The 288,358-nt window shown below is 37.3% G+C and overlaps 12 protein-coding genes, 1 long non-coding RNA gene and 2 pseudogenes across 22 annotated transcripts; 7 read left to right on the top strand and 8 right to left on the bottom strand.

Annotated features, from left to right (window-relative positions):
• The first annotated feature begins 2,202 nt into the window (after positions 1-2,202).
• On the top strand, positions 2,203-71,450 carry LOC113108110 (interleukin-1 receptor accessory protein-like 1-A). 2 transcript variants are annotated; one of them, XM_026270933.1, is made up of 12 exons: positions 2,203-2,591; positions 16,805-16,902; positions 35,028-35,313; positions 38,694-38,880; positions 39,507-39,660; positions 50,454-50,528; positions 62,559-62,691; positions 65,390-65,535; positions 67,683-67,829; positions 68,015-68,185; positions 68,790-68,834; positions 69,052-71,450. In XM_026270933.1, exons 2-12 carry the CDS (start codon positions 16,818-16,820, stop codon positions 69,771-69,773), a joined length of 2,151 nt encoding a protein of 716 aa, XP_026126718.1. In that variant the 5' UTR covers positions 2,203-2,591; positions 16,805-16,817; the 3' UTR covers positions 69,774-71,450. The 2 variants fall into 2 exon arrangements, with proteins under 2 accessions (XP_026126718.1, XP_026126719.1); XM_026270934.1 differs by lacking the exon at positions 68,790-68,834 and having other exon boundaries at positions 69,052-71,448.
• A 5,107-nt stretch (positions 71,451-76,557) lies between these two features.
• LOC113109288 (zinc-binding protein A33-like) lies at positions 76,558-77,266 on the top strand. The gene is made up of 2 exons (XM_026272912.1): positions 76,558-76,668; positions 76,749-77,266. Exons 1-2 carry the CDS (start codon positions 76,638-76,640, stop codon positions 76,955-76,957), a joined length of 240 nt encoding a protein of 79 aa, XP_026128697.1. The 5' UTR covers positions 76,558-76,637; the 3' UTR covers positions 76,958-77,266.
• On the bottom strand, positions 76,870-79,010 carry LOC113109289 (uncharacterized). The gene is made up of 3 exons (XR_003292923.1): positions 78,907-79,010; positions 78,213-78,567; positions 76,870-76,966 (listed from the first exon to the last, which is right to left on the bottom strand). It is a non-coding gene; the product is annotated as an uncharacterized LOC113109289 (long non-coding RNA).
• Positions 79,011-81,603: 2,593 nt separating this feature from the next.
• LOC113109287 (uncharacterized protein C13orf42-like) lies at positions 81,604-84,114 on the top strand. The gene is made up of 3 exons (XM_026272911.1): positions 81,604-82,436; positions 82,797-82,941; positions 83,148-84,114. The coding sequence occupies exons 1-3, from the start codon at positions 82,023-82,025 to the stop codon at positions 83,396-83,398; spliced, it is 810 nt and encodes a 269-aa protein (XP_026128696.1). The 5' UTR covers positions 81,604-82,022; the 3' UTR covers positions 83,399-84,114.
• A 10,537-nt stretch (positions 84,115-94,651) lies between these two features.
• On the bottom strand, positions 94,652-107,098 carry LOC113108108 (ribonuclease H2 subunit B-like). The gene is made up of 11 exons (XM_026270928.1): positions 106,925-107,098; positions 99,665-99,736; positions 99,431-99,538; positions 99,227-99,303; positions 99,029-99,143; positions 98,863-98,927; positions 98,678-98,780; positions 98,517-98,598; positions 95,422-95,467; positions 95,052-95,129; positions 94,652-94,817 (listed from the first exon to the last, which is right to left on the bottom strand). The coding sequence occupies exons 1-11, from the start codon at positions 106,986-106,988 to the stop codon at positions 94,707-94,709; spliced, it is 921 nt and encodes a 306-aa protein (XP_026126713.1). The 5' UTR covers positions 106,989-107,098; the 3' UTR covers positions 94,652-94,706.
• A 10,801-nt stretch (positions 107,099-117,899) lies between these two features.
• On the top strand, positions 117,900-146,407 carry LOC113108109 (SPRY domain-containing protein 7). 4 transcript variants are annotated; one of them, XM_026270932.1, is made up of 7 exons: positions 117,900-118,109; positions 126,600-126,643; positions 128,867-129,376; positions 138,252-138,368; positions 139,108-139,274; positions 139,385-139,487; positions 142,184-142,376. In XM_026270932.1, the coding sequence occupies exons 3-7, from the start codon at positions 129,367-129,369 to the stop codon at positions 142,279-142,281; spliced, it is 495 nt and encodes a 164-aa protein (XP_026126717.1). In that variant the 5' UTR covers positions 117,900-118,109; positions 126,600-126,643; positions 128,867-129,366; the 3' UTR covers positions 142,282-142,376. The 4 variants fall into 4 exon arrangements, with proteins under 4 accessions (XP_026126717.1, XP_026126716.1, XP_026126715.1 ...); XM_026270931.1 differs by lacking the exon at positions 117,900-118,109 and adding an exon at positions 120,514-121,635; XM_026270930.1 differs by lacking the exons at positions 117,900-118,109; positions 126,600-126,643; positions 128,867-129,376; positions 142,184-142,376 and adding exons at positions 137,620-137,838; positions 146,272-146,407.
• On the bottom strand, positions 129,007-138,305 carry LOC113108107 (tripartite motif-containing 13-like). Of its 3 annotated transcripts, XM_026270926.1 has the most exons (3): positions 138,194-138,305; positions 133,510-134,751; positions 129,007-129,092 (listed from the first exon to the last, which is right to left on the bottom strand). In XM_026270926.1, exon 2 carries the CDS (start codon positions 134,743-134,745, stop codon positions 133,531-133,533), a length of 1,215 nt encoding a protein of 404 aa, XP_026126711.1. In that variant the 5' UTR covers positions 134,746-134,751; positions 138,194-138,305; the 3' UTR covers positions 129,007-129,092; positions 133,510-133,530. The 3 variants fall into 3 exon arrangements, with proteins under 3 accessions (XP_026126711.1, XP_026126709.1, XP_026126712.1); XM_026270924.1 differs by lacking the exon at positions 129,007-129,092 and having other exon boundaries at positions 131,987-134,751; XM_026270927.1 differs by lacking the exons at positions 129,007-129,092; positions 138,194-138,305 and adding an exon at positions 135,117-135,921 and having other exon boundaries at positions 132,182-134,751.
• On the bottom strand, positions 142,331-154,146 carry LOC113108106 (actin cytoskeleton-regulatory complex protein pan1-like). 2 transcript variants are annotated; one of them, XM_026270923.1, is made up of 21 exons: positions 153,825-154,146; positions 153,543-153,647; positions 151,055-151,176; positions 150,940-150,980; positions 150,744-150,787; positions 150,536-150,558; positions 150,369-150,421; positions 150,074-150,147; positions 149,893-149,921; positions 149,717-149,748; positions 149,489-149,559; positions 149,020-149,060; positions 148,867-148,919; positions 148,702-148,787; positions 148,280-148,305; positions 148,117-148,148; positions 147,990-148,018; positions 146,766-146,856; positions 146,232-146,672; positions 144,812-144,883; positions 142,331-144,598 (listed from the first exon to the last, which is right to left on the bottom strand). In XM_026270923.1, the coding sequence occupies exons 5-21, from the start codon at positions 150,759-150,761 to the stop codon at positions 144,522-144,524; spliced, it is 1,248 nt and encodes a 415-aa protein (XP_026126708.1). In that variant the 5' UTR covers positions 150,762-150,787; positions 150,940-150,980; positions 151,055-151,176; positions 153,543-153,647; positions 153,825-154,146; the 3' UTR covers positions 142,331-144,521. The 2 variants fall into 2 exon arrangements, with proteins under 2 accessions (XP_026126708.1, XP_026126707.1); XM_026270922.1 differs by having other exon boundaries at positions 148,280-148,308; positions 153,825-154,137.
• A 2,115-nt stretch (positions 154,147-156,261) lies between these two features.
• LOC113108104 (guanine nucleotide exchange factor DBS-like) lies at positions 156,262-172,799 on the bottom strand. Of its 2 annotated transcripts, XM_026270920.1 has the most exons (31): positions 172,733-172,799; positions 172,237-172,563; positions 167,536-167,619; positions 165,858-165,972; positions 165,694-165,784; positions 165,094-165,207; positions 164,887-165,003; positions 164,530-164,679; positions 164,298-164,422; positions 163,737-163,851; positions 163,508-163,627; positions 163,156-163,347; positions 162,724-162,915; positions 162,333-162,477; positions 162,145-162,209; positions 161,906-161,985; positions 161,726-161,792; positions 161,382-161,497; positions 161,185-161,254; positions 160,970-161,062; positions 160,451-160,543; positions 159,931-160,056; positions 159,601-159,822; positions 159,035-159,127; positions 158,849-158,927; positions 158,656-158,713; positions 158,464-158,585; positions 158,313-158,378; positions 157,966-158,061; positions 157,297-157,406; positions 156,262-157,212 (listed from the first exon to the last, which is right to left on the bottom strand). In XM_026270920.1, the coding sequence occupies exons 2-31, from the start codon at positions 172,316-172,318 to the stop codon at positions 157,135-157,137; spliced, it is 3,276 nt and encodes a 1,091-aa protein (XP_026126705.1). In that variant the 5' UTR covers positions 172,319-172,563; positions 172,733-172,799; the 3' UTR covers positions 156,262-157,134. The 2 variants fall into 2 exon arrangements, with proteins under 2 accessions (XP_026126705.1, XP_026126706.1); XM_026270921.1 differs by lacking the exons at positions 172,237-172,563; positions 172,733-172,799 and adding an exon at positions 169,112-169,828 and having other exon boundaries at positions 157,987-158,061.
• A 298-nt stretch (positions 172,800-173,097) lies between these two features.
• LOC113108103 (centromere protein J-like) lies at positions 173,098-180,453 on the top strand (annotated as a pseudogene).
• Positions 180,454-180,601: 148 nt separating this feature from the next.
• LOC113108102 (RING finger protein 17-like) lies at positions 180,602-225,139 on the bottom strand. The gene is given in 38 exon segments (XM_026270919.1): positions 180,602-183,013; positions 183,092-183,198; positions 183,491-183,677; positions 184,079-184,217; positions 184,401-184,518; positions 185,707-185,814; positions 185,942-185,998; positions 186,079-186,201; positions 186,316-186,396; positions 197,594-197,713; positions 197,830-197,993; positions 199,722-199,969; positions 200,428-200,540; positions 201,428-201,518; positions 201,813-201,925; positions 201,995-202,139; positions 203,214-203,450; positions 203,538-203,655; positions 205,340-205,454; positions 205,797-205,912; positions 206,028-206,181; positions 206,271-206,403; positions 207,938-208,104; positions 208,360-208,486; positions 208,666-208,837; positions 213,512-213,602; positions 213,604-213,671; positions 213,767-213,871; positions 213,989-214,179; positions 214,258-214,332; positions 214,468-214,544; positions 219,297-219,465; positions 219,577-219,680; positions 219,899-219,979; positions 222,927-223,014; positions 223,141-223,235; positions 224,724-224,839; positions 225,049-225,139. Coding segments are annotated over 37 exon segments (4,593 nt in total). The 3' UTR covers positions 180,602-183,013; positions 183,092-183,102.
• Positions 225,140-228,270: 3,131 nt separating this feature from the next.
• On the top strand, positions 228,271-239,491 carry LOC113108100 (rho GTPase-activating protein 20-like). 2 transcript variants are annotated; one of them, XM_026270917.1, is made up of 15 exons: positions 228,271-228,540; positions 229,765-229,841; positions 230,385-230,552; positions 231,144-231,293; positions 231,517-231,558; positions 231,642-231,726; positions 231,817-231,894; positions 232,015-232,081; positions 232,221-232,373; positions 232,797-232,978; positions 234,239-234,403; positions 234,836-234,966; positions 235,178-235,358; positions 235,533-235,644; positions 236,334-239,491. In XM_026270917.1, exons 1-15 carry the CDS (start codon positions 228,469-228,471, stop codon positions 237,059-237,061), a joined length of 2,391 nt encoding a protein of 796 aa, XP_026126702.1. In that variant the 5' UTR covers positions 228,271-228,468; the 3' UTR covers positions 237,062-239,491. The 2 variants fall into 2 exon arrangements, with proteins under 2 accessions (XP_026126702.1, XP_026126701.1); XM_026270916.1 differs by having other exon boundaries at positions 229,762-229,841.
• Positions 239,492-239,508: 17 nt separating this feature from the next.
• LOC113108101 (adrenodoxin-like) lies at positions 239,509-244,574 on the bottom strand. The gene is given in 5 exon segments (XM_026270918.1): positions 239,509-239,935; positions 241,544-241,673; positions 242,131-242,255; positions 244,327-244,398; positions 244,400-244,574. Coding segments are annotated over 5 exon segments (522 nt in total). The 5' UTR covers positions 244,468-244,574; the 3' UTR covers positions 239,509-239,808.
• A 9,373-nt stretch (positions 244,575-253,947) lies between these two features.
• On the top strand, positions 253,948-259,929 carry LOC113108099 (dnaJ homolog subfamily C member 3-like). The gene is made up of 12 exons (XM_026270915.1): positions 253,948-254,143; positions 254,708-254,818; positions 255,070-255,194; positions 255,295-255,369; positions 255,859-256,011; positions 257,203-257,384; positions 257,705-257,824; positions 258,480-258,585; positions 258,671-258,791; positions 258,962-259,094; positions 259,201-259,349; positions 259,445-259,929. The coding sequence occupies exons 1-12, from the start codon at positions 254,062-254,064 to the stop codon at positions 259,594-259,596; spliced, it is 1,509 nt and encodes a 502-aa protein (XP_026126700.1). The 5' UTR covers positions 253,948-254,061; the 3' UTR covers positions 259,597-259,929.
• Positions 259,930-260,069: 140 nt separating this feature from the next.
• On the bottom strand, positions 260,070-288,313 carry LOC113108098 (UDP-glucose:glycoprotein glucosyltransferase 1-like; annotated as a pseudogene).
• Between the last annotated feature and the right edge of the window lie 45 nt (positions 288,314-288,358).

Below are 288,358 nucleotides of genomic sequence, written 5' to 3'. Positions count from 1 at the left end.
CAATATCTCAGACCATTCAAAGTAGATTTACTTTGCGGTATTGCAGCATTCATGAAATGGGCTCATTTGCAGGGGTTTTACAAAGATTTTATCCAGTTTGATTAATGCTTTTATTATGATGTAAAAATTAACACTTTCAGCAAATCAATTATTTATTAGATGAATATTTTTTTAATATTGAGTGTGGGGGGGTGTATTGAAACCTTATGCATTTGTTTTTCATGGTCGATCAGCATCAAAGTGAAATGGTGTAAGTTTCTAGTATCTGGATCAAGGTTTTCGAGTGCAGTGTGTGGAGAGAGATTACTGTAGATGTGCAGTTCAGAATCAGCCTTACAAGAGATTGAGCTGTATGACATCAGCGGAGTGGGCAACAGATACTGGAAGTTATAAAAGCACGTGGACAGTAACTACAGGAGAGAACACTTTCCCTTGGGCAGAAGGAATATACAGAGAGAAATGTGTGTGGTTTTATGGATGAGAGAGAGGGAGAGAGGTAAAGAAACAGGCAACACCAGAGAAAGAGTGTGTGTTTGTGTGTGTTTGTGTTCTGAGTGGGCTTTTCTTCTGCTGTGAACCTCCTCATTGTTATGCAACTCACAGAGCGAGAGACTCACCCTGGACAGGACAGCAAAGTGTTTTGGAAAAGACTCTCTCCCTCTCTCTCTCCCACTCACACTCACACATGCACATACATACATACACACCAGTGCACACACCTGGGCCTCAAGGCTGTCTCTTTTCAGAACTTGTGTATAAAATGCACACACATACAAACACTCTCTATAAGTTTAAAGAAATAGTTCACCTAAAATGATTTTGTCATCATTCACTCACCTTCCTGTTGTTCCAAACCTGACCCAAGCTTCCAAACATTATTGTTCCGTAATGAACTGGTTGTTATTTAACATGCAATGAATCTATATAAAAATAAACTTTTTATTGTTGTCCCCAAAAGAGTGGCTTCTCAAAGCTGTCACTGAAATTCACAGGGCTTCAGGCAACATTTTTATTAGTGGACCCCTTTTCCTAAGGCCAGATGAGTAGGCTATACCATAAAGGACCCAAGTGGGGCCCCCTAATCTCAGCCCAGGACAGCATTCCCAGTTGCTGGCGGCCATGTGGCTTTTTCTATTCTGCTTTGATTTCAAACCTGTTCATGAGTGTAACATGGCAACACTAGTATATGGTGGAATAAATGCAATTAAAGCATAAACATGCTTGTGTACTGCACATTTTACTGTGATTATGGTTACTCTAATTATATGCATAATCACATTAGCATAATTACAGTATTCTGTTTCCATGAGGTCCAGCTTAACCACAGTATTGCTTTAAAGGCATACTAAATGAAAATGAGATTCCAAATAGCTAATCCACTTTAAAGCACAAGTCCAGTCCATCAATTAATATCTTGAGAAGCTGTGTGTTTGTAATAAAACTGCCATTAACTTGAAATGCCAAAATGTGAGTTAATAATTCATGATAACATTTTCTCCAGTGAAAAAGTCCATCCCCCTGTTTTCCTTTCACATCAGAATCCACTGACATATTTGTTTTGGACTGTTTTTGTAAGCTGTGCTTGATCTGTATATAGTTCACTCCTCAAGGCGATTGGAGAAAGCAATATTAGGGAGAGACAACTATATTAGCCGGAAGCAATGTTTTGAGTTATTGTCTCAATGATAGATTTATTACAGAAACTCAGTTTTTCTCTCCACAAGATGTTAATCCATGATGATTACGTGAATGGACTGAGGGTCAGTAGATAAAAAAAAAAATAATAATAATTTTGCATTAAATATTCATTTAATGACATTTAAAAGGTGAAAGAGTTTCAGTGCAATACAGCATAAATCTCCTTTGCACGCAACTGGAATTTCTCTACAGTTGCTTTTTTTGGCGCCTTAAATGCATGTCACATATAGTCACATGCTTTAATTGTGAGGAATAGAGAAAAAACATGAACTATTCTGCCTTTTGCAGAAGAAAGAAAGCAAATTTCTGGAGCGACGTGAGGATGAGTAAAGGATGACAGAATGTTTATTGTTGTGGTGTGAGCTATTCCTTTAACTGAAGATGTTCCTAAATACATTCAGCCCACCACAGTCGTTACGCACGCGCGCGCGCACGCAGGCTTGGATTTGGGGCGGACTTTAGGACCATGGAGAGTTCTCCAACAGCAGCGAGCGCACACAGCCCGTCTTGAAGAGGAAACCCCCACAGGAGCTTGAGCTGCCGGATACCTGAGACATCTCAGATCATCCCTCTGACCGACGAGCGCACGGCGCGCCACGGAATGCGCAGGAGCGACTGTCCGCTGGACGAGGGCGCACGGTCAAGCCATGGGTCCTTCTTCAGCACCTTTGAGTTCTTAATGCATTATGGTGTCCTAAAGTCATAGAGACCCTTGGAAACCCTTTGAATTCTCCTTAAGGCAGAGTCTGTATTGGAATAAACTATCAGCTGGTGAATTTTTCTGCTCGGATGGATGATTTGGCCAGATTCCTCATTCATCGTGATGCGCGTTCATTCCGTTTCCAAGTGTCTTATTGACTGACCGCGGATCAATTTTTGGACGTGGGCTGACGGTAAGCTCGCGCTCTGTTTTAGTTACCCAAGCGAAGTTTGAAGTGTGTGTTTTTGGAGAGGTTTCATGGTGATGCGGGGGCGGCGAATAGATTTGCTTCGGATCGTGAGGAAGCCTATGTATTCTAACCTTTACAAAATATCGAAACCGGGTAAATGTGGAGTTTGATGCTTAAATAATAAAACTCTTTTCATCAAGGCAGAATTACAGCGTGAGACCTGTCAACAACATGTCTGGATCATATTTCACCTAAATTTAATAAAATAGGCAATTATGTTTTGTGGAAGAAGACAATAAGTCTTATTTTGTATCAGTAGGATCTGGCTGTATTGTGACATATTTTCACGAGTATTTCACGACACCCCCCATAAAAATAAAAAGCATATATATAGCTGTAATTATATCAAAGTAAAGTGTGGTATTATTTGCTGTCTTAATTTTATTGCTACTAGCTTTTCATTATCAAGGTGTCTGGGCAAGATGTTTCTTAATGCTACTGTGTTACAGAAATGCGACTCCAATAAGAATCTTCGTTGATATTTATGATAATTTTAAACAAACAAGTAAAACATCCGATATGAGGGCGAACATATGCTTCACTGACATAAAAATAATGGCACGATATAGAAACGTCTTAATGGTTCTACAAGTACGCAAATATCTTTATAGTTTTTTTTCCTTGAATTTATTGTACATTAACGGACACTTGTTCATCGGATTTACCCACTCCTGAAACAACATTTCAGGTGGGAATCAGTTAAGATCTCAGTGAGAGCCGCGGACTTTGCATACGCGCAAAACAAGACAAGGTCTTAATCGTGGTGTTTTTATACTGATAAAATAAAGGATTTATTATTTTATTACAGTTTTGCGGTCTATTGGCAAACCACTGTTTTATATAATTTCGTGTTGGTTTTGTTTGACTCGAAATAAATGTAGAAAACGCGACGTGATGTGCGGCAGCGTTTGAGATGGCTTGTTTAAAGGCGGTGTTTGCGGGAGTATTGCACCCTCCTGCGATGGTACCGACAGAACACACACACACACACACACACACACACACACACACTGCAGTGGCGTCTGATCACAGTCTGCGAGAGAGAGTGCGCAGGAGAATCTGTGCCGTGTGCCGACACCGGCTGGTACACAGACCTTTGGTGGGCTTTTCACACTTGAAATTGTAAACCCATGGTCATTTTTATTCCTGGGTTAACTGAATCCCTGCTGGGTTATCTTGTACACTGTTTCCCACTGCTCATTCACTGCCCTAGGTTAGTCATAGTCAGTTTACGAAATTTCTCTCTTCCGATATTGTGAACAGCGGGTTATCATTCTTATCTGCATATTTATGAGGTTAGTAACATTGATTGGACAAATACTGCACGTGTCCTGTCTTGTAATGACTTATCTGACCAATGTAAAAAAAAAAAAAAAAACACTTCCTCACATTTTCAGCATTTTCCCCCTCAGAGGCTAAAGTTAAGTGCGTGCAAGTTTATGTGGCATTAATATTTAATGCGACAGGCAATTGCTTAGTTTATGATTGGTTGACTTATGCTTGTGCGTTCTAATACCGCATTATTGGGCTTCCCATGCTTGAAATTGTTAACCCAAAGTCATTCCTAATATTGGCTAAACGTTAAACTGGGTTATTTCACTGTATGTTTTTAAATGATGAGTCGACGTACTTATTTGCATATTTATTGGGTCAGTAACATTGATTGGACAACTACAACACGTCTAGTATAAATGTTGCCATGTAGATCCTCTCTGGTTGTTTTAAGCCTTATAAAGCATACAACAAAACAATACTTTAATATTTTATTATTATCACCGTTTCATGCATTTGTGTCACTGTTCTATATTTCCCCCTCACTGTAGACACTAAACATAACATGAAAGTTTATGCAACATACAAAGCTCGTGAGTACTTAACGAGGTAAGCACTGTGCATTTATATTTGGTTTTCTGTTGCTAAATAACTCAATTTAATATTTCAGCACAACATCATTTTTGACTGTATGCCAGTTTATTAAATGTTAGTGCTGCAAAGCCTAAAGCATGGCTTCGTATCCCAGGGTTAAAAGCCTTAACTAAACCTATTTCGAAATAAGTGTGAAAGTTGCTTAACCCAGGGTTAAAATTGGCCTTAACCCTGTTAAGCATAGCATGAAAAGCCTTTTGGCTGGCCTAGTGTTGCTGTCACAATCCAAGGCTCATGTGAGAACACACCCAAGGCATGAGGATCATGCTCGTCATGGATGCAGATTCAGAAATTCACATTGCCCTCTTTTACCTCGTGCCACCTGCAAAAATTCTCACCCAAATGCATAGACTTCCTTCATTTCATGCAATATCAGTATAAACGAGCCAATCTCCTAATGCTATGATTACTTTAGCTTATTCCCTCAAATGTGTGCCTAGAATACACAGATGAAACGTTGGCGAAAATTGTCTTTGACAGCGCCATTGACTCCTCTTAAAGGAACTGTCACTCAGGTTTGAATGTGGTATGGGGCACAGCCTGGGTTTATTGTGTCGTTGTGTGTGCGGTTATAAAGAATGCATCCAGTCCCATGGTGGGGCTCCTATTGCCTAGGGTGAGTTTGAAGATGGACCCACACACACTTGCCTACTTAAGTTTCCAAAGAGATCTGGCTATAGCGCATGCCATTACCGGCAGCGTTTGGATGGCCTATTAAAAAACAAGGCATGTTCTGTCATGGGCTTTACTGAATGGCCAGGGGCATCGGTTAGCCACTTGTCGATAAAATCTGTGAAATAGAATCTGCAAAAGAACCAGTACATGTTAAAATGCACTTTGATGTGATGTGGATATTTGACTGTGAGTGGTGCTGAAAGAACAGCTCCCTTTTTCAAGGAACTACAACACATCTTTTATGACCCCCTCTGCCTTGACATATCATCAGGTCAACCCAAGTATCACTTCAATGACAAAACCACTATGACTGATGCCCCTGATCTGTGGGAAGCTAAAAGTCATGTCTGTGGCATTCTGATAAAAGCATGTATGTGTAATTTAAAGCCTGAATCACAGAATCCAGACTCAAATTGGACTACATATTGCAGTTGAGTTCTGAGTCTATTGCGCTTTTGAATTTGAGTGGAATTGGGGCATTTTGCAGAGTCAGTCGTTGCTGTTAAATGGCTCAAAATCTTTGATGGGGTTAACTGTGGAAGTTCATAGGCTTCCCGAGGGTTTACATGTATGAAATATAGTTGTATTGTTTTCCCGGCGAATAAAACGCACTCATGAGACTCACCTCCCGCTTTCTTAGGGACCACTTTAATGGGCACAATATCAATAAGAAGCTTGTCGCTATCTGTGTGTATGTGTGTGTTTGTGTGCATAATGAGGGGAGTATGCTGTGGGAAAGCCCTCATTATAAAACAGTTTGTGCTCTCAGGCCATTAAAGTCAAGTACAGCGAGTCAGGAAACAAGTAGAGGATGCTCAGGTGGATTGCTAGATGATTGAAACAATAAGCTCATTCTCTGATGTCTTTTCGGTAATGGCTACTATTAGAATCCAGTGGGTTGAGGGCTCTTGGCAGATCTTGTCCTGGTGATGATTGTGACCTGCTGTCCAAGCTGATTGATTGGGTCTCAAAAGAAAAGTGATCGATTGGTAATGAGAGAAGAGAATTTATTGATTTGGGTTGGTGAGAAGTATTTGGTCTTTTGAATCTTCACCATGGATTCCTGACCTTGATTGTGCATTTTATGCTTGGCGCACACCTGTGGGAAGGTATAACGTCATGCAACAGAGATCTAGCATCCCATATTTTCATTACACATAAGGCATTTCAATTTGAAGGACGTCCAAACAACACATGCACGCAAATAAATAAATACAATGAGTTCATTTATTCATATATTTGTGTGCATAGAATATGCAATTCGAGTCCCAATGGCGCATGCACGCAAACTCATTTACTGCTGGTTTTCCTGTTGCTGATGAAGTATGACATGTAATCTTTCCTTGTTTTTGTTTTTTCTCTAGCTCTCTCCCTCTCTATTACTGTCACTTTCTCTCTCCCTTGAGACTGTCAAACTGTCAGAATCCTCACTGATTCTCACCGAACAGTACTAAAACCTGCAGTGTGTGTTTGTGTAGACCCAATTTAGTCTCATATGTAACAGGGTGTTTGCAGTACAACTAGAGTTTTCAGTCTTACAGCACTTCCTTCACTGATTTTACTCATAAAACAGCTCTGAATGTTTCTGAAACACCATTGTTCGGTAATTAATTTATTATTGATTTCAGACCGATGGCAAAATTCAACACTGTATCTCTGTTTATGGCCTCAAAGTTTCTTGATTGTATTTGTTTGGCTTATAGCGGCTGCAGTTTTAGAGAAGCCTCATTTTGATTCTCTTTCACCATTTAACCTTGGAGTATAACCTCATGACAAATCCAATTTATTCTTGGGCGGACAACTTTTGATGGAATTGGGAATCTACCTCAATTTTCAGTTCTCTCCTTGTAAATGAGATGCTGCAGTCATTAACATTAGTGAAACTACCTCAGGAACCTAGACATCAGTTAGAAAAGTAGTTCCATAGTGACAATCACAGTCATTTCGAAAGCATTGGTCAGGATGAAGATTTGGAGTGAGCTAGAATACTAATTTCCCAGAGGAAAACACAGGGAAAAAAGACAGATTTAAACACACTGTACAGTGGGTTTCTCAGTCAGACCAGTACTTTTCACTTCAAATTATAGTAGAAAAGCATTTTGAGGGGGACATTTAATTGGAAAAATTAATGATATGCAGAATGTCTCAGTATTTGGTTTGTTCTCCTTTAATGACAGCAAGACTTGAGTTGACATGAAATCCACAAGAAAAAGCTGATAATGAGAATGATTCTAGAATATTCAAAAGGAAATCTAGTGCTTAAATGCACGAACACTTTTATATTTTTACAAAGGAATTCACATGGTCAATTTGACAAATTTTCTCAGTATTGGCCTAGACCTCTTAAATATTTATAATTTATTTGTTGTTTCAAAAAAGATTTCAGATGTGGTCTTCAGACCCCACAGTATATAATCTTTTTTAATGAATCAATTGCAGTCTTTAAATAGTGATAGGCTGTAATTGCAGTGATTTTTGAACTTTTAAATGAAGCAATTGTTTCACATGACAAACTAAACGCATTAAGCTCAACCACAGTGTTCATTCAAATTAGCCAAAGTGTATTATGAACATGTCAGACCTTTTGGCTATGAGATTCAAGTATGGCCTTCTGGAGCTGAAATTATTATTGAAATTATGATTTGGAGTTGTGCCGTAATGCTAGGATTTAACTGGAGGTTGGGTGTTTTAAAAACATTTTTGGGGGAATTATAGGTTGGTAATGGCATTGGTGATGCTGTGTAATGCTAGACATTATTGGACTTCTTGTCTTTGTGAGGTTTTTCTCTTAAATTTCATCTTAGATGTTTCTTAAAAGTTCTTAGGGAAAATAAGAACCAGACTAGTAAGACAATTATTCACATATAAAGTAACAATACAGAGCTAAAGTATTAATATGAATGACATGGCTCAGATAATTTGCCAAGAATTAGAGGAGAAAGTCTGAGATCATATTAAAATCTCTGACGTTACATTTTTGGTAAGCAAGCAAATTGTGCTGCTTGAGAAGCTCCTGAGAGCCTCTTCTGAAACTCAAGAGGGAATACTTGAGAGATTACTGGGGTCTTTTCAGCGGACAAGTCTGAGAAACAGGAGACTGAAACAGCTCAGCCAACAATAGTATTCTCAATTGTATATTAGCTCAAACAGTAAACTAGAATGTATTGATTGAAACTGATAATAAACATACAAATTGCTATGGCCCCATGGCTCTCTTCTTAAGCAACTGTGCTTGACAGATAATGTCAGTTACAAAAAACTCATGTCATGTTTTTGTGACACACCCAAATAAATTAGAATGTTGTGGAAAAGTTCGTTTATTTCAGTAATTAAATTCAAATTTTGTATTAAATAAATACAATGCACACAAACTTAAGTAGTTTAAGTATTTGGTTCTTGTGATGATTTTGGCTCTCATTTAACAAAAACCCACCAATTCACTTTCTCAAAAAATTTCTTTAAGACCAATTAAAAATATATATATTGTGAATTATTGGCCTTCTTTGGCGTGGCATGAAGGTGATCAGTTTGTGGCTCTGCTGAGGTGGTCTGGAAGCCCAGGTTTATTTGACAGATGCCTTCAGTTCATCTGCATTTTTTGGTCTCTTGTTTCTCATTTTCCTCTTGACAATACCCCATATATTCTCTATGGGGTTCAGGTCTGGTGAGTTTGCTGGCCAGTCAAGCACACCAACACCATGGTCATTTAACCAGCTTTTGGTGCTTTTGGCAGTGTGGGCAGGTGCCAAATCGTGCTGGAAAATGAAATCAACATCTTCAAAAAGCTGATCAGCAGAAGGAATCATGAAGTGCTCCAAAATTTCTTGGTAAACACGTGCAGTGACTTTGGTTTTCAAAAAATACTGGCAGATGACATTGCACCCCAAATCATCACAGACTGTGGAAACTTAACACTGGACTTCAACCAACTTGGGCTATGAGCTTCTCCACCCTTCCTCCACTCTAGGACCTTGGTTTCCAAATGAAACACAAAATTTGCTCTCATCTGTAAAAGAGGATTTTGGGCCACTGGGCTACAGTCCAGTTCTTCTTCTCCTTAGCCCAGGTAAGATGCCTCTGACATTTTCTGTGGTTCAAAAAATTCCTTGACACGTCTGTGTGTGGTGGCTCTTGATGCCTTGCCCCAGCCTCAGTCCATTCCTTGTAAAGTTCACTCAAATTCTTGAATCGATTTTGCTTGACAATCCTCATAAGGATGCAGATCTCTCGGTCGGTTGTGCATCTTTTTCTTTCTCACTTTTTCCTTCCATTCAACTTTCTGTTAACATGCTTGGATACAGCACTCTGTGAACAGCCAGCTTCTTTGGTAATGAATGTTTGTGGCTTACCCTCCTTGTGAAGTGTGTCAATGAGTGTCTTCTGGACAACTGTCAGATCAGCAGTCTTCCCCATGATTGTGTAGCCTAGTGAACCAAACTGAGAGACCATTTCGAAGGCTCAGGATACCTTTGCAGGTGTTTTACGTTGATTAGCTGATTGGCACCATATTGTAATTTAATGGTGGGTTTTTGTTAAATGTGAGCCAAAATCTTCCCAATTAAAAGAACCAATGCATTGAATTTATTTAATACATAATTTTCACAATTTGAGTTGAATTACTGAAATAAATTAACTTTTCCACAACATTCTATTTTATTGAGATGCACCTGTATGTGCACCAGTGATTAGAAACAATCCAAGGAATTAAAATATAAAAAAATCTATGAAACATCAGTAATAGTTATTGCAAATGTATCAAAAGTAGACCTATACAGAACTGAATATGCAAATATTTATTTTAGGTCACAACAGCATCTGTTTCTGAATGAATTCAGAATTCATTTATTTGCCATGATTGTTGTTTGATTTCAAATCTTATTAGCCTAGCCTACTCTACTAGAATGGTAACATTATTTTATATCATTCCAATCAAGACACTGGATCACTGGAGTCATATAAATACTATCCAGGAATTAAAAACACAATGCTGATTTGTACACATTGTATATTTGTTTTATCATCATCCATGCAGTTAACTAGTATAAATTCATACATATTTGTAATGTTTCATGCATCGGAGGATAGTTTGGTTTTGCATAAACAGCTCATTTGACTAATTTATCCATTCATGATGTGCCAGTGGCAGGTTTCTCACTCATGAAAAACCAGAGAATTATAAAATGGTGATTTCCAGGCTCGTAAAAGTCACGGAAGTCAATTAAATCTCAAAAGTCATTGAAGGTTCTATAGTGAGCGTAACAATCATTCTATAAATATCATTATCTTCTTCTGTAGCCAATGTGAGAGTAGCAGCCTTCAAATCTCACAGAGTGGAATACGTCGAATCAGCAATGTTTTTCAAGCTTCAAAAACAACTGCAGTAGTCAGTAGGAGTGGGAGCCCTGCAGATATATACACCTTTCATCATGTAAAGTCATGTCAGATGTAATTTAAATTGAAAACCTTACGTTTCCTGCATAGCTCTTTTATTCTCTCTCATTGCTATCCATTATCTTTGCTAGCCCTTTGACCACCTATTATCTTGTCTTTTTTTTTTTTTTGACTCCTGACTGAGACTGAGTGTGTCTGGTGAGGGGATTAGTGGTGCTGTGTCTGGAGGTGGTGTAGGAGAGCAGTAATACTCAATAATTAATCACCATCAGCAGCGCAGAGCATGGAAGAGTACTCAGGGGTCCCTTGTTAGCTGGGGCCGATCAGTGAAGTGTGAACAGTCTGCAAGCCTCTTAAACCACATACACACCTGATCAATATTCTGAATTTCAATTCATGCTAAGGGCACGGAAAGACCATTACATGAGTGTTCACTGACTTTTCCATGGCTTTGATGTGAGGGTACAGCACCTGTCGTCAAGGTTACATGTGCATTAACAAGTCAGTGTCATAAAAAAAATCTTTCAGGAGTCCATATTTGAGTCTATATTTATTGTTTCTCATTTCCTGCTTTCGCACTCAGTCACACACACACAAACACACACACACACTTTATGCCCCCGAGCATGTTCGACTTCTACTCTGATATTTGGCTGGCACGAGAAAGCTGGAACTGCCACGATAAATAATGGAGTCCACAAAGACCGGCGTGGTCTTTATCTTTCCCCCCTCATTCTCTTACAAATACAAGCCCACACCTACAATAACACAAACACACACATGCACATACGTCTATTTGGCTCTCTTGTGAACCATCATATGTGTACTGTCTGACTATAGATGTGGCTCAGGTTGTCCTTGAGTCATTCGTTCTGCTGTCTCGTAAGTGTGTGTGTGTGGGTGGGTTTTTAACGATGTGTGTATCTCTGTTCATAACGCAGCTCTCTTCCTCCAGGGGCACTGTTATATTTACCGCATGGTAAATGTGTTGACTGTCAGGCCTGGAGATGTGGAGAGTTTAAATTGGATTAAATCATAAAATCACCACATCAATCATTCACAGCTGGGCCCGCCGCCACACGCCTGTCCGTGTGCATGTGTGTGAGCGACCGTACATGTGTATGTGGATATTAGCTGCAATGAGAAATGAGGAAGACCTTTTGTGTACGCCTCTAACTGGACGGTGATTGAATTGCCTATTGTGAGTGGGGGGAAAAAAGCAGCACTCATTTGGACTGATTTGATCCTAAAAGTGTTCCATCTGGCAGATGATTAGGTGACTGTGTGATTTAACAGGTGACTGAATGATTGGGGATGATTAGTGTTATTTGCTAAGTCAAGCGTTAAAAAAGCGTTAACCCTAAGGCTGGAAATATGGCACATAACTCATTCCACATTGTTTGTTTGTGCTACCTTGGATCATGTGGCTTGTTGAGGACAGACATGTTACTTGCTTTTCTAAGCATGCAAAATATATAAAGAGAGAATATATGTGCAAAACAGCAAATTACATAAAACTAATCAAATGAAATATATATGTGTGTGTGTGTGTGTGTGTGTGTGTGTGTCTGTTTTAAATTTTGCCGAACTGTTTGCAATTTCATATGAATTCATACAATTTGCTTACACCCCAGTTACAGTTACTTTGAATGCCCCCCCCCCCCCCCCATAATTAATAACGGGTGGGAGAAAATATGAATTCTCCTATGCCATTTTCTGATTCTGCTTAAATAATTTAATAAAAATGCACAAAATAAATTTGATATAAAATTCACATGAAAATGTAGCCATGTGAGTAATATTAAAAATTGAGGATGCAACACATCATGATGCATCGTGATATCGAATTGAATTGGATTGTTGAGATAATAATTGTAATCAAGTCGAAGTGTGAAACCAGTGAAGATTCACACACCTACTAAAAATGTACATTTTCAGATGATTCACATTGTACAATTTGATCTGAAATCAACATATTAACATTTTTCTGTGAAATCTGGTTGACCATAATTTTTATGACTATACCAAGCCTGTATGGCATTCTTTGTTTTTGAACTGGTTGCTGTTTTCAATACAATTATAATAAATGTGGACTGGAACTTTTAAGCTTCGAAATGGATTATAAAGTATCAGAAATGTCCCATATAATGTGCCGTATAAAAAAAAGGGGTGAAAAAAAAATATGTGAGGAACACATATTTGTTGTGATTCATTGACAGAGCAAAACTGACCATATCAGTCAGATTTATGAAATCATTTAAATTTTGTGAACTGGATTAACCAATTCATTGAAGAGATCTGATTTGAAAATCCATAATTTCACAATTTAGACATTGCTGCTTCCTGGATGCAAACATCAGAGGGCGGATATCAAGATTTTCAGTTACCGTATTTTTCTGACTATAAGTCGCACCTGAGTATAAGTCGCATCAGGTCCAAAAATACGTCATGATGAGGAAAAAACATATATAAATCGCACTGGACTATAAGTCGCATTTATTTAGAACCAAGAGAAAACATTACTGTCTAAAGCCGCGAGAGGGCGCACTATGCTGCTCAGTGTAGACTACAGGAGAACTGAGCAGTATAGAGCGCCCTCTCGTGGCTGTAGACGGCAATGTTTTCTCTTGGTTCATGTCTCTTAGTTCATTTCTCTTGGTTCATATCAAATTAATTTTGATAAATAAGTCGCACCTGACTATAAGTCGCAGGACCAGCCAAACTATGAAAAAAAGTGTGACTTATAGTCCGGAAAATACGGTAATAATTGCCTAAATGGGTCTGTTCCAGAACAGTCCTATAAAATGTACCTTTTATGTTTCACTGAGGAAAGAAAGTCATTTTGGTTTAGAACAGCATAAGAATGAGTAAATGTTGACAGGATTTTCATTTTTGGGTGAACTATCCCTTTAATTAAAGCCGTAATAAGTGATCTCATACGCATTAACTGGTGGCTGTTAATGTGAAAATGTGAAATCTTTATATTCTACCTTTTCTCATTTTTTTTCTCTCAGTCTCTCCTCTCTCAGAACCCTGAGATTATGTGTGGGAGAGGGATGATAAGCCCTTTAAAGAGATCACAAGAGCACTCTCTCTCTTTCGCCCCTTTGCCTTTTTAACACACACACACACACACACACACACACACACACACACACGGACACACAAACACTCCCACACACACACACAAAATAAAGTCTATTAACCTATCAAATGCTACTGTTCCTGATGGGATTTAGGCCTTCCAGTGTCTGAATTTGGCATGCAATTCATCATCAGTAGAATGTTATTGTAAGATAATTATGGATGAAGAGGAAGGGTTTGCATACACTTATTAAGTTTACATTAATTATAAAAAAAAAGACAGGAAGCAGGGAATATAGGTGTTATTTGATTAGATATAACAAGTCTTGGAGGGAATTCCAAGAATACCGTATAGCTGCGGGGAGTAATTTAGAGGTCTGCGTTAAAGTGACAGAAGCAGTGCATCATGGGGGAGTCATGTGACAAGACTGTAAATTGAATTATGGACCTTTATGGTGCTTTATCAGCTGGAGACTTCAAATAAAACTGTAAACAGAGGTGATTATGGATGGTTGACATGTATATATGAAGTACTTGTGTTTTGAGAAAATGTATTTTTCAGCTGTATTTATTTATATTAACAGCAAAAGGCTAATCTTCTGTTAAAAAACCAGTTACAGCAATTAAAATATCCCCTTTTCCTTATCCTTTAATGTTTTATTTACCTAAAATCTTGAAAAATGTTCATGTTCCTTGTTAACCATCAATATATGTTTGCCTTTGAGTCCAGTAACCAAAATATGTGCCTCTTTATTAATGAATATTTCAGTCAAATTTGGGTTCAATAGACTTCAGAGGCTTGCGCTTAGCATTCAGATATCTAGTTGGCCTGATCTGATCGCTCTCTTCATTTGTTCTTACACTTTAAAGGGAGATGATACACTAAATCATTACTGCAAATCTTTTTTTCTGACCTTTGTTAACGAGTTTGTTAATTAATTCTCTTAAAATGTTACACACCCAGAGTTCTTTTTAATAATCATGGGTGTCCTACATTACTCAAACATTTAAGAAACACTCATTCAAGGAGAGAGAACAAAGCAATCAGTGTGTGCTTATTCTGCAATGGAAATGGTTTGGATTCCCTCTGAAAACAGGCTTCTGTAACCTCTTAGATGGGAGAATTGTGCAAACAGAGATTAAAATAGATTTCAAATATGAACACAGAATGCAGGTGATTGAGTGGCTTCGTTGGAAAGCAGAGAAATCAGATAAAATGTGAAGAAGTCATACTTTAATATGATTTGACCAAGAAAGAAATGCTTAAAGATTGTATCTCTCTTCCTATCACACATATACATATAAGCAAAAGCAAAAATGTCTGAATTCCAGGGAAATTAAATTCTGCATCATTTACACATTATTGCTGGAACTTTGTACATAAAGCGAGTATAAGGAGAGTCAAAATTTATTATAAATACATATTTGGGGGCCATTTGCCATATTATGAAAAGTTGTATATTGCTCTGAATAATATATTTAGATATGATTGCATTATATATATATATATATATATATATATATATATATATATATATATATATATATATATATATATATATATATATTCATGAAATATTCATTTTTTTATTTTACGGTGCAGTTGTATTTTAATAATGCAGATTATAATGATGATGATGATGATGATTATTGTTGTTATTATTATTATTATTATTATTATTACTTTAGAATCCCCATCAGAGCTCCTCACACATGATGTGAAGAATCTGAGGCCAGAATCTGAGAACAGAGTTCTCGTCAAGAAAATGATCAAAATTAAATTAACTTGGATACTGTTCAAATTATATTGCATTAATGTGGTGATTTCCCTGTAACAAAGTTAGACATTTTAGACAAAAGTAGAATTTTTATCATTTTATAACAAATGTCAGAGCTAGGCAAAAGAGTATATAACTAGTAGTGTCATTTGTCAATATAAACAGCTTTTGCATGTTTACTTAATACATATTTACATGGGGTTTTGAGCAGTTGTTAAGGTATTCTGGGTAATAGTATTGTTTTGAAATCATATTATCAATTCAATCATACTGTTAAATGTTGCTTTGTTGTAGCTAAGGTATTCTGAGCAGCATTTACTCTGAGTGTTGCTATGTGGCCATTATAACCAACTAGATTTGTACATTTCTGAATAAATTGTGAGTGGGTGGCTGCTATTCTTGAGTGTTTTTTTTTTTAGTATGTTGCTATGTGGTTGCTAAGGTATGCTGTTTTAAAGCAACAAGCCTCGAGAGGCCAAGGTTTACAGTGATTTTTAGAACAGCTAAGGGACGTTGTTATACCTGGCAAGATCTCATAAAAGCCATAAAAAAATTATTAATTTACTGGTAACAGATAACAATTTTTTCAAGTTTTTCAGCAAAGTCTACCAACAACACACAGACACAGCAACGAAGTAATACTGATGTAATGAGCTCACAGGTGTTTGTTTATAGAATATTTTACAATGTCTTTCTAATGCAGCTCAGCCAATCAGAATCAAGAATCAGAATGATCCATTTTACATACTATATTAAAAACTATCATATTAAAGATTGCCAATCGGATGGTAATGTATACTGAGTGTCCTTTGCATGTTATTTTTCTGGGTGGTTGCGTACTAGCCCAGATCAAAATAGCCCAGTGAATCTCTTTACAGTATTGCTTAAGTCTATGGGGGTTTTCCTGCAGTATTAGCCCTTTAAAAACTGCCCAGTCATTTAAAAAAATATACTGTAAACCAGTAGGGGACTGCAATAATAATGATGTTTTCAAATAGACAGACTTCTTTAACACACTCTTCTATTGTTCCAGTAAAGTAGTCCTGCCCCAAATTCACGCCATTGGTGGAGTCAGAAGTTAAAATGTCGGGCCGTTTAAACAAACAGAGCAGTGTTTGACAGCGTCACCTTGTTTACCCACTCCACGAAGTCAGCCTACTGGGTTTTAACATCGACAAAATTACACACTTCAGCTTTAAATCTTGTGTTTGGCGGAAAAGCAAATGCAGGTCTGGACGTGGGTAGCTCATGCTTGTATGTTGCCTGTATGACATGTGAGGTTTCTTTCTGTGTCTCCGTCAGGCTGGAGAGGAAGATGACAGCTCTCAACCCAGTGCTGTTCCTACTCTGCGGTGTCTCTGTGTCTCTGACTCTGAAGGTGGTGTCAAAGAGAGGCTCAGGTATGTCCAATCTCTCTCTCTCTCTCTTATTACTCACAGAGGGCTTGCTCTTCGCATTAAAGTGTGACATCAAATATTATTTCACGGCGTAATGAAAACTGCTATTCTAAACCGCTCCCACCAGCCATGTGACTGTACATATTAAAGCTTAATTTAATGCAGCATTGATTGTGAAGGTCATTCTTGTGTGCTGAGACAGTGAGTGTGTATGTGTACTTTCCTTTACGCACAAGCAGGCAAGTACATAATCACCAAACTGCACACACACACACACACACACAAATGTGAACACGTGTAAATACACACATACATTTTGCAACAGAGAACAGGTTGGGAAGAGAGCAGTGCCAGCCCATCTGTCAGAGGTGATACTCTAATGTGTGTGAGGGAGGGTGTATGTGTGTGTGTGTGTGGGTTGTGGGGGGGGGGTGTTTAAGGGAGCGAGAAAATTTGTGTGTGTGTGTGTGTGTGTGTGTATGGCTGATTGGGAAAAAGAGCATAAAATGTGAGCCAAGACCACCATGTACTCCAGATAATTAGGTGCAGGGAGGTGTTATGAGTTAAGCTGCAGTTTGATGTTCCTCAGGACCATAATTTGTATTTCCTGATACCTCAGTTTTCTCCTGTAGCATAATGAGAACACAAAAAAAGAGTTACTCAATTACTGAAACTCAAGGCGTTCACTGAAAATGATCTAAAAATATAAACCCTATTTCAGCATTGGCTGAAGAAACAGTTATTATGTACAGTCTGATGGAAACTGGCGGGAGACTTTTGAAGGACAATTTCAGTGTCTTGCCTTAAAGTCAGCATGAAATGGCATTCGCAACCCATTATACTTCCATAAGAAGTCATATTTCCCATTGAAACAGGATTCAAGCAGAAAAAAATTTAGAATGGGAGGTGATTTTATCTGTAAGCACTTGATTGGATTGTGAAAAGTGGTTGTTATGTACCAGAATAGAGCCAGATCTGCATGAGTGTGCGCTAAAACAGTTCTTAAATGCTATTTGGTTTGTGGTTATCCAATTCATTCCAAAATCAAGGAACAAGGAAAGTCAATTCAGAGATGAATTGATGATGAAAGATTATGTTTCCGAAAGACATTCTTTTATTTTATTTTTGACCCATCAGAATGTTATAACCCTGGTGTGGACTTTTAAAATCGACTGCAAGCTGACATCCAGATCTGCTATTTTAAGAATCTAGCACTAGTTTATGTGGCACTGGTTGCCTTAGATTATAACTGGCTCATAGTGGCATAGATAAGTTTTAGTTATTGATTCCATTGTTGAAGTGTGCTATTCACAGTCAGCCACCATTGATTCATTGCATAAACAAAGGTTATCTGATAACAAAAGGGTTACCAAGATAATGATAATGATAATCAACTTATAGTGGCCACCGTATGTAGAATAAAACAGCCTTAATAAGACAAATTATATCTCATGTTAATGTCCATGATTTTAAACTGCTCACTAAAGAAGTAATATAATTTTCTGCTTGGATAAAACTTTTAATGTTAAGAAATGTTAAGAATGTGCAATGTTAAGAAAGTAAATAGAGTCCATTTTGATTTCATGGTGACTTTAAAAAGCATATTTCAAAGCACTGTCATCTTATGGGAACGCACCTCAGTGCAGCCTTGAAAAGACACTTGAAATCCACACGTTTGAGATCACTTAAAGCACAGCCTTACAGAGACTTTTGACCATGGGGGTGTTGAAGGCACAGTACTTTAAAGGTTTTTTGAAGTCACTCTAAAATTAAAGTGGTGCAGGACTGCCACCGACCGCTGTGTGATGAAAGCATGTCGGATGTAATGTCAAGTACAAAGATGTACTCAAATTTGTACATGCTGGCTTTCCTCTTAGGACAGCGTCTGTTGCTCACTGTTGATTACCAAAAATTATATTTTTGATGCACTCTGTAAAAAAAAAAAAAACTAATGGAAATTTAGTAATACCCTGACTATACCAACCATTGCAGTGTTTTTAAAACAGAGTATTTCCTTAAAAGTGCAGTGTATCAAAGACATGTTTTAAAATGTGGTTTAAAAGCACCCTTGTTCCCTACCATCACGAACATGTAACCAATCTTGTTAACTTGCAGGGTGGGGCTTTTCATATCATTTGCTGTCTGGGATGTCAAAAGGGAACACGATTTGTGTAACTTCAGCAATATAAAATTAGCTGTTTGATAATGTAGTCAAGCAAAGGCTAATGATATCAATTTCCTTTAAATGTTGTAGAGAGCGATACATAAAATGCATTACCGTTCGGGCTGTCAGTTTAACGCTTTAACTTAATTAATTAATTATGAAAAAATAATGTGAATAAAACATTTTAACGCAGTTAACGCACTGTCCCTGCCCCCAGACCTCTACATCATCTTACATTTCATACTGTTGACAAAAATATGATGCAGAGAAACAACTCCATAAATGCTGTTATGCCCTAAAATTCAAGATATTGGGGCAAAAATGCCCATGTATGGGTTTTTGTCTCATATATGACATACGATTTCATACAGTGCTGATTTTGTCCTGAATATCATGAGTTTAAATGTGATGAAAATTTTGCAGAGAACATATTACCTTAGCAGAATTGTTTCACATCTCCGAGCAACACAGCTGTGTTTAGTTTCAGGATGAATCCGCATTTTGAAAGAATTGTGTGAACCAATGATTCAAAATCTCATTCATAAAGAGAGTGGTTTACTACATTCCTGAATGAATTGGTCATTAGAACGAATGGAATGAAGACATTTACCACCACCTCCTGACAGATTAACAGTGTGTTCCAAACAGGATATAGTGCCCTCCAAAGGGCACTTTGGAATGAAAACAATCATGGCCGACATACTGAAGGGTTGTTCCAAACCGAAGTGCTCAAAAACTGGCCACTAGAGAGGGCCCTTTGGAATGAAGGATTTCGAAGGGTACAACTGATGGACACTTCGGGCTCCCATGATACTTTGCGCAGATTCTTTGCATGATGACGGTGCCTCCGTGTGGGCACATGATGATGATGTAGAAAGGAAATTCAGAAACAGTTGTTTGGTCCCCTACACCCTTCGACACTTTGAAGCTCTCACTCCGGAGAGTAAACCCTTTGAAGGGATTAGGGCACAGAGAAGAGCCCTTCTGAATGGAACGCAGTGTTAATTTCATAATTAGAGTATCATTCCATAAAACAAAAATAACAATAATAATAAAAATAAAAAATATTAAAGGGACAGTACATCAAAACTCGATTCTGTCATCATTTACTCACCCTCATGTCACTTCAGACATTTATTTTGTGGGACATAAAGAAGGTACTTAGAAGACTGTTGGTAACACAGCTGTTTTCGTTACCAATGACTTTTATTGTGTGAAGAAAAAAAATACTGAGATGTTTCTCAGATAATTTTCTTTTATGTTCCATAGTTTATGTTAGGCCATTGTAGCCTAAATGATGTGTGTAATACATTTTATATTGAATCAAATTAAATATTTCATTCTAAATCTACAATTTGTCATGTCTACTTTTTACATTTTTTTTATTTAGCATAAAACTAGCTTTAAATAATCTTTTGTTGGTATTTTCACAGTCAAATTTAATTAGATTCATTAAATGAAACATCAGGTAATTAATTAATTATACATTTTAATTGGCTGACAGCGCCTAATCTTATACATCGACTTGCAGATGACCCTGTATGATTTGCGCTTCATTTTCTTTGGAATCAGTTTTTGGTTCTAACACACATGATGAATGAAGATAATTTTGCCACTTGTCATTGGTTACAATTCGCTACTTCAGTTAACCAAGTGAAATAAAATAAATTATTTTTACATTTAAACATCTAAATATGTCATTTTGATGATCAAATATGAGTTTTAAGGGATCAAATTACTGACATTTTTACTTTGCATGTTTACTTTTGCTTGGTATTCTTCTCAACTTGACCTTCCATGTATAAAGAGATGCAATATTGCCTCTTTTTTAATGCACTGGCTAGATTCACACATTTTTTTACTCATTGGTTTGTTAAAAGTGTTAATTAATCCACTCGTTAAAGTTGACATGCAACTTAATGATGTCATGAGACACTGGTGCATACAGCATTCTGTTGCACGTACTTAAAAAGATTAGTATGCAGTATACAGTACATATTATGTAGTATGCAATACACTAGTTTTCCATTCCAAGCAACTGTTAGGAGCTGCACTCGCAGAAGTTTCATCACTTATGCATGACCAGAAGTTTGTCCACCTGGAAAAGTAGTCCCACCTCAACAGGCCGATTCAGACAATTTCACAACTCAGGTAATACAGAGAATTCTTATGACAGCTTTAGAAAAGACACAATCTTCATAATTTCAAAACTCTTATATGTGGCAACTGACGCATTGTTCTTCAAGATGGAAAGTAGCCTGTAATATTTCTTTAATGAAATGGAGAAGTGTGTTGAAACCAGCAAGAGAGTTTTATTGGATGGTTCATATCCACTGCACTGTTCAACTCAGTGACGCTTCTGACTGTATTGCGGCAGAATCAAAGCTTCAAAGACACTATTAAATGTCAGACACATCCACATCACTCTCTATGCTGAAAATGAAATAATAACTCTTTCCCTTTCCATCTGATCATCTCAGCAGAGGCCCAAGGCATGGCCCAGACATCAGTATGTGTGTGTCAATGTGTGTGTTCGTGACTTTGAGCGACACAAACACACATCTCATCAGCACAGCATGCATTCCTCTTGATGTGTTTTAAAGGACTTTACAGCTGTAATTGAACAAGGACATGTTCTGATTGGTTATGAAATATCAAGCTCTAATTGTCTTTTACATTATGGATTATGTATATGCTGAAATTTGAATGCAGATTCGTGAAAAGAGATTTGAAAAATGAGAGGAAAAATGTCATCCTCAGAGATGAAGAGGGACCGTTCTTTTCTAAAGAAATTATTTCAAATGATTTGAGGCTGATTCATTGGTGCATTGGTGCAAGATTTTTGCTGATTATATTAGTATTAGGCTTGTAAAAAGAACATTTGGTGATTTCAAGGAAGGGCAAGACCTCATAAAACAAGAATGGCTTGCAAATGGACTAGTCAATGTACACACCATGTTTAATTTGACATGAATGAAACCAAGGCTGTGAGAAGTGCAGTTAATTTAATGGGTTATATGTTCATAGGTGAAGTCAAATTTTCCACAATCCAGCTGAATCTTTTTTTTTTTTTTTTTTTTTTTTTTACACTAGAATTTTTGAAAAGCCATATTTCATTGACTAACAGCAATTGTACAGACTGTAAATGCATCACTTACAGCCTCTTTTTGATTTAAGTCATATAAAAATAGCATCTGGCTAGACTAGGCCCCTTCTCACCAATGTCTTATTATTTGTTGTCCTTGAAATTCAAGTAAATTAAATGATTTGTTGAAGTCCTCTTAGGAAGTTTTTATTATTTTTATTTATGTGTTGGGATATCATAATTACAATATTAGGTGCCTTCAAATCAGTTTGGCTGGAGCAAAATGCCGATGTACTTTAGCACATAGTGTTCTAGTACATAGTGTTTTAGTGTTCCTGTAGCTCAACTGGTAGAGCATTTGCTTTATCAAATGCAAGGTTGGGGGTTCGATTCCCCGGGAACACATGATAATTAAAAATTGATAGCCTGAATGTACTGTAAGTCGCTTTGGATAAAAGTGTCTGCTAAATGCATAAATTTATTTAATTTATGTACTTTTATTAAAAAAGAATTTATGTTTTTGTGATGTTGATGTAAGCAGAATCATTATGCCTTACATTTCATTGTAAATATTATTGTATTTTTTTATACAATTAAGCTAATTTTAAAATATTTATATATATATTGTTTATATATTTTATGTCAATGAAAAAATTAGTGATGTCAAACATTTCCACAAATTTACTGTCAACAACAGCTGTATCCACTGCATTCACCATGTTTTCACAAATTCAGAATCTCAAGGCTCAAAGAAAATCCACAATTTCCCACTTGCAATTACAACATTGTGGTGACAATACATATGCATTCAACTTGTTAATACAATCTTTACAACATGACTTGAATGCAACCAAAAGATAATTTTCATGATTTTGATGCATCTTCTATGTTGCACTTTTTATATTGACACCTAGTGGTGCGGATGCAGCATAACGCAAAAAGCCAATGTTGTCAGGTATTAATGCGAGTGGGTAAATGCATTCAAAATCAGCCTTCATGTATTTTTTCAGCAATGAAAAATGTCCAGTATTATGGAGATTACCTAGATGAATATTGTAGAATTCAGCAGTCATGTGATCTCATTATGACAGCCCCCATGAGGCGACCCGTTTCAAGTAGAATAAAACTGCTACTGATATGACTTGATATGCAAGTAGTATATGTCAAAAGCACTTTTTCTTTGCATACGAAACATTTTAATGAGGGAAACTTTAATAGTTAAGGGGTGATACAGCATGTGTGAGCTAGAGATGTTTGTATCTGAATATCCAATGATGGAAATATGTGTGCTTATGCAGTGAACGTGAAAGTTTGACTTTATAAATGACAGAAACTCCAATTAAAACAAACCAACACAACTTCGACATGCACAAGAAAACACAAACGCACACCCGCTTAAAGTGTCAGTTCATCCTGTCTCATTAAGCACACTATAGTTCCCTCGCTCTCTCTCAATCTATGTCTGTTTTTTAAATGCTAATGATGGATTAGCCCATGCTCTGGCCTCAGGATTTTCTCTCTTTATTCCCATGTTTGTTTCAGTTCTCTCTCTCAGGTCTTTGTCTTTTCTCTCGCTGTCATGTTACTGTGACCCACTGACCCTCTCTCTTTATGCAACCAAGAAAAGCCTTCAATGACAGAAAAGACTTCAATCCCTCTTTTCTCCATCTTAGTCAACTAAAGGAATTTTACCATTATTCCCCTCAACGCTGTGAGAAAATCGCTCTCTCCCATTGGTTAACAGGCCACCTGCTCGCCTGGCGAACCTGCTCGACCTCCGTCACCATGGCAAGCCAGAAGCGGAGGTGAGCGGATGAGAGGTATGGGAAAAGATCAGGGATGAACAGTCGCACTATTGTCCAACAGAGGCATGCTTGAGGTTGGCGGAAACTCAGAAAGGTCAGCGCACGGTCGAGGAAAGGTCAAAACGAGGGGCGGGGAGGAAGACGCTCGCTCGGCATGGGATGTCGTCATGGAAATGTCCTCAGTTTGCTCGATGCGTTGTGACTAAGACAAATTAGTGGTGGACAAAGTGATTTTTGCAATCGCTGATCCGAGAGACTCCATGGGAACAGTAAATAAGAGCCGCAGTGCATTGTGGGAGATTAAAATCACTTGTTTGGCCCAAAACACATCATCTTAGAAATATGGGGTGCATAATGAGTTTATATGAATATACCTACTCAAAACAGCTATAACCATAAAGCACGGAGAAGTAAAGGAGCCCCGTTCCACCTCTTCCTCTCGCTCTCTCTCTTTCTATCTCTACAGAGAGCAGTAGGAAATGGAAATGCACACTTTATGGGTCTGGGTGATTGGATTTGCATGGCGTCAAGCCAGCGCAAACACACACACACAAAGACACACACACTAAGACACAAAGTGTCTGAGAGAGCAGTGGTAACTCAAAGTCAACATGACAGTTTTACTGGGGTGCAGTTGCTCTCAGTGTCTAAAGCAAACAGCCATTTACTGTTGCACTAAATACCGACTAGCATTTGCCCTCAATATCAGAGAGAGAAATTACCAGCTCAAATTCAAGCGGGGAATGGAAAATTAGAAACCAGCATTTGAGTTTCCTCTTAAAAGAATGGCCGTTAATGCGTGGGTGCGTCGAAAGAGCCAATCGAGATTGTCAAAATGAATTTTCGATTCCTCCGAGCATGATTGCATACCGTATCTCTCAATTACAAATAACTGTTTCATCTTTGAAACTCTCGTTCTCTCGTTTAATGGGAAACAGGACTTGGTTTTTCCATCCAGACTATTGTATTTATTTCTGAATGCAGTGAATTGATCATAATTATGGCTGAAAAGCCAGTTTTAGTCTCTAGTGTTCAGAAGTGCTTGCTTTATGTTTTAACTGCAACACTTCAAATTTGGTTTTAGATGCATTTCAGGTTTCTGTTCATTGTGCATAAGAGCTTCCAGAATGTGGCTTGAGTCTGTCGCTAGCCCACCTGTGGCAAGATGATTCTTTACTGCGTTTGATCAGAGGCCTTCGCCAAGTCTTATTAAGATGTTCCAGTTTAAGTAAGCTCGAGATATACTCTATATCCTTAAATGGCTCTTTGTTAAAGCAGAACATTTGAATTAAATGAGATACAATGGTTAATGTAATATTACTGTAATTGACTCCAGTGGTCGGGCATTCCACGGTAATATCACATCACATCATAATATCAGCACTGCCTTCTGGTTGAAAGAGAGCGAGAGGGACGGGAGGAGTGAGTAAGAGTGACAAAGACAGAGAGTGAATGTTAGGAGACCTCGAGGGATGAGGTGACCTACAATTAGTGACAGTAACATGATAACTCAAGGCCAACAGCAGTCCATTAGCATATTTCATAATTGATTACAGAATATCTTCGGAGGACGAATATTTATTCAGACCTAGTTAGGGCCAATTTAAGGGTGAATTAATGAGGAAAACAGAGCTTAAAACCAGACCTGTGCTTTCTCTTTCTTCCTTTTCTGTTAGATGTTGAATTATGCAATTATGTAGATTCAAGGTTGATGGCTGCAGAGGAAAACAAATTTCATAACAAATATTCATCCCATGTGACAGTGATGGAGATCTGTTCAGTGCAGTCCCATGATTGTTCTTGTTCTTAACTATTATGAAATAAAAAAACTTGTCATATGTCTTGTATGTCCATCTCTCTACATTTTTGTTAGCCTGTGATTCTGACATTTCAAATAGATTTGTGCAAATTCTGTTCTGTTAAGAAATAGTTCTCAGAAGAAATAAAATTAATTGTTAATGTCATTCCTAACCTGTATTTTTAGTTGTTGTTGTTTTGTGGGACACAAGGAACTCTGCAGAATGTCCAATATGCTCTTGGTTTTTTTGTAAAACATGGGATACATATTATTTATTAGATTAAAATGTAATTAATTCATAATAATATGAATTATTTAAATAAAATTAACCTAAATTGTATGTTACACAAACAAAAATATTCTAGGGAAAGAAACACCAATCTGATGTTAATCCTGACCTCGCTGCTTGGAAATGTGTCTGTAGTTATGGAAACTCTGTAGTGAAGCATTTTAACAAGGTTCTTATCTAAGCAACAGAAACCTACTTAAACTAATTCTCCACCTCCATCCATCCACCCAACCAGACACTCACACACACACACACACACACAAAGAGCTCCCCTGAAGATGAGTGATTCCCTCAAATTTAAGAAACAAGTACACAAAGAGAAGATTGCACGATTATCAAGTATGATTATCTCTCCTTATCTACTGCTTTATTTTATTTTTAAAGCATTTCATTTAAAATTGTAAATTAATAAAAGCAATAATAGTAACTAAACTCTTCATTTATTTTGTGAGCATTTGACAGGTCATCACTATTTAGTCACTAAGGTCTCTAAAGTATTCTGGTTTATAGTATTTTTTTTTCTTTTTTTTTGCATGTTTATTTATTATGATCAAGTTTAGTTGCTTAGAAAATATATTAGGTAATAACACACCTCTACTCAATAATCAGCTAAATTTATGACCACAGCGCAAATGGTTCAGAATGAGTTACGTGCCAAGATTTAATACTTTGTCTAGTAGTAACAAAGTTAAATGGTTTAGAACAGAGCCCTAAGTTATATTAATAGTGATTTGGCTTTAGACATTGAAAGCAATTGAGCATGATCAGTAACGGTAACATCAACATGTTTTTTTCTTCACATTTGTTGTCCTCTTCCCTCTTTAATCCTTCCTCACAGGTAAAGCCAGTCATGTACTGTTGTGGCCTGGGAATACCACTGTCATTTGGTTCTATATGCACTTTCATTTGTGTGTGTGCATTATATTTCCCATGAGGACTGTAGAGGGGAGAGAAGGAGAGGGAGTTGTTTGATCTTTAACAGGATTATTCATCCTCTTTCCCTTTTATTTATTTAATATCCTTCCTTTATGCTGAGAGCATCTGGGCTGCATTTAAAACATTAAACTACACACATCTCACTAGAGGCCCGTATGCTTGTTTGTATGTTGTGTGTTTGTGGTGTGTGTGGAGGCGGAATTCCTTGACCTGACAGTCCTGTAGCATGATCGATACTGCATTGAATTACACACAAGTCTGCAAGCCACACATTTACAAATCCTCCCCTTCCTTTAAAATCTCTCACTCTCCTTCGGACACATGAACGTATGCACAGGTCAGCCCTATAACTGCAGTTTGAATTGACATCAGTACAAGATGTTTGGACTGTACATACTGTATGCCATCAGGATTTAATTAATTTAAATGTCAGCAGTTCATTTTCTTTGATAAAAGGCAAAGGGAATCTTACAGATTCAATAGAAGTTAAACGCTATTGACAGAATCTGTAAGATGCAGTTGGATACCACAGAAATTAATTTAGACTCGTCTCTCTTTGTTCTCAAAACCAAAAAAAAAAAAAAACTGCAGTAATGCAGTTACAATGCAGTTCTATGAAGAAATTGATTTGAAAAGGTTTTACAATCAGATTGTAAATGTTTAAGTGGTTTTATTATTTTTTCCATAGTATAATGTTCGTTATTATTGTATTTTCAGACCAAAATATTACTATAATTTTAATATGAAGCAATATTATTCTGAATATAGGTGTGTCTTTAGATGTGTGTTTATATTTCTTAGTGTGTGTTCATAATTCTTAAAATATTAGATATATTTTAACATGAATCATTAAATTTTTAGTTGAATCATATAATAAATTAATATTACTTTAATTTATAATTATATCTGTGTGTACATGTATGTAAATCTAAGAATATGCAAACTGATTCACATGAAAGTGACTCAGATCAGATGTGTTTTTGTTTTGTTTTTGTATTTCTGTACCATAATGTTTGTTATTTTTGCATTAAAATAGATCCTGTATTGACAAACCTCTGAGAGTTTAGCATGGTAATATATATGGAAATGTTAATGTGTTTGGACTTGGCAGAATAGATCTGCTACGCTTCTGCTGCGGCAGAGCAAGTGCTGAGACTTGCTACTTCCAATATATTCACACACATGCTGCTGTGAACATGGAGGAAATACTGCTGCTGCACGTATAACATACATAAACTCACTCTATAGCCGATCTATACAGGCGGAGCTGGGGAAGTGGAGGGTTTCTGAACCGCATTGCAACTGTTACAGCAAGCACAAGCTGAGTATTTGAATGTTGAACAGCAAGCTCATTGGCTGCTGATGCAAAAGAGACCAATCAGCTGAGCCATGTGAATAATGATGTCATTATGTCAGATAACTATCGGCACGCACCATCTAGAGTTTGTTTGGGATTTTGTCTTTTCGCTATGTTTTAGAGTATGAATTTGTGGTTATATGCTGCTTATGATTTTTCTATATATATTAAAACAGCCTCTTTATTGTATCATTGGATGTATGTTAACTTGTGTAATGTTTAATTACTGTGCTGTTCTTTACTGCTTTTCTAAGGTTTTCTTCCTGTGAAGTGCCTTGCACTGTAGACTTCCATGTTGTATGGTTGCACATGTTGTAATGCCCTATGTGTGAAAACCTCTATATTTGCCAGTGTGTAAGCGTTCAAGGATCGTGTGCAGAGCGAGGTGATTGTTGTTGGTGTGTATGCATGGAGAGGTTATTGTTGGTGTGTGTGTCGAGGCGTTGGATCATGGTGGATTAGCAGTAATCTTGGCCAGTGACACTCCCCGGTGGTCGGATCACTAAGCACGCAGCCTCTCAGTCTTTCTGCTCAACACATCTCTCACAGAAAGAAGCCAAACAACCTTTTTGCTGCAGCTACAAGCTTTAAACTCATTGAAGTTTGGGTGATTGACTCATATTTGCGTGCACACAGACATGGGATTGCTCAAGACAGTTGGCGTCTTAAACTGTCAAGCGATCATTAGTACCTTACTTAGGGGACACACACGAACAAATAAAAACCTCTTAGAGTAAGCACACAGTGAGGGAACACTAATCTATTTGTATTCAGTTTCACTTTAATAAACCAAGCATTTTAATGTGAAAATTCTTCATCACAAATGGCTTATTTTTACTAATGACCCTTCAGAGGAACAAAGCCTCAACTGGACTAAAAATCGAATATCTGTCTCAAGACCAGAGCATGATTCAAGCTCTCTAAAATGTTTTCACGGTTTCAAAGCAGCGCTTTACTTTTACTGCCATTAGAGACTGCATGAAATGGTTTAAGAAACATAATTTTCTTTCTTGTTTTGACATATTTCCTGTTGAAATGGCTAGCTGGGGCAGAACAAATCGAAAGGCTTATGCTTTTTCAAATAGCCAACTGCTTTTTAGTAGTACATCACAGCCTTGCAAAACCATGGTTTACTATTGCTATAGCTAGTTGGTGACAGGTGGTATTAGAGAAAGGAGACATCAATCTAGAGGGCATTTTATTGTGCAAACAATTGGAAATGCTCCTGCAAGCAATATCCTTTAGTCATTAAAATTAAAGACTAAATTGTATTGTTAAAATAATAGTAATAATAATAATATATGTGCACTACCAGTCAAAAGTTTGTAATACGTAGACCTTAAGTCTCTTATGCTCACCAAGGCTGCATTTATTTGATCAAAAATATGCAGCTATATATATACATGTACTGTATATACACACACACATATATTCTCTACCATTAAAAAGTTTGTGAACAGATTTCTATTTTGAAACTGCTGTTCTTTTTTTTTTCTTTTTTTTACTGAATCCTGAAAAAAGTATCTTAGGTTCAAAAAAAATTAAAATAACATTGAGCAGCATCTGTTTTCAACATTAAAAATAAATTGGCATATTAGAATGATGTCCGAAGTATCATATGACACTGCAGACTTGAGAAATGGCTGATGAAAATGTAACTGTGCATCACAGGAATAAATATTTTAAAATACACTAAAATAGAAAACCATTGTGTGTGTGTGTGTGTGTGTGTGAATGTGAATGTGAATGTATTACAGATTATTCTCCTATATGATAGTAGCCCAGATCAGGATTAAAAATGTAATCTTCAGATTTTTGTTTACACTCTCTTCGAAAAAACGAAACACAGATCTGTGTCACATGCGAGAGGAGAAATCATTTTTGGGCCACATTCAGCTGCAATGTGAAAGCAGCCCTGTCACACGGAGCTTGAGAGAGATGAAAGTGCACCACTACAGAGACCTGAGATAGGATTGTGTGTGTGTGCGTGGAGGGATTCAGATGTAATTTGCATGAAATGCATCCAAAATCTTAATGATTTGCAAGCTGGTTGTTTTATCTTACACAATGGGAAGGAAGGGGAGTGCAGAGAGAGAAAGAGAGGGAGTGTTCAATCAACTTCTCGTTCATTTTCTCGAGCTCCTGTTTTTCTCTGACTATTTTAGTGCAGTAGGTTGCACAGGATTGAGAACATGTGAATGTTTTATGGGCTTACATAAGGGACCTCACCCCAGAGACAACCGACCTCGTTATCGTTCATTTAGCAGTGAAAAACAAGATAGATAGATGGGGTGGGGGTAGATGAGAGGATGAAAAGAGAATGGGAAATGCAGAGGGAGAGGGGAGAGAAAAGCATGTACATGCAGAGGAACCGAGCATGATGGGATACATTTGTGAAGTGAATGTAGGAGAAAGAGGCTTTGGGGGAAAGAAGCAGGCTTTAGGTACGCGAGTGATCCGAGCGTTCCAAGAGAGAGAAAGGGTGGAAGGGAGAAAACAATGCAGTTGATTCCAGTTTGATTCCATTTCGTTTCTTTTATCTGTTACCCAGAGTGCCTCAGGGAAGCTTGGCTTGTTAGCATCGCTCGGGCAAAGAAATACAGCGTTCTTAGCTGGAGATACAGATGAAACATCTCTTAACTTCCTTCTCTTGCTTTCCCCCGTTTGCTTAAATAAAAAGGTCAGAGTTTCCTATAGCAGTGGGGAGCCGTTTAAAGCACACCTGATATTAGAGTGGAAGCTTGTCTCTACATATCTAAGCCCTCGTACATCTGAAAATCATTGCATAATGTGCAGCCAACCAAAGCTAACTGTATGTTTGCATGTGTACATTTGAGAGCCATGGGCCTGTAGTATATAGGCACATACCTCCTAGTTTATTGGGTCAGTGCATTCAGGTTTAATATGACCATGTAATTGCCTCATTCATTTTGACTGTGTTATTAGTGTGATGCGACTCAAAGACCCTTTTAGATTTAAACCTCTTGTTCTGTTTGGAGTCTAAGGGACCTCACAGCCATGAAAAATATACTATAATAATATTTTAATGGCTTGGGGGAAAAAACACTTTAATTCAACATGAAATAAAGATGGAGCCTGTTTACTTTTTAAATGCAAGTTCCTAGTCTTATTGTGAACAATTCATCAGTGCACGGTACTTCAAAGAAGTGTTTCTTGTCATTTTTCCAAAATTTTCTTCTCACATCACATATGCTGCATGTATTATTGTTAACCAAAAGTCAAATACTTATTTAAGCAAGTTTGTATTTAGTCTGGTTGCATTGCCCACTTTTTATGGCCCACTAGCTAGCTTGCTTGGTTATTTATTTGTTTTGTTAGTTTATTAAAATAACTGTTACAAGTAGAAAAAAGCCATTACTCCAGTCTTTTGTGTCACATGATCTTTCATAAATCATTATAATATGCTGATTTCATGCTTTTATTTTATTTTAGAATTGTATTATTCTGAATGTTGAAAACTGCTTATTATTGTTATGGAAATTTTGATACATTTTTTTCTAGGTTCATTTGAGGAATAGAAAGTTCAAAAGAACAGTGTTTATTTTACACAGAAATGTTTTTGCAACATTATAAATATCACACTGGATCAATTCAAGGATTCCTAGTTTCATGATGCTGGAATATGCATGATTAGATTCTATGATTGGTGTAGACACTGTACCTATGCTGTGTATCGTTTAGTGTACAAAACAGTATATATGTTAGTGTGGAACTACATATAATAGGAATATATATAATAAGAAAACAAAATTAAGAATTATATAAAAGAAATACATGCATTTTTGCCATGATTAGATTACAAACAAACCAATTGCAGTAGTTTTTGTGGGGAAGTACTGACCATAAACCGAAACAATGTTACGAAAGTGTATAGGCCCTTTTCTAAATTGCATTGTGATAGAACAGAGAGATAAAGCTTCAGTAATATGTTTCTGTTGGGATTTGATTAAGATCTGATGAACTAATTTAACTAATTTCGAGTAAAAATATGATGTTAATATCAAAAATTATTTTTAGATTTTATGCAAACATTCAAATCTCTGTGACCACAAATATAAAAAAGTAAAGTTGATCTCAGTAGAACATGAAAATAAAATGAAACAGCTGGACTTCAGCACCAAGGACAGCGGCAGAACAGGGCCTAATGGAGAGCAGGGTATGATGACACCTGAAGAGGTTAACAGGGTTTAGTAGAGTAATTTCACACCGTGCAGTTACAGCATACTGATGCAAGACAGATGTAAGACAAAACAGAAAGAAAACAGTGAGAGATGGAGAAAGAAGGAGAGTGGAATGGGAGAGAAGAGTGATGTAATTGTCATATTAAATGTAATTGATTTGGCAGAATGCGCATGTCATCGAATAATTTTTATTCGCTGTAGTATTCATTTAAAAGATTCAGCAAACTGCCATCTATTGCCTCAGCATTTTCATAAGTGACGAGCGCCTGGGTTTGGCATGAACGAAAACGTCTTGAGGGGCGCAGATTGTATATGAGCAGTATGTCACTAAGCATTTCCGCACAGTTTATGCTGTTTATTTCCATACCTTTTAGCATCGACGAGAAATGAAATAATGAGTGGATGTTCTGTCCCCCGCATCAGAGAGAAAATGTTCTGTAATGGGTTTCACTTAATTTGAACACAATTGGGAAGTTATTACAGAGACGGATTTAGCCATTTGTGAATTTGGTCAAGGGCAATGCAGTCAACCAGAAACACAGAGGACTGTGCTCAATGACAAGAGCTTTGCTTTTCTGGAATAGAAGCGTAATTTATGGGATGTAAGGCTGTATAATATGCCATTGTGTTTTTAATGCTCTCACAACAAGTAAAAAGAGTGTGTTTTGAAGAGCCTGTGATGCACGTCAACACAGAAAAGCTTTGTTACATGGTTGTCATGAAAACTGAAAATATCCTGTTCGTATTAAAAAGAAAGGGCATAAAATTAAGCCTATTTTACAGACTATTAATATTTTTTGCATTGTAAGCGCATTATATTTTTCATATTTTCATAGTACTGAATTTATTAGGCTAATAAATATCTATATATTTAATTTAAAAAAATGTATCAAGTACATAACCAGCCAGAGTTCAAAACTATTTCCTTGCCTTAGCCTGATTCACAGCAGTAAGATTTTAATATAAATTTAAAAAGTTGTCCCGGCCAGTAGGCTATATCTGATGTGAGGATCCTGCAGGAGGCGGATTGTTTATAGCCTTTTCTCACAGCAGCTGGAATAATAAAATTTATTATTTTGATAGTGGATTGTAATTCAGAAAGAGTATGTGTTTGTGAAACTGTAAGTGACATAATTGGATTATATTCCAGGTTTAAATGTGCATCTGATTACAGATAGCCTACGTGGGATTACACATTTTTTTATTTTAAAAGAGAACCAGTTTTAAGGAAGAATGTGGTTCCAGTTCCTCAAGGTCAACATGACTATCCTTAAAGAAAAGCATAGCAAATGTGTATTTACTTACTTGGAACGTTTCAAATTTACAGTGGCTAAAATATAATGCATTTAAATAACACAACATGAGACATAATGAGTTGCACTAATAAAAGCTATATTTAAGGATCTGGTCTGGTGAGGCAACTGCACTTTTAAGGCAAGGTATACGCTTCTGTTTTACAGTTTGGCGATTCCCCTGCATGTTTTTTACCGTATAATTTTTAATTAATCTGAAAAACAATATACTGTTTGAAATATTTAATACTCATGCACTCAATATATAAATAAATACAATATATAAAATTGTATTGCTTCTGAATTGCTATAGCATTAGTATTTGTCACAATTTGGGCTTTTCATTTTTGGCTTTGTACACAGAGTCCCATCAGTCATCACTGTTCGAGGCCACCAGTACCTCAGTATATCAAATGATGTAATAAACATAAATATAATGCTGGTTTTGTTGGGGGCACTTTGCAAAATCGCATTATGTAAAATATGGCCTATTTAGGTTTTCGTTTTTTATATCTTGGTTATGAAGGGCGACAGTAGATTATTTGACTGTCCTATCAGATTTTAATAGCTCTATATTCTTCATCTCCAGAGTTTCAAAAAGCAATTAACTGCTTTTATTACAAGCTCATGACATCTCCTGAGTACACACACACATGCGCACAGCGATCCCCCAACACACACACGTACTTGCATATGCAAACATTATAAAACACAGCAGTTAATTACAACAATGAAACATAATTAGTTAGCGTACTGTATAATTAGTTGCACGGGTTAACTTCTCTATAGCAACCAAGCTTTAAAATGAACTCTGACTCATGTTGACTTAACATCTCAATAATTATGAGATTTTCTGACAGGAAAAAATCTGCCTTTTAATAGCTCAAAATGTGTCTTTTGTCACAGTGGCATATGTGCCTGTTTGTATCTAAAGCTTTATCTGGCAAAAATAATGAGTTTTTTTTTTTTTTTTTTTTTTTTTTAATCTACAGGGCTGATGTGTGTTTATGGATTTAATAATTGAAAAATAATGTAACTTAAAGATATATTGCGCCTGAAAAAGACAATTCTGTCTTTATCTTTTTTATTTTAAGTTTATTTAATGTTTTATAGGATGGCCAAATGGTCGATTAATAAGGAACCTTTGCAAATTTCTAAAGATGTAGAGACTAATATCTCTGTCCTCCTGTCTCTTTGCAGTGGACGGCTGCACTGATTGGTCCGTGGACTATCTGAAATACCGGGTGTTACACGGAGAGCCGGTGAGGATAAAGTGTGCCCTGTTTTATGGTTATATCAGAGCCAACTACACCCAGACACAGAGCATTGGACTTAGTCTGATGTGGTACCGAAGTTCTGGGTTGGGACATGGCGACTTCGAGGAACCCATCTCCTTTGATGGGGTACGCATGAGCAAAGAGGAAGACGCCATCTGGTTTCGGCCTGCCGAGCTGCAGGACGCCGGTCTGTACTCCTGCGTTCTGAGGTGAGAGAGAGGGACACGTGCACATGTGTATGTGTGAACACTCATACGCTTAGATATGCAAATCCACAGGGAGATACACACTTTGCCTTTCGGACATTAGCCGGATCGGAGAACATTCTTAACTTCTTCCTTTGATGTTTTTTGATTGTCTTTCAAAGCCTTTAAGAAAAGCGCCATGCTGAGAAAATTAGCATGTATGTATTAGTGTCTGTATGTGTGTGTGTGTGTGTGTGTGTGTGTGTGTGAGGGTTGTGTGTCTGTATCCAAAGCTTCTCAGGGACAGTAAAACTGGAAGTGAAATAAGTGAGCGACGGCAGAGGACAGTGAGACGTTCTGTCATCCATCAATCAAACACTGACACTCCAGCACTCTCCCATAATGCCGCAGGCCACTGTCACACATATTAAACAGTCAGGCAATTCTCCAGGGTCCTCATTTGCTCAGGTTCCGACCGACTTGAGGTCAAAACATAATCTACTCATCATATTCACTTTTGCATCACAGAATGTCACAGTTATTGTATATGCGTGCATGTTGTAATGTGTGTGTGTACTGAAAACAGACGGACAAAAACCAGAAAAGAGTGAATTTTAAATGCCTTCAAACTGCCTTAATTTCAAGCATTCTTGTAGGACATATAAAATATTTCGGTAGTTATTAATAAAATATTCAGTAAAAGGTACAGTAATTATTTTTTCACAAAAAAACACAGAGACCTGCTAGAAATCACTTTAAGGAATCCTATGCTTCCAATGTGAAGGTGGTTTTAAAAGACACCTTATTTCTAAGGCAGCATCACATGTATCCTTTGCAAAGAAAGCAATCCCAACAGAATGCATCAGAGAAAATGATCATCCAAGTTGGCAGACGAGTCGCAAGACACTTTAAAGAGATAGTTCTCCTAAACTAGTGTGATTTTATTTCTTCCACGGAACACAAAATAAGTAATTGTGAAAAATATTGGACTCAAACAACTCTGGAGTCCAATTTATGAAAATATGTGACCCTGTCTGTGTAATTCAGGCTAAAGTGAAAAAATCTAATTATGAGATAACAAGCATCAAAGTTTGATTTCAACCGTTAATTTCACTATGATTTCAATCTTTGACATGGCCTTACTCAGTCAATATTAAAGTTGACTTAGTTTGATAAGGTTATTTTCATATAATATTCTCTCTCTCTCTCTCTCTCTCTCTCTCTCTCTATATATATATATATATATATATATATATATATATATATAGTGATGATTAAAAAAAATCTAAATACAGAGAAAATCACCTTTAAATTTGTCCAGATGAATTCTTAGCAATGCATATTACTAATCAAAAATTACGTTTTGATATATTTACTGTAGGGAATTTACAAAATATCTTCATGCAACATGATCTTTTCTCAATATCCTAATGATTTTTGGCATAAAAGAAAACTTGGTGAATTTTGACCCATATAATGTTTTTTTTTTTTTTTTTTTTTGGCTATTGCTAAAAATATACCCCAGCGACTTAAGACAGGTTTTGTGCTCCAGGGTCCCATATTGTCTTTCATGTTCCACCGAAGAATGTTTTAAATAAAATAAGGCTTTAAATAAATAAATTGCTGATATTTTAATCATTCATTAGCAAAAAAATAAAAATGAAAAAAGTGAAAGTGGGTCCAACCAATATTTTTATTTTGTGTTATTATTGTTATAGTGGTGGTGTGGACTTTCCCATTTTCACAGAATTATGATTTGGGACAATTAGAACATTAGAACAACGATCAAAACTTTAGATTTATCATTATAGTTGTGAACAGCCTTTAAGAATATTGCACTTTTAGCTTATGCTAATAATGTTGACTTGATTTAGCTCACAATTTAACTGTTTCACGTCAGTGTGATATGATGAAGTTCTGATGATTTATATGTTATTTGCAAAAGCAATTAGATTTAGTCAGTACTGTATTCAATTCATTTTGAATGGCCGGCAGTGGAGTAAACAACCATTTTCGTCAGCATATTGTTGAAATTGCTGCATTTATCAGCAGTGGATAAAGGCCTAAATTAACTACCCAAACACTGATCCCCTGGAACCAATTAATGACTGGTAGTTGTAAAATCAGTCACTTATGAGATTCCAGTTCAGTTAGGATGCTGCCTAAGAAGGAACCCTTCTATGTAGGTAGCTCACTAGGTTTAAAACAGAGCTAGAGAGTTTGATTATTAAGAACACGGTTAGGAACAGGAAATAGGATTTGTTTTTGTTGTTCTATTTCCTCCGAGACTGGCTTTGAGCTGATTAAACCATAAACAATAGTTTTCAGCAACAGAGCAGATATTTTAGTATTCTTTTTAGGTTTATAGGGTGATAAAACGAGACTGTGCTGACATATGCGGGTGTCTGAAAACAGAGTGTAAAAATAGTCTTTGTATAAAGTTAATAGGGCAGAGCGAAAGAGAGCTTATAGTTATTTGTTTTGTTTTTTACTAAATTTGTTTATGCATTTTACAAGAGACAAGGGCATTGCAGGTTGCCGCCCCAAGCACTCTGTAACCACGGTAACCCGGTAGGAGGTGTGAGGTCATTACACCGAAAAGGTCAAATTTCAACAAATCTTATCAGCAGCTATTAAACTCAAAGCCCTTGGACAAAACAAACACTAATGCACTTTTAATGTAGACACTCATCAATGCAGAGAAATGTGTGTTGACATGCAATGCTTCTGAGTTACAGAGCGTGTGAATATGCATTTTGCGGTTGTATTATTTTCTTTGACTGACATTATTGCAAACCAAAAACAGGATCATATAATTAGAAATCTCGTTTTTTAACTAAATAAATAATTAAATGCTCATAATTTGAAAATATACTGTTTTCAGAATAACTGCAAAAACATTTCATTCTCTACTTTCACATCTTTCACAGACGTCTTAAAGGCACAGCAGCAAGAAAAAAGAAAAAAATAAAACATCCAATTTAATTAAGGGTCATAGAGAGTGTAGGATACTAAATTTGACAAGTTTTCTGCTGAAAAATATTCACTTACGTTATAAGTGGACCTCGGGGGGAAATGGAAAGTGATAAAAAATGTATGAAATGACCCTTTAAAACCTTTGAGAGAAGATTCCATTCTATTCATTGCTCCTCATATTCCATCAGCAAAACACTAATTATTTGTAGACCTACATTAAAAAAATAGTTCTGCTCCATCGTGGTTAAATTACATCTATCATGGTTGAATTACAAATAAAATCATGTTTTATTCTCGTATAATTTGTTTAGTGTATAGGCTCTGTGAGATGATAACCAATTTAGGATCAGTGATGTCTCTAGGTGCGTATATGTTAATCTGATTACAGATAGCACAGTTTATATACTCTGTGTGTGTGTGTGTTACAGGAATTCCACGTTTTGTATGAAGGTGTCTATGACTCTGTTGGTTGCTGATAATGACACAGCAGGATGCTATAACTCAAAACTGCGCTACACTGAGAAAGGAGAACTGGGCAAGAGTAAAGACATCTCCTGTCCTGATATCCACGATTACGTTCAGCCTGGAGAAAAAATGCAGATAACTTGGTACAAGGTACAGTGGAAGATACTAAACAGTTGCGCCGTTCAGTGCACAAACCAGCATCTTATTCACAAAACACCTGCGATCCAGCGTCATGGCAGCTGCCCCCTGAGAATTTAAATGAAGTCATTGTCGGTCTTTTCAGTGCAAACACACCTCCTTTTTATGTAAATTAGGGATATTATACTTTATGCCAGTAAGTCAGTGCTCTTTGCAGAGGGCAATTAACATTATGCTTTTACAGTGCATGCATCATGTAAACAAAATATATTTTTAAATAGACTGTTTATGTACATTTTCAATCAATCATGGCAGCTGTAATTTATCAAATGATGATTATAAAGCATTATAAAATACATCTGAGAGCACTTTCTGCATTTTAAAGGACCGATTCAGTTGTCTGGATTGCAGCAGTGACCCACAAGATCAGGAACTCCAGTCTGCAAATTGTTTAGCACTGATTTTTCTGGGCCAGGTTTATGCCGTTGCTTGATTTGTATTCTGGCAGCAAACGCAGTTTATTCTTATTGAATTCCCCTCTGAGTTTTTTTCATTATGATGGTATATACAAATGCATATGATGTAGTTTTGTCTCTTTGTTTCTATATTTTTTTTTCTCTTTGCCTGCGGGTGTGCAGGAGTGTAACGTGCAGCAGTGGAGGAGCACCGTGCTGCAGACCGCAGACATGCTCTCCATACAGGAAGTGAAGGAGGATGACATCGGCAACTACACCTGTGAGCTGGTTTTTGGAGGCTTCCTGGTGCGGAGGACGACCTATCTGAGCGTGACAGGTAGTACAGTGTGAAGTCTCTTCAGTGTGTGTCTGTGTGTGACAGCACTTGCTGTGATATCCGGTTGTTTTTTGAAGCGTGAGGCATTAGTCTTCCTTTTGCTTCTTGTTTGGTTTCAGTTGCATTCACTGTGCTGTGCTTTTGTTAACAGTGACTTTCCTGACTGTAACATTAATGCACAAGTTTTTAGTGGATAACAACTTTTAAGTATATTCCTCATAAAAAGCTTTCACTGCTTTCAGAAGATTGCAAATATAGTGCTTGAGTCATATGGACTACTTTGTGTGGTTTTCGGTGCTTAAAAATCAATTCATTAATATTTTAGATTTTTTGTAAATATTTTTTTAATCTATAATCAAAAAGTTATGTATGTATGTATTTTTGCAACACAGAATGTATATAGAAATTATTTGAATAATGTACGATAGTGGCAAAAAGTTTTAAATATATTTTATTACTTTTAATTAGGGTAACTATTTCTTCTTCTACGAAAAAAGTGAATACAATGAAACAATAAGTAAACCCTGTCCTGCATTGTGAGTTAAGGCCTGTTCACACCAAGGACGATATCTATAGAGAAAATGATAAAGGTATCATTCTAAAAATCGTTCTAAATATTAAATAATAGCAGAGTCCACATTACAGTTATAACGATAAAGGTACAGAGAAACACCTCCAAGATAATTTTTTCCAGCTGAGGAACGATACACTGACATCCAATCAGAATCCATCCTGCTATAATGAGCTTGTTATAGCAGGATGGATTATGATTGGGTGTCAATGTTTGTGTTATTCATCAGCTACAAAAAAATCATTCTGAAAATCATTATCATTTATCATTATCTTTATAGTTATTTTCCTTGGTGTGAACGGGCATTTAAGCCCCATTCACACCAAGAACGTTAGCTATAAAGATAACTATAAAGATTAAGACATTAGCGTCCACACCAGCAGATGATATCATCTGTTTATTCTAAATGCACACTCAGTTGCCTGTATATTTTATGACTTAAATGTCTTTTTTTCTGTATTTCATCATAAATTGTATGGTAAATCATAGCTTTTACATGCAAAAAACATTCATTTGACTAAACTGTTACAGTAGCTTTTTTACAGTGTATGGATAAAATTGACACCAGACTGACACCATGCACATTTTCTTCAGAAAAGCATCATTTAGTGCCACAGAAATTACACACTGCAGCTTTAAATACAGTCATTGTAATGATAGATGTGGTGATGAAGTGGTTAATGCTAACACAGCTGTTTTTTATTATTACTATTATTCATAAGCTTTTGGCCTTTAGGGTAGTCAAGAGAGACAATGAGGGGGAATGAGATCGAATTATGACACAAGGCCAGACCTGTGTTCCTGTGAGCAAAACTGCTCATATGTGTCATGAGCATGTGCACTACCCACTACACACATCTGACCTCTATTACTGCTCGACTCACACAATAACAGAGATAGAGAGAGAGAGATCGAGAATGACATTTATACACACACAACACTAAGACGGCAGCCGAAAGGTCACTTTAGTCTATATTTTTATGTTTAAACATCTCTGTCTACGATTAAACAGATTCTTATTGGTCCCTTGCGAATTCGGTCCTTTCTGCCACTATAGCAGGTCAATAAAATGGCACATACAGGTGAAAAGAGGTCAGACGTTATTCTCTCTCCCTTTCTAAGCCCTCATTCAGTTGAAACCTATTAAAAAACTCTGCGCCGCTCCTCCCGCACTCATTTAAAGCCTATTTTAAGACAGCATTAGACTCTCAGGGACGATTTCCTGGATGGAACTTATAGTCCAGGACGGCAAATGATTCTCAACGGAAAAGCTGCCATTAACAGTAAAATTGAGTCCGTAGCTCGATTTAACCCTCGTCACGGAGGCAGAGTTTTGATGTTAGGAGTTGTAGAGCAGTTACGGCAGAATCATAGCACTATAGCTCAATTTGTTTTGAGCTGGTTACAGCAGTACGTCTCTATAATTGCTACAGAAACTTGCCTCGATGGTACATCTCTGCAGCGGGTTATCTGGTGGAGCTGCCTGTGCGCCTGAGGGAGGAAGTTAGCGAAAGAACACAGAATCATTTTCTTGTTTTTGAGTGCTTACAGACAGTCTATTACTGCGGACATGCTTTTCGACAACAAAGATTGGAGCGCGCGTGCATGTCTGAAAATTTGAAGCGTGAAACTGACCTACAAAAATGTACGGCCCATGATGTGAATCAGTGCTATTGTACATCCTCTCTCAAGGCACAGGGCCAAAAATGTGTGTTTAAGCAGTTAATCATGCGCATTGCACACACCCGCACACACAAACAGTGAAGAGATGACTTCCTGGGTGAGCGTGATTGTGTGTAGTTGGGTGTAAACTCTAGATGTCAGTCAAAAAGAGTGTTCAGTTTTCACAGCTGAAGTATGTGCTTTTCTATTAGCCTTCAAAATATTGACATTTTATTGACTCTAAATCATGTCTTCAAGTAATGGACTCTTTAAAAACTGATCATCCTTTGATTATAGATTGTATTTCAACCACCGTGGATCATCTATAGAATCAATTCTATAGTTTTATTTTTTGCTGGGTCCCAGCCCATGTTGGGCTTTCAGGAAATGAGCGAGCTGCAGGGGAGGCTTTTAATCAGGAAGTAAACACACGTCAAATTCCTCCCTCAGAGATCAGACCTATTATTAATAGTTCTATATTAAGTAAGTGGCAAGAAGAGTGAGCTACATGTACAAATAATAACTTATGTGCAATACATCCGGAAATTTCAAACAGGTATTTGATTTCTTTTCACACTAGATTTGATCAAGTGGTATTTACCAGATGTCACTTAGGAGTCATGCTGAAGACCCTACTCAATGCATGTTTTGATTCTTTGTTTGTTTGTTTGCTGGTTTTTATTATTATTTATTATTGCATTTGTTAAATGCTGATATGGCATTAAATAAATATATACTACTACTAAATATAAGTCACAGAAGCTGATTATTATAGTAATGGGGCAAAGAAATAGCTCAAGCTGGTTTTTAACCGTGAGTAAGTGGCCTTTCAGTATTGTACAGGAGAGTCATGCTCTTGTAGAGTCTGATGTCCTGCATGTTGACCTGGCCGGTCTGCTGCCCTCTCTCTCACCCAGTGATTCATCATGCTTTGCCTCTAGTCCAAGAAAAAAACATATCGTTTTACAAAGACACTGAATAGCTGAATGTAGCAGTTTCTTTTTTTTCTTTTTTTTAAATAGATAAATGGCAAGAGAGAATATAAAATCATTAGAAATGGTTGAGGTGCTCAGTAATGAATACAAGCATCAGATTTTTTTTTCTTAACACTTAATGGGACAAGTCATGTCTATTGATATCACTTCATTATATTCATTATATAAGACTATCAAATAATGTGTCTGAAACCAGTGGTTTGAGGGAAATTTCATTTATGTAGGTATTTCGCTCATAGACCACTAGTTATATGTATAATAGAATAGAATAGAATAGAATAGAATAGAATAGAATAGAATAGAATAGAATAGAATAGAATAGAATATAACAAGTACCTTACTAGCTATTAAGCAGCAAATTAAGTATTAATTGATTGTTAATAGCAAGAACTGGACCTTGAAATAAAGTGTGACATAATATAATATAATATAATATAATATAATATAATATAATATAATATAATATAATATAATATAATATAATATAATATAATGCTACTTTATTATATAACCCCTTTTTCAACTAAAGAAGTGTAACATTAGAGTGTCAGAGACTTCCTAACACTTTTTTATTTTCTAGCATCCTTCAATTTATTAAAACTACCAAGTAATTGAATTATTCATCATTCTGGTTATTCATTATTATTTTATGTTACTTCAGGCCTTTGCTTTGAGCATGCCTTGGTAACCACAGGCTATATAAATTCTATTTTTACATATGAACGTTTGTTTCATGTCTCAATAAAATTCAAATTTTCAGATGAATGAGAATGTCATTGAAACTACAATGGTTTCACCTATTTAAAAAAAAATCACAAATTGTCCCATTCACCAATGCAATTAAAATGGAGAACAAATAGAGACGTTTAATTAAGCTAACCTGCTTCTGAGAAAAAAAAAGACCCCAATAATCTCCCATTTGTCACTTTTTTTTATTTCTGCTTAGGAATTTTAGAAAACTTTTAGAAGAGGTGTCCAGCTTCCGGATGCAGAGCTGTGTGTGCGATCTGGATGAAGTCGCACTTGCAGATAAACAGTTTCCAAAAGTAGCTTGCATTTCCTATTGCTATTTTAGTACAGACAATGTGGTTTCCATGGACACTTGCGTGGTGTCCATGCCAACGGCAGGTTTGGAGCAGTGTAAGCGTGTAAGCGTGTGTGCCCAGGAGGGACTTGCGGTGGAGCAATCCAGGGACAATGCCAACCTTTCTTTACCTCGTCCACCTGTACCAACCCGTGCCCTTCCCACTGACTCTCCATGGAACCGCTCAGGCGAGGGCAGTCGCCCAGATTCGATCCGGTCACCCATAGACACAAGGGTTATGGCTACTGTAGATGTCTAAGGAAACGCTGTTGAGTTGCATTGTAGGTATTAAGTGGTTACAAGATAATACACGGGTAAGAGTGTGTTTTGTTTGTTTATCCATTGATCTCCATGTTTATTGGAGCCCCTGTTTGTCTCAAAATCCCCTATAGTGCGCTGGGGCTGCCGTAGCACGTTCTTTACACATGCTCCCAACACCTTGCATCTGTCAAGTCTAATCAGGACAAGATAAGTGTGTGTGTTTTGTGTGTGTGAGTGTCGGTGTGTGTTTGTGCACATGTGCCCGTAATCAGTAGAGAGTTATGTAATCATATTTAATTAAGGATTAATTACAGATGCCGCTAAGTGAGAGTGCGACAACTTAACTCTCTCTTAGTCACCCAATAACACACACGTTTATTTTATGTTATGTTGAGGGCATTCTCTTGACTGCTATTGTTTTTTTTATCATTATTATTATTATTGTATTTATATTCAGGACCATAGCTAGCAGGCGACCCGAATCCTGTTTTTCCGATCCTAATATAGACATACTTACATATATTTTTTAATTTATGTAGAATGACCATAGATTGAAATGCACAATTTGTGTATATATTTAGGGAGCCATGTTATGCTTTCATTATTTTTAAATGTTATGTTTTTTATTTAGATAGTTTTTCATTGTTTTTCATTATTGTGAAATATATGGATGTAAAATACAAATAAATTATCCCGAATTTTTTGTATTATATTAATAGTATAAAAATAAAAAACAATTTTTTTCATTTAGGTGAAATTATTTTATTACATATTTTGATGTAAAATACATTATATTTTGGATTTTAATGGATTTTACATTCATTTTTATTGTATTATTAAAATATACTACAAAATGTAATATATCTCATTTAGGTTTAGGCAAACTTGAACTTTTTTTTTTTTTCATATTTTAATGTAAAATAAATTAAAATAATTATACCAGATGCTACATCAATCCTGTCTCAATAGTTATGGGCCCCTCTGGACTTTTAGTTCCCAAGAATCATTCCCACCTTTCACCCCATTAGCTCCGGCCCTGCACACACACGGCAGTAAAACACATTCCACCTTTTTTACATTCCACTCCAGTAGTTCTTCCCCTCAGAGCTTCCTTTTATCTCACAGTTTATTTCTCAAGGACATCTGAACAGGAATAATGCACAGCATGAAAATCTCTGTCATCACTGAAAATAGAGTCAGATATTCTGAATGCTCTACAGAAGTGAATCGTATCCAGCGCCGTGTGCTGCAGTGATCGCAGTGAATACATTCTCGTGTCCTCCCAAGCATCAAATCTGCCCTAGTTTCGCCAGCGAACCGTGCGCTCTGGCTAATGCAAGAACACTTTTGCAGGCTAAAGATCACACAGGGTTTATCTTGTAGTTTAAGCTGTTGCTAAGTAAGGCCGCAAGGTGTGCACTACATCTGTGTACAAGGTTCTCGGGCGTTTAAGGTGCATGATTTTGCTTAGCCGTTCCCTTGTTTTGGGTTTATCTGTAATGGAAAAACAGTGTTACAGTAGTCAGAGTGCCATGTAAATATTTTAACCTGCACTGCACACTGCATACTGGCTAAGAATAGTTATGCAATATGAATTATAATAGAGAGAGCTCTACATCTGAGGACATACCACGAAATAATTATTTTTAAATATTGGGTGAATCAATTGTGTTCCATAAATCCACATGAATGTGTCAAATTAGAGGAAATGGTCAGATTAATTGCAAAATGAATAACTCATCACTTTCTGTCAGGTTCGAATCAAAATAAACTTGCTGACATATTTGACTGCAGTTCACTGTTGTTCTACTGAAGCTCCCTTGTCACCTGTACCTTTTCTGGGCAGTTCAGTATCAATAATATTATATAAAAATATATTATAAATGTATTTATTATTAATAGCATTATTAATATTGCTATTCCAATAATCTGCCATTTAAATGTGTGTGTGTATACAGTGGCTTCCAAAATATAGTTGGACACTTAAGCCACACTAAACAATTTATGAATGTAATTGCATTAGCAATTTCTAACATATTTCACTATAACTTTTAACCAGCTGCTTCCATGGTCATTTTAGTGGGAGCAGAGTCAGTTCCCCTCAGTTTCACACAGGTGCCTCGAGTGATTCTGTCTGTCCCATACAACTCAGAAAATCAGAATGTGCAACTTCCTGCCTGGAAAAGTACAACAGAGCACCACTCAAATTCAGACTTCCAACTCGGAAATGTGTATAGTTATCTAATGCATAGAACTGTATACAATTTTGAGCATGCCCAGTTACTTTTTTGGGCCATATACATTTTTGAAATGTGTGTTTGTAGCTATGTGTATATCTATCTGTGTAGGTGTGTGTGTGTGTGTGTTAGAGAAGAAGAGTTGTGAACCTCAGAGGGAGCCTGTGCTGTCACACCTCTCCTACTCGCAGTCTGTCAATATATCAGTCTCAAACTCCGCGAACTCATCTCACACTCACACAGAAACTACGTGTGTGAGTGTGTGTCAGAGAGAATGATAACACACACTGAGCATGGAGGAATTTAAAAGCGGACTGATTCCTGTAGTTTTTTTCTGGGTTGTAGCTTTCCTCCTGCTGAGTGTAACCAGTCTCCCCACCGCGCTGGCCCAAGTGTTTTTATTTCTCTCCTCTTCTGCATCACGCCATCCTTCCGTCACACTCATCCCTTGCTTCAGAGCCAACCCACATTTCCACTCTATCTCTCGCTTTTCATCTCCCTCTGTATTCCTCTCTCTCAGGGACAAATTCACTAAATAGTCGTGCCATTTTTACATCCGGTATTTCAAGGCAAAAACCAGCTTCTAACGAATCGCAATCCAGTCTAACCATTTTGATTCTCTTCTGCGCATACACCTCCTATCTATCTAAATTCAGAACCGATTTGGTGAACGCTAGTGCATTGGGCGCTAAAACAACGCAGACAGTGTTTGCAAATAAATGGTGCTGTCAGTGGACGCAGTTCAATCTTAGTGAATTCTCCTCTCTGTCTCGCTCTTTCTCTTTTTACTTTTAGACATAGAGACGATAGCATCTTCATTTTGAGGGTGTTTGTCATGGTTGTGGGTTCGAGTCGTGGTGACACTACATTGCTCATTGCTTAGATTAGCTGTGTAATTGTTCTACCAGACAGCAAGCAATTTGTATGGTGACTCATCCTCTCTCTTTCACTTTCTCTCTTTTCTCTCGTCCTCTCAATCTCCACGCGTCCTCAAGCTGCGTTTAAAGCATGTTATGATAGTTATGATAGTCTTGACAGGCTCATTAAAGACCCTCGTATTCTCAAAAAAGAAATATTTTAAAGGAATAGTTCACCCTAAAATTGCAAATTATTTTTCATCATTTGCTTGCCCTCATGTTGTTTCAAACCCGTCTTCTGTGGTACACAAAAGGATTATTCTTGAAGGCTATGCTGGCTGCAGTTTCCCTGCAATTACAATGAAGGAGGACTGAAGGTCACAAGAAAAAAAGTAAAGTAAAGGTGTGCTGTATTACAACTATCCGAAATCATTGATGGCTCTGTGAAGAAGAACCAGGTCAAAATGTATGTTATTATTCACTTCTTGTTTATCCCATGGACCTAGAAGACTTTTTCAATAGGTTTTTTTGGGTTGACCACTGCCATGTACTGTATGGGAATTGTTGTCCCTCACAGTAATGTGCATGTATTTTAAAATTAGATTTTATTTATTTTATTTCCTCTTTTATTTCCTTCTTTTGATTTCCAAAGTTTTATTTCTGAGGAGCCTTGCAAATGTATTTTTACAGTCATCCCAGTAAGAAACAATTACAGTTTGAATAGGGTTGTAGTTTCAAGAATCATGTCAGTTCAGTTTGTAAATGAATCAGTTTTGTGAACTGGATCTGCTGATTCATTGAAGACCAAGATCCAACTCAACTGAAATTACTGTCTTAAACAAAACAATTTCTTAAAACTATCAGATTACTTTAGAAATATAGCACAAGTTTGTGCCTGGTGTCCTTTTTGAAGCTTCAGTCTGAATTTTTTCTTTATATATATATATATATATATATATATATATATATATATATATATATATATATATATATATATATATATAATTATTTTTATTATTTATTATTTATTAATTTTTTTCCACTGAACAAAAAAATTTGAGTGGGTAAATAATGACCCTGGACCACAAAAGCAGTCTTATATGTGTAGCAATAGCCAACAATACAACGTATAGGTCAAAATTATAGAGGTTTCTTTTTTGCCAAAAATCATTAGAATATTAAATAAAGATAACGTCCACTAACATAATCACACAGTAGCTCTTTAGTATGTTCACATGTGCTATAATGATGTTGTAGCTCTTCTTTTTATATACGTACATATGAAGAGTTCATTGGCAAAAACAGATAACTCAGTTTTTAACAATTCTAAAAAGTCATGTTTTTTCATTGTGCATTCCAATCAATCTCAGTCAAACTGCAGTTGGGTTATTTTAACTAGGTTAAAAATAACTTTAAAAAAAGCTATCTAACACAATAAAAATATGATATCATAATAAAAACATCATTTTAGACATTTTTATAGTAATCTGTTTTTTTCAAATAAACTCTTCATATGGTATAATATAGTCTTATAGAATGAAAGTCTGGTCTTACAAGGTTCAAACAATGAAAATTATGTATTGTTCATTTAGCAGACTCTTATTTAAAACACTTAGAAATGAGAATAAATGCACATAAAAAGCATTTAAAATGAGGAAATTGATGATGAAAGCATATTAAAGGCGACTTTACCAATATTAAAAAAAAATTTGCACCCTGTTCAAATAGTTGTATCTCTGCCGAATATTGTCCTATCAACTTTCGGTTGGGGTATACAATTTGACCCTTATGACTGTTTTTTCCATTTGTGAGAGGATAAAGTATGCAGATAAGTTGCATCAGTGTATAAGTCCCATTTTATTGTTACATTCAATAATGTAAAAGTTGCAAACATTATAAACACTATAAACATTGTAATTCTCCTCACTCCACAACAAATCGTTTAAATTAATTGGTTCTCAGAACAGAACAGGAAACAATGAAAAATATAAGTATAAAAAAACACATTTATTATAAACGTCAAGCCCAAAGCAAATGTATTTAAAATAAATATGAAACTAGCGGGCTGATATATGGTTCTGTAAATGCACCATTATAAAAGCTTAGATTCATCTGTGTGCATTTTACGCAAGTTTAGAATATAAATCGCAATGCTTTTCAGATGATAAAAACGCAATTTATATTCCATAAAATAGGGTATTCCTTTAAAACAAGTTGTTAATATCCAAAAACAAGCACTACGACATGACCAATGTTATTTAATGTTAGCTATATTGTGATATATACCGTTACCGTGATATTGGTTTTCTTACACAGTGATTTACGATTTTAGTCATACCGTCCATTTGCAGTGAACTAATGTGTCCATTTCCCTTACAACTTTAACAGGGAAATGTGCAGCATGGGTCAGCAGCGAGATGTGTATATTCCGGAAGCGTAATTCATTAATTTGCTGTTTGCTATCCGTCAGTCACCCGGAATAATCCGTCGGGAGGGGCCAGTGCGCTTTCCTCCGCCGAGTGAAAATTGGATTTTGGATGAGCGATCGCGCGGCTTAAACTTCCACCAGCTCACTATTAAGTGCACCCCCCACGTCACGCACACACACACACGCGCAACCCAGAACCAATCTTGAGCCGCGACAAACACACACAAATATACATCCTCGAGTTTTAAGAGTTACAAGCTGAATGCAAACGCACACGTATGCAGCCCCAGTGACACGATGCATGTAGTATTACCTACAGCAATCCTGTGCTTGAGAAAAGCCGACTGAACAAACACAGTCAGCATAATCACCAGAGAGAAAGACACGTACACACCTCTGACTCGAAGGAAATGAGCTGGAATTTGGAGCAGCGTGCCCACATGGGGAGAGGAAGATCTGGAGAGAGAGGGATGTGGGGAGGATTGATGGAGAGGGAAAAAAAAGTAAAGAATAACAGAAATGAGAGCACTGGGGAGACCAAGACAATTCTCGCTGAGATGTTGATGGCGAGATGCTGGAGTTTACTCATCCAATCACGAACGTGTGGGCAAAGAGAGGGAGAGAGTGTGTGCTTCATCAGAGGTGCTTGATGTCACTTAGTAGAAATAACGCTGTGTGTGTGTGTGTGTGTGTTTCAGCTCCTCTGACTGAAGAGCCCCCCAGGATTCTCTTTCCCTCTGAAAACAAGCTCCTCACCATGGACTTGCAGCTCGGTAAGAACAGCTTCTGCTTGTGTGCATGTGCGTCTGTTTTGGGAGGAAGGGAGGGGGGTTTGCAATGCCATGTACTATTTTTGAAAGAATGTAGTATGTAATATGCTGTGCGCAGTGTGCAGATTTTCTGAATGCGTGGATCACCCGGATGACTTGCTACATTTGTTGAAATGCGCAGTGTAGAACCAGAGCACATTGCGTGGAATAGTGTATCCCATGATGCACTGCACTCGACTTGACCTTCTGTTTCCAGGGTGACAAAAGAACTGGAGGCGATATTAATTATGGTTTTTCATGATTTGTCTGGTTGATCCATGTTTTGAAGGGTCTACCAATATGTTACAACAAACCTGAAAATGGAAATAAAAAGAATGCTTACTAAGTTAAAGATTCAAACAGAGGCACCATTACAGTCAAAGTGTTTCTGAATGAAATCCACTTTCTTTTTTGGGGTCAGCGATTGGTTGGTTGGTTGTTTTTTACATTTTGGAAAATTCTGAAAGTGTCTTATGCTACCCAAAGCAGATAATTGATCGCAATATGTGCAATATGTTTTCTGATTTAATATATTTTAAAAGCAATTTTCAGCAGTATTTAAAAATACTGATATTAATAATAATAATATATTAATATTATTGATATTGTCTGTTATTGTCAATGTTGAAAACAGCTTTGCTGCTTGATATTTTTGTAGAAACTGATCGTTTTTTTAATTATTTTGATGAAAGGAAAGTTTTAAAGAGCAGTATTTATTTAAAATTGAAATCTTCTGTAACAATGTAAGTCTTTGCTGTCATTTTTTATCAATTTAATGCATCGTTGATATATGTTTCTTTCTGAAACAAATAATATAAATAAATAAATCTTACCCTTAATGATCGAAAGGTATTGTGTGGTGCATAGTTTGATGTACCAGTTCTACAAAAGTCAGTGCTATTTGATGCCATTAAAGTTTGCATCAAATAGCACTGACAATAATGTTTTGTTTGGCTTAATGCATTTGGAAAGCTGGCAGTAAATTGAATACTATTTTAAAGAGATGTTTGTGAACATTTTTTATTGATCATGGCAGTAATTAATTCATCAAATAATGATGAAATTATTTAGAAGAGCGTTATAACCGGGCATATATCCAGGTGTTTGGTGCAGCAGAATGCACTTTTGGCATTTTAAAGAGCTAATTGCTCTACAGTCCCAGCTAAAAAAAATAAAAATCCTCACTCGTGGTATAGCTACAGCAGAAAGAGCATGCAAATAATGGACACATTTCACTTTTAATCCAAGAACTTTCCTCTTATTACAGTGAAACACTGTGTGCTCTATAATTTAAATACTGTAATAGGCAGTATGCAGTATACTGCAGAGTAAGCAGTACTGTAGTATTCTATTCCAATCTCAGCCAGTGTGGTTCATGCATTTGTATAGTGTTTGTGCAAAAATTATCTAAGTAAAAAGAGAGTCACTGTAATGGATTTGCTCACAAAAACACAAGCAAAAGCGGTTTCAAAAATGTGTGAACAGTTTTTGTTATTGAAAGACGTCAAACTGTTACTAAAGGACTCATCGTGAATGTTTAAACTCATGCCATGCAGTTATGAGCTAACTCGGCAGCAGCAGCATTTGTGTATGTGTGTGTGTGTGTTAACGCCTGAGAAAGGAGTTCCCCTGCTAGACAGATAGCTGCTATAGTCAGCATTATAATGCTATGTTGTTTATGCTCTGAATGGAAGTCGTTCTCATAAATGCAAATCCTCTATGCTAATTATCTGCTGTTGTCTCCCAACAATAGCCGCTCCATATGGTGCCGAAACATTCAGTGGCCCTTCTTTTGGATTTCGCTGTGCGTGTGTGTTTTGATCCGAGCTTCTTGTGCATGTTAACACAGGCATAACATCCGCTTTAATATATGTAACGAACTGAGATGTGCTTGTTCGCGCATGTGCACTAGTCTGTTAGCGTGTGCATTGAACTGAAACGCGTGTGTGTGTGTGTGTGTGTGTGTGTGTGTGTGTGTATGTGGTGGATGGAGCTGCGTCTGTTTGTTTGGCGGAGACTCTGGATCCAGGCATGTTGGAAGCAGGAGCAGATTGGAGCATATTGTGGTGGCTCTGACCATGTTCTGCCTTCAGAATGAGCAGAGAGAGAGCAGTACACCACTCATCGACTGGAGACACACTGACCACATGATGAGTAATTTTTAAGATTAGACGGCATGAGCGTTGTGGGCTGCTCAGCTGAATAATAGAATCCAATAGAGTTGAACTTTGTCCTTTTGTGTTCAGTTTCATCTCTCTTTCTCAATTCAGTTGAAAAACTAAATTTTTGTATTTCTAAATACTTTGCAGACTCATGAGAACCTAAATAGAATTGTAATTTAAATGATGTTACTAGTGTAGTGAAGAAGTGAAATCAAATCTTTTCTCAGTAAATTATGCTGTCTTAGACTTAAAATGACTGAGATTTTCAGTCAATTGTTCTTATTCAAATTATTCTGTGATATGGTATGGTATAGTTGCATGGTGGCCAAGAGGGCTCAACGTGCTGCAACTTCAGAAAACACAGTAAATCCTTGGTTCATTTGTTCATGTTTACCATGGTTTAACTATAGGAAACATTTTTTTTTTGTATTTATTTATGTTTTTATATAATGTTTTACATATTTTTAATAGTAAACCCATAGGCTATGGATATTTTTTGTAAGGAAAGTTGTTAAAGTAAGTTACATTCTTACAAGCTTACATTCACAGATTAGTTAGTCTAATAATATCTATATATATAAAGGCTGGGTAACAGTATATTAGGATATTAAAATAAAGACCTTTCAAAGCAAAGATTGATAACTATGTGCCATATTCTTCACTTTGTGGTTCCCTCGAACATTTCAAGGTGGTGCCTGTTTGCAGCACATTTCTGTTTTTCAGCTTGTTTATTTATTTGTTTATGTTGTAAGCATTTGCAGTGAAGGTGTTGTCAAATTTATGTTTTTTTTTTTTTTTTTGCAGGTGTTTTTTTCAGTTGCAGCATGTTGATCTCTTTGGCACTGTATAATTGGGCTCAAAGAATAATTTTCCTACTGATCATGTGATTCAACATGACCTGTGCCTTAAAACGACCCACTCCTAGAAAAAAAAATTATTGACTGGCAACGACTCTCCAATGTGTTAATTGAAATTATTTTGTTTTAATTGAGTTTTATTTATATTTATTTATAAAACATATTTATATATATATATATATATATATATATATATATATATATATATATATATATATATATATATATATATATATACATAGTAAATGAAGTGTATCAAGAAATTTGACCAAAAATGTAATCAAATTAAGCAAACAAATCAATATAACAATTAGTATACCACTAACTTTTATTTTAGTGGTTTTGACAAATCAAGTACAGACATACTGGATTCTCTAAATCTCAAATGCTTGGCATACAGGTGTGGTTTTCAGGTGACATCAAATGAAAGAACTTGAGTGGAAATGAGAGAGAAATTCTGAAGCAGAGAAGAGCATTAAGGAACATGCAAGGAGGTTCTGAGAGATGAAAACAGAATTCAGAGCTGGTGGAAGAATATTTAATGCTTTTAGAATGTTTAAGAAGGGAATTGCTTCTCACTGAGCATTTCCTGCAGAAATCTTATTGGACACGCAGATACAAATACACACACACACATGCAAACTTAAAAACATACAGTTTTATAAGTATAGCAGGTAAGAGGATATTGCTGGACTAATACTAGTTATTTCCAGCATTTGTTGATGCAACTGTGTAATACTATGTGATATGTATGATGTATATGGCCATTACTTTGCTATAAACATGCTTATTATGAGAGCTGAGATATCGAAATCATTTTTCATGCTCCCTGCCATAGACACGGAACAGATGATGATGTGAGAGGATGGGATGATGAGTGAAGGATAGAGAGAGACAGATAGAGTGTGCTGTGTGTGAACCCATCACATCCAAACATTATTAATGACAACAGGGGCACTCACACACACACACACAAGCACAACTTAAATATCGCAGACAAACAAAGAAAAGGAAAACAACGAAGCAGAAAGAAACTGGGCTGACTCACATTCAACATGGAAAAGGGGAAAAAAGGTGACCTTTCTTCCTGTGTCTCTATGCAGTCGCCAGCCCAGATGAACAGATAGGAAGGAACAGCGGAGGGAAGACTTGACTATCTATCTGTATTATATTAATTGAATTGGACTGATGAGAGTTCATCTTAACCTTCATGTTCTGTAGGGGCTCAAAGAGCCCTCAAGGGCTCGAAAATATACCAGTAAACATTGAAATATCTGGTTGAAACTCCATTGCTTGTTATAATCTTTTGAGATCTGATTATAAACAAAATTTCAGCTTGATAACATGCATCAACTGTCCTTTATGAAAAATTGCTTCATTACTTTTGTTTGGAGTCAGAACTCAGACACAAAGCATTAATAAATCCAATGAATTTTCACATGCTAAATTTATATGTGTACACCCCTGTCAGTTGTTAATTTGAATTTCTTTTATTGAATTTTTCAAAAATGTTTTTTGGAGGGGTCCAGTCGACACAGAACAAAAGTGAAGTTAATGAAATGGATGCTTGATAGATTTCTGAAAAGTGTGGAAAAAGAGAAGGGAAAAAGTTTCAGTGTACCTACCTATGGGATTGTGATTGGCTCAGATGAACTTATTAAATTGATATTTTCATAACTGCTATTATTATTTGTAATTTATGTGAGTCATTGGGGCTTCTGAGTCATAAAAACAACAAAAAAGTCAAAGCAATCTCAAATGAACATGCGGGTTAACTAAACATAATCTAACTTAATTGAAATGTATTCACTGTGTGTCTTTGCTTTGCCTCCTCACAGATGGCACAAAACGCACACGCAGAAACACACACGTATGTTAACGCAGAAGCGGGGAGGATTTGTGCAGAGGTATTCAGAGAACACTTCTTAATATTAATCACCCTTGCCCAAAATAATATAGTTGTTGCTAAGCAACCATCGGGAGATGAGGGCATTTCTCTAAATAAACATCTCAATTTATTATTGGGTAAGATCGGACAATGATATCTTTAAAGGAACAGTACAAAGGCAGTGGATATGTGCAAAAGCTGTGTTTCTGCTCTTAGGATATAAGCTTAATAGCCTGGAACCAGATATTTGGGGGTTTACAAGCCCATTTTCAGCTATCTGGCCACAGCTGTGGATTATATGATGAATTAAATGATTATTTGTTATGCCATTTCTTGTTAATTCAAATCTAATCTTTGTTTAATAAACATATGTGTGTAATGCGCAGTAGGCAAATGAATGATCGTAACAGCCAATAAGCAACAACTTAGCTATCTGCTTCACATTTTTGAGCTCATACATTTTCAGCTTAATTTGAAAAAGAGAGAGAGCGCAAAAGAGCAACGACTAGACGGAGAGGTTGCTTTATCTCTATTCTGAAGTGTTCACTCCAATCCAGAATCCTTTGTCCCACATTTTGGGTCCACAAGGCCACGGTTTCTAATCATGCATATGACCCTGTTAGAGCTGCCACGACCTTTCATGTGCTGGCACTTTTTGGCATGACCTTTAAAAGGAAAGTTCACCCTAAATTCGGTGATCATTTACTCAGCTTCATGCCATTCCAGACTCCTTTGACTTTGATTCAGAGAGTTTTAGCAGAACGTCTGAGCTGCATTTTTCCATACAATTAAAGTGTATTGCCAAAGTTTGTAAAGCTAGAAGCCCTGGATTTAATAAAATATCCACATTTATTCAGACAAACAAAATAAATGCTGGTTATTCGAATATGTCATCCAGACAATATTTCTCTGTCAAAGTTGGCTGCCAAAATAACAGAAAAACGGACACAGATTTTATGCATAGTCGAAAGTCTTTCATGTAGATGTGGAGATAAATGGCATATGTAACCAATTACCTGTTCTTGCATAGAGACACAACAAAAAAAAGTGTCATTTCACTCTCTACTTGATTCTGTCTCTGTAACGCTCTTTGATGCTTAACCCTTGACTCTCAATCCCCTACATCTCTCTAAATTGTTTGATCTCTGTCCTTTCTGTCCTTCACTTTAGTAAGAAGAAATCCTTTCATCTGACATTCCACAACACCCTTCCTTCCTTCTGCTGAGGTTTAGTTTCAGGCATGGCTTAAACCATATATAAACCAGCTGTCAGTCTGTTAACAGACTCACTCACCTGCATTCAGAAAAGAGGAGTATTAAACACACACACACACACACACACACACTCACTCACTCAATCGAGTCAAAAGCAGAGCGTTTCAGAGTCAGTCATCCACAAACTGTTGGGAGCTAATAATATTTAAAATATATGTAAAAAAAAAAAAAAAGATAAGGAATTTTTATAGTAGGATGTTAAAATAAAGACCTTTCAAAGCAAACATTGATAACTATGTCCCAGCCATGTTCTTCACTTTGTGGTTCCCTCAAACATTTCAAGGTGGTGCCTGTTTACAGCACATTTCTGTTTTGCAGCGCATTTATTTATTTGTAGAATTTGCAGCACGCACGTTGTCAAATTGATTAAGATGTTTTTTTATTTTTATTATTTGCAGCATGTAGAGCTCTCTTGGCCTCTGTATAATTGGGCTAAAACAAGCATTTTCCAACATGATCTGTGCCTTAAAACAACCCACTCCTAGAATAAAATTGTTCTCGGCTGCTCACGAATATCAAATGTGTTTAATGAATTGAAATGGCAAAGATTTAATTATATATTTATGAAACTACAAATTTTTTGTAGGAAAAAAAGATTTCACCTTTTCCAAAATTAGTAAAATATTTACAAATTAAATATAAACATTAAATAAATACATAGTAAATGAAGTTTATCAATAAATTTAACCAAATGTGTAATCCAGTAAAGCAAACATATTAAATGAAAAAAAAATCATATGATAAATACACGCAGTCCTCATTGCTGGATTCTTAGAAGCTGAAGGAAACTGAAGAGAGTGTGACTTTTAATTGAGTCCTATTAAATTGAAATATAAAAAGGATCTTTAAAGGAATAGTAAACTATTGACCCTCAACCTTGTGTCCTTCCAAATCCTCTATCTTTTTAGTACATGGTAATACATATATACACTTCCAATCAAAAAGGTGTTTTTTATAAAGAAATTAATACTTTAATCAGCAAGTATTCATCAAATTTAACAAAAGTGACACAGTAAAGACATTTATAATGTTACAAAAGATTTACATTTATTTTTTAAATTCTCAGATTTTCTAACTATTCCATCAAAGAATCCTGAAATGTAAAAACTTTTTAGCAACACCGCTGTATTAACAATGGTGACAAAAATAAATGTTTATTGAGAACCAAATTAGCATTTCAATTATTTCTGAAGAATCGTGTGATACTGAAGACTAGAGTATGAATGCTAAAAATTCACCTTCGTCATTACAGAAAAAATTACATTATAAAATATATATTAAAATAGAAGACAATAAATTTTAATAATATTTCGCTATATTTCTGTTTTACTGTATTTTTGATCAACTAAATGAATGAGCGTAAGACACTTATTTCTAAAACATAAAAAATATGATCAACCCTACACATTTTTCTGTCAGAATACACAGTTATGTTTCCTAATCAAGTCACACCAGGAAAATTGCATTTCTTCTCACATTTGAATGAACTGAATTGACTATCCTATTGACTCCTCAGTCCGTCCTAATGTAATTTAATCTCCAAAACTGCCCCACCGCAGTTAATCAGCCTTGTATAGTCACGTACCAACAGGAAGTCATGTGATGCGTGCGATTTCCACACATGATCTCCCAGGGGTCTGACGGAGTTTGATCCCGCTGTCAGCGGAAGAAAGCTGTACTGCGAGCGAGAGAATGCTGAGAGAGAAGAATAGAAGCAGTGGGTTGAATACGTAAAGACCTGCTGACGCGCTGATATATCTGGATTTGGATTTATTTTGGAGATTGAAACAGATCCTCTGGAGAAATGCCGCCTGTGTGAGGGGGAGGGTACACATATGTGTCAGTATGTGTATGTGTCTGCTTTTGTAATTGAGAGAACGCTTTAAAACCTCTAGAATAGTTCCCTCTGAAATCGAATGTGTGTGTCTTTGAGTCTGTGTTTTATAATAGAAAACTTTCTCTTTGTTCACGAATCTCCCTGTACAATTCAAATGTGCTCAGAGCTCTAAAAAACGGATTAAACTGTACTAATTGTCTTTTCTCTCTCATTTGCACACTCTTTCATTGTCAGACACACACGCTGTAACATCAGTGAGAGAGGTGCTGAGGCAGGGTCTCTATTATGACATCGGAAAGAAAGGATGAGAGGAGGACAGGGAGTATGAAAGGATCTGCGGAGGAGTACCTGTTCACAAAGCCCTATTCTAGATAATTAAAGTCTTACACGTCCCCGTTGGGTTGCACTGCTGAGGAACAAATCAGGTGAAGAATTGGAAGAGGGGAGAAAAAAAGATGGATACAAAGAAATGTTTGCATACAGTCTGCTAAAGCAACGGTACTGGGAGATTTCTTTCTTTAAGTGAACTGAATTTTGAGTGAAGGTCAAAATGTTAAGATAGGTCTCTATTTATTAATTCAGTCATTCATTCATGGCTGTGTGTTGTCTTCAGACCTGTATGTTTTTACAGGAATGCTTGGTCAGTGTTTCGACTCTGTTGTTAAATGGAGCGAAACACCGCAAGCAAACAACTCAGTACACTTACCTTTCGTTCAAACGCATTGAAAAACACACTCCAAACAGAAGAATGGCCCTGGATAGAGCTTAGAGCTCTCTCTGGTGGCAGACCTTATTAAACATCTGTTTTGTCTTTTTTTTTTCTAGTCGCTTCCTAAATGATGTATTGAAATTGCAAAATTATTCCATATCTATAGTGCATTGTCCTCTGATTCGGAGGCAAACGAGATTGTGATGATAACAGAGGAGACAACAACTAGATTTGCATTTTCTAAAGGAAATGTCAGTGCTTTCAAGGCAGCAAATGAAAAGATGGAGTTTTAAGCTTGGATATGTGTCAAGAAATACTGCATCAGAGCCGTCTGATGTCATCATGGCAATCAGCACACATCTGATTTTAAGCCAGCTATGCATAGAAATAAATAAGCAATGCAACACTGTTGTGATTTTATAGGCACGGCAGGAAAGACTAATCTGAATCCCGTATGCAAATAGATGTTAGAGAGAAAAATCTTCAGAATGTTATGTTGTCAGTGTCACAGTTACATTTTAAATTCTTAGATTTCTTTAAACGTAGACAGCATAGATAACAGACCTAAGGCTGAAATCAAATACAAAAAAAATGACAGTATTTCAAATAAATGTTGTATTTTTAACCTTATATTCATCAATAAATCCCGAAAAAAGTGCATCAGTTTCCACAAAAATATTAGACAGCGCAAATCATGATAATAAAAAGTATTTCTTAAGCAAAAATTTTATTAAAATGAAAACAGTAATGCTTAAATTATAAAAATATATAATAATAATGTTTTTGCTGTATTTTTGATCAAATAAGTGCAGCCTCAGTGAGCATTGTGAACATAACTATGTACATAACAGTTTGGGCTGAAATGATTGCAAGATTTTATAAACAAAAAGAAGAACAACAGCAACAAATACAATATTTGAGGTATAAGGAATCTTTGTACTGTCTTGCAAGCACTGTAATATCTAGATAAGGAAATTCTGACAAGACAAAAGTTGAAAGATGTCTTGACAAAGCTTTGCCTGAAAGTAAAAAAAAAATAACTTATAAAAGTCTTGAAATTTGAAGCTTATACAATATTAAGCACTTATACTGCTTTAAAAGTTTGGGATTCAGAAAGTTTCAGTGGAAGTCTAGGACATTTTTCAATGTCTTCTATGAAAAAAATCATAACTCTGATCAGTTAGAACAGATCAGACAGATACTGATTTGAATGATAGAATGACTGATATGAGTCATTAAAAAAAAAACTCAGGTTTGCAGAATAACAGTATGTTGGTTCCGCTTGGTTATGCAGTTGATAAAATGTTCTGAATGGTTGCTGTTTTGTTTCTATGTGTTTGTTAGCTTGTTGTTAGTGGTTGCTAGGGATTTCTAATGTGTACATACAGATCTGCTCAAGACTGCACTACTGCAATGCTGTATTGGCCTGCCTTCAAACTAGCTCAATTAAACCTGGCACACGAATGCCAGTGTATTTGGTCTCTAAACGACCGGCGACGGCCCACGTTTCACCCCTCTCAGTCTTGCTCCACTGACATCCTAATCAAATTCAAATTCAAATCTCTTTTTTCTACTTCTGCAGTCGCACTTCTGCTCTAGCTTTTGTTTACTCTTGAAATTCAGTATCGCAACGCTGCTAATGTCGCTGGCTCCTGTATGATAAATAGCTTGTGTTTTTTCATATTTGAAAGTCGCTTTGGATAAAAGCGTCTGCTAAATGATTAAATGTGAATGTAATTGGTTTAAAGGTCTCAAACTGTGAATATCTGAACATTAACATTCGATAAATGTAATTTGTGTTTATTATTATGTAAACAACACATCAAACCCAGTATCAGTTAAATTTCTGTAACTTGATGTCATTTACAGTATGCGTATATGGTGCTGTTTTACAGACTTGTGGTCTCAGTATCTCTTTGATCAGATGCTCCACATGTACTTCACATCCTGGTGAGAGACAGACGCTATTTCTGGTTTGTTTGGGGGCCCGGAGCAAGATCTTCCCTGGTGCTGGGCCTTATTCGTTGCTAGTCTAAAGACATGCCTAATTAACGTCAAACAACCGACAAACATCACAACATTAAGGCAGAAATACCACCTCAACCGCAACTAAAGAAAGAAAAGAAGCAGTACTTCAAACCACTGAGGATAATCATGTTCATGCACTGAAATAAACACACTGTTGTTAGGGATTGTAGTTCTCAGTTTTGCATCTGTATTTTTAATGCAATTTTTATTGATTTTATTTTATTTATTTTCACAGAAAATAGCATGAGATCAAACGTTAATTGACTGATCCCTTAGGGTCTGCAGACCCCCCGCTGAAGACCCTTGCTTCAGAAGTATAGATCTCACTGATCTTGATGCTTTGAGAGTGGTTTAAAGTAATCTTTAAGACATTTAATTCAGAGTTAACGGGAATAACCATTTTTATGTGCTATATAGAGGAAATGGTGTACACTATACAAATACTTTAAAACAAGGCACTTCAACTTTCTTCAAACTAAGGACCTCAGATTAAGATTCACAAGAATCTCAGACATTTTTTTTTTTCTGACTCATAAAACTGAGTTTATATCTCAGTTCTGACTTTCTTTCTCTTTCCAAGTTTGCTTGCAATTCTGACTTTTTTTCTCAGAACTGTAATTACCTTTTTTACTTTTTATTCCAAGTCGAGAACAGGCTTTCATATTTAGTGTATAGAGAGAGCAGGATCCTACTGTTACATTTTGTATTTAAGTGAGTCTCACATTTTAATACTGGCTCATAATAATATATTTTAATGCATTTTTTTCTTCACTTTTTTCACAAAATCTGTAAGCAATCAAACAATAATTGGCATGCTCCGAGGGCTCACATACCCCCTGTTGAAGACCCTTGCCTTTAGAAGAATAGATCTAACTGATTTTAATGCTTTATTAAGGGTGTTTCAAAGAAATCTTAAAGAAATATAATGAAAAACTGAGAACAAATTGCATTTTACATATTATTCTATTGTTAAGAAATAGCTCCCTGATTGTGATTGTGATTTTCGAGCACACTGGTGAGTCTCATTAACCTACGAAAAACTATTGTGAGCTTGTCAGCTGCCATTGATTACAGTGGGACCCCCTAGTGGCCAGTGCAAGGAAAATATCTTCATAAACACAGTGTGGGCCCAACCTATTCTTACAGAGGGCAACAAGCCCTGGGCAGAGAAACTATTGGATCAAAACAGAAGGACGTTTGGTATCAATGTGTAATCATAAACCTCCTTTACCCCTGCAGGAAGTATGCTGAACCTGACATGCCGAGCCTTCTTTGGGTACAGTGGGGACATCAGTCCGCTTGTTTACTGGATGAAAGGAGAGAAGTTCATTGAGGACATGGACCAGAGTCGTATTCGAGAGAGTGAAATCAAGTAAGAAGGAACAAAGTGGAGGCGAGAGTAAACATTTTGAGACATAAGCTCAAAACAACCCCCTCGTCAAACAATCTTTCAAAGATAGCCTATGCTATGTTCTTAATTAAGGATGAGACCTAAGAATTAAGGATCAGACAAACACATGTAAACATTAGAGACGCATGCAAATTACACAGCAGATGTATAATAACAATTTAGACCATCATGGATGGATGGACAGATGGATTTATTTACTGTATTTCAGTAAATGTATATATGTATATATATTAGGACTGTCAGTTGATTAAAAATGTTAATCTAATTAATTACAGGGCGCTATGATTAATCAATCTAATTAATCGCAAACTAAATGTGGCTGTGAAAATACCCCCAAAAGATAATTTAAAGCTATAATTGTGTTAAATGTTTAGGCTACAACGGCCTAATAAAGTATGGAACATAAAAGAAGATATTTTGAGAAACATCTCAGTATTTTTTGTTCATCCAATCAAAGTCACTGGTAACCGTAAAACCTTCATTTATGTTGTGCAAAAGAAAGTAAGTCATTCAAGTTTGAGACAACATGAGGGTGAGTAAATGATGGCCGAATTTATTTATTTATTTATTTATTTATTTCTGTGAACTTGAATGTTTTTTATTTGCTTTTTTTTTTTTTAACTACCAGCAGGTGACGGTAAATGTCTTTATGAGTCGATTCGCTGAAATGGCTGGTTCATTCATGAATGAAGAAAATGGCTCTCTGAATCATTGATTCAAAGGATTCATTAAAAACCGGGTGTGCCTCACACGTCTTGGAAAGTCAAGATGTGGGCTCTTTGATCACCCACTGGTGGCTGGCTGCAGCACAGGTCATAAACCCCACCTTCTCCATGTAAACAAATGGGACTCGAGTCAAAATACGAAAAAATTTATTACACTTCCAATTCAATTTTGGATGGTTTTGGTCATTTAAGGTAGTTATCATGCTGATATGTGTTAAATTGTTAATTTTTTAAATTGTTAGTCTTAAGTTTGAGTTTAGCTAGTAATTTGATGCTATAAAAATTGGGCATGTCATTATGGTTGATTGGGTCTAAGGGCATTTGTCTGATTATGTGGCTCCACCTCTCGACACTACTGGGCAGACTCTGGCTCTAAACGAATCTCTACTGCACAGACTCTAGCTCCAAATGATGTAATTTACTCAAGATGGCAGCGGCCATACCATAGACTGTAAAAAAAATGATGCACCTTCATTCTCTTCCATTGAAGAAAAGTGAAGCCACCATTGTTCCAATAGGGCGCGGCCATATCGCACTGATTTGGGATCAGAGTCTGCGCATTAGCAAACGAAGTGGAGCCACGTCTCCTCCCGCAGAGTCAATTTCAAACACATGCCCCTGAACTTCCTGACTGGTCCAATTTTTGTCTGCTGAATTTTCGTATAAGACACTTGTGTTAAAATAAGGTTAATACAACTCCAATCTCTTCCTGAAGATCCCGCTGGCGCCTGTCAGTCTCAGCTATCAATCATGACTTCACACTCATAACTAGCATCACATAACTAACTAAAACCAAACTTATTTAAAAAAAATGAACACCCTAACTTACATCAGTGTGATAAACTCTACATCATAAACCATGTTTGAAAACAACATTTTTAAAGTGAAATTTTATTATTTAGTTTGTCTCGCGTCCCATTAGATTACATGGAGAGGGCGGAGTTTATGACCTTTACTGGGACCAGCCACCTGGAAGCAATCGAAACGCGATGGCTTCACTTTTGAGGACAAGTGTGGCACACTTGGGCCATACTGAGATGATTTGGCTTCACTTTTCTATAGTGTAAGGAAGTGGAGATGCCTCGTCCATCTTTTTTTTACAGTCTATGCTCAAAACGCGGATTTATTCAGAAACTATCCTTCATCATATTTATAATAACTCAATATGAAATTCAAGATGATGTACAGATCTGGGAGCAGGGCCAGCATTTTGGCCACACTTTGGAGTTCAGTGTAAATACCTTATTAAATGAATAACTGTAAGGTTATCTTTCAGTACCATGATCATATATCAAAGTTCAGTGGTATTACTATCACTGTACCACCATAGTGTTGTAATTGTATACAAGAAACAGTTGCTTTTAAAACTAGCTTCCACTATGAAATCGCTTATTCAATACGATAGATAGTGCACGGTAAAGCACACTTTAAATGTTCACTGAGATGTCGACAGTACATTTTCAATTACTGATATCACTAGCTTGTACATGAGCCTATTTATATCTAGCAGGGGTGGTCGCTGTGATGACACACTATTATTAATTCCCCTGTCTGAAAGAGAGCTGGATCTGAGCAAGCGCTGAATACATCCTAATAACACAGTGAAATGTATCTCGCACCATGCGCCGAATGCATTTGCATTTACATGCAGTTAAGGAGCAGCAATGTCAGCATCTTTTAAATGAAATTTCAGTTTCAAATGATTCAGCCAGGACAAACAAGAGAGTGAAAATGTGTTGTTTTAATTAAATGAAAGCCCCATTTGTTGAATGCCGACCAAACCTGAAACCCTTCCTCCCAAAATTTTTAATCTCTACAAGCTGCTCAGTCTAAAATTTATCCCCCAAATCCTCTATCAAAAGGGGCTAATTAAAAAACTTTTATTCCACAGCCCTTGGTGAACAATGACTCATTGTTTCTATTTTCTCTGCCAGGACGGTCAGAGAACACCTGGGTGAACAGGAAGTGTCCATTACTCTGACCATAGATTCACTGGAGGAGGTAGATCTGGGTAATTATTCCTGTTATGCAGAAAACGGCAACGGGAGAAGACAAGCCAATGTACAGATTGGGAAACGAGGTAACACATTCAGCCATAACACACATGAACTCAGCCGACTGAGTCATACCAGCTGCTTCTCATTTAAAGGAACAGTTCACACACAAAATGACAAATCTGTCATTTGTTTATTTGTATGACTTTCCTTTATGAAAAAAAAAAAGATGTTTTGAAGAATTTTAAGGCTGTTCTTTATTTTAGACAATGAAAACGCAGATGGTGATCAGGTGCGGTCAAATAAGTGCAATCAAATGAATTCATATAATGACATTTATAAAACATAAAGTGCCTTTATATGATGAACAGATGGCAATATAACATATAATAAAATATCTTTTTTTCCCTATACATTACCCAGCTCAGAATTTTTCAATATTTTTGAAAGTCTTTTATGCTTAGCAAGGCATTTGTTTGATTAAAGATACTGTAACATTTTAAAACATTATTACGATCTGAAATAACTGTTTTATATTTAAATATATTTTAAAATGTCATTTATTTCTGACAAAGCTGAATGTTCAGCAGCCATTACCCCAGTCTTCTGTGTCTCATTATCCTTCAGAAGTCTATCTAATATTACAATTTGCTGCTCAAAAAAATATTATTGTCATTGTTAAAAATCTTTTGTGATGCTTAATATTTTGAATGCCCCTAGTCACCGGCTGTTTACTTTTGCTGTATGAAAAAAAGCAGCTCAGACATTCTTCAAAGCTGCTCCTTTTTTGTCCCACAAAATAAAGTAAGTCATTCAGGTTTGGGTGAGTAGATGATGACAGGATTTTCATTTTTGGGGGTAAACTATCCCTTTAATGTGCTATGGGGTTTCTTTACATAAACAGCACAGCATGTTCCTGTGTCTTCCTCCTCTTCTCTGTCTCTTTCTTTCTCTCCTTTCGGGAAATGCATCAGCATCTAAAATTCACTCTCTTTTAGAGAGAGCTGCTTTGAAGGCATCCTATCTTCTCTTTTAATGGCAGTTCAGAAGAGGAGACGGCTTCAGCAGTTCAGACACATTCTCTCCCTCTCAGCCCAACTCAAAACTCATTCAAACGTTCTCACACACACACACAGATGAATAAACACACACTCTCTTTCTCTCTTTCAACTCGTCTCAACCATGCACACATATTTCAGCAGATAATCTCAAAGCCACATACTCACAAACACACACACAAACTAAATCTCTCATATGCAACCCCTCTCTCTCCTTCTGCTCATTGCTGAGCTCACAAACACACATGCTTCCACAATCTTTCACCTTCTCTGAAGCATCTGAGTGTATCTTGCGTGTTTCCCTCCATTAGCTGTAACGCAGAGGAGCTTTGAACAATATGAACATCATTAGCGCTTAATCATTCTGAAGTCATTTTGCATTTCTCACCCCTTGTGTATGTCCTTAGCGCAGCATGAATTTCCATGCTGGTCCAGGCTGGTTTGGTGCTGATCTGGCTGGTAGATTTGCTGGTGAAGCTAACTGACAAAGGAAGTCTTGCCAGTTTAGCTAGATGCCAGCACACCTAGCATCCTACGATAGGGATCAGTGACCATGTAATTTCTTGAGTCACAAATTAAAATCTGTCAAGAATTCAGTCTTCCAACTAAAATCGCCATGGTTACAAACGAATTAAATAGTATTCCAGGCTTAGAATGTTTCTGTAATAGAATCTATCTGTCGGGTGATGGAAGTTTAAATCCTAGTTGTTTCCTCCAAGAGGGAATTGATTTTGAATAATAACTTATAAACCCTCAAACACAGATCTGCTGTGAGCTTCAAGGTTGTTGCTTAATAATTTAATTCAACTCATGTTAAACTGTAATTCCTAGCGAAAAAAATACATTACCCATGATTCAGAAGAGAAAGAGAATCTCCACTAGCAAAAAGAGCTCCCGTTCCTGTAAAACACTGTAAATAACAAAGTCAAAGGTGGTATTTAAGTAACTGTATGCGTAATATGCATATTTAGCAATAAATGTAAAATATATTGCTCTATAAAGCTAGTATAAAATGTTTTATTTCTCTTTTGTTTTTAATTTGATTGTCATTAGCAATGCTGCATAGGATTCTTCCATCACAAATGTTGTACAAAAGTATGCTATGCTATGCTATGTTATTCCAGGAGTATTATATTTGTAATACGTTCTTTCTCTTTCCATTTTGTCTCTCTCAGTGGAGCTGATGTACACCATGGAGTTGGCTGGTGGACTGGGTGCGATTCTTCTGCTGTTGGCTTTGTTATTGTCGGTGTATAAGTGCTACAGGATCGAGCTGCTGCTCTGCTACAGGCATCACTTCGGTGGGGAGGATACAGACGGAGGTAAACGCCACACACACTCCCCCTACAGGAACTAATGAGCACGACACTGCAGCAGTTACATATTTAGATTCTAATTTCTACATTCTTTTGGAATTATTAGTTACAACTATTTTTTTTTCTCTGCGTCAGAAGTATTGTAATATTTCTAAAATGTATTGTTAAGTGTTTCTTTCTTTTCCCCTCAGAAAATAAAGAGTATGATGCGTACCTGTCCTACAGTAAGGTTGAGCTGGACCAATGGGGTCAGGAATTACAGGAAGAGGAGCGCTTTGCTCTGGAGATTCTCCCTGACGTCCTGGAGAAACATTACGGATACAAACTCTTCATCCCTGACCGAGATCTCATTCCTACCAGCAGTACGTGCCGAATGTGTGTTTTGTGTGAATGTACAGTATGTCATTGTTAGTGTGTTTGTAAATGTTGTCTTAAATGTTTCAGACATTTTCATTAGCTCATGACGTTCAAACAAATGTCATGAATAGTCAGAAAAAAATGAATTCCTGTGAAGTTTTAGGAGTGTATTCAGAAACAACAATCACAAAGAAACTTGTGTAAAGATTTGACAAACAGCACTAATTGTACAGAACTAATAAAACACCTTGATCATTCATAATGGATTGTGACATTTTTAGCTCATTAATGTGATAGCAGCGCTGGATTTATCTTGCTTCCTAATACTGCGAAGTAATTTAATCATTTGTAATTAAACTCCCTCATCAGCATTAATATGACCAGAAAGCCTTATGTTGACTAGAAAATAGCTTGGTTAAATAAGAAAATAAGTATTTATTCCAAAAATTAAGTATATTCCAAAATGTGGGCAATAATAATAGTACCATTTGTTTCCATTGCAAGCCATCAGAGCCAGTTTATGTGACGCGGTGTGTTTGTTTGCATCATATGCCAGGTGTTTTTGCCCTGTGTGTGTGCTGTGTCTGAAAGCCGAATGTTTATGTCCAGGTATGAGCAGTCAACATTACCAGGATGACACACATCTTCTTAGAGGTACAGCTTTGTTTGAATGCAAAAACACACGTGCACAGATTTACGGTGTGCACAACATGCATCCATTGTGCATGCAGATAGTTCTTCATGAATGATTGTGGTTGTTCTGTCCTAAATGTGCGTTCGTCTTCAGCTGTGCATTATTTTCAGTCCTGGTGCCACCTGTTATTTTGCTATTACAGTTTCTTGCTTTGTCTGTGGTGTTTATCTCCTGTAGCGTACATAGAGGACGTGTCCCGCTGCGTAGACATGAGTAAACGCCTGATCATCGTGCTGACCCCGAGCTACGTGCTGCGTCGCGGGTGGAGTATATTTGAGCTGGAGTCCCGTCTGCGCAACTCTCTGGTTTCAGGGGACATCAAAGTGATCTTAATCGAGTGTGCCGATCTGCGAGGAGTCATTAACTACCAGGACGTGGAGGAGTTAAAACAATCCATTAAATGCCTGAGTGTGGTGCACTGGAACGGCCCACAGAGCAACAAGCCCGGCTCGCGCTTCTGGAAGCAGCTCCGCTACACCATGCCGTACCGCCGCCCCCAGCAAACCCTCACCAATCACGCGCTGGATGCCAGTGAACCCGGCCCCTTCGCCGACCTGCAGACCGTCTCGGCCATTTCTATGGCTACGGCTACGTCCGCCGCCTTGGCGCCGGCTCACCCCGAGCTGCGCCCGTCCCTGCGGAGCTCATACCGCTCGCACTCGCTGGCACGGCAGAAACACTCGCACTACCGCAGCTACGACTATGAGCTACCCTTCACGGCCGGAGGAACACTGCCGCCCCAGCACACCTATTGCAACCTGCCCCTCACCCTCCTGAATGGCCAGCGGCCCGTCAACAACAAGACCCTGCGCCAGCATAGCCTGGATGAGCACCACGGCAACAACGCCATGCTCCCGCTGCTGCCCAGAGAGACGAGCATCTCCAGTGTCATCTGGTAAACACAGAGAATCCGAAACCCGCACGGTTTGGGCCGCCTGGCAGTTGGGGGACTAAATAAGCTGACATACAGCACAGGACACGGTGAGGTTAGTGGCTTCCTGTGAGCGGGATGATCGTTCTGTCCACGCTAAGTGGGTCTGAGGATGTGCGTCTTCTTTTGGGCATTGATCCGGCAGCGAGGGACATCGTGGTGCCGCGTCTGTAGGCGTGAACTGAGCATATAAAATCACACCACATGGAGGTATACAGGGTCTCGTGTAGATGTTAGCGTTATATTTGTAGCACCGCTGTCTTCCTGTCTCCATGTTGGGTTTGATCACGCCATCTATTTTTACTCGTTAACGCTTGATGCTTTTTGTTTTGTCCCTTCCTCTTTTTTAGGTTTGACAACATGGACATTTGATTGAGATGTTTTGCTTTTTTCTACCTTCTTTTGAAATGGACTGAAATATTCCTCGTTTGATTTTAGCTACTGCAGTTTTTGCTCGGAAGCTACTGCGTTTTGTTGCGTCCCTCTTTCTGTTGTCCGATGTTAGGTATGTATTTATGGTTTTAATTGCAAAACTTTCAAGAAGGAAATATATTACAAATTATGCAAAATATATGAAAGCCTAAAGGGGTCGACAGAGGTGAGCTGAGATGGGTGCTGTCTTCTTTTACAAGAGGAATAGCACCATTTCTCAAATATTAAGGGGGTTTTAAATGATGAGAAATCTATTTTTATATCAGAAGAGTGATGATTCTCTCTAATACCACAGGGTCAATGGGACAATGGGACTGGAGACTCTCTTATTTGTGCATTTGGGTATTTTATACAGTTTGTTATGTTGTTCTCATCTTTGGAGAGAAGGAAATGTTCTATGTTAACTTCTGAAAGAATAATCATTTTTATTTATGTTCGTAGTCTAGGACTTTTGATCCACAGGCAGACCTTTTCACCTTCTTTCACATTTCTAATGTGTTAACTCTCAGTCTGACGTCTTAACACACTGGTTACATGCTTGTCTTTTTCTCCTCTAGCTGCTGTGTGACTCAGATACATGCTGGCATGTTTCACAGAGGAACACAGGCCTGTATACTCGCATTCTAGTATAGATTGTCAGATAACTCCGCTTGACAACATACCATATGATTTAATAAATGCCCAAAATCAACATGTATTTGTTGTATCTTGTCTAGAGGTTTTCCTGATCTAGGGGTTTTCACTTATGGCAGCATGTACTGAAAAACACAAAGCTAGAATCAGAACCAAGAGGTTTGACAGTAAAAAGAGGTCTAACTGTATAAAAAAAGATAAAAGGATCAGAAACGATTCCTGTAATTTCTTTTCTATTTTTCTTTGTTCTTTTTTTTTTCTTTTTTTCACTCACAAAAAAAATTGTTTATAAAAGATAATTAGAATTATGTATGAATGTTTACCTCTTGAGTATGCATAGAGACTAGTTGTGTATCCTGATTTGAATATTTACTGTATTATGAACAATAGCTATCACAGAGAGATGTGTGATCTCTCTAGAGACACAATCATTTTTCTTTTTATATTGTTTCTCACTGTGTACAGTAAAGTCAGAAACCACTATAAGCTGGTCAGTGACATTTTTTGCACGTGTGTGTGTGTGTGTGTGTGTGTGTGTGTGTGTGGAGTGCACTGGTTTGGGTGGTTTACGAGGACACAAATTTGTATAATGACATGGGTATGACAGAGGTATTACAATGTGAAGGTGGTTTATGAGGACACTGCATATGTCCCCACAATTCAAAAGGTTTAAAAAACATGAATGGTGTTTGTTTGTTTTTTTGAAAATCTAAAATTGCACAAAATTTCCTGTAAGAGGTAGGATTAGTTTGTACAGTATAAATTCCATTACACCTATATCCCCATAAACCACAAATACCAACATGAGTGTGTGTGAAGAGGTTCTCTCATAGTGGGTTGTCTGTATAAGACACTTATTTGAGAAACACAAAGTTTTAGGTTCTAGGTGAGTTGCTAAAACTGAACATTTCAATTATGCTTATGAACAAAATGCTACGTACTGGATACTACAGGTAAGCAAAAAATAATTTCATATCATATGCATATGAATGCACCTCTTTAAATAAAAGAGAAAAACAACATCTAATATATGCACTTTTTTCTGTATTACTACAGACTGTGACATCTAAAAAGATTCTAGTTTATGCTTTATAATCCTTTGGGTTTGTTGTACAATGGAAATGTGTCTTTGAAAATAGCATGTAGCCCGATATCATTAATAAATATTTTACATAAAAAGACTTTACGTAATTATTGAATATAAACAGACATATAGACATAATTAAAAACAATACTCAAGTGACATCTCAATAACTTGAAGATAAATGCCAATGCAACACATTAAAGTAAAGTTTAATTCATAGTTAATGTATTGGGTATCATGAACTAACAATGAACAATACTTCTACATTAATTATTATCTAGGTTATAATAGTTGGCCCAAAAATTTACTAAATATTTTGTCACCCTCAGGCCATCCAAGATGTAGATGGGTTTGTTTATTCATCAGGATAGATTTGGAGAAATTTAACATTGCATCACTTGCTCATCAACGGATCCTCTGCAGTGAATGGGTGCCATCAGAATGAGAGTCCAAACATTATGGACGTTTTCTAAAAGCTTTAGAAAAAATAAGATGACTAGTCAATCAATGAAGGTCTTGTGAAAAGCTGTATTTGTAAGAAACAGCACAAAAAAATTAAAAAAATAAAAATAAATAAATAAAAAAATTTTAAAAATCACAATTTCACTTTTGAACAGTGCTTGAGCTGTACCTATTTCTCTCCTGATTCAGTCAAGACAAGCTTTTCACTGGAGACAGCAATATTACAGACTTTTAAATAAAAACATCTTGATGGATTTTTACAAACATGCAGCTTTTCACTTGTTTAGATATTAATTGATGGACTGCAAGTCATTTGAATTACTTCTGGATTTTTTTATCAGCTGTTTAGACTCTCATTCTGACGGCACCCATTCACTGCAAAGCACCCATTCATTAGCAAGTGACATAATGCTAAATTTATCTGTTCCAGTGAAGAAACAAACTTTTTTTATCAAAACTTTCTTTATTCCTTTAATTATAATTTATAAATATGATATTGTTAACTGTTAATTTGTTTATTCTTCATGATATATTAAATTATGTTAATTTATACCTATGTATTTATATATTAACTTGAAATAGTACAAATGTATTAATAAATATTTAGAGAAATTAACATTAGCTGTTAGTTTCTGATATATAAAGATTAACTAATGATAACAATTTTATCCTTTTATAGCAAAGTTTTGCCAGGATTTATATAATTTTGCTGTCCAGTGAAATTTTCCAACATTAACTTTTTTCTTCTTTCTTCTTTTTTTGCCTTGACTTCTTTTGGATGTAGTCAGTGTTGCTGTGAAAGTTACTGTCTATTATGTGCAGAGATATTTAAAGCTGGTGACCTTCTTCACATCCTGGGCTGCCAGCTCAAGCGTAACTTTCTAATCATGGCTCCTTCGTCTTGGTGATATTAATGTGTAGGGAGCTGTTATCAAACCTGAAGACACGGCTGTCAACATACTGGAAATAGACTATTTACATCCTTCTAGCAAGCGACCAAAGCTGTATCATCAGCAAACTTGAAAGGAGCAGGTCACTGTTGTTACTCTGCACTTGACTGCTATATATTAACATGATATAACAGGAGATGCAGCAGCACACATCCCCGAGGAGCGGCAGTTGGATCGGATGAGGGGCTGTTCATGCAGACTTGCTGAAGCAGCGCTTTGATGCAAAGGACAAGCCTGCTGTTCACATTTACATCATGTAGGAGGTACTTTGGGGTTGGACTGTATTAAAGGCAGAAGAGTTAGTTTTATTCAGATGCTGTTGGACATTATCCAGCAAGGTAGCTTGATAAGCAAAATGTGTGGTATCGGTAAATTCAAATTCTTCTGATTAAAATACTTTACATATACTGTAGAGGCCTCATGCATTTAAGGAGAACTGAGGGTCAAATAACATTCAAAGATTTTGCACATGGAGTTCTGGGTACAGGGATGTAAGAGATGTCCTTCCAGGCCAGAGTTATAATGTTTCTAAAACATTAGAGTAAACACAGGTCCCTGCTGTGCAGCGCTCCTTTAAAACCTTCCCCTTCAACACATTTTGATCAAACCTCAGCTTTTAAAACTAATTTAAACCTCAGGCAAGGTCTGTCAAACCAATATTCAAAGTTTGTCTTGGTGCATTTGACTTTTTCCAGTTTCAGAAATGTCAGGAAAAATAAATGTTTCCTTATTTAATATTTATTTATTTATTAATTTTATTACAACTTGAATGCACATCAGTAATGTCAAAGGAAAAATAAATGTTTCCTATATATATATATATATATATATATATATATATATATATATATATATATATATATATATATATATATATATATATATATATATATATATAATTTATTTTTATTCAGTGCCACAAAAACCAGGGGAACACACACTTCTATTTAATAACTAAATCCTTATAAAGGCAGTGATAAATGCACATTGGTTTCTTTTTATTTCCTATTTGGATAAAAATTGTGTGAGGCACGTTTTAATATGGATGGATGCACTTTATTGCACTTTTTTCGGACTGTTTAAAAACACCTGCCCACTGCCATGATAAAGCTTAGAAGACCCAGGACAATTTTATATAATTCCGACTGGTCTGAAAGAAAGTCATATACACCTAGGGTGAGTAAAGCATATTTTTTTGACAAATTAACCCTTGAAGATTTGAGATTTGAATGCGTCTTAAAGCGCCCCCTTGAGGACGACATTTAAGATTCATAAGGTGTACAGTAGTTGGAGAGACACTTCTCTAACTGTGAAACGACAAAGAACAGAGTAGGCAAACCCGTTCAATCATGGCACAACAGTCAAGATGTACAGACGACAACACCCATTAAAACAGAAGCAATTGTGTGTGGACTCTGTGATCGGTTTGAATCCATCCAGATGTAATAAATACAGACTGTTTCATGGAAATAAGCTTGTGAACAAAGCGGATGTTGGAGGAATTTGTTAACAAACTTCAGGATACGACTCTAGCCATCCGCGGCTCTTGTGAAACGATGTTAATGAGGTACGATCTCGTGTCCAAAGACGCAGGACGAATTTAAATGCACATGCAGGATATGCGGAAGAAGACCAGGGAGAAACGGTGTGCTCCTTCAGTTCTCACACTAGAGGGGAAGAGAAGACGAGAAGTGATGGACAAAGCAGCTAATGATGCTGATAAAAACACTAGATCCAGCTCACTACAGTTCACTGACAGCGCTGCAGCGAAGGTATCAGCAGAAAATACTGGACCAAAATCACTGGCAGCATACAGTAACCTTACTTGTATGTGGTCTGTGGGATAATACACGGTAAACTGTTGACTGACTGACTTGAAGCCAAATTTATGCAGGCAAACGTGAATAAATTGTGACATATCTGTTTTCCACTGTTCAGAATAAAGTAGCCTACTTAATAAATATCACGTGTCAGTTATGTTTTAATAAATAGTAAATAAACAGCAGGCATTACTCCTGGATGTTTCAGACAGTAGTCGCATTTGGTAGCCTACTCTGACATGATTTTTATATTGTATAAAAATATATAATTATATTTTTATAATGTATAAAAATATATAATTATATTTTTATAATGAATTTTATATATTCTCCATCAAAACATTACAGGGTAAACTCAAAACTGCATCAAAACATTTACAGGAGAAACTAAGAGCATCTGAGGAGTTTCAACAGACTTTGCATAATACAGCAAAACATATGAAGGTCAGAATTCAACTGTTACTCCAGTAAAGTGAAAATGTTTATATATCTATTCAACTTATTTTTTTAACCTTTAGTTAAAAAGCCATTTCCTGTGAATTTTGTAACATTGTATATTTTTTTAATGGGGAAATTATTCTGACTGTGCTCAGTAATTTGCAAAAACATAGACTTACAAACCAACAAAAAAATGACATGGCATTTTGACATTACACACCTTGACAAAAAAGTGATAAAATTGTGGATCGAGACCCTACATGAAAAAAAATCGATATGATATTTTAGCCATATTGCCAACTCCAAAGTTTTATTTGCCCCTCTAACTAATGTGTTTATGATTATGATAATAAATTAATATCATATAAAATAGTTCGAATGATAAACTACTTTTGAACAGCTAAAAAAGCTGGAAGTGCTCATTAAAGTTAAAAATGGTTGCATACACACTTGCATTAAAAATAATGTGGATAGACTGTAGTGTTACCATTGTCTAAAATGCTTTTTTTTTTTTTATCAGTTTCAGGCCCAGCACATAGAGGGTCAGATCAAGGAAGAGTTTGAGAAACTTCACCAGTTTCTATGTGTTGAAGAGTCAGAGTAAGGATAACTAAAAGAAGGAAGGAAGAGCAGCAGAAGAGTCCGTGAATGAGAATATTGAGAAAATGAACACAGAGATTTCCTCTCTTTCAGACACTACCAGAGCTGTAGAGAAGGAGATGAAAGCTGAAGATGCTTTATTCCCACAAGTATGAGGCATGTCTGTTTACGTACAGCAGATTCAATATACTGGAGACAAATGCTACGTTGTTCTATAATCAATATTTTTTCACAGAAGTATGATGCCACTTTGAAAAGGTTTGTATGGTTTCTCCTCTTATGAACTCTAACCCTAATCACTGACTACTGAGTGTTTTTCCAGAGTGTCTCAGTGTAAAGCGCCAGATCCAGAGGACATTTCTGGAGTTCTGATCAATGTGCCAAAACACCTGAGCAACCTGAAGTTTACTGTGATGCAGAAGATGCTGAAAACTGTTGATTACAGTGAGTAAAGCACACAATGAATTAATCTCCATCGTAAGAGTCATTTGTTTAATTTCATGTTTATGTGTCTCTCTCTTCAGCTCCTGTGACCTTTGACCCTAACACTGCTCACTGTAATATCATCCTGTCTGAGGATCTGACCAGTGGGAGATACAGTGATGAGGAACAGACTCCTGAGAATCCAGAGCGATTCGACATGTCCGCATGTGTTGTGTGCTCACAGGGCTTTGACTCTGGCTCTCACTGCTGGGATGTTGAAGTTGAAACACAGGCTGGTTCCTCAGAGTGATGACCGAATCTGCTCAGAGGAGGAATAAAATATTCTCAAGGAGAGGAATCTGGCTGGTGGGTCATTTCTGTGGAGAATATAAAGCACATGAACCACCACAATCACTAGCTCTCCTCCCAGTGAAAGAGAAACTGCAGAGGGTCAGAGTTCAGCTGGACTGGGACAGTGGAAAGCTGTCGTTCTCTGACCCTCTTACTGACACTCGTATGCACTCTTTTACACACATGTTCACTGTAAGTTTATTTCCATCCTTCAGTGTTGGCTGTGACATTTCTCCTCTTCATATCTTACCTGTAAATTCCACAGTAAAAAAAAAAAAAAAAAAAAAAAAAAAAAAAAAGATTTGCTGTAAATCGTTATTAATCTTGACCTAAAATATGTCTTCATTTAATAATCTTTGACTGCTGATGTTTAGACATATAATAAATAAAGAAATAAAACATGCTTATTGATGACACAATGTTGAGACTATATTAAAAGGCATGTACATATTTAAAGGAATAAATACCCAATAATGAAAATTGTCATAATTTTTTTTCAACCAAAAATTATTACAAACCCGTTTACGTAAAAGAAAATATTTTGAAGTATGTGGGTAACCAGACAGCTGCTAGTCTCCAGTGACTTTCATTATCCACTGAGATTATATATCTTAAGTCTTTTTTGAAGCAAATCATACATTGTGTATAAGCTATATGTCCCTTTCAGTTTAGGCGATTCAACTTTTATGTCTAATTAGATTAGACAACAATAGTTTTTTGGAACCTTTTGATCAGTGATTGAATTCTGTTTACAGATTTTTATTCAATTGCTCTCACAGCAGTATTGTTATTGCCAACTAAACCTATTAAAAACCTTAATTACCACTTTTGGAAATTAAGCTGAAGTACAATAAACATTTAAATGTAAAGTATAAAAAAGGGAGAAAATTTGAAATGTTGCCTTGGCAGATAATTAAAATATGTTCTTAAATTAAAATATGTACTTAAATTTTTACAACAGAAATAATAAATATATTAAGGCTATTTAGAAATGTTAAAAAACGAATCATTTTAACAAGTTCATGAAATAAAAATGAAAACTGAACATGCAAAAGCTTATTTAAAAGGTAAATAAATAATATAATTATACATAAATAATAATAAAATAATATTGTTTTGCATACTCTTTGCATATTGTTTTACTGTTTTTTTAGCCAGCACATGTGTGTAGCCTACTACGTCTAATGCTGGTTACACTTTCTTCCCTCCAGCACCTTGAATTCCTGTTCCCGTGGACCAGAGGAGGCAGGAGGGAGGGGAAGGGAACATCCCCAGACAGGAGGAAGGGCCCATGCTCAGGGTCCTGAATGAGATTGCCCTGTACCTCCAATGTGCTGGGCCTGAGTGGCAGCACCTGGCCACCGGCAATGTGTAAATCACTGTAATGCTGGCAGATGCTGTGGCAGCTTGAGGGCACCAAAACTGCCTCTGCGTCCGCATGCCTGGGGATATCCACACCTATGGCAAGTTGCCGTCCTGCTGCAGGGTCTGTGGGGGAAGGATGGGTTCCCCCTTGGGGTTGTCTGGTCTGGGTTGTATCCTCTAGGGATGAGTGGTCAGGGCTTTGTGCTGAGAGGTACACATATATATAGAGGTACACTATATATACACTTCATATACACTTCATATACACACACATACATATATAAACTTTATTTAAAGATAAACTACACATAATGGTCCATATGGAATCTCAAGGCTGGCCCATATAAAAATGTAATATCATAGCTCAGTCCATCTCATATTACCCCTATATAAAGGATTCTTGGACATATTCGCATGACCATCTTCCAAAATTTACTGTGATTGTCATTACTCAAAACGTCAGACCAACTAAGAATCCAGCTAGAATATGGGTGACAAAATGAGAATTATCATAGATAGATATATAAAGGTTCCTAAGCTTACCTTTTTTCTACTTAAGAATTTTTGATTGTTGAGCTGCAGTGGTTCTGTGCAGTTCTGTCTCTTTCTTTGAGTCTCTGACTCAGTTTCTATGCACTGCTGTAATGGGTTTTATTTCACTGTAAGTGAAAGTTATGCTATAGTTGTTCAGTTTTATGCTCCACTGAAGGAGGAAGTGAAAGTATGTTGAGATTCTGTCTTCCATGAAAGTTTGGAGTCACATTTATATGCATGTATGCATGCCTGTTCTCTTTATGCCAGCTTGTTATATTAATTACAATAGACTTCAATGAGCTGTGCAATTTGTGTAATATGCTATAGCCATCAACAGGTTAAGAGTGTTTCCATACACCTCAGATAAGCACATTCCACTCCCTTTGCTGTGTTTCCCCTAGACTTCCAGTCTTTGTAAGATGGGGTCGTTGGTAATTTCCATAACTGAGAGTAAATTCACTTTAAGTACACAAAGCATAAAGGCTACTGTTGTGAATTAAAGGACTGTCTGTGCTAATAGGTGATGGACCATGGTCCTACTCTGTGTATTTATTGGCTCACTGTAATATGTCATTCTTTTTCTCTTAAACTGTCTCACGCTACTTCATGCAGCAGTTATATTTTGCAGTTTCATTAGAATGAAAAATGTCTCTACAGACCACATATTTCCCTTAAAACCAATGTCTGCACCTGCAGCTTTTTGGATTCTTATGTAAGTCTTCCTATCCCCATTTCCCCATTTTACCAATGTAACTCAAACCATACTAGACACGTAGATTGAACCCTGTTCCACGTAGCGGTGGTTAATCGGCTAAAGGGACGGTGACAAAATGCTGCATCACCTATATTCATTATTCATGTGATGGTCTGTCTATATAAAAAAAGAAAGATTGCCTGATGAACCAACAAACAAGTGAACAAGCACATTTCTCGCAATGTTCTCCCAGTATGCACTTAGATATGCACAAGCAAAACATTGTTTTCAGAATGTTAAAATAATTAGTGCTTATTTAGACTCAGACTAGAATTCAGATCACAAAGTCAAAATGTTTTAAGGCTTACAACACCTTGCGGAGAGTCTCAGGCCATTTTTATTATTGTTGCTTTATTTATTATATTTTTTTCTCCGTTTCAGTGCTCAGACTTTATCTGACCAGCAAAGCTGCTACACAGCAACATCCCACAAAACCTTGCATTTGTGATATTCCATCTCATCACTTATTCTTGAACACACATTTCATGAAACTCCACAATCATAAGATTAAACAACTATAGGAAACACTATAAGCAAAGAAAATAGAAATATAAAATAAAACATAATAAAAGTTATTAAATAAATAATTATATGATAAATGAGATAAATGACTAAATAATGTGAATAGTCAAATGAAAAAATTCTTAAATGTCTGAATTAAAAAATTACTTAAATGTCTGAATCTTATAAATGATTGCATGATTATGTATGAGTAAATGATTGCTATCCTGAAGCAACACACACAATTTGCCTTTGAGGATCCATAGATCCTTCAATACACACAAGGAATAAACTCCCTTAATGGTGACCACACGGCTCCCAGAGTCCACCCAACACCCCATAAGAAACTTTAGCTGTCCTCTAGTGGTTCTAGCTCAAGTGTCTGAATCATTTGTTTAATATGAATGGATCTGTAATCATCTTTGCTTTTATCTTTTGATAATATATATGAAACACATCTGTCTCAGATGTATCCACTGATAATTTATCAAAGAAATAACATTTTATTTATTTATTTATTTACAGTAGCAGGAAAGTAACAGGAAAAACAAAGTTATTTTGAAATATGTTTCCGACATGCCATCAAGTCAAATATAAAAGCATCACAGAACATCAGTTAATTTTAATATATTTAAATATTATAATTTATGACAGTTTTAAATTGGTCAGCTTATGTTCACATTTAGCTTGCTATTTTTACATTTAAAAAATCAGTTTGAATTGTTAATGTACGTGGGTTAAACAACAATGCAATTTTCCTTTTCCATCTTTTATTTATATATTTAGTTGCATAGTAAATGTTAAATAACATTCTGAATTATAAACTTATTTCTTTTCTTGAAAGAAATCTGAAGAAAGAGTTTATTCAGAATATTTAAATGCAGTTCAAAAACATGAAAGAAGCAGTCAATTCTTCATAGGGATATATATATATATATATATATATATATATATATATATATATATATATATATATATATATATATATATATATATGTATATATATATATATATATATATGTATATATATATATGTGTGTATATATATATATATATATATATATATATATATATATATATATATATATATATATATATATATATATAGTTTTGTTAGTTTTTTTACATATAGGTCTATATAAATATTACAGTTTTTCTAAATTATTATCTATATTTGGAAAGAAAAGTAAATAGGTTATATATAATAGTTATTATATAGGAAATATTTTATCCAGGGTTATTTATGGTTTACCTGAAGCATCCTGAAATTGTGGATACACATCTACATTCTGATTAAATAATGTTTATGCATACGACAAGGCATGTTATTTAACAAGTGCATCATGACTAACTGTGATAGCCAGCACAGGTGTGTAGCTTACTACGTCTAACGCTGGTTAATTATTCATGTTATTAGTGTTACGTTACAAGCGCACCGTCTCCATGGCTGGGTTAGAAAACTACCATGACTTCTTTCATAATTCATACGGTAAGAAATGGTCATCGTTTGCAATGTGTCCTTAACGCGTTTGGATCAAAAACAGCACTTCGTCACCATGGACAAAATCGACCAACAAATCTCCGTCTTGGCTCTGAATTCCTTCAGGATATAAAGTTATAGAGAGAGGGATATCACAGGGATATGGAGAAGCAGAGCACGCTGACTATCACCAGTAAAAGTAATTTTATAGATTTAAAGGTTACTAAACAAGCAAGACGTCTTTTAATATTTTCAAGTGATTTACGATATAAAATGTTTTGATAAAGAGCACAATGGCGATAGAACCCTCGTGGGGTTTGAACCAACGTCCTTTCTCATATCAGCCCTGATATTTAACCAATAAACTGCAGCACCCAGACACCGACTGTGATGTTTAAGAAAATCAACGCAGTTTTCCGTCCGAACCACCTTGGACCTCGCTCACGGGACCGGTTCAGGCCCGATGAGGACTACCACAGCGCGTGCACCGTCAAACTGGTCCGGAGCACGTCGATGCTTGTGGTGGGGGAGAGCAGTCACGCGCCGCAGGACTCCACGCTGAAACGGAGCGTGAGCGCCGTGAGTGTTCAGACCAGCACGGCCCTGTACTACTACCAGAGCCGAGAAGACCAAGTTTGGCTCTACTCCCAGAACCAGAACTGCTTAGAGTACTTACAGGAACTGGTCGCGCTCAGGCGGCAGTACACCAAGAGCATCAGCGACCTCAAGAACAGCGAGCGCAAAGAGACCGCGTCCCGCAAGAAGAAGCCCGCACCCCGGCCCCCGCAAAACAGAGCTGCACAGGTGAGATGAAACAGGACAAGGCTTACATGTTTAAACATAGAAAGAAGTGTTGAACATTGTTAGGGAAAAGTAAAGTAAGTTATACCAGTTTGTCTGCTATCAACCAAGTCGTGAGGTGTTTATTAAGAATTTTAAGGGGTAAAACAGTTTTAGTTTTGTTTAGTTTAGTCAAAGTGTTATTTCATTACAAGATTCCCGAGTTCAAATCCAGGCTCGAGAACCCGCTCCATCTCTCTCACACTTCGTTTCCTGTCAACTCTAAACTATAAAATGTATCATCATAAAGACAAAAACGCAAAAACAAAAAAAAAAAATGCAAAAAATGGTATATAAAAATGTATTTATCATCTTATTTCAAAGACTTCAAGGCCTGGACCTTCTGCTCCACCTATCCCAAATGAGGAAGACACACTCCAGTTCTTTGATGCAGTCATTGCAAGCTGTGACCCAGAGCCAAGTCGAAAACCACATGTGGACAATGGACATGCAGATGTAGACTTCATAGGTAAGTCTGGAGCTTATTAGGCTACTTAATCTCTAGTGTACAAGGCAGCATGGAAAATACAATTGAGGGATGTTGCACACGTGTAACAGAAAAATTGGTCAACTAGAAGTATTTAGTTTTTTCCCCTTCATGTTTCAATCCTCCATCTTTTTATTGTTCGTTATGTCTGTTTTTTTTTCCATACTACCATTTTGATGTTTCTACAGTGGCAACCAGTACCAGTGAGCATGACCTTCACTCTAACTGGGTGCTTCGGGATCCTCATCGAATCTCCATGACGGAGTCGCAGCCCAAGAATTCAGAAATCAGTCACAGGCAGGTAGCCCAGCAGAAGGGGGTCATGGGAAGCACAGGCAGCAGGAGATGTCTGCAACGAAACCCAATCCACCTGCCAAAAGTGGTGGAGAGTGCCTTTCAGACTCTACGTTTCAAACCCAAGCTCAAGAAGAAAGACTAGCTGCTTAAGCGGTTCCGCTTGTTGTGCCCAGAGGACAACTAAAACTTCACAGCTGTGCAATCAAGAAGTTGGATCTGGAAGAAAGAATAAGGAATAATCTGACACACCACAGAAGATCTGACCTCTGTGACGCATGTCAGTGTTTACTCACTGCCAGAGCTTCATAAATTATACACAGCAGATCAGAATCTCTTTTTCGGTAGCTTGCAACAGCAAATGCTTAAGGCCATTAATAGAGCGTAACCACTGAACAATCACCCTGTGCACTGATTCCAGACAGAGCAACTGGAATTTCCTTACAACAGTAACACAGATCTGAGGATCACTTATCTGATGAACTAGTCAGATAATTAGACAGGGATCAGACATATGAGAGATGCTAAACACATAAAGGCCAAGGAGATAGCTATTTATTGCCTAATTGTTATAGGCTAACCTTAAAGGGATAGTTCACCCAAATAAAGGCCAAGGAGATAGCTATTTACTGCCTAATTGTTATAGGCTCACCTTAAAGGGATAGTTAACCCAAAAATTTAAATTTGATATTTATCTGCTTACCCCCAGGGCATCCAAAATGTAGGTGGCTTTGTTTCTTCAGTAGAACTCAAAAAAGATTTTTAACTCAAACTGTTACAATCCGCCAGTCATATATTGTAAGTGGATGGGAATCACAGCTTTGATAGTAAAAAATAAATAAAACCAAATTAAACCCTGTGGCTCGTGACGATACATTGATTTGTAAAGACACAAAATGATTGGTCTGTGGAAGAAAATTAACAGTATTTATAGTTTTTTTTTTACCTATGATTTTCACTGCAATGACTGAACTTTCCTGAGCCCGTTTACACAAACTATCTTCTACTTCTTCAGCATCCACATGGGGCGTCTTCTCCTTCCTGCTTTATGGTAGATTGCAGACTTATAAGTGCATTACCGCCACCTAGCTCTCAAGTGGACCATTAGCCACGTTTCCACTGTCGAGCTTAAACCGGGCGTGTCACTGTCACTTCTGGTGCTTGATTGTGCCTCGTTCGGACTTCCTCGGGGCCAATGGCCAGGGTTTTTTGGCCCGACAAAACCCTTGGGCCAAAGAGGGCCAGCTGGGGAAAGGTGAGTGGTTATGAACAAAGGCGGAGTTTCTGCGCGTCTGGAGATCGTCAGCACCGCGGATCATTTCAGAAAGATAGCAGCTGTAACACCAGCATTAAAGACTTGAGCTCAAAACTTTCAGTCATCAGCGAATGTTTGAAATAACTTGATCCGATGTGGATTATAATCACTAAATGTAATTATCAATGAAGATTCGGGAGGAGCGCGTCAGATACTTAGCCTAATCATCACAGGTGGACCACAATCAAGTAATGAATCCCACAGTATAAATATCGCTGACTTACCTCTATCCATTGACGGTTTATCAGCATGCTGGTTCGCTTCGTCAGTCACCTTATCACAGACCCAATTTCGTACCAACGAAGAGCGCTAAACAGGGGATTTATAAGACCTGCTGCTTTTGCCGGACCCGAGATCATTTCTACCCAGCCAAACACGGCCGTTGAGCAGCATTAAGCGTCATCGCGACAGCTGCCATCCTCGCCAAGCCACACATCGTGGCCATTAGACCGTGCAACTCCGAGCTCGTCTTGCTCGATACACGATCGTGCCGCCCGAGACCGAGCTCTCGTAGAGCGCTGGATTGCAGCAGAAAGAATCCAACCACGGCTCAGTCTTTCACCACGGCGTTCCGGCCGAGTGGCAGTGTGAGGCCGCTTCCTCTAGCGGCGCAGACTAATACATTTCCAGGCGAAGACGCTAAAAAACAGGTTCTTCTTTTTCTTCATTGGATTTTTACGGCAGTTCGCATTCAAAGTGTTGCATCTAAAAGCAGTTTTGCGGCTAAAGTTTTGTTAAACTACGTCTTGACGTAGTTCTGTCTTCTTCTAGTAGCGTTTTATGGCGGTTTTGGCAAACCAACGTAAAGGTGCATTACCGCCACCCGCTGATCCGGGGTGTGGATCCCGCATAGATTTGGACTACAGATCCACCGTTCCGTCGGATGATGATGCCACTTTTAACCACGAAGCCAAAGGCATTAGGTTAGATTATCGTAATGCCTCGTTCTCAGGCCTTCCAGCTAAATCGTTGAGCAAGCTTCAGTATTCTGCCGCACGCTTGTACTTCTCCTCGCGAACACATTACACCGGTTCTTCCACAATTACACGGGCTTCCCGTAAACGTGAGAATTGATTTTAAAATTTCTATCTTAGCATACTAGGCACTTCATGGGACTGCACCTGAGCATCTTTGTGAACTCATCAGTCCTTATATTCCATCACGCTCTCTTCACTCTACTAACTCTCTTTCACTTCACCAGCCATAATGTGAACTAAAGACCATGGGGCAAAGAGCCTTTTCATATGAAGCCCCTAAGCTATGGAATGTACTTCTTCTGCACGTCAGATCTGCACCTATGTTGGGCGATTTTAAAAAAGTTGATTAAGTCACATTTATTCAAGACTGTCTGTCTTTGATGAATTGTTGTATTGCTTTTGGCGTTTGTTTCTACAAATAAAATGCATTCTTATTATTATTTATTATTATTATTATTGTTACATTCGCCTTACAGCGCACGTTTAAACCTCGCCGAAATGATACAGACATAAGTTCAAAAAAAAAAAAAAAACTTAAGTCTCTGGATAAAAGCGCCTGCTAAATGCTTAATTTAATTTTAAAATTTTAATTTCCATGCAAGTCTCCTGGTAGGACCAAATCATTTAGGGACCTATTTTACCATTCACTGGCGTGATCACTCAAAATTAATCTAAAACGCATCTGCCCTCGTGTTTAGATGCAGGATAGCAAGTGTGAGTAAAATTACCATCGCCTTTTAAGGACCGTAATACGAAAAAACCGGAAAGTAAATCTCTTTAGAAACCACTTGGAAGCGAATAGCACATAACTGCTGTTAACCCATTTGCTGCAAGCATCGCCAACGCCCCCAGTCTACGTTTCATTTCTACAGCACGTTAAACATCACTCTCTTACTTGATCTGGATAAACCGCGCATCAATTGAAGTCCAAAGACTTTGGCTTTTATATTTGACCAATATTTCGATAAAACATAATTCCAGTGATTAATTTTCCATCATGTCAGGAAAACTATTCCTATTCCTGAACGGTAAACGTCAAAGTGTTAGCTCATGGACAAATGTTGATCATGGATCTAGTCAGAAAGAATCATGAACAGAAACATCTTTATTTTGGGTATATAATTTCTGCCTCCATGCCAAAAATGGGGGGTGTCTGGTAAGGGGTTAACGTTACTGCTATAATCATGTCTTTCGGTACAACGCCTTAAAAAGACTAAACATGCTCAATCGTTTCCAAAAGCCTCTGTTTCCACAGTCCATAATACAACGTGAAAACAGCGTTCCAAACATATCCGCTCGGGAGTCCGTCTAAAGAGCCCGGAGGCCAAATGAGAGGAAAGATGCTTTCCAACAGGAACATAATAAGGTGGACAAGGCCTGAGGAATTGTCAAATCAGGCAACAAATTGCTAAGCTGGTAACACAGTAGGCTACCCATCCATTTTTAGCTTGCCCCATCAAATATTACTAACACTTTTTACTCTTCCCACAGCCAACATCTACAGCAGCCGAAGCAAGTAGCCTTTTATGTACCTCCTCACTGCCGCAGCAGTGTCTGCTCCCGCAGAAGCCTTTCCTGTACCTCCCCACCGCCACTGCAGTGTCTGCTCCCGCAGGAGCCTTTCCTGTATCTCCCCACCGCCGCTGCAGTATCTGCTCCCGCAGGAGCCTTTCCTGTACCTCCCCACCGCCGCTGCAGTGTCCGCTCCCGCAGGAGCCTTTCCTGTATCTCCCCACTGCCGCTGCAGTGTCTGCTCCCGCAGGAGCCTTTCCTGTATCTCCCCACTGCCGCTGCAGTGTCTGCTCCCGCAGGAGCCTTTCCTGTATCTCCCCACTTCCGCTGCAGTGTCCGCTCCCGCAGGAGCCTTTCCTGTATCTCCCCACCGCCGCTGCAGTGTCTGCTCCCGCAGGAGCCTTTCCTGTATCTCCCCACCGCCGCTGCAGTGTCTGCTCCCGCAGGAGCCTTTCCTGTATCTCCCCACTGCCGCTGCAGTGTCTGCTCCCGCAGGAGCCTTTCCCGTATCTCCCCACTGCCGCAACAGTATCTGCTCCCGCAGGAGCCTTTCCCGTTCTCCCCACTGCTGTAGCAGCGTCTGCTCCCGCAGGAGCCTTTCCTACACCTAAATATATATAAAAAAAAAAAATAAAAAAAAAAAAAATAATAATAATAATAATAAATAAATACCACACATCACCTCTGCCTAAAGGCATGCAATGCATCCGAGCTTGCGGTGATAGCATCATGTATCGACAATAGCCAAGACGATATTAGGCCCATTTTCCAACCAACGTTTTTTATAATAATCATTAGGCGGCCTACCTTAAATCGGCTATCAAACTGCTCCGTTTTCCCATCTCAGCACTGCATTTCCCGCTCGCCCGCGCTCTCAAAGGATGATGTGAGCCCGTAGGTTAAAAAAAAAAAAAAAAAAAAAAAAAAGTCACTGGACAAGCGAGATGACCGTAGTGCCTACTACATGAACTAGCAGTATTTAAATATAGTACTTATACTTAATACCAGTGTATCAGTACGTCCGAAAGTATTTTTTTTTTTTTGATTATTGGTGATTCCATAGGCTTCTTTCGTGCACCTGCATGGTCAAAATGGTAAATAGTAAGCTCAGAAAGTATAAAGAATCTTTCTCTTACTCCACCCATGCACGATTACATCGTCGATATGTACCATCGATCTCACGTGCTGACAATGACCACATTGCCGATACATGGCACCTATTTGGGGTACACTGGCACAGGAAATCCAATTTATTTTTGCACTCTTAATTTCGGATACTATGACTGCACCAAGATTTTTTCGGACTCATTATCGGAAGCAGCTCATTGGATTTGCTAAACAATTATTCAAGTAAGCCTCACAGCGTCTACCCTCGTAGACAAATAAATCATCTTTAGTATCGAACTCCCTGCCAGGCCCTGCAAGAGGGCTCCCGGTTGAACCAACCTTTGCCTTCTCCATTCAACTATCAGCAAAGCTTACTCGTTTGACATCGCAAGTATTACAATCCTGCCAGATGCTTTCCCACTTAATCAATCTTGCACTTTCCATCCGACCACCAGCGAAGCTTACCCGATTAAAATAGGCCGATTAACAAAAAAAAAAAAAAAAACACATTTACCTATCGAACACCAATGAGTACATTGCAGCCCAAACAAATTTTCCCTCCGATGGCAAGATGTACCCATCCAATACCGCAAGTTACGCTTTCGCCGAACACTAACGAGCTCTTCGCAGATAAAACAATCTCAATTTTCCCTCCCATGGCTGGAGAGACTACCCATCTGGTGTCGCAATTTTAATAAATTATAATAAATAAAAATAAAAATAAATATAGAAAATAAATAAATAAATGATAAATAAAAAGACACCGGATGCTGGCCATAGCCTCCCGACCAGATAACCTTACCTTTTTCAATCCTATGGCCGGCAAGGCTTCTCTCTTCGATGCCAAGAGCTTGAGCTCCCATCGGATGCTGACGAGAGCCTCCCGGCCAGACAACCTCACCTTTTCCATTCTGCGGCCAGCAAGGCTTACCCGTTCGTTGCCAGGAGCTCACACTCCCTTCGGACGTAGGTGAAAGCCCCCGGCTACCTGCTTTGCCATTCTGTCTCACGTACGGAGAGGTTTACCCATCCAATGCACGGAGTCAGGGCTCCCATTGAATGTAGGCGAGAGCTTCCCGGCTAGACAACCTTACCTTTTCCGTCCTTTGGCCAGCGAGGCTTAACCGTTCTATCCGGGAGCTAAGCTCCTGTCGGACGAAGGTAAGAGCCTCCCGGCCGGACAACCTTTTCCGTCCTTCAGCCAGAGAGGTTTACCCGTTCGATTCCTGGAGCTAAGCTCCTATCGGACGTCGGTCCGAGCCTCCCGGCTAGACAACCTGACCTTTTCCACCCTCGGCCAGTGAGGCTTACCCGTCCGATGCGAGTGCTCCCATCGGACGCTGGCGACAGCCTCCTGGCCAGCCAACCACGACCTTACCCCGTGGTTTAGGTTACAAACCTACAAGCAAGCTGTTCAAATGCTGCAAGCACCAAACACACAATAAACTCTCCTTCCTTCCTATGGTCGCCAAGGCTAACCCGTCTCTTGCCGGGAGTAGCAAACTCCCTTAAAACGCTGACGACAGCCTAATGACCACACAAACTTACCTTTTCCATCCTACGGCCTGCGAGGCTCACCCAGTTTTGTCCCCGCCGGACGCTGGCAAGAGCCTCCTGGCCACCTATCGTTACCTTTTCTGTCCGCCATCCGGAGAGGCTTACCCGTTCGATGCGTGTGCTCCCTTCGGACGCTGGCGAGAGCCTCCCGGTTAGACAACCTTACCTTTTCCTTTTCTATGGTCAGCGAGGCTTACCCGTTCGATGTGTGTGCTCCCTTCGGACGCTGGCGAGAGCCTCCTGGACAGACTTGCTTTACGTTTCCACCCTACGGTCGGCGAGGCTTACCCGTTCGATGTGTGTGCTCCCTTCGGACGTCGGTAACAGTCTCTCGGCCACGCAACTTACCTTTCCATTTGACGGTAGGCGAGGCTTAACCGTCCGACGCTACGAGTCTCGTCCTCTCGCCAAATCCTGCAAAAAAAAAAAAAAAAAAAAAAAAAAAGCTACCCTCAGCTACTCTCACATCTTTTAACCCCGTCTGGCGAGGCTTACCCGTTCGATGTTCTGAGTTAGAGGCCCCATCGGATGCTGCGAGAGTCCTCCCAGTCGGGTTTTCCTTTCCAACCCTCCCCGTCCGCCGAGGCTTACCCGTCTGTCGCGTGTGCTCCCTTCAGACGTCTGGCGAGAGTCTCCCGGACGGGCCTATGCTTGCCAGCCGAAAGCGAGTCTCATCCATCCGATGCCGTGAGTCGGGATCTCCCTTCGGATGTTGCCAGAGTCCTCCTTGTCGGCTAGCCCAAAAGCTTTTTATCTGCCAAACCGAGAGGACCCAGACGTCCGTCATCCTGAGTCTCAATCTCCTGTCGGAGGCTTCATGGGCCCTCTCGGTCAGCGTTAGGCCCTTCACCCACTGAATAGCAGGGGCTATCAGCCAGTAGGGCCCGTACGCCGACACCGTGACCTATTCCGGTCGAGGCAACTCGGGTCCTCCCGGTCGGGCACCACAAACACGCTGCTCCTCCTCATCGGCCGGTAGGGCTCACCGTTCCAACGCCAAAAAGCTCCAGTTGAGCATCGGCCCGAGCCCTACCGACCGGGCGCCAACAACCACGTAGTTCACTAGCTGCAGCCGGTAGGGCCTACTCTCCCAACTCCCATGTCGCTCCCTCCGGAGTACGTAGGCCCTTCCAGCCTGCCAACGAGATGACTTCTCAGAAACCAAATCAGCCCCCGCCAGTACTCTGCTTTTTTGGGGGGCATTCTTTAAACTGGCGGCTGTCCTCTTGTACATTTGCCTTTTTGGGGGGTACTCTAGGTTCGGGCAATTCCCGAGCTCGGAGCCCTTCCCCGGACAGCACGCCAAATACGCATACCATACCTCAGCTAATTATATGTAAGCGTGAACTAGTGAAATGTAATTATCAATGAAGATTCGGGAGGAGCGCGTCAGATACTTAGCCTAATCATCACAGGTGGACCACAATCAAGTAATGAATCCCACAGTATAAATATCGCTGACTTACCTCTATCCATTGACGGTTTATCAGCATCCCTCCTCCACCCCATCTCCTCACTTCAAGTTCACTTTACAATATACGGGGAAGGGGGGGTACTCTAGGTTCGGGCAATTCCCGAGCTCGGAGCCCTTCCCCGGACAGCACGCCAAATACGCATACCATACCTCAGCTAATTATATGTAAGCGTGAACTAGTGAAACAAGGCAGAAATATTGATAAATGATGCAAAAGACACGCTAAACATTAACGTTACCAAAATAAACATGATAAATGCAACCACTTGGAGAAATCAGACGTCAGCTTCTTATTCTCTATCACAATCGTGCATTTATTTAGTAACATATTTTATCTGTCATAAGTCTTGTCTCGGGAGTTTAGCTCCACGTAGCCTATCATAAAAATATAATAATTTTTGTTTGGGAGCTTTTAAAAAATAGAGATCATTCATTCTAAATATCATTCATTCTAAATGTGACTTATAGGCTACAAATAAACATAAAGACTCGACTGAATAAGCAGGCTATTTTCATCATGCTTAAAGCTGCGGGAGGTAACTTTTTATGCTCTAGCGGTTAATAGCCGGAACTACTTCTCTCTGTTTATGTCTATGAAGAATCACAAAGGTACTGGGTTACTCCGCCGCAGTACCCCTGAAGCAATCTAAAATAGTCAGAATATAAACACTTATTATAGGTGCACCCTAGTGATTCAGTACAAGCTAAAAACTCGGTTTGGAAAATGGATTCATGGTGTACTCGCTTATTATATAAATTTTTCTACATTTTGAACACAAACAAAGTAACGGACCGCAGCTCTGATTGGTTGTTTTTTACCGGGAGCGGATTAATTTCTGCAAATGGCAATAGGACGACTGGGAGGACCTTGATTTTTTCACGGATTATCTGTCTCATATTCTACTGTCAGGACATAATGACAGGTTTAACAAATATGTAAAAAATATATTTTTACAAAAGTTACCTACAGCAGCTTTAAAGGGACAATAAGTAACTTTTTAGGTATTTTATTATCTAAAATCAATATTTTTATTCATAAATATGCCCTCAATGGTGTACGAATACCTATGCCAATGTTTAAACTAATCCTCGTAAATGAAGAATTTATTATCTTTATATACATGGGACGGGTAGGTCGACGGAGGCTTCCATGTAGTTCCGCCATCTTGTAAAACTATAATAGCAGAGAGGGACAAAAAGTACTAAGCCAACGCGTTTCCACAGCGCGTTTTCGGTCAGAGCCAGAAACGCAGGTGCAGAGCAGTGAGAGGCGCTTGAAACTGCACCGGCAAGTTTAAAAGTCTGGATTGCATTCTTATTATGGACCATACATATGCCGCGCCACAGGAGAAGAAAACATAGTCGCCAAAACAGTCAAAAATAGAACGTAAAAGGAAACATGACCGTAGATTACAGAAAACAAGAGTTAATGTCGGGGAAGCTTTTTCTAGGTGGAAAGAGCTAATGCTGGATAAAGATTTCAAAAGATACGCTGAAGTGGCCAGTTTTCTTCTCGACAGGTAAGTCAGTGTTTGATGATGATATCTAACAATGCACATAATTCAGAAAATATAACGAATAAAGAAGACATAACTACTAATTACAATATTTAATGTTTTCCACAGTTAGTAATTCATACTGTAACATTCGTTTGTTAGTTGTCATGTTGCAGTTTGTTTGAAATAACACACCTGTTCACCTGAAGGAAAACTCGACATTGTGCTATTAGAAGACATCCTGTCAAAGCTTTTTGGTACTTATCGCCTACCGTAGATGCAATGCGCATTTGAAAAAGCGAGGCGCTGGAGAGCAAAATTAGTTTGAATGCAAAATACAATTTCACCACTAGATGGGAGTAATTCCTACTTACAGTCCCTTTAAGCGTTAAAAATAAATAAATAAAATAGAAATAAATTAATTTCTGTGTGACTAATTGTAAGTCCTGATAAATTAATTCATTATGATCAATGTATCATTTATTCTATAGTAAAACATAGATGCTTTTGAATTTAAATATTTAACAAAACATGCAAACAAATGGCCGCTTTTATCATATTTGTTTTGTGATCGCGCTAGTTCTAGTGATTCATTTCTTAGTTTTCTGATAACTTCTCTTTGTTGCTGAAATGATGGGGTTTCTTGACGTTGTTCCTGAGAGGCATGTAAAGGTCGTGTTTTATTTAAGTGCAGCGGTGCTTCAGGACCGACAGTGGAAACCCTGTGCTATTCTGGCCTCGGTGCTACTGGCCCGAGGCTATTAGCCCCGCCCATTATAAGCCCTGGCTTGCACTGGCCTGACAGTGGAAACACGGTCTATTGACACTCCTAATTGAGATTATAGATAGTGTGTCAATGACCCATTTGAGAGCTAGGTGGCAGTAAGGCACTTAGAAGTCTGCGATCTGCCATAAAGCAAGAAGAACAACGTGCTCAGGAAAGTTTGGATATTGAGGTGAATCAAAGATTTAAAAAAACAACATTAATACTGTTCAGTTTCATGCACAGACTGATCATTTTGTCTTTATACATCAATGTTTCATCACAAGTCACAGGGTTTAATTTGGTTTTATGTAGGGTTTTTTTACTCTCAAAAGCTGTGATTCCCATTCACTTCCATTATAAGACTGCAACAGTTGGAGTTAAAAATCTTTGTTTGTGTTCTGCTGAAGAAACAAAGTCACCTACATCTTGCAGAGCAGATAAAAATAACATTTTTATTTTAACCCTTTAACCAAATGCAAAACTAACACCTCCACTTTGCATTTAAGTCAAGTCTAATCTTATACAGTAAATCTTTAGGGATCCTTATTATAGCATTTATTTATTTTAATCCCTCAAACTGGTACTAGGTGCCTAAGTGTGTAGGTTTGTACAATCTTTTTTTAAGTTTATAATGTCTATGATGATTTGCAATAAATTAAGCAAAGCAGCAAAAGAGTGCTCAATTGTGTGTTAACTATTTCATTTGCTTTTCAAGTGATGTATTTCAACTGAGATTGTTTTTTTAAAGCATTAAAGCCTATAAAGAGGAACTAGATGCACGTTTTTGAATCCAGAGTATAAAAATGTCAGGTTTGGTTTGAAAAAAAAAAAGGAAGCAGGAATAGGGTATAACCTTTTCGTACTATAAAAACTAAGATCACAATAACAACAGATGCAATGAGTCTCTATCAGCAAATAATAGTGAATAAAGATGAGGGAAATGAACTACTACTACACACTGAAACCATCTCAAATAATGTACCAGCGAAGACTATGTGTATTATACATGTATATTAGTGTTTAGATTTATGGGTCAATTACTTTTTTTTTTGTTTTGTTTTTTGTTAAGAAATTAATACTTTTATTCCACAAGGAGGCATTGAATTCACCAAAATTAAAAAATCATTTTAGTACAGCTTTGCATTAAGCACAGCACATAATGAGTGGCAAACAAATCAAACAACAGAACAGAAATTATTTTCTAATAACTTTATTATCAAAATGTTTTGACACTCACACAGACAATCACTCAGTTCTTCTCTTGTTTGACTTTGGGGCTGAAGAATGCTGACAAGCTCTTCATGCCAGTTTTGTCTACTTTGGCAAGACTCTTCTGAGCTGCAGTCATCTTCTTTGAGGGCTGAGATAACATAGCACATATTTTAAATATTACGTTTATCAAAACTGTAGCACAGTATCTCAAATTAAGCAGGAAAATGCATTTATGATCAACAGTATTTGAAGCATGAACTGCTGAAAGACTTTTTAAGGCATAGACGGAGAAAAAGACAGTTCAGCTGTAGCATGTAATGCCATTTCTTTCAATGCTTGTATCATCAATCCCATCACCACTGTGTTTGCAATTCTAACTCACTTTTCGTGCAAAATCAGCACTGTTGAACTTGGTGTAGTCTTCCCCAGCCTCTACTGGTTTATCTGACAGTTTCCGTTTCTATCGAATGCAAGACAGCAGTCAGAAACACCAAAACCATCAAAAGATCGAACTGAATTGCTACACCATTCCTCTGACTACATTCAGAAACAAAGCATGTATGATGCTGCATGAAACAATGACAAGCTGATTGAGTTTAAGAAGAAACAGGAGTCAGAAAGCAAATGATTAACAAGACATTAATTCAAGTCAAGCAAGACCAGACATAACTCAACTATTAACATTCAAGCATGGCAGTAACATGCGAGTAGTGAAACAAAACACTGGTATTTCAACTGGTAGAAAACTGTACCTTAGAAGGCGGCTCTGTCTCTTTAGGGCTGGATATCTCTGGCAACCTTGTAACATAAGAAACAAAAAAACATAACTATATGACCTGCATGTTTCAAAGTAGTGGTCAAATGATTGTGGATCTTTTTTTTTGTTTATGGCAAATGCAACAGTGAGCAGAGTGGCCAAGGCTGATGTAAAGCCACTGAATATTATACCACAGACACCGTTTAATTGAAAGATACATTCATAACAATAGTTGAAATTAAAATTTATATTTATTTTACATTACATTTACAAAATATTCAGTGGAGGCAAAAATTATTAGAACACTAGTATTTTCACTGACTAAAAAGGGGTTTTAAGTCCATTTCTTTATTTCTATCTTTTGCTGTAGTGCGTCTGTAGGAAATATCAGTTTACATTTCCAAAACATTCATTTTGCCATTAATTATAATAATCCAGTGAGAATTTTGTTTGCACAAGGAGTCTGACAACAGCCAGTGCTCCACACAGAGATCTGATCTGATCATCATCCAGTCTGTCTGGAATAACTTGAAGAAACTGAGACAGACTCAGTCCAGAAGAACTGTTGAAACATCTCCAAGATGCTTTTAGAAACCTACCTGAAAAGCTACAGTACTGTTAAAAGTAGTGTGTAAAAATGCTGTAAAATGAGGATACTGTCATAATGTCATAAACAGATTTCCTTTATCAATTAACTTCTATTAGCTAAATTAAATCAACATAAATCACTTGCACATTTTTTTTCAGGTAGCTTTGCAGGTAGGTTTCTTGAAGCACCTTGGAGACGTTGTCACAGTTCTGGATTTAGTCTGTCTCAGTTTGTTCTGTTTCTACATGTCATTCCTTGTTCAAACAAAATTCTCACTGGATTATTACAATTAATGGCAAAATGAATGTTTGAAAATGTAAACATATATTTCCTACTGACACTACAGAAAAACATAGAAATAACTGACTTAAAACCATTGTTTAGCCGGTGAAAATACTAGTGTTCTGATAATTTTGGCCTTGACTGTATAATTTAACCTGTTAACTCGGACACCTACGTTGACTACACTATATTACAATCAAATCTAATCTAATCTTGACAAACTATATATCGTTGGAAAGGTCTAAGACTCCCAAATATATATTTTACCAATATTTTTTGGAAAAAATTATGTAGGAAAAGTAATAGATTAATTTATGACAAGAGTGCACCCTCAGAAATCTACATTACAAAAGGAGTTTTGACCTTTGTTTAAAAAAAGACTTCCTCGTTGCCATCACATTTTAGAAATCGTCAGAAGTTATATATCACTTGAAAACATAAAATCTAAAAATTCAACCTTTAAAACCCATTTTAAAATCAGACATTGCATTACCATGTAAATGGCACATCAAAATAATGTTACAAAATGTTTTCAGTCATGAAATATAAAAATTTAGGTTTGTATCATGCACATCTTCAAAAACGTGAGTGACAGTAAACAGGCTAAAATTAAATAAATAATTTGCATGGGCCGACAATTAATGTGTGTTTATGCAGTCAACAAATACACATTTTTAGGGGATCTCTAAATTTTACAAAGTTTGTAATTTTAGTGAAATTAAATATATAAAAATATATAAATATAAAATATAGATATAAAAAGACTCAATTAAATAAAATTAGAATTTGCTGAATGCTGATGTAGATGAGAAAATATATCTATTTAGCTTTTTCTATTACTAATAATAATGCAATGCTGTAATAATTTGTGTACCTTAAGTTCTGCTTTATAATTTCTTAGTGGTGGGCAATGATTAACATTTTTAACTGAGCTTAATTGCATTGTTATGGGCAAAATTCAACAATGCATTTAAAAAGTACTGCTATATGAACAAAAGTGCAAATACTTTAAACAAATAAGGTGCTTTTTTACAGCAGTTTTCAGTTTACATGGTAGAAGTTCAAATATTTCCTGTAAATCTCAACTTATAACATTAATGTAATCAAATTAAATATAAAACCAGCTATTTGACGCTGCCAGGGCATTAATGTTTATATAAAAAATTAGGGCTGTCAAATGATTAAAATTTCAATCAAATTAATCAGAATTTTCAGTGGATTAATCAGGATTAATCACTATTAGAAATTACACCTGAATCCTAACCATTGTTTTCTGAAATGCATACCAAAAGATAAATAACAGGACACAGATACATAATTTTCATGTATTGATTCATCAATATGTGGTTCTTTTTTTCTGAATTTCAAAAGTTTAACATTTACTTAGATCAAATTTACCTGAGCACTATATCAAACCATGCCATTTAACTACAGATAGTGTAAGAGTTTTAGGTGAACCAGTGGTTAAATATAGCCACATATCTATGAAATTATGCATATGCAAATTATGAGAAACTCGAAAGAATGAACTCAGAAACACAAACATGCGCCACCATCACAAAAGCAGCACTCTGGGCACTCTTGTTTTTAGGAGGTGTTCATTTGCTCTGCCACAATACGGATCGATATTTCCACGTTATGAAGGCTTCAAGTGCTAGTAAAACCAAGTAAAAATGCAAATGCTTTTCCAAACAGCTGTAATTTTCGCTGCATTGCATGCAGGCGTTCTGCACATGCGCAGTGTGAAACACAGGACGCTATAACAGGAAGAAGCTCCAGCGTATCAACTACCAAAGTCGTCTCTGTTTATCGAGCTTGGCATGAATGTATTTGAGAGTAACTGGGGTAAAACCTTAAGCTTCTTCTGTGTTTTCGTCGCGGTGCTCGCCACTGTTTTTTTACTATCTTGATAATTCAGAGATCGACGAGACTTTCCTGACCTAAATAATTGTCACACTGCGCATGCGTGAAAAGCGTTAAAAAATTTGACGTAATTAATGACAAACAACTAATTAACGTCGTTAACGCGCTATTTTTGACAGCCCTATAAAAAATATTTTATAGTTTGTTACAGAAAAAACAAACTATAAAAAAAAAACTCCATAAATAAGCTGATATATTGGCCTTGGCACTATATATCGGTCAACCACTCTTTGTGAGGTGATGTGAACGATCATCTGTGCATCAGTGTAGTGTTTGATCAGTGTAGGTGCACATACTGCAGATGCTTGAGGAGAGCTTTGCTCAGGTCTTCACTGATGTACTCTGATATGAGACCATGTGCATAACGTAAGTAGTCCTCTAAAAGAATAACAAACACACTAACGTTAATGAGTAATCCATACAAACATAATCCAACCATATTTATTTATCCATTTACCTTCAGTAGCATCTTCATGTTTCACTCTGACGAACATGCTGGATTTCACTCCTCCACCCACAGATAGGTTGCTCTGTTTGAGTGTTTTTACTGTGCGCTGGACCTGAAAGACATTTTAAAAATATTTATAAATGCAACTTAAAAACTCCTAGTTAATTCTTGTACAAGTTAAACATTTTATAAACCTTTTTCTTGAGCCACTCCAAGGTCTTCTCCTGGTTATATCTGTGAAACTTTAAACCACCTGCCTCTGAAAAAGAGGATTAAATTTACATTCAACACAAAATTTGTACACCACACTGTATCTGTATCTAATTTGGTATATATGTGCCTACGGATTCAAACACACACCTTTCTCATCAGCCACATGATGAAGGGAATCCAGTCCTTGTTTGCAATGCAGAAGTCTTGTGCATCCAGGGTAATCCTCATCCATAATCATCTGCTTCGCCGGCTGGAACTTTCCCTACCGGAAGAGTGCTGTCATTACAGATAAAGCTCATCTCAATGGCTTTTACCATAATATTTGTATTTTAATTCATTGTTAACCTCGGTGGCAGTACTGCTAATGTACGGCAACAGCAGAAATAAAGGATCAATGGGAGTCACATACAGCAATCTACCATCTGAGGACACAGATGCAACAAGTGAACAATTTAGATGTCATTAGCAGATTACTAAACACCGAGCATTTAAATCAATGATCCATAATCACATTGAATGGATAGTTCATGTTCTGTGAGAAAAGCTTACCTCTTTGCACTATCTGTCCAATGAACCAAGACCGAAAGTCTTCAGAAAAGGCTTTTACTTCATAAACACTGACATCACCACAGCCAAACAGGTACAGTGAAGAACTGCCTGCATTCACAAACAAAGGCAGAACTGTCAGTCAGCTGCAGTTTATTTAGATAAACCTCTGATAGACATAATCACTACATAATATTAAACTGCAAGTTGCTGTTAATTGAGTTGATATAGTAATACCAGTAGCAGGATTCTTTAGCTTGATGAAGGACGGATCACCCTCTTCAGACCTGCCTGTGTCCAGTGCTGAATCTGAAAGTGAAGGGTTAAAATAATATTTCACGAGTTCACATCTACGTATATTAATACCGTAAGTTTATGCGTATTTGGCGTGCTGTCCGGGTGGAGGGCTCCGAGCTCGGGAAGTGGCCCGAACCCAGAGTACTCCCCCCGGTTGTGGTAAGAGTAGATGGATCTATAAGTGAGGAGAAATGGGGTGGAGGAGGGATGCTGAAAACGGTCAATGAACAGAGATAGGTTCTGCTGTCATTTATACCTTGTCATGAGTTGATTACTGATTGGTCTCCACTTGTGTTAATCAGGTTAATGAACTGCGACTGTTCCTCCCGAACTTTGTTATAAAACAGCATTTCACGAGTTCACATCTACGTATATTAATACCGTAAGTTTATGCGTATTTGGCGTGCTGTCCGGGTGGAGGGCTCCGAGCTCGGGAAGTGGCCCGAACCCAGAGTACTCCCCCCAAAACAAGAGAGCAAAAGGACAGCCGCCGGACTACGAACCCCCCAAAACGCAGAGATTTGGCGGGCTGACGTTTTTAGAAGTATGGTCGTTGACCAGGAGATCTCGCAATGCCTCTGGCAGAAGTAGAGGAGCAGGCAGGTCCTGTTGGTTAATAGTTGAGGAAGAAGCGGTTACGATGTCGGGAAGACAAGCTCCACCGTCTGCCTGCGAGGTGTAATGATATATTGACTAGATGCGTAATGTGTCCTCTGGGAGGCTGAGGCTCGCTGGACAGATAGAGGAAACAAATTATATTCCTGCGTCCACTGGGAGACTGAGGCTCGCTGGACGGGTAGAGGAAATGAATAGGTATTTACTGCGTCCGCTGAGAGACTAGCGCTCGCTGGACAGACATGGGACACCAATAGATATTTCTGTGTCCGCTGGGAGACTAGTGCTCGCTGGACAGGCAGGGGAAACTAAAAGATATTACTGCATCCGCTGGGAGACTGAGGCTCGCTGGACAGATATGGGAGACGAATTATGTCCCTGCGTCCGCTGGAAGACTGGGCTTGCTGGACGAAGAACAGGAAGAGATGGATGCATACTGCGTCCGCTGAGAGACTAGTGCTCGCTGGACAGGCAGAGGAAAAATAGGTATTTACGGTGTCCGCTGGGAGACTGATAGCCTGACTACGACAGACTTCCTACTTCCGCTCAATTTTATTTCTCTTCTGTACTCAGTCTGATACAGCGTCAGAGCTTTCGGTTTGCCACCGGTCTGGAAACAGCCGGGCCAATCAACGAGCAGAGGGCGGGCTGAGAGCCGTGACGTAGATGCTAAGCACAGAGTTTTAAATTGTAGGTTAGAGAAATCGAAAACTGAAACGACCGCGGAAATGGGAAACGAGACACGGGATGCAATTCGCTTTGTTATGGAGAACATTCAACTCTTTTTCAAACTGAAGCCAGAACAAGAAGAGTGTTTAACAACAGATTTACAGTGGAAGTTCAATCATAGATTTGAGTTCGATGCATGATGTCTGTGCTTCGATGCGGCTGTACAGGCGCATAACATACGTCATAACTAAACGTATCTGATTGGCTTACGGGTAACCAATGATTTTAAACTTCAGACAAGTGCCCCCTAGCGAGAGAGAAGACACTTCTCTATTATGCCATTGCAGACTCTGCTACTTCACTTTGCTTCGTAGACAGAGTCTGGTATTACCAGGCTAGGAGACTGAGGCCCACTGGACAAACAGAGGAAAAATAGATGTTATTGAGTCCGCTGTGAGACTAGTGCTCGCGGACTGATAGAGACATAGGTATTTTCTGCGTCCGCTGGGAGACTGAGGCTAGCTGGACAGACAGAGGAAAGAAAAATAATAATGAAAATAGATATTTACTGCGTCCGCTGAGAGATTTGTGCTCGCTGGACGGACAGTGGAAACGGATCAATATTTACTGCATCCGCTGAGAGACTGGTGCTCGCTGTACGGACAGTGGAAACAAATAAATATTTACTGCGTCCGCTGAGAGACTGGTGCTCGCTGGACGGACAGTGGAAACGGATCAATATTTACTGCATCCGCTGAGAGACTGGTGCTCGCTGGACGGACAGTGGAAACAAATAAATATTTACTGCGTCCGCTGAGAGACTGGTGCTCGCTGGACGGACAGTGGAAACAAATGAATATTTACTGCGTCCGCTGAGAGACTGGTGCTCGCTGGACGGACAGTGGAAACAAATAAATACTTACTGCGTCCGCTGAGAGACTGGTGCTCGCTGGACGGACAGTGGAAACGAATAAATATTTGCTGCGTCCGCTGAGAGACTGAGGCTCGCTGGACGGGCAGTGGAAAAGGATAAATATTTACTGCGTCCGCTGAGAGACTGGTGCTCGCTGGACGGACAGTGGAAACGAATAAATATTTGCTGCGTCCGCTGAGAGACTGGTGCTCGCTGGACGGGCAGTCGAAACGGATAATATTTACTGCGTCCGCTGAGAGACTGGTGCTCGCTGGACGGACAGTGGAAACGAATAAATATTTACTGCGTCCGCTGAGAGACTGGTGCTCGCTGGACGGACGGTGGAAACGGATAAATATTGACTGCGTCCGCTGAGAGACTGGTGCTCGCTGGACGGGCAGTGGAAACAAATAAATATTTACTGCGTCCGCTGAGAGACTGGTGCTCGCTGGACGGACAGTGGAAACGAATAAATATTTACTGCGTCCGCTGAGAGACTGGTGCTCGCTGGACGGACAGTGGAAACGGATAAATATTGACTGCGTCCGCTGAGAGACTGGTGCTCGCTGGACGGGCAGTGGAAACGAATAAATATTTACTGCGTCCGCTGAGAGACTGGTGCTCGCTGGACGGGCAGTGGAAACGAATAAATATTTACTGCGTCCGCTGAGAGACTGGTGCTCGCTGGACGGGCAGTGGAAACGAATAAATATTTACTGCGTCCGCTGAGAGACTGGTGCTCGCTGGACGGGCAGTGGAAACGAATAAATATTTACTGCGTCCGCTGAGAGACTGGTGCTCGCTGGACGGGCAGTGGAAACGAATAAATATTTACTGCGTCCGCTGAGAGACTGGTGCTCGCTGGACGGGCAGTGGAAACGAATAAATATTTGCTGCGTCCGCTGAGAGACTGGTGCTCGCTGGACGGGCAGTGGAAACGAATAAATATTTGCTGCGTCCGCTGAGAGACTGGTGCTCGCTGGACGGGCAGTGGAAACGAATAAATATTTGCTGCGTCCGCTGAGAGACTGGTGCTCGTTGGACGGGCAGTGGAAACGAATAAATATTTGCTGCGTCCGCTGAGAGACTGGTGCTCGCTGGACGGGCAGTGGAAACGAATAAATATTTGCTGCGTCCGCTGAGAGACTGGTGCTCGCTGGACGGGCAGTGGAAACGAATAAATATTTACTGCGTCCGCTGAGAGACTGGTGCTCGCTGGACGGACAGTGGAAACGAATGAATATTTACTGCGTCCGCTGAGAGACTGGTGCTCGCTGGACGGACAGTGGAAACGGATAAATATTGACTGTGTCCGCTGAGAGACTGGTGCTCGCTGGACGGGCAGTGGAAACGAATAAATATTTACTGCGTCTGCTGACAAACTTGTGCTCGCTGGACATGCGGGGGAAAACAGAGCAGATAATATATGTATAATATATATATTTATTTATTTATTTTTTTTTTTTTTTTTTTCAGCGCGTCCGCACCGCATCGAGTTGAAAATATCTCAACTTTTCAGAATGCCGCAGCGCAAGAATATCAGACCTGAACCAGGAAGTTGGTCACCAGATCACAGGGTAACCAGTTAAACTGCATGGAGACACCGGAGAGCGCCTAGATGTTTTCTCTGAGGTGCTCGCTCATCGCAGTTGTGCTGCCGTGGTACACCATATCGGTTTTGCAAAGGGAACAAAGAGCCATTTTATTTGTCCTCTGTTTAAAGTATTCTCATACTTTTAATAACAGTGGTCTCGGTTTGTGAAGAAAGTTGCATTCTATTATTCGCAGTATGCCATTATGCGAGATGTAAACAGTGTGACGCGTTCACGCATTTCACACGCGTCAATGTATTTTGTAGTCGACGTAAACGATGATGTCGACGCGTCGTTGCAGCACTAATTAGTGGTGGAAATTATGATTCTTTCTAGAGATTCGTTCATTTTCAGTTCATTCACCAAAATGATTCATTCAGATTCGTCCAGTGATGATTTCTTCGTTTTACGCAAAATGTGCCACCAGGCGGAAAAAAAAAAAAGAGTGTATTATGTCTTAAGTCAACGAACGCGTTCACTTGTTACAAAAGCTGATCTGGCTTTATTAAAATGTGTGTGTAATCGCATTCAATATATAAAGTCTAATTGAGTTGTTCAGATGAACAAAGCACAAGGTTTCTTGCCTAATTAGCATTTTAATTGTTTGGTCAAACAGTTTGTATATTATAAATTCACATCCATAAATCGGGGATTAAACCTTTCTTTTACGGTCTATGGATTAGACGTGGAGTTGCTAAATATCAAAACGAGCGTATGTGCACAGTACTGTACCTATAACTGCGCTTTGCATTTTCGAGATTGACATGCTAAGTAGCAGACTAACCCGGTTTACTCTAATTTCGTTCACGAACAAGATAAGCTATGTGCCAGTTCATTTTCATTCACGAACGACATATCCGTTCATTCAGTTCGTTCACGAATGACATGTGTGCCAGTTCAGTAATTTCACTCACGAACGATAAGATCTCTAGATCTAGTTCAGACTCATATGAAACTCGTTCATTGAAGGGCGTATTCGTTACTACATTCAACGAATCACATACTCTGTCACCTCATACTCGAAGGCTATCGGCTCGAGGTTGAGTAATTCTTTGACAGGATGAAATGGTTGTTACCCGGTTCACTGAGCTGCGCATGCGCTGCTTATAGCGCCGCGCTGCTATGGAGGGAGAAACTTCATTGAACGAGAAATATGAGTCAGTGGATAACATGAGCGATTCGTTCACCTAAAAGATTCGTTCAGCTAAAAGATTTGTTCAAAAGAACGATTCGTTCATGGACGACACGTCACTAGTCCTAATGGATACATTTGGAACACTGGTTTCACGTTGTAGTATAGACTGTGGAAACAGAGGCTTCTGAAAACTATGAATGTCATTATACAATGAATATCATTATGTCTGTAAAACATACCAAGACATGATTATGGCAATAACATTAATTGCAGTTATGTGCTATTCACTTCCAAGCAATTCTAAAGATATTTACTTGCATGCTTTTCATATTACAGTCCTAGAAGACAACAGAATTTTACTCACACTGCTGTCCTGCGGCAAAACGAGGGTAGTGATCACGCCAGTAGATGGTGAAATATGCCCCTAAATAAATTGGTCCTGCCAGAATAATTGAATGAAACTTATGTCTGTAAAACCTCAGTGAGGTTTAAACGTGCACGGTAAGGCAGGTAATATCTTTGGACATTTCCGTGTGGATGATGACTACGTCATAGCCTCATTTAACAACTTTAAGCCTCCTTTCCACAGCACACGGCATTTGGAAACGATTGTCGCATACTGGTCGTGCAGCAACTGTTACCTTGACGTGTTCAACATGGTAAAATTAATAATCAGTGTTGGGCAGTAGCGTCGCTACAAGCAGCGAAGCTAGTTTGACTACATTTCTCAGTAGCTTGGTCGTAGCTTCGCTACTTTCTGAATCGAATAGCTTTTCAGTAGCGAAGCTACTTTTACCAAGTAGTGCGGTAGCTTCCACACAAGCTACATTTCGCAAGCATTTCTGAAGCTCAAACTCAAATCGGGAAATACAACTGCTAATATCGCTGATCCTGGATCAGTAGTGACGCTCTTGTTCGCGTTTAAGGTGGATAGCAACCAATCATCTTTATGATGCATTACCGCCACCTTCTGCTCCGGATGGTACCACTCCTTGGCCAGTCACGCAAAAAATTATTTGATGAAATGATGGCATAGGATGAGGTCGGAGAACATTTAATCCCGAGGAGTGAGTCGCCGTGGCCGTACCTCGACAAGTACATGACACTGACCGAGATAACAGAGAGAAAATATGTTTTCAGATGCTGCTTGTAAAAATTAACAGGGTCCCCCTTACGATTATTGTGATATATTGTAATATATTATTTTCCTTTTTATTTCTAATATTTATAATTTAAATACATTTAATAATAGTTAACAAGATATAGGTAATTCTGACCTCGCACCGATAGATCTGATTAGAATACATCACATCCGGTCGGGCGTTCGCCCACGGTCTAATCGTGGAAGTGTAAATATTTGTACGCATCCGAGACTCAATTTGGATCTGAAATTCCACATGCGTATGTGATCGAATCTCCACGCGGCTCCCGCACTACTTTCTAGCCGAAAACCTGTATTTAGCGTCTTCACCTGAAAATGTATTAATTTATGATGCACGGTCTGTGCCGCTAGAGGAGGCGGCCTCAAACTGCGCCTCGGCCGGAAAAGCCGCGGTGAAGGGCTGAGCCGCGGCGGGAAGTGAGAGAGGCCTGCTGCTGCTGCAGTAGGAACTGAGGAGCGGGCTGGTTGGGTGCCTGCTGGAGCTGCGATTCCAGCGCTCAAAGAGAGCCCGGTCTTGATCGGATCGAGCGTGGTGTCGAGCGAGGTAAGCTCGGCTTGCACGGTCTATTGGCCACGACGTGTGGCTTGGCGAGAAGAGCAACTGTCGCGATGACGTTTGATGGTGCTCAACTGCCGTGTTTAATGATCATGGGTGTCAGAAAAAGTAGCATTTCTGAAAAAATCCCCGGTATGGATCTCCTTGCTGGAAGGAAAATCGGGTCTGTGATGAGAAGACAGACAGCGCGAACCGGGATGCTGAAAACGGTCAATGAACAGAGATAGGTTCTGCTGTCATTTATACCTTGTCATGAGTTGATTACTGATTGGTCTCCACTTGTGTTAATCAGGTTAATGAACTGCGACTGTTCCTCCCGAACTTTGTTATAAAACAGCATTTAAATTCGATTTATTCAAAGAAAACAGAATTGCATAGAGATTTAGGTGGACTTTAAACTATACTGACACTAAAGTTTGCATACTTACTAATGCAACATGTGTCATTATTACAAAGCCTCAATAAAATAAGTTGAGCCATGAAGACTGTGGAACAATGTGTCTGCAAAAACGTGTGTCACACGCAACACAATCAACTTCAGAGGTAAGGTAACTTTACCTGGAGCAATGACAACCCAGCTGTCGCTATCGCTGTGCGCAGAGCGTTTCTTTTTAGTAGTCATTTCAAGGACTGTCTTAAAAAGTTTAACTGTGTCAACCGGTTGTCTGATGATGATGATGATGATAATGTAAGGACGCAAGAACTGTTTAGCAGAGGTTCTGCCTCCAGAGAAATGGCGGCAAATATTTGTGCGCAGTACAGATAGGGGCAGAAACTCGAAGTGACGTTTTATTCTGATACTACTTCAAGTCTGGTTAGGCTTATATAACTACTTCTTTATAGAATGTCTACATTAAAAAAAATCGTATCCAAAATAAATCATAAATGTGAAAAGAGAACAGCGCCTAATTTGAAAACGCGTCACCAACCACCCCTTTCTCAAAATGGTACAATCTCCCAGCATTTCTTAAAGAAATAGTAGCACATTTATTTTTGCCACCATTAAAAGTACCGCTGGGAAGATATTTAGCAATATTCTTCGTATTGTTTCGTAATTACTTTGCGTGACATGATATTTATTTAAAAGTCATAAACAAATATGGCTGTCGCATATTTACCTATTTACTATCTTTGCAATATGTTGGTCGCTTGCTTAAATTACAGTAATATATAAGCATACGTTTGCCGTTATCACTGGGACAAAGCAAAAAGCAATAATATTTTGTGAATTAAAAAAAAAGAAAAGAAAACTGGATTGATCTGTTTACTTTTGAAAATGAGAGGCAGAACCACTGATCTAGATCTAAAAATCAGCTTTGTCTTAAAAGAATGGTTATTTTGTGTAAAATGTTATAATTTATACATCATAATAATTATTGAGAAAACTGAAATAATGGATGAAAGGTGAGTGATAATATAATGTCATAATTTTGAGAAAATCAAATCAAATGGTAGGCACAATTTCAATGTGGAAATTAAGAGAAAATATTTTTATATAAACGCAGGGTATTTTTATATAAACGCAGTGACCTCACGGTGGCGCCAGAGTCTTGAAAATGCATAAAGTAATGTCCTTCGCCTGAATTGACTGCGGATTAATTGTTAGTACATTACCAGCACGAAAGTTCTAAACATGCTGTAAGCCGTCATTATGATCTTATATCATATCTTAGCTATATCAATCAGAAAGAATCTTTTTTTTGTCACAACAGATTAGCCTACAATAATCAAAGCATTTAAACATTATATCCTACAAGCATATGACACTAGAAATAGCCTAAATTGGCAAAAAAGAATAATATGATAATATTAAAGTACAATAAAATGTACAATAAAAATAACTAGATAGTAAAGTTTGTTTTCAAACTTTAAGTTGGCTTGAAAAAGCCTGGCCAGAAAGTTAGAAAAATGTAGAAAGTTTGAAAAGCTTAAAAAGTTTTAAAAATGTAAAAGTTTGAAAAGTTAAGAAGTTTATAAAAGAAAGTGATTAACATATTACTAGCATTATAAGCAAGTGACTACCATGTCGTTAGCATGATTAGCAAAGTTGTTAACATGTTTCTAGCATGTTGAGAGCATGATTTTAGCATGATTAGCATTTTGCTAGCATGTTTCTAGCATGTGACTAGCATGTTTCTAGCATGATTAGCATGTTGCTAGCATGTCACTAACATTTTGCTAGCATGATTAGCATGTTGCTAGCATGTTTGTAGCATGATTAGAATGTTGCTAACATGTCTCTAGCATGATTAGCATGTTGCTAGTATGTCGCTAACATTTTGCTAGCATTATTAGCATGTTGCTAGCATGTTTGTAGCATGATTAGCATGTTGTTAACATTTTAGTAGCATGATTAGCATGTGGCTAGCATGTCTCTAGCATGATTTTCATGTTGCTAGCATTTTATTAACATGATTAGCAAGTGACTAGCATGTCGTTAGCATGTTTGTAGCATGATTAGCATTTTGCTAGCATTTTGCTAGCATGATTAGCATGTTGCTAGCATTCCACTAGCATGTTTGTAGAATGATTAGCATGTTGTTAACATTTCGCTAGCATTTTGTTAGCATTATTAGCATGTTGCTAATATGTTTGTAGCATGATTAGCATGTTGCTAGCATGTCGCTAGCATGTTTGTAGCATTATTAGCATTTTGCTAACATGTTTCTAGTATGATTAGCATGTTGCTAGCATGTTGCTAGCATTTTTGTAGCATGATTAGCATGTTGTTAGCATGTAACTAACATTTTGCTAGCATGATTAGCATGTTGCTAGCATGTTTCTAGCATGATTAGCATGTTGCTAGCATGTTTCTAGCATGATTAGCATGTGGTTAGCATGTTGTTAGCATGTTTCTAGCATGATTAGCATGTTGCTAGCATGTTTCTAGCATGATTAGCATGTTGCTAGCATGTTTCTAGCATGATTAGCATGTGGTTAGCATGTTTCTAGCATGATTAGCATGTTGCTAGCATGTCGCTAGCATGTTTGTAGCATTATTAGCATTTTGCGAACATGTTCTAGTATGATTAGCATGTTGCTAGCATGTTACTAGCATTTTTGTAGCATGATTAGCATGTTGTTAGCATGTAACTAACATTTTGCTAGCATGATTAGCATGTTGCTAGCATGTTTCTAGCATGATTAGCATGTTGCTAGCATGTTTCTAGCATGATTAGCATGTGGTTAGCATGTTGTTAGCATGTTTCTAGCATGATTAGAATGTTGCTAGCATGTCGCTAACATTTTGCTAGCATGATTAGCATGTTGCTAGCATGTTTGTAGCATGATTAGCATGTTGCTAACATGTTTCTAGCATGATTAGCATGTGGCTAGCATGTCTCTAGCATGTTGTTAGCATGTTTCTAGCATGATTAGCATGTTGCTAGCATGTCGCTAACATTTTGCTAGCATGATTAGCATGTTGCTAGCATGTTTGTAGCATGATTAGCATGTTGTTAACATTTTAGTAGCATGATTAGCATGTGGCTAGCATGTCTCTAGCATGTTGTTAGCATGTTTCTAGCATGATTAGCATGTTGCTAGCATGTCGCTAACATTTTGCTAGCATGATTAGCATGTTGCTAGCATGTTTGTAGCATGATTAGCATGTTGCTAACATGTTTCTAGCATGATTAGCATGTGGCTAGCATGTCTCTAGCATGTTGTTAGCATGTTTCTAGCTTGATTAGCATGTTGCTAGCATGTCGCTAACATTTTGCTAGCATGATTAGCATGTTGCTAGCATGTTTGTAGCATGATTAGCATGTTGTTAACATTTTAGTAGCATGATTAGCATGTGGCTAGCATGTCTCTAGCATGATTTTCATGTTGCTAGCAGTTTATTAACATGATTAGCAAGTGACTAGCATGTCGTTAGCATGTTTGTAGCATGATTAGCATGTTGCTAGTATGTCTCTAGCATGTTTTTAGAATGATTAGTATACAACTAGCATGTTGCTAGCATGATTAAAATGTGACTAGCATGTGGCTAGCATGGCTAGCAAGTGACTAACATGTTTCTATGATAATCGAGCTAAAACCAGTTGATTCAGTTAGAAACCAGCTAAGACCAGCTTGACAGTGGCCAAAACCACTTTAAACCATGTTAGAAGTATGTTTCTAGTCTGATTAGCAAGTTACTAGCATGTTATTAACATGTTTCTATGATAATCTAGTTAAAACCAGTTGATTCAGTAAAGAAAACCACCTAAAACCAGCTAAGACCAGCTAAAGCCAGCTTGACAGTGGCCAAAACCACTTTAAACCATGTTAGAAGTATGTTTCTAGTCTGATTATCAAGTTACTAACATGTTGTTAACATGTTTCTATGATAATCTAGCTAAAACCAGTTGATTCAGTAAAGAAAACCACCTTAAACCAGCTAAGACCAGCTAAAGCCAGCTTGACAGTGGCCAAAACCACTTTAAACCATGTTAGAAGTATGTTTCTAGACTGATTAGCAAATTACTAACATGTTGTTAGCATGTTTCTATGCGAATCTGGCAAAAACCAGCTAAAAACAGTGGATTCAGTAAAAACCAGCTAAAACCCAGCTAAGACCAGCGTGAGAGTGGTCAAAACCACTTAAAAACCAGTTTGGGAGACTAGCCAAAACAACTGATCAGCTTAGGCTGGTTTTAGCTGTATTCTCAGTAGAGAGTTTTTAAGGTTTGCCCTGGTAGTAGACAGCTTAAATATATTATAAGCCTTATTTTTCAAAAGTTTGTACCCCCGCAATGAAAGTCTATGGGATTTAAGGTGGTTTTGGTAGTCTGGTTTACGAAAACCATAAGCCGAATCAGTTAGAAAAGATATAGCAACCCGAGTCAGACCAGTCTGAAGGTCTGACCCGAGTTTGGTGGTTCTAGCTTGAAAGCTCTAGGAGGAGATAGTGTTTAAAATTTGGCTCAGAAGAATAATAATAATAACTAGAATTAAAAGTTAGTGAACTAACTTTGATGTTGGCTTGGCCATCTTGGCCATGGGGCAAAAGAGCCACAGTACTTGTGTGCCCAACATTCTTGAGTTGCCCCGCTGCAAAAAAATAAATAAAATAATAATACCATAAAAAATACACCTGCAACAGTCTTTTTCCATGGTCCCTTGCTGTTTTCTTTTGTAATAAAAAGCCTAGGCTATGATAACAGCTACGACAGGGTTGTCTAGCTGAATGCGAAATAAGTCATGCAAAAACCATAATCTCCTAAATACCATTCAATTTAATGTTATTTTAATAGTACTGACAACATATTTTAAGTTATCACACTACTGAAAAATTAAAGAAGGGACAGTATATATAGTATACTTCGGTGAGTCAAGAGCTAAACAAAAAGTCCTGTTTCATTACAAAATACTGTAACTTTTATAAACGTTATGCTATCACCACAAAATTTTAATTAATATTTATTAAAAATAAATATTTCATAAAACTGAAACTTAAATATATTATTTCTATAGGCTATACAAAACAGAAAAGAAAAAAGACTAAATAATAAGGCTGAATAAGCTGATCTATAGCATGTTAAATGGTGGTTGCCTGTCTATGAATGGTACACCCCTCTAAGCACACAGAAGTGGTTTGACCCAAGTCCTCAGCAGCCAATGACACTGACCTGTTCAAACTGATTTTTAAGGCATACTTCACGTGTATTTCACGTGTATTTAACGTGTATTTAAAACGTGAAATATAGCTGATTTTTCATGAGTAAACAACGCGTATTTAACGTGTATTTGACCCTCTTGGCCTTCCATACACATTAGAAGGGAGACGTGAAAAAAGGACATCGCGTACTTTATCACAGAATATTTGTTCGGCAGCACTTGTTTAGTTTAAAAGTAGACATGTCAAACTTTCTATAGATATATCTCTCATGTCTCTTCGTTGAGTATTCATGGAGTTACAGTTCATTTTAATGACGTGTTTGTAAATGAAGATCAGCGCAGACAAGGTTGAAGACAGCACACCTTGTTTGTTATCTTTATTTTATAAGTGCACAAAGTTTTGTTGTTATTGTGTTTGTATCCAAAAAAAAGTAGACCCTTTACAGATTCGATTGATGTATTGCTCTTATCTGTACGTTTAAAACTGAAAATGTAATTTAAGTAATTGTCAGGGTTATCAGCAGAAAATGACTCAAAACGCGTATATGCGTTAATCGACTCCAGAGTTAAAAGGCTGTCGTGACTTTTTTCCTTCCAGTATTCATAAGCTGTATCGCGCTGTCAAATTATATGTCATTTTGCACACATAAACATCTCAAAAACACCTGAATTCTGCTCTTGTTGTGTTCTAATGGGTGGAATAGTGCTGTGATATTATTTTTGGAATCTCTTAAAAAATGCTGATGAAGTGCTCATTTCTCTCTCGTCTTTCTCTCTGTTCTTTGGTCAGAGACATAATTTATTAATGAGATATCTGACCCGGTAATAATAACATATGTTGATTTGGCTTGTCAGAGTGAATGAAATGTGTAGCCTATTTATTTGTCTGATCTCTCCCCAAACGCGGCTGTCATGTGACTTTTTTTTCCCTTCGCGATGTCAAATATTGCATTTTGCACACATACACGGCTCAAAAACCCCTGGATTTTTCTCTTAGTGTGTTCTAATTGGTGGATTGTGTGCATTCGCAGGAATATTTATTTTAAGAAGCTCTTAAAAAATATATATAAATGACTTTACCATGTTGTGACGATGGATAACAATTGATGTGAGGTTCAGCCTGACAGATAAAATCTCACAATCACATATAAACACTCATTTTCATGTGTATAATATATTGTTCTAATTGTTTTCTGCCGTTTCGCTGCAGTGTTTTAATGTGACAGGCTGTAAATTCTCTTCAAGTGTTCAGAGAAATACATGGCGAGCTCGCGGGCAGTCGCGCTGCTGCGAATATATCATGTTATTACTTTAAACAGTTCAGAAACATCTGAATTTAGCTCTTGGTGTGTTCTAACGTGTGGATTGCGTGCAATCGCCGATATAATTTAATTATAAAAGGTCTTAAATAATAATAAATTCGCTCGTTGTGAGCTCCGTGGAGACAGCATGAGCTGAGCAGCCGTGATTATTCTCTAGTCTTTCTGACTGCTCTCTGCCCAGACATCAAGTATTCATAAGCTGTATCACGTTGTCAAATTATATTTCATTTTGCACACATAAACAGTTCAAAAACACCTGAATTCTGCTCTTGTTGTGTTCTAATGGGTGGATTAGTGCAATTCGCTGTGATATTATTTTTGGAAGCGCTTAAAAATGCGGATGAAGCGCTCATTTCTCTCTCGTCTTTCTCGCTGTTCTTTGGCCAGAGACATAATTTATAAATGAGACCTGACCCGGTAATAATAACATATGTTGGTTTAGCTTGTCAGTTTATATTGCTAGCCTATTTATTTGTCCGATCTCGCCCCGAAACGCGGCTGTCATGTGGACTTCAAGTGTTCAGAGAAATACATCGCGGGCTCGCGGACATTTGGCTGCCGCGAATATATCATGTTATTACTTTAAACAGTTCAGAAACATCTGAATTTAGCTCTTGGTGTGTTCTAACGTGTGGATTGCGTGCAGTCGCCGTTTTAAAAGGTCTTAAATAAGAATGAATTCGCTCGTTGTGAGCTCCGTGGAGACAGCAGCATTGATTCTTCTCTCGTCTTTCTAACTGCTCTCTGCCCAGAAATAAATTATTAATGAGCCCTGACCCCTGTAATAATCAGATATGTTGGTTTAGCTTGTCAGTTTGAGGGAAATTGTATTATTTACTTGGTATTTTTAACCGGTTTAAAAGTGAAACGAAACCTGACTCCTCCCTTTAATCTCGGTTATTGCAACTAGGGGCGCAATTTTTCTCAGATAATGTAAGTCTATGGGTAATGTAATTTGACATTTAAAAATTAATAAAAAAAAAACTTTAAGTCTGATCAGTCTGAAAAGATATAGCAACCAGCACCGCTCTATCCCACAGGTTTCTGCCAAGTTTGGGGCTTGTGGCTTTAAAGCCCTAGGAGGAGTAGCGTTCAGAATTTCTGTCAGAAAAATAATAATAAGAAAAAAAAGAAGAAGTTTAAATAGCATAACAGTATGTTGGCTTTCAGTATGTTGGCTTGTTGCCAAGCCAACATAATAATAATAAGATTAAATAGTAGATCAGTAAGTTGGCTTTTTCAAGCCAACTTAACAAATGCTGTAAAGAAATGGGATAAAGAGAGATGAGACTTATAAAGCAAAGCAGTAATCTGAGCTATGTTGACTGTGATGTAGAATGATGCATAACAGTTGCTCTCTTTCCTTCTCTCTCTTGGTTTTCAGGATCTGTAGATTACTTCGTCAGACTGTGTCTCAGCTTGACATGTCTGACAATTCCCTCTGTCTATCACTGACTTTATCTCTCATATTGTGTGGGAGGGAAAATGTGTCTTTTTGCACTTGTGTCACTCATTAAAACAGCTAACCAAGACATGTCCTGACACGGTCTATGCGTGTGCAATCATGTGTTGCTGATTAAGAATCAGGGACCCCCTGTTCTGCTTTAAGTCTGAGGTATTCAGGTCAACCAAGGTCTGCTGAGCAAGGACATGTGGAGGGGAGGAGGGGCTCCAGGACATCCCAGCTGTACAAGAGAAGTTCTATACATATTGCACATATTCAGTTGTCAGATGCACTAATTTTCTAAACAAAAAAATCCTTCACAGTTTAGATTTTAATTTATTTAACTATTAGTTACGAGGTTCATTGCACCCTGTCTGTTCTTTTTCTCTCTTCCACACAGATATAAACACAGACACCAGTATTGAGTAAATCCATTCGTGTCGTAAGAGACAGACTGAATGAAATCTGGTTGGAAAAAAGAGCGTTTCAAGGCACACAGTGACATTTTCAGCTCAGGCTTGTTATACACATCTGACTTGTTGCTCTGTTTTATAAACTGGTTGATAGAACAGATCAGAATACCGATTCTTATTTTGCATCTGAGCTTTACCTCCTCCCACACACATGGAAAATTAGGCAAACACAGCTTCACATTAACATGCTCCATAACCTTGCTGTTCAGAAAATAGTGACATCGTTCATGGGGTGGTTTTATTTTTTATTTTTTTACTTTTGCACACTCACTAACAAACTCACAGGAGCGAAGTATAGCCCACACAATGCTCTCCAACTCTTGAACATCGGGCCACAAACAGGGTCTTAATCTTACAATCGCTCCTCGAAGTCACGCGCTAATATATTATAATGTGTGCATTATTTATTCAGTCAGATGTCCATCTACAGGTCTGTCACTAGAGGTCTGGTGAGTCAAACTGAGCGTTTGCACTATCATTTGACTCGTATCCACAGGACAAAAAATTTTAACTTCTTAAAAACGAAAAATGTCATTTAAAAATGTCGCAGTTATAATACGAGCTAGGCTCTTACTTTCAACAGGATAAGAAGCTCAAACGTGAAGGTAGGCGACTAGTAGCTAATAGCGCAAGCTTGATGAAATTTATTTTGCGTTGTCTTTCCAAAATAAAAATAAAAACGTATTGTGTGATAGATAGCAAAATGATTGTTTCAAAACTGTTGTAGATAAACTTGTGCCATTTTACAAAATGTAGCCTACTGTTTTTTAAAATAAGCAGCTTTACTATATGAATGTGATGATGAATTTATGTATTTTCATACACGGAAACTGTTTGTGAAAATTTATAATTTTCATATTTGGATAAAACAACTGGGAATGAAAGGATACAAACTTTTTCGTTAGTCATTCGAGCAGGTAACGTATTTAATGAATGCATTAGTTGAAAGAGTGAATTCGTTACTCTACATTTTCATTTGTTCTGCAGCACCTTGAAAACCGTTGGTCATGCATTTTTTATGTAGCAGATCGACTATATTGTTGCTTTAAACTTTTATTTAGAAAATGCTCCAATTTACTAACGTAACAAATCGTTGTAAAATACCAGCAAACTGATTGATGGTGTATGGAATTAGTCAAGATGATTTGATTTATCACTAAGAGAATGATAATAATAACGAAAACAGGCAAATAGCTGACTGTTTCACCAGTAAAACGGCGTAAATATTAACTGTAGGCTATTACACTAAATTGCTTACATCATTTTAATTTAATTAAATTCTACGCTATTTTTCTGGATTCCTATTTATATATTTACTTAATCCTAAAATCACTTAAAGTGACGTAGTGCTAATCGTTTATTTGCTCGTTTGAGAGAGTGTATAGAGGAAGGTTGGAAAATGCTGAAAACCTCACCTCAGCTGTGTCAACAGGCCGAGTGTTTTTGCCTGTTATAAATAGCCTAACTTTCAAATTAACTTCCTAAACGCCACGTGCCATCCAAAATAAAACTATTCAAATAAAATATTTTTATTGTAGGCAACATTTAGCATTAATCAGTTGTACGAATCCCTTGTTAATTAACTAGCAGCTGGATTACCCCGAACTTTCGAAGTCTTTCGAAGACTGTTTTGCATACCCATAGATGTTTTTTTGATAAGTGCTTTTTGACACACACACACACACACACACACACACACACACACACACACACACACACACACACACACATATATATATATATATATATATATATATATATATATATATATATATATATATATATATATATATATATATATATACTCAAAGGTGAAAAGTGCTTATTTGCCTTAAGGAACTGAGGTCAAAACACACACACACACACACACACACACACACAATTCCCTGTACCCATTATTATGATCCATGTTAACCTTTTATACCATTATAGGTTTAAAGACGAAATTGTTGAAACAGAAAACACATGTGCTTAAGCAGCTATGCTGACTGTTGATTGTTCGTGCCACGCATCCTAACCAAAGTGAGGTTTAGCATAAAGATGATATTTGACAGGCTTTAGTTGCTCTAGTGCAGTTGAACACACCAGACACCAGCCAATAGCATGAAGTCAGCTGTTTCAAATCACAGGGAGTTCTTTCAGCATACTTTTCCCCCCATAAAACACAAATATAGGCTACTTTAAAAAATGCTTATGCAGGTGTATGGCAAATAAAAAAGACATGCAGATCAACTTCAAAATTTGTTTTTATTATTATTATTATTATTATTATTATTATCGCGTATCAGTTTGAAGATCTCAAATCTGATCACGATGAAAGTTTTTTTTTTTTTTACCTCTATCATAACTTCAACAAAATATCTCATATTGGAAGGAGACTTAACAATAGGCCTACACGAGATGAGTCATCTGTGAACGTGCACTTGAGCGGATCATAGTAAAGCACTTGGGATCTCTCTCGCAGTTAAGGTAAAGTCTGGTTCTCGCGCCATGCTGTGGAAACACCGGTCTTACGTCGTCGAGATCAGAGTTGTGTGCAGTTATGACACCCGACTCGGTAGTCTCAGTAGCACATGACCTAATTTGATCCAGTGTGGGTCGTAGGGTTTGAGTCTTGAGTATCTAAGGTCGAGCGCTGGCGCTTGATTTTTTTTCTTCCTCTCGCGCAGCGCTACCGCTCCGCCTCCTCAACGCGCAACTTTGACGCTGTGCATAAATACTGGAACAAAAGAAGAACTTCCTCGATACCTTGTGAAACGGCAGTAAATAAGCTGAAACTGTTATGCGAACTGAAATTAACCTGTAAACGTGCTAGAGGAGGTAGGCTACTTATTAGAACACCCCCCTTGAGTCAAATGATGTCTTCATACACATCCTCAATTTTCCCCTCAGCGCTTTGGGTAAGTGCCATTCATATTGACTTTGAGGTAGCTGCTGATCAGACTCTTCGAACTGTGAATGAGCACAACTGTTGTCACGTTTGAGCATTTTGTGAGGTATTAAAGTGGCAGAGCAAGAGTAAATGAGGGAATTGAAATGTGTTTTGTTGAAACAATGAAACAACGCGTGACAACAGTCGAGAGCGTCGAACTATTGTCGAAAGGTTTTTGACTCTTAACCGAGTCGCTGTCTTTACATCATGATGTTAATGTTCTAAAAAGTTGTTACATACTAGCGTGCCGTGAATCAAGGAAGTTACTGTAAACTGAATACTGCTGTAGGCTATAAAAAAACGAGCTGCTTGTCAAATTTTCAGCAACAATTGCTATGCATTAGTTACCGGCTGTCTTCGAGATACGTCATGTTAACTTAAAGTATCTAACAGGTTTGATTTAGAAACCGAATTAAACTACTCGGTTTTTATTTGCATTGTCCATTAACGATTACAGGATGCCCATAACGTGTACAAAGAGTTTTCGTGAGTAGTCTTTTGTCGTGTTGATCTTCTCATGCAGTGAACAAAGAAGCGCTTAGCAAAGGCTCGGGACCCGAGAGCCCGTGGAAAGTAAGCACCCTGTTTACAATAATAACACTAGCTTCACGACGAGGCAAGACTGACAGAGCGCTGCGCCAATGGCGTGCCGGGGTTGCTTCGGCAACACGCTATATTTGGAAAGAGTTACATCATCGGAGGACTGCCTTTGAGGGGCGGGACATCCGCGAGGATTGACGCGCTTGTCTGGACTTGCCTGCAGTGCGCTTTGTTATTACTTTCCCTGCTGATAAAATATAAAATACTGTCACGGATCCAAACACGAAGCATGTTCTTTCAGCATTTTTAAAGCATAGAGAAACTAACAGACTATTTTTTATGATGAAAGGATAATGAATTGTCTGTCGTGGCAATTCAATATAAAGTTGGTCACTTAAACCATTAAGGGGAGGGAGAAAATACAATACCAAGGCGACGTGATTTTAAATACAATACCAAGTGATTGAATTAATAAGTTTAGAGGTGGATGAATGACAAGAAAGGAGAAAATCGAGTCTTAACTTGACTGATGTGAATTTGAATGTTGTGGGTGGTGACACTGTTGAGTTGTGATGATGGGAGGAAAATAATAGAAATTATAGTAGCTTATGATATGCTATAACTTATACACTGAGGTTTTGTTGCTATATGCCTTGATTGGAAGTAATATGGAAGGCCTAAATTTGCGTACGCATACATTTTCAAAAGACTGGACTAAAACAAGCGATTTGTTAAACTATATAACACATATACCCTCACAAAATAAATTTGAATAGATAAGAACAATAATTATAGCCAGTCAAGTTTAGTATATCCAGCATCAAAGTCCAGATCCAGAAATATTCAGTTAAAGTTAAACTTAGTGACATCCAAAGAGTAGGCACAAAATTTTTCTATAAAGGATTTTACTTTGAAAGAAGTTCATTGTACACATATTCAGTGCAGATTCGTAGCATTCTGCCTAGTCATCCATGGTGGATAAGAAGAGAACAGTTTACGTTCTTTTCTTTTACTATAGACATGCTTCCTGTTCTGTTTATCTCCAAATAAAATGAGTCAGTTCCTTTTCCCATTGTGCACATCCACTTATGGCACCATACACGTAAACACAAAGACTTGTTTTGTAGTGTTGACCGTGTAGGGACACTCACTCTCAGATATTTCATGTTTATTTGTGTCAGCAGTGTCATGCGAGTTTATGTGTGTCTAAAAATAAGAAATATGCATGATGCAATGATGCCACCCAGTTATTATTTTAGCTAAAAGGTGGGTAGTTTATGACTGTAGAATAAACCCATAGTGTTTTCTTTAGCAGAAGCAATAGATAGCCTTTGTCTTGGTTTGCACTGTTGCAGTTATTGCTTGCAAATTAGGGCTGACGTTTCGAAACTATTTAGTCACATAGCCACCAAATTCTCCTAAATGCATCATCAGGGGTTGCTGGTCAAATGGTCACAAAGCGGTGCCAAATTTTGAAAGTCATTATCCGAATGATGCAGTCGGCAGTAATCAGAAAGGGGCGGGTTTGACAGATGGAGCGCAGTTTCTTTCTTCTCCCAATCAGCCTTCACGCTGCTGGTGGTGTGAGTGACGCAGCTCGCGGTCGCTCTCGCTGTCTGCTGCTGTAGTAAAGCGCAGCCTCTGTTGCCAAGCTACTCGCTCCGTCTTCACGGAAAACATCGACTGACGCTCCGTTCATTTCATGCATTCATCCTTCTCGAGCGACTGCACGCGCACTGTCAAAATCTGACGTAGAGAAAGAAAGCATGACCGCTAATACCCTGTTTTATTTCCCTCTTAAATTCACGAATAATGAAAAATAAAGCTCGCTTGTTTTGTGATACATGCACCAAGAAAAGCAGACGATACATGTTAATTTTAGCGTTAAATCAACGGCAGTTTTAGCCTAGAAAGGTATCTGTTTTTTAAGCAACTGACACCTTAAACTAAATTTAGTATGTAAGCACACACGGACTATCAATAGTGTGAAGGCGATTGCAATGGTAACCATCGTTGTTTCAAACAGCGACTGGCAGAGCTAGAGTTAAACCGTGCTCTGGTGGCCGTGTAAGGAGGATATTGTGCGTGGGCTCTGGGTTGCTAGCCGGTTTGAGGGTGCATTTTGTCTCGACCAATCCTGCGCGGTGCTCTAGGTCCCGGCATGCCCAATGCGGGCAGGGGGAGGCTCCGGCCAATTTGAATGAAGACTGAAGCTTTCGGCGCCATTTTCGACTGAGCAGCTCCAGCAACAACAGCTGCACAGAGAGCTCCGCACTGGAGTCCAGTCATTTGAGTGAGGGGACACTTTTTTTCTTTTTGTTTCCAGAAAACAAAGAGAGATTTTTCTTTCTGAATTCGACCTCAAATTTGAGACGACTGTTTCCCGGTGGATGAATGCAGCGGACACAAAAGACGATGTGTAGTGACAACAAATAGTGAAGTGGAGACTGAAGTGAGCTAGGAGGCTAATCCGGCTAGCATCTCCAGCCGAGAAGGGGCGTCCGATCGGATCCGCGCTGTGGAAACGATATATTTTTGTATTATTTTTCGAAAAAATCTAGCAAATACGCGGATGACTTGAAAATTCTATAAAAAATTCTGAAAATTCTCGCAGGCGACGACGAATAGATCGGTGTTGGTTGTTTGGTGGAGCGAGGTGGTTTTGTGCATTTTTTAAACGTTAAGTTTGAGCGGGATTGGTGATGTGCGCGAGACGGCCGGCGAGCCGACAGCCTATCAGCGAGCGATACACCGGGATGCCACACCGACCAACACTGCTGTTCTTTACTACAGCTTTTCTTCCTCTTTCAGCGAGAAAACGACGATGACCAGAGTGCCTTTTTTTTTGCGAATTTTTTTTTTATTGCAAGAACTGTATTGAGTGCGCCGTCAGAATTTTTAACTGCAAACTTTTTTTTGTGTGTGGATTTACAAATATGTCCAAAATATGTTAGGTAAGTGTAATATTTTACATAAAATGTGTTTTTGGTTCGTAAATGTGAAAATAAATATTTATGTTTGTGTGCGGCAATGGTAACGTTAAATGTATTGAAATAAAAATTTCCATCTAAAGGGTAAAAAGGCACGAACTGTTAGACAAAAAAAGTAAATAGGAGTTGGATACGTGAACGAAGAAGATGCGATGAAAGAGAGTTTGATTCGTTTCTAGAACAAGATCATCTCTCGATCGAACGAACACGTCATACTGTGTTGATCTAACGCTACTGTACCACAGCATTGCAACTTCACTCACATTCTCTCTTGCAATTTGAACCCCTGGTAAGTCACACTAAGTGTTATGGACACGTATTCATACTTTTATACGAGCGGGCCTGTAAATTGAAATTACATAACCAGGTTGCATTGTCGGATAATTTAAGGCCTAGTTGTATAATTGTGAAGTGCGATTACTCGTCATACTGATTGTTTTAGGTGTTAGTGGAAAATTTACTTTTATGTATTGCAATGAGAGCGCGAGCTCATCATCTTTCACAGTGATCTTAGGTCGGCAGTCGATGATTTTGCCTGCCTTTTTTTTTGTCAGCGTGTGCACCTCAGCTCTTAGACCAGCGCCGTATTTTTTTCAGCCTGTTCTTTATTTTATTTTTTTGTTGTTGTATTGAACCTGTTTTTACAGTCTATGTATTGAACTCGACTTCATAACAAATCCTCTATGCATTAAGGAAAGTAGCAGTTCGGGTACTTTTGTTCTCCTTAATGTACGTTAGAGGTCACATGCAGAAAGGTCATGAAGTCATTACCATGATGCTTTGACCTCCTAATTGTGCTGATTGATGTAAAGGCCCTGTCCATGTCATGTGATGTCATGGAGGTTAACCCAGTGACTCCCCGGGTCACCATGAGCCCAAACAGGGCAAGGCAGTTCAGAGAATCCAGTTTTTTAATCTCTAATAGACGTTATCGACCTAACCTTAGATTTATGCACTGTTTGTGTAATTTTTTGTTTTATTTTTGCAGTATTTCACAATATTTATAGATTTTAGCTTGTTCAAGTGATACTTTGTACCCTTGTATATAAATGTGGCCTAATGTAGAATGTTACAAATATGGTTAATATTTTAGTTCCCATGCCCTACAAATCTAAAAGCTCTCTAGTTTTGCCTAAATAACATAGTTTGAGTTATTTAGGTGTTAGTTGTTTAATGGAGATCCACAAAAAAAAGTGACACAAGTTACACCATATACCAGCATAAGCCCTATGACAGAAACCTTACATTATGACAAAAGACCCATTGGAGCACTGAATGACTAGGCACAAAAAAATCAGTCTAACTGTTACAGTTGCAGATAATTTACATTTGAGGTGTAATCATAATTTATTATATTGCACATTAGAGTTACACATTCACTTGGCCAAAAAAAGTGGCACAGTGGTCAAAGTCAAAATGATTCTCAGCCTGCCTCTTCCTGAAATATGCACGCAGTTCACATTTTAGTCAGAATCTTTTACTCTATTTTTTTAAACCACTAATGTTTTTGTATTAATGTAGTTGGCTTAGTACAGGCCAATACCAAATATTATTTGTCTGAGTGTCTTCTACATTAGGTCCAAAGTGGTGGTGTAGTTGTTGTGTGTTTTTTTTTTTTTTAATTTCCTGGCAGTTTTTCTTCCCATGAGTTGATCCTGCCTGGGACCGTAGGGAAACCCCCACAACTAAACCACAACGATCTCTTTATCATGTTCGCAACATTGCAGTTTAATCAAGAGACACGTCACACTGACTCAAATGTCCCAGTTTTAGTGGCAGTGCTGATACTACAATATATACAAAATATTTTATTTATTTTCTGCCCAGTGCAAAGACATTTTAGTCATAACTAGGCTATTTTAATCATATTTCAGGAATATCACCTACAGTAGGCATTTATACTAATCAGTAGTATAACAGTATTACTTTGTATTATCTATTTTATTTTTTTAAAATTTTTTTACAACTTAATTGCACACAAAGTTCAAATTAATGCACTCCATAAGACTGACAGAGTACCTATGATGATGATCCATTGCCATCAAAATATGTAATCAGTTAACTTGCAGGTTATTAAGTCAGATAACTCTTTACACTTGAAGTTGATATACATCTATTGTCTATAATAGTATTATTTAGTGGTTTGTATCTTGTACACCTATTTTAACTCTTTTAGGGGAAAAAATTGCAATTTTCCACCCACAGGCTCTTTTTTATTTGCTTATGTCCCTATTCAGTTGTAATCTTTGTTTGCCTGCTTAGACGAAATATACAATTGTTTTCTAAAATGTTTAATGCATTTCCTTTTTTTTTTTTTTTTTTGAGTCGATAATATAATGATACAAATGACACGGTTTGAGTGTGGGCAGTTGAACTTAAAATATGTTGCATGTTAAGACATTGTGACATTGTGCTGGTGTGTCCAGGGCTGAATTTTGAGAGAAGCTGAGTTTTTATGCTGCCAGCTCGACTGAGTTTTAAAAATTAAAATTCACCAGACTAGAGAAGTTAAATTGTGGTGTGTACAGAATTAAACAACTACTTAGAAAAAAAACAAGAATACATTAAGTCAGTCATGCTTTGTGTGCCTACGAGTGTGAGAGAGTGTAAACGTGAATCTGCAGGAAATGAAGTCTTACACTTCAGATCTCCTGACCAGAGGCTGTAATATACACACTCTGTGTTAATATAGAGCTTATTTATCAGATAATTGTGCGGGTAATTTTATGAGATACACCATGTTAATTTTGTCATACACCAGTCCAGCATTTTCTGAGTTTGCCATTAACTGTGCAACAGTGGTGACGTGACAAGGTTTTTTTTTTTTTTACACCAATAGAAACTCCAGTGTTCTTGTTTTGGCCTATTGTGATGTTTAGGAGCAAATTTGCGGTCACAGGCACACAGAATGTCTCTGTGACATCACCACACTCTTTTAATGATTACAGGGAAAGTTGTGTGTGTGTGTGAGGGTTGCACTTTTTTTTTTTTATGTATAAAGCATGCCAGTCCTAACTATGAGACTTACAGCTGAGATATTGACTGTTTAGAGCATCTCTCTAATTAATGACAGAGTTTAAGTTTGGGTTGGATGGGAGCTGTTGTGGATCCAGGCTGTTTGCAGTGTTGCAGAGCTTTCTTTGATCAGTGCATGTGTGTAACAATGAGAGGTTGCAGTCAGGGCACAGGTGTGTGTTGCTGTGTGTAGTTTCAGTCGTACTCAGGTGCAGCAGTGCTGTACAGGTGTGGAGGCTTGCCTGCTGTCATTCTTTCTTTAACTAAATATTTACAGGGGTTTTTTTTTATTGCAGAAAATTTGTTTGAGAGACACACACACACACACACACACACACACAGAGCTTTCATAACTACAAATGAAGAAGTGTAGTTATATTACAGGGTTTGAATATGAATGCTGCTTGTATATTATTTGCAGATGACAGAAGTAATTAAGTTTTCATGTTTTAATTTATTTTTAACATTTTATGTTTCTTTTTTTTTTATGCTTCCTTTTTCAGTGATCTTAAGTTAAATGTGTGAAATAAAAGTGTCATTTAGAAAATTTTTCTTTTGACCATTTAAATGACAAAATAATTGCATGGGCGAGTTTCCTGCATGAGCCCGAGTCTCGGAGTGTGCGAGCGTGTCACATGCTGATGTTGATGGAGGAGTGCAAGGTGATACCCTTTGACCCTGAGGTCATGTGAGCTCAGTAAAATACAAGCAGAGAGAGGTTAAATGTTATACATTCATTCACACCCCCTTTCACTCACAGAGACTCGTTTAGGGGCTCTGACGGTCCTCCTCGCGCACACACACACATATACACATGACCACTGTCTAGCTTATCAAAGAGTTGTGTGCTCATGTACTGCTTTGTATATATTCAAATTACATAAATACAGCACGACTTAAAATTATAGCGTAATATGGTGCACATAATGTTCACTTATCTTGTGGGATTATGATGTTGCTAGTGCACAAGATTAAACCCCAAAATGGAGGCTTGGCCAACTACACACATTATAGAGCTGAAAGAACTTTTAATATCTCTTTGATGGTAACACTTTATAAAAAAATATTTTTAAGCATAAAAATAACCCCAGATATTTTTGAAATGGTTTGATTCATGGAGTTTGGGTTGTATTTAGTTTGACCTGCTCTGTTACTCAAAGTCGTTCTAGATGTTTGTTTTTCCTAAGTCTCCTTTTCAGCTCTGATAGTTGTCTGATAACTTTGGTGTGACTGAGTCGTCTTTTTTTTTTCCTCCATGATAAAAATTCATGTGGTCAGATGCTTCCTGTGAAGATTCTCATTTATAATATCTTAGCATAAGGCTTGCTGTGTGTGTGTGTGTGTGTGTGTGTGTGTGTGTGTGTGTAAGGGAAGAGAGACATGTGGGGAGTTGGTGAAAGGAGGGTGAAAAACTTTTCTCGTAAGTCTCTGTTTTTGTATTACACGTGTATCTCTGGTTCACATCTCAAAGAAATGCATAATTAGTTTTTTATTTTTCTAAAAAATAAGCTTTTTGAGGCAAACTTACATGAGGTATTAGATGTAAATTTCAGAAGTGGTTTCTTGTGTAGGCCAGTAATAGTTTAGCTCATTCTTCTTATTTCTATCTTTTGAAGGGAATGTATCTTTAAAGCTGCATTTACGATTGATGTCTATTTTATAATCTAAATGTTATTTTACACCTCACACACTGCAGTGTTATCAGCGAACACACATCCACTCATAGTTCACAGCAACTTTTTCTCACACACACACACACACTACTTTTCAAATTATAGGTGTATTTAATTATTTTATTAAACTATATATGTATCTGTTTTTAAATTGTTCTGCTGTCTGTTACACCAACTTCTTAAAAATGCAGCTGTAAATCTAATATCTGTATTTTGATGACCTCTTCTTTTTTTTTCCAGAATTTGCCTGGTTGTGATTATCAGGAACTACAAAACAATTCAAGGTAATAACATCTCCATGCAATTTTTTTTTTATGTTGTGTTAATTGTTTTAAGAGAGGAGCTTAAACACATTTTTACAGCATCTAGGCAGTTCAGGTGCTATATAACCAGTAAATGACACTTTCAGCATTTGGCATCTGGCAAGCCATCATGGTGTTCAGGCTTAAAAATCCCCTTCAAGCAATGAGATGTGTGCTTTAGGTCGACACAGTGCTTGTTTGCACAAGGGAAGTGTAAAACAAATAATTTATTTTTTATTTACATTGAAATGTACTTCCTTTTGCCTATCATGATTTTGAATGCCTTTTTTTTTCAGGCAGTGGTGCTGGCTTGGCCCTAGCTTCTGTGAAAGTGCAAATTCACTGTAATGTCTGTAGTGGTTTTATTTGTATTTTGTGCCTTTTGGGGTGTGTTAGCTGAAGTAAATGCTGGAAGAAAAAATATTTCAGATGCCAGCTCTTGTTTAGAAGCAATTAAGAGTTCATTGTCATTATCAAGTGCAGGCCACTGCCTCATAAAACTACTGTAGCATTGACTATATTGTGTGTGAGAGGTTCTAGTTGTCTTTCTGTCGGTCTCATAGATCACAGCTAAGCATTAGGTTTTGTTGGGTTGACAGAAATAAATTGCTGATTTTGGATAAATCATCTACTATTGTTTGCTGTCAAACTCCTATTCTCGTTTGTTTGTTTTTTTTTTTTTTTTTTTTTTTTTACCGTCAGTGATTATATCAGGAGCTGAAGAGTATATAAATATTGTAGCATTGTCACAATGGCCAGTTTCTTGACCGTGAATACATGTTGCATCACTGACCCAAATGAATAGTTATGTTAGTCAGGTCATAACCTTGGAGTCAATGTTACACCCTGGTGATCATAATAAACATTTGCTTGAAACTTTTCATTAATTAATCTTTTATTATAATTCAAATGTATTTTAGTATACTAATAAAGATACAAACGGTTACATTTCGAAAAAATGATTGAATCTGTTCATCACAAGTGGTGTTATTGGCAGTAAAATGCTGTGTTATTTAGTACACTCACTGCAGATCTCACCTTTCTGCTGTTTCACAATATTCAACGTAAAAGCAGGCATGGAAGTGTACTTGAAATGTTTAATGCTACAATTCTACAAAATCAAATATTATTCAACACAATTAAATTATATTTTAAGATATAACTACATTTTAAATCTTTAGGAAGCTGAGGTGTCAAAGAAAATACTTTGTTATTGAGATTCTGTGTTTGCCAATCTATTATCAGTACTTAGTTTTTTTTTTATGTCTTTATTATGTTAATGATGTCTCACTTCAAGTTTGACTTGGTAAACATTAACATGAGCTTTTTTTTTCCCGTAACTGTACATTTTGTATGGTAACAAGCACAGAGCACAGGGATTGATTCAGAAAGAATAGAGATCTGGTTTAGCAGTGTGTGGCTATAAGAGATGTCTTCAGCTGTGGGGCAGCACTTTGGGAAGCTGGTGGCCGGTCTGTTCCTGGTGGTGAAGAGGACTACGAGGCTAGATGTTGTTGTTGTTGTTGTTGTCAGTGGCTCAGTGCTGAATCACCATCTTGGAGGTTAAATCCAGTCTGGTCTAGAAGACAGTAGTGCTGGTTTCTTTAATATCATTATTTCTAATGGAGTTGCCAGAGGACAGCTTTCAGTATAATGCTTGAAAGTTGCTTAGAAATGTGTCTGCAGCCTGTGGAAAATAAGAACGGAGGGTAATGTACCACTGGGGATGATGATGATGATGATGTAAAAATAAAACTCTTTGTTAAAACAGTGCAGGACCCACTAAGAAATGATGGACCTTTTAAATTGTGGCATAACATTAGTTTTGACTTGTAGGTGCCTTTTTACTAAAGTGTAAAATATTATGTGATTCAGTGTGCAATAAGTAGTAATAAATATACATTTTATGTATGCTTTTATTGTAAAGTGTTTGTTATCAGACATCACTAAAATATATTTAAAATGTACATTATAAGCATGCAAAAAGTAGAGATATAAAATATTAACTCAACATGTATATCCTGAACACTAATGTAAGTTATCAGGTCCTGAACACAAATGTGTATATGTATTTTCTTATTGAATGCAAACGGTTTGCAGAGCAGTAGACTAGACACTGAAGTATTTACTGCAAACTGACAGCATCACGTCCAGCTGCTGTGTGTATGTTCTCACTCAAGCGTCGTCCTCTCTTCTGTGTTTCAGATGGAGTCCTGGAATGCCTCAAACCCTGCTGAGAGAAAGAGAGAGAGGGAGGAGAGGAGAGGAGTCACTCGCTCTGTGATTCTGGCAGTGCTTGGTCATGTTGCCGAGTGTGTGATTGAGAGAGAGAGAGAGGGACCCTCTCTAGGTGATGGTGTAGCAGCACAGAATGGTTTGTGGTGATGCAGAGATGCAGGCCGTGATGTGCTGCAGCATCAATTCCTGGGACCTACGCAGTCGAGAGAGAGAGAGAGAAGAGAAAGATTGTGTGTGGGAATGTGTGTGTTGTCTTGCTTTAGCAGCATGTAAATATTGGAGTTACTCCTTGGCCAATGCCTCCAATATTGCTCGTGCTGCTGAAGCACGAAGTCACCAAACAGCACATGCACGTCATCTTTTTATCTCGGCGACCAGGGCCTAGCTGACTCACTGGTACTGAAACACCTTCATGGACTGAATCATCAAACCAACAGGAGGACCTCAGTCTCACCGGGATGAACTGAATGGTCAAAGGTAAAGATAGGTGCAGTGTTTCATTTGTTTGAGAAGTTAAGTAGCTTTTGTTCAATTTATGTGTTTTTCTGTTTTATATGAGAAGTATTATGTAAAAATATAATTATACCCTTGTATCCTTTAATCTTTTTTTATTAAATATTCCAAATATTCAAAATGAAATCACTGTTGCATTTTTGTGTTACTGTAAGTAAATAATAAAACTGAAAAAAGAGGAAGATCTCGTCTGACCTGTGGCATGCTCCTTTGAGCCTCGTTATTGTTGCTGTATCTGTTCCAATCTTTCCACAAGGAACGCAACTTTTATTTTGGGGAGATCTCATCTTTCTGTTCGCTTTTCGTCTCTACTGTATTTGAATACTGTTGTAGAAATGTGCTATTTTTCTGTTGATGAAACCGTATAACGTGAAGTGTTTTTTTTTTCCCCAAGTTTTCCTTATTTCCGGTGAGTACACGGAGAGCACAAAACTGACTCCAAATAGACTTTTTACTATAACAACTTCAGCAAAGTTTTTAGATATTTGTACCAAGATCATTCCGCTTGTTAAAATGGACGGCATATTAATATTAGAGGCCAATGTCTCCATGTTGTTGCTGGAGAGGTTCCCGAGCGGCGCATGCGTACCATAGGCCTATATTTCTTATATAACATCAGCATTAAAACGCTTAGCACCCAGCGACTCTGCACGTTATTCTCCGGTTTTCCCGGTAGATGTAAATTACGTGTCATTTCGTGTTAACAGTACAAGCCACTTTTTATATAACTTTTGTGACAGTGCTTGTATTAAATAACAGCCTACACATTTTTTGTGAAATTTCACACAAAGGTCTATCGGCCTGAAAAAAAAACAAAAAACAAATACAGTGCAGGGCTCAAATAGTTTACCATTTTAAAAAAAAATCCGCCATTTTATGAAAAGCAACCAGAAAGACAGATTTATGAGCATCTAAGCACATGCAACCACGATTTGGACTCGTTCTTGTCGTGTCTTTGAGAAATTATAGTTATTTTATTTATTTGGTTTTGTATGATTTACAGGGGTCAAATACTTTTTATTTTTTTTAAAAGGGACCCGTTTTATAAGGGACCCGTTTACACGCAGAATTGTGTGTGTGTGTGTTGTAATGTCCGAATGCTGCGTTTGCATGATTTTATCACGTTTTGTAGGTTTGACAATAAAGGAAAGACGTTACAATTGTTTTGTTTGATTGTTTAATTGACCAGCACTTAAATCCGCTGTCGCCTTCAGCTCGAAACACGATCACTTCTGAACAGGTCGATTTAATCATGTGATGCTTTTAGACATGATCTAAAGATGGTCAACAGCTGATCATACAGAGATGATTTTGATTATTATCATTTGGCAACGGCAAAACATACACATTTTAATAATTTAATAGAAAAAAAATCAAGATGTAGCCTAATGGTTCATTGTCTCACTCATTGTATCTTCACTTTTTTTTTTTTTTTTTTCAAATAGATAACTTCATATGAGGACGGATTTTTAAGCGCCTCTTTTAATTATTAAATATTCTACGTTTGATCAGAACCTAAATGCATGTTTTCGGCGCTTTCACTTATTTTGCTGTGTGATGCATCGAGAAGTCCTCTTGTAAGATGACATTTAACATGGCTGTGAAAAATATCTAGGCTATGAAATGTAGATGCTTACTCGCAGACATTTAAATAAAATACATGTTTTTCGCTTAATTTAATTTTAAATAGACTGATTTTTACAGCTAATTGCAGTTTCTGGTCATCGTCTGTAGACACAAAATCCGAGGGGAAAAAAAGGTCCGTCTATTTTTTTTTAAGTGTGTGAGAGTGTTTATGTCGGGGAAACTTGGGTAAATCCAAACAAATTCACCTTCACATATTACAGCTCTCGAATTTTTATTTGCACACAGCTGCTGATTTCCACTCTCTTTTCATTCAGTAGACAAAATGAATGAGACAGAGTCTCAAATCATTACGGCTCTTTGCTGAGTTCCTTAAATTTTAGATGCAGGACATTGCATAGGCTATGTAAAAGTTAAAGTAATTTTTAAAAACACTATGTGTAGGCTATTTTATTAATTTAATATGCTATCACTACAACCATAACACTTTGTTCGGGAGTTTTGAGACATTTGCAATTATAGGATAATTGCTGATGTTCCTTATTGCTGCATCATTTATCAGATGTTTCATCCCAACAAGGTTCTGATGCTATTTCACGATGCGCCGCCTCATGCACTTTAATTTATGCGACTTGTAATTGAAATTAAACGGCGATCATATTATTTCGTGTATCTGGTGTAGGCTATCCGGTTATATAATGGGCAAATTCTTGTTTGCTTTAGTGTCTGCAAAAAATGTAAAAAAAAAAAAAAAAAACTAATGCATTTCACATTTTGCAAATGCAGGACAGGCGCCAAAGTTTTTTTTTTTTTTTTTTTTCTCCTCGGCTTCGTAGGTCAATGTCGACGTATGCATGTAGGCTATTTCATTTGACAACTATAGAATCAAGCATAATGCTATAACTTTAATATATACATTATTATATATATATATATATATATATATATATATATATATATATATATATATTATATGAAGGGAATTTTATTTGGAGTAGCCTATCATGCCTATAGCACATTTCAACTGTACAGATAAAAAAAACACGATAAAATGACAACATGCAAAGTGCAACTTTTCAGTGTGGCAACTTGACTTCATTAAACATCTTCATTAAAACAATTAAATAGTCTTTAGAAACATTAAACACAAACAAAACATTTAAAGCAAAAAGAAATAGCCTATACGTGTGTTGACATGATTGCTGTTTTTTCTTATAATAATAGTGAGTTCTAAGCTACTGGTGTAAGATAGATCTGTGGTAGAGTGAAGATACGTGTCGTTATTTTAAAGACACAATGTTACATTTGTTTAAAAAGGGAGAAAATCGAAGAATTGGAATTACATAACACATGGCGCCATTTCAAAGTGAGCTTCCTATTAGTCGCAATGTGTTCTGTAGGCTTCAGAAAAAATTATATTTATTAATAAATTCGTTGTTATTCAATTTACTCCAAGTTATGTAAGGTTTTATTCTCTAAAGTAGGTTAAAGTAGGCAATTTCCCTTTTCATCCCCCAATTCGCCTGGCAACAGTCGGCTAAATATATGTTCAGTGACGTGCGCAGGGCTCCGGTGGTGACGTCACGCCAATCTCAGGACTCCTGTTTTAAACAGTGCCAAAATCGGGGATACCTTTTCCTTTTCTTTTTCCTCTAAAAAGTCATTACTTTGTGTTTAATGGTGCACATCTCATGTCTCTCCTGGGTGAAACTGTAAACATTACCAAGACATTGATGAGGTTAGAATTTTTTTTTTGTATAGGCTAAACAATTTAACAATTTCTCCTCAAAACACAAATCTATTACATTAGCCAATGATGATGTTCAGATAAAGTTTTGTTGTGGCACTAATATTTAAAACACTTTCTCTTAATGGCAAATGGTATTCCAACATTTGATGTATATTATCGCAATATGTATTAAAACAACAACAATACAAACATATAGCAGTATACAAGTTCATTTGGAGTAAATAATAATAATAAAAATACTGAAGAACTCAACTTACTGTCCTGGTACAAGACTGACATTCAGTTACGTAACGTTTAACCTTGAGTCTCCTGATAACTTGCACAGAGTAGATAAACGATATCAATCCACAATCGGAATGTGTTCCTCTTCTTTAGCGTTTTTTTGTCCAGTTCATTTCCTATACTGCCGTTTCCAAAACGGGAATAACGCATGATATTAAAAAGTGAAAACTTGTTTTCGAGAAGAACGTTTGAAGATGAAGTATAAAGCTCTATGTAACTTAAGTGAACAAGGCATTTTATTAAATGTAAGATTTGGGAATGTCATCCCATTAGTAAACCACGATCGATCCACACTCGATTTTCCATTTAAACCCAACAGACAAAATCAGTGCAATTTACTAGCAATCATGCTGACTGTGTGTGTGTGTGTGTGTGTGTATGAATCGGACATTCTTGTTACACATTCATATAGCAAATTTTCCCAATGCTACAAATGCACGGGATTTTCTAGGTTGGCACATTGTAGGACATAAAAAAGTACCTAATGAATGGAGTTATAAAATCAGCTGAGGAAATCTGATGTTGTGTTTATCAGGTCCAAGATACAGTTCCGACACAGCTCGGTTATTAGCGTGCAGATCGCTTCCGCTTCTTTCCAGCAGAAGCCAAGCCAGCGCACAATCTCTCCAGGACAGGGCAGAGAAAGGCCACTGAGTGCGACCACCTTATCCTGGATGCTCAGAGCGAGACAGTCCGACGGGAGAAAGTTCAACGCTGTGAAACACGCACATACAACCAGAACAACTCTCCACAGCACCCGGGAGTAGCGCGGAGCTGCGGCAGGGGGCAGCGAAGCCAGGTAGGTGCTGCTCTCGTAAGGGGCACACAGCTTGTCCACCTCTCCAAGACGCATCCGGTCCCATTCCTTCACATCGAAGCTCTGCAGGCCACGCAACCCCACGGCCACGTCCGTCCGAGACGGCAGCGGCGTTCCCTGAATGACGCGCAGCTTTTCTCTGAAGTCCTGCATCTGCTGGAGGAAAGTCAGCGGGTCGGAGAGCGACCGGAAGGATTCGGCGATGCTGAGCGCACGCTGCTGCTCCTCGAGCGCCGAGCGGAGCTGGTTGATCTCAGGGTCAAAGGTCTGCATGACCGCGAGCTTCAGGGTCTCAAAGTCCGAGAGGATCTCGCTCCGTTTGTGCTCCAGCGTGCATAAAACTTTTTCAAAGTACTCTGAGACTCGATCCGCGTCCCGCGAGACCCTCTCCAGTGCTTTCCTCTTCGCTCCTTCTAACGATTCCAGGCACGAATGCACCTCCTCGCCCCTCCAGCCCTCCACGACACGAAACAACTCCTCAAACGCGAGCTTCTCGCGTTCATACGCCTCCTCCAGGGCGCAAAACGTGTGTCCTTTATGATCACCTGTCGTGGCGCAGAAGCCACAGATGAGCTTCAGATCCGTGGCGCAGAAGATGTTGAGCGGCTGTCCGCTGTGAACTCGGCAGAGAGACATCGTCGGCATCACTCGAATCCTGTTGTACTTCTCCACGATGCCACGCAGGGAGTAATTGACTTGCAAGCTCGCGATGCCGTTGTGCACGGTCTCCTTTCGACAGGTCGGACATTTGAACGGTGGTCTCCAAGCAGGGCTCCGGTTACCGTCCAGGATGCCCTCCAGACACTTCTTGCAGAAGCTGTGAGAGCACGGCAGGACACGCGGATCCTCGAAAAGACAGCAGCATATTGGGCATGTGAGGTCCTCCTCCAAGAGCTCCATCGTATCCTAAGGTGGAAAAAGACATCAATATATAAGCTTGTCGGGGGCATGACACATCAATGCAACTTGCATCATCTTGGCAAGCGTCTATCTCGTGCATCCCACACCGATTCTGAAGTCTAGAGCCAGCACTGCAGTGTCATTTTGGACTATCTACATTACGCGCAATAAACCAAATATTTATTTACTTTTGCGAGAATGCGTTCAGTGAATACATAATAGAACCAAATTTGCTTAAAATTTGAAAACTGCATTTTTTTTTTTTAAGAATCAACATCATCTGCATCGATCAGAAGTTGTTTTTCAATGCACAGCACGCGATTCTGTGGAAGAGGCATGACAGGTTAATCAAATATGGGAGGTCAGATTGCCTGATGATGAAGACTCCTGAGCGCACCAGTACTTCATTTTTAATTGCCGCGTGAGAACTTTGGTGAAAGAATATCCGAGGACCTGTCCAATAAAAAACAACAAGGCATTGATTTAGAAAAAAGATTCCCCGCCGTCGAGTTGTCAGAAATGTTTCTCGGTTCGCCCGGGTCCGGTTGTCAAGGTATTACTACGGCTGTGGCAGATTTTGCAGGCGGGAAGCATCAGCAATTGGACCAGAGGCGCAGTAGATGCTCAGGCAGTGCGCAACGCAATCATGGCTCTTGTTGCTGTGCAGACTTCGCTCTTTCCAATTGGGAAATTTTAACTAGTTCAGGTCAAGTCAGTATGGCCAGGCAGTTAAAAAGAATGCGAAAAAACAGCTAATGAATAGTGCATCTAGAGACAAACATTTCAACGCCACATTCAGCGTGATATCCGCGTAGCTAAGTGTATTTGCAGACTCTCGCGCTTGACTACACGTTTTGTGCGGTGAAAAAGAAATGCAGAGGATTCCTTCATTCTTGTTTGGGGTTGTTGCGGGGGAGCGCTCACTCTCTCCTAGATCAGCGTTTCTCTGCAGATTACGTCAACACTGGCGTTACCCATCATCTACCCACACAAACGCCTAATTCATCTATTCACTGAGCTACAGTAGCGAAGTGATTTTCGTGTACATCTAGTCATGGGTTACAGACACAGACAATCGAAAAGCACGTCGGGTTTCCTGCCATGAAGATGATCCTTTATCACGCCACTTCGGTCGCATATGCCCGTGCCATGTGTCAGGGTCTTGCCGCATCGATAACCAATCGCTACCGAGTCACGTGTCAAAATATTTTGACCTCGATTTTTCTTCCCCTGTTTCCATGCCATCAGGAAGAGAAGGGCTTCCGAGGGCCTGCGCTCATTGGTTGAGTCAGGGATGAATGCGCGTGCAGTGACGTAATTGGCCACGAGAGGGCTCAGCGAACCGGTTTGTCACAGAAACAGGATAAGCGCTTTTTATGATTTGTTTGTTTTTATTTAGTGTTAATTCGACAATACAAACCAAAATTCACAAGAGGGACGCATACAATCAAAAATATACAACTTTATCCCAGTCCAATTCAACAGTATGGTATATGATATGTTTTATTGGTTATTTTCAGGTTAAGTAACAAAAGCTGTTTGGTTGAAGTTTAAACACCTTGCTATATGCGTTTCATATGATTATCTGTCATAAAATAATGTACAAGTATATGTTACCCTCTCTGTGTGAAATCCAGGCTAAAGTCTCTATATCGAATGAGAGAACAAACATCAAAGTTTGATTTCAACCATTAATTTCACTATGACTTTAATATGACATGGCCTCTCAGTCAATACTAAAGATATAAAGGTTACATTTTCACAGAATGTTCTTTATCTTAAGAAGGATGATTTTATGTATTAAAAATTAAATCACAAATAAGAAAATTACTTAAGGTGGGTTTTCACAGCCAGGGTCACTTATTCTCTAACTCTTGGTGAGGTTGAAAGCGGTCAATAAAAATAAAATCCTCCAGTTTAAACTGTTCAAATGAATCATTACGGTTTATTTTTAATTTAATTGGCTATTAAAGTTTCTCAGAGTGATTATAAGGATGTACATTTTCATCCAGACTGCAGATAGGGCATCACACACACGTCTTTTGTCACCAGCTATCTGTAACTTTTCTCTGTCCTGGTCAGGATAGACCATTTGCAGTTGTTTGTGATTGCTGGATTTGAAAAAACTAATTTTTTAATGGAGATTTTGTAATTTTCTAACATTTCCTGTCAACCCTAAATGTTAAGAGGTGCACTTTAAAATGATGAATCACATTTACCCTGCAAAATAATTTTTAAGAGTAAGTTTTAGTACTGGGGACTCAAATATATGCCAGTTATGCACATTTGGAGATAGAAACACTTGTTTTTTCAGTGTAACTTGGTACAAACATTCTGGCATGATTAATTCAGCTGGATACAACAAAGAATACCTTTAATCCTCTCATGGGAAATTAAATCTGGTTTCTTATTTAAGGATAAAATATATCTTATGCAATGAGCAATTTGTTGCTGAAATGTTACATTCATATATGTAAATATTAATTTAAAAAAAAACTCCCCCATGATTAGTGCTTTTTAAAAAGGAATTTGGAATTAAAAATTTTTGGAATTTGTAATATATTTGGAGACGTTAAGAGGGATGAAAAGTGTAAAAGTAAGGCACTTGTATACTTTATTTATTGGTTTCATAATGTGAGAGCCTCCTACTCCCCTAATTTTTCTTTGTCCTATATATTTAAAAAAATTATCCGCAATATTTGTATTTTATCTTACATTTATTCGGTGACATGGTGTACAGAATGTGAAAAAAAAAATAGTTTACTGTCAGTTATGAATGCCTTTCTGTGTTGTTCAAAGCATTGAATAAAAAATAAATAAAAAACTTTCTGAGCCGGTAGCGCCGCCTTGAGGTGGACCTCTGTGTGTGTCAAAACAGCACCGCTAGTCAACAATCATTTTTCCGTGGAATCCGTTCTATCTTGGAAGCATTGTGCGCTCTTGTGTCTGCCGCGTGTAACTGCACTTCCGGTGATCTCGGCGCGAGAATGGCTGCAGTGTTTACGTGTTGTTTGGCCTGCTGCGGGGATGGCGGAGCGGGCCATGCCCCCCTCAAAGAGATGCCCACCGTACATCTAGACACGCACCACATGGGTAAGAGTCATTTCCACTGCTCTGCAGGGTCACTAGAAGACACCCATTTACATTTAAAGTGAAGAGATGTGTCAAGCTAGCAGATTGTCGTATACACTAAAAACAGCGGCTTGAACACAAATGAACAAAAAAATCGGTTTACAATCACTGTTTTAAAGTAAGTAATGCGCACTCGTTCCTAACAGTGTCTAATGAATCAGTTCTTACTCCTTTGGGTCACATGCTAACTGCTAGTACACAGCAGATCCAGGGTCTGTTTTATCTCTCGGGATTAAGTGAATCATGTAATGCTAGTGGGTGTCACCTCAGCCTCGTTCTTCTGCAGTTATCTCTGAAAACATTATGAAACGCATACCTGTATTTGAGTGCTGTGACAGGGTGGTTCTGAGAGTTTGCTTGGCCTTTTTTCCCAGGGACGGATGTGGTCATCGTGAAAAGCGGGAGGCGGATCTGTGGAACTGGAGCCTGTCTCGCCAACGCCCCTCTACACCAGAACAAGAGCTATTTTGAGTTCAAGATCCAGTCCACGGGTGAGTGACTCCGTCATAGTTGTTACTATACAGTCAGCAGGGTCAGACTTTCATCTTGTCCTATTGTAACCAGGTTTTTAGTTTTCGCTTTGGTTGTTTTTAATGTTTTTCTAATGCCTGCACAAACACTGTAGCTCTGTAGAGCTGTCAGAGAGATGTATTTGTGGTCTCAAAGAGGAATGTGGTTTAGTGTGAAGCTGATGTGGAATAGATTGTGACATAAATGAATCAATAAATAAAATAAGAGTTGAGAGTTAAGTAAGTGAATCAATTGCAATAATCAAAATAAAGCTTTAGACAGAGATACCATGCTGAGTGTTTTCATATGGTTAAGGAATACTGCCCCTTAATATAAAAGATCATTTATGATAGTAAGTCAAGTTTGACAATGAAGTCAAAGCAAAACTAGATTAAAGTTGTAATATTTTGAGAACAAAGTCATTTTAGTAATTTAATCACGTCATTGATATAACTTTATTCTCTTAATTTTGAGTTTACTCCCAGAATATTCTAACTTCAATCACATAATCACAGACTTTATTTAAATATATTAAATTTTATGTACCACTAAAATGCTATAATAATATATATTAATTAAAAGTAAAGTAACTTACTATTAGGACCCTTTTTTGCATTGTGATTTTTTTCTACAATTACATTTTACTTCTCTGTAATGTTCTTCAGATGGATAAGTACAGCTGTCTCATGAAGGTGTGCTGCTGTTTTGTGTGTGGTGCAGGTGTTTGGGGGATCGGTGTGGCCACTCAGAAGGTGAATCTGAACCAGGTGCCACTGGGTCGAGACAGTCACAGTTTGGTGCTTAGACACGATGGCTCCATATACCACAACAACGAGGAGAAGAACCGATTACCCGCCAACAGCCTACCCCAGGAGGGGGATATAGTGGTACCTTTTAACTCTTGGATTTTGGACAGTGAGCTATCAAATTGAGTAATACAGCAAGTACATACTGTATGAGACATTGCTTCTGATCGTAAATGTGTCTCTGTTTTAAGGGGGTGACCTATGATCACGTGGAAATGAACCTGTACTTAAATGGAAAAAACATGCACTGTCCAGCCTCAGGTATTCGAGGGACTGTGTTTCCCATAGTTTATGGTGAGTTATATTTCAGTAATATTATATATCACCGTAATGTTTTATTTTCATATATTGTAGATAGACTAGTGTTCTATAAGTGCCACCTGCTGTCAGAGATTGAATTAGCATTTTCATCGGAATCAGAAAGCACTTTATTGCCAAGTGTTTACACACAGAAGAAATTTCGTCAGGAGCTTCCAGTACAGAAAGTACAAACATAGTGCTGACACACACACATATAATTAAGGAAATAAAACTAATAATAATAAAAAGTAATAATAAAATATTAATTCAGCCCATCTGATGTTTTTGTTTTGTGCACTTGCTTCATGTTGCATATAGTATTTGTTTGTTTGCTCAAGGTTAGTTTGGCCAGTAACAGAGCAAAATAAACATTTAATAAATGTAAAAACAAAAAAAAAAGAGAAAAAGAATAAGAACTAAATAAATTGGCAATGAGAATGGGAATCGGCTCATTTGATTGTAAAATAAATAAAATCCTGATCAGTGCATCCTTAACTGGAATAGTTAGGCCTGAAAAAGAATGGTTTATTTTATCTTTGAACTATTGTACCTATTTGTGCAAAATGGTTATTATTTATTACAATACAATGTTACAGTCAACAATTAAAAAAATAAGTCTTATTGATTGATTGATTGATTGTGGCAAGTCCTTTGAAAATTTTTCCAGGGCAAGTAAAAAAAATAATAAACCACTGGCCGAACCGGACCAGTAGAAAACTTATTTAGCATTAAGCCCTGTTAATACAATCAAAATCAGTGTCTTAACACTTGTACACAGATCTGTAAAATACATAGGTTGCATAATGATATGCTCAAGTTAAAAACTTAAAATATGTACTTGAAAAGAAAAAAGGATGACTTTGAATAGCATAACTGTAAAATTGTGAGGAAGAGCTGATCAGGTCTTGCACATGTTTTTCCTGGTATGAGAATGACTTCCTGCTTAAACAGGAAGTAATGGATACCAAAAAAGATAGAAGTAAATGTATGTGTAAGGAGAATGTATGTGTGTGAGAAAGAGTAGAAATGTATGTATGTGAAAGGAAAATGTATGTGTGTGAGAGTAGAAATAGATGTATGTGTGTGAGAGTAGAAATAGATGTATGTGAAAGGAGAATGTATGTGGGTGAGAGAGAGTAGAAATGTATGTATGTGTAAGGAGAATGTAAGTGTGTGAAAGCAAGAATATATGTATGTGAATGGAGAATGTATGTGCGTGAAAGCAAGAATATATGTATGTGAATGGAGAATGTAAGTGTGTGAAAGCAAGAATATATGTATGTGAATGGAGAATGTATGTGTGTGAAAGCAAGAATATATGTATGTGAATGGAGAATGTAGGTGTGTGAAAGCAAGAATATATGTATGTGAATGGAGAATGTATGTGTGTGAAAGCAAGAATATATGTATGTGAATGGAGAATGTAGGTGTGTGAAAGCAAGAATATATGTATGTGAATGGAGAATGTATGTGTGTGAGAGTGCCAGAATGAATTATGGCTTGTACGGCCCCTCATAGAATGGAGCAGAAGCGCGTCTTCATTCATTAAACACTGAAGCGCGCTTGAAGCTCGCGGTGAATTCAGCATCTGCTGTCTCGCTAAATAAGACATGAACACATGTACAACATCTCCAGAGCTGATCTGACAGTCACTTCATGAGCATTTGACCGTTTGAGTTGAGTAAAACTAGCGTCACATCACACTGTAAAGGCACGCCAACCCGTCAAAATAAAAGTCCGGTTAAAGACTGTTGTTCAGCAGAATGTACATAGCCTACTACTAAAAAAAAAAAATCTTACATTTTACAAGTTTTAATCACACAACATTTCTTCCATGTTTTATTTTTTATAGTAAATCCCCTTTGTTTACCAAAAAGTTAAGTAAGTTTTAAATAATTAAAAGATAAATTAATGTTTTATGTGTTTAATGTGCATCTCAGAAAATGCTTTATTTAAAACCCCAACTGAATGGCACTTAAATGTACTTAATACATCTGTCAACTTTATTGTCACTGTTCACAGTACAAGTAAAGACAGAGAAAAAATGGGTAATAATTAAATGCTTATTTTTGATGTATGCATTGCATTCTATGCATTTAAAAAATAAATAAAATAAAAAATCTAAAAAAGGAAATTTAGTTTTTCATTTTAAGAGACCCAGGAGTCTTATTTTCTCTTGCATAATTAATTAATATTGCACTTTAATTAAGCAAAAACAAATTTTATCCGATTACTCGATTAATCGATGGAATTTTTGGTAGAATACTCGATTACTAAAATATTCGATAGCTACAGCCCTAGTTCCCAACGTTTTCAACATATCTGCAGAAGAAATAAAGTCATACAGGTTTGTTGCAGCATGAGGGCAAGCAAATGAAGATCGAGATTTCATTTTTGGGTGGACTATCCCTTTAAGTTTAAATAAAGGTTTAAATAACATTTAAAGATGTGCAAGTTGCAATAAATAAATATATATATATATATATATATATATATATATATATATATATATATAATATAATATATTTAATGAATCTTTAACAAAAAGTTACAATACAAGTTTTAAAAAACAGATTTGCTAATGCATTTTACCAATATACTGGAGACAAGAAATGTCATGAAATGACAAGTTTTATTCATATGAGGAACTAATATATTGATGTTTGTAATCTTCCCTCTCATTCTCTCAGTGGACGACAGTGCCATCATAGATGCCCAGTTCAGTGATTTCTACCATACTCCACCTGAAGGCTTTGAAAAGATTCTGTTCGAACAGCAGATCTTTTGAATTGCTGTCTGTGTGCAGACACACACATATTGTCAAGTTGAACTGTGTGTGTGTGTGTGTGTGTGTGTGTGTGTGTGTGTGGCAGCATCACGTGGTTACAATATCTCTCAGTGTTGCTTCTGCCTTTGCTGTTACTGCTGCTACTTTTAGAAGACAGACCAGACTTTATCGTGTGTGTGTGGACACAAAGAAATAAGAGAGAGAATCTACAACCCAGAAAACACTTTACATAAGCACTGAAGAAACTTATTGATTTCTGTTTTCTGTAGTGGGCGATATTGATAAACTGAGCTTAGCCTTTTTTTTAATGACAGTCTATAACAATCAGCTTTGTGTTTTAAATTATGGAGAAATCACTGATAATGTACCGTTGACTTTATATATCTACACAAATATCAGCTTTCTTGAATGAACCAATTGTATTTGCACTAGTTACATGTGAAAAACCTCTCTTATTCTATTGATATTTAATGAGTCTGCCTTTTATCTAAACTAGGCATATTTATAAATAGATAACAAAAGCAGTTTACTGTATTTTCCAGTGTATTTGAACATTTTACCTCTATGATCTCTATTGCACATAATATTACACAAGTGACTTTGGCTGAACTAAGTTTCAGTGTCAAATAGACACCGACAAGCATGAATCTGTTTTACATGATCATTTTTGCTGACCTAGCTTATATCTTACCAAACTCCTTCAAATGTTAGAAGGTAAACACTTCTTTTTGCATCAGATGTGTTTTGCTCCACTGACCCTAACCCTAACATTAATTCTGAACTATGAACCTAATTTTACTGTTTACTGCAGAAATGTTATGTACCCTTAACACTAAAACCACTAATGCATTTATTTTATTCACACAGTTGAATACACAACCACATCTAAGTTTTGTTGTTAACTGCATGGCCATGTGCTTTTCAGAAAAGGTGCTCTGAAAAAGTTTGTCTTGTAAGACTTGTCAAGTCTGGTTTTCAGTCCTCAAAAAAAACTTTAATTCTCGCTGTACACTGTCTTATGGTACATTCCCCAAGTGCTGTGTTTAATAAACCTAAGTATTCTGTCTCTGTCAAAGACCTGTGTTATAGTGTGAAATGAAAATGACTTTGTTCTAACCAAATAAAAAAGGCAACAAACACATCTACAAAATTAACTGTTAAATTTAATTAAAATTCTAAATGTGTCCCTAGATCTTTTATTCTTAATTGTACGAATAATGTGGGTTAGCATTACTAATCCCATATATAAACAATTTTAATCATACCTATAATATATATATATAGAGAGAGAGAGAGACTGATATATATATTTATTAGTAATAAATGTTTAATTTTGTCCCGTTCTATTCATATGCCACAGAACCATTAAGCATCAGCCAGTAATACGCAAAACATATACTCTTTGTAAACCCTCCCAGTGCAAGACTCTCTTTATGTTCCTGTCTTGATTTTCTATGACGGATAGTAGGGGGTTCAGCGAATATTTTGAAAAAGCCTTTTAAAACGGCTCTTAGATCTTACATCCTACTGTTTTTAAATCTTCACTGCTTTGGAGGCTAAACTCTGTTTAGACGAAGTTTGGACTTCAGTGCCAGAGCACAGTTGAAAGGACAGTGACGCCACAGGTCTGAAAGGTGACGGAAATGTTTTTAGGGAAGCTCTTAAAGCTGTTAATATGTGTCTGCTGCCACCTAGTGTCCATATTGCGAATATACTTTTCTCTCCCTCTCCCTCTCTTATGAAGAAACTAATATGAGCATGGACTAGCCCTTCATGCACGTTTGTGGTTGACCTGAAGCCTCATTAGAGGCTGTTTGTTGCTGTGTGCTGATTGGCTGTTCAGTCTCCTGCTCTGAACGGTTTACAGTTGAGCAAACGGAGGTGATGTCAGTCTCACCTCCCCCAGTCAACAGAAAAAATACAGACTCATACTGCACACTTCCCTTTAAAAGTGTCAAAACTATGCTATGTTATAAAGTACAACCCCGGATACTAAAAACGACATTCTGTAAAGAATGATTCTTACAGTTATAACGGTTTTATTTAGAAAATAACAACAGAAGAATGATCATATCAAAATGGCATTTGCAGACATATTTCATTTCTGTCACTGACATACTGTAAATCAACCCCCGTAAAAAAATATAATAAAAAAACATAACATATGCAAACTGAGACTTGAAAATAAGCATTTTGTAAAAATTCATTGATAAAAATAAAATTCTGTAAGATTGTTTATATTAAACATTTAGTACAGCTTTGGCATCCCTCAGTGCTGCTTTTCTCCTCTGCAAATACCGTTCCTCTTTCTCCAGGTCTGGAAACACGAAAAACAAAGTCATTCTCATGAAACACTGCCCTTTGATTCCTCATAACAATTTTACTTTCTAATATGTGATTCATTACCAGGCACCAAGAAATGCACATATTTATATACTTCTCATTTGAATGGATACATCCAAAACTTACTGTTAAAAGGTTGAAATAACATAACACTTTAGATTTAGGTGGTTACAATTAAATACTGTACCTTGTTCCAGATGAGTAATAATGCAAGGCAGCTGTCCAGATGCCTCCAATACTTTGAAAGCAACATCATATTCTGTGAAATATTTCATAGCCGTTCAGTTGTATAAACAACATGCATATAAAGAACATACAGGGATATTTCAGGTTCAATACAAGTTAAGCTCAGCTGATAGTGTTTGTGAAAATATAACATTATAATGACTATAGATCAGTGATCAACATGTACACAAAAAAATTACCCGTTCCTTTTTTTACTTAAAAAAGCAAATATCACGGTTTAAGTGAAAAACAGTATTTTAAAGTTTGTGGATTGGTCTCTGTCATTTCCATCTTAAGTTACTCACTGTAACTCAGATTGTTTTTTAAAGGAGGGACAAGTCCAAACGAATGTTTTTGATTGCAAGATTTTGCCCCAAATGCTCTTGACTGAGCTTAAAGGTTCAGATGTTGAACTTGCTGAAATTTCTAACCTCCAGTTTCTGCCACTTTACTGTTAAGTCCCAGATAAAATAAGTTCACTCATTACAACTCTCTGAGAGCTTAGCATGATAATGTACATGACTATGTATTTGCTACATCTAATACATCCACAAACATAGCAGATCAATACAGGTGGAGCTGGGGAAGGTGACCTTCAGACTGAGGAATCCAAGGCAGCTTTCATTGGCTAAGGCCCACCCATGAGGTCGTTTGACCGACATGTCAAGCAACCAATCACAGTTCGTTTCGTTCAGCATCATGTTTCTGGGTGTGGAAATGTTGCCACAATAACAGACTGGTATGTTAACCTTGGACGTATTTTAAAGATTCTATACCTCAAACTTACATTGTTTTACATACTTCTGAAAATCCAGCGTTTAGTTGATCCTGATAAGTGCTTGTCATCACCGTTGTAAACACGATGGCTTTTCGTCTTTTCGTGAGGGGGTTTGGCACCACAGCATCTTTGTTTCCAGGTGGAACGTTAAAGAATGCGACACACGTCTCCCGGAAATCCGGTATAATTCAACAAATCAAATGACGACTTCGAAACTCCTTGAGTGTTCTCACTTTTGTTTGCCATATGCATCAGACATTTAGCCAAAGGTCCGTGGTCGTCACATATGAGGCTGAAACTTGGAAAGGTGGAGGGTCTCTGAAATACACTGCAACTGCTACAGCAAACATTAGCCTAGCATTTAAATGTTGAGCAGTGAGCTCATTGGCTCCTGATGGGAAAAAAAGGACCAATCAGCTGCACCATGTAATAATGATGTCTTTGGATTTATCATAAGAATATGAATAATCGTAAGGTTTGAAGTTGTATGAAAACATGCCTTATTTTTATATGACACTAGTAGCGCAGAAGCCGTTTCGCTTTTAACTTGTATTGAACCCAGAATATTTAAAAAAAAACTGGTCTGAATCAAGGCTGTTCTCACCTTTGCGGCTGGCTTTCTGTGACTGCACTTTTTCTTCTAGGCTGCTGAGCCGAGACACAAGCTCTGAGAAGATTTCTTTAGTCCACCCGGCCTCATTACATCTGGTCCAAAATTTGGTGGCAATAGACTCAGAGTTCACCGTGGAACCCACATCAGAAGCATCTGCTGCAGCGAGACGCCTTGGTGATGGAGAAACCCCTGTCGGAGGGACTGCTGGAACATCTACAGTGGGCCTCGGATGCTGAGGTGAGCCGGGCTGCCCTGAGGGATCACAGGGGAAATAGTCCAGGGTAGGCATAGAGTAAACGGCAGCTGGTGGGACAGGGTCAGTGGTTGGAGCTCTGTGCGGTGGAGTTCTGTTTGTGGGTGGTGTTTCAGTGACAGACCCAGGTGAGGTAGACACAGCTGCGCCGGCAGGTGAAGAAGATTCTAAACTGTGCTCTGAAACACAGAGATAACGTTTAAAAAATAAAAATAAACAGGTTTACGCCTCGTTGAAATGACAGTAGCAGGACAATCGAGAGATCAACACACCTGATTCTTCAAAGGGTCCAGAGTCCAAAATAACGCTACAGGGAACAGTGATATGGTATGTTTTTGATGGTAACAAACTCTGAGACTCTTCCTGAGACACAGTGAGAGTGTAACAATGTAAGCAAGTACACTGCTAGCTTGAGGCAAGTTAAAAGAACGACTGAGCAGAATACACCATTCACAAGTTTGGGTCAGAAAGGTTTTTTTTAAAAGATATTTATTATTTTATTCAGCAAGGATGAGACTTTGCCCTCAGAAGAATAAAATACATTTTAAGATATATTACAATAGCAAACAGTTATCTTAAATTGTTATGATGTTTCACAATTTTACTGCATTTTTGATTACATACATGTAGCCTTGGTGAGCAAAAATTATTTTGAACAGAAGTATAACTTTACTGGATGGTGATGAGCTTTTACTAAATAGTTGATTAAAAAGTGTTTTATAAAAAACAAACAAACAAAAAAAAAACATTATGGTGCAAGATATTTGAAAACCCTTTTGGTGTAAATTATGACCAAGAGGCCTGGTTAATTTGTTCCTCTGTACTTCATGTTGCTGGCTTTGTCACAGTTCCTGGCTATGGAAAAGTTTCCAAAAAGATATGGGGGAGCTTTGTTTCATTCATAGATCATCCCCAAGCCTTGGATCTTTCATGCCATGTATCAGACTGATATGTGAGTATGGACCACAAAACCAGTCTTAAGTGTCAATTTCGAAATTGAGATTAATACATCACATGAAATCTGAATAAATAAGCTTTCCATTGATGTGTGGTTTATTAGGATCAGACAATATTTGGCCGAGATACAAAGATTTGAAAATCTGGAATCTGAGGGTGCAAAAAAATCGAAATACTGAGAAAATCACCTTTGAAGCGGTCCAAATGAATTCTTAGCAATGCATATTACTAATCAAAAATTAAGTTTGGATACATTTATGGCAAGAAATTTACAAAATATCTTTATGAAACATGATCTTTACTTAATATCCTAATAATTTTTGGCATAAAAGAAAATCTATAATTTTGCAATGTTTTTCTTGGCTATTGCTAAAAATATACCCCTGTGACTTAAGACTTTTTTTTAAGGTTTTGAGCTCCAGGGTCACACATGTATGTAGCCACTGGACCTTGTGTTTTTGACATGAAAATATCAGTAAATAGATCTGCTTGTTTACAGAGTAACATGAGTGTGCTGTGTTGTGTACAGAGAGACTCACTGAATCAATGTCGGTGTCATCGTCAGCTTCTGAAAATAATGAGATTGTTTCTTTACAGTAAGGAATGATAGATGATACTTCTCGTTTTTTTTTTTTTTTTTTTTTAGAAATACAAACACATTTGTACCTGTGGTTGTTGGATTGAGTTTTTCACACAGCCTGCAGACAAAGGAAAACACTCAGGGAAGTTTCTTTACATAAGACTGTAAGTTTATGCAAAAATACCATGGTACATTATTATATTTTTGTATTTGTATTGCTTTCAAAATGGTTCTAAATCCTAAACATACCTTGTTTTTTTAGGCACAGGAGTGGACTGCTGTTAAAAGTGAACAGAGAATCAATTCATTGGTACAATTTTATTACCAAATGTTAAAAAATCTTAAATGGTTAATTCACCCAAAAATGCATATTTTTTTTTTGCATTCTCTCACACTCATGTCTTTCTAAACCTGAATGGATGACTTTCTTCAGTGGAACTAAATAAAACAATTTTAAAAAAATGTCTTCGATATTTTGTCTATATTAGAAGTCAATGGGGTCAAGTCTTGCTTTGAAAGAGTGGAACAACATGAGGGTTGAATGACAGAATTTTCATTTTTGGGTGAACTGTCTCTTCTAATTTGGACTGAGCAGTTTCAGTGAAGTTTAATATGACACTCTGACATATGAACACATATCACACAGTCCAGTTTTATGATAAGAGCCTCACCTTGGGCTGTTTTTGAAGCATAGGGTCCTCCGAATCTGACAGCCCTGGAGCTGCTGCACGGTCAGCGCTGGCCGGGCTCTCATCATCTAAAACAAAGAGACACAAATTACTCGAATTGTTTTGATTTTAATGATTTTTATGCAGACCAAGAGATATCAAAAATACCTGAGTCTACATTGTGTTTATTTTTTCTCCTTCTGGGCGTTACTTTTAGCAATCTAGAAAAAATTAAATTAAATTAACACAGATTCATTACAAGAACACTGTGATTACTAACAAGACAATGTTCCAGAATTAAGTTTTCTACAGACGACTCACCGAGACATACTTGCTCTGTACATATATGGAAAACCTTTACTCTATTAAATAAGATAAAAAGACAAAATTACAATAACCAGTACTATTTTTCAAGTAGGTTTGTCTATTTGTCTTCTAAACAAATTCTCACAAGATCATATCTTGTTTGTTCATACAGTAAAATTTGTTTCTTAGCATAATACAACAAGTACTGTAAAATGACCATCTTACTGTGTAGTTTTGTAATCACTCATCTCTGAGATAAGGTCCAATAAATTACATATCCATTTGTATTTTTTTTTTTATTAAGTTACACTAATTAGCTATTAAAAGGTTAAACCAAGTTAACATTTGTTATGAAGTGTTATTTAGTGATAATAGTACAGAACAGTTTTAGTCTTTTTTTTAATCTATATGATGTCTGTACTGAGGAGAACATTAAGTGTCTTTATGCAGAGGACATCTGAAGTGTGTGTGTGTGTGTTCTGACCCTGCCATGCAATTCTACTGAATTGTCTGCAGATCCACAAGGCTTCTGAGCAGACCTTAAGTTTAATGAACCTAAACCAACACATGCATTACTATTAGAAACCCCTCTGTACAGATGGACTCAGTAAGCTTTTAGTATCATCAAATTAGCTTTTGAAAATCATGTGACTGTTTCTTTACAGTAAGAAATTAAAAATGACCCTTTTTGATATACTGTGTTTATTTGTACCTGTGGTTGATGGACTGGGCTTTGCACAGGGCCTGTAAATAGACAGAGAAACTCGTTTAAGGAACTCGGACAAGAATATTTGTCAGTACAAAGGACGACAACAGTCTTAATCACATCTCGTCCTAGAGCATGTTTCAGGCTGGATGCTTTCAGTGGATTAATCAAGTTCAGCATACCTTTTATTTTCAGGATCAGGAGTTGACAGCTATTTAAATAAAAAAGGGAAAAATCACAACAATATATCACGTCTTTGCTAAAAGTCCTGAATTTGCCGTTTGAATTGAATGTTTACAAGATGATTTGTAATTGGAGACATTCACATGATGCATCAAGACAGATTATATCATGAAAACTCACATTGTTCTGTTCTGGAGCTGTTAAGTCCTCTATATCTGACTGTACTGGAGCATACATAGATTCGTCCTCATCATCTATAATTAAATTATAATAGTCCAGAGTTATGAACGTTTTACATTTACATTACAATATCTGTCATCAACATGCCAAAACAAGCTATTATTCTCATGTTGACAAATAAAAACAAAGATCTTTGAATAAATAAACACTCTACTTTTTGTTACTGAAGTGGGTTATTGCGTATTACTGTAGTACTGTCTAATTTAAAGCTATTAGAAACTTTATTAACAATTACCAGAATCTAACAAAATTATAGTCTTCTTCTTTTTGGAGGAACTCACTGACGACCTAAAAAAGTGCAAACACAAGATCATCTGAAATAATCACACTGTAATTAATAATGTGACACCTTTCTGTGATTAATCCAGTTGTGATGAGGATGCACACACACTGCACACTTACCCTGTAGATGAATCAGAATCTCTCTATTCATAAATGAAGAAAAAGGAAAGACGGAAAATTACATCCAAAATATCACATCGTAATCTTTATTTCAGAATTTTGCATTGATGTTTTAAGATGAACAGTAATGTGGTTAGGTAAAAGCTGTACATGTGTGTGTGTGTGTGTGTGTGTGTGTGTGTGTGTGTGTGTGTGTCTGCATGCTGACCCTGCCAGGCCTTTTCATGTTAGGCCTTCGACCGTCTGGCGAACCTTGTAAACAAAAACACCAACTCAGAAAATTTGACAATAATTGTCACATTGACATTTACCATTTTCACATAAGCTGATTACAAATTTGTATCACTAAAACAAATACAATTAAAAAAAAAATCAGTTTATGAATTTAAAATTGAAACACTTACTTTTCTTTTTGGATTCTGGATCATGTAATTCACAGAATAGTCTAAAATGAAACATTAATTAGTTCGAGTTTACTACATCTAAAACATAAATGGATAGAAAAAAATGTAATCTTACTCAAAACGTTTTTCATCGATGCTGGCATGATCCTCTATGGCACAGGGCAAGTGGTATGAGCGCTTACAATGTTTGACTCCACATCCCGCTGTAGCACCTTTTTTTTTACAGTAGTGGCAAATCTAGAAATAAACAAACAGCAGTTATGCATTCACAGAGAAACAACACTAGAATATGATGACCGTTTGCTCACAGTTTACATTTAATGTACAGAAATATCCATGTTAAAGTATAATGTTGTACTATGCTGAACAATACAAATTACCATTGCAATCAAAATAATTCAACACTCTGGAGACTGTAATAATTTACAAAAGTGATAATGTCAATATATAATGCTTTTGTAATATAGCTAATAATCATAATTATTCAAACCCTATGTAACAGTGTTGTTTTTATCTCATATTTGTATGGTATGGTACAAAATTGTTAATTAAATAACTATTTATTAATTAATCATCATTATTATTATTATAAATATTATAATTATAATTAATAACATTAATAAACAATAATTAAACTTTGCAAACTTTATAACAAACTGAATTAGCATACATAAATACATGTACATAAATTTACTCCATGCATGTGTTAAAGTTAAGATGGCCAAGTCAATAGAGCTCTCACAAAAGCTACAGAGAAGAAATTATTCTATTACACTAGAAAGTCTATGGCTACAAAAAGAAGAAGGAAAAAAAAGAGAGAGAGACAAGTTCTCAAGAGACAGAGGACATCACATATTATTTGAAGTACAGGTCATTTTGGCAAAGACTGTGATGAGACTGATGTTTGATGACCAATGGACAATCATCCCAAATTAAACACCCAAATCTATTAGTTCGGGGATCGGTCCTAGAATGTTCATGTGGACTGTTCAGTGTTCAGATTTCAATCTCTTTGAACATAGTTGGTGTAATTTGACAAAAGCAGTGTATGACAGAATAAAAACCAATGATCATTATGATCTGGAAGCTTTTTCAAGCAAAGAATGGTCCAAGATTCCAGCAGAGACGTGACAGAAGCTTCTAAGCACTTACAGGCAGCATTTATTGGAGGTTATTATAAAGAATTAAAGATACTACACATAATTTGGGGATTGAATAATTTTGAATATTAATTTTTAGAGCCAGTTAGAGAGAGAGAGAGAGAGAGAGAGAGAGAGAGAGAGAGAGAGAGAGATTCATTCATTTTCCATCAACCTTGCTCACAATCATTCTTAAACATCCTATAATGGCTCACCAATGCCTTTGTTGAATTGGTTTCATCTTGGCAGCAAAATGCCTTGATGGTCAAGAAATTGCATAATTTTGATTACAACTTTACAGAATTTACAATACATTTAAATAATTACAAATGAATAATGCATCAAAACAGCTATTAAAAATTGAAATACTATAAATTAATAAATGTGGGAAAAGACATTTACAAGTGTCTGAGTGCTTTAACAGTATCCATAGGTTAACAGACAATCATAGTTGGGTTTTTCTTTTTTTCTCAGTATTATTACCGTTTGACTATATTGAGTTCATAGACAGTGGCTGGCAGCTTTAATAGCCTGTATGCACACTAATCTACAGATCTATTTCGACATATCAGATGTTTGCCCTGTGCTGAAAACATAACTGACAGATTACACATCTATTTGGTATCATAAAAGCATTCGGAGCTGCAAGTGCATTTAACCGCAACCGCGAGCTTCAGGACAAACACAAAGCGCACACGAAAGTCTGTCATCACGTGAGTTTCGTGCATGTAATATGCCTACGTACTGCATTCCAAACTGCATAAATGAAAGCATAATTAAAGTAAAACAATAACGGCGGATGGAAGCACTTTCAAGCAATGCGTCCGTTTCGCGCATATCCTGTGCAAACCTGCCGCTAGACCACACAAATGCTAAAATGGAAAGCCAAAATCACAATCGATTCTGAGCATGGTCTTTTGTAAGGTATTTTTTTTTGTTCTTTTTTTTAAAAGCATGCTCTGTTATTCCAATAGCAGCCATCTAACAAAGGCAAAACAGAGACCATCAGGTTTACAGGCTATGTTTTTTTTTTCTTAAAAAAATTGCTGTATGAAAATACTCTTTTTATGACCTCATTTACATATTTAAATATGCAACTTAAACATGCACACATTTGAATTATTGACTCCACAGAAAATGTTTCTGAAGTGCATTTAACCAACAGATGTTTTTTTTTTTTTTTTTTTTTTTTTTTATGTGTCGATCTCAGATTTAAAAATACTGGGTGCATTTTTATTGCTCTCGTGACAAACGCGTCTGTGAATGAGGATTTGAGATTTAAGATGCAACTATTAATTGCAACACCCCTACTATTGTAGTTTATCATTACAGTATTTTGTATGGACACTGTGTTATGTATTTCACAATATATTTTGAGAAAAATACTAACCAGTTAAAATTCATTATAACGTTTTAGAGGCATTTAATGTGTGTTTGTGCATATGCTTTTGCAGTGATATTTACTAGTCTTTTTCCTCTCCTCAGCTCTTTCTTTACATCTTCTACATCAAATCCAAACAGGTCGTCATAGGTGGGTGAGCTCTTGCAGTAGATCGCTGATGCATACAGCTGGGGACACAATCAAATAAGATAAGCATTAAAAGTTATATATAGAAATTATTAATGCACTTGCCTAGATTAAGGGAAAACATTAACCCAACCCAAACAAAACTATGAGTGACAGAGAACAGAACTAACAACTAACTTACAGTAAATTTTTGTAACGGATGCCATATGAAAACTTACCAAACAGTTTTTGATGTGCGGAGATGTTGCCTTTGGAGGACAGGGTCCCTGTGGTTTTATTTTCGTCTGATTGATCGCAAAGTACACAAATAATTTTATTCTGACATTGAAACTGATTCGATTCCATGTTGAGCTCTGCTTGGTGACATTCAACGACGATTCAAGCTTTCATTGCAATGTTTCTTTAAGTTTCGTTTTCCTGTTATTGCGTAGAAGGCGGGTCTTTGTGATCTCTGTCATCTTACATAGGTAAAAACACTCTAGTTAATTTTCTCGAGCTCCAGACAGCTAATCTCGATTATCTAGGGCAGTGCATTCAACCAAACAAAGAAACATCAAACAAACAAACATCCAAAAAAAAATCAAACAAAGCAAATCTTCAAACTTAACCAAACATCAAAACTAAATCAAATATAAAAGCCAAAGCTTTTTTATTTTCATTTCCTGTAATCACAAATGACTGTGATTGGCCCATCATGACCGGTGTTTAGAAAAGTAACAGGTACCACGAAAACTGTATTAGTCTGACTAATCGTAATTCAATAGTAACTTTAAAAACATTACACAGACCGAGCGAATTTAGACCACGCCCACGCTGGGGGGGGGGGACCCAACCCAACCCAACCCAACCCTTTCCATTGAATTTCTATGGCGGGAAACTGCCTTTCTGTCCTTTCTGATTTAACCTGGATTTAACAGAACAATGCATAAAAGCTGCTGTGTGACAAAATACTATAATAATTTATAGTAAATACTAGTATTTTTGAACAATACTATAGTAAAGTACTTTAATTGCTGTGGTAAAATAACAACTATAGTAATAAAAACTAATTAATTTACCCAATACTGTACTAAGTTTTCTACAACTATAGGGTATACTATACTAAAATAGATACTGTTGACTGTATCAAAAACTAAAGTATATTAGAGTATTTATTATAGTCTATCAGTTCACTTAGTTAATAGTTAAAAGTTATTAATACAGTATGCTGTAGCATTCAATAACAAAGTGTTGTAAATACTATAATATATAAAACACTTTACTATAGTATGGTTCAAAAACACTATAGTATTTTTTTCATATGGGGTGGTCAAAAAACAAGCTAAAACCCCCAGGACTATGTTTTTATAAGCCTTCAAAAAAATGATTAGATGTAGATGTCAAGTTCAAGGTATTTCATGTTGGGCCATTTACTTGGATCATACACTGAGACAGACACAGGCAAATAAAATGTAGTTTCTCAATATATCTCCTCCTCTCAGGTTTACATAGGGTGGTGAAACGGGGCAGTCGTGGCCTAATGGATAGAGACTTGTCGGTGCACTTGGATGGGTTAAATGCAGTTAAATGCAGAGCACAAATTCCAAGTATGAGACACCATATTTGGCCACACGTCCTTTCCTTTCCCTGAAATAATCTTTTGACATGGTTTAAAATAATGATCATACTTAAATCATTATATGATATTTATTCAAGTATGTCATTGTGTATATTTGATCTGTAAAATTTTTATATATTAAAATAGGCAAAGTCATAAGTCAACTATGGTTTTATTTTTATATGCATATATAAAACAATATAGATTTGTAAACATATTTTACATACAAATGGCACAGGGTGATCACAGTCACTTGGAGAAACAACATCTGCATATATGATATGCTTGTTTTACACATAGGTTCTAGTTTCCTGCATTGTACAGTACACAATGATATGTCACATGCTTTCACATTGGAGATCACGCGAATTGACAATAGACATGCCATATCCCAATATGGACATTATTACTGGGACAGAAACAACTACTAAGTTTTAAGAGATTTGAAACATGTATCACGGCATATGAGACAGTGTGTAAAGAGCTGGCTCAGGTGTCTCTGCAAAACACATTATATTGTTGCATTCTAAGATTATGCTCTTTAAAATAAAGCTTTTCGCAAAGAACTCTTAACAACAGTCATTTTCCATGGTATACATCTCTTTGGAGAGTCAAAAAGTTCAGTTAGTGTCAGTTGGTCAAGACGGTTTCTTACAGATTTAAAGGGGTCATATGATGCGATTTTAAGTTTTCCTTTTTTACGCTCTCCTAAAATGCATTGTTTAAACACGCCTCCACATGTCTACATCACAGTGTGGGAAGATTTGCATTATTCAGCCCAAATGTTCACGTAAAGAAAGAAGGAGTAACTTTGATTCTTGTTGTAGTATTGTTGTTGCTGCCATAATGTTGTGAAGATGCTGTGTGTTTTTTTGCAAAAAGGAAAATACTTTGTTTGGCCTTCAAAAAAAGGGCACAACTAGAAATCAGTGGTTAAGTTGTATTTACAACACTGTTCCAGAACAGTTCAAACCAAATATTCAGATGTGTGCAGTGCATTTTATCATGAGGACTGTTTCCTGATCCTGGGAGAGAAGAATACAATGTTGGCTGTTCTGACTCACAGTCTGTAAATACGTTTTCATATTTAACGGATTTGCCACTGATGATTCAAACGTGAGTTTTGAGCAGTGTAGAGTAATGCTTGATGTTTGTTGTTTCTTCCATCACAAACGCAGACATGGTTTTAAGTTTATGCAGCGTGATACGCTATGCAACGCAATGCATAAAAGAAAGTATTAGTCATTATAATCCAGAATTATATTCCCACTGGATGCAGCAAATGCCTCGTTTATAATGGGTTTTAATGATTTTGTCTCAGTGCTCCGGGACACACGGCATCACAGTATGTTAAGGGGCGTAACATTTCCTTCACCAACTTGAGGCATTCGGCCAATCACAACACACTGGATAGCTGGCCAATCAGAGCACAACTCACTTTCAGAACGATGAGCTTTGCAAAAATCAATGCGTGTGGAAAATATGTCTTTTGGACCTTAAACCACATAAACACATTGCCTTACACCAAATAATGTTCTTTTTAGCAACATCATATGACCCCTTTAAAGAATAAAAAGGTCCTGTAAAACTAATTTTTATTTTGTGGCTGTTTAGTCTGACTCCTGCTGGTAGTTGTTTGGTTCTAAGACGCATTTTTCTCCATTGACAGTCATTTAAAATTAGCTGCATATTCTGACAAAAAAAGCTTTTTGTCACACTGCTATTGTGATTGCTAATGGACAGCTTTCTCCCATGTAGGCTATTCATTAAAACTATTTGGTTCTACCAGAAACCTTTATTTTTAAGAGTATGCAGATCTTAAAAGTTGATGGTTTGTATATGTCTCACTTCCCTATTTTCAAGAGTTATGCACAAAACCTAACATGTTTGCTGTACACTGATGGCAATAAACACAGATTCACACTCAACTCTCATTTCTCAGGATCCTCAGTCTCTTCAGAACACTGGATCTCTTCCTCTATCCTCACAGACTGCAGCTCACCTGCAGACTGAAATAAAGATAAAGAAATGGTTAAAACATGACACCCTTTTGCTTTTAAGTCTGACAGTGAAAAACAGACTCGACCCCACACCATTTTATCTTCCTTCTCCTCTTCTGGGTCAGAGGTCACCTGCTCCTCTGCACTAAAGTATCCATCATGCTCCACAGAGGCATCCAACGAAAGAGATCCTTTAGTCCATCCTGAGACAGAGAAGAAAATAGTTTAAAGACAAAAGGACGGCAAACAGGGATTGTATTATATGTAAACACGTAAATGAAGTCAGAGATGACAGAGAAAGTACCACTGAAACCTCTGTGATAGACAGAAGACAGACAAGTTACCATTTCCCAGAGCACAGAAAGAGCATGCGTGGATGTGTGTCAGTGAAACGTTCCAGGCTCAATACAAGCTTATGTCTATCAACCGCATGAATCAAAGGACAATTTGTCCACAAATACAACATTTTTGGACAGAACAAATAATCAAAGCGCTTTTCTGCTGCACAGTTCTGTTTTGAAATCCTCTGTAATGTCCTGCTTCATTAACTTCCATTGTAAAGACATTTCTCTCTCAAACTGAGGGACTAGTCAAACTTCTTTTTTGTGTAACAGATGCTGTCGATAGAGCTTAACCCGAAACAATTTTGCAAAGACAAAGACGTAGCACCTCTCAGAAAGCATCAAATGAGACACACATATAACCTACAAACACATGCTATCCTATAACATCTCAGTGGATTATTCATAAGTGTGCACATACGTGTGTACTCAGTATGTGTACCTCTCCTACGATTTTGAAACAGGCTTGATGTACTGAACCACCTGACTCCGCCCATGTTAGGGTGTGGCCCTGTTTCTGGGAGGAAAGTAACCAATCAGACTGCTTCTCTGCATCCTCTTAGTTATTTCTTAGAATGGCACACCTGATAGAGTTTTTGTGTGAGCTATTCCTTTAAGGATCAGCTCATGTCTTTACCCTTTAGAGAGCTTGGTGATAATGAATTAGTTATTTTTAACATCACCTATTTTCTATTTTTATTTAATCTCCTGAAAATGAGAGAGCAATTAAACTTTATATTTGATTTTCAGTTTGCTGAAATAGGTCACCTAGAGGCGTGGGGTCACTCCGGATATCCTGTCGTTTTGGTTTAGTCTCAAAACTAAAGGAAGACCCTGTGAGCATCAAAGAAACAAACAGAAGTTAAAAGGGAGGCTCAGTCAAAATGAAAATTCTCTAATGGCACAAGTTTTCACGTACCTTTTGCTCTCCCTGTCATTCTGGGCTCTAGAATGCTCTCAAGTTCTTTGCCTCTTTCCTCGTCTGTCTTTGGTTTCTCCACTCCTCCACTGCTGAGGTTGCTATGTTCATGTCTCACCAGTCTGAAGATGAGTTTCACTTATGAAATGAGCTCACATATTTATGTGTAAATGTGATGGCATGTAATCGTACCTGTTGGTTGAGCTGGTATCTGAGGAGAACTGCTCAGGTGCCTTCTGTAGACTTGCCTCTACAAACACAAACATTCATTCGATGCATCTCAGTGGTAATTCTGCATTTTGCAAGTTATCTGAATGAATGAATCACATATTGTAAACCCTCCGCAACTACTTATTTACAAACCAACCTAAAACCAAGTCCATACCTTTGCAGGCCTCCAGCTGTCCTGTTAGAAGTTTCCGGATTTCTGTTACCCAGATGGTCTTAACCTCCTCAGACGCGGCCTACAGAATAACATATATCACAAAGCTACATATAAACCCAAGTTATCTGATCTATGCGGAGTGAACAGGTGTAACAGTCTTCTCAAGACACACTCCTTTGTGCTCACCTGTACTGTGTAGACCTCATCTCTTGAACGGGACCAGATCTCAAACTTCTTGCTGTCCCCTTTAGCATGCTCTGTTATTCCAATAGCAGCCATCTAACGAAGACAGAACAGAGACCATCAGGTGTACAGGATATTTTTTTCCTTAAAAAAAAAAAAAATTATAATTGCAGTACGAAAATACTATTTTTGTGACCTTAATCAATAAATATTTTTAAGTAGGCAACTTAAACATGCACAAATTTCAAATTATAAATTAATTTAAAAATGATTCTGAAGGGCATTTAACCAACAGTTTTTTTTATTAAGTTTGTGCATCTTGTAAAATATGCTTCTTGGTTTTAGGATTAAGCATGAAATGTCACATTTGCTATTTTAGAAAAATGTCAGATGATGAAAATAATCTTGTAAAGACACTAACAAGAGCAAATTTCATTAAATTTGACTTAGTTTAGGAGAAATGCCATGCTTAACAGAACATAACATGAAAGAGGTGATTAATAAATATGAGCTCAACATCATTTTGTGAAATCTTTAGCTAAGTATTATTACACTCAAGACACCCTTACGCTGAGCTCCTGTTTGAAGCTATATGAGGGCGCTTTCTCGTATCCCTCTCCGCTCTCCTCTCGTCTCTTGCAGAAGAGCAGAGCTTTCTGATGCAGGAACAGGTGTCTCTGCATGGGCTTAAACCTGGCAAGCTCCATCACCTTCACGTGACCTCTCTTATGCTCCGCCCACACGCTGAACGACCCCTGCATCAGCAGGCGACCCAGGTCTCCAAGGTTACCCTGGATGGAATCAATGATCATTGCTTGGAATATCGTGGAATAAAGAAGAGGAGTGACAAAAACATTAATGAACTGTGAATGAGAGTTGTGTTTGCATATGTGCTTTACCTCATATCCCGTGATGGCGATGAGGTGCATTGAGTCATTTACAGCTTTCAGGATACCCAGTATGGAGGAAAGAGCTGCCTGCAGCTCCACTGAGCCCTCACAGCCTTTACTGTACTTAATCATCTCCTAAACACACACACACAAACACATACATTGAAAAATATCGTTATCGATTGTACGATCCCTTTAAAGTCATGATGAGATGGAGGTAATGACAGATCTTTTCTTCTCTATTATGACCAGCATTCCAGTGAAACAGATTATTAAAATAGAAGAACTTAAAGAACGGATCCACTGATTTTTAATTGGATGAAGACAGGTATGAACGTCAGTTTGCATTCGATTGTACAAGATTTGAAACTAATTATTAAAAATGAAATTTAAACATGGATGAATCATTCAAGATAAGCTGAATTTCATGCTGAATTTAAGATGCATTTCAACATTTATCCCATATTCAGATGTGTAAAACAAACACTTCACTTATGACATCTCCGTACACAAACACATAATGCAGTACCTTCAGCAGGAGTTGGTATTTAGTGATCCTCTGCACAGGCTTCAGTAAGTATGAGTCCAGTCCTAGTTTGTGCTCTAGTTTCTTCTGACACTCCTGATGGCACAAACACAAGTTGGTAAAGTTGTTTAAACTGCATTCTGTCACAGAGAGGGCCTGATGTCATCAACAGATTGCGGTTAATGTATATGTGTTCTGTGTGTGAGTATGCATGGTTTTGACTGAAAAACAAGAGTACTGCATTCTGCACAGTATTTATTGCTTGTTACCTATTATTTAAAACAAAGGCATTTTTTTATTCTTAATACAATCTTGTAAGAAACTCTTATGGTAGAGCAATCATATAATAAGTGAAGAAAATGATGTTAGAAATAATATTACTTCTGGAAATTAGTTTGTAGTATACAGCATTTCACACAGTAAACTTTCAGGCAAATTCAGATGGTCATTAAACAATTTCATGCATACAGAATGTTGTTAATGTGCACTGTAGTGCTAAGCGAGTATTATGTATGTGTGTACCTGGAAGAAGGCGCAGTCTGAGCACTGTCTCCAGAGGCTCTCAGAACGAGGCTTGTTGTGACAGTATTTCTCATAAATCTGCAGCTCCCCCATCTAAACAACCACAATTACCAAAGATCTGAGAATCACTGAAATAAAATAAAAACTCCCCAGAAAGTTCTTCATAATGGTTTACTTCCGGTTTTGTTTTCTTGCTAGTTGCTAGTAAAACTCACCCAGTCCAGAAAGCAGCGGCCCACAAGCTCAGGGCAGTCAGTATAAGTTTCTAGCTCTTTGAGGAATATTCTGAGACAGAACAAGACAGACACGGGTTCAAATGAATCTTGAATTGTTTATTTGATATGATTTATATATTTTATTACCCCCAGATCTTCCTTTACTCCTAACCTCTTCACCACTAGATGGCGCTTACCTTTTGTGGAAATGATAAATTTCCTGCATGTTCCCAAATAACACATCCTTCTTGTTCTGCAGGGCTGCGGGGATGAGAGGGGCCATGGAGGGGTTGTCCATCTCTGCAGCATATCCCTATAACACATGTAATAGAAACAGGATTTTCATGGCTCTTTAACAATCAAGAATTTGATGTAGATTTGCTCTAACATTCACAACACACATCCATCTCCAAAATCCAAGTGGTCTTTATAGGCCAAAACCTGCTACAAAAGTGTAGGACATAGCCTACATATTTCAGAATATGTCCACCTGATGGAAGTTGATTTTCATTTATAAAAGAACTGACTGTTCCTAACTCACCTGCAAAACACACATAAGCTCTTCCGCATATGCTCTTTCTGTTTCTAGTAACTCGTTCATTACATGCCTGTGAACAAACACACACACACAATGAAGCTCATTTAATGACTATGCAGCAGGGGGTCCAGTGAGGCACATGTGTTCCCCTCGATTCTCTTTGACCTTTGACCCTGGACTGACCTGCGCAGCACACCCAGGGTTTCCTCCTCCTCAGATACAGAAGGATTGCGACTGCTCCTGTCAACTTGATCAGAGTTTACCTACACAAAGAGATTCATTACTGAGTAGCAGTCAAGTCACTTGCAGTGTTCACTATAATGAAGAGACGTATATATCATTTGTTTATAGAGAGAAAGTGACTTAAAATCACTAAAAAGAAAGGACATACACTAAAGGCAGTGTAGATAAATAAGACATACTTGTTTACAGGACACCCTGCTGTCTGAGTCCTCACTAATACAGATGTTCTCATGCTCCCTGTGAGCTAAAAGAGAGAAATAAACCAGTCACCTCCATTTTACTCTTAAAAAGATAGATTGATAGATAGATAGATAGATAGATAGATAGATAGATAGATAGATAGATAGATAGATAGATAGATAGATACCAGGAGATGAGAGTGACTCTGGTCGTGGGGCCACAGGCTGGACAGGTCGTGTTTGTTTGGCTGCTAGTTTCATCAGACTGACCCTCCTCCTCTCAAACATCTCCTGTAGTGAGGCTTTCTTCTCAAATGCACGCTTTACCTGCTCCTGTACCATTACACATTACAGTATACAATATAACACAATATAATACATTATACATCATTACACTTTTTTTAAAACCACACATACAGAATCTGAATCTCATACTCTGTTTTTTATTATTTGTTAAATATGTAAAAAAAAATGTCTTCATTAATTAATAAAAATCTTTTCCCCATTTCATTTTGGGCTGAAATCAAATCTGAATCATAAATTATTTGCAGGCATTGTTATGATTTCATATTGCCATACCCTGAGCCCATTGTTCAGTATGTTGTCATATTCCAGCCAAACTGTGCTGATCTCCCACTGCTGTTTCTCATTGGCTGTCTCCAGGTAACACTCCAGCTCTGCCAGTGCTGACTCCGCCCCCTCCTGCGACTGGCACTTGTCAAGAGGCTGTGACGCTAGCATGTAAATCCCATCATCACACCATTTACACATCTAAAAGTGAAAAGGAACAGAACGATGACATGCCGGAAACTCATTTGCATACACAGTTGTAAAAAAGTGTGCTATGTATGTCTGCCCGTGTTTGTAAAAAATGTGCATGTAACTCTGCAACTATGTGAAGGGGAGGAGTTTAAACACCGTCACAAAAATGGGTGCTTTATGGGTTGTGTAGGTAAGTGGAATGAATATATATTCGCACATAAATATAAATGTGAGTGTATTTCTAGTCACCATTTCCAATCTTCTGTGTAGCTCCATAGCCTGTGTCAGCATGATCCTCTTGTCTTTGAGCTCTTGGGTGAGATTCTCTCTCACTCTCTGTAGCTCACTGCATTTCACTGCAACAGTGTTGTCAATATTCTGACAGCTGTCAATCAAACACTGGCCCTCGGCAACCACAGACCTTACTCTGTCCAGCACTTCCTGTGGAGAAAGGAATTGTGTTAGCAAGAGAGAAGGTATAAGGGTTATTTGGAAGCTTTCATATAAATTAGACTGACAGATTCACGCATACAGATGTGTGGATGCAGGTTTGCAACAGTAAGCATAACACATTAAGATTATTCAGTGGGCGGAGACTCACACAGGCTTTCTTCTCTTGATCGCTCAACTCTTGAAGGAGCTTTTCTGTCTGGGCAGAGCTTATTCCAACATCTGAGAAAGCATTCAGAGTGTCTGTTTTCTGCTCCAGGTCTGTTCGCAACTACAAGACCATAGCAAATAAGAACATTGCAAATGTTATTAATGAATCTTGTGTTTAGCAGTAATAAGTATAAGCTATATTAGCATGAATGTATTTAAAAATGCAAGACCTGCTGAAAGTTGTGCTCAAACTGGCAGTGTTTCAAACATAGATCCAGTTTATTTTGATGCTGAATCCAGAACTCGTCAAATGCTGCAGAGCTCTCATTTAACTGGGATAACAGCCTGTACATTAACAGAATAGAGAGAGACAAATAAATAAACAGGAAATGACAGAAGATGACAAATATTATAAAAAGATGAAATTGTTAGTTATTTATTGTTAGTTAATACTAAAACTATTTAAATGCCATTTGTAATAAAGCTAAAATAAAAATATTTAATGAAAATGAGTAATGTAGCGTTGGAAACTATCTGAAATAACTTTAGGCTGAAGTACAAAAATAACTAATACTGAAACTGAAATTAAAAATTGCAGCTATATAGAATTATATGTAAATAAACAAACTTCAATTCAAGTTAAATAAGAAAATATTAATCTAAAAGCTAATTCAAAATATTAATATATACTATAATACTACATAAATAATACTACAATAAATGCAGCCTTGAAGTGTAAACACACTCAGTTGTTCGATCCAAATCGCTGGCTATGAAAGACTCACACTTACCTGTGCACTGTAGCCAGGTTCTCTAGTTGATCAGGGTTTAGACTGCTGTCCGGATCTCTGCGGACCGGTTCTCTGATGTTCTCCAAGAGTCGGCGTCCTTGGCTTAGAGCTCCTGCCATCTCTTCCTAAAGAGAAAACAGTGCAACCAAGAATGGGTTTGTTAGCTAAAAAACGAATGCGTGAGGTCAGGTGGCACATACTGAATCCTTTAAGAACAGCTTTTTACAAATACTTTGAAACTGTCTTTTCTGCTGGTTTGTGCATTGAGCAGATTGCTGGCCGTGAGGAGGTTGTTAGGGAGCTCTGTTTCTGCCAGCTCCCTGCCGAACACTTGCAGTCTCTCAGCCATCCTCTTCACTAAAGCAGCAAAGCTTTCAAGATCCTAATGGCACAAAGAAATGATCATTTCACATACGATATATATTTCATATGAAGAGCTGAATATTATTTCACTTTATCGCCCTGATTACTGGCCACTTTGACTTACTTATTGATTGTGAATAATAATGTATAAGTCCAGGACAACTGCTATAATGCAACATAACCAAAAAAATGTGTGAGTGCACCTTTTAGGTGTATTTGCTCTTACTGTGCGATGAGAGATCCAGGTCTTGTGGCAGTAGTATTGAGAGCCACCCAGTTCTTGTGTCAGTTGACTCCGCTCAATATGAGAGTGTAGATCAGTCAGTGAGCTTAGCATGATAACCTTTAATACACACACAGGCCTCATTATTGACAATGACATGACACTCAGTAACGAAACATAACATAAAAACAACACATTCAGATTACTCACCGGTACTTTAAAGTCATCTTTGTGCAGTTTGAAGAACACATCAGACAAAGTTCGCTGCAGGATAGCACTGGGTTTCAGCACCAGAACAAGCTGAAGATTAGCAGGAAACCAGCCCTACACACAAACATAAAAAAGCACTCAAATTCATATGAAATATATTAAAGACGAAAGGAATAGTTTACCCATAAAAGAAGGTTTGCTGAAAATGTACAATCTGTTTTAGATGCTTGTAAATAGGGCTTGATCTGTGCCTAATTTTCTCTTATGTATCTCGGAAACAATGGTTTAAAGTTAAAAACATTTTAAAAACAGATTTGATCATTACAAACATGCAGTTTCTCACTTCACTAGATGTTAACTGATGGACTGGTGGCTTGCTAATTACTTGTGGATTACTATGATATTTTTATCAGTTGTTTGCACTCTCTTTCTGAAGGCACCCGTTCACTGCAGAGGGATCCATTGGGGAGCATTTAATATAATGCTAGATTAACCCAAATCTGTTCGGATGATGGCTGAGGACATTTTCAGCAAATTCTTATTTTAACTATGCCTTCAAAAACAGTTTTAGTGTGCATTCTTATTGGAGTCAAGACTCACTGAGATACGCAGTAATGTCCCCTTTAAACACGTCCATCGATCTCTACGCCTGTCAATCACTACGATGAAGCCCACACCCGCTGCACTCAGACTGGTGAAGAAACACACGTGTTAATGCTGTCAGCATGTATGATATTCAAACGTCTGCTACTGTGTGTATTCACCTGGGAATGCTTGTCAGGTAGGTAAGAACATTACGAAACTCTTGGTCTCCAATTTCACTAAATGAAGGGAACTCTGGAAAGATAATGATAGGGCTTCCATCCGGTCCTCTTCCTCCTAAAACAGACCGAAACATGAAGAATCAAAGAGGAAAAACCTGCTCCTCTGATGTGTTCAACATGCAAACAGTAGGGGGCAATAAATAGCAGAAACCATGCTGTCTTCTGTGTTGGCATGCATCAGAGATCTTAAATTAGCACACAGGCTAGCCAATGAAAACCTGCTCACGCCACCTGTATGATGTGTCAGTCTTTATATTGTGTGCATCTGCTACTGTTTGAGAGCGTGTGACAGCTACATACACTACGTTATATGTTTTTGAAAGATGTTTCAAAGGATCACCAAAGTTGGATTTATTTGGCCATAAATACAGTATATAGTAATATTGCAAAAAGAGACAAAGTCTCTATGATGTCCTGGTTTCTAGGTTTGGATAATTTCCATGTAAGTAGTTTTTTGACTATTTTACATCTTAGAAAAGTGGTTAAGAAAAAAAATGTTCTAATAAAGTGAGTGCTCCTCTCTTCAAAAATTCACATCAATAAATAAAACCATAAACTCTGCAGCCAAAATGAAGGCACTGCAGAGAGTAGGACATATTAGTGTCGTCAGTATTCCCTCGGGACAGAAACTATGATTATATCAATGGACAACGCGAGATCCAAAAATGTCACTCCAATCTTTCTATCTGCTCGCTGCTTTAAATCTGGATGGATATATAAGGTGATGTTTCAGTGTTAAGTCGGTGATGGTGGAAGAGGGAGAGAAAGAGAGAAAGCCACTGGGTGAAGATCCCCATGTGACAAAAATATAAATTTGGCAAGTCATGCCTTCTTCTCCGTGTCTCCATGACAACAGGACAGAAATTGTGCAAACCTTGTTTAATCCGTTCAGTTTAACAGTAACAACCTGTCGTTAAAAACAACACATATTCAGATGCATACCTTAAAGCTGCAGTGTATGTACATGGCCACATGTCATAAAAAATGTATTTCCTTTCGCCTTGCTTTTTACATGTTTTATACATATTTCGAGGAGTTATCCAACCATCTATTCCAGATAGAAGCAGGAAATTCTGGAAGGTGATTTTGACTAACAAATCAGACAGACAAGTAAACTGTTTCATGTTCATGCAGCGTTTATAACCTGTTACATGTTTCAAAAGTGCACCTTATTGAAGAACTCTTTTATATAGCAATATATTTTACATTGCAAATTTTTGATTACCCTCATTGAGATTTACTGTGTTTTATTGCACTAGAAATGTGCTGTATGAGTAAAATTCCTCTTGGCGTAGCTCCTATAATATTTTAGTCTCTGAAGAACTGAATATTGTGAGCACAGTTTGAGACTGGTTTTTTATGGGGGGAAATATATCCAAGAATTAAGAAGTATAAGGCAAACGTCTCCATCTGCTTTCTATAAGACAAAACTGAAATATAATTATGGAATCCTTAAATAATGTTCTCACTTAAGTCCTCTTTAAAAAAAACTAAATCTAACTCCTATCCCTTTAAGTGGACCAAGTGTGAAAACTCCATTTGAAACAATAATGGATAATATAATATTTCAGTTTTAGGGATAAAAAAGAAATGCATATGTAATGTGAAGAATATTTACCAGACAGGAACACAAACTGTCTCTTGAGCTCAGTGATGACGTCAGCAGCGCAGAGAGGACTAGACTCCTTCTGCATGATCTCATCTGAAACAAACACACACGAGGCACACTAACATCACATCTACAGTCAATAATATAGCATTATACATTATAGAATGACATGAGTGTTCAAGTTTTCAGTGTAACCTGTTTAATACAATCATCACAAAGTATCAGCTTAAGCTTAATCCTCTTTTGCATATCTTATCGTGCACAACAGCAAATAAGAAAAAAATAAAAATAAAAACAGCACTAATTATTGTTACTTGACCATATGATGATATAAACCACAGGTAAGAAGACCCTACACACACACTAATATATTATACAGTCTTGACTGCATTGTGTCGTTGGCTGGTGTATGTTACCATCTGAGGGATGTAAACCTTGCCCAAAGCCATTCCCATGCTCTGGTCAATGCAACACGCATGTTCAGTAAGAAAAGAGTAGGTGATTTCCTATCTATCTCAACCAAAACCACCTCTGGATATAAAGCCAGTGCATGCAACTAATAATCTTAATGCATACCCACCCACGAAATTAAATTAAAACTATTTTAAAATCTGGAGTCAGAGGGTGCAAAAAAAAAATAAAATTGAGAAAATCATCTTTAAAGTTGTCTAAATTAAATTCTTAGCAATGCAAATTACTAATAAAAAAAGTTTTGATATATTTACATTAGGAAATTTACTAAATATCTTAATGGAACATGATCTTTACTAAATATCCTAATTTTTTTTTTTTGGCATAAAAGAAAAATCAATAGTTTGACCCTTACAATGTATTTTGGCTACTGCTAAAAATATACCCCAGTGACTTAAGACTGCTTTTGTGGTCCAGGATCATATATTATATTGTAGAGAGCTCCAGAGCTTTTTTTAATTGCAAGATTAAGAATTTTATTTTTTTTAACCCACACCAATTAGATATTATAAGTGATACTTCAAAGTGAATGACAAAGAGGTCTGAAAAGAGGGAGGATATATCTATATCCTTCTTTTGTTCTTCTAAAATAAAAGTGTGTTGTTCCACTGGAGTCAGATTCACACCCTTAGGATGTTCACACACATTGGACAGAACCTCATCTGTCACATTTCAACTGACTTTTATGGTAGCGCTCACCTGTTCTCTGATGCATTGCACCTTTTATACACACTGACATCTTAATAATAGTTTTTTACTGTTACAATTAAACAATGCATCTATTGTCTCTCTCACCTGCTCCCAATATATAGTTTAGTATAATAAAGTCAAATGTAAATGCAGATGTAAATGATCAATGTTGCTATAATCTGGCATGTTTACAATTTGTATTACTACAGATGTTCATTAACATGCCTTGTTCCTATCAAATAAATAAACAATAAAATAACAAAAGAGCAAATGGAGTAAGTACCAATACATAAATATATATATATATATATATATATATATATTTCATTTTTTTAAATTAAACAAATAAAAGTTAATAGTATTATGAAATAGTATTAATAAAATACATTTTCAAAATAAAGTAAACATTAAAGTTCTCACTTACTTTGGAGCCAGTGGCAACATCTTGAAAAGCGGTAATATTTCTCAGCCTCTGCTAGAGGAATGCAAACATTTTTCCCTTCATTCTGTACATCCATCCCTCTGTTATCTGTTACCTCTTCCACTTGTTGTCTATAATATCTTATTAACTCCCTGGTCGTCTTGTAACCGAGCAGCGACCTGAGAATGAGCTACCTGAGACAGGTGCACCAGTTAATGACTTCCTCCCTCTCTCTCTCTCTCTCTCCTCATTTCCAACCCTCACACTGACTTCCTGGAATGGATTGGTCTCCTGACGCACATACACAGGTTCCCTTCACCTGCTACATTTCTATAACTGATAACAGACTGAGCACTGACTGTAAAAACTGTACTCGCTTTGTTTGCACTCTCTATGTCTGTCTGTGTCAGCACAATCACCCCAAAAAGAGTCTGCCGCCCCACACGAGCCCCTTCCCCCATCACACTGGTGGATGAATGAAACCCTGTGTGTGTGTTTGGTTGCTTTCTCTCTGGTACAAGAGGAATCTGAGTGCGATCTGATCTTGCTGAGGAGAGAAAGATAAGAGCTCCATTCAAACCAATAGATAACATTTAAAAGAAGAAAAAGGCTTTCTCTCTAGTTCCCTCCATCTCTTTCAGACACATGGAAATGTAAAAACGCACTTTTCCTTTGGAGTCTCTGTGGGCAAAATAAGTCAAACTAAACTTCAGACGAAATAAAACATCAAGCACATATAATCCACGCCACAATAAATGGTTTCAAAGAAAGAGGAATATCTTTAATGAAAACAAGTAAATAGTAATAACTATTAGAGCTTACCCATAACTGTAGTGTTTTATTACACAACATTACAATTATTCTTGCACATAACGTGCAGTGGGATCCAAATGTCTCAGGCCATTTTGAACATCTGGGATTCAATATGTTAAAGTGTCAGTACAATGAAAAATGTAAAAGAAAAAATGCAATTAATAAGAAAATATTTTCCATGATTTGGGACTTTCTATTAGCCACTATGCAAACAAGCAAATTTTGTGACCTTAATCATGATTGAGACATTAATTTTGCCAAATTATATAATTTTCAATAAAAACAACCACAACAACAACACAATAAAAGTACAAAATAAAAGATTTTTCAATAATTTTTTTCAACTCCACTGCACTTTTCAAAAGTCTGGGGTCAGTCCGATTTTTTTTTATTATTATTTAGCAAGAACGCATTCAATAGAGACATTTAGGAATTAGGAAGTTACATTACATATAAATGTATGCATTTAGTTGACAATTTTATTCCAAAGCGACTTACAGTGCATATAGGATTTTTGTTTTGTTTTATAAAAGAGTGACAAAATAAATTCTGTTTTTTTTTACACAATATTTACAATAATGAAAAAAAATATCAATCCTTTTGTTTTGATATTTATATTCACCAAAGATTCCTGAAAAAAAACGTTTCCACAAAAATATTAAGCAGCACATCAATTTTTTAAAATTTATAATAATAAGGAATCTTTCTTGAGCACCAAATCAGCATGTTAGAATGATTTCTGAATGATCATGTGACACTGAAGACTACAGTAATGATGCTGAAAATTCAGCTTTGCAATTAAAGGATTAAATTACTTTTTAAAATACATTATAATAGAAAACAGTTATTTTAAACTGTTAAAATATTTAATAATATTACTGTTTTTGATCAAATAATATATATAAAAAAATATATGTACAAATATTTTGAACATAAAGTGCTAAAGTTTGGACAGTGTTAGCATGCTTTCACTCACTCTGTTCTTGTACCAGCGGGACCAGAGGAAGCTGTACACGTTCATCGTCTTGTTTTGGACGCCTTTTTCTGGATTTCCTCAGCATAACGTCCCCCTTTATTGTCATCTGATACCTGACCTCACACTGTTCGTTTAATTACACTTTACGATACTACATGGTACTAAACTCAAATAACTCACTGCCATTGTTTCGGCATTAACCACTAAACTCCAGTTCAGAACAGCAATGTGTGCTTTCCTAAAGCCAGCGTACAACTACTGCAGCAAGCTGTGCTGCTGCTGCTGTGGAAAACTCTGTTTTATGGTATCTGTTTTTGTACTCAGCAGTAACTCTGCCAAACACACACACATTTTAGTCAAGTCACCCCCAGCATGAATCTCACTGGGAATTCTCTTTCAGTCTTTAGGCCTTTGAAAATGAGGGCAAGTATGAAAGTACATTTAGGCACAGACTTATACAGTCAGGGCAGTTTTGTACGTCACTGAGACTATATCTTTCACATGTTCTTTTACAGTAATATTCCACTGTTAAATGATGAGAAATCAGTTTAGGAATTCCTGCTGTATCATATTTAATACCATTTTTTATGCCCTCTGGGTTATCACCATGATCAGAACAGCTGAAAAATCTGTTGCACACAATCTGCTACATGCCTTCTGTCATCTGATTGACAGTTCATACTTTGGTTAACAATTAGCAAGAAAAAGGTCTTTTAGTATAATTGTAAAAATGCCTACATACAGATTGTGGTACACGTGTATTTCTGCCTTTAAAACCATATATTTTTTAAGAAACTTAAAGTATTTACATTGCTAATAATATTTTATGAGAACATTTCTCATTATGTTAAGAGACCGTTTACTGGGCTAAAGCAACTCGACTTTATTTTATTATTAGCAGCTGGCTTTTAAGTATTGCATTATATGCATATATTTTATATTTATAAGCATATGCATTCAAAATTATGCTGTTATAAAAATCTCACATTACAAACTAACATAAAAAGAAGAAAAAAAAAGATTTATTTACTATTATTTCATATGTCAGGCTTTACAGTGATAACATTTAAATAAAACAGTATCATATATCAAAATGCTGTAAATGCTTGTTGTAAATATCAGCTTGGCTATTAATTTGGCTGATACATGCTCATAAAGTGACCAACATTTTTTTGCCACATGTAAAATGATGCTGTACTCATTCAAAAGGTGAATAATCCTTACCACTGAAAAGCATTATTGAAGCTATCAACATTGAAATGCATGTCAACAGAACCAAGCACCTCTTTAATAACTGCGTGCTGAGTGACAATCATAGATACTCATTTACAGTCCTTACCAATGCTGTGAGCGACACTGCTCAGTCTGCGCTGTAGCTCTTGCATGACCGCCTTCTCTGTCTGCATCCAGATCATCGCCATCCTTCACTAGAGTGGACGTTATGGGAGGAATATCACCCTCTGCCCTTCAGTGATGGGCAATTCAGCCTCAGCATCACAGAGAGAGACGGGGAGGAGCTTTCCGATGACACCTACAGAGTCAGACAGTCTGAGTATATAACCAGAGGCCCCCACACGCATGTGCACAGAATGGCATGACATTGCTGCTCCAGATAGGACTCTAGCGCCATCACCAGGACTGTTTCTGCTATTACACCACACCATACCTGGAGGCAAACAGATAAATAGAGAAAATGATCACTCAGACAACCGTAGACTAATGTTTGAAACTGATTTGCATTGGTCTGTAAGTAAACATTCGTAATAAACGTAATCTGTATATACAGTTACACACTTTTTTATATTTTCTGAGAGAAATGTTTGTGGTTCTCACACCTATGCAGCTGGTTCCTGGTTGCTTTGCTGTTAATGTCTTCTGAGGAATTTTATGATAGTTGCTATAATGTCGAAACTTGAATGCATCCTTCAACTCTATGGATGTATTCTTTGCACAATTAAGTTCGAGTTTTGTTTCGCTGGTATATAATTGAGTAAATGCGGAATTTAATGTTTATATATTGAATTGAAGACATAGCTAATAAATATTCATCTTCTTCCGTTTATCTCATTGCTTAGTTATTTTTCAAAGCTCATTGATAGTAATATTAAAGCCTTCACCTTCACCACATCTCTGGGATCCGAAAATGAGTCCCTGGCAAACACGACAGAGGGGAGGAGCATAGCATAGGAAAGGGTTTCTGACTACATCTCCCAGCATGCACCGGTGCTCGCGGTTTCACTCGTCAGTCTCGCGGGCTACGCTTTGTTATGGCGGCATCGTTCGAAACCTACCAAAGTTCAGACGTCAACTGCTGAAATATTTAAATACCCGAGTCGGCAACCCTAATAAAGGTATGGAAAAGTCACTACATCTAAAAACCTCAGACTTAAAAACATGATATTACGTCGAAATGTGGCTTTATATTTTAAAACGATGCAATTTTGCCGTTTCCTAAAATACTGTTAAGTAGTTGCCGAACACATACATGGTGTCAAAACTGTGCTGCTTAATTTACCCAGACTGGATTTTGTTCGTCTAGACGGTATATTAGACTTATAGACACAGCTAGTGTGTCATTTCAGTTTGTTTATACTCAGTCAGTGGTTAAATGCAGCTGCTTTAGAAGTAATTTGCTAACAGACAGACACTTGAGTGTGTTGTTGTTTACCTGAAATAGAGCGCTTTTTTATTACGTAATGCGATAAACGTAAGATGTCAGGAATTTTAATTTTAATGCAGTTATAGCCAACCTCTAAAAATCCTCTTGTACATTTAAATGACCCCTAACTCGATGCTTTTGGGACAAATTAGCAGGAGCAGTTTATTTATAAATTCATAAAACTTTAACTTTACAGTGTACCTAACGTTGATGAAAACATATTTGTTGTAGTCAATGTTGAAAGTGAAAATTTTATGGGATAAGATGCGTCACAAATTTAATCTGGCAAACTGCACATTATTATGGGCCCTTTTCTATTGTGGTCACATAGAGAGAATCAAGGTAAGTTTACCAAACGCTCCGGTAAACTGTATCTTAGATATTCTAAAACTGTATGGCTCATCTATATCTGATAATAAGCTTTGAATTTAAATGCAGGAAATAATATTACTGTAAAAGGTGGCACAGTTTACCTCACTCCCCTCTACATAAAGCAATCAAGTACTCAGTCTCTTATCTCTCACCTTGCTATCTGAATAACTCAATGGAGTCAACGTGACCAACAGTTTTAACGTGTATTTGTAAACCCCCCTTTTCAGGGTTTGAGCCAGGTCAGCGTCATCATGATGTCGTCTCCAGCTGGACTCCAGCAAGGGCAGTTTCACTTCCTTTCCCAGTGGATCCCAGACAGCTCCCGTGCAGGGGTGATATTACACGGGTCCCCGGGAGAAGCCGGTTCAGGGTCCGTCGGGAGCAGCGGCAGTCTGGTGGTTCAGGATCCGGATGACTCTTTCAGCTGTCAGTTTTCCCCGCTGCCCCTCTCCCGGAGCAGCAGCTGTGCCAGCGTGGATGTGTGCAGTACGGCTGGTGGTGGCAGGACACTCAGGGAAACTGAGCTGTTTGATGCATCTTTAAACAGTGAGCTGCAGAGTATCCAAGATGTTTTAAGAAACACACGGGATCTGCCGTTAATAGCTAAGCTTGAACAGGTGGGTTGGGGACCTCGGTTAATATTCCTTTTGCAATCATCTTGCTTTGTTTAATTTTTCTGCTTGTTATTTTCTTCTTGGGAATTCATCTCATATGTCATATATAACGTATGTTTTATTTGGAAAGTGTTATGGTTTTTAATCTTTAGCACAATTATGTACATTTAGATCTTCTTATTAAAAATGCAATATTTCAAATGTTTAATATTTAGATTTGATAGTAATCTAATGGCTTATTTATTTGTCCAGCTGAAGCAAATGCAACATCGCATGCAAGAGCAGCTAAAAGCCCACCAGCAGGAACAGCTGCTTAGACTACAACATGAACCACAAAGACTTCTGGGAAAACCACAGAATACTGCAGGTATGTGATTTATGGTACATGTGTCATTCATCTGTACACAAAGAGCTCTTATTTAGTATTTTGTTACACTATAAATAAATATACATAAGATTGGGAGAGCTATACTTCACTTCAGATGGTCGATAACCAGTAAGACAGGTTGAGATTTGACTGGCTCATTTCATATCCCGCTCTAGAGACAACTGGGTGGAACCAGGAACAAAGTGTGGTGGAGATGAACAGTGGACATGACAACAGTGATCGTAATTATGAAGAATCGCTTCAGTCCACTATCGAAGAGCAAACTATGTACAGAAAAGTGTGTGACTCAGAGCCACAAGACAGGTAAACTTCAAAACGGTAAGATTGAATACAATGCAATGGACAACTGCAGTGTTTCAGTCTTGTTAAAGTGTTAAGTGTGTGTCCATTTTAGACCCATCAAATCGGGGTTTAGTGGGAGAACGTTTGAAGAAATACTGGAAGAGCGGCTTAAGATGGAAGACCAGAAACTGATGGAAAAGGTCAGTTACTGTACAAACCTTAGCATGAATTAAAGCTGTTCATGTTGACAAGATGTGTCTAGCTGAAGACTGAAGATAAAATGTCAATGATGTTTGGAATCAGTAATAAATACCATCAAAACTTGTCGTGTCGATTTTGAGGTACAAAAAAAAAAAGCATTTTTGTAGCTTTTTTTTTCTTTCTTGGATTGGCCTCATCTTTCTTCATTGCTCATCTTCTTCTAATTTTTCTTCATATTCACTTACGTAGAACGCGCCGGCTGAAAGCGTGAAGGTGAAAAGACCCTTTCTTAAACGAGGAGAAGGTCTGGCCCGGTTTACCAGGGGAAAAGCCGCTGTGCCACCACAGAGAAAAAGTCCACCTAACCCCAAGCCCTCCTCATGTCCAAACCTAAAAGTTTCCCAAGACCCCGACATGAGGTCCAACAAGAACTCTGTCAAAAACAAAACCCAAGGCTTTAAATCCACACATCCTGTGATCCAACGCAAGACTGCTGTGCTCAATAAAGAGAATATTCCTCAAAATAAAACCACAGCGCCAGTCGCCAAGATGACCGTTCAACCTCGTGTTCTTGTTGGACACCAGAGTGAGAATATGAGCCCCATCTCAGCTCAGTTCCAACAAAAACCTGATCTCTCGTCCAAGCAGAAGATCAACAGTGTCCCCACAGCAGACAGCAATAAGGAAGGAGAACATAGTGGTGTGGAGGGTAATGCATGTGTTGCAGAAAACTCATTTGAGGTGTGGTTCACAGAGCGGAGACAGCGCTGGGAACAAGATCACCAGCGTGAGTGTGTTGAACTTGGAGAGTTTGAGTTGCTGGAACGTGCAGCGGATGAAATATCCTTCTCCAGCAACTCGTCCTTCATCAGCACCCTCCTTCAGAGAGATCGCAGGCGTCTCTCCTCCACTCCCATCAAAGCCACCAGTCAGTCTGCACTACCTAGCCGTGGTCAAGGTCCCGCAGTAACTCCTAGTGTTCCTCCAGTTCCTCCTACAAACACTGCGATACAGAGAGACATCATTAGCATAGGACCAAAAGAACAGAGAGGGTTCTACGAAGAGGAAACTGATGAAAAGTTGGATGAAAACTTGTTGAATTGTAATTCAAGGTTGCAATCCTTTCCCAATCCACCCATAACCCACTGCTTTCAAGTGCCTACCACTCTGCCTTATGATAAACGCACATATCAAGACCGGGATGGTGCCAGCAGTCCAGAGGAGGATGAGAGGAGTTTGAGTACCAATGGAGACTCTACTCTCTTAGAATCAAGAGCCCAGTTAGAGTTTGATGACGATGATACCTGGAATGACCCTGAGGAGGAGTCCTGTTGTCCCGCAGAGGAGTCCCCATCAGAGAGGGCTCTGAAAAGAAAGGTTGCCTTCTCTAAGGGGGTAAAACCAGCAGGTGGCAGTCCACATGCAGTTGGAAATCAGAAAGAAGCCCCACCGACATGCCAGCTGGTATCAAAGCTGTTTCCAGCTCTCAAGCCTAAACCTTCTCCTCCGGTAACAGTGGTGCAGGCGCAGGAACCACAGAATGTGCCCAGTGAAGAAGGAGCAGGTAACACTAGTGTTTTGATGTTTTTCATAGAGCTATCAAATGTGCTTATTAGATTTTTTTGCTAGGGATGCATGATATATTGGTACGATGTTGTTTAAGGCAATTCATTTGTAGAATTTGCGATGGCAAAGTTTTTAGTTTTCAGCAGCCGCTCTCCCGATCTTCAGAAGTCATTCTAATATGATGATTTGGCTCTGAAGAAACATTTCGTATTATTAATATTGAAAAAAACTGAATTATTTTCAGCTCAATCAAGACTTCTTCGTGAGCGTTTGGTGGAGCTGGAAACTGAGATTGAAAGGTTCAAATCTGAGAATGCGGCACTGGCCAAACTTAAGCAGGAAAACCAGGACACGAGAGATCATCTCAAGTATAGTCCCTTATTTTTCTTGTTCAAATAATCTGTAATCTGTAATCTTGTTCAAATTTGGGATATTTCAGTACTGTTCACAGCTAAACTGCAAATGACTGAGCAATATGAATGTAGTAAGTTATTTGTCATGCCGAAAACATTTGATCTGAAAACTTTTTAAAAGACATTTGTCCAATACAGAAAAGAAAAGGCTGAATTTGAAAAGAAGAGGATGGAGGAGATTGCAAAGTGGGAGGAGTTTAAAAGGGAGGAGCAAAAGAAATTGCAGCGTGAAAGGAAGCTTTTTGAAAAGCATGCAGCAACTGTGAGAGCAAGACCTGATAAACAGGAACGAGATGAGATCCAGGTCTGTTGGAAAAGTATCGTTTGGACACTTCCAGTTCTGCTTATTATAATAAGTTGTTTTATGTCTTTTAATCTGACTGTATATGTCTGTATTAGGCTCTAAAGCAGCAGCTAAATGTGCTGCAGGAAGACTTGCGCAAACGAGAGGCTCGTTGGAGCAACACACAGAGTCGTCTGCGACAGCAGGTAGATGCTCTGAGTGCAGAGAACACGTCCCTCAGAGACCAAGTGCGGACACTCGAGAAACTGCGCCTCAGTGCATGGAAGAGTGCTGAGAAAGAGAAGGAAAAGGAAGGATCTCTGCGTCTAGCAATAAAACTAGCACTGGGTCCAAACGTGCAGATGCCAGGGTAAGAGTAGAAGTGGCAAGTCTGAAAGATTTCTGCACCCATCTGTTTATACATGCATTGCTGTTCAAAAGCTTCTTCTGCTCAAGGCTTAATCTATTTGATAAAAAAAATACAGATTTTTATTTATTTATTTTGTTTAATATTATTGCAATTTAAACTGTTTTCTATTTTTGTATAATTTATTCCTGTGAAGCAAAGCAGAATTTTCAGAAATGATTCTAATATGCTGATTTATTATCAGTGTTGGAAAGTTGTGCTGCTTAATATTTTTTGGTACCAGTGATATTTTTTTCAGGATTGTTTGAAAAATATAAATATAAAAAAAGAACATTGTTTATTCAAAATTGATTTTTTTTTTTTTTACAATATACACTATTATTTAAAAGTTTGGGGTCAGTAAATATTTTCCTTATTTTAAGAAATAAATTATTAGATATGTTCAATATTCTGAATTAGTGCTGTTCTTTTTAACATTTTATTCATCAAAGAAAAAATGATAACAGGTTCCAAAAAATATTAAGCAGCACAACAGTTTCAACTGAGAATAAATCAGCATATTAGAAAGATTTCTGATGGATCATGTGACACTGAAGACTGGAGAAATGGCTGATGAATTCTGTGCTGTATTAAAGAAAATGATATTTTAAAGTAGGAAACCAGTATTGGAAATTGCAATATTACTGTGTTTTGGGTCAAACAGATAAAGCCTTATAAGCCATAAAAGACTCCATTTAAAAATCTTACCTATCCCAAACTTTTAGATGGCAGTGTATATAAACACTTTAAAAGCTCAACTAACTGTAAACTGGTTATTTAAATAACTTACAAACCTGCCTGTAAATGTGTGTAATATTTCACAATGTCTTGGTATGTTTTTATGTATTTAGAGTCCTTCTCGGAGTTCAAAAAACAGCAGCAGCAGCAGAAAGGGAAGTCCAGAGACACAGATCCCTCTCACAAACTCGGGTATTGTCATTCTACATCAAGATTAGTAATGCATACTTTTTTGTGGTTCTAACCAAAAACATATCTTTTATTTATATATCTGTGTTCTTACATTGTGATTGCCATGTAGCATGACTCTCAATTAATTCCCCACAGCTTTTTTCCCTGAACAAATGAAAGAGAGTATCAGCTTCAAATATGAGCCAAGTCCAGTGGAAACCCAGTGTTCGGATGGACTAGTTACTACTGAGCTGAACCATGCCTCTCCACTAATTAACTCACTCCCTGCCATTGAACAATCAGAGAAGGAACAGGAAGAGCTCACACAGTCAGACAAGGTACTCTCTTTAACTCAAACTAAAAGTTTCAACAAATTCCAGATTGAGGGGAATGCCATTTAGAACAAAACTGAGCCACCAAAACCCCCATCAATTAAGAGATAGGGGCCATGTTACAAAAATGATCAATATTATTCACTTTCAGATGGAACTGTAAATCAAATATACATGTACGTTACAGATTGAGAAAGTGCTTCCTGATGGAGGCCGACTTGTTGTTTTTCCAAATGGCACGAGGAAAGAGCTTTCTGCTGATGGACAGACAGTCAAAGTCATGTTTTTCAATGGGGATGTCAAACACACAATGCCTGATCAAAGAGTGGTGAGGAATAGACTCTGAAATTATTCATGCATTTTTATGTTTGCACCAGTGTAATTATTATAAATGTTATCATCTTAATTAGCAGTGTAATTTGTTTTGTAGATTTATTACTATGCAGAAGCTCAGACCACACACATAACCTATCCAGATGGGATGGAAGTGCTTCAGTTTCCTAACAATCAAACAGGTGGGCCTGAATTTGTCTTAAAATGAAGTTTTTAGGAGTCAAAATTCTAGGTCTTAATCGTCCGCTCTGTCTTTTCTTAGAGAAACATTTCCCTGATGGACGTAAGGAAATCACTTTCCCTGATCAGACAATCAAGACACTTTATCCTGATGGGAGAGAGGAAAGTGTTCTAACAGATGGAACAATAATACAGCTGAATCCGTGAGTAAACCCACAGCCCTCAAACCCAACGTGTTATGATAAAGAGTCACGCTCAAGTCACACCATTTTTATTCTGCTTTCAGGGATGGCAGTAAGGTGATCCAGTTTAACACCGGTCAGCGAGAGATCCACACTGCAGATTTCAAACGACGGGAGTATCCAGATGGTACAGTTAAAACCGTTTACTCAGATGGACGGCAAGAGACACAATACCCGACAGGACGTGTGCGGTTAAAAGACGCAGAGGGTCATGTCATTATGGACACTAAGGCATGAAAAGCCCCAAATAGTTTTATTTTAAATGAAAGGAAAACAAATTAACTTAAATGAAGTAGAGTGTAAGAATATTGGTATTGTGTGAATGTTTCAAATATTAAAAAAATAAAATCTTTGTATGTTGTGTTAAGAGATAAAATAGGCTTGATGTTATCAGATGAACTGTACGGTTTGGTGGATTACCATCATTCTTATAATTCCTCAGAGAGAATATGGACATACACTATATTGACAAAAGTATTAGACACCCCTTCTAATGAACAGGTTAAACTACTTTAGTCATTTCAGTGAGGATGAATCTCAGTGTTCAAGCATGTAATGATGATATTGTAAGGTATTATGGGCTTTTCATTTTATAGCTACAGTTTGGACAGGATCCTTTTCTATTCCAACATGACAGCGCCTCTGTATAGAAGGCAAGATTCAAAGAGAAATGATTGATTCAGTTAGTGTGGAAGAACTTGACTGGTCTGCAGAAAGCCAAGTCCTAATCCCAAATGAACACCTCTGGTGTGACTTTAAATGCAGACCTTGAACCAAAACTCACTATACAGACAGAAGTATTGCTACACCCGCTTCTTTAGAACAGAAGAAGGCACTTCCAAAACTGGCAAACAAGATGAAAACACAATTCGTGCATTTAAAAACTGCATTTCAATATTTGATGCAAGAGTATTGTATTGTACAGGTCATTGGTGATGAGTTTTCTGATGAGTCAAGGTCTGTATTTAAAGTCACACCAGAGGTGTTCAGCTCGTTGCTATAAAATTAGAAGCACACAATTCCTTACAATATCATTATATTCATTGTGGGTTTTGCCGCAACTATCATAGGGAAATGCTGCCCCTGGTCTGTCCAATGATTGTAAACAGTCTTTAGGTCTGTCAGACTTGAGATATTTTAGTGGTAATGTGACCAAAAATATTTAAAATCTGAATTTAAAACTTTTAAAGGCCTTTTATTAGGAAAACATTGTTAAACATGAACCATTTACTGTATTTTCCAATTTACCATAACTGTTTAGTAAATTTTTGCCATTTATTAATTTAGCTAGGCCTATATTATATATATATATATATATATATATATATACACACACACACACACACATAAAAATCTCCAGTACACATATCGCCCAGTATAGGGCTGGGTGATGAGCAAAAATGTATATCTTTGTATTTTTCGTCTGATTTGCAGTATACACTAGCCTATACCTCTGTATTTTGTATTTGGATCAAACAAAGTGAATGTAAGCATGTATGCATATATTATGTGCGAAGAAAGCATTAAAATCACATTACGTTGTAACATTGCAATCTAAAAACAAAAATAATTTTAAAGCAAAAGTTACTAAACTAAAAATGAAAAAGTAAAACATTTTACACTTTACAGTTAGTGCTATCACACAAACAGGGAAGTCGTGGCCTAATGGTTACAGAGTCAGACTTGTAACCCAGAGATTGTGGGTCTCATGCCGGCAGGGATTGTAGGGGAGTGGGGGTGGTATGGTGAATGTACAGCACTCTCTTCAACCTTCAATACTATGACTGAGGTCCCTTGAGCAAGGCACAGAACCCCATCTGCTCCCGGGGCACCGCAGCATAAATGGCTGCCCACTGCTCCAGGTGTGTGTTCACGATGTGTGCGTGTTCACTTTAAATGGGTTGAATGCAGAGCACAAATTCAGGGCATACTTGGCCACGTCACTTTCGAATAAACTTATTTGTAGGTTTAAAATTCTTCATGAGCAAACAAATAAAATTCACATTTATGGTCTGCTTGTTCGAAATGAAGTCTGTGGAGTTTAGTGAAGAATCGCAAAGCAAAAGCTCATGCACTTCTGACAGCAAAATGGAAATATTTCCATGGCTTTTTTTTTTTACATCTACAGATGGATCATAAACCTGTAATGTAAGTGTTAAAAAATGTAAGTTATGCATTATGAAAACAGCACATCTCAAACACATTAAACCGCAGATTTCGGTCAGCCTCACACGCAGATGCTTCTGCCAGAGCATCTGACGGTTGGTTAGGACAACATCCGCTTTTAACATCAACTATAAACCATAGGCTACTACGAGAAATTCAATGCAGAAATCATTAAATAAAAAAAGCACTCAGATTGGTTGAATTCATCTTTTTCTGTTGCTACTTTTAAATACTGCACATGGACAGAGGTGTCTCTAGATTTTTCACGTAGTTTAGGGTGACAAATCGTACCAGCGTACTTTGAGGTCAAATACGTACTGTAGCCACTAAGCAAAACGCACACAGGTTGGCAGGTCTGCTGATGAATTGTGAAAGGTTCTGCAGAATACTTCCTGTAGTGGTCTGAAGGAAAAAGTGCATTGATTGGTGAAGTCTGCTATTATTGATAACAACCAAGATTTCAAAAAGTAAATTATGATTTGATCCAAAAAAACATAAGTCAGAGTCTACAACAGTTTTACTTCAGCTCTGCTCAACAAATATACATTATATTAACAAAATATTATTGCTACTTTAAAGCAGCTTTGAACTTGAACAATACAAATATTTAACATAAAACTAGGCATAGCTGCACAAACAAAACAAAATGTTTTAACATAAAATGCATGCACACAAAAGTAGCATAAAACCCCAAGCATTAGACAACTTCAACATAAAATGTTTTGCTGTCTCAGAAGCTTCTTTGAAATCTCCAGCATCACTGACACAACCTGCAGAAACAGAAAAATAACATGAAAGAAATAAATGTTTAGACCGTTTCCTTGAATTAAATTCACTTTCACACTTACCTTTACAAGATTTATGCATAATTAGCGAGGCCTTTCTCCACAAGAGGTCTGTGGACGAGTGTCCCTTCTGCATTGTATAACAGCACAGTCAGCTGTGGTTCAGTTGCCTGAAAATGCACATTTGGATACGTCACATCACATTTCATGCAACTGCTTCAAATAGAAAGTGTTTTGCATTGTTACCAAGTGTTATATGACTATACATTTGTTCTCCTTTACACCTGTGTTTGTCCTGCTTAGTATATAAATGCAGTTTCATTAAAACTTAAATTCAGCTTTATCTTTTTTTTTTTCACCTTCACTGAGTTGTCAGATCTATTGTTTAAAAGCAGTCAGATCATAAGCAGATTGTCAAAAATGCATGTTATGCCAGGTGTAAAGGCAGTGAATGAGGCGTACAGTGAGCACTGCAGTGAGCTCTCCGTTCAACAGGTTGATCATCTCCATCATGGCTCTCATACTCCACTCAGGCCGGTAAGGTATCCTCTCCGACTCCAAACACACATCTGTTGGTCTGAAGCCTGCTAACTTCACATAAACTGCTGCACATGGGAAATGATGAAGGGATGCAGGGAGTTGCCGCAATCTGCAGTGACACACAATCATTTTTTTGGATGTGTTAATTGATTTTAAAATGCTTTAAAAAATGCCTTTATGATTTAAAGCACGTTTTTACATTTGTTACATTTACTGAATTTAATTTCAAGAACAAAAGGCTGGATATATGAAATAATTTTAAGTGTAATTTAAAGACCTAGTCTTTATATAAAAGGTTTCTGTCAGGCTCCAAAATATTTTATTGAAATTTTTATTTGTGAATTAAAAAAAAAATAATTTAATCCCTTTAATCAAGAACACCTACAAAAGCAGGAGTCAGAAAGGTTGGAACTACTGTTCTAATGAACCTAACTGAACCAAAAAGCTTTTAAATTTCTACAAGAACGACAATTACTCTCAAAGGCCCCCGATTAATTTGTATAGTCTCACTTTTGTGTTAGTAAGATGTCATCTGAACCAAAATCCACATGTCTCACAAGGAGCTTCACAGAAGGAGTGAGTTGAGAAAAACCCAGTAACTTCGCACGATAATATTTACCATCGCTGTACTCGGCCAGACAGGGACACTCTGCACACAAACACAATTAAAAACATCCATCTATTCTCCAAGTTATTTAGCCTGTGTAGGAAAAACATGGTCTCAAAGTTTTTGGAATAAATTTGATAAAAACAGGCATGTATACAAACAAAATACCACAGAGGTGTTTGCATTCACTGAAATGAATCATGATCAAACAACAAATATAAGCACCAATGGGGAAGTCTGTCAGCAGGCTCAGATTTTCTATATTCTCATTCACACGCTCAAGAGCTTCCTCCAAACTCTCTTCCTGCTCCTGTTCACACTTATCCAACACACACAGGAACACCTGCAGACACACATTAGATTCAAGTAAAGTAAGAGACTGTAAAGTAGTGGACACATTTACCATTGTAATGGTTGCAAAAGAAATTCACTACGGCTTCAAGTTGGTCACACGGATTTAATGTGTTGATCAACAGAGAGCTGCTTGGTACAAAATTTCATCTAATACTGGTGCTGCATTTTGATGTTAGGACCAACTCTTTGAGACATGATCGATTCATGAGCAGCTTTTCATTTTTTGATGAATGAGGCCATGTATTTATGTAACAGACTTATCAGCTCTAGGGCTGGATAATAATTTAATATCAAAATATCTCAAAGTATTTTCAATAAAGATATGATTTTTAAACATTTCTGATATTTCAATATGCATTACCAGCATTTCCCAAACATTTATTTGTGGAGGTGGACTATATTGAATAAACACAAGCACTGCACTTTTCAAAATTTGAACACGGTGTCTGTGTTTTAAATGAATGTATCTTTGAAGAAAACTGACTGTCTTCTGAATAGTTTCAATGGCATTTTCATTTGATCAGATACAGGAGTGTTCATGAGCAGAGCTGCTTTGTTTACAGCCATTAACAGGGAAACCACTGTTTCTGCCGGTTCTAAAAATGTTACTCAAAAAAAAATTGCTGTTATAAATAATGTAGCGATTCAGCATTTGAAATGTATTTAATAAAAGTCGTGGGGCAGCCTTGACAAGTTTCTTTTCACCTGGATGTGTGAGCTGCATGATTTCTGATATATGTGTGTGTGTCAGTAAGCAGCGCATTAATACAGAACGATAATTAAAGGCTCTAATCCACACCAGCACACCAGTATATGTGTGAATTGTAGGAGCCAGACGACGTATGATAACATGACGGCATAGTAGTGGTGTCCCAATCCTTAGGGGAATATTTCTCCCCTACACCTTGACACTCTGTTTCAAGGGACAAAGGGAAGGGGGGTAGGCGGAGGGGTAGGGGAAGGGATATAAAATACTAAATAGAATTGGGATTGAGCCTTGGCAAATTAGAGTTTGTAGGTACATACATCTGTTGTGGACATTTTGGGCATTTTTTCCTGAGGCTTTAAAAAAAATAGTTCATATCGATATCTGATTTATATCATATCAACCGAAATTAAGAAATATATCATGATAAAATCTTGGCCACATCGTCCATCCCTAATTCAGCTCACATACCTCATTTGGGGTGCGGATATGCTTGACCTTGGCAGGGAAATGTGCTCTTCCTTTAGGAATCTGGAGTTCTTTATAAATCCCAAATACAGGCTGGGGCTCCTCCAACCCCTGAAAACACAACATATTGCTACTAAACCAGTTCTGACATTTAGTAAGCAAACTGAGTGACTTCTATGGAAATAGTTTAACCAGAAATTCAGGAATTGTATGATGTGAACAGAAATTAAACGTTTACCTCTGTGTTTAGGTCCCAGTCATCCAAATCAGGGACAAGAGGCTTAACAACATAATCCTGCACATAAACATACTGTTAATATCTACACCTCACACAGGCAAAACAACTCTGCTTTTACTAATATCCACTGATCATACCTCCTGACTGATGATGGCAGGATCAAAACTGGCATATTGGTGATGCACCATTATCTTGCTAAGCGCCATTCCATCCACCGTGATCTCAACCTTTACACAGCCACGCGGATCCTCTGGGGGCTCCTGCAAAACAACAGGTTTATGGGGAGAGTGCTTGTCAACACATGATAATTGACACTTTAGTGATAAATAGAGTTCTGCTGATACATGGAGTGGTGTAGATGTATATTCACTTACAATAATGTGGACATAGACTGAACGCCCAAGTAGCAACTCCTTCATGAGCACCACAGCATCCCACTGCCAGCCCTTCCCAATCTGTAACAGTTCAAATCCAAGGATTTGCCAGAGTATTTCATCACATTAAAAAAATTACTTTATTTGGAATTGTTCATTTCAGGACATCTGAAATAATCTCTCATACCCACCGAACCCTTTAATTTGCTTTCTTCAGCAAGTTAAAGGGTTAGTTCACCAAAAAATTAAAATTATGTCATTAATAACTCACTCTCATGTTGTTCCAAACCCGTGAGATTACCTTTCTGGACATGGACAGTATACCGTACACACAGCTTCAATGGTGGGACAGAAAGCTCTCGGACTAAACTAAATGTAGTTTCATAACAAGGTTCGGGAGAAGCACGTCAGATACTTAACCTAATTAGCACAGGTGGAACCACTCAAGATAATCAACCTTAGGGTATAAATACAGCTGAATCAGCCTACCTGTCTCTATTGACGGTTTATCAGCATGCCGGTTCGCTTCGTCTGTCACCTTACCACGGACCCATTTTTCGTACCAACGAAGAGAGCTTCACCGGGGATTTATAAGACCTGCTGCTTTTGCCGGACCCGCGATCTTTCCTACCCAGTCAAACACGACCATTGAGCAGCATTAAGCGTCATCGCGACAGCTGCTCTCCTCGTCAAGCCACAAGTCGTGGCCAATAGACCGTGCAAGCTCCGAGCTCGCTCGCTCGACACAATGATCATGCCGCCCGAGACCGAGCTCTCCTCGAGCTGGAATCCAACCAGCCTGGGCCGCACCCAAGTTCTCACGGCAACAAGGCTCTCTCTTCCCGTCGCGACTCAGCCTTTCACACCGGCGTTCCGGCCGAGTTGCAGTTTAACCGCGCGATGTTAACCAACACATTTTCAGGCGAAAACTCTAAAAGCTGGTTCATTGGATTTTACGGCAGTTGGCATCCAAAATGTTGCTTCTAAAAGTAGGTTCGCGGCTAAAGTTTGTTAAATGACGTCATGACGCAGTTCCATCTTCTACTAGTGTTTTGTGGTGGTTTTGGCAAACCAGCGTAAAGATGCATTACCGCCACCTGCTGATCTGGAGTGTGGAGTGCGCATAGATTTGGACTACAGATACAAACGTAGATCCGTCAGATGATAATGCCACATTTAACCACGAACAAAGGCATTATTTCCAGTCTCCATCCACACTGAAATGTCCAAGACATTACATTTGCCTTACCGAGCACGTTTAAACCTCACTGAAATGATACAATAATGTTCCATGATAAGTAAAAAAAAAAAAAAAAAAAAAAAAAAAAAAAAAAATATCTCCATGCAATTTTTCTGGCAGGACCAAATTATTTAGGGACTTATTTAGTGATCACTCAAAATTCATGTAAAACGCATCTGCCCTCGTGTTTTGACACAGGACAGCAAGTGGGAGTAAAATTAATGTTGCCTTTTCAGGACCGTAATATGAAAAACAGGCAAGTAAATATCTTTAGAAACCACTTAGAAGCGAATAGCACATAACTGCTATTAACCCATTCGCTTGCAAGCATCGCCGACGGCCCCAGTTTATTATTGTTTCACTTCCACAGCACGTTAAACTTCACTCTGACTTGATATGGATAAACCGTGCATCAATTGAAAGTCTAAAGACTCTGGCTTCGATATTTGACCAATATTTCGATAAAACATATTTTCAGTGACAGTTATTTAGTAAATTCTATCAGGAATACGATTCCTATTCCTGAACGGTAAAACGTTGAAGTGTCAGCTCATGGACAAACGTCGATAATGTATCTAGTCAGAAAGAATCATGAGCAGAAACATTTTTATTTTGGGTATGTAATTTCTGTCTCCATGCAAAATGGGGGGTGACTGGTACGTTACTGCTATAATCATGTCCTCGGGTACAATGTCTTGCAAGACTAAACATGCTTCATCGTTTCCAAAACCCTTTTTTCCACAGTCCATACAACAACGTGAAAACAGCCTTCCAAACGTATCCGCCCGGGAGACCGCCTAAGAGCCCGGAGGCCAAATGAGAGGAAAATATGCTTTTCCAACAGTAACATAATAATGTGGACAATGCTTGAGGAATTGTCAAATCAGGCAACCAATTGCTAAGCTGGTAACACAGTAGGCTACCCATTCATTTTTTGCTTGCCCCATCAAATGTTACTAACCCTTTTTACTCTTCCCGCAGCCAATATCTACAGCAGCCAAAAGCAAGTAGCCTTTCCTGTACCTCCTCACTGCCGCAGCTCCCGCAGGAGCCTTTCCCATATCTCCCCACTGCCGCAGCAGTGTCTGCTCCCGCAGGAACCTTTCCTGTACCTCCTCACTGCAGTATCTGCTCACGCAGGAGCTTTTTCCGTATCTCTCCACTGCCACAGCAGCGTCTGCTCCCGCAGGAGCCTTTCCCGTACCTCCTCACTGCCACAGATCTCCCCACTGCCGCAGCAGTGTCTGCTCCCGCAGGAGCCTTTTTTGTATCTCCCCGCTGCCGCAACAGTGTCCACTCCTGCATGAGCCTTGTCTGCATCTCCCGCATTTGGTCTTGCAGCGAGAACTGTTCTAGTAGAGCACTTACGTTTTCTCTTTTGTCCAGTGAGCATTGGGTCTCTCAGTGGACACAGTGTGAGAAATCTCCCGGTCAAGCTTTCATTTCCCTCTTTCCCATTTTCTCTTTCTGTCCAGCGAGTATTTGGTCTCACAGCGGACGCAGTGAGAACTTTCCCGGTAGAGCACTTACCTTTTCTCTTCCGTCCAGTGAGTATTGGGTCTCACAGCGGACGCAGTGTGAGAAAATCTCCCGGTCAAGCTCTCATTATCTCTTTTTCCTGTTTTCTCTTTCTGTCCAGCGAGCATTTGGTCTCACAGCAGACTCAGCGAGAACTTTCCCGGTAGAGCACTTACGTTTTCTCTTTCGTCCAGCGAGCATTGGGTCTCACAGCAGACGCAGTGTGAGAAAATCTCCCGGTCAAGCTCTCATTTCCCTCTTTCCTGTTTTTTCTTTCTGTCCAGCGAGCATTTGGTCTCACAGCGGACGCAGCGAGAACTTTCCCGGTAGAACACTTACGTTTTCTCTTCCGTCCAGTGAGTATTGGGTCTCACAGCGGACGCAGTGTGAGAAAATCTCCCGGTCAAGCTCTCATTTTCCCTCTTTCCTGTTTTCTCTTTCTGTCCAGCGAGCATTTGGTCTCACAGCGGACGCACCGAGAACTTTCCCGGTAGAGCACTTACGTTTTCTCTTTCGTCCAGTGAGTATTGGGTCTCACAGCGGACGCAGTGTGAGAAAATCTCCCGGTCAAGCTCTCATTTTCCCTCTTTCCTGTTTTCTCTTTCTGTCCAGCGAGCATTTGGTCTCACAGCGGACGCAGTGTGAGAAAATCTCCCGGTCAAGCTCTCATTTTCCCTCTTTCCTGTTTTCTCTTTCTGTCCAGCGAGCATTTGGTCTCACAGCGGACGCACCGAGAACTTTCCCGGTAGAGCACTTACGTTTTCTCTTTCGTCCAGTGAGTATTGGGTCTCACAGCGGACGCAGTGTGAGAAAATCTCCCGGTCAAGCTCTCATTTTCCCTCTTTCCTGTTTTCTCTTTCTGTCCAGCGAGCATTTGGTCTCACAGCGGACGCACCGAGAACTTTCCCGGTAGAGCACTTACGTTTTCTCTTTCGTCCAGCGAGCATTGGGTCTCACAACGGATGCAGTGTGAGAAAATCTCCCGGTCAAGCTCTCATTTTCCTCTTTCCTGTTTTCTCTTTCTGTCCAGCGAGCATTTGGTCTCACAGCGGACGCAGTGAGAACTTTCCCGGTAGAGCACTTACGTTTTCTCTTTCGTCCAGCGAGCATTGGGTCTCACAGCGGACGCAGTGTGAGAAAATCTCCCGGTCAAGCTCTCATTTCCCTCTTTCCTGTTTTCTCTTTCTGTCCAGCGAGCATTTGGTCTCACAGCGGACGCAGTGAGAACTTTCCCGGTAGAGCACTTACGTTTTCTCTTTCGTCCAGCGAGCATTTGGTCTCACAACGGACGCAGTGTGAGAAAATCTCCCGGTCAAGCTTTCATTTTCTCTCTTTCCTGTTTTCTCTTTCGGTCCAGCGAGCAATGGTCTCACAGCGGAGAAAGGCACAACTCGCCTGATCAGTCGCTCCAAATTACAATTGCTCCCCGTTGCAGGCCAGCAGGGCCCGTCAGTCCAGGTACAGTGAGCCGCCATCACAGGCCCACTGGACAAACATTCAGACCCTTTCTCGAGATGCCAGCCCGCCAAACGTGGCACTCATTTGGGGGGGTCTTTAGTTCGGCCGGCTGTCCTCCTGCTCTTTAGCTTTTTGGGGGGTACTCTAGGTTCGGGCCATTCCCGAGCTCGGAGCCCCTTCCCCGGACAGCACGCCAAATACGCATTATAATATTCAGTTAATTATATGTAAGTGTGAACTCGTGAAATGTAGTTTCATAACAAGGTTCGGGAGAAGCACGTCAGATACTTAACCTAATTAGCACAGGTGGAACCACTCAAGATAATCAACCTTAGGGTATAAATACAGCTGAATCAGCCTACCTGTCTCTATTGACGGTTTATCAGCATCCCCCCTCCACCCCTTCGCCTCCACTAGAGTTCACTTTACACTTTCATATATGGGGGGGTACTCTAGGTTCGGGCCATTCCCGAGCTCGGAGCCCCTTCCCCGGACAGCACGCCAAATACGCATTATAATATTCAGTTAATTATATGTAAGTGTGAACTCGTGAAAATATCTTAAACTGCGTTCCAAAGATAAACGGAGGTCTCACGGGTTTGGAACAACATGAGGGTAAGTTATTAATTACATAATTTAGATTTTTGGCTGAACCCTTTAAGTTTTCATTACAGTATTGCTAAAATAACCATAAAGTCTCACCACAAGAATTCAATTCATAAGTTCTTGGGGTCATGTTTTATGACCGTATATAAAAAAAATATTTGTATAATGCATATATTAAAGCACATCCTATTTGTAGGACCACACTGAAGATATTGATTGGATGAAAATTAACTCAAAATGCAAAAAGACTTTAAAAGGCTCTGAAATATGCGTTTTCTTTATGCAGAAATTACATTTTAAATATTTTACAAATATTGATTTTTTTTTTTTTTTTTTTTTTTTTTTTGTGCAAATCTTTATTTTATTTGTTACCATAAAATGGTGAGACACAATGGTTTGCACCATGTTGATATTTTTTTTTTTTTTTTTTTTTTTTATTTTTTTTTTTTTATTGTCAGTTCAATGATCAGAAGTACACAGATACAGTGTCAGACATACAAAATAAGAACAAAGCAAAATACAATGGAAAGGAAGAAGGAAAAAAAAAAAAAAAGTCAAATGATAAAATACATTACAAGTACAGGGAATCACAAATTAGAGAGTCAAGGAAGGTTCTTTATATAATGCCAAAGAGGTGACCATATCCGCCAAAAGTCATCAGATTTTCGGTGCACGTCATATGTAAGTTTCTCAAGCGGGAGTAATATAGATATTTTAGACATCCACATTTTGAAAGAAGGAACCTGAGGAGATGACCATAATAGTAGTATGCATTTCTTTGCCAGATACACCAAAATTAAGAACATATGTTTCACATGAGAATCAAACACTGTCTCAACTCCAACAGATAACATGTACAATTCCAAGGAGAAACAAAACTGTAACCCAAAGAGTTCTTGTAAAAAGTTATGTATTTTGTTCCAAAAAGGGATGATTCTGCTACAGTACCAAAAACAGTGAAGAAATGTTCCCTTATGTTTTTTGCAATTAAAACATAGGCCAGTCGAATTTCTATAGATTTTCTTTAAACGTAATGGTGTGAGATAAATTCTATTGATGAATTTGTAGTTAAGTTCGTGAACTCCCAATGAATTACATTTAAAGTATAAGTTGTTAATTAGGGCGATCCAATCATCATTGTCAATTTCATGACCTAAGTCCTTTTCCCAAACGTTCTTCAAACTATCTAATGAGGAAGTACATGTATCAGAAAGGGCATCATATATCACTGAGATTATTCCCTTGGAAAAATTGTTTGTCACAATTTGTTCAATGGCAGTAAGTTTGAGTCTTAGTTTACAATTATCTGATAAAGGTTTTATAAAGTGACGCAACTGGAGATATTTGAAAAAGTTTGCTTGTGGTATATTATATTGACATGAAAGTTGTTGGAAAGATTTTAATGTATTCTCTAAAAAAAGGCAAGATATAGTTGAGATCCCTAATTTAGACCAGTCTGAAAGACCTATATTATGTAATGAAATAGGAAAATCTGGATTATAGGCAATAGGGGAAAGCAAAGAAAGGTTGGCTGGAATTTTAAGATATGTTCTGACATCTCTCCATACCAAAAGAGTGTTTAGAATAATAGGATTTGTTGAAATGTTTTTGATTTTTCTAAAATTTTTAATAAAAGGCAGAAATTTTATTGGAAGGGGGGCACAAACCGTTGCTTCTATATTAACCCACATGGAGTCAGTCCGTTCATTATACCAACTGACCATATGTTTCACTTGTGCTGACCAATAATAAAATTGTAAATTTGGTAAAGCGATGCCTCCCTTCTCTTTTGGTTTTGTCAACTTATTAAAATTAATACGGGGCATTTTATTGTTCCAAATGAATTTAGATAAGTGTTTGTTAATGTCTTTGAAAAAATGATTAGCTAAGTAACAGGGGAGGGACTGAAATAAATATAAAAACTTTGGAAGAATATTCATTCTAATTACATTTATTCTGCCTAAGAAGGATATAGGGAGAGAATGCCAAGTAATAAGATCTTTTTTAATTCTGCCAACAAGAGGCGTATAGTTTATATTAAATAAATCATCCAATTTTGGTGAAATGAAAATACCTAGGTATTTAAAACCAGATGTTGTTATTTTGAAAGGTGAAAGAGGCAAAAGGTCAGAGATATTAGAAATATTAATAGGGAGCGCCACGGATTTGGTAAGATTAATCTTGTATCCAGATAACATGCTGTAATCTGAAATACATTTTAATAATGCAGGGATTGATTTTTCAGGTTCTGAAGAATACAGCAATACATCGTCTGCATACAGGGATATGCGATGTTCATCATTTCCCACTTTTATTCCAAAAAAGTTTTGGCACTGTCTAACAGATTCAGCAAGAGGTTCAATTATGAGGGCAAAGAGCAGGGGTGAAAGGGGACAGCCCTGCCTCGTACCTCTTTGAATATCAAAAGGTTTTGAAATCAAACCATTTGTAGTCACTGTAGCTTGGGGATTAGAGTAAAGTAATTTTATTAATTTGATCAATTTTGAGCCCAAATTGAATTTCTTAAGGGTGGCAAATAGAAATTTCCATTCCACCCTGTCAAACGCTTTTTCTGCGTCCAGGGAAATAATAAGGGCGGGGAGTTTATGTTCTTGAGTTACATTTATCAAATTTAGGAGCCGACGTATGTTATCTGTACCAAAGCGTGCTTTTATGAATCCCGTCTGGTCTGGTTTAATAATATGTGGTAAAACAGTTTCAAGTCTACGAGCAAGAATTTTAGCAAGAATTTTGTAATCTGTATTCAGAAGACTTATTGGCCGATAGGAAGCACACTCCTGGGGATCTTTGTCTTTTTTGGGTATTAAACAAATTGATGCTGTTCTCCATGATTCAGGGGCTACTCCATTATCTAATAAATTTTGAAGGGCAGGCATTAGAATATGAGAAATTTCTGGCCAAAATGACTTCTAAAACTCGCAGGGAAAACCGTCCGGACCTGGAGATTTGTTAGAAGGCATGGATTGAATAGCATTAAAGACTTCTTCTGGTGACAAAGGCGAATCTAAAAATATCTTGTCTTCTTCAGAGATGGCTGTAAGTGGAAGTTTATCTAAAAATTCAATGATATCCGATTGTTCAGCAGTGATTTGAGATTTATATAGTTCTTTATAAAAATTTTTAAATAGGTTATTAATCAAATCAAGATTATACGTGACCGAGCCATCTGGAGTTTTTAATGATTTAATTGTTCTCTCATTTAATTTTTTTTTATCTGATGTGCCAATAATTTATCTGATTTGTTAGCATATTCATAATATTTTTGTTTGGAGAAAAAGAGTAGTTTTTTTATGTGATTTGTGTGATCCAAATTAAGTTCAGCTCTAGCTTGGCATAATTGGGCCCAATTTGTTTGATTAGGGGCTTTACTATGTAAACATTCCAATCTTTTTACTTCTCGTTCTAATTCTTGCCTTTTTTTTGACCAAGCCTTTTTGCGTGCTGAGGAGTATGATATAATATGTCCCCGAATTGTGGCTTTAGCAGCGTCCCAAATAATTGCTGAAGAGACTGGTGAATTTCTATTATCTGACCAATAATTCTTAAAACCTTCTCGGACTAAGTCACAAAATGCTGAATCATTTAGCATGGAAGAGTTGAATCTCCAGATCCTGGTGGCCCTGCGGTTGTTTATAATCATGTCTAACTGAACTGGGGCATGATCAGACAGAACAATTGAACCAATTTCACTGGAGGATACAGTATGGAGGCAATGAGCTGGGGTAAAGATATAATCTATTCTAGAATAAGAGCAATGAGGATTGGAATAGAATGTATACTCCTTGCTACCCTTATTAAATTCCCTCCAAGCATCAACGATACCGGCCTCGTTACAGAGTTTTTTAAGAACAAGAGAGGATCTAGGATTAGTAAATGTATCAGAAGGGGATTTGTCCATTTTTTGGTCCATGACACAGTTAAAATCTCCGGCACAGACCCCCATACCTTTACAGTATTGACTAAACAGAAGAATTACTTTAGATATAAATTTAGGGGAGTCTTCGTTTGGAGCGTATATATTAATTATGGTAAAAGGTTCCCCATAAACTGTACCAGTAATTAAGATATATCTTCCATCCGGGTCACTAATTTGATCCTCTAAAACAAAAGGAAAGTGTTTATGAATTAAAATAACAGTACCTCTTTTCCTTGTGTTTGCTTTACAAGTTGAGAAAAATAATTGCCCTACCCAATCTCGCTTTAATTTCAAGTGCTCAGAGTCAGACAGGTGTGTCTCTTGAAGCATAGCTATGTTAGCTCTCTGTTTTTTAAGGTGCGTTAGAATTTTTTTCCTTTTGATCACATTGCCTAACCCTTTAACATTCCATGTAATAAGCCTAACCGAATTGTCCATTGTCATCAGTTACAGAAAAATGGAAACGAAAGAGAATTCGATTTAAGACTGAGGCATGTCTGACAAAGTAGCAAAACTGACACAAATATTTTTTGCATTTTAACAACGAAAACATGATATAACGAGAAAAAAAAAAACCCTCCCACCCCCCCTCCCTCAGTCTCGTCCCCAAACGACGAGCCAACCCTAGAGAGAAACTCAGGTTACTGTACCCGATTGGTATTACCCCTAAAGACAAGACAACCCATACCAAATGGTAGTACAGAATTATACCCATAGGGAGGCACACCTTTGTAACCAGCCAGTCCCCCTTTTTTGGTCAAGCATCCGAGGTTGATACACTACCGTAGCCACAACAAAATAATCAGTAAAAATTATGCTAATATATTAACTTAAAATAGCCGGCCATATGTCTAACAAAAGTAAAATAAATAAATTGGAAGTAGATTTACCTCTATAAAGTGGCCACAACAGGATAATCCGTAGTGAGGATATTATAATATAAAAATAATTTATGTGTAAGAAAAAGACAACCTAAGATAACCGGCCATGTATTTGAAATTAAATTTACCTCAGAGTTTTCTGTAAAGTTAACAGTGTAAGGCCCTCAAAGTTTTAAGAATAACCACTTGTGATGCATTCATGTCCTTTATGTCCTTTATAGTTACTTATCTTTCAGAGTCTTTAAAAACTCTGTGACAGCCGCTGGAGTGGAAAAGACGTGCATCTCCGTTTCGTGAAGGCATCTGATTTTTGCAGGGTAAACGAAGCCTCTAAACATGTTACGGCCGGAAAGTATTTTCCTGACATCATCGAACTCTCGGCGTTTCTTCAGCACCTCAGCGGACACGTCCTGGAAGAAGCGCAGTTGACTCCCGTCGTGACTGATGCTGCGTTTTCTCCGCGCTGCCTGCAGGATGAATTCCTTATCCGTGTATCGTAGAAAACGGACCAGGACGCTTCGCGGGGGGCGATTTGCTCCCGGGACCGGGCCGAGAGATCTGTGAGCTCTCTCGATCTCGAAACGTGAATCGGGTGCAAGGTCCAGCCACTCCGGGAGCCTCTTCGAAAGGAACTGTGCCATGGGTTCAGAGCCTTCAGTTTTCTCAGGGAGACCGACGATTCTCAGGTTTTTACGTCTGCTTCGATTCTCCAGGTCATCTACTTTAGCTCTTAATGATGTCAGTTCTTTGTCCAGAGATGCAATTTTACTATCACGAGCCGGCATGCTATCTTCGACATCGGAGATTCTGCGCTCAGCCTCAGTTAAACGCGTTTCGTTCGAGTCCACTCTACCAGACAAATTGGAAATCGTTTCTTGAATTGAAGTAACCGAGGTAGAAATATTGTCCAATCGATTATCGATCGCACTTAGTCTACCTTCGATATTGGCCAAACTGGATCCCAACGAACGGATTTCCATCAGCATAATGTCGGCCTGATCAGACGAGGTCTCCTGCTCCGCCTCAGCGTGCTTTTTCTTTGTATTTCTGGATGAACGGGAATTAAACAGTGGAAACTCCCGTGTTTCTTTACTCTCGGACATTGTTTAATGTTTTTAGGACTAGATACGTCGAATATTGACCGAATGAAACATAGAAAACTTTAAAAAGAAAGGGAACTGGCACGGAGCTAACAAGCTAAGCCGCCATCTTACTCGAGGCCGCTCCCTCCCCCCTCACAAATATTAATTTTGAGGTTAAATATAAGAGTTCTAATAAATGTGTTACATTAAGGGGAAATTGTCACAAAATAAATTTAGAAATCTCAACCATCAGGTTAAAATAGGGATTTATGAGTTGATGAAAAGCTGATAACTAAATAAAAAAAAAATGTAAAACTAAATTAAACTAACAAACTTTTTTTAGCTTTAAATGATGCCCATTGATCAACAACAACAACAAAAAATTCTAATATGTTACAATGTATTGTTAAGCTATTGATATATTATCTTAGGTAAAAAAGGTTTAATTGACAAAAATGTTTGGAAATCCCTGTGTTAAGAGTGAACTGTAAGGATGATCACATTGGCCAGTTTAAATTGGAAACAATCAAATTCATATTAGCACAGAGACGCATACCGGTATGACTCCATTTATCTGACAGGGCACACAGAGCTGCGGCACATCCTCACAGAGAACCATGGGGTACACATGACAAACCGGGATACTCTCCACAAGTCCCTGATCCACATATTGGACCTGGAACAGTTACATCACAAACTGGTAACAAAACAATATGACCCAAGGTGTTTACATTTGAGATTATGAATTTTTTTTTATATGAAAGTGATGCAATGCTTTGAAAGCTCACTGACCTTCACGTGTCCTCCAATGACCTCCTGCACCTGACCTCTGTACCAGAACATGTCGGTTCCCATGACAGCACATCCCAAAACTCCTTTCCAGTTGTAGTTCTTCGGTCTTGGCAGGGTTTTAATGTGCTGTTGCAGCCGCTCCCGTAAGCGATCAAACTCGCACACTGAACACGTCAGAAAACAATTCTGTATTATGGAGTTTTTAAAGGAACACTCCGACTTTTTGGGACTTTAGCTTATTCACAGTATCCCCCAGAGTTAGATAAGTCCATACATACCTTTTTCATTTCTGTGCGTTCTGTAAGTGTTATTTGAGGCACCCACCGCTAGCCTAGCTTAGCACAAAGACTGGATGTAAATGGATACTGTTAGCATAGTAATCCCAATAAGTGACAAAATAATGCAAACATTTTCCTATTTACATGTTGTGATCTGTATAGTCACAGCGTGTAAAAATAACAAGGCTATATGAGACAGAGACCGTTTTTAATCGTATAAATACTGGGAACTATATTCTCACTAGGCGTAGGGGCACAGCTAATGTTACTTGGGCGGAGTGATTTGCGCAGCACACGAGACGCGCTGTTGATGGTTCCGTAAACAAAACAAGTGACTAGCTAGACGTGACTTGTGGTCATGGCTGACTTTGAGGAATTGTCAGACTCAGAGGAATTTTACTGTGTATCAAACCAAGATCCAGAACCATATAGTTTTGAGCCAGAATACACAGACGAGGAGTTACAAACTTTGGAAGCTGTAAGACAAGATGTCGAAGCGAGAATCAGAACGAACACAGACTGGTGCTGTGTAAATGTGGAACATGCCAACCTATGCTGACAGAAACCGAATGCCTTTGTTGTAATGAATGGGACCGGGTATTGCCATCAATGTCAAGGCTTGATGACAATCAAAATATTTGCGTCACTACCACAGAAGATTTCTCTGCCCTAATACACCCGGCAGTTGTCGCTTTTTTTCCCCATTGTGACAAGATCAACTGGAAGAAACGCTCCATGCCGAGTGAACCTAATGGTCAGCTGTCCACCAAGTAAGTGATTTTGTTATAATGATCACGAGCAATGTGTTCATGACAACACAATAATAACAATAAATGGGATACACGGAGCCCCTATTCATGGAATAGTGTCACTACTAAGGTTATATTACATTAGCATGGCACTGTTACAGTTTGGCTAATGTTAGTCATAAATGTAATATCACATATAAATGTAACACTCTGCTCATCACCACAGCGCGTCTCGTGTGCTGCCCTAATCACTCCACCCAAGTAGCCACTCCGCCCAAGTAACATTAGCTGTGCTCCTACGCCTAGTGAGAATATAGTTCCCAGTATTTATACGATTAAAACGGTCTCTGTCTCATATAGCCTTGTTATTTTTACACGCTGTGACTATACAGATCACAACATGTAAATAGGAAAATGTTTGCATTATTTTGTCACTTATTGGGATTACTATGCTAACAGTATCCTTTACATCCAGTCTTTGTGCTAAGCTAGGCTAGGTGGGTGCCTCAAATAACACTTACAGAACGCACAGAAATGAAAAAGGTATGTATGGACTTATCTAACTCTGGGGGATACTGTGAATAAGCTAAAGTCCCAAAAAGTCAAGAGTGTTCCTTTAAGCATTTTCAATAACATATTACCACAGTCATTAACTCATGACTGCCCACATACATGAGTTATCAGTTTTCAGTAACTTTGCAGTAGCAGCTGCTACTAGCCAATCCTAACAGATGTCATTTACAGCTTAAATCTTAAAGGTTTAGCAGCAAAAATGCTCAGCTTGAAAGGATGAAAAGTGATGATAGAAAATTGTCATAAAAACAAAATTACTGACTGTTTTAGTGAGAAATAAAACGACACACACCTGCTTGGTATGTCATTGCGTAAATGACACCTTGTTCGGAGATGGCCGAGATGTTCATGAGCGTGTGTCCACAGGGAGGCAGCTCTGGAGGGGGGTATGAGTGTGTCTGCACTCTCTCTGGTGGTGGGTTGATTCGAGGGCTGGGTGTGGGTGGTGTCTGAGGAAGGCTTGTGATTCTCTGTGGCTCAGGAATCTTCTCACTCAACACACACTGCTCTGAGAAGACTGTTTCGGATATGGGAGCAGCCCTAGAAAAACGGTTTACTTACCATATTTTCCGGACTATAAGTCATACTATTTTTTCACAGTTTGGCTGGTTCTGCTACTTATAGTCAGGTGCGACTTATTTATCCAAATTAATTTGACATGAACCGAGAGAATTGAACCAAGAGAAAACATTACCGTCTCCAGCCGCGAGAGGGCACTCTATGCTGCTCAGTGCTCCTGTAGTCTACACTGAAGACATAGAGCGCCCTCTCGCGGCTGGAGACGGTAATGTTTTCTCTTGGTTCTTGGTTCTAAATAAATGCGACTTATAGTCCAGTGCGACTTGTATGTTTTTTTCCCTCCTCATGACGTATTTTGGTAAGATGCGACTTATACTTAGGTGTGACTTATAGTCCAAAAAATACGGTAGTATACACCGAGATCAACATAAACAGTCATGTGAATGATAAGCATACAGAGCAGAAACTTTTTTTCTTACTTTCTCTCCTTTAGAGCAAGTCCTTCACTGATGAGGAAATCGGCGAAACTGACGTTTTGACCAGCACGGTTTGAACAGAACAGAGACACCAGCACTGGCCTGGCGGATGGGTCCTGAGAGGAAAAATACACCAAGTTTTTTTTTTTTTTTGACACAGATAGGGATATGCCGGTATCTAATTTTCCTGTTGCAATTAATTGCTCATGCTTTTATCACGGTAAATGGTATTATCATGGTATTGCAATTTAGTTTTAAAAAGTGCTCAAAATATAGTATAATATGATATAGGTTAAATAACTTTTTTCTAACAAAAAATAAAGCAATTCAGAAATATATATAAAGTTAGATGTTTTGCACAGATTAAAGTGCAAAAGAACTATAAAGACCAATAAGTAAGAAGAACATCATAGCAAATACACAAATCTCAATGCCTATTTAAAATGATTTAAATAGGTTTTAGAAAGTAGTGCAGCTGGTTTATATATGGGGTTTCCAGGGTAAGGACTGCATTCTCTGCAGTTTAGTGCCATCTGCTGTCAGAGAGTGAATGTGCTTTCATTCAGCGCGTCTCTCATGTGTTCCTCCATGTTCTTCTCTTGCATGCTTGTTTACATCAGAGCACACACACAAGTCTTTCAAGCAGCATGCAGCGGTGATGTGCATTTTGACCAGTTGATTGGAATAGTTTTCATAAAATGCATTTCAAATTCTGAATAATTTGTAATCTATAATTATTTGCGGTATTTATAAGTGCCCACGATAACAATATCGTGCATATTTATTACCGTAATATATCGCATTACCGAATACGGGCACAAGTCTAGACACAGATAACTTTTCCATAGTTTTATAACTCCTTTACATTGATACAGTTTTTAGAATAGCAAACAATGTTCACAGATCATTTTCATATTTCTACTTGTGTTTTTGGATTTAAATTTTGGTTTCATGCTTGTTATTTTTTTTTGGTGGGAATTTGATCCCATACATTTGTTCTAACCTTTATGTTCATTACAGCCATGGCACCAGTCAAGTAGTGAGAGATGAAGTCACACGCCGTGGCTGTCCAAGCGGAGCGACCACCAGCTGGCCTGAGAGTTGGACAAGAAGGTAAAGAAGAACAGGAGGGAAGAAAATGTATATGTAATTACAAATTTAAAAACAACTTCACATTGTGAAACACTAAAAGCATTAATACATTACAAATTTGACTGGGTAAGTCTTGTTTGAAGTTGTGGTAAAATAGTGGACTGTTTAAATGTTAATCATAATAATAGAGATCATACACTTTTAGTACTCCCCTTGAACAAGGTTCTGCAAAGTGTATATAAACTGTGCATGCTCATCTGATAGTGAGAAAATGAGTGCTCCATCAGATTGTTTACCTTACACCACTGAGGTTACATTCGAGTAAGAAGGATCCGATCAGATCAGGACTGAGTGGTCTGAGATTGTTTACATGAACTTTGACTTTATTGCCAAAGTCACAACGCAAAACCTATAAAGAAAACAACACTCAAATTAAATTAAAATCCCACTCTTTTCAGATTTATTCAACTATATCTACCTCTGCAACACCATTAGTGGACACACTGCACACTTTTCCTCTTTCCCAAACCCCGGTGTTGTTGGCAGCACAGAACATCTCTGCTTCCCAGAGCATCTCTTGTGGCTCTGACTTCGAGAAGAGACTCTTCAGTGTGTCGTGGATTCTGCAAATATTGCATGCAAAATGGCAGCATTATGACAGAATACCAACCTCTTGAGCTAAATAGATGCGTCACTGAAAACAGGACTTTATTTGTTATTTTGAAAAGAGGTTTGATGTACAATAAGACTGTGCCGATAGACATGGGTATTGTGTATCGATGATAGTTAAAGATATCGCCTGTGGCTGATGCCTTTGACAAATTCAAGACAACGATTATTATAATATTAGGGCTTATTTGATCTATCATTTTTTTTTAGTGTTGTGCGATATAAACAATCACACATACAATTCCATTGAATTTCTAAATGCAATGGCCAATTCAGATTAGTCATCGCTGATACAAGAGTTTTGTTGTTCAGTGTGTGCTTGCTGACAGAAATCAGCTCTCTCACCAATTCTTTCAGCATAAACTACATAATTTCTATTAAACTGTCATCCTGTTAAATACGCATTCAGTCATAATAAATATACTTTAGAACATCCATATGCTATTTTACTGCAAATATATAATGTGTAGTTAAGCCGCGTTTCCACTGCAGGAACTTTACCCAGGAACTAGGGACTTTGGGCTGGTACTCAGAGTGTTTCATGCAATCAGAATAATGCAATGAGCAAGTCTGCGTTTTTTAGACACTTAATAATATCACATCGGTTTGTGCTTTCAGAATCGCTGAATCTGCTGCGGTCGTTCCTTCACATCTGCAGCGGAGACCTGAACCAAGAAGTTGGGCACCAGATAACACGGTAACCAGTTAAACCGTAACACCGGAGAGTGCCAGTATGTTTTCCTATTGTTTTTGTGATAGAATGCAACTTTCTCCATTCCCAGGAGCAGAAGCCGCCATTACGCGAGATGTAAACAGTGTGACGCGTCGATGCATTTTTGTAGTCGACGTAATCGATGACGTCGACACGTTGTTGCAGCACTAGTTCCTGGTTCCTGCGGTGGAAACACACCGAGTACCAGCCCAAAGTCCCTAGTTCTTGGGTAAAGTTCCAGCGGTGGCAACGCGGCTTATGACTGGAGCATATCGACCAACACTAATGTACAATTATGGACTGAGGAAATCGGCACCTCTTCAGCTGGTCGTCAAACTGCAGCAGCTGCACATAGATGTTTCCAGGAGAGGTGACAAGTGTCACACGAACTTCGATATCTTTGACGCATGTGGGCAGAATTAGATTGGGCTTCAGCTTTTCAGCAACAGGAGGAGGAGGAGGAGGAGGAGTCAGAACAACAGACAGAGGCTCCTCTTCAAATGGAGGGTCCCACACTGTCGTCTCCATGGGCTGGGCATCTTTAATCTGGCTCCTGATGAAGCAGGAGAAAATTAATATTGAATACAATGGATGGGTGGAAGATAGATAGATAAATAGAATGGTCTTTTTCATGACTTACTGTTTAATAGAAACAGCGAGACCATTTCTAACCAGTATATCTCCAATACTGTCTCCAGTGCAATCTTCACCAATCTCATACAGACACACAGGTACAGGTCTAGTGTCGGACACAAGCTCTAAATAAAAGTGAGAAATTCAAGCAAAGATGTACAGTATGCCACATTACTCTCCAAATTATTTAATGATGTCACATTGCACACATTATTATGGAAAATAGATTTTAAAAGCAGTGATATTTTTCATATGTCTTTGTGTTTCTGCTAGAGGTCTTCATGGGTCCTGGAAAACTGTCGGAACATTGCCGGGTCTCCTTCTGTGTGAACGCAAACACATCATGGGATTGATTCCAGGATTGATCCCAGGTTGGGGACCTAGTAATATTGCCAGGTTCAGTCCCAGAACGAGCTCTTTGTGAACAAAAGCCAGAACTAAAAGGTAGGGATTTTACCCTGTAGGTTTTTTTTTTTCCCGGAAGTGCGCCCGCGTGCACAGACTACATTGTAACTGTTTGCTATGTCATTTGTGTGGAAGTATTTCGAAATCTGTGCGCAGGACACGGGCAGAGCTACACATCTGAGGCACAGATAGCAGGAAGCAAACAGCCGACTGCACGAAATATGAGTCACTTTCCAGCGCTCAATGAAGCTGCCTCAGTGTATCTGTACCTGTCCACACCCTTTGCAAGCGGAGACAGTGAAGGGATATTCAGCTCAACTTCTCACGTGTTGGATGAGAAACGAAACGGACTAAACTGTGACAAAACTGAAATGTTTTTTTTTGTAAAGTAGAACTTGCATACACGTTTGAAAAGCCAGAAGTAAACGTCAGTTCTGTATAAGATGATTATTTTTATTTTTCCTTAAAATTACATAGACTTAATTTGATTTAAAAATCACCTGCTGTAGAACACTGAAACAAGTGTTTAATTGATCCAATCAAAAAATGTTAGGGTAATAATGGACATCTAAATTTTTTAACTTGAGAAAATAGTTATTTATTTTTCATTTCCTCAAGTAAAAAAAAAAAAGAAAAAAAAAAAAAGTGAATCATTACAATTTTTTTTTTTTTAATTGGATGAATGAAACACTTTGCATTTTTGTTTTATTCGCACCAACATTATTTGATTTTAACATTTTGGAATAATGCATTTATATAGCATACTTTTGATTCACTATATCACTGGCAGAGTGAAAGTGAAAAATCTAGCGACGTGGGAACAATTGTCGGGGCACATTACCCATGTATTTTCCAGAACCGCAGTGTGAAAGGGGCTTTATAGATATGAGCTCCATCGGGAAAATCCACTCACTTCATTATGCTGCCTGTTCATATAGGGCTTTTCTTTTTTGTGAGCAGAAGCCTTTTGCCAAAGATCAGGTTGCAAACAACCCTATTTTATCATCAAACTGGCACATTTATTTTATTAAATCCACTGGTCACAATTGAAAGCCAAGCTCAGAAATAACTTGTATTCATCATGCAGGCAATAATATATAGTAGCCTAATAATAAATTAAATAAGTGTGAAATAAACCAAAGTACTGGAAAAGTGGCCAAATCTGTCTGCAGGACACAGATTTTTCCTGACTGACTGTGTGGCTGCAGGCTGTACACACGACAATTTACGTTTGGGACCAGTCGGGTTCAAAATTAATAGCTGTCGTGTCAGACTCGTGTCTTTTTTTAATCAGTTCGGTCTCGGGTCAGGTTTTTCTTTAAGATTTTTTAGATTTGAGTAATTCGGGTTGGATACAGATTTAAGAACTTGAGAAAATCCTCTAGTTTATGCATATAAACTTACTTTTTGCGACAACAGTGATAAGTTTATGCTCCACAAGATCCTTGAATACAACACAGGCTTCATCACTCCATGTTTCCTGTGGACTGACCACATCATTCAGACTGCACCACATGGCCTAAAAACAAATGGATAGACAGACTTCTTTAAGTTTGTTATTTATCAGATATTGAGGTGCGTTTTTAAGACATGCTTTGACAGACTTGCCACAGTATCATAATTTTCACACCGATACAGTATCCACTTTCAAACTGGTTACATTAACTGGTGGTAGTATGTGGTGCTGTGGGGTAATTTTCTCTGCACAATTACCGTGTACTGGCAAGTATTATTAAGATCAATGTGAAATTGATGTAGGAACAGTTGTCAAGTAGGTTACATTCATATTGTTCTCCGTTTAAACCAATATAAAATTTGGTCAATCACAGTCTCGAAGTATACACGTAAACCTAAATCTTACCATTTCTGGCAAAGCAAAGAACTCATCCTTTATCTGTCTCAGATCTTTCACAGAGAGAGTCTTTCTGTAGCCAAAGTCCACATACCGAACCTCAACCATCCTACCACCAGGGAAACCTGAAATATAAACACAGGCAATCCTTTTAACCTTTATAACACTGTATCAAAGTGACAATGGCTTTCTTTTATTGCATGTTTACATATCTGATATGTTGTACACACATGAACTCACCTATGACTTGAACCCTGCACCATTCGTGGTCATAGCCAGCGACGCAGGCCTGTGAGAGAGAAGGGCAGTAGATCTGGAACTCACTGTTTGCCTGGGGACGACTGTAACAGTCCTGGAGCTTTGAGTGCAACAGCAGGTACTCCATATTTTCAACCTGCACTCACCAAGGATGTGTAAATCTCATTTTCAGTTAATTATTTCATTTCATTTTGACATTATAATAAATGTGTTTTTGTTACTCACTAGTTGTACATAGAAGTCTGACGGTGTGTTCACATGAGAAACCATAGATTTGACCTCAGTATTGAGTGCAGGGCGAACTGATGGGTAGAAGAGCAGGGGTGCACTGCCAGGGGCGACTATAGGAGAGTAGAATCTGTACAGAAGTCATATTACAAACACTGTCAATGTTAACAAAATGTTAATTTTGTTTTATTCTGTTTTGTGTGATGGTTTACCAATAAGCTTTTTCAGGCATGTGAGCAGCTAGACTAGAGTACAAACAGAAGGAAAATCTGACCACGCCACCAGCACTTATTATTAAAAATATATATCTTAGCACATTAAAAGATACCTTATATTATAATAATACAAACTATTGTCCTGTAAAAAATAAAAAGCAGCATTTCATGATAATCATGATAACAATATAGTATATATTAAAATAAGGTACTATAATATATTAAAGTATATAGAATTATTATTATTAAAGTACCTGATCTTTATTTTGAATACCCCCTTACACCATCCCTAGCGCTACCAAATCTGCTCCTGGTGCCACCATCTGTAGAACTGTGCTCTCAAATGTCAGTCCTGTGATGCACTTTATTTTTCAGGATATTTTGATAAATATAAAGTTTAATAAACAGCACTTATATTTATTTATACATCATCTGAAAGCTGAATAAATAAGTTATACATTGGTGTATGGTTTGTTATGATAGGACAATATTTGGCCGAGATACAACTATTTGAAAATCTGGAATCTGAGGGTGCAAAACAAATCTAAATATTGAAAAAATCGTCTTTAAATTTGTCCAAATGAAGTTATTTGCAATGCATATTACTAATCAAAATGTAAGTTTTGATATATTTACAGAAGGAAATTTATGAAATATCTTTATGGAACATGATCTTTACTTACTATCCTAATGATTTTTTGCGAGGAAGAAAAAGCAATAACTACAATGTATTTTTGGCTATAGCTACAAATATACCCCAGCGACTAAAGACACACAGGTTTAATACATTTTTTTCCCTTTTTTTGGTGGAAGCAGTTATGCCCTCTGTGAATAAAATCAGTAAATCTTAGTCCAACGCGATAGCATTAAATAACATTTTCGGGAGATAGAAAATTCTCTCGGGGTCAAATCGACCCGAACACAAACCTGATTGTTTTAAAGGAAAATAGCACTTTTAGATAAAAAAAAGAAAAAAAGAAAAAAGCAATGATAGATGGAGGTTGGAAAACAAAGTTCTTTATGAACTGCAGTATTGTATGTAATAAAGATTTAAATCCAAAAGAAAAGATGAAATAAGAAATGTAGTTTGAAATATTTTGCTGTTTGCATTTTGTTGTGCTGTTTGTAAACTACTGTGCAACAACTGCACAAGTGTGAAAACAAAAATGCACTTCATGATCAAGCATTTAGTTGAGATAAATACATATTTTTGAAAGATTTAAAAAAAAAAAAAAATGCTCCCCCCTCCACCCCTCTCTCAAAAACCTCCTATAAAAGGGAAATTTACACATTTACACACGCCCTGAATTAATGTCTAAAAATCCTGACTGGAGTATTACTATGAATAATTCTACATGATAAAAGTACGGCTTTAAAAAGATCGGTATCAGTGATCATATCAGCAGATACTGCTTTAAAAGTAAAGGTGCTGTAAGGATAATTACATACCTGGCCTGCCCCATGAACACCAGGTGCTCTCGCAGAGACACCATTGGTGTTTTCTTCAGATCCACTAACAGTGCGTCTCCTTCCTCCCCAAACACCTGCATCTCCACAGCCTCAGTTCCCAGCAGGCTCTTCATCTCGTCAACTGCCTCTGAACTCCACCCTCTCAGCTGATAAAAAACACAAACACGTCTTGCCAGTTATAGATTGTATCTAGTGATGCTAAAATTCTTTATATTCTATAATAACATCTATCTATATTTACAAAACTAGATCAAAAAGACAAATTACTTTTGCAACCCTAGATGGCAGCTACATGCCTGAATATTTATTTTAAATAAATACAGAACTTTTAAAATGTATTTTGGTGCACTCAGCTGCAACACTTATACAGTAAATACAGAGTAAATCTCCACAACTTATACCAAGTCTGCAGGAATAATATCTTTAAGGGAGCATTTGATGGCCAGAGGAGCCCAGCCATTCATTTGAGCCAGAGCTGAAGCATCAGGTCTCCGCAGACACTCATTCAAGATGCTTAAATCTCCATCACTGGAGATGCACAAAGAGAAAACATGCATACTGTGAATGAGTGAATTTGCAGTCAGATAAAAAGAGCAGATTTACGTGAGATACATGAGCATGCAAAAAATTATGCACATAAATAAGAAATAAAGAGATCATCTCTGCCTTTTAAGTGTTTACATATGAATACACTATTTATTTCTCACCTTGGAATCGAAATGCCCTTGGAGAAGCCAAAGTCCTGGAAGTAGACACACAGACGGGAGACTTCTGTTGCAAGGCATTTGTTCACACTCTGGAAACACTCTTTTTGAAAGAGCTCAGTCACTGTTACTCTACACCACATATCCTCCTTCCAATAGATAAAGAGCATATCGCCTATGAACAACAAGATACAAACAATCAGACAGCTGCATCTCAAAGTTTATCTTTTAATCTTCTTTAAAAAAAAAAAAAGCATTGCCTCTAGGTTTACTTCGGCTCATTTATTTCCATGATGTGCACAGGAGTTTAAAGGGGTCATATGATGTTAAAGGGGTAATATAATGCGATTTCATGGTTTTCCTTCTCTTTGGAGTGTTACAAGCGTTTCCTGATCCTGGGAGAGAAGAATACAATGATGGCTGTTCTGACTCACAGTCTGGAAGTACGTTTTCATATTTATAGAATTTGCCACTGATGATTCAAATGTGAGTATTGAGCAGTGTAAAGAGCTGTTTTTTTTGTCATTTCTCCTATCACAAATGCAGACATGGTTTTATGTTTACGCAGTGTGATGCAATGCAATGTGTAAAATTATAGTACAAGTCATTATAATCAGTAATTATGTCCCCACTGGATGCAACAAATGCCTCGTTTATAATGGGTTTATTCTGTTTTGTCTCGTCGCTAGGGATGGGTACCGAAACCCGGTATTAGACTGGCCCCGGGGCTAAATTATGAAAAACCGTAGTATCAGTAAGATCTGGTATTGGTTCTGCTTTCAGTACTGGAGGAAAAAAAATAATGTACTATGTATTTTAGCTTAATAATGTTGTCGTGCACATTTAATCTCGCCAAACATTTCTAATGTGCGATCATATTAAGACGTTTGTCCGTGAGATCTGCGTGAAATCATGCACGCCGCCGAGGCTGTCTGTCAGTCACACACACACACACCACAACGAGTGCACGCACATGCATTAACTGTACGTAAACTCCTGCTTAATAATAAAGAGTGACGATGGCGAAGAGATTTGCTAAATGTTATCGTGCACATTTTATCTCACCAAACATTTCTAATTTTTACAATATTATTAAGTGGTTTGTCTGTGAGATCTGCAAGAACTCGCATGCGCGCCGCGGAGGCTGTCTGTCTGTCAGTCACACACACACACACACACACACAACAAGAACGAGCGCGGTACACGCATAACAGTACGAAAACTCCCGCTTATTACAAAGAGTGACGATGGCGGAGAGAGCAAAACATTCCAAAGTGTGGTTATACTTCACTAGAGTTAATGGTGACAACCCTCGTTGTCATAAGTGCAAAACAATATTTGCATGTAAGGGCGGAAACACAAGCAATCTGTCAAAACATCTTTCAAAAGTGCATAATGTGTATCGACTGCCTAGCTAGCTCGTCTCTGGTTGTTGCCCCATCTACGTCAGGTATGTATGCTAAAATCATGTTGAATCAACGTTTTTCACGTCATTTAAAATAAATGTAAAATCTCCTTGGTTTGCTAACCTTACGTAGAAATTCTGTTGATTTCTTTTGGAAAAAATGAGAATGATTTTTTTTTTTAAGCTGCAGCTACTATGAACCAACCAACTCCTCCTAACACCTCTGGTCCAAGACAAGCCCATTATTAATTTTACATAAAAAAATAAAGAAATGTTAATTCTGTTCTCAACTTGTTCTTAATAAAAACCCACACACAACACAAAGTATCGATAAGAATACCGTTAAAGTACCGGACCGTTAAGCAGTATCGGTAAGAGTAGTAATACCGTTAAAACCCTAACGATACCCATCCCTACTCATCGCACTGAAACACGGCATCACAGTGTAAAGGTGCAGAACTTTCCATCACTCACTTGAGGTATTCAGCCAAGCACAATGCCCTGGATAGCTGGCCAAACAGAGCACACCCTACTTTTTTAGGCCAATGAGGTTTGTAAAATCAACGCGGTTCACAAAGGCAGGGCATAGAGGAGAAACAATAATGTACAGCAGTCAGCAACAGTTGGCTCCCGCAGCCAGATTATTTTGATTGCGGCTGGTTCTGAAATAGATTTGTCATGCCAGCAACAGTTATTCACAATCACTTCATCTTTAATGATTTTAAAATAAAAGTATGGTAAAAAAAAAAAAAAAAAAAAAAAAAGTATGGTAAAAGTAACTTTTTTGCAGCAAAGTTGTATTTTGAGATGTATTGAGCTTTTAATTTGAAAAGCTTTTAATTTGTGGTGCCATCTAATATTATATTCTTTGAAAACAGCGACAACATCATTGCAGATAAAACACACCGGCTTTGCATAGACAAAACTAGGTAGGATGAACGCATAGTTGGTTATTCTATTCTTCTTTGTATGCCCCATTTTAGCTGTCAGCATTCTTCCTTAAACTCTTTGATGGTGTCATTTTCTCCCACCAGCTATCTTAAAATGTTAACATCACTCTGCGCACAATGTAATAGCATACCAGCAAACAAACAATAAAAAAATTAATAAATTATGCAGTCTAGTACGCGAGGATACAAAAAGTGTAAAAGTAGGCTATGTTATAATTATTAAAACAAGTTAGGCTCCACTGTGTAACAAGCAAATTAAAATGATAAACATTTATTATTCACAATATGGAAAGCGGAATTAAAATACTTGTTTAAAGGGGTGGTGAAATGCTAATTTTTACTCAATATCCTGTTAATCTTGAGTACCTATAGAGTAGTACTGCATCCTACATAACTCCAAAAAGTCTTTAGTTTTATTATATTTATAAGAGAAAGATAGTCTGTACCGTTTTTTTCCCGGAAAAACACGAGCGGCTGGAGGCGTGACGTGTGGGCGGAGCTAAAGAATCACGAGCGCGAGTAGTCTTTTGCATTGAGAGCGTCTGTGGAAGCTGACATTACCGTGAGGAAAAAAAACATAATCCAAAACAAACCATAGCTAACAGTCAGATTCAGCCATATATTTATGATCCAGAATCAGACCCAGAGGCTGAAATTTAACAAGAGCAGCATCAGCAACGACTACAGCAGGACGTCTCTATGTAGTACGTATTGAAACTGTATATATTTGCTTAGCTGTTTTGGAAAATGACAAGTTCCACTTTATGTCGTCTTTTTTTTTTTTTTTTTAAGGTGTACATGTGGAAAGTCCAGTTTCATGCCAAAATCGCATGTTGTTTACTTGATGTGCTTACACGCCGATAGCTAAGTTAATAACACAGAGATATTTGAAGCAGTTTTACTCACCGCATGCAGTTCCAACACACGATCGTGACCCTTTTTTGTTGGGACTGCATTATCCTTAATAAATAAACGACATACAAATCCAGCGTCAAACTGGGCCTTGTTTGTAAAACAAGCATCTTCGAAATGCAGGAAACAAACAAAAACACTTGCACAACTCCGTTGATGCTCTGTAAAAATAAACTCCATCCACTGGTCCCTTAATGCTGTTTCTCTTTTGGTAATCTGTGCAGGGTTGTCTTGCCCTGGCAACCAAAAACACACTTCTTTTGTGACATTTTGGTCTCTCGCTCTGATCAGTGAATGTCTGTGCTCTGCTATACTGGAGCGCGCGTTCTTCCGGGAGAAGTGCCCTTAGGACCCATATAAGAAAATTCCGCTCCATCTAACGTCACATCTCCCATAAAGGTTTCTTTTAGCAAGGCCGCCTGTTTTGCAAGTTGGTGAATGAAGATAGTTACTTGCCTGGTTACGTGACAGTACTCTGCTTTATTAATTTATCCAGTGTAAAACTCCGACACCACCACACAAATATGGCTTTTTGTTCATGACTGTCCAACTACAAAGTTTAAGAGAGTAACATCTCACTACCAGTAACAAAATACACTGTAACAGTCAGTCACAAGCAATTCTAGTTTAATTTTTCATTAATTAATTTATCAAATTATCCTTTGACTATGTTGGGGCCCGACATCTTGTAGCAAATAGTTTTTGGCCCTGTCCCAATTCTATTTTATACCCCTTTCCCTTCCCCATGTCCCTTGAAACAGAGTGTCAAGGGGTAGGGGAGAAAATATTCCCCTAAGGATTGGGACACCACTACCATGCGGTCACACGTCATCATACGTCGTCTAGCTCTTACAATACACACATTTACTGGTGTGCTGGTGTGCATTAGAGCCTTTAATTATCGTTCTGTATTCATGAGCTGCTTACTGACAGTTATCGCCCCGATCAGACATATGCTGTGGCACTATCATACAGTCTGTAATGATATGATGTTAGCAAATATTAGCGATTTTTTGAGTAACATGAACATTAATATGAATGTAACATAAAACAAATGATTACTTTTTCTTAAAATCTTTATTTATTCCAAAAAAAAGCTTACATTTATGTGTCTTTTTGTTCGCTGTAGCAGCCATGTTTCTGAGATAATTCATACCCCTTCTTTTGAAGTGGTCCTGAAAAATCTTCGTTTGAAGGGCTATCTGGCCCTTCCCCTTCCCCTCCAACCAAAAGACAATCGAGACACCCCTACCCCTTCACGTGAACATGCGAAACGGAGGGGTATGGGAAATGGGAAGGGCTAAGGGGTAGAATTGGCATTGGGCCTTACTTGCCGACCCCTGATGTATGGTATGTGGAAAATAATGTGATTTTTTTAACCTTAAACCACATAAACGCATTCCATTACACCAAATAAACAAAATAATGTGCTTTTTAGCAAAATCATATGACCCCTTTAACAATCAAAAAAATCTTACTGAACCCAAACTTCCAAATGTTAGTTTGTCAATAATTAAATAAATTAATAGATATGAGTGATGAAATTTCACGGTCAAATAAAAGACCATCAACATGCATATACCTGTCTTGATTTCATCACTGAACGTGAAGAGGCTACTGTCTCCGGAGCAGAATTCGTTGACCTTTTTGGTCAACTTTAGGCCAGTTTTTCTGTTCCATCATATAGCGTACATAGAAATTTCCAGGGTTCACAATATGAGTCACCATAACGTAGTGCACCACTAAAAAAAAAAAAAACTGAAAGTGACCTTGATTAACACAAGGGAGCTGTCGTCTTAGTTCATTCAGGAGATTAACCTACAAATAAGCCACATACGTTTAGTCTGTGGAGTTAAGGGCCTATCAAAATGCTGCTTGCAAGGTCTTCTAAGTTCTTTGTGCCTCCCATTGTGCCTTTGTTCAGGTCCTGGGGAACTATGAGCTAAAAACACATGAGCTCAACATATTACACAAGAACATATTCAGAAAAAAAACATTCAGACAGGCAGAAAACTTATTCACATCAGTATTAATTTTTTTTTCAACCCTCCATACGCACCTGTTTCAGGTATCTCCGAGGTGTCTGTATCGTCCAACGTTTCCTCTATGAATCTTGGCCTGCAAGGGCTTTTCTTTTTGGGAATGGGGTCTGCATTTCCTCTAACAGACTGACTGGAGCTATCCCAGATCGCCACACCACCATTTTTCACAATGTGTTGAAAAGGCTCCACTTTAACTTCTTCTAAAATACTGTCATAATCATAACATCAACACAAAAATCTGATCACAAGGTTTCAATTCAAAAGAGCACATTGTTTAAACACTTACCAGTCATCACTGTTATCTGTAATTTTAAGACAGTTCCTCAAACTGTCAACAAAACTGTCCATTTGAAGACTGCAGCTATATATAAATACAAACAAAATTAGAGTGAATTTAGAATATAGTATGCATGTAAAAACAGAGCTGTGTGCATCCATTTTTGTCACAATATTAATTCTGGAGCTCTTATACTAATTGTGTACAACTGTCCCCTACCGGAGTCCTGTATGCAGAGACATAGAGCTCATGTCATATGATTCAGCATCCACGGGAATGTGTAGTGTCTCCACAATCTGAAAACAAGTAAAACCAAGCAAAAATTGAGGAGAAAATACATGACACTTGCTGATGGAGCAGCACATGCAATTAGGGCTGACATTATCGACAAATATTTCTGTTGTCAAGTAGTTATTTGATCTCATATGACCTAATGTAAGAGCTTGCTATAATGTGGTGCAATGATGCAATGCAATTCAATGCAATTCAAGAGAAGACAGAGCACCAGTTCAAAGCAAACACAGTCGAACCCAAGGCTGCTGAGTGGCATTTGGATGAATATGTAAATATATACTGCACATTTTCCTATCAATAACAAAAACACATCAAAAACTGACAGTGGTGAGAAAGCATCTGATTACAGTGATGGGGATGTTTGGAAGAGCTCTACAGTTCGGTACTCCAGTAAAGTTCAGTCACATCACTTATAATTAATTAATTAATTAATTAATACTTTATGCAACAGATGGCCTTAAATCAAGCAGTTTTACTAGTGCTGTGTATTGCCAAGAATCTGATGATACATGGGTTGCAATACGATGTTGCGCTACTCTCAGCAAGGCGATATATTGGGATATTTCTTATTTTAGGAACAGGATATATTTTTAGGAAAGCTGACATTAAGAACACAATTCAAGTTTATTTGTATAGTGCTTTTTACAATACAAATAGTTGCAAAGCAACTTTACAGAAAATTAAGATTCTACAATATTTATTAGTCGCTTATCAGTGGTGACTGTCAGTTTATGTACATATGGCACAAATGTACGGAAAAATCAAATAAAGACGTAAATCAAACAGATGATGAACACTATTAACAGGAATTATATTATATGATGCAATCAAACTTTGGTAGTTGGTAGTAAGAACACACCACCATATGCAAACCTTAGCAATAAGTAAATAAAAATGATTTAACCAGAACACAGTGGGAACTGCATTTGCAATAATCAGACCCTGTAACATTTAACGTTATTGAACCATTTTTTATGCAGTACGAGTAAAGGATGGGGGTGCTAAGGAATTAAAGTGCTTGTATATATATTTATTAGGGATGCACCGAAATGAAAATTCTTGGCCGAACCCGAAAACCGAAAAAAAAACCGAAAGAAATGATGCCAATTATTAGGGGTGTGACGGTTAGTATATAACCGTGAGACCGGCGGTTATAGTTGAACACCGTCATTAGAACTCTATAACCGCCAAAACCGTGTCACTAAAATATTTTTTACAAACATTTTTTATCAAAAATTATTTTCATTTTTTAGATAGGATCATCAGATGCGCAATATATCGGGAGACATGGTTTTTACCACTTAATGAAGTTTTGTCAATCGTCAGACATGATATTTACCACTTCATTAAATTTTGCTTTGTAGAAAACCTTTCTTAAAAACGAATTTCGTTTTGAACAAATTTTATCTTAATTTTAATAGATGTTTCATCAACCAATTGCATGTATTTTAATAAATAAAAAGCAAATATAGCAGACAATGATAACCGTGACATGGAAGCACCAGGGCGCCGCGTTCACTTGCACTGCACTGTGAACTAGAGCGCATCTCATTGTAAATGAAACTCAGCGTAGGCCTATGCCTCATACTCTAGCATTAAATATTTTTGCTGCATCCTTTCCAGAACAGACAATGGCTTTTTTTTTTTTTTTTTTTTTTTGCGGCTCGCATCAGCAAAGCATAGACCGCAAAACAATCAGCGGATGGCGGACGGGTGCGGCTTTGAAATTTGCTCAAAAAACTTTGGCGCGGATGATGAGTTTTGTGACAGATCTCCTTAATAAACGGAGGTCTGAAATCTCTGCCCCTTTACCGATCAGAGCGCGCGCTGAAACGGAGTTAACCCTCTATCTCCAAGATCAACCAATTGACTCTACGGCAGATCCACTAGCATGGTGGCGAGACAATATAGAAACAAAATGAAACACGCTATCCGCCCCCCCCCCCTCCCCCGACGGTTATGTTATGAACCGTCACATTTGACTCACGTCATAACCGTCATCACCAATTCTGAAACCGGCACACCCCTACCAATTATTAGTACCATTGCATTTATTGCTATGACTGTGTACTAACTTTACTAAAAAAGACATTACAATTGCATAAATTAATATAAAAGTTTCAAAGATAATTACAATTACATAAATTATAAAAAACAAAAATACATAATTACAAATTATGCAAATATTTATTAAGCACAGTGCAACAATGCACAGTATAAAATAAAATTCAAACTACAAATGTATCCCACTCATGTGTATATTAAATAATAATGTACAGGCCTACTGGCCTGCAGAAAGGTTTTAAAATTTAAAAATATAACTGTTCTATCATAAAAAAGTGCATTTAGGTGAAGTGCATTTGAAATTTTTATCTGTAGGACAAGAAAGTGCATTACTTCTCCAGTAAGCAAAAGCGGGTTATCACTTCTGGGGATGGGGACTTCAGACAGATAACCATCTAGCTGTTCAGCAGTTGAGCTTGTCATCTGCCTGACATTTGAGAAATATTTGAGAGAGTGTATTTAAATAGGGCCAGGGCATAAATATATATATATATATATTTAAATCAAATTAAAGCAGAAATCTAGCAGAAAATCTAGCAAAATATGGCTACAATCTGATATTATGTATGTATGTATGTATATGTGTGTGTGTGTGTGTGTGTGTGTTTGTGTATGTGTATATATATATGTGTGTGTGTGTGTGTGTCACATATATAGTAGTCTAAGAACAAAATAGCCAACGTATTATTATTATTTGAGGCATTTTCTTGCAGAATTTCACTGAACATATCAGACAACGAGGGTGCCCCTCATCTGGTGCAGAGACGAGTCTTTTTTTCTGCGCTCTGATCTTAGTCTCCTGCGCTTGACGCTTGAATGTTCTATATTAAGACCCACTGGTGTGAAGTGAATGCCGCGGGGAGCTCGTGGTCTGCACACTTTTGTCTTGGACGTGACAGCATTGGCTAGAGTAATTAGTTAATTTACAACCTTCCTTATAAATCGGGGGATAGTACTTATTATTATTTTTTATTAATTATTGGTTATGCTTTAAATTTTGTCCATATGATGGCGAAATCACTTTGATTAACAAGAGATTTTTTTTTTTTTTTTTTTTACAGTGGATTCTAATCTTCAAAAATGACCTTGTTGTATGATTTATGTCTTTTGAGTTCACCCTTCAGATTAGACTATAGAATTGTAGTGTACTTGTTTAGGATTAAAAATGTTTTTTGCTTTTAATTTGTCATTATGTCTTTTCTGAGCAATCTTCTTGTACATATATTAGACCAAAATGTCAAGTTTGCCTAGAAAAGCAATTATTATACCAGCAAACTCAAAATTGGGTAAAAAATTAACAAACTAGGCTATAAATACTTTGTATTGAAGACTTGTATTATTATATTATTATATAACCTACTGTTTATTTACTGATATACAGTCAAAAAGACAAATTTATCTATTTTATTTATAACAGGGTTTATTTATAAAATAATAACACAACACATATTCTGAAGAAACAGTTACAAAAACACAGTGACAAAAAATGTCAGAAATAGCGTTTGTTTCTATTACGTGATTAAGGAATGACTCGACCCGAAGACTCATGAGATGAACTAATCAATTCTCTTTCCGGCTCAAGACTGCATGGTTTAGCGTATGGGTCACGTGATTAAGGAATGACTTGAACCCGAAGACTTTTCAGACAATAGATGAGGTGAGCTAATCATAGACTGAAGACCCAGGTAAAGAATGAATAAATAATTTCTGTATCTTATAGCATTTTAATTTTGTACTGTTTGTATTGTGATCAACATATGTGTAAGTACTAGATGTGGTGGGGAAGTAACACGTAACATTTTAATTACATTTTGCTAAAATGAACGAAATGAAAGAAATTACTCAAAAAAAAGATTTGTTCATTTTGCTGAACATGACTCAAAAATCAGAGTTGGTAAAATTATCCGAACTTCCCATCACTACTGAGTCACAGATAGCAGGAAGCGATTAGCTGTTGTTGTACTGACGTACAAATAAGGGTCTCTTTCCTGCCCGCACTAAAGCTGCACGAGCATACTGTACCGGTCCGTGCCCTGAACACGAGTAGACCATGAAGAGATGTTCAGCTCAACTTCTCACGTGTTGGATTAGAAACAAAACTGACTAAACTGAAATGTTTTGTTTTTGTTTTTGTAAAGTAGAACTTGCATACACGTTTGAAAAGTCAGAAGTAAATGTAAGTTCTGCATTAGGATGATTATTTTTATTTTACCTAAAAATTAATTTTTTACCTTAAAATTAATTTGATTTAAAAATCACTTGCCGTAGCACACCGAAAAGAATTGTTTCATTCATCCAATTAAAAAAATTTAGGGTAATGATTCACATCTATGTTTTTTTTTTACTTGAGACAATAAGTTATTTATTTTTAAAGTTTTAGTGTGGTTTGCAGAGATCAAAGCTTCATCTAACTCAGGCCTGTTTTGATTATCATAACACTAAGTTATTTTAACTCATGGACTCAAAAGTGATAAACAAGATTTATTTATTTTTTTAATGTAGGATAATTCTTTTTCGCAGCCAAGCGCTGCATGCCGGAAGTCCGGCACAGTGCCGCAGAACTTTAAGCTCTGTTTAAAACAATTTAAGTAAGCTTAATAAACCGAGCCATTTTTATGTTATCCAAGTTTGCTCCACACAGACCATTTAACATTGTGCTGAACACTGTATGGAATCTGCTACAGCATTACCTTATCAAGGTTGCAATACGTCTCCAGAGAAGGAACCCTTCGAACATGCCAAGCTTTCTGGATGGCTGTTTTCAGCTCCTTTATCCTCTCTTCTATTCGCTTACATTCATTTTGACCATCCGTGAAGAGTAGATCCACATCACTCAATTTTGACATCAACATACTCCGTCTACGAATTCCACAAAATGAATGACAAAAATATTTGCCAAGTCTGACGATACCTACAAGACACCACAGAATATTTCATCAGTTCGTTTATCTAAAAATTCTTTCCACATACCTTTTCTGCAGAATACTCTTTGCTTTGTCAACAGCTTCATCAATTTCTCTGATTATTCGAGTTCTCTCTTTCCTCAGTTGGGCATGAATACCACTGGAAAGAGTCTTAAATCAAACACAAAACAACAATTTCACATTTACTGTTGACGAGGCATCAAGAAATCATGAAATCAAAATGGACAGCTTCTTTCTCTACCCATCATTTAATATTCCTCATAACCTTTAATAAAAACATTGTTTCCTCACAGAAACATCTCTTTAAAAAACTACATATGAACATATATTTCTACATAATAAAACTACTGTACTGTTTCTCATTGTACCTTTTGAAGTTTATCAAGTTGACTGAGGTTTTCTGTTGCTTTCCCAAGAGCTTCATCCAAAACTTTAACAACATCTGGCCTCTGTATAAACATAAACATGCACCTTCATAACTGAACTCTTATCTTGTTCTGAGAATATTAAGGGAATCTAATCTTAAAGGTTCCATAAAATGCATTGATACAATATTTAAAATTGTTCTCCGATTTCCCCAGAGTGTGTATATATGAAGTTTTATCTCAAAATACACCACAGATCATTTTTTATAGCTTGTTGAAATTGCCGCTTTTAGGGTATGAGCCAAAACATGCTGTTTTTTGTGTTTGTCCCTTTTAAATGAAATTGAGCTACTGCTCCCGTCTTCCTTTTCAGACAAATGTGAAGCAGTCAGTGTTGCCAAGTCTGCGGTTTTCCCGAGGATTTAAGCGACACCAATAATTTAATATTTAGCCCTTAAAGCTGCAGTAGGTAACTTTTGTAAATATATATTTTTTACATATTTGTTAAACCTGTCATTATGTCCTGACAGTAGAATATGAGACAGATAATCTGAAAAAAAATCAAGCTCCTCTGGCTCCTCCCAGTGGTCCTATTGCCATTTGCAGTTACTGACCGCTCCCGGTAAAAAACAACCAATCAGAGCTGCAGTCCGTAACTTTGTGTGTGTTCAAAATGTAGAAAAATTTATATAATAAGCGAGTACACCATGAATACATTTTCCAAACCGTGTTTTTAGATTGTCCTGAATCACTAGGGTGCACCTATAATAAGTGTTTATATTCGGACTATTTTAGATTGCTTCGGGGGTACCGCGGCGGAGTAACCCAGTACCTTTGTGATTCTTCATAGACATAAATAGAGAGAAGTAGTTCCGGCTACGATGTTCTTCCGCAAGACGCAAGCAGTTCTGTTTATTAACCGCTAGAGCGTCAAAAGTTCCCTACCGCAGCTTTAAAATGCAAATTTTACCAGGGGAATCTCACCAAGAACATTTTACCCCATCGGAATGCGATTTTTACCGGAGGATCCCCCTCAAAACATCAATGGGCTAGTTTTGAGTAGCAATTTGGCGGGTTGTGTCGTGAAAACCTGGCAACCCTGGCGGAGCTTCAAGAGCTCATGCTTGTGGCCATACCAGTGTTACGGTTTAACTGGTGGTGACTGGGGTACTGACTTCACAAATGTGATTTTTAACTACCACATTCATATTAACAAGCATTCTGGTAGCATGTGAAGGCAGCATTATTAAAAACATGGTATTGATTCCTCTTTCAGAAGCAATCTTTGCACAACTCCAGTGCTGAACTGACCCTCGTTTGTGAGGCAGTTGAGTCCGGAGACTATGGAGACTCCTATGTTCGTTGGTGCATCCCAACACACAACACTTTTAATGGCTCTCTGGCACTGACATTGTACCTCCAGCAGCTGTTTCTTTTGCCATTCCTTTTGCATTCGAATTTCCAACGTCTACACGGAAACCTGTCAATCAAGTGACAGGGGTGGGGCCATTTTATTGGGCGTGTTTGCATTGGGAAGTGATGTCACTCACAGTCGACGGTAATAAATAATTATGAATTAATTAGTGTGGACTTAGTCATCTAAAAACTTAATAACCAATAAGGTTAAGGATGTGTCTTACAAATTACTTCATCTTTTCTATCCTGTGAAGCTTTACTTAAAAAAGATGATATTGACACTTCATGTTCTTTTTGTGGTGCTGAACACGAATCCATTTCTCATCTCTTCTGGGAATGCACATATACAAGTCTGTTTTAGTAGAATTTTCTATCTTCGATCATACTAAAATGTACCATGTTTTTACTATGGTAAATATGAGTTAACAACAGTGTTTATAATTAAACCAAAGTAGCCACAAATGTACAGTTGTCTGAGACGTTATGAAATGTTCTTTAACATCATGAACCATAAAATGTAGTCAGTGTTCTGCTATGGTTTATTTTCATAATAGGTAAACACAGGTCAAGAGTTAACACAGTCACATTTCCTTGATTCAGCAGCTGCACGATGTGCTGCTGAGAGTCCTGTCTTTAATCTAGAGATCTGGTGCTGATTTGGTGTAGATCGGTAGCTCGGTGGTTTGTGACTGTCATCTCGCGGAGCGCCGTCTTCTAGCGCGTGTAAGAAACCCGCGCCAACACAGACTTTATGTTTTATTTTTTTGTTTATCCTACTTACTTCAGCCGCGAAACGGGCCAGATAACACGGTAACCAGTTAAACCATAACACTGGGAAGATTAGGCAAATATCCAGTCATTACAAATTAACCTAAATATTATATCAATTGCCTCTTTTATTACCCTCGACTCTGAGTGATGTCACTTCCCAATGCAAACACGCCCAATAAAATGGCCCCACCCCTGTCACTTGATTGACAGGTCTCCGGGTAGACGTTGGAAATTCAAATGCAAAAGGAATTGCGATTCCATTTGAGTTTTGGCAGTTTACATGCACAGTGCAGAGAGAGTGAAAAGGCAAATGTGGTAATTAATATTGCTATTTAAATATGACAGGCTCATAGCTCGTAAGATATGGGAAACACAATTGCAAGCGGACTTTGCATTTCCATTTTAAATTTGGCAGACACTGTGCATTCGCTTAAACGAAAATGCAAACGGTAATGAGCGATTTGCATTTGGATTATGTCACATTTTATGCGGCCACAAATTGAAAACGCAATTGCAAATACAATTTGCAATTCCTTTTGAATAAAGTCCGGAATATCATTCCATACAGAGAGCGTCTCAAATGGGTGGGACTTTCACTGACTATGTCGTCATAGTAGTGAGAAACCTGGTACTACTAGTGTGGAGAGACTGTTTAGGAATTATTGGGATTATAAAACAATGAGTGGGTGTATTTTTACCATTATAGGCTGGTTGTTTGCACACTGCGGCCACACAGCTGTGTTCAAACATCTTATAAAAGTGATTTTTGCATTATATGGCACCTTTAAAGAAAAGATGAGACTGCATAACATTTCAGAGTCATACAAGTGGAAAGTGTCTGTACCCCTTCAGCATTATCCTGTGTGTGGATGGCTGGTGATGGCGGTGGGCTCTTAAACCTTTGAGATTTACACCTGTCTCCAGAGTGCCTGCTGACAGTAACCTTTATTTTCCGACTTCAGTTTTAACTTATTGAACCAATGTTTCATTTAAAAAATGGTTCTAGAGTTTAAAAAATATATTAGTTTTTAAGACTAAAAAGGCATGTTGATGAATACCCTTTCTTTGCGTTCATCCGTGCTGTATAGATGAGGCCAATGATTCTGCTGTCCACCTCCAAACCATCAACTCCTTCCTCTATTCTGGTGTCCATCTATATTAAAAAAAAAGACTCCATCATCATCATCAACATCAACACCAATCAGAATTACCCCATTCCACAGGAGAGTTAAATTAAGACTAATAGGACTGCAAACCAGTGCTTGAAATCTGAGAATTTGCTCCTCTGAGTCTAAATTTAGTGGTTTCTTAATGTAAACATTTTTAAATGTAAAAACCAAATAAGTAAAATATCCTTTACTTGTACAAAAATGGAGACTAACGATCTCATATAAGTCATAAATTGAAAAAACTTATGCTTACACATTTTTTATTAATAGAGTTTTAAATAAAAAATACAGTGCCTCACACACCCACATCTTTCAAAGGTGCAACAGATAAAAGTCATGAAAAGTCAGAAAAAAACATGAACTCGAAGTACAAACACTGTATAAACCACTAACACTACTCAAACTTGTATCATTACATTTTATTAGCAACATTCCAATCCAATGAACTTCCTTGCAGTTAGCTGACTGAAACGCTACTAATAAAATTGCATTACTTTTTTAATATTTCAAATTATTATAAAGTCATCTTAATTAGGGATATGCAGTATGAGGATATACAGTTTATTGCTGTGACAATATGGTTTATATTGCAGTATATAAAAATCTGCACGCCGTTTTTGGCACGCCGCATGATACAGTTATTTAAAAGTGTAATAAATTAGCTTTGGCATGCTGACAGGTGGCTTTTGTAGCTTTAATAAGAATTGTTGACAAATTGCATGATGACATCACATAATCACGATGCAAAAAGTTTTAACTGCATCAAATCTCAGCAAAAATATATATTATATATGTTCATTTGGATTTGTTCATAAAATAATATAAACATGTAATATTAATATAAACAACTACTTTTAAATACAACATTACATTTTTAAACACGATTACAATTTAAGTTTTTTTTTTTTTTTAATAGCTAAAGTTACTAGTAAACTAATAAAACTACATTCTGAACAATTATAGTTTTAAGCAGTGTAGGCTATCAGTAGTTAGTTAGTAGTTAGACTTTTTAAAGTCTGTAAAAGAAGGGCACAATCTACCTTGTTAATATGAAGGAATAGTTCCGTAATTATAATTATTCTTTTTTTTTTTTTTACTTGCATTTTAAATTTGATATTTTTCTTACAGTGTCAACAATCGCAGGTATAAGCTACTCAGGAAGTGCATCATAAATGAACAATTATTCAGTTATTCAATTATTATTAATTGAACAATTGCAAATATCAGGTTAATAATTCAAGTGAGGTTTATTCTGCTAGGCATTTCGGTTCTCTTTCTGTGTAACTTAGACCAGAAAATGAGCCTTTCGTCATTTGAGTCACTTATCAAAGGTTGCAAAATAAAATGTTAAAAGTTGCAAAAAAATTTTGCTAGGTGTTTATGGAAGAAAAAGTATCCAGGGTAGTGTGAAAAGTTGCTACATTTTGCAACAAAATCGCTAAGTTGGCAACACACTGTAACTCATAAATCACCTGACACTCGGGACATGTGATGACGTTTTGCGGGGATTTGAGCGCGCGCAGGCACGTGCTGCAGAAAATATGACTGCACAACAGCACATGAGGGAGATTCCCCCCATCTTCATCTTCTGGAGAAAGAAAAACATAATGCAGCAGATTATTACAACGAACAATATTAACAATATTAATTAGCTTTTCTATACCGTGCTACTAACGCTTTTCTGGAACATTCAGTCCCGTGCTATCAAACGTGCTCGTGTAGGATTAGATCGAACAACACTTAAACTTAAAATACACTATCGTATTATCATACGGTTTACGTTTTATGGTTCGTTACCAGGTAATGTGTAAGATGAGCCACAGATATTACAAGCAACCGCCATCTCCGACATTTTCCACAAGCCTACTGTGAATGTGATTTGTTTCATTAACGGATGAACTCGACTGCCAATCGTCCAATCAGAACTTGCCATCTCTGGGCTTTTTGTCCAATCAGAGCCCTCGGTACATTCGCATTACTTGCTTCGTGCTATAGTCCAATCAGAAGTTCCCTTTTTAATTGAATTATAGATGAGTGCTGTGTAGACTGTATAAAAAATACAGGATGTTGGCTTTTCCGGTTCAAGAGAATATTTTTGTTATCGCTGTTTGTGTTAGTCTATTGTTAGAATCGTATAATGCTTTACTTTAATTGTAGTTTTAGCCATATAACCTCGAAATTATTGACAAATTAGAATTCAAACGTTATTCTAAATAAATACAGATTCAAAGTTTTTGTGCTTTTGTTAAATTACTAAATTGCTGGTGTATCTGTACTCTTACAATGCTATTTATTAAGAGTTTTCAACTCCTGTTTTACAATTCTGTAAAATTTAACATAAATTAATAGTATACAATAACAGCCATCCTATCAAAACCACAATCAACTATTAAAAAATGGTTAAGTGTGTGTGCGCGCACCCCATCACCTCTAGGCTGTGCCAAGAGATCCAGGTTAAAGAGTTCATTGTGTGGCAGTTTCTGCACAACAAAAAGGTCAAAGAGCAGGCCCTCTGGCAATCATGTCTGGATGTACCAGAGCTCAAAAAATCCTCTGATCTCATTCAATCTATACATTTTATAAGGACAGTGCATGCAAACCCATCTTGTTATTTCTTTGTTATTTCATCTTGTTTAATTTTAAAATGTTTACAGGTACTGGGGCATCTCCAAAAATTTGAATATCGTGGAAAAAGTTGGATCAACTGTTTCTCATCTTTCTCTTGAAAATATCCCATAGATATGGGGTTCAAGTTAGGCATGTTGGCTGGCCAATCAAGCACAGTAATATCATGGTCAGCAAACCAGTTGGAAGTGGTTTTGGCACTGTGGACAGGTGATAAAGTCTTGCTCAAAAAGGAAAAACAGCATCTCCATAAAGCTTGTCGGCAGATGGAAGCATAAAGTGCTCCAAAATCTCCTGGTAGACGGCTGCATTGACTTTATACTTGATAAAACACAATGGAGCAACACCAGCAGACGTAACGGCACCCAAATCATCACTGACTTCAGAAACTTCACACTGGACTTCAAGCAGCTTGGATTCTGTGCCTCTCCAGTCTCCCTCCAGATTCCAGACCTTGATTTCCAAATTAAATGGAAAATTAGCTTTTATCTGATAAGAAGACTTTTGACCACTGAGCAACAGTCCTTTTTCTCTTTAGCCCAGGTAAGATGATTCTAACATTGTTTCTGTTCCAGAGGTGGTTGGTAGCCCTATTCCTGAAGACGTCTGAGTGTGGTGACTATTGATGCAATGACTCCAGCTTCAGTCCACTCCTTGTGAAGCTCACCCAAGTGTTTTAATCGGCTTTGCCTGACAGTATTCTCAAGTTTGCAGTCATCCCTGTTGCTTGTGCACCTTTTTCTACCCAATTTCTTAATTCCAATTAACTTTGCATTTAATGTGGTTTGATAAAGCACTCTGTTTCAGTAATGACCTTTTTACTTACCCTCTTTGTGGAGGGTGTTTTGACTTTTATGAGCTGTAAGCATCATTGTATCATTATAAAAAATATATTAAAAAAAATATTTGAAATGTTTTACTTGTGAAAAATCTAGAATATACAAAAGTTTCACTTGTTGAAATGTTTCAACAAAGTACTTTTTCACAATATTCAGATTTTTTGAGATACACCTGTATATATATATATATATATATATATATATATATATATATATATATATTATGTATATGTATGTATATATATATGTATACATGCTCTACATTTTTGGAAAATAACATTGCGTTGCAGTCTGTACTTTACTTACATTTGTGACAGCTTAGTCACATACTTCAAGACACGTTAGGAAATATGATAGTGGTAAAATGCAACAAAACCGTAGAAGTGCAACCTGACACATACAAGTAAGAACACCTTTTAACCTAGACCTTCCCTTTTATTATACTAACAGATAGACATGAAATTCCCTACATTCCCATCTCTTCTTTATCTTTGTACACATTCATTCCAGACATCCCTCTTTTTCTTTGTTCATTCTGCCTGATTACATATTTACTTTATGCATTCTATGAATTATTGAAATATGTTGCATGTGTATGCCTGCTGATACCAAAAGAATGTTTTGATGATAAATGTGAATGGCTGGCACCAACAGTAAGGGAACCTTTCAAAACAATAGAGAACTTTAACTTATTAATGTTGCTCATTAATATAATCTTGTAGATTAGATCTGTTGTCTTTTAGAAATGTACTAATTTCTTATAATCAAATATTTTAAATGGCCAAAGTGCACATGCTCTGTCTGGGATTTTTATAAAGTAGCTGAGGGTGACAGACTCAAAATTAAACATTTATGTATTTTAAACATTACAATGTACATTTAGCCTACATAAATGATGTACATAAATTATGTACACTGATGTATAATCTCAGTTTTGGTGTTTGCAATAGGTGCTGCATTTTTTACTTTATAGATCAGAGGGTTGTGGTTTATTTTATTAGAAGGTCAGCACTATAATGTATGATAGTCTAATTTCTTGATTTTAACATTTGACTTTTTTGTGTGTGTGTGTGTGTGTAAAAGACAGATTTGCTAAATGCAGCTATATGAACTGTAGCTGGACAAAATCAGTATACAAAATGGACAATCTTACAGAGTTCAGTGAGGAAAGTATGATTATAGTTTGAGCAACCGTCACTCAAACTGGTTACATCTGGTGAGAAAAGAGGCTTAAGCTTGTCTGACCATTTACTCATCCCAGTAAGGAGGGGGCAGGGTATGAAGATAAACTGGCCTAAGGAATTATTATAGCTAAATACTGAATAGATTTTTCTTGAAATATTTGTCAAAATGTTTCCAATTATTTCCAAAGACAAACAGGTATAATTAAAGAAAGTTGTTTCACAAAGATTCTCTCCTCTGTCAAAACTATCCATATGTTGTATACACACAGATCATATCACATTATGTACCGAGATCCCGCCTCCTAAATCCTCCCCCTGCTGCTCAGAGACACAGACATAATCTTCCATCTTTCATAGAGGAAAGACAAACAGATTGTTCAGAGTCTGGAGCTTGTGAGGAGGACGGGATAATTGAACACACCACTGGATTCTGTATTTCTACCAAACTGAAACAGAAAAGAAAAGCAGCAAAGGGAGGATCACTCAGAGGCAGATGATGATATGGAAGCAGTGATCTGATCAATCCTCTAAATCACCTATACACAGTTTTTTTTACTAGGATTTTAACCATGGGACCATATGAGGCAGGATTGCAGAAGAGAAGCCGAACCAAAAGTTGTGGGGAATATCAGCACTCCAACGTAAGTAACGGAATATAAACAGGTGCTCATTGCTGGTAGGTGCTCTATATCAATTTATGTAGCCTATTTCATTTACATAACAAAAGTTACCATGCCATAATATTTCTTCCATTAAGCAATATGGCACTGGTTTGTTTTTTTAACATCACATAGGTTTACCAGATTCAACAGAAAAACAGCATGTCTGGTGCACAGCGAGTATTTACCAGGGTTTAGCCTCAGCATTAAGCTCCATCATGAAGATTAACAAAACAAATTCAGTAAAAAAAAAATAATAAAAAAGTGGATTTCAAATAAAAGCAAAAGGAGATTAAATAAAACAATCTAGAGTGGAGAGTGTTAATAAAATTAGTGCAGTGTTGAAAAAGGCACATAAAATAGCTCAGATAAGGACAGCAGAAGTCCCAATCAATACAAAAGAGCACTGAATTATTTATACACACAGCTGTACTGTGATTTTGCAGATAACACATTTTAAACTTCAGAAATTAAGTTGGCAAAAAAAGAAAGAAAATGGAATAAAATAAAATGATGACATAAATAATCATTTAAAATATTTTTATACCAAATCCATAGCCTTGTGGGCAGTGCTCCAATATGCTGTAAGTTTGGGTTCTTATACCTGTCCTGTTCTCCTCTCTCAGCGCTTCCTGTCTCTGCTTAGCCTATCAAAATAAAGGCAGGCAAAATGGTTTAAAAAAATGTAAAAGAAAAACAATAATAATAAACATAACTTTTATAGAAGTATTTAAAACAATAAAAAGTAAATTAATCTAGAAGAAAACGGAAAACAAATATTTAAAGCAGGGGCGTAAAGGTTTTTACAACAAATGCAATATCATCAACCATACCATATATTTAATCTTAAATGTATAATAAAAATAAAAAACAATAAAAGTAAATGAATCAATTTAGAAAATAACTGAAAACATTTATATAACGGGGCGACTAAATGACAACAAATGCAATATCATCAACACATGCAAATATACATTGTGCTACAGTATGCATTAATTGATGAAGCTTCATGAACTCTTTCCAATAAAAATTGAACATATATCAAATTTATAAAAATATAATCAACAAATGATGATTGTAATCATAACTGATAAATGAGAATTGTGCTGTTAAACCAAATATCAGCATGGCTGTGATCACCTGTGTGTTTTTATCTTATTCTCTTTTGTTATATTACATTACTCTCTGTTATTTTTTCTCTAGAAGACTTTCTCTCAGCGCAGACAGTCGGCACCTTCTGTTATTCTCAGCAAAGCCCTTACAAAGTCAAAATCTGTTGCAAGGTATGAGTTTTGAAAACTAAATCTGTGTGTATTTATTTAATGATGCATTCTGTAAACATACTGTAAATATCAGACTGCATGGCCTTTAGATTACTTTAAAGTCTGTTTCAGGCTCAGTGAGCAGTTTGTTACCTACTTCTGTCTCAATGTCACAGCCAGTGCTTGCGTGCATCTCCTTTTCACTGAAAGGAGAGAATGAAGAGATGCCGTAGAACCAGCTTGTGTGGTCTCAGCATCTAGCATCTAGCATCTGCACGTGTTTGAGTGTGTGAAAGAGTGACAGAGAAACAAAGTTTTCTGCCATCAGACAGGCTGACTGAAGAGTATGTGCTCTTTCTGAAATTTTCAGCTATAACATTGGAGCTAGTTTATCAATAAAGCACGTGAAAGAGCACTTAAGTCAGAAGCTTTGATTAATCACAGATGGATTGATTGGACGTGTTTCATATGCAAACATCTAGGGGAAAATGCCTGGCTTGGGGAAACTGTGTATTTTATATATGATTTTTAATGTTGTATCCTTTTCCCTCATGTGTGTGTCAGGGATTGCACATCTCAGGTTAGCCAGGACATTTTTGCCCTGATCCAGTCTCTGCTCAGCCCAACCAGGAAACTCATTTGCCAAGGAAATGTGGTGCTGCAGACAGGCCTTCAAAACCAGGACAGATTCCTGATCCTCTTCAATGATCTTCTCATCATCACCAAGGCCAAGTATGGATGAGGAAATGCACTGAGAAGAACTCAAATACATAAAAGTCATCCAAATATTGAAGTGCACATACATTTAGAAATTTGGGATCAGTAATTTTTTTATGTTTTTAAAAAAGTCTCCTATGCTCAACAAGGCTGCATTTACTGGATCAGTAAAATGATTAATAATAATTAAATATTAGAATAATATTAGAATTTAAAATAACTGTTTCAGATATTTTAAAATGCAATTTAATATCCAGTAATATGCTGATTTCTTATTATTATCAATACTGAAAAAGAGTTATTTAAACTCTTATTAATTTTGTGCAAACTGTGATACAGGATTTTTCCATGCATAAGTAGTTCAAAAGTTTATTTGACAACATTTATTTGAAATAGGATTTTGCTGTAAATGTCTTTGTGGTCACTTTAATTAATCAAATTTACATGTCTTTTCTTAATAAATGTATTCAATTAAATAAATAAACAAACAAACACAATTAACCCACATTTCAAAATGGTTGTATGGAGCTACAAAGTTAAAGTTGTAAGATGGTATAGTTATAATAATTTGGTCTTCGAATAATTTGAGATTTTTTTTTTCTTCAGGTCAGTAATGCAGGTGAAGCAGAAGAAGTGTGTGCGTGTTAGTGAGATGTGGACAGCCAGCTGTGTGGATGAGGTGTGTGAGGCCAGTACTGCTTCAGAGAGAAGCTTCGTCATGGGCTGGCCAACTTACAACTGTGTGGCTACTTTTAGGTACACACACACACACACACACAAACACACACACACACACACAGAGGTACAGCAGGCCTATATATAGCCATTTTAAGCAGACCCATTGATTTCCTCCTTATGTGTGTGTGTGTGTGTGTGTGTGTGTGTGTGTGTGTGTGTGTGTGTGTGTGTGTGTGTGTGTGTGTGTGGGTGTGTGTGTGTGCGTGTGTGTGGGTGTGTGTGTGTGCGTGTGTGCGCACAGCACTTCAGAAGAGAAAGACAGGTGGCTGCCTCTCATTGAAAGGTCAGTTCTTCTATTTTTACAAAAAGCACAATAAAGAAATAAACCCTCGTACCTAAATTTTTGTTCTCCTTCTTTTCAATTAGTTGCATACAAGAAGAAAAAAAGAGTGATGATCCAAAGATGATTCCACTCAAGATATTTGCAAAGGATGTTGGGAACTGTGCCTATGTGAGAACTGATTATTTTGTGATTATAAAATTATGTACTGTCGCTTTGATGTAAATGTAAATGAATGTTTATTTGCTTATATCTCTCTAGGCAAAGACTCTTTTTATCAGCAACACAGACTGCACCTCTGATGTCATTAGCACAGCACTGCAACTGTTTGGTCTTTCGGTATGTTAAAACTGCATAACAATTACTAACTAATTCACTCACTAACTATATTGAATGAATTAATGGATTTTACAATTTATTTTTATTTTACTGATTGATTGCTTTTGTCTTTGTTCACAGGGTGGAGTAAAAGATTACAAGTTGTGGGTGTGTTCAAAACAAGATGAAACTCCATACCCTTTAATTGGTAATAGTTTTAATCAGTATTTCTCACATCATCAAAGCAATCAAACATTTAACATGTGAATGAACAGATTAAAGTACTGTGGTATAATCTGATACTTTCCCTGCACAGTAGCTTTTTTAAAGGGCTTTTGTTCCACCAGGTCATGAGTGTCCTTACAGCATTAAGATGAGCCACATTCGCCTGCTGCAGCAAGAGGCAGTGACATCATCCTACAGCCAGATGGCGCTTTTGCCAATTGATGCTCACTGTCAGTTCTTCCTGAGGCCCAGTCAAATAAACAGCACCTTCACAGGTGAGAGATGTCTATTTTCAGAATACTACCAAACTACTCCTTCGTACTCGTTTTTGTATGCATTAAATAATCAAATATTTTTCTTACCGAAAACAATAATATTTTTTATTTTACTTCCGTGATGATATTCCTTGCATTCTACATTTCACAGACTGTACAGTTATTTGTACGTAAAGCCCACACCTATATCAAAACATAAACACACACACAAAATAAATAATGAATATAAAGCCATATACAGTATTCTACAAATACATACTGTATAGAAATGATTTGGTTTGAAATCAACATGTTTCTCACCCCAGTTCTTCTGGCACTCAAATCTCACCCACCCCAACAACTAACACACATACACAACATCTTGAAATGTTGCCTCTTTTTTTTTATCCTGTTGGCCTCTCTTGCATGCATTTATCCTTGCAGAACAGAAAAGCAGGAGGAAGAGGATGTCTCTTATTAGCTGGGCTTTTAAACGAAGCTTCAGCATTGAACAGGCTGTCCGATCCGAATCTCCTGGCCCAACTATAACACAAGCTTCTGGACATCTGTTTGGTCGACCACTCAGTGATGTAATAAAAGACAATACCCTGCCATCACCCATTGTGGTAGGTTAAAAAGATAATTTTATCTGTATTTGAATTTGACACTTTTGATCATAACATTCTTCAAGAGAGACTGAAAACTGGGTCGGGCTTTCTAGGATGGTCCTCAAATGGTTCAGGTCATACTTAGAAGGGAGAGGTTATTATGTGAGTATAGGAGAGCATAGGTCTAAGTGGACATCAATGACATACGGAATCCCACAAGGCTCAATTCTTGCACCGCTCTTGTTTAGCCTGTACATGCTCCCACTAAGCCAAATAATGAGAAAGAACCAAATTTCCTATCACAGCTATATGCTGATGATACTTGATTTACCTTACCTTATCCAAATGACTACAGCCCCAGTGACTTCCTCTGCCAATGCATTGATGAAGTTAACAGTTGGATGTGCCAAAATGTTCTTCAGTTAAACAAGGAGAAAACTGAAGTCATTACATTTGGAAACATAGATGAAGTTCTCTATGAGCAATGGCTCCCTAAATATATAAACCAACAAACAACTCAGATTATGACAAGTCAGTTAGAAATACCAAGGGTTCACCCAAAACAAGGGGAATCCGCTTTTAGCTATTATGCCGCCCACAGTTGGAATCAGCTTTTTTGAAGAGATCAGGGGCTGTATTTCCCAAAAGCATCATAAGCCTAAGTTGATCGTAACTCCATTGGTTTCAATGAGTCTACGATGCTTTTGGGAAACACAGCGCAGATGTGCCAAAACATTAGCCACATTTAAATCCATACTCAAAACTTATCTGTTTAGCTGTGCATTTATTGGATTGGCACTGTGCTAAATCGGAACTGAATGCACTGTATTTTATGTATAATCGTTTTCTATTCTTAACTGTTTAATTCATTTCAAAGATATTTTTTTATAATTTTAAAAGGTTTTGTAAATTCCTTGTTTTATTGTTGTTATTGTTTTATGATCATTTGAATTCCTTTTATGTAGGCTAATGCACTTTGAATTACCATTGTGTATGAAATGTGCTATATAAATAAACTTGCCTTGCCTTGTATTACTTTATGAACTTCATCACAATGAGAAAGATTTACGGAAGCAGCGTAATATTATGTTAAGACTGTTATATTATGTCAATTAAAAGATGTATAATTCTTTGCATAATTAAATGTCGAAAAAACACCTTAAAACATTTGTATTCCTTTATGAAAAAGTTAAAATATTATACTAATATAGTATAAAATATGATAACATGAATTTACAATAGTATTGCAGTCAAACCACCTGTTTTTTGTTTTTGAAGGACATGCTGAAGTGTTTGTGCAGTGAAGGGGCCGTGACGCGTGGGATATTCCGGCGATCTGCTGGAGTGAAGGCCTGCCGAGAATTGAGGGAAAAACTAGATTCTGGTCACTATGAAGAGCCACTCAGTGGAGAACCTGTACTTGTCACTGCTTCAGTGTTCAAGGTACTGTAGATATTTATGTATGTGCACTCTTCAAAAGTTTAGGGTCTGTAAAAGTATCACAGCAATGTTTTCGAAAGAAGTAGCTTATTCTCACCAAGGCTGATTAAAAATACAGTTGAAACACAAATATTATGAAATAACACTTTTATATTTGAATATTATTTGTGAAATGTAACTTATTCCTGATAATGGCAAAGATGAATTTTCATGATCTTTCAGAAATCATTCTAATATGCTTTTATAACATTATAAATGTCTCTACTCCCACACTTTTAATTTAATGCATCCTTACTTAATAAAAGTATAAATATTATAAAAAAAAATAAAAAAAAATACAAACATTGACACCACACTATTGAACGGTAGTGTAAGTCAAGATCAAACATCTGTATCATGATGACTTGTTCTCACATTTGTGTTTTTGATTGGCAGGAATTCTTACGCAATATACCGGGCAGCCTATTGTGTGAGGAGCTCTATGAGCAATGGCTCCAAGCAGTGGAGCAGGATGGTGAAAGAAATGGACAAATGACAGAGAGAAACCTGCTACAAGAAGTTCAGAGGTAAAGTCAGTTACGCTCTGATTAGTTTATCTGGTTTTGTATTTCTAGTTAATAAAGACGGATAAAACCTTGATAAGGATGGATCAAGGCTATGATATTACTGCACACCTTAAGCAGATTTAGGTTTAGCAGCCAATGTCCTTTAGCTTTATGAGTTATATAATCATGAAGACCGATAACTTAGATATGGTGATTCTGCCCATATTCACAGGCTTGTTCAGCTTTTACCTAAAGAAAATCTCCTGCTGCTGAGACACATGATAGCAATGCTGCATCACATTCAGCTCAATGCTGAGCACAACCAGATGACCTCTTTTAACCTGGCTGTGTGTATAGCACCTAGCTGTCTGTGGAATCGCAAACTACAATCTCATGAGAAAGATGCCAAAAAGGTAAGCGCACATGCTTTATTATTAAAATATTATAATATCTGCAGAGTGCATGAGTATTAGCTGAAGTCATCATCGTTATTGCTCTCTAAAAACATAAAATGGCAGTAGGAATGGAAATGTAATCGACATAGGAAAGGAAATGGAAATGTAATCGCCAATGCAATCTGTACACAGGTGTGTGACCTTGTGCATGTCTTGATTGACAACTGCTGTGCGTTGTTTGGGGATGAAATAATAACCCTCTTAAAGGATTTGACTGAAGACAATAGAAGCAAACGCGGATCAGGTTACTATAAATACAAACATAATTCACAAACACACACTGTACACAACAATACAAAACAACACCGTATAATATTTTGCCAGCCTGAAAAATGTACTTTAGCTAATTTAACTGCTTAATTGAATAATGTAAAAAAGAAAAAAAGAATCCTGGGCAGCGATTAATCGCATGCAAAATAAAAGTGTATATACATGTAAATATTTTATATTTTTTACAAAATATATACTGTATGTGTGTTCCTCTATCTATACATAATACATATATACAGTAGACACACATATATAAACAAAAACTTTGTGATTAATCACAATTGTTGCCCAGCACTAACAAAAAGTTATTAATACAATTAATGTTTTATTGCTTTTTGTTTTTAATATTTATACCTATTATTCTACTTTTAGTCATTTTAGTACTTCAGCTTATTTATTTATTTTCCCCCCCTTTAATTAACTACCAAGGCAACATTTTAAGTTTCCATTTAAGTTATGATTGTTTCCTTTAATATTAATATTTAATTTAACAAAAAATATTTTCATAGATTTTTTAATATAACAAAAACACTGTATTTTCCTAAATGATCTGAAGACCTCAGATCAGTTCAATATACTGTAATTTCATAAAGTAACAATGTTCTCACACAATTTCTTTTATATTTTACTGTCTATGTATTTCTTTTCTCTTCCTGCCTCTAGTTGGGTCCCTGCAGCAGATGTCAGATTCAGGTTATGAGAGTCTAAAGAATGAGGTTAATACTGACCCAGAGGACATTTCTAAGACCCATCTTCTTAAAGACAGTCGTAGTATGGACTCACTCATGTCACTGAGTGATTGTGACCTCGATTGTCCAGAAAACGACTTGCTGTCTTCCATTCCACAGGCACAGATCAGAAACTGTACATCCGCAGTGCGTCAACTCCGATCCCTGAAACTACACAGACACTCCATGTCCACCATTGCTTTGACTTCTCATGAGCAGGAAATAACCATAGAAAGTGGAATACATGAAGAGTTTAAGAGACCTGATGACGTCAATGATAATGTGTTCATGGATCAAAACTTTCAACAACTGAATTTCATGAGAGAAAAACAAACTCCACCAACCTCCAATGTATCATCGCCAGTGACTTCATCGACATACTCACCTGTGAGTTCAATAGACAGTCCATCTTCTCTGTCCACCCGAAAGACCCTTCATTCTGCTCAAGATTCTCCAGCCAAGGTTGATTTACTCACTCAAAATGGCACAGATTACCAACATCCAGACAGCTTGCCCAATGAGAAATTATCTCCACCAAATTATCAGAGGAACTTCACTGATATTAATGCCCAAATGCCCAAAAATCCTCCTCCTTATCAGCAGGCCTTACAAAAGCTCAACCGAAAACAATTCTCACAGACTCCCACTCAAAGTCTTACATAAAGGAAAAGGCAGTTTCTACAAAGGGCCAAGGAGCCCCAAGCACAGCCCTTTAGGAGACCCCAAGTATTCCCCTGAATCTCAGACCATCAGATTTAACTGTCAAACCAGGACTGAAGAAGAGGTCAAGCTACCACAGAGTGTGTTTTATGGACAGAGTTGCAAGTTGACGGTGCACAAAACCAGGGGACAGAATGCAGGTTTGAAGTCTACCAAACTTTCGGGGAAGCAGTATAGGTTTAAAGCACTTGATTTGCACCCTTCCTCTGGAAAAATAGTCAGGGATTACTTTATGGATGGTTCTCCTCTCAGAGAGAAGCAAGCTGTTGGGAGAGGCCAAAAGCTCAGCTGTTGCAGCAGTAGCCAGTGGATTGTGTGAACAAGTAATTTCAAAAACAGAACAAACACTGGGATCCCATTAATTATAATTATCTGCAGTTTCTTATAATTAACAATTACACGCTCCAAATTTATTTATTACCAAACACCCTAGTTGGTAATCAAATACCATGTCCTTTGTTTTTTAATTCAACTTCAGATTATGAGTGCAACTCCATTTAAACAGTGTAGAAACCTCCTTTCAATAGTCTGATTTGTTATTATCTGTTATTAAACCAATCAATGTAGTATCATCTGCAAACTTAAAAATCTGCACTGATTTACAATGTGAAACACAATCATTAGTTTAGACCGAGTACAATTATGGTGACAGTACATATCCTTGTGGGGCCCCCACGCTAATTGTCTCAAGTCTTGAGAATGTATTATCAATTTTAATTACTTGTGTTTTGTTCTGCAAAAAATCCAAAATCCAAAGAGCAAGGGAGTGTTCAATCCCCAATTGCTTAAACTTATCAAAAAGTTTAACTGGAATAATTGTATTAAATGCAGATTTATAGTCCACAAAAAGGACTCTGACATAAGTATTGGGGGTTTCAAGTTATTACAAAATTGAATTGAGACGCAGAGCCACAGCATCATCAATGGAGCTATTAGCTTTATTGGCCTAATTGGTGAGAATCCAAACAGATTTTAGAAATTAGATGCCAAAGCATCAATCGCTCAAAGAGTTTCATAGCAACTTAGGTTAGGGCCACTGGTATACAACTTTTTTGACTCTGGAATAATAAACAGCTGGGATATTCTCATTTTACAGTATAATTTCATTTTATTAATACTTAAAGTTTGAGCTTTATAATGCCTTTTTTTGTTGAAAATATTTATAAGCCTTAGAACAATCTGCATGGGATTTTATTGTACTTTATTATATAAAACTCACTTTTCCTCCTTATGCAAGTTAAACTGAAGCATTTAAAACATTCAAAAATAGCACACACTTAAAATCCAAATTATAAAATTACCTTTTCAGGATTACATTCAGTAGGGGTATTAGGGCTGTCACGATTCCACAATTAAACTCAAATATTCAATTATATTATCATCGAATTCCACAGACAACTTCAAAATAAAAGTTTAAACCCTTGCTCTGAGTTTGAATGGTTTGACATCCACATGTTCTTTTTAAAGAAATGACAGTGGCTGGCCTTGCATTGCTATCACAGAGATATGGTGCAAATCTAAAATATTAAGTGGACATTTTAACTAAATATGGTTTAGTCAATATTTTAAACAAGGATTAGTTTGTGCTGTAAATTGTAAAAAAAAAAAAAAAAAAAAAAAAAAACTATTGCCAGGCAGTTTGTGCTCTTTGCAGGCATTTGATATAATACATCATGTACAAAAGTGATTAATTTTGATATTTTATTTGAACCAATTATTACTGCCTCATTTTTATTATGTGTATTTAAAGTCTATTGTTTGCTTAGGTCTTTTTTATTACCAGAAAAAAATGATGCGATAATTATTACAATTATTACAGAATAATTAACAGATTACTTGAAATACCAAAATAATCATTAGGGACCATCCTAAGGGATGTATTATACATATTTTGATTCTGTAAGATAAATGTTTTTGAGGTCCAAGCTTATTTCATTTTTAGTTTTTAGATGATTTTTGAACATTGTTATGCCTTTTTGTAAATGCAACCAAACCTTTTTTGTAACAAGTATACAAAACTGTTTGACAGAAAATAGATTTATAATTACAATATTTTACAGCGCTTTAAAAATCAGTGCTGTTCAATACAGTGCTCAAGTATTTAATGTGAATTTGCATCCATAAACGAAAATGTTTTGTACCATAAATCCTATTAAAACTAGTAATCCCACTTGTGTGTGCCCTAGTTTATTTTTCAACGTGTTAATTCTTGCAAACATATTTCGGCTCAGTAGTTCACATTCTCACTGTGCTCCTGTCAACATTTACAACCCATCAATATAACTGAGACATAACAGCAAAATATGTTCAAATATAAATCACATGCACTTGCTAGGATGATGTTCCAGCTTTCAAATACAAAAAAAAAAAAAACTATAAAATTTTGCAACTTAAAAAGTTAAACAACATATTTATTGAAATAAATCAGTTAAAGTTATTTCTGCATTCAATATGTAAAACAACAAGATATCCCCACCTCTCATTGTGACACAAAGAATTGCAGAATAAAAAAATGACAATCACCAAATTTATAAAAACTACTTATGGCAGCATGGAAATAATATTAAACGATAAATGTTATCATTTAAAATTTTGTTTTCTATTAAAATAGTACATATTAAAATACTTGTTATTAAAGATATATCCATAATGCAGTGTTTATGAGATACAGCTAGGCTTTATTTGATAGATTATTTGGGGGGGGCTGTGAAGGACTCTTTTTCACTGTCAACTCGAGCGTCAGATATCACGTCTGGCACACGCAGAATCATCCCCTCCAGATCCTTCCTCAAACACACCTGACAGCCCAGGCGAGATCTGAAAGATGTACATGCAAAACATCTGAAATCTGAAGATTTGCCATGAATATTCATATCAAGCACTGAACTCAGTTTATATAATGAACTGCTAAAACAGATAATTCAAAAGATGTGCACTTTTTAATGTAACTTGTGGCTCTTGTGGATAATTCTGTCATTAATTAATTACCCTCAAGTTGTTACAAACCCCAAAAGGCTTTCGTTTATTACAATTGAACCACTGGAGTAACACAGACTAATCTATAGCCCCTTTCACACTGCCATTCTGGCAAATACGTGGGTAAAGTGTTCCAGCAATTGTTCCCTGGTTGCTAGATTTTGCACTTTCACACTGCCAGTGATTACCCGGGGTATGTGCGTGCTTTCATACACAACCCGTAAAGATCCCGTAACGACACGTGACATCAGGGCGTGACATGTAATGTACGAGTCGAAAACATTAGGCACATTATACTTTCACTGAAGCAAGCAAACGATCTCGGCGTCAGCACGGCAAGTGAGGAACAAACTGCTTCATTACAGTTTGCACATATTTTTCGTCGCGAACGTTGATCTTCGTTCAAAACAGCCGGTAAAAGAGTCGCGCGATAACGTGCGTCATCACTTTGACACGGCATTAGATCTGGCTTTTGTTCACACAGCGCTTGTCCCGTGTTGAACCCGGCAATGTTACTAGGTCCCCGACCCGGGTTCAATGCCGGAATCAGTCCCGGGACGTGTTTGCTTTCAAACAAGGGGGTAACCAGGCAATGTTCCTGCAATATGCCGGGTCCGACGTGCAGGCTAATACAAGGGGCTAATATGATGTTTTCTTAAGTCAGTGGAGGTGCAGCAAGCTGTCGGATTTCAATGAAAATATCTTCAACTGTGCTCCGAGGAAGAATGAAAGTATTAGGAGATTGGAACAACTTGAGGGTGAGTTATTTATGACAATTTTCATTTTTGGATGAACTGTCCTTTTAAGGTGAAGTCAGTTATTCTACGGCAAGTGTTGAAATCATATGGAAGTGGGGTTTAATCACAAACAGCTACCGTATTTTCCGCACTATAAGGCGCACCGGATTATAAGGTGCACCTTCAATGAATGGCCTATTTTAGAACTGTTTTCATTTATAGGGCGCACCGGATTATAGAAGATACTGCAGTCAAATGTTTGACTGGGTTTGCGTTATGCATCCACTAGATGGAGCTGTGCTAAAGGGAATGTAAACATTTTGACAGAGCGCCTTGATCCATATATAAGGCACTCCTGATTATAAGGCGCACTGCCGTTTTTTGAGAAAATTCAAGGCTTTTAAGTGCGCCTTATAGTGCGGAAAGTACGGTAACTCTGCCTCTAACTCACTCCACTGGCTGGGCCAATGTTACAGTTATGGGCTGGTCACAATGCTTAAACAAACAGAGCAGTGATATTGAGCTACAGTGTTTACATTTACAGGGGAATCAAACTATGAATGGCTTACTAATTGTTGTCTCTGCATACATAGATTAGGAAAGTGTATTTAAACATCAATATTATGTTATTTATTGATATCCACAGCTGTTGCATGGCCTTTGAAGACAATATTAAAATGATCTCCTATTGTTGAGTGATCTGTCCACTCACGTGTCTGTAAGCCCATAAGCCAAGTCCAGCATGTCCATTTCCTCGTCAGAAACAGCTCCAAGCTTCTTATAAACGGCCTCCTCGAAAATAAGGTGGCACGTAGAGCAGGCCAAAGTTCCCTCACATGCACCTAGTTCAACAACCCAAGAGACACACAAAAACATTAGCCTGCAACAAGCTAGTAAGTCTCAAAGTCACTTACATTACCATGATAAGCATTCAAATATATCTCTAGCTTTACCTTTGGATTACATACTAAAGTCCTGTAAAGCTTTGGTCTGTTCACGATGACCAACTCATTTTTGCCTTTCTATAGCACTCACATATGTTTACCTTTGCTTTTTTTTTTTTGAGTCAAACTGCAGTGTTCATAGATGGTACACAATATGCACTGGAAAAAATGTTTGTCAGGTAGTCTAAAGGTAGTCTAATGTGTGACAATAGGTGACAATGCCATATTAAGGATCAGAGCAGGAAGAAACGGCATGTTTTTACTCTTTATAGTGTGTGAAGGAAAACATTTATAGTTGCCTGAACAAATAAAACTTACATTTTTACACTATGTACAATATTTTTAAATCACTTACCAAATCCATCAATATCTAGATCATTGTTAACAACCACATCGAGTAGTGATTCTCCAGTTAAAGCTTTCGCCGTGATCCTTTTTCCATCTCGATTCAGAAAGTGAACCGTCACCTTCTCCTCAGCCCTGCACAGAGACATTTGTAAGACTTAGAGTGCAAAGATGAAGCCATCATCATAAGTGCTGTATGAAAAACCTAGAACAATGATCTGTTGTATCCTTAATCACCTTTTGCTGAAAACGTTGGCTAAACCTCGTTGTTGTTGTTAATCAGACCATTGTTTAAGAAGCCAAGGGACTTCCCTTGAAATGTTGTTTCACAGTTTTATCCCATTTCATTCAGAGTTTCCTGACATACCTCTGTTTTTCATTTTCAGGAACTTTTAAGTAAAAGCTAGCTTCTGTGCTGAATGGAAGAATGAGTAATCATTTACAGTACAGTTCAATACACAACTACAACAATATCCTGAGCATGAATTCAAAGCTGTAGTAAAATCCTCCTGAGAAAAGACTATTTATGCATGGAGGCTTAAACACAAAGAGGGAGCATTGAGAGGATTTAGGTAAAGTGTTCTTCAGTAGGCAAAAGATGATATTGTATATATAAAATGTGTTTATTTTGCCAATATACAGTACTACCTTTTGAACTAATACAGACATCCTTTTTAGGCCACTTTATTACAATCAGCCATCATTAAAAAATCACTTGGATTTGTATATAATGAGAGAGAGAGACTACAGTGTAACACACTAGTCATGCAAGTACTGGTCCGATTTTTTGAAAGAAGTCCACTATACTCAACAGTAATACTTGTAATATATGCGACCCTAGAGCACAAAACCAGTCATGAGCAGCACAGGTATATTTGTAGCAATAGCCAATAATACATTGTTTGGGGAAAAATTATAATTTTTTCATGCCAAATATCTTTAGGATATTAAGTAAAGATCATGTCCATGAAGATATTTAGCTAATTTCCTTACATAAATATATCAAAACTTTATTTTTGATTAGTAATATGCATTGCGAAGGACGTTCTTTTGGACTTTAAAGGAAGATTTTTTTGCACCCTCAGATTCCAGATTTTCAAATAGTTGCATCTCCGCCGGATATTGTCCCATCATGACTAACCATAACATCAATTGGAAAGCTTATTTTCTCATTACTTATTTACTTGATGCATTTATCTCAATTTCAGAAATGTGACCCTAATGACTGGTTTTGTGGTCCAGGGTCACATATTATAAATGTACTTAATATAACCATTATTATTATTATTATTATTATTATTATTATTATTATTATTATATTTCATTATCATTATGAACTATGAATGCAGTTGCTTGTATAATAGCATGTAGCTATGCCCTGAACAAATGTCAAGATTTGGAAAAATTGACAACTCGATGTAAATTTGACCATGCAGATCAAGTACTCCAGAGGTTTGGCTTGTGTGTATGCAAAATAAACTTGAGGAAGCTTCAGCTATCAGTGCATCAACCATAACAATAGTCACATTCTTACTCACCAGACATAGACCCAAAGATAAAAATGAGATAAAGACAGATAACATAAAATAAAGAGGAACAAATTATTACACAATGCACATGTAAACCCAATAGCCTTGACCCACAAAAAAAAAAAAAAAAAAAAAAAACCCTACAACAAAACGGATAACCAAAGTGTTCAACCTATTACACAACTGGAAATACAGTAAGCCCAAGAATAGTTGCAGACTTAAGCCACAAATGTATGTCATTGTATTAAAGATAAAAGATCAAACCATGTGTCAATGTTGGACTGTGGAAGCACATTATGTTAGATCACACAGAACTTATCTGACCCATGTTTTAATGACTTACCCTACAGATCTCAAGGTCATTTTAGTCAATGTATGAATATGTGACATCTGACAACATTTCACAACCATTGCATTTTCAACATTATATATATTGTATTATTATGTGAACCCTAAGAAACATAAGCAATCTTTTGTTTGACGGAAACGCTAAAGAACTGTCTCTTTAAAAAACTACTCGTTTTGACATTTTGTTATCTAACTGTTAATCTATCTAGGTGAAGTATTTTATGTAAGACACACTTTTGAGGACATTACATCACCACATCGCTGCAGACAAAATTGTTAATATGGATAAGTCTTCAGGACTCGATACTTTTAAAAAGATAGTTTCTTACCTTAGTGAATTTGATGTGTTTATTCGTCTGCTCGCGGTCACGCGTTGAGGAAACGCTCTCGCGTGACTGAATTGACGCCGCGTTACGCATCACAGACGCTCGCTGGAGAAACACTCTCAGTGCACATGCAGACATTGTCATATATTTTGTTGACAGACCGCTGAAGAACTTACTACCACCGTTTCATGTGTGTGATGGAGTTCAACTTCCGACTCTTTATATGTGGCGGAAATAGTGCTGTTCAGTCGTGACGTCAATTTGTAGGCCATCCCGGAAATAATTCGTCATGTGTTCCTTCAGGAACGTCCGTTGGGTTTTTGATGGTTTTGAGAACAGCGATTTGGGATTTTTGAGGAAATTGTTATTGTCATATTTTGTTCTACTACATACAATTAAATAAACTGTATACTTAAACAAAATACTTATCTTAATAGAAAATCAGCCAGCATTAAAAAATATTTAAGTCTCTTAAGAGACATAACAGCAAGCTTTCTGTAAGCTTTGGATACAATACCGCAATAAAAATACATTAGACTTGACTAGTCATCTTTCACTGTAAAATAATTATGAAATGCAAAACAATAAATGTTTTGGCTAGTGTGTGTGTGTGTGTGTGTGTGTGTGTGTGTGTGTGTGTGTGTGTGTGTGTGTGTGTGTGTGTGTGTGTTTCAGGGAAACCTTGGTGACCTAAATTAAGGTCCCCGTGAAGAAACAAGCTTATAAATCATACAGAATGAGTTTATTTATTTATTTATTATTGTTTTTATTTTTTTGAGAATGTACAATTGCATAAAGTTTTATGTAAGGATTAGGTTTAGTTTTAGGGTTGGTGTAGTGCGAGAGAATACACGGCTTGTACAGTTTACCATTACGCGTATGGACAGTTCCCACAAAGACTGTAAACCAGACTGTAAACGTGTGTGTGTGTGTGTGTGTGTGTGTGTGTGTGTATGTGTGTGAAGACACTGCCACCTAACGGCTATTCCTGGCAACAGCACTACTTTTAAATCGATGCCTGCCATGCGGTTTCTCATTTGCCGTTATGTATTTTTTTTTTAAATAAAAAAAACCCTCTGACGCAAATGTTCTCTATTATTTTTTGATTACTTATTATAAAAAAATAACCCGCTAACTTAAAAAAAAAAAAAATGTTATTGTGATTAACCAGGACTTCTCACAGCACTTGCATTGCTTTTTTTGGTTTGATTGCTTCTGTTGTACTTATTTTTAAAACACTTTGGATAAAAGAGTCTGTTAAATGTAAAAGTAATAAATTAAACTGAATAGCTGGTTAAGTGACCACTTGCCACTGATAAATGGCACATTACTATAGCCTACCGTGTTCATACGTCTGAAGGGTTCATTTTAAAAGGCTTCTAACCAGCTCTACTACCAGCTCGGGCAATTATAATCCATTATATTTTATATGAAAATAAAAAAATTAAAAAGCTGGTTTACCAATGGTCACTTCCTTGACTTGAGGTCATTTGCAAATGCATTTCCATTAGGTTCCCAGTTTTACTACAGAACATTTGCAAACCATAGAAGCTTTCACTGCCCACAAAAATAATCAATAACCCAGGCATTTCAAAATTGCAGCTTCACAACAGTAAATGATCAATTAATAAGTAATCAGGAGTTATTAGTCCCATATAGAATCCAGTCTGTGTACTACTGATATTTAGTTTTTGACGTGTTTTTAACTGACTCAAAATGCTAACGTGACTGGACAACAACAAATAACAGAACAACTCCAGAAAGCCACACAGCTTTAACCATGCGTGTAGTCACTGGCCTGGTTCATTGGCTGCTGCTGGTGATGGTCTTCATTACTTTAGGTGTTATAAATGACAAGTTCAAGTTGGAAACATGAACATGTGGATGACAAAAATATCACCATTACTTTTTTAGAAATATCACATCTGGAAACCAAAAGAACACGTTACTGAAAACTCTAAACATTTTAACACGTTTAAAATATAATTTCTTCTATTAAATATGATCTGCTTAGTGTACATTAGTGAAATGACTTTGTTCAAACACCACAGATGTGTGTGGAGTTTTATTGATAGGGCCATAGGAATGAAGCATGTTCAATTCATTTAACAGGCTCATAAACTGTGTACGATTATCTTATGAATTACAAGAAATTCTCTAAAACAGTTATTTCTGCATGCTTCACAACAATAAATTCCTTTCAGTCCGAACAACCGATTTTCCAGATGTCCCAAACAGTTAGAAGGGAGCTTCATGAAAGAAAATAAGTTTACACCTGCTGTCCAATCCTTGTACTTCCTGCAGAATTATAGTCTGTCCTTGATGTTTTTCTTGGAGTTAAGTGGCTCCTTTGAAGCCCTTCTTGACACCAGGCCGTTGTCCAAAAGTCTTGACCTCACTGTATCTGCAGATGCTCTCACACCGACCTGCTGCCGTTCCTGAGCAAGCCCTGCACTGCTGGAGACACGATTCTCTAGCTGACTCCTCAGGAGGAGACGCTGGAGACTCTGGGACGTCCTGAAGACTTCTTCACTGCAGTTGAACCTCTCTCCCCGAAGATCTTGATCCAGTAAATGGTTCTTTCAGGTACAATATTCTTTGTAGCAGTTTCCTTGCATGTGAGGCCAAACTGATGCAAAGCGATGATGGCTGCACGTTTCTTTGAAGGTAACCATTGCTAACAAGAACAAAATGATTGGAAACGCTTCTTCCCTCCTTTTATAGCAACCAGTCTGCTCTTACAGTCTAATTATTATGACAGTGGTTTCACCTGACTAGTATTCATTCACACTTCCACATGTGCTGCTGTTATGATTAGTCAGTTAATCTTAGCTGGTCATTTTGTATCAGGATAAAAAAAGTGTATTTTGTATGTGTGTGTGTGTGTGTGTGTGTGTGTGTTTAAAATGCATCAGATCATTTTACACAACAATCTGGAAACAGTGTGAATGAACACTACAACAGCTTAAGCAACAAAAAAACAATACATTTATGTCACTGCCAAAACTTTTGGCCCTAAGCATGCAAATACACATGAAAATAAAGTGTAGATTTCTTTTTTGAAAATAAATAATAAACACTTCAAATTTAAAATATATAGACACTTTTATGATACTGTACATTATGATGTCATTGCATGAGAGTTAGTACCGCTTGTTATGGATTGAGGTGAACTGCAACAGCAGAAAAGAGACTTCATTATGTTGTCAGCATCTCTCCTCATGAACAAGTACAATAAACAGTCAGCGAGTGGGTTAAGATACAAGAGACAGTGACAAAAAATATAAACATTCTCAGAAGTAGGAGTTAGAGGCTCTAAAGACTCTAAAAACAAACTTGTAATTGAGAGGGGAAGGATGAGTAATGTGTAATTCAGCAGCACAAGAGACAGACTACCCAAAATTAATTTCCGCTTATGAGAAGTAAGTGATATTGCATGAGAGAGACCCCTCCAAGTACCAACAAAACACATGAGGATTACTGAGTAAGGAATAAAAGATGCCAGACTTTGTGATAACAGGCTAAACATCCCTGGAACTTGAATTTTTATGAAGGTCAAAGGCATTAACCAGATGATAAAAGAAATAAAACAGGACATTTTTACTGAATTGTGAGATCTGTACCAGTGAGGGTGGGAAACTAAAATGTATCTTTCAATAGCAATTAATGCCATGAAAAACAAGCCCACAATCAAACAATACTTATATGGACTCCACAATGTAACCCTCGCTAAGTCGGTTGTTAATACAATTATAAAACCAATCTGCAAGAGATCAGAAAAAATCAAATGTATCACATAAACCGAAGCAGCATGATGAGACTTGATGAGAAAACACAATGCACACAGGGTCAAGCAGATGACTGGAATCTCAAAGAGGCTCACAATCCAGATAAACACTGCTTCACCATTTTCTATTTTATAAGTTTTGTTCATGTTATGTGACTCGTTGGACCCATTAGAGCTGTTGTTGAGTAGCATCATGGTCTCAGAAAGTCTTGGAAATTAGCACTGAAATAACAACAAACCTGAGATTAATTTACTGTGTAAAGATTTCTAGAAAAAAAAAAAAAATAGCATTAATAGTTGGCAAAACGAACTAGCTAGTTTATCACCCCCCCCCCCCAATCTTTCGTTGATTTATTGTTACCTTGCCTTCTGAAAGCTTTAGCTGAAAAATTATTTAATTTAAATTCCTTCTCAAACTCCAACTTGAACTGAATAGGCAGATCTGGAGAGTTTATTTCCTCAGAAACATTTTATATAGATGTTTATTGTCAAGATAGGAATTGTTAAAATAAAACTGAAACTTGTGACTATGGGTAGAAATATGGGTAGAAATAATAAAATTGGGATTTACTACTATTAAAAACAAAAACAAACAAAAACAGATAACCATGTGCAAGCAGCACTGATCTGCACTAATCAAGTAATCTCCTTATTTTGGATAGGTGAACATATAATAATAGGCTACTCTTTACCAGATCAGAAAAAAACAACAAATGTATTGTATTAAGTAAACTGTCATGATGAGACTAAATGAGAAATGACATTGAAAACTGTTTTTTTCCTTCCACATCCACAAAAAGGCATGCAGTGTTTGTAGAAGTTGTAACTCAATATACTGTATATACTGTATATATATATATATATATATATATATATATATATATATATATATATATATATATATATATAAAACAATATAGACATGGCATTTTCAAACATATGAGAAGACTTTCTCTTACCTACAATCCGACTGTATAGATCCACACACTGAAGATGTTGCTCATCAGTTGATGATGATGTTCTGAAGAGTATGACATATACACTAAGTTTAAACGACCTTCTGAGAAGCTCCAATATTTTCCCTGGGTGCTGAGCAAAAACCACATAGTGTTTTTACTCAACTGTCAGTGTATAAATTGATTTGGTCTCTGCAATAATAATCCATTTTCCCCATTAACAAACTGAAAGCCTGTTAAAAAGTCTTAAAAGCATCCAATTAATTGATTACATTGTGGGCTGCACATTTATGATCTCATTAGTCCATGTTCATAAGACACATCATCAATGGATATTTTTATGGATAGTATTTCTAATATTGTTATTAAGTTTGTTGTTAATCAACAGTGTAAATAATTGTTTTGGGATAATAATAATAATGGAATAATTGTTTAAATATCAGTTTCTTTTTTACATAAAGATTTCATATGAAAAGAAAAGAAAAGATTTTAAGTCATTATGTGTCCTCGTAAGTTTAGGGAGGTCTCCATGTGGATCCAAGCCCCATGGAAGAAGTTGAGAGTTGAGCAGTGGGAGAGTGAAGTGAGTGAACCCATAATGGAGTTTCTTTTCAGACCCACCCCAATTAGTCTGCCAGTAAAACCCATTCAATCCACAGACATTAACAAGCCCCCACTCTACTGCTGCACCAGTTTGCATTTTCTAGGCATTTGATGTTTCTTCACAGAGCATAGTAAACGCCTGAGAAGATATGATGTCACCCCCTCAGAGGACCTCAGATGATGCCAACCCTAAAACAACATGCAGAACTAACAAAAATTGCCATAAGTTTGATTGCAACATACCATATAATAATTGCTGTTAATAGTGTTCATAGTTTTTTTTTATTACATCTTTAATTGTTTTTTTCTGAACATTTCATGAATTTAGCAGATGCTTTTATCCAAAGCAATTCACATTGCATTCAGGCTTTACATTTTATTTAATTTTTTATCAGTATGTACATTATGTACATTAACTGACAGTTACAAATTATAAGCTACTACTAAATATATTGTAGAAACTTATTGTTTTGTACAGTATGCTAAACAGTAAGCTATGGTGGTTAAAAGTTCCAGAACCTCACTGCTGCACTCGCCAAATAGACCAATAATATCAAGCTTTTATTTATTTCTTTATTTTACACAAAGTAAATAATTTAAGATAGAACAGCTGTTGGAATAGAACTCTGGACCTCTCACATCCAGCACACTCTCTCTTTGAACTGTTGCCATCTGGTCAACGCTACAGAGCTCTGAGCACCAGAACGGCCAAACACAGGGACAGCTTCTTTTTTGTTTCATAACTGATTAACTTCATAAGTGAATTGACTAGGCTGAACTGAAGTGGCTGAAAATGCCACTATTGTCTTCTGCATGCTTAAGTTGAAGTTCAATAGCTTACAAACTTTGCAACATTGACAGTGAACATATGAATTTAACAGTGAACTAAACTGAGCTGAATAATGACACTTTTACTGCTTATTTGGTACTACAGTATAAATACTGAAACTTCTGATAAAGTGCTGCTGCATATAAATAAAAATGGCTTTACTTGTTAGTTATTGCAAATTATGATGATGAGTGCTGGTACTGGTTGTGTGTTGTGCTGTATTCTGACATCTGTTAGAGCCAGTACAGCAGTAAAGAAATGCCAGTATATCATCAATGTCACTTCTCACGAACAATAAACAGTCAACAAATGGTTTTAGATACCAGAGACAGTAAAAAAAAGTTGGAAAATCCAAAGACTTAAATAAAAACTTTAATTGCATTGGGGAGAATGAGAAAGGTGTAATTCAGCAGCACAAGAGAAAGACTGCCCAAAATGAATTTGCATTTATGAGAAGTGAGCGATGTTGAGTGAGAGAGGCCCTTCCAGGTACCAACAAAACACAGGAGGATTCATGGATGGGGGTAAAATATGCTATACATTAGGACAGGCCATGAAATTTAAGAAATATAAAAATATATTTCAATATGGTCCTATCCTAATAAACCATACATCAATGGAAAACGTATTTATTCAGCTTTCAGATGATGTATAAATAAATAAAAATATATATATTAGGGGTGTAACGGTTCACAAAATTCACGGTTCGGTTCGATACGATACACTGATGTCACGGTTCGGTTCGGTTCGGTTCGATACGTTTTAGATACAGCAAAATGTAAAAACATCTCAACTTTTTAGAATGCCGCAAGCGCACCGCGGGTCATGTGACAAGAACCAACCAATCAGCTTCATCCTTTCCCGTAACAACGTTGAGAGCTCAGCCAAGATGAAGGATCAGCTGATCATAGTTGTATATGGATTGCAATTTTGAAATAAATTTAGTAGCAGAGCTACTGCAAGCGATTTTTAGAGCTGCAAATCCATTTATCCTTCGCTGAAATTTCCGCGTCTCATGGAGAGAGCACGTCATTGTTGCTTAGCAAAGACAGACGCCTCATGAGCGGAGGAGAAAGCGGCGCGACTAGCGTTTTCCACGCGTTTTTAGGCACGATATGTGAACGGCCCCTAAGGCGCTCGCTCACTCAGCACGCGCTGAAGGCTCGTTGCAAAATGTCGAATGCATTTAACAGACCAGAAATATAAGATCCTAAAATAACCAACAGGTCCGGTGTTTGGGTTGGATTCCCTGTAAGCTATAATACCGGTGTCTAAATGATGCAGGGATAGTTTGCTGCGTGCATGTTTCTCCTTTTTTTCGTCTTTTCCCAGATAGTACTGACGCATATATCCCAGATATTTTTTTTGTATTCCCGCTGGTGTACCCTGTCATGTTGCAGATGCGACATACCGTTGTTTATTTATCCACCACTCTCTTGCCATCACCATTATAGCTTAAAGGGAATCCAAAGTGCACCCAAACACCAGACCTGTTGGTTATTGGAGGATCTTCTCATTTCTAGTCTGTTAAACGCATTGGCTATTTTGCAACGAGCCTTCAGCGCGTACTGAGTGAGCGAGCGCCTGCTGTAGCCTAACATAAACATATAAGATGGTGTTTTTTTCTTCTTCGGGAGTGTCAGGGGCGTTGCCTGTTACGTTGTTTGGGTTATTGGGCTACCTTGTTGAACGCATATCATTATATTTCTCTCTCTCTTTTTTTTTTTTTTTCAAATATAATTAATTACTCCAACGAACCGTTCGGTATACATAATGCGTACCGCGTACCGAACCGAAAGCGTCGTACCGAACGGTTCAATACGAATACGCGTATCGTTACACCCCTAATATATATATATATATATATATATATATATATATATATATATATATATATATATACACTTCAGAATGGTGTTGTGGTCCTGGGTCACATATGATTTGATTTACTAGATTCCCATTAGGTTGTTGATATCAACAAGAATTATCTGTAACAGAAATAATCAAATGTATCACATAAACTGAAGCAGCACTTTTAGATTTTATGAGAAAACACAATGCAAACAGGGTCAAGGGGACAACTGGAATCTCAATGATACATAAAATCCAGAAAAACACGGATTCTGCATGCTCCGCTCTAGAGTAAACCGTGCTGGTGATGTTGAATTGTGTCATGGTCACACAAAGTATCGGAAGATGGCACTGTAATAATAATAATTCATTTTATTATGAAAAGAAACACAAAAAACCATGCTGATTCATTTCTGACTGATGGTGTCTGATAATATCACACAGTTGTTTAATACAAGCCTTTATAATTCAAGTGAAAATTCACATATGAGCTGGACATGATCTAGACTGGAATTAGACTGTATATCCACTTAAACCATTGAAGATGAAGATCAAAATAAATAAACTAGCAAAACATCACTTTAGAGAGTTGTTTATTTCAATTACAAGACTCTAAATAATTAAACTGGAAAAGCTTTTGTGGTAAGCTCCATAAACATGGTCAAACTATTTATGTTTTGAAAAGCTCTGAAAAGGTCCACAAACAATGCCAGTGATTTCAGAGTGCAACAAATATCAAAGTAATATTACCAGGAATTCCCTGATCACAAGATGATGGTGGTGTCTGTGAAAAGTTCATGGTTATCATCCTTTTATAGCATGAATCACGTCACATAAAAGGGAAAGTGTTTTTTCAGTCAATTAATGGCATGATGAAAGCGCGAGGTTGTGGGTTCGATTCCCAAAGGAACACGTTAGGTAAAAAAAAAAAAAAGTTAGCCTGAATGCACTGCAAGCCGCTTTGGATACAACAAGCATCTGCTAAATGTATAAATGTACTTGAATTTTAATTTAATGATGAGACTGATAAAATGCTGTCATTACATTTTGGTTTAAAAGATAAATAAATTATGCATTTGACCAGTTATCACTTCAGCAATGCTGTCTTCTTTTGCTGCTTAGTGTGCTTGCCTCTTTGCATTTGATTTCTCCAGAGAAAAGTACATCAACAAAGATTCTTCCCGATTTTCTTTACATAACACATACAACATCACAGGCTTGGACGCGGTACAGCTGGCCGAACGGTAGAAATTATATAGAAGAGAAATTTAGTTTGAAATAAGACGTTTATATTAATCACAATAACCTATAATTATGCACTTTTCTTCCACAGTTTATCTGAAGAATCAAGCTGAGAAGACGTTCGTAAATGTAGCCAGTCACAGACGTCAGAAAAAAAATATCTGACGAAGGCGAAATATACAGTTCTACATCATTAATGTACATTACATATTGAAGTCACATGTCTACACCAGCGTGCACGCTGGCTCACTGCCGCGCAAGCGCAAACAGAACCAAAATAATGATGCCGTGGCTTGTCTCCGTTTAACCGGGCGCGATGGGCGGGGTTTAGAGAAATATCAGCCAATCAGCGTGCCCCACGACCAGTGGGCATGATGTCCGTTGGCCTGACAGCAATGCGAATGTCCAGCGCGTCTAAAGGATCTTTGTATGTTAATTCAGTGATTTGACGGAGGAGAGACAAAGTAAATATGGTTGCCATAAGTTCAATGGCGCACAAACTATTAAACTACGTTCCCTTTTTACTAGTTTTAATCGATCTTCGATACGAAGGTAAGTGGTCAGTTCTATTGTTTAGGAAAGGATTTTAACCAGTTTTTTTATTTGTTCATCTTCATGGCAGTTATTTAGAGAAAGTGACTTTGTTTTTATAAATTAACTCAAAGAACAGTCAATAAGAGATGAAAAATCACAGCTGTTTAGATGTCTACACGTTACTCACGAACTACATATGGAGTCCAGATCACGCTGATGAGGATCCAGTTACCTGTCAAGCATGCTTTAAACCTTAATGATGGGGTTATAATTTAGGTTTTGTGTTGTTATTTTGTCTATAGCATTGTTTTTTTCTATTTTACTGCTCTAAAGGAATACTGTTATTCCGTTGCAACAATGTATGTCGTCTGTCACTGTTTGACTTCACTTTAATGTTTACTAATCTAGTCTTCCTGACTATTGTAGACGCTAGTGAACACGTTTGAGGCGTACTATTGCCATACTAACTGTAAACTAATTTGCTTTACTACTGAACACATGGTTCAGATATTGCATGTATACCTTATTGTGCTATGTGGTTAATCTAGATTAAAACGTATTTTCCTTTCACGTGTGCTGCAGGAGTTAAAGGTGGGAAGGATGGTGGTGTTGAGAATCATCTGGAGATGGGGAAGAAGCTTCTGGCTGCAGGACAGCTGGCAGATGCTCTCTCTCACTTCCACGCTGCTGTTGGTGAGTACTGGACCTGTTTACTTGAGAACTTAAATAATCTTGTGTAAAATGCATTCTTTTCCCACACCGTGAAGTTTTCTATTTAAGCAACGTGTCTAGTTTTAATCATAAAAAGAATGTGTGTGTGTGTGTATGTATGTATATGTGTATATATGCACACATGCATCACACACTTTTTTTTAAATTTTTTTATTTATTTATTTTTTAGTAATTGATTTAAAATATTATTATTCTTCTTTCTTAATTATCAGATGGTGACCCCAAAAATTACATGGTGTACTATAGGAGAGCAACTGTGTACCTTGCCATGGGAAAGTCAAAATCTGCATTACCAGACCTGAGCAAAGTCATCGAACTTAAACCGGACTTCACATCGGTGGGTTCCCAGAATCATTTCACACTCTAAAATATGTACAACATTTTTTTTATATGATTTACCAAAACCTGTGTAACCAGTGTTTCTTCTTAATCCACAGGCGAGGCTTCAGAGAGGAAACCTACTGCTGAAACACGGCAAACTTGATGAAGCCGAAAGTGATTTCAAAAAAGTGGTGCGTGGGATTTGATTAGCATTAGAGATGCACCAGTTGGACAATGGTTGATCATTACCTGCCATCGTGTATAATAACACCCGGATGTAAATTGATTTCTGAAATTTTTCTGTAGCATATTAAAACTGCAGTAAAAGTCGTTCTTTAAAAATAAATATCTCAGACAAGGTTAGTATCGGTTGAATTTAATACTAAAATACAAGCTGTTGGTATTGGCCTCGAGTTGATCTTCTGGAGAAAATGACAATACATTCTATCTCACGTTAACATTTCTATTGTAATACCTATGAGGAAACAATATTTCATTAAGTCTCCCTGAAGTGCCCTCATCCTTCTCCAGAGTATTCTTAGTTGGGTGAGTCAGTGGGGAATATTTCTTGTCATTACTCCAAAGGCTTCGTTTAACCTGCACAATTGAAATGTTCTGCTGTTCTGACACTTGCTATCTGTTCATTTTCTTAAGTGTGATAGTTTTTTTTTGCCTTTTAGCTCAAATCAAACCCAAGCAGCAGGGAAGAGCAGGAGGCACAGAGCCAGCTGAAGAAATCTGATGAAATTCAGAGACTGGTGGGCCAGGCACAGAGCGATTTCAACCGCAGAGACTACAGCTCTGCTGTACCGCACCTCGACATTATCATTGATGTGAGTTAACCTGGAGCAGGGTTATTATCATGAACTATACCTAGAGCTATAGCCAAGAAAATAATGTATTTTTGTTTTTAGAAAAACCTGTTAACTGTCACCCCGTCCCCCCTGTGGGACGCCTACATTTACTTCACTATATTACAATTAAATCTAATCTAATCTTGACAAATTATATATCGTTGGAAAGGTCTAAGACTCCCAAATATATATTTACCAATGTTTTTTGTTAAAGATTATCTAGGAAAAGTAATCGATTAATTTATGACAAGAGTGCACCCTCAAAAATCTAAATTATAACTGGAGTTTTGACCTTTGTTTAAAAAAAGAGACTTCTTTGTTGCCTTTTTCTCTATCACATTTTAGAAATCATCAGAAATTATATATCGACTGAAAACTTAAAATCTCAAAATTCATCCTTTAAAATGAAAATGGTACATCAATATCATGTTACAAAATATTTTCATTCATGAATTATACAAATTTAAGTTTGGATTGTGCACTACAAAGTCAGTGTTCAAAAATGTGAGTTACAGTTAAGGGGTTAAACTTACGTAAAATGTAAATAACTAAACCTAAACCAATTTAAACAAATAAATAAAAAGAATGAAAAACTATATATGCATATATAAAAAAAAAAATCTTTAAAAGCTACTAAAAATGAAAAACACAAATTACTAAACCTTCATTTAAAATAAGAAAATAAAAAAATCAAATCTTATTTGAAATATCAACAGAAGCTATTCTTGTACAGCAGTGACTATTAAAGTAACAAACTTACACCGCTGAAAAACTGATCCAAAGAAGTATGTTCCAAAGCTGCTATATTTTGTAAATAACAATAAAAAAAATAGAACACATAAAAATAGAATCTAATTAGAAATATTAAGAAATCTATAATAGTATAGCAGTGATACCAAAATGAGATTGACCTTAATCAATGACCCTGCTTTAGTAACTCAAAGGTTTGAATTGACCTTCGAGAGGTTCCTGTTTACTGTAGTGATCCAGGTGGTTTTGTCCTGGTGCACAAAGGGATTACTGCTGCTCAATAAGGGCACTTTTTTTATTCAGTAATGTCATCATGTTTGCTTTGTAGGAACTGTAAACAAAACCAATATCATATTAACTGCCAATAGCAAGGCATTATTATAAATATCACTGTCAAGTCTTTGCTTGTCATCTTTTCAGACGTGTGTTTGGGATGCGGACTCCAGAGAAATGCGGGCAGAGTGTTTCATTCAGTTGGGTGAAATGGGCAAAGCCATCAGTGACCTCAAAGCTGCTTCAAAACTAAAAAGTGACAACACTCAGGCTTTCTACAAGCTCAGCACCATCTATTACAACCTGGGAGACCATGAGATGTCCCTCAAGTAAGATAACATTAATGCTTAAGGTCTGGGAGTTTGGAGTTCATGTATACTACAAAAGCATTCTAAGCCTACTAGTGTATTGCACAATATAGACCTTAACTTATATTGCCTATTATGTTTTAATAATCGTATTTGAAATTCAATGAAATGTATGCAAAGATAAATGTACAAGTAAGTGCCACACTATGCTGCATGCCCAAAGTGAGTGGCATCCAGTTTTCAGTCTGGTTGTTTAGAATTTGTAATAAATGTTTAGCAGCTGGAACCATGCCTAATAGTGTGTGTGTGTGTGTTTTTATTATCATTTTTTTTTTTTGCAGTGAGGTGAGGGAGTGTTTGAAACTGGACCCGGATCATAAGCAGTGCTTCAGCCACTACAAGCAAGTTAAGAAGCTCAACAAACAGATACAAGCTGCTGAGGAACTGATCCAGCAGCAAATGTATGTCCCAAAGTTCCTATATTTTGTAAAGAATATAACAATAATTCTAATAATAATATTGTGATTTATAGATTATTTTTCTTATTTTTACCTGTTATTTTTAGTAATGTTACTTTTTGTTGTCGTTTTATATTTCCATATAATATAACATCCATTCATTTTTCAAACTTGTCTTATGCAGGCTCACAGGGATTCCGGGATACCATAAATATATAATATAATTCATTGATTTGAATAGAATTAACATTCAAATTATTAACATTCGAATTAACTATCATTCAAAAGTTTGAGGTCTTTTTCAATTTTTGAAATGAGTCTTTTATGTGCAGCAAGGCTTCATTTATTCATTTAATTAAAAATACAGTAAAAACTGTAAAATAACTATATTCCATTTTAACATTTTAAAGTGTCATTTATTCCTGTGATGATGAATTTACAGCAGCCATTTCTGTCTTTAGTTTCATAATTCTTCAGAATTTGCACTTACGGATTCTTTTCCAGGATTCTTCAATAAATAAAAAGTGAAGTTTTCATTTGAAATGGAATATTCTTTACTGCCACTTATGATCCGTTTTATTGAAACCCGTTAAAGTGAATGTACACTCATTGCCAATCTAAAGACACTAAATGTTTTTTGTTTTTTCTAAATCCCCAGGTACAGCGATGCCATTAGTAAATATGAGTCTGTCATGAAGACTGAACCAAATGTTCCTCAGTTCATTCTTAACGCCAAAGAACGCATGTGCCACTGTTTGTCAAAGGTGAGACTGAGCTCCTTGACCACAAGGTGTCGCTATCTACCAAAGCATACACTGCATGAGTGATTGTTTTTATCTCATTCCTCAGGACCAACAAACTCCCAAAGCCATCTCAGTGTGCAGTGAAGTTCTGAAAGCAAACCCTCAGAATGTGAATGCTTTAAAAGACCGAGCAGAGGCCTACCTCCAGGACGACCAGTATGAAGAAGGTAGATCTGGATATATGCATTCATTTTTTGATCCATTGTAACAGTTTTTATATTTTTTTAATAACTGAGTGAGTTATTAAGATAGGAACTTGGCTACTTTTAATAGTATTTTCCTTAAGATAGCTTTTAAAATTATGAGGTGAAGTGACCGAATTGTGTTCTTTTTGCAGCCATTAAGGACTTTGAGAGTGCTAAAGAACATAGTGAGAACGACCGGCAGATCAAGGAGGGTCTGGAAAGAGCACAGCGGCTCCTCAAACAGTCCCAGAAGAGAGATTACTACAAGATCCTGGGTGTAAAGAGGTTAGATAATACACACAGCAAATCAGTGTCATCTGTAAATCAATGCAGAGGCCTAATACTCCTTCTAAAGGAAGTAAACACACTTCTTAAACTGCTGTGCTCGCAGAACCGCCCAGAAGAAAGAGATCCTGAAAGCATACAGAAAGCTGGCGCAGCAGTGGCATCCAGACAATTTCCAGGATGCAGAAGAAAAGAAAAAGGCAGAGAAGAAGTTCATAGACATCGCTCAAGCCAAAGAAGTTCTCACCAATCCAGGTATACTTTACTGCCACATTTGTTTCTTCTTTACCCTGTTGTTGCTCAGTTCATGTTATGTGGTAACTTAGGCTAGTTCTTCTGTATCTCTGCAGAGATGAGGAGTAAGTTTGATCAGGGCGAGGACCCCATGGATCCCGAGAGTCAGCAGGGAGGGGGGCATCACCACCACCACTTCCGCGGTGGCTGGGACAACTTCAATCCTTTCGGTTCTGGACCTTTTAATTTCAAGTTCAATTTCAACTAAGGCTCGGCTGAATAGACCTAGGGCCTGGATATGTGCTGGAGTCCGCCTGTATGAGCTGGCACCTTCTGAACCCCCCCCCATGGGCACGACTCGGACATGACAAGCGCCTTCAAACACAAATGATCCCATTTCCATTATTCTTCGGAGCAGCTCCTGCACTTTCAGGGATCTTACAATCCAGAGCGCAAGCTTAATAGACAAGCGAAGTCTGTGAGCGCTGACCTTTTCATTCCCAAGAATAATATGTACATAGAAAACAATGCTATTTTTCTATGATTCAAACTATGTTGTAAATAAGGGAAATAAAGAGATTTGAATCCTTATTTAAATGAACATGACTTATTTTGGTCTGTTTTTACTATGACTGAAGAGCATAGCAGCGTTTAGATTAAACATATTTGTGCAATTAAATGCTTTTAATGTTAAAATCAATGAATTTAAATCACTCAGAGTATCATAAGACTTGTATCCCCTTTCAGAATAAAAATAGCACTTTATTCCTGAGAAAATCCACATCTTTGAACATCAAGGCATAGAAACAAATGTGTACAGAGTCAATGATGTAATAGAAATATACAGGATCCGTCCGGTACATTAGAGAATGGATCTACAGAGCTGACTTTGACAGCAATGAATAATAGTTGACAATTGTATGGTTTATTCTGGAAAATACTGTAATATCTTAGAGGGCTCTACTTGGTAGTGTTCAGACTTTCAACGCAATCTAAAAGTTAATTTATTAGTGAGACATTTGTTTTAAATCAACAATTTGCAACCACAGATAGCTTTCACTTGCAAACACTGACAGATGACAGAATATTTACTGAAACTATGTTACAAAAAAGGCCATGTGGAATGAACTGTGAAACAGTATAAAGATCTATAATCTTATCTGAAGGAATGTACACAATATTGACGATTGTCCCTTATGAATATGCACCAGCTCCACTGCAATTTCATAAACTGGCCAAAAATATCAGATAACACTGCAATTGTTTTAATCTTTTTGTCAGAAATTATTTATATAAAGTCATTTATACAGTTTACATCTTGAAGTCAGAGAGCATTCAAACTAAACCTTCATTCAAAATCATATACATAAAATATGTCATGAAGTCCTTTAAAATGTTTCCTTGTGTGTATTTCCTCAGTGTTTCACAGGAAGATAGGTGCAAACATGAGCACTCGAGTGCTAAAGTTCATCACGCCGAGTGCCTGTTAGAATACAGATGATGTTTATGAACTGGGCTTACTAGAAAAAAAAAGTCATTTTGGTGATGACTAAGTCTTACCTGTGTGCTGTGATGATGATGATGATCTATCCTGTGTAATTTCCTCCTGCTCCTTCACCTGTTTGAGAAACTGCTTGATCTCATTGTCGTACTTGGACCATTCTGGAACAATCCTCACTGCTGCACTTAACTTGGGCTCTTTGGTCTTTGGGTTATTGCACTACAATAAATCAACACAAAGAAAACAGTCAATTGTGGTAGCAAAACACTTCCTTCCACCTTTTTCATCTGTGCTTAGGGTGGACTTATTTCATTTCTTCAGCACTCAAAGTGAAAACTGTCAATGCCGTTCATCTATAATAGAGCTTGATATCAATAATTCCATGACTTCTAAGTCACAAAACATGTTTTTACAACATAACAAAATTTTGATTGTGCCACTGGCTCAGAGAGTTTCAGAAAAGTTACATCATATCGGAGAATAGACAGCAAAACAAAAAGCATACCACATAACTAGTTTGGACACACCGGTTGACAGCCAGTAATTTGCCAATAATTGTTAAGTAATGGTTCTTAAGCATCAAAATAAACATTTTTAAACATTACAATCGAAAAGTTTTATTTTTATTTTAATACTATTTCAATATCACTGTTTTTCCTGCATTTAACATCTACAAACAAAAGTTCTTACCAACCTCAAACTTTTAAACGTCAGTGTAGATTAAGAATAAATTAATATTCACACAAAACATAATATTGCAAGAAACATGAGGCTTAAAGTTCAAGACCCAAATAATCAGATTTATATAAAGATGTGTTCATGATGGTGCACAGAAAAGTAGCAGCAACTGTGTTAATGACGAAGAAAGGCTAAATACACTAGATCAACTGTAGGACTACATTCAATACATGCAATTAAAATTACTGCATTAAAGGTAAGGCAATATATTTGTAAAGCACCATTAAAAACAACAGTTGGTTGACCAATGTGCTGAACACATCTTAAAACATGTAAAAAATAATAACAAAAATAAAAACCATTACACAGCAATATTATACAGCACAGAGAAATCTGACCACACAACAAGCATCACTAAATAAAAACCTACAAAAAAGCAGGGAAAAAAGATGAGTTTTCAAAAGAGATTAAAGCTCCCATTAAGGCTTTTCTAGTCATCTGATTGATATATATATATAGGGATTGAACTTTTTTCAGTAATTAGCAATTAAACGTTTTCAAACAGAAAAATGAATGAGCACCATATAAAAGGAGAAAACCATTCATTTTTATTGAACTGTAAAGCAATGATGTTATGAGGTGACTGCAAGCAAAAGTTGGCACGAACATAAAAGAATAAAATAAACAAAAAAAAGACAGTTCCTTCCCTATAGTATGTGTTGAGTAAAAATAACCCCACACAGCACTGGAGTAAGACTTTCACAACTAAACTTGGTATACATTAATGAGGTGTGAGAGCTGGATGGAATGCAGAGGTCAGCACTCTTCTAAACCTGCGTCAGACCCGAGTCCAGCCTGTGCTGTGAGCTGCAGCCCTCACTGCCATCTCTAATGAGACGTTTCCCTCTCCACCTCCCAGGAGCAGCCGGCAGGGAGGAACAGGGTGTAAATGAGACTACTATTTTTGTCGCTCTCTGTATATGCGTTAGTCATAGTGGGAAAGAAAGAAATCTGGCTATGATCAGACTACAGGCATTTCAACCTGATATCATATCTTCTTCAAGGGGCTCTTTTTTTAAAAATGAAACCAAGCAAATTGATCGCTATTGCTTAAATTATAATCAGTGCCAAATATCATATACTGTATTTGATTATGCTAGGGGATATAAAATATCTAAAATCTAATGTTTATCTGTAACACTGTACAATAAGGTCTTGTTATGTTTGGTAACATTAGTTAACTATATTAACTGTATCAGTAACATGACATCATAATAAATAAACAGAACAGCTTGCGTCTTGCGGAAGAACATTGTAGCCGGAACTACTTCTCTCTGTTTATTTCTATGAAGAATCACAAAGGTACTGGGTTACTCCGCCGCGGTATCCCCGAAGCAATCTAAAATAGTCCGAATATAAACACTTATTATAGGTGCACCCTAGTGATTCAGGACAAGCCAAAAACACGATTTGGAAAATGGATTCATGGTGTACTCGCTTATTATATACATTTTTCTACATTTTGAACACAAACAAAGTTACGGACCGCAGCTCTGATTGGTTGTTTCTGAACAGGAGCGATGTTTTTCTGCAAATGGCAATAGGAGCACTGGGAGGAGCCAGAGGAGCATGTTTTTATTTTCACAGATTATCTGTCTCATATTCTACTGTCAGGACATAATGACAGGTTTAATAAATATATAAAAAATATATTTTTACAAAATTACCTACTGCAGCTTTAATGTATATTAACTTTATTAGTATAGACTAATAAATGCTGTAATAGTTCAGGTTTGCTAATGCCGTTTACTGGCATCTTCCCAACGGGTCTCCCATTCCTGCTACGCTGTAGTGTTTTTTACATTTTTATGCATTTAGAAGACACTTTTATCCAAAGTGACTTAAAGTGCATTCAGACTATACATTTATTTTCGACCAGTATGTATGTTCCCTGGGAATTGAACCCACAACCTTTTGTGCTGATAACGCAATGCTCTAGCTCTGAGCCACAGGAACATGATAGTTGAAAGATAGTGTGGTGTGAATGCATACTAACCAGATCTATGGTCTTGGCTGTAGTTTTGGAATTGTCATCACACCAGGTCTCACACCACATCCACTCCTGAGGTAAGGACTTGATGGCTACTTGATGGATCATGTTGTTGGGAAGGTCCTGTTAGCATCAAACCCCACAGAGAACATTCAAATTACATTCAAGTCTCCTCTAATGGTTAACATGTGTGAGGTAAAGCACATACCTGGTCTAGGTTAGACAGACTGTTGGGATCTTGACTTAAGGCTTGGTACTGCCCTCTGAGGCGGTCTCCAGCTGCGATCTTACGGAATTTTTTTAGGTCCACCACATATAATGCACTGGAGAAAAAGGGCAATATTTCTGAAATATTACATATCACTATATCATAGAACAACAGAATCCTTTCAAAAAAAAATTCAAATGTTACAGCAAATCTATAAAGATAAAATTAACACATTGTGTTTTTTTTTAAACATACAGTATTGTTCAAAATAATAGCAGTACAATGTGACTAACCAGAATAATCAAGGTTTTTAGTATATTTTTTATTGCTACGTGGCAAACAAGTTACCAGTAGGTTCAGTAGATTGTCAGAAAACAAACAAGACCCAGCATTCATGATATGCACGCTCTTAAGGCTGTGCAATTGGGCAATTAGTTGAAAGGGGTGTGTTCAAAAAAATAGCAGTGTCTACCTTTGACTGTACAAACTCAAAACTATTTTGAACAAACATTTTTTTTTTCTGGGATTTAGCAATCCTGTGAATCACTAAACTAATATTTAGTTGTATGACCACAGTTTTTTAAAACTGCTTGACATCTGTGTGGCATGGAGTCAACCAACTTGTGGCACCTCTCAGCTGTTATTCCACTCCATGATTCTTTAACAACATTCCACAATTCATTCACATTTCTTGGTTTTGATTCAGAAACAGCATTTTTGATATCACCCCACAAGTTCTCAATTGGATTAAGGTCTGGAGATTGGGCTGGCCACTCCATAACATTAATTTTGTTGGTTTGGAACCAAGACTTTGCCCGTTTACTAGTGTGTTTTGGGTCATTGTCTTGTTGAAACAACCATTTCAAGGGCATGTCCTCTTCAGCATAGGGCAACATGACCTCTTCAAGTATTTTAACATATGCAAACTGATCCATGATCCCTGGTATGCGATAAATAGGCCCAACACCATAGTAGGAGAAACATGCCCATATCATGATGCTTGCACATCCATGCTTCACTGTCTTCACTGTGTACTGTGGCTTGAATTCAGAGTTTGGGGGTCGTCTCACAAACTGCCTGTGGCCCTTGGACCCAAAAAGAACAATTTTACTCTCATCAGTCCACAAAATGTTCCTCCGTTTCTCTTTAGGCCAGTTGATGTGTTCTTTGGCAAATTGTAACCTCTTCTGCACATGCCTTTTTTTTAACAGAGGGACTTTGCGGGGGATTCTTGAAAATAGATTAGCTTCACACAGACGTCTTCTAACTGTCACAGTACTTACAGGTAACTCCAGACTGTCTTTGATCATCCTGGAGGTGATCATTGGCTGAGCCTTTGCCATTCTGGTTATTCTTCTATCCATTTTGATGGTTGTCTTCCGTTTTCTTCCACGTCTCTCTGGTTTTGCTCTCCATTTTAAGGCATTGGAGATCATTTTAGCTGAACAGCCTATCATTTTTTGCACCTCTTTATAGGTTTTCCCCTCTCTAATCAACTTTTTAATCAAAGTACGCTGTTCTTCTGAACAATGTCTTGAACGACCCATTTTCCTCAGCTTTCAAATGCATGTTCAACAAGTGTTGGCTTCATCCTTAAATAGGGGCCACCTGATTCACACCTGTTTCTTCACAAAATTGATGACCTCAGTGATTGAATGCCACACTGCTATTTTTTTGAACACACCCCTTTCAACTAATTCAACTAATTGCCCAATTGCACAGCCTTAAGAGCGTGCATATCATGAATGCTGGGTCTCATTTGTTTTCTGAGAATCTACTGAACCTACTGGTAACTTGTTTGCCACGTAGCAATAAAAAATATACTAAAAACCTTGATTATTCTGGTTAGTCACATTGTACTGCTATTATTTTGAACAATACTGTATGTCATTGTCTGTGATTTGTTGTGGTCTAACCTGATGTGGTATTTCCTGTGTGCAAGATGAGAAGCCCAGTAGCCAGTCTTCCAAAAACGGTAGCCTTCCATCTCTTTGCGGCTGTCGCAGAATGGGGTGTACCCATAGGGGGCGCCCTCTAGATCCAGATCTCTCAACTCCTTCAAATCTGCCCTGACAATCTAAATATAATAAGTATGCTGTGTTATGTTTTGCAACAAGAAGGCATCACTGTTTGCTAATGTGCTAACAGGATGAATTTTTGGAGAAGTGCCTGTGAATTCTCTTGGATGCTATTAATTAAAAAATGGCAAACTGTAAGACGTATTGTTAAATCAGATTCACAGGTTGGATATGGATGCTTATAAACATGCAAAAACAAAGACATTTTTTTTTTATATATATACACATGACTAATTCTGCTAAAATGTGCAGCATACAACAGAAAACACTATGCATGTTACTGTTTGCCACAATTCAACAAGCTCTGCATGTCCTTCATGTAGTACGGAAAAATTGGTAGTAATATCAGCCATGAATTTTATTATCTTTTTCAAGACTCATTTTGTGTTCAGACCACCAAGAACTGAGATTCAATTTAGGCTTTCATCCACATATAAATACAGATCAACATCAACACATCACATATGGTGAATAGTAGCTCAAATGTAATGGCTTGACATGCAAAACCACACCTCACTATTATGAAGAGCAATCAAAGTCTTAGAACAACAGGAGGATGATTAAATAATAAACTAAGCATTTAACATGAAATAAGATTAAAAAAAAAAAAAAAAAAAAAGCTGTAATTACTTGTGAGATGCCACTCGCTGTATTTAACCTGTATTGAGATCATGTTTGTTGCTAATTCATTCAGAACCGTTGTTTTTCTCATGCGTAAGTCACCTGATCAGCATCTACAAAGATGATCTTGTCCACAGCCAGGGGAAAAAGCACATCCAGGAAAAGGATCTTATAACCCCAGATGATACGTTGCTTTTCTGTCTGCTGGTGAAGCCAGCGGGGCCACTTATACTGGACCAGCTCATACTGGAAACCATAAGCCTTCGCCATGTGAGAGATGGTGTCCTATACACACACAAGCAGAAAGGGATCAACTACACACTCAATACAACACAATATATCTATTAACACATTCATGGATCATTCTCCCCTCATTTTCATTGCTAAGACTATGAAAAAGCATTAATTTAACCTTCAATGTTGGAGCCTCCATGGCATCGCATGACTTCTGTTCTGCTCATGGTGAAATGTTTGAAAATTTATTTAAGGCAGGCATGAATGTATTTGTATTACATTTGTACAGTTTTATTATTGGAGTATTTTTCTTAAGTATTTGATTTTTAAATTCTACAGTGAAATATTGCAGTAGTAATATTTCTTTTTTTTTTTCTTTAGTTTTTTTTCCTTGTAAAAATATTACTATTATTTTATAATCACGTTGACAAATAATCACAAAATGTTAGACCAAATTGTGTAGCCTTACAAAAAAGCATAGATTTTAATTCACAATTGTAATTTTTATCAGAAAATAACTAGATAATTAGATTTTTTACACAAATTGTGCAGCCCCTACATTAAAAGGTGTATAATTAAAACTGAAATCAGATATCACACAGAGAGCAAAGCATCACGAAAAATATGCATATGTCAACAAAAAAAAAAAAAATCTCATGCCATAAACTTTGTCATTCAAAACCATAATTTTAAATAAACCAAAAAACCTGTGCACTCTCAAAAATTACCTCAGCCAGGCACACTGGAAATAAGCCATTTCAGCCAGCTCTTGCTTAGTTTGTGTACAAAATGCATCAGTGAGCACCTAGAGCATGCTGGGAATGATAGCCATCTTACCTTAAATGAGGGGGAGAGGTAGTTTTTTAGGAACCAGAACTTGACAGGGGTTTTAGTGTTTTGAAGGACAGAGAGCATCATTATTCTATAAGGGGAAAAACGGGAAATAGAAATACGTGAGGAGTTGAAGAGGAAGCTGACATGGGCGCATTCACACGAGTGGTGGTCCTACCTCAGGAAGCGCTCATATAGATGTCCAGAGGCCACTGAGAAAATGTTGAGAACGTCTTTCTTCTTGTCATCCCCATCTACACTCGGGCCACCGGCAAAGCTGCAAAACACCCAAAAAACACACACTTAACTAAAAAAAAAAAACTTGCAACAGGAATATAGCTCTGCCAATAATATGTCATGTGGAATATGTATCAATTACAAAAGCTTCATTTTCAGCAGCCATAACTCCAGTCTTCAGTCTTACACAAACCTTTCAAAATCAGTCTAATATGCTGATTTGCTGCTCAAGAAACTTTATTTTTTTATTAGCAAAGCTGAAAACTGTTGTACTGCTTAATATTTTTGTGGTAACAGTGATACACGTATTTTCAGGATTCTTTTAAATAGTTAAAAAGAACAGCATTTTTTTTAATATATAGATTTTTTTATTTAAATAAGGTAACAAAACATGAAATCTTCAAGTAAATGATGCTATAGACCATTTAAAGTTGTTGGTTCAGCCTAATAGGTTTTGAGACAGAGCAAGTGATTTTATTTCATGTCGACAGAACCTGTGTGCATGTTCTGAGGTGGTTCAGAGATTTCTGAAGATCTCATCCTTCGGCATTACCTCAAAACAAAACCAAGTGCCATCCGTAGCTTTCCACAACCACCCTAGCCAAGATCTCACCTACTGCTGCCTCTACACAGATATTCACATTAGAATGTTTTTTTTAATAGCTATCATCACACCTTTGGAACCTTTCGGTCTCCTGTTTCCAAGCTACATACTTCCCAAGGAAAAAGGCGAGATGAGGTTTGTTTAATAATGTGGAATGGAGGTGATGTAACCCTGCTGAGACAAGGTGGAATTTTGTAACAACCCGGCAAACTATTTCTAAATGTGGAGAATGATGTGTAAAAATCAAGCTGAGGGGAAACTAATTGAAATTCTGCTGTATCGCTTACTGACGCAAGAAAAAGTGAGTAAGAGAAAAAAAAAGTGAAAAATGTAGAGACCAGGTTCCCTACCTTTTCTCCAAAGAACTCCACACACTTCTCAAAGACAGCAATGAACAAAGGAGACAGATCACAAAACGTAATAAACAGCTGTTAATTAAAATGCAAACCCTCTGCTTTTTAATATACAAAATATACACTACAGTTCAAAAGTCTGGAGTCAGTAAGCGTATAAAAAGAAATAAATACTTGTATAGAGTAAGGATGCATTAAACTGATCAAAAGTGACATTTATACTCTTAGAAATGCTTTTTATTTCAAATAAATGCTGTTCTTTTGAACCTTTTATTTGTCAAAGAATCCTGAAAATATATCACAGTTTTCCCAAGTATCATAATATTTCACAACACTACAGTTTGTACTGTATTTTGATCAAATAAATGCAACTTGATTAACATAAGGGGTTTCTTTCAAAAACATGTAAAAAATTATACAACCCCCAAACTTTTGAATGGTAGTGTGTGTATTTACAAGAGAGACAATGGATCTGCAGGTCTTTTTTCACACTAGTTAGAGAGATTTATAGAGATTTTTGCTGAACTTGATGAATGAGTCTTATCAAACTATCCCAAAAATAATATATATATATAATTTTTAGGATAATATATATAAAAAGGTAACAACTTTAACATTCTGTAGACCCAGACATAAATATTGTGCAGTCTGTTTTTCTGTGATATTTTTGTGATTATTTGTTGTTCCCCTCTAGCTTTTTAAGAAATGATCTAAGATGTGATTAGTGCTACAAAAATCAGACTCACCTGGTTAAGGAATCCCACAAGCCTTTGGATTCTGTTCCTTCACTTAGAAGATCCTCATTGAGTTTGTCAGGCTTTTTCTGGACCTAATATTTTAATAATATTTAATAATACTTGAATATTTAATTGGTCTCATCAGCTGGTGTTTTATATGTAAATGCTTTTTAGCATAATAGATTGTGAATACTATAACAACATTACAAACTTACTCTAACTTTGATGATCTTGCTGTGGAAGCTGTTAAGCACCACAATGACATCACCAGCATCATCAGGAGAGTCCGTGCCATCGTGCCTAAACATACATACACAACATTATATGAGCACAAATTCCTGAAGGAAATATCAGTGCTTACAATTCAGCAAATGAAGTATGTTACAGACTTGTGATTTTAAATATACAAGGCTTACTTTTTCTACTAAAGTTTGAATGGTGTCTATAAGTTTTGCTGTTGATTTAGAGATGAATTAAATTGCATGAAACTTAAGACGATGAAAAACAATGCAGAAGAAAAAGGAGAAGAAGGGGAAGAACAACAATAGAAAAACAATTAACAGAATAACAAGAAATACAAAAAAGAACAATAACAAGGATATAATAAACAGATGAACAGAAAAACAATAACATCAACCAAGAGAAGATAAACAGAACAATAACGATTGCAAGATATACAGAAGAACAACAAGAACAACAAAGAGGAGAAGAAAACAATGAACAAACAAAAATGACAAATAACAAAGACAAAAGTATGAACATGATGAGGAAAAACAACAAAAAAGAAAAAGAGGGACATGAAGATCAAAGGAAACAAGGATGAAAAACCACAAAAGAAGATGAAGAACAGCTAGTAAATAGTTTGAGGAATATCAAATAGTTCTGCATTGCAATCACTGTAATTACTCTGATTCCTCACCAGTGACTCACAATTCAGTACTGGATTATTTTTTGTCAAGTAGTTCATGTCTCAGAAAAAAGTTGTGATGACATGAAAGCATAAAAAATGTCCAGTGATTCAGGACACTATTAGGCTTTACTTCTTCAGAACAGGATATCAGTGAATAGCACACTGACAAAACACTGCCTTTCCATTCATTTAGTAGTCAGCAGTGTGTGCGTCTGAGAGATACTTTCTTTTTCTCTCTCACACACCCTCCGTTTTGGTTGTGTTGTGTGCCAGACCTTAGACTGTATGAATAATCACACTAGCAGTAGCAGACAGTGTGAAAAACGACACCGCGCTCTAACTTTAACCTGCATGAATGGGGTATAAATTTTACTGTCTTAAATAATTCTCAAAGAAACCACCACTGTGTTTCCTCAAAGAACTGCTAAAACGTGCACAATCAGAAGGAATGAAAATTTAGACAAGCATTTTAGAGAGTTGTGATATGGACCGTTAGCTTGAGTGTGGCCGTCTCTTTTTGTTCTTTATTTTGGATGGTATTGGTATTCCTCGTACAACCTATCGCCAGCAGACCCAAGATGACAGGTTTGATGCCCAGTGAATGCGTGCACTGATAAAACTGATTTTAAATCAATATGGAAACAAGATATGCCAAATGTAACCTAACTTTCAAACGTTTGGGGTCAGTGAGATTAAGAACAATAACACAAAGTTCTGGCATGAAACTCTAGATGGCACAGTCCGATAGATCTAACTCAATATGACAATGACATCATTATCACGTCACATCTGATTGGTTCTCTCTTGTATTGGTAGCCTATGAGCTCGATGCTCAACATTCAAAAACTTGGCCAATGCTTGTTGTAGCAGCTGCAGCGCACTTCAGAAATCCTCCACCTTCCCCAGCTCCACCTGTATAGATCTGATACGGGGTGGTCATGTATGCTATGGGGATTATTCGTATGTGTTACATGTGGAGCAACTTTATTTCTTACATGCTCACAGCAGCATGTTGGGAATATAGCAAGTCTCAGTACTTGCTCTGCTGCAGCACCAGCAGCGTAGCAGATCTATTTCTCTGAGACCAGATACATTAACATTGTTATGTACATTACCACGCCAATCCCTCAGCGAGTTGTAATGACAGAACTGTATTTTTGTTCAAATAAATGCAACCTTGGTAATCAAATCTTACTGATCACTAGACTTCTAAACATTAGTATATAAAAATAGATCTGTGAAGGGAAAAAAAATTATCTCACGCTTGTATCTGATAGATGTCCTCTGAGCGGCCCTCTCGCATCCTCAAGATCCAGGCACCGGGGTTGGCCTTCAACTGGAAATAGCCCTATGAATTGCGGTGGGTTAGCTTTTGCGTTCCATAGAAGAACATCAGTCATACAGGTTTGGAATTACATGAAGGTTGGTTAATGATGAGAGGAACCTCAATCTGGATCCATGTAACTCTTACCAAGCTAGGAAGATTCCTAGTTCAATTAATACAACATATATTCAGGCAAAAGCAAAGAATAGAGAATAAACTCACCAGGTTGGCCATGACAATGGTGTCATGCATGAGAGGTTCCTGTCTCATGCCCAGTGTAAACTGAAGTCCTCTGGGAGGCTGACCTGTGGACAGGTCAAAACAGTGGCCCTCCAACAGCAGATACTCAAGCTCATACTCTGCATTGACTACACCACTGACCTGATAATACAGTAGGAGAAGACTCATTTATCCATCCAAATCCATCATAATGACACTAAACATCTTTGTCTTGGAGATTCTGGCTGATCAAGACACATGCAAACATTTCATAGCACTACTGCAGCAACAATGAATTCTGAACTACAAAAAACTAATCACATGCACTTCTCAGCATCGGTAAATGTATAAATGCTGCATTTAGAATTAGAAATTCATACCTCCTGTAGGTGGATGTTATCTAGATCATAAGGGCTCCTGACCGGCTCTACCATCCAGCTCTCTGGGGTGATCATATTAAGAGTGAGCAGAGGGGATTCTGGGATTTCAGTAAAGCGGGCCACAGGGCCAGGGGAAAGGGAGTTGTTGCCAAAGAATGAAACATCCGGTTCCAAAACATATTGATAAAAGCTGCCAGAAAGACAAAGGAAATAGATGAAACATCAATCTTATAAACTAAACTGGTGGTATGTTGTTATTTGGGAATAGCTAGGAATTTCATAACATAATATAATCATATTTTCAGTATACTTCTAATCTATACTTCTAACTTCTAAATATGACTTAAACTTTTTTGGGGAATAAACCAAGTATCATTAGTTATTAACTAACTTTTTACCTTTATTTTTATTACTGATTTTCAGAGATGGGACCAAGTCACACATGTGCAAGTCTCAAGTAAGTCTCAAGTCTTAACCTTCAAGTCTCAAGTAAGTCCCAAGTATTTTTTTCTTGGGCAAGTCAAGTCAAGTCAAGTCACAAGCTATGTCAAGTCAAGTCCAAGTCAAGTCACCTTAATATTGTTATTTTACCTGCAGAATCTGATCTTAATAAAGTTAAAAGACAAGATATAAGTAACTGTCAGTAAATTAAAATAATTTGGATTTGCATTGTAAATACACATGTTCAGTAAAATACATCATGGAATCAAACAAAATTGTAACTTGTAACTTACAGTACAGACCAAAAGTTTGGACACACCTTCTCATTCAAAGAGTTTTCTTTATTTTCATGACTATGAAAATTGTAGATTCACACTGAAGGCATCAAAACTATGAATTAACACATGTGGAATTATATACATAACAAAGTGTGAAACAACCGAAAATATGTAATATTCTTGGTTCTTCAAAGTAGCCACCTTTTGCTTTGATTACTGCTTTGCACACTCTTGGCATTCTCTTGATGAGCTTCAAGAGGTAGTCACCTGAAATGGTCTTCCAACAGTCTTGAAGGAGTTCCCCGAGAGATGCTTAGCACTTGTTGGATCTTTTGCCTTCTGTCTGCGGTCCAGCTCACCCCTAAACCATCTGGATTGGGTTCAGGTCCGGTGACTGTGGAGGCCAGGTCATCTGGCACAGCACCCCATCACTCTCCTTCTTGGTCAAATAGCCCTTGATGCCTTCAGTGTGACTCTACAATAGTCAATAGTCATGAAAATACAGAAAACTCTTTGAATGAGAAGGTGTGTCCAAACTTTTGGTCTGTACTGTACATAACAAAAAAGTATGAAACAACTGAAAATACGTCATATTTATATTCTGTACTGTATATATATATATATGTATGTATGTAATATGCACTTGTCATGATTGGGTAATCGCGGCAGCTACATTTGTTTTTTCTGATTAATTGTTTTGATCTATGAGAAAGACAAGGTAATAAAATATTCGGGGCTTATGTTATGCCCCCTTAGCCCAACCCTAGCGCCGCCCCTGGAATGCGTTTTTTTGAAGGCCTGCTAGCGGATCATTAGGGGCTGTTCACATCACGTCTTCTTTCCGCGCAAGTTCGTTATTTCCAATGTAGGCGCGCGGTATGCGCGCTCATAATGGAAGCAACGCGCTCAACATCTAAACTTTTCAGAATGCCGCAAGCGCACCGCAGGTCATGTGACAATAACTAACCAATCAGCTTCATCCTTTCTCGTATCAACGTTGAAAGCTCAGCTAAGATGAAGGAACAGCTGTTCATAGCTGTATATGGATTGCCATTTTGAAATGAATTTAGTAGCAGAGCTACTGCGAGCGATTTTTAGTGCTGCAAATCCATTTATCCTTTGCTGAAATTTCCGCATCTTCATTGAGAGAGAGCGTGTCATGGATGCTTAGCAACGACAGACGCCCCAGGAGCACTTCTGCCTGAGAGCTTTGGAAAGAAGTAGAAAGCGGCGCGACTAGCGTTTTCCACGCGTTTTTAGGCGCGAACTATTGAAGACAAAAGCGATGACCCTCGGTACCTCTCAGAGCTGACATGTTGATGTGATGTGATATCTGATTTAAGTGGGCGTGGTGTGTGTAAGGTAGAGAGGGCATGACTGATGATAGTGTCCTGATCCAGTCACGACGCTATTCTCAGCCTGCGCTCCAGCTGAGTAATCAACTTTATTTTAAAAAATAATTTATATATTTTATATTCAAACTGAAAACATGATGTAATTAACACTCAAGTCATTCAAGTCATCGTGTCTCAAGTCAAGTCAAGTCCCGAGTCTTTAACTTCCAAGTCCGAGTCAAGTCTCAAGTCCTAAAAATAGCAACTCGAGTCGACTCGAGTCCAAGTCACCAAGTCACAAGTCCCCATGTCTGCTGATTTTCATGAAAATTATTTACAAAATATTAAAGAAAGAGAGGGAAAGAAATAAAATAAATATAACATGACAAGGGATATACATTCTGATTTTGAGGCAAGTATAGGTGCGACTTATTTATCAAAATTAATTTGAAATGAATCAAGAGAAATGAACCAAGAGAAAACATTACCGTCTACAGCCGCCAGAGGGCACTATGAAAACATAGAGCGCCTTCTTGCGGCTGTAGACGGTAATGTTTTCTCTTGGTTTTAAATAAATGCGACTTATAGTCCTGTGCGACTTATATATATGTTTTTTCCTCATCATGATGTATTTTTGGACTGATGCGACTTATACTCAGGTGCGACTTATAGTCCGTAAAATACGGTATATATATATTTTTTTCTCTCTTTCCCCTTGTGTTTTAAATCAGTGCAGCTGTGTTTCACCACATCTTTTTATACATCAGCTAAGAGGTAGTTATTACACAGATAATATAAAACTCCACATTAACCATTTTAACCACTGAACTCTGTTAAAACAAAAAGCAAGATAATACCTGCAGAACAGCTCTAGCTGCTATATGAGTGTGAGTGTGCACATGCGTGTCCCCCGACCCTCTCAGAGCTGAAGTTTAATTAAGCTTTTGCTCTCACCTCTTCAGGGGCATCTCAGACAGCTTGGCTCGACAGTTCATGAACACCTGCACTTTCATATTGACCACTTGACCAAGCACCTGCAGCACACACAGAGGAGAAGGCCTGGTTATTAACCACTCACACACTCAAAAACAACAGGATTCAGGAGGGAAGCTCCAGGTCACGCTTCACAGGGCCGCATACAGATGAGCCAACCGCTCTCATTTCACGTTCTACATCTATATAAAAAAGGATCCTTCTTTAAGGATCCACAGACCATAAGAATAATGAAACGAAGAGGAAGTTGAACATTAAGAATGATTTTGGAAGACACTGCAATGACCAAGCTCATTGTCTCTGAGCTGAATCACAGCACAAAAACAAGGCCTGAGGAAAAAAAAGCACTTAGACATGACCAAAGTTGTACGTACAACTAATAAAGGAGCCAACTTCTGTGCATCTCTGGTGAGAGGATCCACAATGGCAACCACATCATAGAACACCTCATCCTCCCGCTGTGCCAGCTGAAGAACGCTGTTAAAAGACACATCTTGTCAGCTAGATTCATTGGTAGTGTTGCGCTAATGAGAAAAACTGAAGTAGAGGCTTTTAACATACTGATAACACACACGGACTACTTCAGTGTCACAATTGGCTGTGAATATGCATAAATAATAAGAGGAGCTGATCATAGCCATGGAAACCCAGTTGGGTGGAAAGGGTTTATGTTTGAATATGCAGCTGACTCACACTTTCATTGAGTGAGTTGTCTGACTAATTTGTGATTTAGTTTCAGACCCATTTATGAACCGATAAGAGTGATTAATTGAAAAGAACCGATTCAAAGGATACATTTACAAAGCAGACATCATCACTGAGACACTTATGCAACCATGTTATTTTCTATGGTCTGCAATCACAAAACCGGCAAAAGGATCTGGTGAAATGCACGAGGGTGAAAGTATTTATTTTCTTTTAAAATACAGATACTCTCAGTACTGCACCTGTGTTTGTCCTTCAGAAGTTTGAGGTCTTTTCTGGCCTCTCCTTTAGGTGATGCAGTGAGGAGAGCGTCTACTTTCATGATTAGATCACTGGCCCTGTGAAGAGCAATAACAGGTTTCAGTTTGCCTCTACTGTCATATCTGCTTGGGGTGACCAGCAAAAAGAGTGCATACTTTTGGGCATTCAAGCTCATCTGCTTGATCTTCGATTTAATCTTTTCTGCTGAAGTGCGAAGTGTGATCTTCTCTAGCAGATGGAAATCTTCAGCACTGAACTCTTCTTCATCATCCAATAGGCTCAGGACCTAGTGAAGACATTGAGCTTATTGTTAGTCAGAAGTGAAGTTCGGTGAATTTCAGTCTGTATCTACTATCAGCACCACGGGTCTAAAGTGTCAGAGCATGTGTGCTTACTATTGTACAGCGGCTCAAACTTCTACACCCAGAACCCTTCAAAGCCCCCCCTTTTCAAATAAGAGTCATTTATATGCATGTCCATGGCAGAACATTTTTACTGCTAATCAAAGCAAGGCCAACTGCCTGACTGTCACCCTGGCTTTTAATATCAACATGTTTTTTAACACAGAATATAAACGTTAACCAGCTTTTCATTTTCTTGCTAATTTTGTTTTGCATCTTTTCGTTTACATTTGGCTAGTGGACCATGTCTTCTGCAGAGCAAAACCCTTTAATAGTTTAGAGCCAATAAGACTGCAGCTAAAAGAAATGAATGACAAATACCTCTCATGCCTCAAAAGCGAGTATATGTATTAGTAGTAATACATAATTTTAGATATAAACAAATATATAGATTGTATATAATAAATATCAAAATATGGGCATTATAAAACCATTGTGCCTGTATTTAAAAAGTCTATTATTTAGACTATACTTTAATATTTATTTAAAAACATATTTAAAGATATACACATTTTATAGCAGTTACAAAATCACCGTGCATGTATTAGGAATGTTACATAAACATACTTAAAAATGTTATAAAAATACTTATATTCTGCTATTTTCTTTCGGTTTAGTAGCTCATTCATATAAAACAGGGTTAAAATATATATTTATGAAACCATAACTTCTTTTTAGGATGAAAAACATTCTGGGGATCACTTTTGGTGTGTTGGAGAATGATGGCATGTCCCTGATGTTTCAGGCTGCAGTCCATTTTGTGCTTGTCTGTCAACAAAGACTCTGCTGGAAAAGCACAGCGTTATGACAGCTGGCCCGTTCTATGTGACCTGCGACCCCTGCAGCAGAGGATGCTGAGTGGATGCTGGCGAATTAACGCCAGGCTTCATCTCTCTCTTCCTCTCCTCACAGGTTAGGACAGGCCAAGCAAACTGCTTAATACGGAGTCAACAAAATGAGTGGTCCATGGGAGGGACCAACTGGTGAGACCTTAGAGTTCAGACTATTTATCATCCAGATCAGCGGTCTGTGCCATAGGTCATTAGGTTATAAATGATTTAATAACTCTCCTGGAAGTGCTTGTTTGTGAATCTCACCCTGCCGTTGCTGACCACAGCTCTCTGTCCAGCTTTCAGCTTCAGAACGTCCTTACAGTACTTCTGCTGGCTGTGCAGGAAGTCCACCTCCATCGTGTTGAACTTCTTCTCAAAGGCATCATGGTCCATACCCTAAAGGAGACCAAACACACATTTAACACTTAAATACCTGAAAAAGGTATTTAACATAAATTATTACTACTTGGAAAAAAATTAAATCAGCAGCCACCAGCATACTCCGTTCTTTGATATCACAAGATTTTTCAGAAATCATTTTTAATAAATGCTGCTCTGTTGCTCAAAAAACATATATCTTATTTTTACCAATGTTGAAAACAGCTATATACCTACAAAAAATAAATAAATAAATAAATAAATAAATAAATAAATATATATATACTGGATATTTACTGTCACAAATAATAATTATTTTCAGAATAATTCTTCTGAATAAATTTCTCAGTGAAGACATAGGGGGTGAAATCTTGTGGGACCCCTGGTTTGGACTGAGGTGAACTGTAGTGGAGCAAAAATGTGGAAAGAACAAATCGATCAGCTCATTAGTTTGTTTTTTGATTACACTGCAATGAGGAAATAGTCAATCAGTGAGATATTGACAACTAAAGAGGGCACATTTGTGCAAGTGCAGTCATTAGAGTAATTTGAGAAGAGTATTAAATTGTCTAGACCTATGAAAAATGTGTTGCCACTGGAGACCGCGTAGCGCTAATCAATCATTAAACATTTTCATTTATCAGACTTGTAATGAGAAATGGCTTCAGTGCCAATAACAAATCTCGGGCGCATGAGTTGTGCAGAGTCAGATTATTAGTGATTCCAGCATTTGGCCCTTATGAAAAGGAACAAAATGCTAATATCAGCACAACACCTCTCCCAGCCATCCAATAATAGAGCCATTACAGGTCCCAGACACAAGCTCTCAGGGAACCAAGAATCCCTCTCCAACCATTTTCAACTAATAAAACTCAGGAATGCCGGGTTGGATGGAACACTTTCTCTTATCTTATATATTACGATGGAAATAAACAGGAGCAGGAAAACACAGTTACAAGAGGACTGAAAGAACCACAAGAAAACTCTCCATGTATCTTACAGACCAATCAGATCTTCTGAGAGGTACAATACTCTGTCAATAAGACCCTAGATTCCAGCTGTGGTTGTAAGAGATACACGGTAGCCATTCCCAGAAATGTCGTTTGTGTGCAAGTCTGAGAAAATGGCATGTGGTTGAGTGGTTTTCACTGGATGTGGTGATGGGGTGAAGGCACACCATGGAAAAGATGAGAGGTCATTTTATGGTGATGACCGGAGGAAACTATAAATGTTGTTGTGTTCTTTGGAAGACACTGCAAGTGGGAGGACAAAAGCTACTATGTTTTAAGAAAACATTAAATGAAAGCAGTACATCATAAAAGACAGTGCATAATAATTTAATAATGTTAAAAGTAATCTTTTTTTAATTAATTTTCATCTTTTATACTGTACATTGTAAAGGTTGTGATGTCTAAATTCACTAGTAGTAATTGTAACAATGTAGAACTGTAATATCAGCCATGTTTATTATGTTTACTAGCTTGCTCTATTCTCGCTGATGTCACGTGTCGTTACGGGATCTTCAAGGGTTGTGTGTGAAAGCACGCTCATATCCCGGGTCATCACTGGCAGTGTGAAAGTGCACAATCTAGAGACGCGGGGACAATTGCCGGAACACTTTACCCATGTATTTGCCGGAATGGCAGTGTGAAAGGAGCTTATGTGTACTGTGTTAACCTAACTGAGACTTTTTATAGCACTTACATATCGTTACTCTTTTAGTTTTTTTCTTGGATTGCTTCCACTGTCCTCATCTGTAAGTCGCTTTGGATAAAAGCGTCTGCTAAATGAATAAATGTAAATGTTTATTGGCTTTTCCGGTTTGACCAGAAATGTAATATCGGTGCACCCCTAATGGTTGGAGTTTTTTTTCATCTGGTTGCATCTTGAGGTCATTCATTTGCATCAGTATAATTCTATAATAATCTTGCAGCCATAAACGGCCAACATGGAATTAACAATCTGTATTTCTGTAATATACTTTTCTGGTCTTTCAAAACAGACTGACAGGAGGACGGCACATTTCCAGCAACTTAACTCAAGTGACTTTAATGTGAAATTAAAATGGAAAAGGAAAAAAAGACAGACAGACAGACTAGAAAAGAACAGGCGTGTTAAGATAAATCCAAGTCAAAATGCTCTACGCATAATTCCACATTACCCAGACACAGTATTTCACACTCCACTGACCTGTTTCAGTAAGTGCTTAATCTTGGTGCCTTGTTTGAGGAGCTCCACATTTTCTTCTTTGAGGAGTTTTAGGGTGAAGTCGAGCATGTTTTTGCTGCTTTGGGTGAGGAGAGAAGCCCAGACAGCTCGGTACAAAGCGCTGTTGTCCTCTGTGGGCTTTCCACTGGGGTTATTGATCACCCCGACACGGCAGTTGGAGCTGCTGGACTTCTGCGAACAAACACTGATGATTAGAGACTCTCTCCAACAGGAGATCACAGCAAACCAGCAACAAACTATGTGATTAGGAATGTCTTAAAACATTAGGGTAAGTTTACTTAACAAAAATGAAACCGTGATATACAGATTTTGAGATGAAGAAGAATAGTGATATTAGTAAAATTACTTGAATGTAAAAAAAAATATACGAACAAAAAAATATATGAACAGATTTGATTCAATGAAACATTTGGAGCAAACTGGATCAATATCTGTTTTTAATTTTTCAATTTTTTATAATAATATCGTGATTTTAAAAAGAAAATTATATTTAAACACTCACATTGCACACACACACAAGTAAAATACAATGCAGAGTGTTTAAGTATACATTTTTTTTTTTAAATCACGATATTATTGTAAAAAAAAAATAAAAATAAAAAATATTTCCAGCAGCCATTACTTCAGTCTATAGTGTCACATGATCCTTAAGAAATCATTCTAATATGCTGATTTATTCATAGAATTATCAATGTTGGCAACAGTTGTGCTGCCAAATATCAATAACAACCATACAATACTTTTTTTCAGGATTCTTTGAAGAATAAAATGATTTTCAGCATTTATTCAAAATATAAATCTTTTCTAACAATACAGTATGAATCTATGCTATCACTTCTTAACAATATAACACATCCTTGCTGAATAAAAGTTTTAATTTCTTTCAAAAAAAGAAAGAATACAAATTTAATGACCTCGAAGTGAGTGTATGAACTGTAGTGTATACTGTTAGAAAATATTTATTTAAATAAATGCTCTTCTTTTTAACTTTTTATTCATCAAAGAATACTGAAAAAAAAAGTATCACAGGTTCCCAAAAAAATGTTAAGCAGCACAAGTTTCCAGCACTGATAATAAATCAGCATATCACAATGATTTCTGAAGGATCATGCAACACAGAAGACTGGAGTAATGATGCTGACAATTCAGCTTTGCATCACAAAGGAATAAAATAGATTTTAAAGTATCTTAAAATAGAATTTTTTTATTTTACATCACAATAATATGTCAAATATTACAATTTTTCCTGTATTTTTGATCAAATAAATACAGCCTTAATGAGCATAAAAATCTGTTACTGTTAAAAACCATTCTGATGCCAAACTTTTGACCAGTAGTGTGTGTGTAATGTGCATATATCTCAATCGGATCATTAACTCTCCATTTTGTTCATTAACCAACACCAGAAGAATGCTTTCCAAGATGAATTGCTCTCAGATTAATTACTAAGATGCATGTGTGCCTCTGCTCTCTGAAGATGTGATTCCTGTGGTTACAACTAATTGGAAATAAAAACTGCAGTAGTTTACCATATGTTTCAAGGCGTTCCGGAGCAACTGCCTCCCAGAGGGCTGTTCAATATCTGCTACAATCCACATGGTCACTCCATACAACACCTCCTCTTCTACAGAAGAAGTAAAAAAAAATGTACTTAAGAATAATGCTTTTAAGAAAAACAGTTTGGATAGGTTTCTAGCCAAGAAGTCTACATGTATTGTGTGTTAAAATATTGAAAGTAACATTAAACCAACCATGCAATGTTAATTATGATGTTATACAAGCAGTATTGGCAGTGCACTGTCAAACTCCTGACAATTTATGGCAGCTACTTAAAACATTATAAAATATAAATTACTGACTGGAGTCACGACTCACCTTCTCTGATGAAATACTTCATTCTCTTAGAGACAACTGCTGTTTTGTCTTTGGAGTCCAAGTATGAGAACATAGTTGTGTCATCCCAGTCATCAGCAACTATTTGTTCAATCATAACAAGACATTATTAAGATTCAGTTCATAATAAACACTGTAAAGGTATGGGTAATGATATGTTGATGATAGTGATGTGAAAGAGATTGCAGAGTGTGACCGTGACAATGATATGGTGAGATGACAGATCAATACTGGCACTGGTTTGGGTCAGGTGATCATTGAAGGGCTACCTGGTGAGGAAGTGAAATCCAGATATCGCCTCTCAGAGCTCAGAATGAGAGGGTTGATTCGAGGAACCACATTGGCCTGCTCCATTAGGAAGTCCACCACATCAACACTCTCAGTGATCTGACCCTGGATAGTACAGGAAACGCCTTAGAATTTGCGAACCAACCAAATTTAAAGGATCACAGTCAATAAATAGATGTATGCGTGATAAAAGTAAATGGTCAAACCAAAGAATTTGAAGAAACAGTAAGAGATATAAAGGCCAACCATAAAGACAGCTCTCTGGAAGAAGTTGGTAGTTTCCATGATTTTCTGCAGAAGAACCGTCTCTAGTTCTTCTGGGTCCATCTCATCACTACTGAGTGGAATACCATTGAACAGACCCACTGGTAAAGCACCTAAACCACTCTTTCTGTAAAAACCTCCTCCAGCCTGAAACACACACATCATACTAAACCTTCATAAAGGCACAGACATCTATTTTCAAATCACATCTCGAGTCCATGATTTCCTATTTTGAACAAGCAATGGTTTCTATTTATTTACCAATGCTATGAAAATCATATTGCCTTTTTTAAAGTTGTATTTCAGTTATAAAAGTGCCATGTGCACTGAAAATATTTTGTACTATGTTGTAAGTATGTAATTCTCTGCACATTAAATGTTTTTTTGTCATCAGAGCACATACTGTAACAGCACTACCTTTCTGTTGTCATCATAGCTTGAGTCCACTCCAAGAATTCTGGCAGCATTTGCTTTTGGAAATTTCTTTTTCAGATATGCAGTTACTGTATTCACAGAGAGAATCTCTCCGACTTCAACCCTGTTATAGATCTGTAAATTAGCACATTTACTGTATGTTAACATAAGTCATCTTTGGATAGCACTCTTTCCACATCCATAAAACCAATGTCTTGAACAAAAGAATGTGTACATTTTAACTGAAAATATCTGCTACAGCACACAGTACAAACCAGGCCTTCAGATATCACGCTTAATGTGAAGGAGAAGTCATTTTGAATTAAAAGAGACTCAGAGCAACCACAAAGATACTCACTGACACCATGGACGTAAAAGCCTGTGCTTCATCATACTCCTCTGAGATGTAGTTTAACAGCCTGAAGAGAGCAACACCTGCATCCGAATACCCATCCACTTTATCATCCGTACTGACAACCAGCACAAACCCAATCCTAAGAGACACGGAAACATAAATGCATATCAAATCTGGCATAAAATCTTGCCAACCATAAAATGATCAACAAATAAAACTGAACAGTACATGATACAGCTCATTATAATAAAATGAAGTTTGTTTGTTTGTTTGTTGAATGAATAACGTCAGCTGCTTATTACATGGTTACTTACCAAAAAGATAGAAATGGACATGAAATATTGATTTGAGTTGAAATTATACGTAAGAAACCATTAAAGAGCCACACAGATGGGAAATCAAAAATTACCTGTATTACAGTGTATGATGTAGCTGTCCATCAGTGTAAACGATGTGTAAAGTAATTAAACCAAAAAGTACACAATTTATAAAGTTATTGGCTTCTAAAGTAAGGAGTCGACTCTGAATCACTGAAACGAGTCGTTATAGATTTCAAATCTTTTGCCCATCTCTATGTACGTCACTAGGAGCACTTTGCATAATAATCTCCGCCTACCGTCTTGGGAGAAACGAAGCTCTGACCTGCTCCACCCCCACACACAGACGCTCTGGTTGGTGTGAGAGCATCATGTCGAGGAGACAGTGTGTTTTTAATTGTAAAGGCAAGTTTGTTTTATTTTCACTGCCAAAGAATGAAGATCAGAAGAACCAATGGCTAAAATTCAGTTTTACCACAATACTAGAGCAGTACAACAAATCCCTTTTGTTGTGTTCACAACATTTCACTGATGACTGCTTTTCTAATCTCGGTGAGTACAGCGGGATTTTCAAAGCGTTTGGCCATAAAAGAGGGTTCATTACCAACTTTATTTAGACCAACAAACATCTCCGAATCACAACGCGAAGTATGATTATGAAGTTATGTGTTTGTTTTCTCCCGAGCGTCTTATCAGTATGTGTGCTGTCTGCAGCCTGTCTGTGCTGTTCTTCATTTACAAACACGTCATTAAAATGAAGTTTAACATGTGCTGCTAACAGATATTCTGTGATAAAGTAATCCATATGAAAACAACGCAATGTCTGTTTTTCAAATCTCCCTTAATTATATGTAATGTGACCACGCCCCCGCGCTGAACGCGCTATTCAGATTCAAACTGAAGCGCGCGGCTTGAATACACCCACACAGAAGAAAAAGCAGCGAGACTGTTCAAGTTTTTTATTTTACTGTTTGCTTCGCGATGAGAGGAATAAGACATAATTCATCCCAAAAAAGATGCTAACACATTGTTTACCATGAAGGTGTGTGCAGAACAACCAATCAAACCTGACTATGTTAGTTGACCAATCAGAACACAGTATGCTACCAAAAGGTGGGGTTTAAGGAAACTGAATCTTTTGAACAGCTTCGCGCGAACCGTTTGGGGATCTCTGAGAATTGAGGTAATTTTAAAATGATATTTTGACAAAATGACAATGTTTTGTGTTCAAATTTTCATCTTACTGGCTCTTTAAGTGATATGAAAATAGCAGAGCTATGGAAATTTTCTGTGACAATGGTCCATTTTACAGTTTAGCAATCATTATTCAGAAGTTAGCAATTAGAATCATATATATTAAGGTTCAAGAAAAATTATTAAATGCTATTGTGGAGTGCACATACCTGAGAGGAATGTTATGTTTGTAAAATAATTCTGCTAATTTCACCAGCTCAATGCTCTCCTCTTGTATTGGGTCAAGAAACAAAACCTGCAAACAACAGATAAAACCATTTTTCATTCTTCCACAAATTAATATTATAACAAATTCATACAAAATGGGTCTTGCAGCATATTTCAGCTTAGACTATAATCAACTCACAAGCAAGCTGACTCACCAGGTTATAGAAGTTCCGGCGTATTTGTCGAATAACTCCAGGAAATGTTGCTCTGAGGAGCTCCTGGACACTTGAGGGCCAGTGACGATACATGGAGTCCTTCTCAATGTCATTAACCCACTAGAAAATGACAGACATTTATTACATTGTGAAAGCCTTTATGTGAGCAGGGAACACCCAATTTATCTGCAGCTTGGGTTCCGGAAGTATTTTATCATTTAACTTTAGCATTATCAAAAAATAGAAACAAAATAATGATAATCGTGACATTTGTTTCAAAACAGATACTTAGCATCCAAGAAGCTCATGGCAGGTCAGTCTTAAAAGTTTCTATTAAACATTAATCAGTTTCTCTATGTAGACTGAAAATATGGTTTTTTACTTCCAGAATTCTGGAGCTCCACAGCCACACTCAGATAATTAGCGTCTTACCATAACGGATGAGTGGCGGATGTCCAGAGCGTAGCTGTCCTCTACAGTGGTTGAAGATGGTAAATGCAGGAACTTACTAACGCTGCTTCCCCTGATGCCAAGGTTATGAAGACCTTCGAGAATCTTAGCCTCGGTTCGGAGGATGTCCAGGATGCTACAGATCAGTTGAGAAAGAATACATTTACAGGATGAGTTTAACAAACATAAAACATGTTGAGGAACGGTAGTAGGGCCAGTTACCAGTTGGTAAGAGGATCTTTGGACAGGGATCATACCTGAAAGCGTTATGAATGTCCAGGTCAACGTGTATTCCATTAATAAACAGACTGGCATCTCCAGGTTGGATCCCATCGACTCACTTAACCTCTGAAATGTGAAGACCTGTTAGCTACACCATCACTTTATGGACTTCACATCATTCAGTATGGGCATGATTTGCTGAAACATGATCTTTTTGTATTGGATTCTTCATCTGAGACACTCCAGAGTACTCATCAAACTTTTCTAAAAATAAATCACAAAAATCCTGGCCCACATGGCTGCACTTGAAACTTTTTTTTTACAGTGCTCATCAGAAAAGTTGTTGATAAAACCTTACCTTTTGATTGTCTTCTATTTCTTTCCTCATGTCTTGGTTTACGGCCACTCTTGTCAGTGATCTGTGGGGACAGTAAAACATGTACAGTCAGTACCAGCTCTCGCCAACATCCCAGAACAGTCATTAAAACTCATTTTAATCTCAGAAAAACCTGTTCCCTCTTAGACGCCATATCTGCTATGCTGACAAACAGTAAACCACAATAACTCGGAGTCAGCAAATTCTGAACACCGCACATAAAGCTGTCTTGAGCAGCAGTGGAGTAAAGTCACAGTCACACATTAAAAATGACCTACACATAATGCATATGCATGCATTCTGTGCTGTTATACATGCAAAAATGCATAGCGGAGTATTTTACAAGAATAACTGTTACATATATTCCTGTTCTCAACATTTGTGATGTTTAAATAAGTTTATTATTGGATTTAATAAGGATTCTATAAGGATGAACCTTTTAAAAAAGGCAACATTTTTGTTAATCTTTCCCTTTTTTCTTTTTGAGTTCTGATGCAGAGAGTTGTAACAAGGTAATGATTTCTGTCTTGGAATTTTCTAAACCAAGACTGAATTTCAGACTTTTTACCTGGCTCTGCTTGGGAAATTTTGGCTGAGGTCTTGCATCAATTGAGAGAATCAAACTTTGGCACAGTCATGATCCGAGATGCTGCCTGGAAACTGAGGTCTATTGGAAAGACAGAAAGAGGCATTTCAAAATCTTTGTTAAAAGAGCAAATAATGCAATGCAAGAGTCCATTAAAACTATTCATAATTAAAATATAAATCTAAAATTCTGTAATTAAACGAACAGCTGAATTCAACATTGTTCAAGATTTACTTGTATACGAACACAACAATTTTGAAGAATGTATGGCTGTATTCTCTTCCAAGCAATTAAACTGACTCATAAAAGTATTTCATACAACAGTTTTTAAGATGAACATTTTGAAATTGAAGTCATATGTAGAGAACATGTGGACATCTGCCCAAGCTCTCCTTAATGAATTCTTCTGAAATACAACAATTTTTGACTTCATGAGCTTCATTATTAGAATAATTATAATAGGATACATTACGGTATGGAAAACAGTGATTTTTTTTTTTGTGTTCCAAAAAGAAAGAACATCATTAGAATAAGTACAGTAAAATATAATTTCATTTTTTTGGAGAAGCAATTAAGAAATGTATTTGATGAGTCAAAACATTATGACTTTGGTTGGCCACACGCTTGATTTTTAAACTAGTCTAAAGAGTCCAGGGGAAAGGGTAAAAATTACACAAAGTTATTACCACTTACAATTCCTAAAAGTTATTACAAAATCAAAACGACTGTTTCAATAACCATCCTGATAACCATCACGACGAGCCCTTCATGTCAAGGAAATAGACTGCTTCATTTATCAATCAGCACAAAACTAAAACGGCTCTTATTTAGCCACTTTGCTCCAGGTCTTACAGTGCAAAATTGAACTTGGCTGTGAAAATAAGCATCTGTTCAGAAGTCTGAAAAAGAATAGGAAGATTCGCTGCAGCAAGCAAAGGGTACAGACTGCAACCTTTCTTCTGCTTCCCAATTCATCAAGTGGACAGTTCTCTCCAGGAACCATGAGGATCGCTTTAATCTCACTGGGTGACACAGCACTGAAACCAGAACACCGTAAGAGAGGACCATCAATAACAGCACCTGCTCACCTTGGAGCTCCCACACTTTGAGGGGAGTCATGTCATTGGTGCTCTCCAGTAGATGCTTCCTCAGCTCTCCAAGTTCCTCCTGAAGCTCTGGGTGAGACTTTCTGGAGGTGAAAAAGGACTCCGTGAGACACTGTTTCACATTCAAGTGTGCAAAAGTTATTATTCCTTTAGCATCTACTGTATGGATGGAAATAATAAAGAGAATAAATAATCTGAGTGCTTACTTTAATTTCCCAAACAGAAAATCCTTGGACTTCTTCATTTTCATCCTCATTATCAGCTGTGACCGATTTGGATTCTGTAAACAAATTCAGGTCATGTCAGTTTCAAATTATTTGTTTCA

The sequence above is a fragment of the Carassius auratus genome, chromosome 9, assembly GCF_003368295.1.
Source record: "Carassius auratus strain Wakin chromosome 9, ASM336829v1, whole genome shotgun sequence".
Taxonomy (NCBI): Eukaryota; Metazoa; Chordata; class Actinopteri; order Cypriniformes; family Cyprinidae; genus Carassius; species Carassius auratus.
The sequence above is the reverse complement of the archived record's forward strand: the minus strand, read 5'-3'. Positions and strand labels throughout refer to the sequence as shown.

Bases quoted from the DNA above. Each gene is read 5' to 3' on its own strand.
- LOC113108110 (XM_026270933.1), top strand. From the start codon at position 16,818: ATGACAGCTCTCAACCCAGTGCTGTTCCTACTCTGCGGTGTCTCTGTG. The intron at 39,661-50,453 runs GTAGTACAGTGT...TGTGTGTTTCAG, and splicing joins GACCTATCTGAGCGTGACAG to CTCCTCTGACTGAAGAGCCC. The intron at 50,529-62,558 runs GTAAGAACAGCT...TTACCCCTGCAG, and splicing joins CACCATGGACTTGCAGCTCG to GAAGTATGCTGAACCTGACA.
- LOC113108100 (XM_026270916.1), top strand. From the start codon at position 228,469: ATGGGACCATATGAGGCAGGATTGCAGAAGAGAAGCCGAACCAAAAGT. The intron at 235,359-235,532 runs GTAAGCGCACAT...ATCTGTACACAG, and splicing joins ATGAGAAAGATGCCAAAAAG to GTGTGTGACCTTGTGCATGT. The intron at 235,645-236,333 runs GTTACTATAAAT...TCCTGCCTCTAG, and splicing joins TAGAAGCAAACGCGGATCAG to TTGGGTCCCTGCAGCAGATG.
- LOC113108106 (XM_026270922.1), bottom strand. The intron at 146,673-146,765 runs GTGTGTTGATCT...TCTGTGTTTCAG, and splicing joins TGGACCCTTTGAAGAATCAG to AGCACAGTTTAGAATCTTCT. The intron at 144,599-144,811 runs GTACAGTATTTA...TCGTGTTTCCAG, and splicing joins TATTACTCATCTGGAACAAG to ACCTGGAGAAAGAGGAACGG.
- LOC113109287 (XM_026272911.1), top strand. From the start codon at position 82,023: ATGTTTAAGAAAATCAACGCAGTTTTCCGTCCGAACCACCTTGGACCT. The intron at 82,437-82,796 runs GTGAGATGAAAC...CTTATTTCAAAG, and splicing joins CGCAAAACAGAGCTGCACAG to ACTTCAAGGCCTGGACCTTC. The intron at 82,942-83,147 runs GTAAGTCTGGAG...ATGTTTCTACAG, and splicing joins TGCAGATGTAGACTTCATAG to TGGCAACCAGTACCAGTGAG.
- LOC113109288 (XM_026272912.1), top strand. From the start codon at position 76,638: ATGCAGAAGATGCTGAAAACTGTTGATTACA. The intron at 76,669-76,748 runs GTGAGTAAAGCA...CTCTCTCTTCAG, and splicing joins GCTGAAAACTGTTGATTACA to CTCCTGTGACCTTTGACCCT.
- LOC113108108 (XM_026270928.1), bottom strand. From the start codon at position 106,988: ATGACTACTAAAAAGAAACGCTCTGCGCACAGCGATAGCGACAGCTGG. The intron at 98,781-98,862 runs GTTTATAAAATG...AATGTCTTTCAG, and splicing joins TGGAGTGGCTCAAGAAAAAG to GTCCAGCGCACAGTAAAAAC. The intron at 94,818-95,051 runs GTGAGTTAGAAT...ATGTTATCTCAG, and splicing joins GTGCTGATTTTGCACGAAAA to CCCTCAAAGAAGATGACTGC.
- LOC113108099 (XM_026270915.1), top strand. From the start codon at position 254,062: ATGGTTGCCATAAGTTCAATGGCGCACAAACTATTAAACTACGTTCCC. The intron at 255,195-255,294 runs GTGGGTTCCCAG...CTTAATCCACAG, and splicing joins TTAAACCGGACTTCACATCG to GCGAGGCTTCAGAGAGGAAA. The intron at 258,586-258,670 runs GTGAGACTGAGC...CTCATTCCTCAG, and splicing joins TGTGCCACTGTTTGTCAAAG to GACCAACAAACTCCCAAAGC.
- LOC113108104 (XM_026270920.1), bottom strand. From the start codon at position 172,318: ATGGCGATGATCTGGATGCAGACAGAGAAGGCGGTCATGCAAGAGCTA. The intron at 167,620-172,236 runs GTAAGGACTGTA...TGTTTGTTTCAG, and splicing joins CAGTGTCGCTCACAGCATTG to ATGAGATCATGCAGAAGGAG. The intron at 160,544-160,969 runs GTACACACATAC...TTGTGCCATCAG, and splicing joins CAGACTGCGCCTTCTTCCAG to GAGTGTCAGAAGAAACTAGA.
- LOC113108109 (XM_026270929.1), top strand. From the start codon at position 137,733: ATGGCTGCAGTGTTTACGTGTTGTTTGGCCTGCTGCGGGGATGGCGGA. The intron at 137,839-138,251 runs GTAAGAGTCATT...CTTTTTTCCCAG, and splicing joins TCTAGACACGCACCACATGG to GGACGGATGTGGTCATCGTG. The intron at 139,275-139,384 runs GTACCTTTTAAC...CTCTGTTTTAAG, and splicing joins CCCAGGAGGGGGATATAGTG to GGGGTGACCTATGATCACGT.
- LOC113108107 (XM_026270926.1), bottom strand. From the start codon at position 134,745: ATGGAGCTCTTGGAGGAGGACCTCACATGCCCAATATGCTGCTGTCTT.